General features: G+C 40.4%; 3 protein-coding genes and 1 long non-coding RNA gene across 6 annotated transcripts; 1 reads left to right on the top strand and 3 right to left on the bottom strand.

Annotated features, from left to right (window-relative positions):
- Positions 1 to 56,292: 56,292 nt before the first annotated feature.
- On the bottom strand, positions 56,293 to 117,585 carry suds3 (SDS3 homolog, SIN3A corepressor complex component). 2 transcript variants are annotated; one of them, XM_043715877.2, is made up of 12 exons: positions 117,448 to 117,585; positions 100,444 to 100,516; positions 92,216 to 92,271; positions 82,980 to 83,051; positions 81,917 to 81,936; positions 78,724 to 78,880; positions 78,331 to 78,426; positions 74,530 to 74,591; positions 73,658 to 73,679; positions 73,409 to 73,514; positions 65,661 to 65,745; positions 56,293 to 56,970 (listed from the first exon to the last, which is right to left on the bottom strand). In XM_043715877.2, the coding sequence occupies exons 1-12, from the start codon at positions 117,557 to 117,559 to the stop codon at positions 56,872 to 56,874; spliced, it is 960 nt and encodes a 319-aa protein (XP_043571812.1). In that variant the 5' UTR covers positions 117,560 to 117,585; the 3' UTR covers positions 56,293 to 56,871. The 2 variants fall into 2 exon arrangements, with proteins under 2 accessions (XP_043571812.1, XP_087856240.1); XM_088000114.1 differs by having other exon boundaries at positions 100,444 to 100,510.
- A 12,179-nt stretch (positions 117,586 to 129,764) lies between these two features.
- LOC122562748 (uncharacterized) lies at positions 129,765 to 142,043 on the bottom strand. The gene is made up of 3 exons (XR_006315407.2): positions 141,763 to 142,043; positions 139,747 to 139,795; positions 129,765 to 132,298 (listed from the first exon to the last, which is right to left on the bottom strand). It is a non-coding gene; the product is annotated as an uncharacterized LOC122562748 (long non-coding RNA).
- Positions 141,259 to 255,654, top strand: taok3a (TAO kinase 3a). Of its 2 annotated transcripts, XM_088000112.1 has the most exons (21): positions 141,259 to 141,513; positions 157,538 to 157,640; positions 169,249 to 169,465; positions 176,183 to 176,254; positions 176,455 to 176,556; positions 182,866 to 182,911; positions 198,731 to 198,827; positions 206,555 to 206,668; positions 207,330 to 207,421; positions 211,871 to 211,964; positions 212,377 to 212,458; positions 225,988 to 226,155; positions 229,581 to 229,784; positions 233,063 to 233,200; positions 238,229 to 238,465; positions 242,494 to 242,622; positions 243,050 to 243,253; positions 245,653 to 245,892; positions 247,906 to 248,118; positions 252,493 to 252,675; positions 255,097 to 255,654. In XM_088000112.1, exons 3-21 carry the CDS (start codon positions 169,334 to 169,336, stop codon positions 255,256 to 255,258), a joined length of 2,709 nt encoding a protein of 902 aa, XP_087856238.1. In that variant the 5' UTR covers positions 141,259 to 141,513; positions 157,538 to 157,640; positions 169,249 to 169,333; the 3' UTR covers positions 255,259 to 255,654. The 2 variants fall into 2 exon arrangements, with proteins under 2 accessions (XP_087856238.1, XP_087856239.1); XM_088000113.1 differs by lacking the exon at positions 229,581 to 229,784 and having other exon boundaries at positions 141,260 to 141,513.
- Positions 255,655 to 257,836: 2,182 nt separating this feature from the next.
- pebp1 (phosphatidylethanolamine binding protein 1) lies at positions 257,837 to 269,647 on the bottom strand. Its single transcript, XM_043715881.2, has 4 exons — positions 269,477 to 269,647; positions 267,082 to 267,191; positions 262,975 to 263,075; positions 257,837 to 258,178 (listed from the first exon to the last, which is right to left on the bottom strand). Exons 1-4 carry the CDS (start codon positions 269,609 to 269,611, stop codon positions 257,961 to 257,963), a joined length of 564 nt encoding a protein of 187 aa, XP_043571816.1. The 5' UTR covers positions 269,612 to 269,647; the 3' UTR covers positions 257,837 to 257,960.
- Positions 269,648 to 288,358: the final 18,711 nt, after the last annotated feature.

The raw sequence follows: 288,358 nt of genomic DNA, 5'->3' as shown, positions 1-288,358 counted from the left end.
GAAAGTTATATATTTCTGTAGGGACAACCCACTCTTGTGTACTATAACTCTTTTCAGAGGTAAACAATCCATTTACCATTTTCTTGATTGAGAATGCTTTAGTTCTTTATTCTGGTTTCTCTCAATGCTTCAAAATGCATTCAACCGATCACTTTTGTTTTGCAATAATTCACTATGAATCCCACTGTAGATTCTTTCACTTCAATCTAGTCAATTTTCCCACTTCTAAGATTCATGATGGGATAAACCTCCCCTGCATTGCAGAAAAGTAGTATTGAATGTAGAGTGTTGCTCTGCTTACAGTGTAGGACTAACTACTATTCACTTTGACTACGACTTGTAAACTGCACAAAGTACAAATCGGAACCTGTTCACTCAGCAAATACCCAGATAAACTGAAACCGAGAACTTACCTAAGCTCCATCCATTTTCATAATACTGTAGTCTGCTTTTGACTGTCCTCAAACTGAACTTGAGTTTAATTATCACTTTTTCATAATTTCTACTTTAAAGTGATGAAGGAAATGAGTTTTAGAACCTTTCATACATCACCAAGTAATGTTGTGCTAATGTATCTCAACCTCCCAGTAGTGAGTGGAACCAGGTCCAGGCATCTCATTGACAATGAGGTCCTTGATTGGGATTGATAAGATGAACCAATCAGGGAGAACTGGCTGACAGAAGTAAACTGCAGATTCAGCTAAGACAGCCTCCTGATCAGAGGAAGTGGCTCTGAGCTGGCTGCTCAGATCCTATGTACTAACCACGTATACAGGTGACTTGGTAATGAGATACCTGCCTCCTTGGAGTTATTTCACTCCTAAAGCAAAATCATTCCTTTGCCCTGTGACTGCAAGCTTTGTTACTATTATGCTTCCAGGTTTTTACACCTGCTTTTTCTTTTAATAGCCCTTATCTTCCTAACTACTATGTTTATTAAAATATTTTTATTTAAAAAGGGTTTTTTTACTTTTGAATATTACAACAAATACAAAACCAAACAACTCAAATCAATGTTAAAAAACAGACCCACTAATTACATAGATAAAAATAAATAACAACTAAAAATGGAAAATTTTAGTAATAATAATAACAACCGTAACACAGCTCAGTGAAACAAAGCAATAGTCCTTGATCATCGAGTGCACAAGTTTACACATATGAATATGTCCGTGGTTCCTCCTCTCTGGATACCAGATTCATTACATAGAATTACCATGGCTATATATAAGGCTCTTATTAGTATGGTGGACCAATCTGTACCCAGGTAGTCCAAAAAGGACAGCCAGGTCAGATAGAAATTCTCACTTTTATGGTGCACCATACTTGTAAAAAAGACCAAGGGGATGTGTTCCATGACTAACTTAGGCCAACCCACGGCCCCAGGGATTTTCCGACACCCACCCTAATGGAATGTTTAATCTTGCACAAAAAGTGAGGATACTGAAAAGCCTGTTTGTGTGCATCTAATGAAAGTGATTTAACAAAGCCAAGAAGAGGAGATACAGGGTCCATCTTCACCTCCGTCCCTAAGGCCTTCTCTATTTCACCTGCCACAATGCTACAGTGTGCCCACAGTCTGTGGCAGGACCAAAGACAATGAGTAAGCATGCCCATGTTCACTTAGGACACGTTGGAGATGCTCCTGCTTTAAATTTAGCAAGGTGATGTGGGACCAGGTGGACCCTGTGGAGAATCTTCAATTGCAAGTCGTGGGTCCTGTTGCAAATTGAGATCCTTCTTGTACTTTCAGAGATAACCTCTGATATTTCAAAAGAGATCTCAACATCCAACTCCTTCTCCAATACCGCACAGAGCCATTTGATCTTCCTCTCCCAATAAATGATAAGCGTTACTAACAGATAATGAACCCTCAGCACTAACACCCTCTTCTCTATGTCAGACCTATAAGGATCAGTTAGAAGTGTTCTCTTTTTGTATGAAATTTCTAATTGGAAAGAAATGAAAGAGGAACCAACTGGGCAACTCATTTCTGAGCCAACTGGTCAAAGGACATCAATATGTCCCCTTTGAATAAATCACCCAGGCAAGACACGCCCCTAGCTGCCCACAGTTTAAACCCCGAGTCCATCATCCCTGGTTGAGAACCTGGCATACCAACTGTCAAAAATAATGTTTTGGCAATATTACCCTCACCCTGACGCATTTCCCTCCACGCCTCGACAGTATTGATGACTATTGGGCTATAGCAATATTCTTTAACTGTTCTCATTTGGTCCAAGAACTGCAGGCTAATAAGGGGGCATCTTGCCTGAGATGCTTTGATGTCCAATCAAAGTGAGTGAGGGTTCCCCTGGGCCCAAACAAACATTCATGTGAGACAGCAATGAGCTTAATTGATCGTTTTTGATATCTGGGAGGCCCACTCCTCCCAGTCTGTAAGGTAACTGCAATTTGATCAATTTAATTAGGGGTTGCTTGTGATACCAGATAAAATAACTAAACCAGCTGTTCAGTCTTCTAAATATTTTCTTAGTAAAAAGCAGAGGAAACATTCGCATAGGATACAACAGACAGGGGAAAATGTTCATTTTAATGAGGGCTAATTGACCTAACCAAGAGGTTGGAAGTGCCTACCATCTACGAAGGTCCTGTTTGATTCTATTGAATAAATGTGCAAAATTGGCTTTAAATAGTAGATCAAAAATGTAAGTAATAAATACACCTGAATAGAAAAAGCCCTCCTGCAACCATCTAAAGGGGAAATCGAGATCCGCCCTCAGAATCAGGCACTCTCAGGAGAGCAACCATGGGCATGGCCTTTGATTTCGCCACGTTGATGTTATAACCCTAGAAGCTACCAAATAAATTGATGCATTACATCGGTGTGGCACTGAGACTGATGTGATTGATAAGACGACAAGAACGTCATCTGCATATAATGCAACCTTATGTAACTTCATCCCCATTTTTGGAATGGTTATATTGGGATCCCTACATATTGCCTCCACCAGCGGTTCAATCACCAATGTGAAAAGCAACGATGATAAGGGACAGCCCTATCAATTGCCCCTACAAATATTGAAATTGCTTGATCGTACACCCATTGGTGAGGACCACGGCAAGAGGGTCACTAATACAACACCTCCAACCACCTGACGAAGTTCTCGTCCAAGCCAAACTGCTTTAAAGTATAAAAAAGATATGGCCACTCAAACCTGTCAAAGGCCTTTTCCACATCTAAGGAGATCATCAATCCCCGTACTGATCGTTGTTGACATACTTGGATCATGTTAAGTAACCTCCTGCATTATCCGTCAATCTGTGACCTTTTATGGTCCTCCTTAATGATGGAGGGCAGTACAGTTTCTAGCCTTAATACCAGAGTCTAAGATAGGATTTTGAAGTTGGCATTCAGGAGCAAAAAGGGTCTGTCAGAAGCACAGTCCTCCGGGGCCTTCCCTTTAAGAATGAGAGAGATGCTCGCCTCTCTTAATGATGATGGGAGGAAGCCACAACTACTTGAGTCATGAAACATGCTAAGCATCGGCCCTGACAATATACCTATAAATTCCTTCTAGAACTCACTGGGGAGTCCATCAGGACTCAGTGCCTTTCCATTCTGGAGCTGCCTCACAGCCTCCTGCCCCTCTTGCTCCGACATTGGGGCATTGAGGAGAGACTGTTGTTCAGGGGTCACTCCCGGAAGGTCCAGATTCTTAGAAAAAGCTCCATCCTAACCTGCCCACCTCTCTCAGTTTTCAGATTGGTATAATTCAGAGCAAAATTTCCGAAATGCTGCACTAATCTTTTTACAATTGTAGGTTAAATTTCCAGTGTCCTCTCTGATCGACATAATGGCTTGGGGAGATACTCTTTTCCTAGCAAGGTATGCTAGGTACTTGCCTGGCTTATTCCCATACTCAAAAAGCCTTTGACTTGCAAAGGTAAGCTCCCTCTTGGCTGTTCAGTGTAGACCATAGCACCGTAATCCTCTGCAGTTTAGCTAGCAAGGGCCTGTCAAAGTACGTCTTTTCAGCTACTTTCAGATGCACCTCGAGCAAGCTTTGCTGCTTACCCATCTGCTGCTTCTTACTGTCTGAATGTGAAATAACCAACCCTCAGCATAGGCTTTAGCTGTTTCTCAGAATGGATGGGCTACTGGCCGAGTCTGAATTAATATCTAAAAAAGAACCTGAACTCAGTAGAAAAGAATTCAATAAACATGCTTTCCTTAAGGATGAAGGGGTCCAGTCGCCAGTGCCTTGAGCCTACCACAATATCCTTAATCTTAACCATTAGATACACTGGGGTGTGATCAGAAATAGTGATATTGCCAATTGTATATGACGCCACCAAGCCCAGATGTGCTGCGGGGGTCAGAAAAAGATCAATCCTGGTATGGCATTTATGTGGTTTCGAAAAGAATGTGAAGTCCCTGCCAGTAGGGTGAAGGTGCCTCCAAACATCTACCAACCCCAATTCAGCACACAAATCCCTTCATTGTTTAGATCGCGAATAAGACATCGAAGGGCCTTTGGGCATTCTGTCCACCATAGGGTCTATTAGACAATTCCTACAATAACATGCTGAGATGCAAGGTTCACCAATCTAGAAAGTGCATCTGTCAAGTACTTAAGGGGGTGGGCCAGGGGGACAGTAAACATTTCAGATTCTGTATTCTTTCCCATGTATCAAAGCTTAAAGAATTACAAATCTCCCATGTGTGTCTTTAATACTCTAATAACTTAAATGGGAGGTTCTTTTGAACTAAAATGGCCACCCCTCTACTCCTCGTATTGAAAGATGAAAAATAAACCCAGTCATACCCATTCTGTTGCAGCTTCAAATGTTCTAAATCATCCAGGTGCGTTTCTTGAAATAAGGCAACATCCACCCTCTTCCTTTTAAGACTGGAAAGTACCTTCTTCCTCTTCATCCATGAATGACTCCCCTTAATATTCCAGGTGCACCACTTAAACACATCCTTAGCCATAATCTTGTGTAGCACCATTTAGATTCCAGAGAGGAAGAACCTGAACTACAGATCGCTGAGCTTCAATGCCAAAGCATCCACAAAACCCAAAAACTACACAGGCTAAAATAACTACAACCAACAAATCTACAAAACTTAAAACTATATAAAGCAAAAATAGAAAAACACAAAGGCACTGATTGGAGGAATTTACCACCTCCCCCAACTCAAGGGAGTACCTACACATCCCATAACCCTACTAACCATCCCATCTGCCCTCTCAACCCCTACCAGCTAAAGTTGCGCCACATTACACCAACCACCCGGTAGAGAAAAAAAAATACCCAAGAGCAAGATTAGTACTGTAGACAAGTAAACTAAAAATAAATATAGCACCCATCCATTAACATAACAGATAAATACTCTATTCCACCCAGACATCATTTAATGCAATGTATTACCAGAAAGGAATCTCCACCAAGTCCTTTTTAAAGAAGAGTAAACCCGAACAGCTCTGTCCTCAATGCCTATTAGGCCATTCAACTTAAGTCAACATGTCCACAAAGTTCTGTGCTTTCTCAGGTGAGTCGAACAAATATATGGATCCATTATGATTGATCCAAAGCACCGCTGGATATCTTAGAGAATACCGGATCCCAAGCTCTCTCACTTTCCTCTTGATGCCATCGTAGGACTTCCTTTTCCGGACCGCTGCCTCCAAGAAGTCTTGGAAGAATATGACCCTGGAGTCACCACATACCAATGCCGTTGAATCCCTTCCCCAGGCTCCAGAGGCTTCCATGACCCTCTGCTTGTCTTCATAACGATGGAACCTTACCAGGACAGGGCATGGGCGCTGCTCCGCACCTGGCTTTCATGCCACGATCTGGCTCGCTCAATTGTTATCCTCCCCTTCTCAACCTCCAAACCAAGGAACTCTGGGAACCACTCAAAAGAACTCCACCAGCTGCTCACATTCTGACTCCTCCAGATTGTCAATAACGCACAGGTTCTTTCTTCTGCCCCTGTTGGAGATCATGTACCAGATCCAACAGACCATGGACCTGTATTTCCAGGGCTTCAATCAGGCTCTTGGAGGAGTCAGTCTCTGCCTCTACCCCTGCAGCCTGGCGCTTGATCTCATTTGGTCCTTTTTCCCAGGTCTTGCAGCATGGTAGATATAGGAGCCAGCTTCGCTTTGACTTTTTTCCTAGATCTGCCTCCCCAGGACCTTGCGAGATTTGGCCAGCTCCTCAGCCAGGGACTGATGAGTAAACAAGCCCACTGCTTTAGAGGGCTAGGCTGTGGGCCTGGCCCTGGGTGAGCTTCCTTCTTTTTCGGCATTCTCCAGCTGCAAGGACAAAGGTAAGTTGATTTTATTTTCAGGTTTCTGCCTCTTTTACCGTGTTTTTATTCACCATTTAGGACAGAGATGAGGAGAAACTTCTTCACCCAGAGAGTGGTGGCTGTGTGGAATGCTCTGCCCCAGAGGGCAGTGAAGGCCCAGTCTCTGGATTCATTTAAGAAAGAGTTGGATAGAGCTCTCAAGGATAGTGGAATCAAGGGTTATGGAGATAAGGCAGGAACAGGATACTAATTAAGGATGATCAGCCAAGATCATATTGAATGGTGGTGCAGGCTCGAAGGGCAGAATGGCCTACTCCTGCACCTATTGTCTATTGTATGGGATGGGTTCTAGCTCTGTCAGATCAGTGTTTCAGCCCAGCAAACGTGGTCCTAACAAACGTCACCATCTTGGATTCCCTAACTATTAATTCTTAAGTCAACATGGTCCCAAACTTTCAAGTGCAATTGACTTTAATGTTCCTTTTAAGAGAATTCACCTTTAAGGAATCCATGTGCTGTTTGTGTACATTGTTGCAACTCTGCTTGTCAATTAGTCTACTATGGATTTGCAAGCTACACATAGAAATCAGTTGCTTTGCTGTAAGATCTAACTAATAACTTGTAATGTGTTTTACTACTTTAAATAAACTAGAGTTGCCATTCCCTGGCAATTAACTCTAAAACTGTATCATTAAAATGACAGTTCTATTTGCATTTATTTCACTTTCCACAGTTAAATTTGATTTCCTAAAATCTGAAAATGTTATATTCTAAAACACTTGAACCATGAACTAGATGTTGTTATGACACCCACTGATATAATCCTGTCTTCGGAGAGTCTTGAAGTTCTTCACAAGCAGTTGATTGTTCTGAAGTGTAGTTACTGTTGTCATGCAGGTGAGTAAACAGCTTGAAGTTTAATAAATAGTTTCAGGGTTTTTTTATTTTACAGTAGCTATTGGAAGGAGATGCTACATCTTTACTGTTTCTTTTTAAACTGAGTTATGAAGGACTACTAGAGATGGCTATAAATGGTGGCCAGCCAACTACACCCATGTCCCATGCATGAATATAAAAACGGTCAGATCCCAGACTGAAACCTGACTTTAAAAATCATTTTAAATGAGATGGTTTCACTCTGAAACATATGCACACAACATTGCAGATTTTGCTTTAATAAAACATTCTTTATTAATTCACGGGATGAGGGCATCACTGGATTGCCCATCCCAGATGTCGTTAAAAGTTAACTATCTGTGGATGTGGTGTCACATGGAATCTAGATCAGGTAAGGTTGACAGTTCCCCCCACCAAAGGACGTTAGTGAAATAGTTGAGTTTTTCTGGCAACCAGCAATGGACTCATGACTATCATTAGACTCTTCATTCCAGATTTTTATTGAATTCCCTACCCTGGTAGGATTTGAACCCAGTTCCCCCAGATCATCCCTCAAATCTCTGGATTAACAGTCCAGTGAAATTACCAGAAGGAAAACTAAAGATTAACCAATAGAAATGAGGGCAAAATAGAATAAATCAAGTCACTTTGTTATAACAGATGCAAATGCTTGTAAACACATAGGTGAAGTATAATACCATTCATCTGAAAACACTGCTTCATAAGTTCAAAAAAGATATCTGTTGAATGTACCCAAAAACATCCCTTGTACAGTACTCAAACCAGAGAGAAAAAGATTTCTAACATCTCAATAGGCTTGCGGTAACTGCGACTTTAACTCTTACACTGGAAACAATGAAAGCTTCTTTCTGGAACTGTCATACACCCGAGTTTAAAGGTAGTCAAAGGTACACATGGGAATTAGAGGATGCTTGAAAGGAGAGATTATTTGGAAGCTTATCCAAGGTGGAATTTCAGTTCATCCACATAGGTTGCAATCTCTTGTAACAGATCTGCAAGAGAACATTCTCAATTCTACAGCTCTTTAGCTGTCATTTACCCCAATGCCATAATATTCATGACTACTTTCTGAAGAAGTGCTGTACAATAGCTGCAGTTCAGTTCACTGCTATTTCACAGCTCATGAATGCAGATTAAACATTTGCCCATTATGTAGACAGTGTGGAATTGATTTAGTTTGCATTGTTATTATAACTCTTAAATCTCTACTTTCATTCATACTAATTTCTTTACAATTGATTAAAAATCCCAAATAATCTTTACTTTGTTGTAATTTAGAATTCCAAAACTCAGATTAATTTTAACAGGGAATAAAATGGTAGTCCTTTAGCCTCTTCAGACAACCAGAAGAGTAATTCTACAATTTCAATAGGTCTGGTCTTAGGCATCTGCTGGCACAGTGCTCAGTTGATGATCACTAATACTTTGGAAATACTTGAATCAGATAGTTTACAAGCTGTGGTCAACGTGGCTTTACACAGCAGTCATATTTCATATGCCAAGGAGGAGTCCTGGCACAAAGTAATTAAGCCTTCAAACCTAAACTAATCATCTACATCAAGAAGAAGAAAATAATCACCCTTCCAGTTCAATGTCAACCACAAACAGTTTAAATTATAGCTCAAGAGCCCACACACTCATACCCTCCCCACACAAATGAAAATTAAACCTTAATGTTTACTGGGCACTGAGTTCATTTAAATGGATCGTGTCCTATGAACAGTTTAGTTCATGAGAAGGATGCACCTCATTTACCTGCATACAAGCTGCATTTGTGAAAAGAATAGGCCAGATTTGCCCAAAAAGTGGCAATCACAGTCAGATTGCTATTCCACTCCTTCTCTAGATCATGGCTCCTTCAGATATGTGGATCATACACTTGTGGGTGGCACAGTGGTTAGCACTGCTGCTTCATAGTGCCAGAGACCCGGGTTCAATTCCCGCCTCAGGCAACTGTCTGTGTGGAGTTTGCACATTCTCCCCGTGTCTGTGTGGGTTTGCCCCGATTTCCTCCCACAACACAAGTGTGCGGGTTAGGGGAATTGGCTATGCTAAACTGCCCGTAGTGTTAGGTGAAGGGGTTAATGTAGGGGAATGGATCTGGATGGGTTGCGCTTCGGTGGGTCCGTGTGGACTTGTTGGGCCGAAGAGCCTGTTTCCACACTGTAAGTAATTTAATCTAATCATACCTTAAATCCAATTCTGCCCTCAGAGCAAGATAGTCAGGAGAGGTCAATCCATGGTCACTTTTACACAATAGTTAACACATTGTGGTTTAAATATCCAGCAGCAAAGACAGGCACTTTATTAGTTCCTGTGAACAGGCAAGTAAGGTAAATGTCAGTTTAGGGTATTAGGTGGCAAGGTTCCTTTATGCCCAGGTGCCAGGATGGTGGGATGCCAAGTTGATAGGGTGCCAGGATGGTAAGGTGCCAGATGGGTGGGGTGCCAGGGTGGAAGGTGAGCAGGTAAATAACAATGTATTTAAGATAGGTCAGGGTGAGTAGAGGAGAATGATTGTTGTGTAAGGTGGCTGGGGGAAATGTCAAGACAATGTTCAGAATATGTTAGAGGTATACTGTCAATGTACAGAAGTGAGTGAATGGTGAGATGGAGGGGACAGTTTAATAGTTAAACAGTTAGCTTAGGTTTCTAATCTTCTAACGTGTCCTAGGTAGCCATGAACTATAACACATTCCTCTGAAGTCTCCAGTTTAAATAGACACTTTTGAAGAGTTGCAGGCACAGGGGAATTGACCAAAGTTTTCAGTTAGTTGGGCAGTTTCCACACAGTCACAATATTGTTGGTCCAAGAAGGTCCTCATGTACAGCACCCATCTATGCTGCAGAAACATTACCTCAGCCACCTGAAATTCTGGCCCAAATTTTTATTGAAGAAATAAGTTCTTTGAATTCTTACGCAATTTGCATGTATGCATAATCAAAGAGGCAAATGCAAGAAATGGCAACTTCCAGTCAGAGCAAGAAAAATGGGCGCAATATTGTTAGAAAAGGACATCAAGCACTGAACTAACTGCACAGTGGCCGGTATCCTATCACCAAGTCACCCTTTATTTATTTTAACACAGTACACTGGTTGTGGCCAGCCCATCTGAGTCAGTCCCCTGGACTGAGGAGTTTCAGAATCCTGTTTATATATAATTTTTTTTTCCCAGTAATATTAGTTTTTATTTCACCAGAATTATTGGTTCATTGTCAAAGTTACTTACAATTTGGCTTTCTGACATTGGAGGTTTAGCAATAGTTTCAGTCCTTCAAGTGTTCAATAATTAGCGTACTTTCTGATAGAGTCAAGAAATACACAGGATACTGCTTACAGAGATTGTCAGTTGACTATTACTGAAGTGCGTTGTGATATTCAAAAACCCACAGGATAAGTTCCGGTCTCAAAAATGGAGTATTTGTCCCAAGTGCTGTCGAAGCAGATTTAGCAACATCTACACTGTATGTAAAGCATCTGAGGAAATCTTCCCATTAAAAAACAAAATAAATCCATGTTCTCATGACTTGGTGGCCAACCTGAGCCATTAGATCAAATACATGCAGCTAGTTCATAATTCATCATGTTCTAGTGAAATTAAGTCCTCCCTTGTGACAAACACACACTGTTGAATTTCAGTGATTTGGTAAGGTGCTCATAGCTGTACTTTACTTTCTCATAGTCAGTCACAAGGTTTCTACTGTGAGGAAATGGCAGTGGCTTCTCATTCACAAACAACTTGATTTTGTACTTTTCTCCCAGGCCCCGTGCTTCATTGCACCAGTACAGTACAAGAATGAGGTTCACAGCAGGCATATACCCACCTGGAAGAAATGTCTAAGGTCTATGTCCAAATTTTCCAAGTGCACTTTTTTGGTCTTACCCATTATTAGCACATCATCCAGATAAATGGCAACCTGGGAGTAGCCTTTGTAAAATGTTCTCCATGGTCTGCTGGGAAAAGGTACAGGCTGATGATACCCCAAATGGCAGTCTTGTACATTGTTATAAACCCTTCTGGGTGGTAATTATGGTGTACTTCTGATACTCCTCAACCAATCGCAGGTAGGCATGGCTCATGTTCAGCTTTGTAAAAGACAGCTCACCACACCCTGCCCCCTATCAACTTTGTGTATGAGCCCTCTGTGCGAGGGATTGAGTATTTATCCAGCTGCGAAAAGCAGTTTACCATTTGCTTAAAGTTCCCAGAAAGATGAACTGAGCCATCAGGCTTCACAATTGATACTTCAAGTGCTACCCATTCCACAAACTGCACTAGTTTGAAGATTCCTTCACTCTCCAGCCTTTGGATTTCCACCTCTACTTTTGCCCACAATGTAAATGGCACTGGACAGGCCTTGCAAAACCACAGAATTGTTTCCATTAACTTTGGCCCCTTTGATTTTCCAAGCACTTCCTTAAAAACTCCTGGGTATTTCACAAGGACTTCATTGAGGCAGCCATTTTCTAATCTAAAAATGTTGAGCCAATCCAGGTGAATCTTTCTCAACCAATTCTGCCCCAACAGGCTTGGGTCCAAGCTTCTTACTACAATGAGTAATAACTAAACCAACTGCTTCTCATAGGACACCAGAACCAAACTTGTATCTTTAATCTGCAACAGTTCCCCAGTGTATGTTCTCAGTCTGGCTGAAGTCTTATGCAAAATTAAGCATTGGAGACCCAAGCTAATCATGTTAAGGTCAGGTTTTGCAACTACAGACACAGCTACGCTGCTATCAATCTCCATAGGAACTGCGTGACCATTTAACCAAACATTCATTTTAATCAGTTCCTATCTGGATGTCACTAAGCAATTCAATTGTTCCAAACTACATGTAGGAGGACTGTCCAGGTGTGCACTCTCTTTGTTACCTGTCTACGAGTTTTCGAGTTTTCTTATTCACGCCAGGCCTTGTAGAACTCCTTTGATGTTTCAAGTCGACATACCAGCAACAACCGCAATGGCTTGCTGGCCCAGATCCTGAAGAACTTTCCAGCCACTTGGCCAAGACTCAGCTTTGTTGTGGGGTTCTGCTATGGGTTAGCCTATGGTTCCTCTGCTCAGGATACACCCTGCATGAGGCTCTGCAATTTCCCACATTCAGGTGGTGTTCCCCAAGCTCAGTCGGAGAGGGTGAGAGTGTCCACTCCCATTGGGATGCCCTTCCAGTTCCCATGCTCCATTTGCCACATTTTCCAATGACAAAGTCAGTTGCATTGCCTGTTTGAAGTCCAATTGGGCTTCAGCTCGTGGGCACTTCTGCATGGTTACATCATTAATCCTACATACCAAACGGTCTTTCTCCAGATTCTCTAACAGCCAAATAAAACCATAGCATCTCAGAATCAGAGGAAGTTTGGTGTTGTAATATTCCTTAACAAACTCATCAACCCTGGGAAGGTTTTAGTGTCTGATGCCTCTGGGAAAGTGAAGCCCCTTAAGACCAAAATTGCTGCGGGTTCACAAGCAGTCAGAGGATTACCCATTGCTTTTCATCTGCCCAATGTCAGTAGCTCAGAAAAAAAAGTCTCATTATTTCCAGAGACTGGGTCAGTTTTCAATGGCAGGATCAAACAAGTCAAGCTTCCCAAATAAAGGCATGATGTCAAAAATACTTACTCAACTCCACACTGACTGTTGAGAGCAAATGGTCTTCAGACATGTATTACTTTCTCCCATCGCCACTGATATAACTGCACAGAGGTGGTATCCAGTCACCCTGTTACTTACTTGTACACAGTACACTGGCTGTAGCCAGCCAGTTCAGACTGAGCCCCCTAGACTGAGGAGATTCTAAATCCCCTGTTTATATTGGTCAACCAAAGTTTTCTGATTAGCAGGTTAACAATCTCAATCAATGACCTCACAGACAACAAGGTCCACCGATGCACCCGGTACGGAGGAAGGAGGGCAGGTCTGAAGACCTCCTCGTGGGTCTGCTCCTGAGCCTGGCCAAACTGGCCATCAGCAGGTCCAGGCAGCGGGCCGTGGCGGGGGTCGTTATGGCCGACTGCCTGCCCCTCTTCCGCGGTTACGTTAGGGCCAGGGTGTACTTGGAGAAGGAGCACGCGGTGTCCACCAACACCCTGGAGTTGTTCAGGGAGAGGTGGGCGCCGCAGGGAGTGGAGTGCAACTTCTCCCTCCAACTCTATTTTTATTTAGTCCCTTCCCTCCCCTTCACTGTTTTGATCACGCAGCACTGCCCTTTGATGTGAAGGGCAGTGTTTGTCACTGGTCACCAGGGTGTTTTCCTATCTTCCTGGTGGTGGAATTTGAATAAAGATTCGTTCACTTTGTGTCTTTCACTGTGTCTCACACCTGCACACACACACACCATGGGTGCTGGGGAAAAAATAAGCACTACCGCACTTAGGTGGTAGTGTGGGGGTTAAATTTAAAAAAAGAAAAAAAAAGGAAAAAAAAGAAAAAAAATTAACTGGAGTGTCAATTCTATTTTGATTTAATCCCTAAAAATAAACAGAGAATTTTGAAAAAAAAACAAGGTCCACCGAGCTCCAATCACTATACCCACAAATCTAACTCTCTCTATTTTGTCACTTTGGCATTTTTCTCCAATTTCGGAAGACCGTTATATTTGTTATGCCCCTTAGTACCTTTAAGGTACCTGTCCCAAGGACCGTCACAAATAGATAAAGGGAGATCGGGTGAGGACAAGTGAGTGTTGGGCCAACATTGAAGAAATCAAGTAAGGCAATTAAGCATTGACCCACAGAGATAAGTTTTTAAAAAGATTTTCAAACTGGGACAGATCCATGGATGAAGCTGAAAAGAATAGCAGTCAAGATTAGAATGGTGCTAGAAAAGCACAGTAGCATCCAAGGAGCAGGAAAATCTATTTTCTTTGCTCAAAACGTCAATTGTCTTGCTCCTCAAATGCTGCCTGACTTGCTGTGCTTTTCTCGCACCACTCTAATTTTGACTCTGATCTCCAGCATCTGCGGTACTCACTTCTGCCTGAAGAGAATAGCATCTGGATCCCATCAGTAGATGGCCCAGGGATGGTGAGTACAAATAGCCATAGTCAGAGAAATGGTCAGATGCTATGGTTTTATTCAGGAGAGGACGTAAGACCAGATGTGATTGCAATGGTAAAGTAGCTGAGGGCATGAAGTAATTATTTTTAAACACTGAACATTTTAAGTTTTACATATTAGAAGTTTAAGTTGCCTCCAATGAGGTTTATCTATCCCAAACAGTATTACAAGGATGATAGGCAGACTGTCATTTGCAAATAATTAAATTGGTACGAGTTGTCTTCCGCCACTGATCAATACATGATGCTTTTTTCCACATCAAAGAAGATGGCACGTACTGTTGAATACCAGGTAGTATTGATTGATATCTTAATTGCTGGAAATCCCCAGCTAGTCATAAGTCATGATCTCTCTGTCAAATTCTTGTATGCCACTGTCATTCAAAAGGCATATTACATACATGTGAATCGCATGGAGAGGTGATAGGTCCTGTTGTATCTTCCAAAGAACAGTGGCATGGTCACCCTGCAATTCCAAAGTCTTCGTACACTGATGTCACAGTTTTGTATGTAATAATTTTATTGAAAATGCACTCTCCAGAGTTGCTGGGATTTAATGATAATTTTGGATCATGTAGAATTTGGTCAAGATTAAACCAATTAAAGCCATCTTTTATGACAATGGAGGCTTCTTGTTGAGAGAGGCAGGGTTGTCAATTGTTGATTGATGAAATCATGTGATTATCTTTCCAATCATCTAAGCTGATAGCCTTGACTATGACCATTTTGTCAATTACCCACTTCAAACCAATCATCCTGTGCTGCACTATTTGTTCAAGTGCTAACATTTTCCGACTAAGCTTTGTTCCCAAGGATGTTGAGTAAGTTTCATTTTTTATCTCTCTAGTGTGCAGTTCAATATTAAGACATTTGCTTTCCATTAGTGTTTTCAGCAATCTTAAAAGCAAATTGTGTGATGGCTATTCAGTTTAAGATAAGCACTATTCAACACTGCCAAGGTACAATATTTTATATTTAACTGCCTAATAAAATACATTGAATACATACACCATCCATGGGAAAAAGATAATAGCAATGTAACAAAGGTATAAATGAATGAAAGCTGTATTTTTGGGAAAGATGCCTTTATTTCAGGGAGAGAGAGAGAGAGACACACACATTCTATCAGAGCAATGAGAAGGTCCTTTAGTATCATAAATAAAGATTTTCTTGTCAGAAGATATGCATTATGAGAGAAATACAGATTGGTGCATTCACAAGAATATACTGATTCATGTTCACTAACCTTCTACTTATGAAACCCATTGGATGTGCCCCAGTATGGTAACACAATGGCAATGAATTTGAGGGATGGTTTAGCAATCCTGCATAAATATGATTATCAGAATCAAGTGATGAACTCGCATTTTCAATTAGTGCAAGGACAGTCTATGTTGCTCAATAAATCACTTTCACCAAAGAGCTTAAGATCATTAGTGGCCACTTAAGGGCCATTTTGTACTCCATTATTATATGTTGACCAGCAAGGTTGGCAATGGATGAGAAGACTGGCAGGTTAGCCTGCTTAGAACTTGGTTTGATAAAGGGGTTTTAGCTTCTTCATGATCCCCCTTTTCCATTCAGAATGCCTCCCCCCACCAAAAGGTCTACCGCACGCCCAAATGATCCTTCAACTCTGCCACGTGCACCCTTTCCCTCACCCCATCTTGCCTACCCACTGAGCTCCCAAGTCATCCAGGTCTGGCATCTCCCAAGAAAGTCTCCAAATTTCTCTGATCTGCCTCCTGCAGATCCTAGCAATGGTTACCATTCTCAGTGGCCCCGGTGGGTCCAGAGAGCTGCTGGTCAGCTGGTTGGTTCCTTCGAGTATGAAGCGACAGCAAAGCTGCCTCCAGAGTGGTGGATAGTTTCAAGAAGCCGTCTCTGGCCATGGAGAGTGAAACACCACCATTCATGAAATCCTGCCCAACATCTCTAACAAATAAACATTAATGAAAAGTTAAATTAAAAAAACTGGGCAAAATATCCAATAAAAATAATTTAGAAGGATCATTAAGACAAATGCCATTGTGCCTATTTTAAACAGTCACACATATTTGCTCCTCTAAGTCGCAAAAGGAAAACTAAGGAATTCCTTTCTCCTGGATGTCTCCTCACTCTCTTCCACCAGACCGTCTTGAAAGACCTGCCCCTACCGTTCACGTGTAAATGGTCAGTAGCCAACAACTATTCATATAGACAGCTGCTGCCTACCCATTAACAAGTATCATTTACATGGGTTAATGCTTAAAAAGGACTTTAAGGTCAAGCCAATGTATTTTGCATTTACTCTGCTTCCTGCCTAAATCAGGTGATGCCTGACCCCAGTATCTGACCGATTATTCTGTAATTAGAAGCCAATGTGTTTCAGAAATTTATTTTGTTTGGATATATATCCATGCATGCACCTTAATCTGCCCGTGTTCTGTTTTTCTTGTTTTGTCTCTTTTATTTCTGTTTCCATTTCGAAATAAAATGGACTTTAATTTTTTTTTTTTTTTCTTTTTTTTTCTTCTATTTTTTTTCACAAAGTGCACGAATCTTTATTCAAATTCCACCACCAGGAAGATAGGCAAACACCTGAGTGGCCAGTAACATCTTCTGTTTATTTTTTTTAAAATAACCCCTACACTACCACCTAAGTGCGGTAGTGCTTATTTTTGCCCCAGCACCCATGGTGTGTGTGTGCAGGTGTGAGACACAGTGAAAGACACAACGTGCACGAATCTTTATTCAAATTCCACCACCAGGAAGATAGGAAAACACCCGGGTGGCCAGTGACAAACACTGCCCTTCACATCAAAGGGCAGTGCTGTGTGATCAAAACAGTGAAGGGGAGGGGAGGGACTAAATCAAAATAGAGTTGGAGGGAGAAATGATGCACTCCACTCCCTGCGACGCCCACCTCTCCCTGAACAACTCCAGGGTGTTGGTGGACACCGCGTGCTCCTTCTCCAAGGACACCCGGGCCCTAACGTAACCGCAGAAGAGGGGCAGGCAGTCGGCCATAACGACCCCCTCCACGGCCCACTGCCTGGACCTGTTAATGGCCAGTTTGTCCAGGCCCAGGAGCAGACCCTCGAGGAGGTCTTCAGACCTGCCCTTCTTCATCCGTACCGGGTGCCCAAAGATCAGGAGCGTGGGACTGAAGTGCAGCCAAAAGCAGAGGAGAAGGTTTTTAAGAAAATCAAAAAGGGAGTGCAAACGCCCACACCCAACAAATACATGGTCCACGGACTCCACAGCACCACAGAACAAGCAGTTGGGCTGGGAGTCCGTGAACTACCGCAATCTGCGGTTGCAGGGGACTGCTGCGTGCAGCACCCCCCACCCCAGATCCCCGAGAGAAAGGGGGAGGGTAGAGAGCCCTCCATTGGGGATCCCCACCGCCCGGTGGCAAATGGGCACGCCAAGGCGTATCCGGACGGTGGATGAGGGAGAAGAGGTGGACGGTGTGCAGCAGCAATCTATACAGGGCCCTCCTTTTTATATCTTTGAAGGAAACAAAATTAAAATTTCGGAGGTGGCTCAGGTTGTGGGGCACAGGCTCCCGCGGGAAGTACAGGACCTTGGGGCCAATGTGAAATTCCGTCCGGGCTAGGGTGAGCGCTGACGGGATCCCACCGCACACCTGAGCGTCCTCCAACTGGTGCACTACGTCGGATCCGAGCACCGCCGTTTTAAGGCGTCGGATGGCGGTGGCCATGTACTGGACGTCTAACGCTGCCCTGCTTGCTATGTCCTGCGGCAGCGTCCAGCCCAGGCCCCCGGCGCCCAGCACGTCCCCGACCCTGGTCACCCTCGCCGCCACGGCCCTCTCCTCCGACAGCCACTCGAACCCGCGAGTACGGAGGTGGGGATTCCTGAGCAACGGCTCCCTGACGACAGCCGCTACTCCAGCCGGAGGGTAGGCGCGGCGCGATTCGACCATGTTCCAGACAGTGATCAGGTCCTGGTAAAAGACAGGCAGCGTCTTGAGGGCGACCTCCAAACCGTCACGGTCGACGAACAGGAGCTGCGTGTAGTAGTTGAGGTTACGCACCTGGCGGAAAAAATACGTCGCCAGGGCGCACCACCTAGGAGGAGGCTCGACGTAAAGGTATCGCCGCAAGGTCTGAAGGCGGACGTCGCGACCTGGGTGCGGACGCACACCAGCGACTGACCGCCCTCCTCAATAGGGAGACTCAGAACCTGCGCGGCATCTTTTTGTCCCAGAAGAAATCGACCAACGTTCTCTGGATGTCAGCGACAAAGCCAGGAGGAGGGACCAAAGTGACCAGCCGGTACCACAGCATGGCAGCCACCAGCTGGTTTATGACCAGCACTCGACTCCTGTAAGATAGCACTCGGAGCAGTCCTGTCCAGCAGATAGGCGAGCCGAGACTTTGGCCTCCAACTCCTGCCAGTTGGCCGGCCAGGATTCCTCAGCCGGGAAAAAAAAATGGACTTTAATTGCTGCAGAATGAACTCAGCATCCCTGTTAACAATAATCTTTACTCAATACAGCTCAATTAGTCACCCTACCTAAAAGGTCAAGGAAAGTATCTGTCTGGCAGAATAAGCAAACAATTAAACTGAATCAACTTCACACTATGCATGCTTCAACCCTGGAGCAGTCTTAAAGAAGCATTCCTGGTAGATATTGTTATAAGGTGGAATATTTTAACATGCTTTGAAAAATACTGTCATATTAAACCATTACAAATAGGTTCACAACATAAGGTTATATTATGGTAGAATACAGACATAGCAATGGAAAAGTGGGGATCAGACTGCATAACGATGCTATAATGTTATTGTCCAGATATTTGCAGTGTGATACTATCTCATTTTACTTCATTTCATTTCGATACTTGAATGACTCAGTTAGCTTTCGGCATCATGTTACCTCCAAATATCTTTCATGAAACAGAAAATTACCTGAGCAACTTGCTATAGTAACCAGTTTGGTCACATCAGAAAATCAAATGCATTCACAGTATTTTACACAAACCTATCAGTAGGAATGCAGCAATCCGATGCACTTCATTTGATCTTCAAAGTGAAAGACACTGAATGGTCAAGCATAGGTTTACGCCGTGATTCTCTGGTTCATCAGGCAAATAACCAACTCAAGCTTGGAGGCACTATGAAAGCTCGTTTTCAAATGGCGACAGCCCCTCTGCACTACATTGAAAAGTAAATCAATACAATGTTCCAATTGGCCCAGTGCTCAGTCCATGAGGATCAAAGAGCTGGGTTCATGTTTTCAGGCACAAATAGCTCTTAAATTGTTCCTGAGCTGAAAATGTGTTGCTGGAAAAGCGCAGCAGGTCAGGCAGCATCCAAGGAACAGGAGAATCGACGTTTCGGGCATAAGCCTTTCTTCAGGAATGAGGAAAGTGTGTCCAGCAGGCTAAGATAAAAGGTAGGGAGGAGGGACTTGGGGGAGGGGCTTTGGAAATGCGATAAGTGGAAGGAGGTCAAGGTGAGGGTGATAGGCCGGAGTGGGGTGGGGGCGGAGAGGTCAGGAAGAAGATTGCAGGTTAGGAAGGCGGTACTGAGTTCGAGGGATTTGACTGAGACAAGGTGGGCGGAGGGGAAATGAGGAAACTGAAGAAATCTGAGTTCATCCCTTGTGGTTGGAGGGTTCCTAGGCGGAAGATGAGGAGCTCTTCCTCCAAACGTCGTGTTGTTGTGGTCTGGCGATGGAGGAGTCCAAGGGCCTGCATGTCCTTGGTGGAGTGGGAGGGGGAGTTGAAGTGTTGAGCCACGGGGTGGTTGGGTTGGTTGGTCCGGGTGTCCCAGAGGTGTTCTCTGAAACATTTCGCAAGTAGGCGGACTATCTCCTCAATATATAGGAGGCCACATCGGGTGCAGCGGATGCAACAGGTGAATTTGTGGTGGATATGGAAGTATCCCTTGGGGCCTTAGAAGGAAGTAAAAGGGGGGGGGTGTGGGCGCAAGTTTTGCATTTCTTGCGGTTGCAGGAGAAGGTGCCGGAAGTGGAGGTTGTGTTGGTGGGGGGTGTGGACCTGACGAGGGAGTCACAGAGGGAGTGATCTTTTCGGAATGCTGATAGGGGAGGGGAGGGCAATATATCCCTGGTGGTGGGGTCCGTTTGAAGGTGGCGGAAATGACGGCAGATGATACGCTGTACATGGAGGTTGGTGGGGTGGTAGGTGAGGACCAGTGGGGTTCTGTCCTGGTGGTGGTTGGAGGGGTGGGGCTCAAGGGCGGAGGAGCGGGAAGTGGAAAAGATGCGGTGGAGGGCATCGTCGACCACGTCTGGGGGAAATTGCGGTCCTTGAAGAAGGAGGCCATCTGGGTTGTACGGATTTGGAACTGGTCCTCCTGGGAGTAGATGCGGCGGAGACGAAGGAATTGGGAATATGGGATGGCGTTTTTACAGGGGGCAGGATGGGAGGAGGTGTAGTCTAGGTAGCTGTGGGAGTCAGTCGGTTTATAGTAAATGTCCGTGTTGATTTGGTCGCCTGAGATAGAAATGGAAAGGTCTAGAAAGGGGAGGGACGTGTCTGAGACGGTCCAGATGAATTTGAGGTCGGGGTGGAAGGTGTTAATAAAGTGGATGAACTGTTCAACCTCTTCATGGGAGCACGAGGCAGCGTCGATACAGTCATCGATGTAGCGGAGGAAAAAGTGGGGGATGGTGCCAGTGTAGCTGCGGAAGATGGACTGTTCCACATATCCTACGAAGAGGCAGGCATAGCTGGGGCCCATGCGGGTGACAATGGCTACTCCTTTGGTTTGGAGGAAGTGGGAGGATTGGAAAGAGAAGTTGTTCAGGGTGAGGACCAGTTCAGTCAGTCGAAGGAGGGTGTCAGTGGAAGGTTACTGGTTGGTACAGCGGGAAAGGAAGAAGCAGAGGGCTTTGAGTCCTTCGTGATGGGGGATGGAGATGTACAGGGACTGGATGTCCATGGTGAAGATAAGGCGTTGGGGACTGGGGAAGCAAAAATCATGGAGGAGGTGGAGGGTGTGGGTGGTGTCCCGAACTAGGTGGGGAGTTCTTGGACTAAGGGGGACAGGACCATGTCGAGGTATGCAGAGCTGAGTTCGGTGGGGCAGGAGCAGACTGAGACAATGGGTCAGCCGGGGCAGTCAGGTTTGTGGATTTTGGGCAGGAGGTAGAAACGGGCGGTGCGGGGTTGTGGGACTATGAGGTTGGAGGCGGTGGATGGGAGATCCCCTGAGGTGATGAGGTTATGGATGGTCTGGGAGATGATGGTTTGGTGGTGGGAGGTGGGGTCATGGTCAAGGGGGCAGTAGGAGGAGGTGTCCGCGAGCTGGCGTTTAGCCTCAGCGGTGTAAAGGTCGGTGCGCCAAACTACTACCGTGCCTCCCTTGTCTGCTGGTTTGATAGTGAGGTTGGGGTTGGAACGGAGGCAATGGAGGGCTGCACGTTCCGAGGGTGAGAGGTTGGAGTGGGTGAGAGGGGTGGAGACGTTGAGGCAGTTAATGTTGCGACGGCAGTTGGCTATGAAGAGATCGAGGACGGGTAAGAGGCCAGCACGGGGTGTCCAGGTGGATGGGGTGTGTTGGAGGCGGGAGAAGGGGTCGTCAGAGGGTGGGCGAAAATCCTGGTTGAAGAAGTAGGCACGGAGGCGAAGGTGGCGGAAGAATTGTTCGATGTCACGCCGCATGTTGAACTCGTTGATCCGAGAGGGTAGGGGAATGAAGGTGAGGCCTCTGCTGAGGACTGATCTTTCATCCTCAGAGAGGGGTAGTTCTGGAGGGATGGTGAAAACACGGCAGGGCCGGGAGCTAGGACCTGGTGTGGGGCTGGAGCTGGGAGTGGGGCAGGGTTAGGCGTGGGGGTGGGGACGGAGATCGGCGTGGGGGCGGAGTTGGGAGTGGTGACAGAGATCGGCGTGGGGGCGGGGTTAGGCGTGGTGACGGAGATCGGCGTGGGGGCGGGGTTAGGCATGGTGACAGAGATCGGCGTGGGGGCGGGGTTAGGCATGGTGACAGAGATCGGCGTGGGGGTGGAGTTAAGCGTGGTGACGGAGATCGGCGTGGGGGTGGAGTTAAGCGTGGTCACGGAGATCAGCGTGGGAGCGGAGACACATGCGGCGTTGTGGGCGTGCAGGTTAGTGATGTCACTGGGGGTGGAAGTGTCTGCGGCGACGCAAACCCAGGGGGCGGAAATGGCCGTGGCGACAATGTTATTCCCGATAGTCGTGGAGGCCGCGAATCTGTCGGCGATGGTCTTCCTGGCGATCGTGGAGGCGGTTGTCTGTGCGGCGATTGCGGAGGCTGCAAAGTCGGTGGGGGCGGAAGTGATGTCATGGTCCGCGGCGGCTGTTGTTGCTGCGGGCGCTGTAGCAGACGCGTGGTTAATGGCACCGGACCCATATTCCCAATTCCTTCGTCTCCGCCGCATCTGCTCCCAGGAGGACCAGTTCCAAATCCGTACAACCCAGATGGCCTCCTTCTTCAAGGACCGCAATTTCCTCCCAGACGTGGTCGACGATGCCCTCTACCGCATCTCTTCCGCTTCCCGCTCCTCCGCCCTTGAGCCCCACCCCTCCAACCACCACCAGGACAGAACCCCACTGGTCCTCACCTACCACCCCACCAACATCCATGTAGAGTGTATCATCTGCCGTCATTTCCGCCACCTCCAAACGGACCCCACCACCAGGGATATATTGCCCTCCCCTCCCCTATCAGCATTCCGAAAAGATCACTCCCTCCGTGACTCCCTCGTCAGGTCCACACCCCCCACCAACACAACCTCCACTTCCGGCACCTTCTCCTGCAACCGCAAGAAATGCAAAACTTGCGCCCACACCCCCCCTCTTACTTCCCTCTAAGGCCCCAAGGGATACTTCCATATCCGCCACAAATTCACCTGTTGCATCCGCTGCACCCGATGTGGCCTCCTATATATTGAGGAGATAGGCCGCCTACTTGCGGAAGGTTTCAGAGAACACCTCTGGGACACCCGGACCAACCAACCCAACCACCCCGTGGCTCAACACTTCAACTCCCCCTCCCACTCCACCAAGGACATGCAGGTCCTTGGACTCCTCCATCGCCAGACCATAGCAACACGACGGTTGGAAGAAGAGCTCCTCATCTTCCGCCTAGGAACCCTCCAACCACAAGAGATGAACTCAGATTTCTTCAGTTTCCTCATTTCCCCTCCGCCCACCTTGTTTCAGTCAAATCCCTCGAACTCAGCACCGCCTTCCTAACCTGCAATCTTCTTCCTGACCTCTCCGCCCCCACCCCACTCCGGCCTATCACCCTCACCTTGACCTCCTTCCACTTATCGCATTTCCAACGCCCCTCCCCCAAGTCCCTCCTCCCTACCTTTTATCTTAGCCTGCTGGACACACTTTCCTCATTCCTGAAGAAGGGCTTATGCCCGAAATGTCGATTCTCCTGATCCTTGGATGCTGCCTGACCTGCTGCGCTTTTCCAGCAACACATTTTCAGCTCTGATCTCCAGCATCTGCAGTCCCCACTTTCTCCTTAAATTGTTTCTGTCTACTTTTGGACAATTCTGCAATTGTTAATTTCATGGCATGGGGTGGCAGTGACAGCACGTTTGGCACTTATTTCCATCTTTAAAATGGAGGTATGCCATCTCTTTGAACTACTACAGTCTATATACCTCCATGCAGTTCGGGAGGGAGTTCCAGAGTTTTGATTCAGAGACTCTGGAGGACCGGTAATATAGTTCCAAGTGATGTGTATTTTGAACTGGAATTTTCAATTGTCTATGTTCCTCTGGGTCCACTGCCGTAATCCTTCTATGTGGTAGAGACTGTGGATTTGTAAGATGCTACTGAAGGAGACTTGGTGAGTTGGTGTAGTACATCTTGTAGATGGCTTACACTGCTCTCCCTGTGCGTTGGTGATAGTGGGAGTGAATGAATAAGATGGGAAGTGGTAAATGTAATTCTAGGTGGTGAGCCTTGTGAGTGGGCTGGTGTCAGGAAGTGAATTACACATAATGGAATTCCCAGCCTCTGATCTGCTCTTTTCTTGATGCAATTATGGGATGTGGGCATTGCTGGCTCAACCAGCATTTATTGTCCATCTCTAATTGCCCTGGAGAAGTTGGTGGTGAGCATCATTCTTGAACTATTGCCTTATCTGCTGTCCTTATCCTTTTAGACTGTGGAAGTCATGGGTTTGAAAGGTGCTGTCAGAGAAACTTTGGTGAGTTACTGCAGTGCATTTAGTAAGTGATACACACTGTTACCATTGTATGTCAGTGACAGAGGAAGTAAATGTTGAAGGTTGTGAATGGGTGCCAACCGTGCAGACTGCTTTGTCCCGGATAGTGCTGAATGTCCAGTGTTGTTGGAACTCTATCAATCCTGGTAAATGGCGAGTATTCCATCACATTCCTGAAATATGCCTTGTGGGTGGTGGACAGACTTTGGACGTTCAGGAGGTGATTTACTCAGCACCGAATTCCTATTCTCTGACCTGCTCCTATAGTCACTATATTTATATGGTTGGTCCAGTTCAGTTTCTGGTCAAGGTAACCCCAGGATGTTAATGATGGCAAATTCAGGAATGGTAGTACCATTAAAAATCAAGGAGTAAAAATGAATTGACTCTTACTGGAGATGCTCATTGCATAATGCAAATGTTGCTTGCCATTTATCAGTCTAGACCTGAAAATTATTCAGGTCTTGCAACATATGAACAAAAACTGCTTCAGTATCTATGGGGGTGTGAATGGTGTTGGATATTGTTAATTGTCAGCGTGAATACCTCCACTTTTAACTTTATGGTGGAAGAAAAGTCAATAATGAAACAGCTGGAGATGGTTGCTTTGAGGAGACATGCAGCGATATCCCAGGTCTGAGATGATTGACTTCCAATTACCACAACCATCTTCCTTTGTGCTAGAATTGATTCTGACCTGTCGAGAGTCTCCTTACTGATTCCCATTAGCTGTAATTTAGCTAGAACTCCTTGATGCTATGCTCAGTCAAATGTGACACTGATGTCAAAAGAAGTCATTTTAGGGATACAAACTAGATGATTTATTAAAGTTGACACAGCAGGCTAATCACTGAAGAACAATGATGTAATATTCACTAGCTCTATCCAGTCCTCCTGGTTCCAGTAATGCAGGGAAACATTGCCAAATTTAACTAGATTAGCTCAATAGCTTACAAAAAAAAGAGAATTTTTCCTCACCAGCTGAACATGCAGGTAGTTTCCAATTTGTTCTATCTAATAAAATTATCTGAAGGTGAGCACTGAGAAAACATCAATGAGTGTAAATGAAAACATTTCAGTGCAAGTATGTACTTGTGACCCCACCACTAGACTCAAAGTTGCATTCTTCAATGTGAGATCCAACAAAAATGGATTTGACAAAGTATATTCAGATTCAGTGGACTTGCTTGGAGTCATCAAATTTGCAATGAAGGTCACTCAAGTCATCAGCTTGAGTGTAAAGAATCTACTGTAGTTTCCTATCAAGAAAGTCTTCAATGCCTTTAGGGTTCAGTCCAAACTGATTGATAAGCTGTGCATGTGGGCTTGAGCACCTTATGGGCTGAGTCAAAACTGAATTACCTTAATTGAAAAGTCATGTTGCTGCCAAAATCAAGACAGCTCTGCTCTGCTCCTCAGTTATGACTCAAAACCATGCTCACAGAGCTGCCAATTTCACTAATGTGTCTTGTCAATCTTCTCTAGACATTTTTACAGAGGCTTTGCTGGAAGGAGCACTTCCATCCAGCTGCAATCTAGCAGTTCTTCATGGATATGTGGAAGTGCTTGTAGTCGTTGAGCCTAACATGACAACATCCATCTCTGAGCAAGAACATTTTGATAACCTAATTCACACCGTTAAACAGAATGGAGAGGATAAGGACACCAAAAGAAAATGGCTTAGCAAATACATTGATGCTGCAACAATTAATTGTTTTTCTGCTCTGTTGCTTTTTGTTTAACAGTTTTTATGTAATCATAATGACATACAACTTTGCAAGTTTGAAACAGACAAGGGAGATGTTCAAACCAAAATGGTTAATGTAACAAGCGTGTGAAACACTGCTCATTAATCCTTTATTGCCCAATGTAAACAGTTACCACTCAGAAAAGGAACATGACAGCACAGATTTCATGGCATTTGTAAAAGAAGTAAATGTGATGAGATAAAAAAATAGTATGGGCCTGCGTGGTGTAGGCAGGTTCGTTCAAGACTTTCAAGAGAATATTAAATGATAATTTAAAAAGAAATAATGTGTAAGGTTATCGGAAAGGGTAGCAGAATGGCACAAAGTCATTGTGCTCATTCAGAGAGCTGGTACAGCAGACATAATGGGCTGAATGGCCTTCTGCACTATAACATTTTGAAAGGGACAGAATATATTAAACATTTAAGGAAAGAGTATAAATGCTGTCAAAGATTTACAGTTAATATTCCACATGTGACTCTCTCTTCTTTCTCTAGTTACAATTTGTGGTAAATGGAGTTATAAGTGACATTTTCTTCTTGGTGAATTCAAGACCTGAAATAATGGAAATCTCTAATGGAGACTTAATATTTGGTTTTATACTGGAGATGTGCTGGTAGGCACGAGGTGAGAGAAAACATAGGGAAAATTAAATAACCATTTTAAAAATTATAAAATATGACAATTCATATGACATCTACATATATCTTTCCAAACATTGTCTCTTTCCTGTGATCACATCTCCAGATGCTTTGGAGAATCTTAAAGAATGGAGACCTTAAAATGTCACTTTCACAGTGCCCTTGTTGCCTGACCCTATTACTGCAGCAATTCAAAAAAGCAACTTATCTCAACCTTCTCAAGGGTAATAGGGATGGGTAACCCAGCCAGCAATGCCCATGTCTTACAAGAAATAAAAGAAATCATATTTGCTCATATAGTTCTCAATAGATTCAGCAGGATTTCAAATGGCTTCACATAATTCCAAAGGATTGAAATTAATCTAAGGCCCAGGTACAGCTTGAGTGATCTACACAGATTAAAGCTAAGGGCAATTCTGAAATTTATTATGGTCAAATACTCTGAGTGAGATGCTAGTACCTATCATACTACCATGTGCAGCTCTGTTTTCTAGAAGATTGAGTTTTACTTTTATTCAGCCTTTGTTTATTGCTTCCTGGTCATGGATGTTGAAGTGTAATGTGTTTCCATTCTCTGCTGATCAACTCAGCATCCTTTTGAAAAGCATCTTGTCCCTCTAAGACCTGAGTGGCACTGAGAGTTTCTACAGGATGCAGAGGGATGTATTTAAGGCAGACAGCATTGACCCACCATTGACCATTGCCAAGGCATGTTGATTCATGGACTCAGAAGGACATTGTTGGGCATGTTATGCAAGAAATGCAGCAACCAAGTTAAGATTGAGAAATGACCTGAAAAAGTTTGTTTTGACCCATTGGGGCAATGTGTCATAAATCAAGCCCCAGTATCCTTGGAGTCATACCAACTCTTAAACTTTTCTTTAAACATGCAAAATACTGTACTGAACATCACGGTCAAGGTTCACAGAAAGCATGGACCAGACCTCTATACAACATAAGTATTATTAATCATTATAAGTAATTAGACTATAGCTACAAGTAAACCGATAGAAACTAATGTCACATAAGACCAAAGAGTCTGTTTCCATGCTGTGTGACTCTACAACTCTGTGATTTACTACTAACTAAAACATTAATTCCCTGAAAAACTCCCCCTTACAGATACAGGTACAGACTAACAAATATGGAAAATAGATTATTGGCGGATGTATTAAAAACAAGAAAGTCAGTTCAATGAAAAGATTCTTCTTTGGTTAGCCAGATCCTTAGTGTGCAGTTATCTGGTATGTAAGATGTACAGAACTACTGATCCGCTTTAGAAAATGTCTCTGATTCATCAATTCAAATGTCACAGTTTACAGCAACTGCTGCAGGAAAGGCGGTTTATTTTCTTCAAGCTTAAAATGACTTTCCTTTTACTGTAGAGAACAGGCAGCTTCTCCAAGGGAAAACAACTTTCTTTCTCTATGTGACTGTGTCTCTGTAACTTGTATACAACAGAAGCTGATTGATTTTCAGCTAACTAAACAGATTGCAACTGGAATTCCTCAGCTGCAAATCAGCTACACATTGCTGGAACCATAGCCACAAAAAAGAGTGCTCACAGTAGGTATCAAATTGCTTGCTATGAATTATGCAGTCCTCCTGGTAAATCCCTGTTGTTAGAAACAGTTCTTTCTCATTGCAGTCAACAGTTTTTAAAAAACCCAAAAATAAAAAGGCGAATTCTTTACAAGTTGAGATTTAAAGGAGTAAAGCACACTAGGGTAATACCTGCTATTCAAACCAGGTGGCAGTGAAGTACTTGTACCGTGTGCAGCGTGATTCATCTGAAATTATTTGACATGCTCATTGGTAGGTGTCTTTCAGTCATACATACTAAGGCAAAATTTGCAATACAGCCTTCCATCTTTAAAGGGTGTCTCCTGTGGTACAAATTTGCTTGCAATTAATTACAAATAATGCAATGCAAAATATTAACAGCATTATTGTGTGAGGGTTGGTTGTGGGTGAAGAGAACGAGTGGAACAGACAACATTTTACAAGTTGACCATGCGATACATACTAATGTTGGATTTTATTTCCTTGCCAGACTCCATTTTGTGACACCGTCTTCTCCACTAGCCCCAGGTCCAGCAGCTAGAAGATGTCGTTGAGTCTTTTTAACTATCTCTCACTGAGAGTGGCACACTTGGAGGTGGGCTCCAGTGCGTTGAAGAGGGTAATCCTGTTTGCATTCTAAATGTGTCCATTTAACCAACTCTGAAACAAGGGAGAAAGTATTGCATCACTCATTCTCTTACATGAATTCATCAAGATAGATTTGAAATCAATCATTTTTTTGCTAGACAAGGATACAAGATGTGAACTGAAGGAGGTTGAATGGAGTTACAAAACAGGTCAACCAACAGGTCTTATCAAATAAAAGAACAGCTTGGAGGCTGATGGCCTACTGTCTGTACATTGCTGCAGATTCACATTGAAGGGGTGGCATGGTGGCTCAGTGGTTAGCACTGCTGCCTCACAGCGCCAGGGACCCAAGTTTGATTCCTGCTTTGGGCAACTGTCTGTGTAGAGTTTGCACATTCTCCCTGCGTCTGCGTGGGTTTCCTCCCATAATCCAACGATGTGCAGCGCAGGTGAATTGGCTATCTAAATTGCCCATAGTGATAGGTGCATTAGTCAGGGGTAAGTGTAGGGGAATGGGTCTGGGTGCATTACTCTTTGGATGGTCGGTGTGGTCTTGTTGGGCCGAAGGGCCTATTTCCATACTGTAGGGAATCTAATTATCCTTTCACTTCAGCTATGTTCCACAAATCTATATTACTGCATTAGTGCAAGGCTCCCATTGGCAGAGCATACAATGAGCTGCAGTGGACATTTGCTGCAGTGTTACTATTGAATTGGCAGCAAGACAACACCAAACTTAAATTACTCTGGGATGTTAACTACAGTCCCTTTAACTGTCTAGAAACGTTTGCACATTAACCTACATTCCTCTGTTTTTCTTCGGTACAAACATCCAAGGTCCGTGTATGGTACTGACCTCTGAAATTGGAGGTCAATGAGTTGGCATGGTGCCAGCACTCTGATTGGCATGTACGGACCCTTGGGGCAGCTGTGCAGCAGAGCAGCTTAAAGAGAATGTTGGAAATAACCGTCATCAATCCTGTGAAGCATGGATTAAATCTTGCTCTTAAAATTACTTACAAAATGGCTATTATCCTTCATACCATAAACTAGGCAAACTGATCTAGACTTAGAGATTGTAATTGCGAAAATGAAAAAAATTGTGTCCAGAACCTGGCCAGAATTATGTAGCTTTCCATATTAAATAAAAATAAATAAGACGTTGCGAAGAATTGGAGGTTCCTTTAAACCTGTGTTAAACTCAGTCTTCCATATTTGTAAGTAGACAAGCAGGAGGCTGGAAGAACACAGTCAGCCAAGCAGCATCAGGAGGTGGAGATGTCGCTGTTTCAGGTATTACCCTTCTTCAGGACTGAGAGAGGGTGCAAGGGGAGCTGCAGATAAAGGGAGTGGTGGAGGCAGGGTGGTGAAGTGGGAATAGTTGAAGACAGGCAGAGGGTACGATCTGGTAGGTGGCTGGGAGGAGTGGAAGGGAGTGGGAGGGGCTGGGAAGGGAGTCGGGATTCCATATTTGTAAGGCTGAGTTCTGAGGAAGGGTCACTTGACCCAAGACATTAACTCTGATTTCTCTCCAAAGATACTGCCAGACCTGCTGAGCTTTTCCAGCAATTTCTGTTTTTGTTTCTGTTTTAAAGCATCTGCAGTTCTTTTAGTTTTCCTTCCATTTTTGGTATTTCCTGTGTGGCACAAGATCTCATCTAACTGCTCATATTAGTGTCAAGCCTTCTGCAAATGTAAACAAATCTCTGCATGAAAACAGAAGAGATGTGTGAGAATGGCATAACAATGCTATGTCTCCTGCCAGACTTGAAAGGGTAGAACATGGGATGAGGGAAGGGGAGGACATGATAACAAGCTAAAAGAAATGGAGGAAATGTTCATAATTTAAAGGTGTTGAACTCAATATTAAGTCCAGAAGGCTGTAAAGTGTAGAGTCTGAAGATGAGATGTTCCTCCAGTTTGTGCTGTGATTCGCTGGAACTATGCAACATGCAGAGGACAGACGTGGGCATGCGAGCAAGACACTTTGTCAAAATGACCGGCTACAGCAAGCTCGGGATCCTGCTTGCACAGAGGCCGGACGTGTCCTGCAAAGTGGTCACGCAATCTGCACTTGGTTTCTCCAATGTAGAGTAGACCACACTGGGAGCAGTGAATACAGTATACAAGATTGGAGGAGGTACAAGTGGAATGCTGCTTCACCCTCAACCTATGCCCTCTAGTTCTGGATTCCCCCACCCCAGGGAAGGGACTTTGTCTATTCGTCCTATCCATGCCCCTCATGATTTTGTGGACCTCTGTGAGGTCACCCCTCAGCCTCCGGCGCTCCAGGGAGAACGGCCCTAGCCTGTTTGACCACTCCCTATGGCTCGGGTCCTCCGACCCTGGCAACATTCTTGTGGATCTTTTCTGAACCCTTTCAAGTTTCATAACATCTTTCCAATAGGAAAGACACCAGAATACATGCAAGTATGAAATGACATCTCTATGGGTCTACGTCACAAGAATCACAAAGGTTTTGACTCAAGCACCACTTTGCTCCATTATCAATGCAGTAAATGGAAAATACCAAACATTTGTTCCTAGAAAGAATGGTAAGCTAACCTTCAAATGGAGATGGGCAAGGGGAAAATGGTCATCTAACTCATGAGTAGCTGTCCCATGGCTATTGGCCAAGTAAGGATTAGATAGATGATTGATATAACATTAATGTCCAGTCCCCCAAAATGAGGTGTAGAAACAGGTATAGGACTGGAGGAAGGTGCAAAAAGATTCAGGGAGATGAGCCGCACCATCTCCTTGGGGGAAGGCCAAAAGTTCCCGTACCTCAGACTGAGGGAAGAACAAAGACTGCTGGTATAAAAACTACCAGAGACCAGCACAAAAGGGTATAGGACACTGGGAATGCACTGGGAGATCAGTAAAAGTATTCACATCTGTCACGGGTTGTATATCTCCTTTCCTTTACTAATTAATTAATATACTTGATCTAACTGTTGCTGCTCACTAAAAAATCAGATAATTGCAATAAATTGTCGACTGTCTGTCTTAGGTTAACTGCGGTCTTGAACTCCCTAAAATCTACAAGGTGCTGTTTCCTACACCTCAAGCAGGTGTAAGGGGCTGATAAGGAACACTGCACTAAGGTGAAGCTCTCTATCCAGGATTTGTTTGGCTTGAGGCAATCCTCTGAACATGCATTTAAAGTACTCAGTCCACTGCCTGCCACTGTTATTGTCCCTATCAATTGCTGCCGCTACCTTATTGCCACTTTAATTTCTACCCAGCCCAACCTGAGTCATAATCCCCTCTGATCTCGAGTTCTCCATCTGGATATCTAGCATCACAGCCTGGCCTCTGATCTATCACTGACAGCTACTAATATCCCTAAATCCTCACTCACACACAGTTAGAGGCCTTGCGGCTCTAGCTTTGTTCTCTTTTGACCGGTAGGATTTCAGCATCCTGCTGATAAGGACATCCGAGCTTTGATAACAAGGGCACCTTGGCCTCGGAATTCAGGCACAGTGCGCCACTGCATCAATTCACACAGAAAATACATATGAGTCTGAATGTTATGACAGTCACAGTGAAAGCGCATTCAACTGGCAACATGACTGACTAGATTTAGACAGTTTCACGAGTAAGTAAATGTAAGGGTGAAAGATTGAAATCCTTCCTGTCTAAACAGAGTTGAATTGCTAGTGCATATTCTTAGTCTGTCAACTTCAGGGATATGTTGATGGCAGATTGCTGATGATTGTTAGAATATTAATGCATATTGTTGCTTGTGAAAGGAGCACAGAGACGCAGAAATTAAAGAGATATCAAGAAAGAATGTAGAATATTTCTCTTCTCCCCTAGTTCTGTCGTCTTCTCCTTTGCCCTATCTACCTATCTACCTGAATTTCTTTAGATCTTACACCTTACTTTTTCATTATATATGAACATTTGTATTCTTTACTCCCTCAACTGATTTCAATTACAGTTGAAGGAGAGTGTAATTGTACTTGGTGTTAGACCCATTCACATGCAAAGCGTCAGAACCCTGTCGGTTAAATACCATATGCCAACATTTGTCCCAAGCTGCCAGTACATCTAAATCTGTGTTTAGCAATTTATTCAACTTCCTAGTCCTAAAATATGCATTTATTTTTGCACAATTTGCAGACTTAGGGACCTGCCAACACACATCGACATCAGTATCACTTCACTACTATAGCAAAAGAAACTATAAATTCTGTGTCCTATGATCCTGCTCTACTAGCTACCAGATGAAGGAGCAGCCCTCCAAAAGCTTGTACCTTCAAATAAACCTGTTGGACTATAATCTGATCTTATGTGATTTTTAACTTTGTCCACTCCAGTCCAACACCGGCACCTCCACATCATGACTACAAACTATTATAGTGGTTTAACTTGAAGGTCACCACTCCAGTTAGGAGAGGTTGAGAAGAAGAGTCCTTCATAGTAGTCTCAGCTGGTGGAATCATAGAATCCCTACATTGTGGAAGCAGGCCATTCAGCCCATTGAGTCAACACCAACCCCCCCCCCGAAAGAGCATTCCACCCAGATACATTCCCCTTACACTATCCCTACAATCCACCTAGACTTCACATCTCAGGACACCATAGGCAATTTAGCACGGCCAATCCACCTAACCTCCACATCTTTGGACTGTGGGAGGAAACTAGAGTGCTCAGAGGAAACCCATGCAGACAGAGGGAGAATGTGCAAACTCCACACAGACAATCGCCCAAGGCTAGAAGCCTATCTGGTTCCCTGTTGCTGTGACGCAGCAGTGCTAACCACTGAGACACCATGCCACCCAACGGTATTGAACCAATCCTGTTGGTGTCACTCTGCACTGCAAACCAACAATTCATACAACTAAGCTAACAGACCACCACTGCGCCCCCCCCCCCCCACCCCCACTCCCCCCACCATTCAATAATGTGCCCTGACTCCAAGCAGGCTTACGCTGGCTCATCACACCTTTCTATGTATGGAATACAGTCCATACTTAATCCAATGCAGCAACTTTCCACTGAATCTACAAAAGTTTGTCTTGTAAGTAACTGCTTTATAAAATGATCTCTGAAAATCCAAGTAGACACGTGATTCTCCAAACAGTTATAGCAAATTGGTAAAACACAGCTATCTTATACAAAAACACTGACGAGTGTAACTTTCCAATGGTCTTTGCAAACATCTTACCTATAATCAATAGTAGGTCTATAGTTATAATGGCTCATGTGGCCTGCTGGGCTGGTTCTGATTATCTGAGGAGATTGTGGGTGCATTTTCCAGTTTTTCTTTTAAGTCTTTGGCGCTGGGTTTTTTGTTGGTTACTTGCTTCTCCCAGCAAATTAACTGGCTGTGGGGAAGGGGAATGGGAAGAAATATCTAACCTTGATGCTTCCGCCATTATGAGAGTGACAGAAGATGAATAAACTGACTGGTCTTTTCTTGCCCAAGCATTAAGCACGTTTCGTTGCTTCCTGGATCAGACTAAATGAAGCACAAATTCAAACTGAACTGAGTAGTGTTGATATTTGGAAATGCAAGTTATGATAAAAACCTCATGAGCTGAGATTTTCCCACACATTTATCTCTTAATTAGATGTTTAATTAGCTGTGAATGACTCTGGCAAGAAACACAACCAATAATCAACAGTGCAGGAAAGAAATTCCAACCTGGTGATATTGCTGCTCTTCACACAGTTACTGCAAAAGAAACCGCTACAATGAGGTGTACAATCAACCAAGGATTCAATGGCTTAACATTGAGGCTTATAATTTCTATAAAGTTTTGAGGTTCGTGAAAATGTAACCATTAATAGAATATACATTTCCTATACTGAGCCACTTACTTACACATGCAAATGAAGGAAAATATACTCCTAATCTTTAATTCTGGACAATGATATAACGGCAGAAAACTGAAGCTTGATTTGTGAAATTAATAATTCCAGAATTCCCTCCATTAGCTGTGAATGTTGGAGAAATTCTATTACAATTAAGGTTTAAGTAGATTACTGACAGACCATCAGTGCTCACAAGAAAAAAGCCCCACAGAACTACAGATGCTGGACATCAGAAACAAAAAAAAACTGAAGAACGCAGAAGGGTCATTAGACCCTAAATGTTAACTCTGCTTTCTCTCCACAGATGCTGCCAGATCTGCTGGATTTTTCCAGCAGTTTCTATTTTTGATCTATACTCACAGTTTGCCAGTCAACTATCGACTTCACTCAGTTTGTATCGCTCTTCCCTCTGAAATGTATAATTTGTTGGTTTCTGTCCTACAAAGAGGCCGAGAACTGATGAGCTCGTTGGACCGTCTGTTGCAGTGTTCAATGAGTGCTACCGTATATGCAATCATGTGTTGCAAATTAAGGGGGATAATACAGGATTTTTTATCCGAAATCCTGAAATCCAAAAAGCTCTGAAATCCGAAGTTTTTTATTAAGTTTTTTTTCTCCATAACAAGGTTGTTTGGTATGCAAACAGTTAAGCCAACTCCACACCCACTCAACCTACATCACTCTGATGTGACAGGGCAGTGTGGCCCAGCACTGACAGACATCAATTCTGTCTCACCACTTGTAGTACTCACAGCTCCATCTACTATTCGGTAATTTTTTAAAAATTTCACCATGAAACTATCACTTATTCCAAAATCCCAAAAATTTGAATTCTGAAAACCAGCTGGCCCTAAGGTTCTGGATAAAGGATTGTGTACCTGTAGATTGTTAATTAATGCCTCAAATTACATCATTAGCATTCAACGTCATATCTTACCAAACAGATTGAACAAGTTAGACAGCGAGAAATCTTGACATGTAAGTCAGAGCAGTTACCTGATGCTTTCAACTCACTGCTGGCTGAGAGGTACCTTCATGTTGTTCAGGACAAAACAGCATCTCAAGGCACGATACATGGACATCAGTTTTGTACACACCCTATAGTTAAGGACATTGCCATCAACCAATTGCCAACCCCTCAAGACCATCATGGCACCTCTCCAGTAAAGGAATAGTTTTGCACTTCAGAACACACCAGAAATTATCATTGAAACTGGGCAGGTATGCTTTGCATGGAGGAACAGGATCTAATTCATAGATTGGACAAGGCTGTATCTTTGGGCTGTTCACTTGTTCACTTAGTGCTTGTTCACTTCATATTTTTACTAGGAAATTCAGCTCCCAGACTGGCTTCATAGATCGAGTTTTATTTTTATTTTTATTTAACAGGGTATTCGTTGACCAAAACCCAAAGCTACAATGCTGGAGATCTGGTTTTAACAATAAAAGAGGAGCTTATTATACAAAGGAAAAGATAAAATAGAATAAGCCAAGCTATTTGCAATTTGAAATTTTTGGAAACACAGTAAAAATACAATATTCCTTTTCTCCCAACAGCATCATTTTACAGTATGCAAACATCAGGGAGTATTCCCTTCTCTATCATATCTACAGATTCTCCTGTCCTGCTGCCCATTCAAAATACTTAGTTGAGTTCTCTGTAGCATGTCTTGTCCATCACCTTACCTTCTAGTGAGCTGGCATTTGATTTATTCCAAATCCTGCAACACCTCCATCATGCCTGGCAGCTCACCTCATGCTGACACTGAAACTAGACTCTGAGCTTGTGGATGTGATTGTCTGATCAAGTGATGTCTCTTCCACCATAGGTCCACTGATAGTCATATCCTTCACAGTCACCTTTCTCTTGCTGTACAGACAGGAAATCTTGCTTGGTGGAAAATATAAATGCAGAAGAAGTTTGGGGTCCACAGTCTGCACTTCAGGCCAGACAGCAAGATATAGGCACTGGAATTTGAGGTGAAACCTAAGGCAGGAACATACTGTCTTCCTGAATGTTCTCAGTTAGAGTAAGATAGAGTAGAATCAACCGCAGAACACCATCTCCTCTTAAGGATTCAAGGCATGCAGGCATGCCTGTCCCCTACCATGGTCCTGTGACTTCCCCTGCAGGAAAGAAGGAGGAATGTCAGTGGTTGTGTAGCACTGTGGGTGATGTGCTTGCCATTTCTGAATAGCTGGAGGCATATATACGATGTAGAACATGCATGTGAGACTGGGCATATGTGTCAGGATGAGGTGGAACACCAACTATGGGCACAAGTACCAATTACTAATGAGTAAGTGATGGGATTCTGCTGTATTGAGGCAGCATGAGAAGCTGTAAATAAGAAAAATTATTCAATCCAGATGGAGTCATTGAACAATTTCTGCCAAACAGCAATTAGGTCCTTGAGATCACCCATAAATTTGTTCAATCCAGAATCCATACATGATTGTAATATTGCAGACCTATCCTACTACCCACTATTGGTCCTTGAACAGTTATTTCCTAAAAGGGGGTCAGTAGCTCAGTTGGCTGGACAGCTGATTTGCAATGTCAAGTGAGACTAATAGCATAGATTCAATTCTTGCAATGGCAGAGGTTACATGAAGGATTCTCATAGAACATAGAACAGTACAAAAAATAACATTCAGCTTACAATTTCTGCAGTAATTAAGATACAGTTCTAAACTAATCCTATCTGCTTGCAATGGTCCATACCTCTCTATTCCCTATGTATTCATCTGTCTGTCTAAATGTCTCTTAAACATTGTTATTCTTTTCTGCTTCTACCTCCTCACCTGGGAAAGCATTCTAGGTACTATCACACTCTTAAAGAAATACCTCACTCATCTCCTTTAAACTTTTCCCTCATTTTAAACCATGTCCACCCAGGGAAAAAGACTCTGACTATCTACCCTATCCATACCTCTCAAAATTTTATGTATTTCTATTGCACTCCTCAGCCTCCAATGCTGTAGCAAACACAATCCAAGTTTTTTCAACCTCTCATTACTGACCTTCTGATCCAGGTAACATTCTGATAAAGCTCTTTTACACTCTCGCCACAGCCTCCACAACCTTCTCATTGTGTGACAATCAGAACTGCACACAATCCACCAAATGTGGCCTAACTAAAATTTTATACAACTGCAACATGACATGCCATCCCCTATACTCAATGCCTGACTGATGAAGGCAAGCATGCTGTACACCTTCTTTACCACCTTATCCAACTGTGTTGCCAATTTCAGCGAGCTACGGACCCAAGATCCCTCTGTATATCAATGCTTAAAAGGGTCCTGCCATTTACTCTACCTTCTCAACGTCTTCATTGTTCCCAAAGTAATTATTCTTCCCAGAATTCTGTCCTGCTGGGACACTGTATGGAAGAAAATGTTTCTCTATTCCCAAACTTTAATTGAAGCTGGTGAATTTTATACTCATCTCTCCCAGTTAAATAATAATTTTTCAAAATAAAGAGCTTCCTCACATACACTCTGAACTATTGTAAAGCGCAGTGTGATGCTTTCCTTAAAGCTTTTCTTCCTCCAATAAAAGTGAGTTAATGGTTGAACTTAATTGGTCCTTGTCCTTTGACCTTGGTCCTTTTAGCTTTGAATGAACTTGCCTGCCATTCTCCTCCGTCTACAAAAAGCATCCATTTTCAATCATAGTGTCATGGAAGCACAGAGGTGTACAGCATGGAAACAGACCCTTCAGTCCAACTCATCCATGCTGATCAGATATCCTAAATTAATCTACTCCCATTTGCCAGCACCTAGCCCATATCCCTCTAAACGCTTCCTATTCATATACCCATCCTGATGCCTTTTAAGTATTGTAATTGTACCCGCCTCCATCACCTCATTTGGCAGCTCATTCCATATACGCATGAAAAAGTTGCCCTTTAGGTACCTTTTAAATCTTTCCACTCTCATCTTAAACCTGTGCCCTTCAGATTTGTACTCCCCTACCCTGGGAGAACACCTTCACTATTCACCCTATCCATGCCCCAGCTGCCACCAAAATCAGAAACACCAAATGTTTATTTACAGGACTTTGTCATCTGAGAACATTAGAGCTTAGAGTGAACCAACCAGGTGTTGACTTGAGAAGGGAGGCATTTGATGATGTTTTCCTACTGGGCTGGGTTCCATCCAATTTCACAATCCACTGGCCTGTATAGCTTTGTGTCAACAATAATTATAATACTTCTACTGACACATCCAAAGGACATGTCATACAGTTGTGAAGGAGACAGGCCACCACCATCCTCTCCAGACAAGTAACTGTGTGCAATGACTGTAGCATTGCCAGCAGATGTATTATTTGGAGTTAGCCAAGTGTGAACATCTGAATTGTGCTTTGTGGGAAGCCTCTTGTATGTTCCATTCCACACAGTCCCTGTTTTGTAGAAAGTAGATGAAATACAACGAACAGTTTCATTGCAGAAAGTCATCTTTCCTCTGCTATATCCAGGCAAACATTCCTATAAAACAGGTCTTTTCCTTCCAGCAGCCACATATTCTCAAATAAAGCCAATGGGTAGAGCTGTATCGCACCACTGATAAAAATATTTGGATTCTTGAATATCTATGCAATTTGAATTAGCAATGCTTCTTTTTGCAAAATCCAGATGGTAAACTCGCCCTCCCTATATCCCATAACCTCTGCTTTTGGTAATCAGAAATTTCAGGTTAGATGCATGTAACATGTTATCAAGACAACTCTGCAGTTAGTTTCATGTGACTTTTAATTGAAAGATTGATATGTATTTAAGCAGCATATCCATGAAGCAGTGTATTACATAAAATACTCTGCTGATAATTATATGGAGCATGGGAAATTTGGAGGTGTAAAAATTTAAAAACATTTCTGCTTGGTCAAAAGGTTGAATAGTTAAGAATATGGAATAGCTGTGAAGTATCCAAAGAGTGATGAAAACTGGCTTATCATACATGAACATGAAGGCTCTGCATTTGAACAGATGTTTTTATTATTGTATACCAGGATATCTGTAGCCAGCTGCTGTCATAAAGAGAGCTCAGTCTGGTGGTGACTTTAGAAGTGAATCTAGTTAGAAACATCAGAGCATATGTATTAATGTTACTTAGTTACCAAGAAATAAAAATGTTTAAAACTTGAGAGTTTTATAAATGTACATTTAATGAATATTTATGACCACCCTCGGGAAAGGAACTCAAGCTGCCAACTAGAAACATGCAGTTTAGAAAAATTGAGCAAAATCATGAAGGTTTTGGCAGTTCTATCGTATAAGGTCAATTTACATCAAAGCAATCAGGAATAAAGAAAATACATATATTCATACATCCTTATCACTTCGTCAGGTGTCCAAAATGACTTCACATCCAATTAATTCACTTTTGAATTGCACTCATTGTAGCCAAACACAGCAACAATTTTTACACACAACAAACTGCAGCAAACAAGAAATGACAAGAGTAACAATTAGTCTATTTCAGGGGTGTGGGCTGAGAGAGGATCTTTGGTCAGGAGCCCAGAAAGACTTCACCACGTGCCATGGAATCCTTTGTGCCCACTTGTATATGCAGGTGAAGGCTTGATTTCTCATTGCCTCTCAAAGAAGAAAATAGAAACAAAGAGCTTTTGTTCAAGACACCACATGATGTTTTGTTGGAGGGATATCTTGAGGTTTACTGCACAAACCTAGGGAATATTACCTGAACTATCTGCTGGAACTTCAAATTATGCAAACCAAACCTCTTTTTGTATGTCTAAATACACCATTGAATGAATGTTCTAAACATTTTATATTTAATTAATGAAGAAGCTAGACAATGAAATGAGAAACCAACCTTTTAAAAATAATTATGATAATATTACTGACGGCCCTAATACAGAAGTTTGGTAAGGTACTGAAATAAATTATATCGCTGACAAGTTGACTACTTTACAAGCAACTTCAAATATTAAATCTAGTTCTGTGCTCTAAAGGCCTTTGAGTTGCTCCCACTTGCGATATAACATTTGTCTGAAATGTGGCAGAAACTCAAATAAAATTCCAAGTGTAGTGCAGTCTATTACAAGTTCAAAACATTTAATCCTGTCAAAGAGGAGACTTTGGTTATAAATTTGAAGAATAAAGCTAAGTGATAAGTTGCTATTAAATACTGTTGTGTCATGTGGTGAAGTCTCCAACTGGTTTAGATACAGACGTTAAATCTTTTTGAATGCAGTCACTTCTAAAGATTCCTTACTCTCAATATGAATGACAATATTTTTCTGTCCACACAGTACTTGAATGAGGTCAATAAAGCTTTTGAAATAACTCCTCAGTGACCGGTATTCTGTCACCAAGTCACCATGGAGGGTGCATGACACTGATCCAGCTCCCTCAGAGCTAGTTCTCAGAGTGAGCAGGATGTCTGACACTCCTGTTCTTATCTGTCAGCCAGGGCTCCCTGATTGGACCATATTAGCAGCCCCGACCAGGGAACTCATATTCTGTGAGGTCTACCTGGCTGACCTCATTACAATCACGACAGCTTTGGCTATTAAAATTATTCACACAGAAATGGCTAATATATGGATACTGACTCAAATCCTATGCTAGGCAAGTTAATTCAATATCTAGTGCATAACTGTACTTCCAAATGGAGACAGTATTCTATTTAAAACATTTCACAGGTTAATATATTTTACTCTATTTGACAGAGAAGCATAGACTATCTTATGCATAAGTGAGGATTACAGTAGTGTTGGAAAAGCACAGCAGGTCAGGCAACATCAGAGGAGCAGGAAAATCGACGTTTCGGGCAAAAGCCCATCATCAGGAAAGAGTCTTCATCTACAGCATCTGCAGTAGCCATTTTCACCTATTTTATGCATAACGTGTATAGGACTTTTTTTGAAGATAAAAGACTTTTTTTTAAGTTTAAATGCTGGCTTGATTGCTACAAAAGTGAGATTACTGATTGTTTATTTGCGTCTTTCAATATATTCTTGTTCAGCATTCCACTATTGTTAGTTAAAGTCTCTGATACTAGCAATTCTAAAAATATGAGCAATTGTTTGGATCAACTGAGAACAAGGGATTAATAAGTAAGAGTGGACAGTGCGGAAAGTGTAGTGCACAAGAAAATATTTAAAGAGAAAACAAATCAGTAGAACTAAGTTAAAAACCTTGTACACAAATGCATGCAGTATTCGGAATAAAGTTGATGATCTGATGGCACAAATAGAGACAAGTAGGTCCGGCCTGGTGGGGACTACTGAAATGTGGTGACAGGAAGATCAGGATTGGAGTTAAATTTCCAAGGGGACTTAATATTCCAAAAGGATAGGCAAGAAGGAGCAGGAGGTGGAGATGCTTTATTGGTTAAGGATGATATCAACGCTGTATTAAGGCATAATTTTGGCACTTGGGACCAAAATGTTGGATCAGGCTGGGTGAAAATAAAAAGCAAGGGAAGAAATCCTTGGTAGGAATAAACTACAAGCCCCTAAAAATGATTCCTAGTAGGGCATGTGATAAACTAGGAAATAATGAGGGCTCGCGAGAAGGCCAAAACAGCAAATTTGGCTGATTTGAAGATATACATTGACTGGACTAATGAATTTGGCAAGGTAGCCTCGAAGAAAGATTCAGACAGATTCAGAGAGTGTATAAGGGATTGTTTCTTAGAGACACATGTCATGAGCCAACCTGAGAACTGGTTATTTTAGATTTGGCATTATGTGACAAGGAAGGATTGATAAATGGTCTTATGGTTAAGGATTCTCTCAGAATGAGTGACCACAACATGCTACAATTTCAAATTCAGATTAAAAGAGAAAAGACAGTGTCACTTGGAGAGTTTTAGTTTTGGGCAAAGGTCTGAGGAAAGAATTGGCCTAAGTGGACTGGGCAAAAATATTAAAGGATAGGACGGTTGAAGAACAATGGCAAAAGTTTAGGGAGATACTATATACCTCTCATTTAAAGTATTTTCCTGAGAGAAAGAGGAATTGTAAAAAGGGTAAAAAAAATCATCCACATCTTAACAAGGAAATCAAGGATAACATAAAGGCAAAAACTAGGGCACTTCATCCTGCAACATTTAGTGGCAGTCTGTACGATGGAGAACTTTAAACAACAGCAAAGGGTTTTTAAAACCATAGTACAAAAGGAAACTAGCAGAAAAACAAAACATTGATATCAAAAGCTTCTACAAGCATATAAAAAAGGAAGAGAATAGGGAAAGTAAATATTGGCCCTTTAGAAGACAAAAATGGTGAGGAAATAATGGAAAACTTCAAAATAGTAGCAGTACAAAACCAATATTTTGTCTCTGTTTTCACAGTGGAAGATAATAATCTCTTTCCAAAAACTACAAATACAACAGAGGAACCTGGTGAAATTACTATAACATGGGAGAAGGTATTAATTAATCTGATAGGATAAAAGGCAGATAAGTCCCTGGTGCCTGATGGCCTGGACCACAGCATATTAAAGGCAGTGGCAGCAGAGATAATTGAAGGATTTGTTATGAATTCCAAAATTCCCTGGAATCTGGAAAGGTGCTGTTATCTCCTAGTTTATACCATGCCCTACACGGAAACATTGTTCATGGGCCTACAGTTTATTCCTACCAAGGACTTTTTCCCTTGCTTTTCATTTCCACCTACACTGATTCAACATTTTGGATCGGAAATATGCTAATGTGATACCCTTATTCAAGAAAGGAGATAGACAAAAAGTGGAAAACTATAGACCAGTTAACTTGACCTCCATGAGGGATGTTGCTAAATAGGTCTTTCTCTGGTTGGTGAACTATAATTAGTGGGGTGCCACAGGGTTCAGTTCTCAGATCTCAACCATTTACAATCTATACAAATGATCTGCAAGCAGGGACAGAGTATAACATAGCAAACTTCAGGGACGATACTAAAATAGGTGAGAAAATAGACTGTGATGAAGAGATAAAGGGTTTACAGAGGGATATTGATAGGCCAGAAGAATGGGCCTGAATCTGGCAGATGGAGTTGAATGTGGATAAGTATGAGGTTGTCGATTTTGTATGGAAAAATAAAAGGGCAAATTATTGTTCCAATGAGAAGCAGATTCAAAGTGTGTCAGTTCAGAGGGATCTGGATGTCCTTTGTGCATGAATCGCAGAAAGTGGGTCTACAGGTACAGTATATATTTAGAAAGGCAAATGGAAGCTTGGCATTTATTGCAGAAGGACAGGATTATAAAAGAAGTGTTGTTACAATTATATAAGGCACTGGTGAGACCACACCTGCAGTATTGTGTCTAGTTTTGGTCTCCTTACTTGAGGAAGGATGTGGTGGCACTGGAGGCATTTCAAAGCAGGTTCACCAGTTTGATTCCAGGAATGAAAGGGCGGTTGTGTGAGGAACGGTTGAATAGTTTTGGTTTGGACTCATTGAAGTTCAGGACAATGAAGAGCAATCTGAATGAGGTATGTAAAATGCCAAAGGGGATTGATAAGGTGGACATGGAACAGATGATTTCCCCCTGTGGGACAATCTCAAACAAGAGGTCATAGACAGAGTGAGAGGAGGTTGGTTCAAAACTGAGATCAGGAGAAACTACTTCACTCAGAGGACTCTGAATCTGTCGAACTCACTGGCCCAGGGTGTAGATTCAAGAAAGAAATGGCTATGTTTGGCATGAAAAGTGGGCTAAAGGACTATGGGGAGTAGACAAAAAAGTAGAGTTGAGACCAGGATAAGATCAGCCCTGATCATGTTAAATGGTGGAGAGGCCTTTAAGGGTTGCATTGCCTACTCCTGTTTCTAATTCCAATGTTCGTGTGTTCTTAAGTAAATTACCAAGATTTTAGATACAAAACCCCAGCAGAATGGATTTCCACTGAAGTAATTGATTTTGTATACTGCAGACTTTGGACGAAACAAAAACAAAAAGCAAAGAACTGTGGATGCTGAAAATCTAAAACAAAAACAGAAATAGTTGGAAAACCTCAGCAGGTCTGATAGCATCTGTGGAGAGAAAGCAGAGTCAATATTGTGAGTTCTAAAGAAGAGTCACTGGACCTGAAATGTTTCTCTCCACAAATGCTGCTAGACCTGTTGAGTTTCTCCAACCCATTTCTGTTTTTGTTTGGATAAAATTATTTGTTTTCAAGTGCACATTCTGTCTAAAAGTTAGCTTATTTGTCGTGATTAAAAGAAAGACAAATGATATTGAAACCATTCACTTTCCGTCCTCCAACATTGTTGGGCAGCACAGTGGTTCAGTGGTTAGCACTGTTGCCTCATGGTGCCAGAGGTTTGATTCCACCTTGGAACAACTCTGTGTGGAGTTTGCACAAAGTGTCTACATGGGTTTCCTCTGGGTGTTCCGGTTTCCTCCCAAATCCAACGATTTGCAGGTTAGGTGGATTAGCCACGCTAAACTGCCATTTAGTGTCTAAGGGGGTGTGGGGCTAGGTGGAGTAGCCATGGGAAGTATATGGTTACAGGGATAAGGTAGAGATTGGACTGTGTGGAATGCTTTTCAAAGTGTCGGTGCAGACTCAAGAGGCCGAATTGCCTACTTCCACACTGTAGGGATTCTATGAGTCTACGAAAAAAATCTGATTTCTTGCAAGTAATTGTAAGTCTAAGACTGCAGTGTAATTTTATAATCAAACGGGTCCCAATCATTAAAAATAACCTTTTATGGGGCTTTAATCCTGCGATTATAAGAATTGAAACCATGCAGAACAATTTAATGATCAGAAGTTATTTGAATATGAAAACAATTTTCATAACCACATATTTAAATTCTTCCATGATCTGTAATGCAAAGAAATTTCAACATGTGATTATTTCCTTATAATGATTAGCTCAATCAGTAAGGCAGCATCATTTCATACACTCTTAAAAACAATGAATTCTATTAACAACCAGAACCAATTTGAATACAAAATTGGGCAGTATTATGGAACAGTGATAGTTGCTGGTTCTCTTTAAGTTTGTGTGAAGATATTGAGTTCAGAATATTTCAAACAAAAAAGTGCAGAATGATTCAATTCATCTTCATTCAACTGCATCATTGCTATCCCTCCTTCATGAAGCTAGCCAAGAAGAGCAAGGCTCTGAAACAGATCATCTCGCTTTCATTCTCTGGCAGAGGAGTGATGGATGCATGTATTTTGGGTAAAAAGAGGAAACAATAAATCTTGTGATATAAGTAAATGAGAATACAACAGGAGATGGGGACAAATCCAACTTGAGATGTTAGCCCAAAATATTTTCAAAATACTGGTAGCTCTAATTTAATTCCACACATTGTGCTGCTGTAGATTTTACATAATTAGGAGATAGCATTGTCTACAGCTGGTCAGATTCATATGCATTTTTATAAAAGATATGATAAAAGTTTATGGTAAGTCCATGATAAAAGATTTGCATCTGCCCATGCAAATTTATCAAGCTGTTAGTATACCTCCAACCATTTGTATCTTCCAGCTCTCCCTGTACTGCAGGAACTCCTAAAATTCCAAACAAGCATTGCTTCCCAAATCACCTTGATTTGCTCTGTGAAATCATACTAAATCAAAACAGTATGTAAAAATAAGGCCAGCATGTATGGTATTAAAGTGCATTTCACATTACATCTATTCAAATTATTCGCACCACCTAACTTGTTTCACTTCAATTACATACCTTCATTTGAATTCTTCATTTGAAACATCATAAACATTTGTCTAACACCTCAGTCAAAATTCAGCTTTTGGCTTGCACTGCCTGGAAAATTATCCTACTGTACTTTGTCAATTACATTCCATTATCATGTCTCACCTTCAAGGCAGCAAGATCTTGGAAAAATATTAAAGCTACCTGCTTGTATTAGATTAGATTATTAGATTACATTACAGTATGGAATCAGGCCCTTCGGCCCAACAAGTCCACACCGACCCGCCGAAGCGAAACCCACCCATACCCCTACATTTACCCCTTACCTAACACTACGGGCAATTTAGCATGGCCAATTCACCTAACCCTGCTCATCTTTGGACTGTGGGAGGAAACCGGAGCACCCGGAGGAAACCCACACAGACACGGGGAGAACGTGCAAACTCCACACAGTCAGTCGCCTGAGGCGGGAATTGAACCTGGGTCTCAGGCGCTGTGAGGCAGCAGTGCTAACCACTGTGCCACCGTGCCACCCACTGTGCTTGTGTTGGTGGTGTCTGTGTGTTGGCAGTGGGCTGTGGAGGTCAGGTGTAAAAAAAGGTAGAGATTGAACTAATACAGAGAATAATTCACCCCACATTTGGTAAATCGCCATTTGCTGGGCATTTTACATAATTTCAAACACTTATCCCAATCATGCTTCTTCACAGTATAAACTATACTCGCTGAAAGCCAACATTGTTATATAACAAATTTTTATTTTTAAAAATTGCTCATGTGTTGTGGGTGAGGCTGGCTAGGCCAGCATTTATTACCCATTCCCAACTGACCTTAAGAAAATAGTGGTAGCCTTCTTGAATCGTGATGATCTTTGGGTGTAGGAATACCTACAGTTGTTGTGGTTCTGTTCGCCGAGCTGGGAGTTTTTGTTGCAAATGTTTCGTCCCCTGGCTAGGCGACATCATCAGTGCTTGGGAGCCTCCTGCGAAGCGCTTCTTTGATGTTTCCTCCGGTGTTTATAGTGGTCTGTCCCTGCCGCTTCCGGTTGTCAGTTTCAGCTGTCCGTTGTAGTGGTTGGTATATTGGGTCCAGGTCGATGTGTTTTTTGATGGAGTTTGTGGATGAATGCTATGCCTCTAGGAATTCCCTGGCTGTTCTCTCTCTGGCTTGCCCTATGATAGTAGTGTTGTCCCAGTCGAATTCATGTTGCTTGTTGTCTGCGTGTGTGGCTACTAAGGATAGCTGGTCGTGTCGTTTCGTGGCTAGTTGATGTTCATGTATGTGGATTGTTAGCTGTCTTCCTGTTTGTCCTATATAGTGTTTAGTGCAGTCCTTGCATGGTATTTTGTATACTACATTCGTCTTGCTCATGTTGGGTATCAGGTCCTTCATTCTGGTGAGTTGTTGTCTGAGCATGGCTGTTGGTTTGTGTGCCAGTCTATGCAACAACCCTCTCAATTTTGGCACAAGCCTCATGGTGCTGAACAAAGAGACCTTGGAGTGAGAGTTCAGAGTTCCTTGAAAGTAGAGTCGCACGTATATAGGATAGGGAAGGTGTTTGGTATGCTTTCCTTTATTGGTCAGAGTATTGAGTATAGGAGTTGGGGGGTCATGTTGCGGCTGTACAAGATGTTAGTTAGACCACTTTTGGAATATTGCAGGCAATTCTGGTCCTATCAGAAGGATGTTGTGAAACTTGAAAAGGATCAGAAAAGATTTACAAGGATGTTGCCAAAGTTGGACGATTTGAGCTATAAGGAAGTTGAAAAGGCTGGGGCTGTTTTTGCTGGAACATTGGAGGCTGAGGGGTGACCTTGTAGAGGTTAATAACATCATGCGTGGCATGGATAGGATAAATAGATAAAGTCTTTTCCCTGGGGTAGAGGCATAGGTTTAGGGTGAGGGGGGAAAGATATGAAAGGGACCCAAGGGTGGTGTGTGTATGGAATAAGCTGCCAGAGAAAGAGGTGGTGGCTGGATCAATTGCAGCATTTAAAGGGCATCTGGATCGATATATGAATAAGAAGGGTTTAGAGGTAAATGGGCTAAATGCTAGCAAGTGGGACGAGATTAGGTTAGGATATCTGGTCGGCCTGGACGAGTTGCACCAAAGGGTCTGTTTCCGTGCTGTACATCTCTATGACTATGTCATTAAGAAGTTACCAGGGTTGGACTTACTGTAGCCGTTTCCTTTGCCTAGGCTGACACCAGCTTTTTTTTTGTCTTTGTAGTGGTTTGATACAATTGAGATACAAGGAATGCTTTGTAGATGCATGAGTCTACGTTTACTGATGAGCCATTAACATACTGTCTTTGACAGATTTAGAAGTGCATTCTTAGACTTGCATTTTGCCTCTGTATCCATAGCTGAACACTACCAAGGAACATAGTTTGAACATATAAAACATATTGTACAAGTCTAAATATCCCATAAGTGTACAGGCAGATATGCTGCATGTACATTGAAAACCTATAAACACAAAGGAAAGACAATTATGATCTTGTCTACTTGGTCCGTTTAACCTGTCAACCAGTGATGCCTAGTTCAAAGCACTACTAATTCTAATTACTCATTCCAAATTAAGACAAAAACAATCTCACTGATTGGGGTGGGGTGGGTTTCATTGTCAATTAATTGCATATCAAGAATATTTTTGTTCCTTCAGAAGGTTTATTTTTCACCTTTTTCCTCCTCCAATGATTTTAAATTAATCCAGTTTTTCCTCGTGGCATTGTGTTTTGAAATTAAAAGCCAGAATAAAGAAAACTATTAAGGCAAATATTTCTGGTCAAATTCCAACGGATTAGAATTTGCAAAACCTGCACCACACCTCCCCCTCCACTGCTAAAAACTGGGCGTGAGGCCTTTAGATCAGGAGACCCACTCAAATATCAGGAATCCAAGTGTGATCTTCGCAGAGCCATTAAGATAGTCAAGGACCAATAACAATCCAAACTAGAGTCCAGACAGACATCCGGTGACTATGCCAAGAACTGAATGACATCACAGATTCTAAAAAGAGACAGTACAAGATAGCAGACAATGACATAGCCCTCCCAGATTGTCTCAACGTCTTCTATGCTCGTTTTGAGCAGATTTCAGCAGAGAGGTAACACCAATTACTATAAGTCCTGATGAACCTATCCCAACAGTCGCTGCATCAGAGGTCAGATCAGTTTTCCTTCATGTGAATCAAGGAAAGCGATGGGACCAGACGGAGTACTGGGCTGTGCACACAGAGCATGCACACATCAACTTCTCAGACATCTTCAACCTTTCCCTGCAACAGGCCACTGTCCCAGCCTGTTTCAAGAGGGCCAACATCATCCCTGTGCCTAAGGCGGCTCATGGAGTATGTCTCAATGACTACTGCCCAGTGGCCCTAACTTTGGTGGTCACGAAGTGCTTTGAAGGGCTGGTCATGACAACTCCAGCCTCCCCACTACTCTTGATCCACTCCAATTTGCCTATTGGACCAACAGATCCTTGTCAGATGCCATATCACTTGCCCTTCACTCCTCCCCGGAACATCTTGACACCAAGAACAGCTACGTAAGAATCCTGCTCATTGAAGGCTGAGCTGTAGTCAACACTATTATTCGAGACTGATTACTAAACTTAGTGATCTCGGACTAAGCCCCACCCTCTACAACTGGATCCTCGGTTTCCTGACCCACAGGCCACATTTAGTGAAGATTGGGGACAATATTTCATCCTCACTAACAGTCAACACTGGAGCCCCCCCAGGGGTGTGTTCTCAGCTCTCTACTGTACTCACTGTATACCCAAGACTGCGTCGCCAAATACCAGACTAATGCCATTTACAAGTTCACTGATGACACCACCACAGTCGGTTAAATCTCAGATGGCAACGAAACAGACTACAGACGGGAGGTGGAAGACCTGGAAAAAATGATGCACCGAGAACAACCTAGCTCTCAATGCCAGCAAAACCAAGGAACTCCTTATAGACTTTCGGCAGGATGTTACTCATGCCCCCCTACACATTAACAGCACAGAGGTGGAACATGCACAACAAGCTTTCTTGGACTCTTTATGTGGATGCACTGGTTACAAAGGCCCAACAATGTCTCTTCTTCCTCAGGCAGCTGAGGAAATGTGGCATGACAGCAAATACCCTTGCCAACTTTTATAGGTGCACCATCAAGAGTATTTTGTCTGGATGTACCACTACCTGGTATGGCAACTGTACCATGCAAGATCGGAGATGGTTACAGAGTAGTGAATTCAGCCCAGACAAAGGCCAACCTCCCATCTATAGAACCCATCTACCATGCCCACTGTCAAGGAAAGGCCGCCAGCATTCTCAAAGATCCATCCCCCGGCGGTGTTTTTCTACAAACTCTACCATTGGAGAGAAGGTACAGAAGCCTGAACACATGCATCAGTCGGTTTCATAAGTTTCTACCCTACTGTTGTTAGAATACCGAATGAACTCTCAAACTCTTAATATTCACCTGTACCAGTGTTTTTGTTTTTGCCACTGTTTACTTATCTATGCTACTTAACTATGTGATCTCCCTGTATTGCTTGCAAGGCAGTGAAAAGCTGTCTCGGCATACGTGACAATAAATATAATTCAATTCTATTCATTCCTGATGAAGGATCTTTGCCCAAAACATTAATTCTCCTGCTCTTTGGATGCTGCCTAATCTGCTGTGCTTTTCCAGTACCACACTCTCAACTCTAATCTCCAGCATCTGCAGTACTTACTTCTGCCTGATTAAAAATGTCTACTTATATTTTCTCCAATTTTTAAAAATTACAAATAAGTTGTCATTCAATTAGAATAATCATGCAGCAGAAATGTTATGGTCAACCTCATTTGAGGATGATTTTCAACAAAATCATTGCTGATTATCAAATACTGAATGGCACTCTATTGCATCTAGACATTTCAAATGTGTGTGGGTGTGAAGGGGCGGGGTGGTGGCAGAGAGTGAGGAGATAGTGAGTAACGTTTGATCCATCACACCTACACTAATCCTCTTAAAGCACTGTTCACTTGACCTTTCTCTTAATACCTTATTTCTTAAATATTTACTCTACTTAAAAGGCCATTATTAAATTCTGTCCCATCACCTTTTTTTCAATAGAATATCACATATCCCATGAACTCTTATTCATAAAAATCTTTTTTTTCCTTTGGATGATTTTCAATTTATGGCATCTAATTAAGGTTTCACCAACTAAAATGAAATAAACTTTTCCACTTCCAATGTTAAATATCAACTACATTTCAAAAACTCTACTGACTATGAAGTGCTTTTGGGCATCCTTTGATCATGACAAGCTTTCAGTGAATGTTAGTCTCTTCCATTTTCTTTGTTAGAACCATTCATTACTTTGGACATGGATCAGCTCTTTCATAACCTATTCTGTTCTAGTGAAGAGTCATAGGGATGTACAGCATGGAAACAGACCCTAAGGTCCAACTTGTCCATGCCGACCAGATATCCTAACCTAATTTAGCCCCATTTGCCAGCACTTGGCCCATATCCCTCTCAACCGTTCCTATTCATATAGCCATCCAGATGCCTTTTAAATGTTGTAACTATATCAACCTCCACCACTTCCTGTGACAGCTCATTCCATACATGCACCACCATCATACGTGTGAAAAAGTTGCCCCTTAGGTCCCTTTTAATTTTTTTCCCTCACCATAAACCTATGCCTTTAATTCTGGACTCCAGCCCTAGTTTACAGAATTACTGTGCCCACCCGTGCGCTCCATTTATTTGGTCTGCTGTGGGAGGAGTTAACAAGAAATTCAACTCGTTATTGTAGTCTGCATGTCTTCCATTAATACAATGGAAGACAGCAATCACCTTTCTAGATTTAAAAATACATAAAATGCCAGCCTAATTTTATATACCATTGTTAACAGAAGTTTAACTACACAAATACTGACACGGATTCCAGGATGCAAGCATAAGAGGTATAGTTAGTAAGTTTGCAGATGACACCAAAATTGGAGGTGTAGTGGACAGCGAAAAGGGTTACCTCAGATTACAACAGGATCTGGACCAGATGGGCTGAGAAGTGGCAGATGGAGTTTAATTCAGATAAATGCAAGATGCTGCATTTTGGGAAAGCAAATCGTAGCAGGACTTATACACTTAATGGTAAGGTCCTAGGGAGTGTTGCTGAACAAAGAGACCTTGGAGTGCAGGTTCATAGCTCCTTGAAAGTGGAGTCACAGGTAGATAGGATAGTGAAGAAGGCATTTGATATGCTTTCCTTTATTGGTAAGAGTATTGAGTACAGGAGTTGGGAGGTCATGTTGCAGCTGTACAGGACATTGGTTAGGCCACTGTTGGAATATTGCGTGCAACTCTGGTCTCCTTCCTATCGGAAGGAGGTTGTGAAACTTGAATGGGTTCAGAAAAGATTTACAAGGATGTTGCCAGGGTTGGAGGATCTGAGCTACAGGAAGAGGCTGAACAGTCTGGGGCTGTTTTCCCTGGAGCGTCGGAGGCTAAGGGGTGACCTTATAGAGGTTTATAAAATTATGAGGGGCATGGATAGGATAAATAGACAAAGTCTTTTCCCTGGGGTCGGGGAGTCCAGAGCTAGAGGGCATAGGTTTAGGGTGAGAGGAGAAAGATATAAAAGAGACTTAAGGGACAACTTTTTCATGCAGAGGGTGGTACGTGTATGGAATGAGCTGCCAGAGGAAGTGGTGGAGGCTGGTACAATTGCAACATTTAAGAGGCATTGGATGAGTATATGAATAGGAAGGGTTTGGAGGGATATGGGCCGGATGCTGGCAGGTGGGACTAGATTGGGTTGGGATATCTGGTAGGCATGAACGGGTTGGACCGAAGGGTCTGTTTCCATGCTGTACATCTCGATGACTCTATGAGTGTATTTAGGACTGTTGCCTAAAAGTTTGGTCAAAAGAGAATAACTGCAATCAGGACTTTCAAGTAAAGAGGGAACAAGTAGTTCAGAGGGAAACCAAAGCTTAGGAAATCATTGTCACCAGTGGTGGTGATTGCACAAGGTCTGAAGTAGAAGAATACAGATTCCTTGGAGGGTTGAACAGCTGGATGGTAGATGCCATAAAGAGATTTGAACACACGGAAGACAATTGTAAATTTTTTAAAAAATGAAAGAACTGTGGATGCTGTGAATCAGAAACCAAACCAGAAGTTGCTGGAAAACCTCAGCAGGTCTGGCAGCATCTGTAGAGATAAATAAGAATTAATGGTGACCCTTCCTCAGAACTGTTTTTGAAGGCAATTTTAAATTGAGCAAAGTACAAATGAAAGGGATTAAAGTTAAAAATTTTGAATACATCTCTCCCATCTTGTAATTTTGACATTCTTTCATGGCATAAGAGCGTTGCTGGCCTGACCAGCATTTGTTTCCCATTGCCAATATCCCTTATGTTGGTGTTGAACCACCTTGAAGTGCTACAGTTCATCTGGTATTTACATGCGTCACAGGCTACCTGAAATTACAGTTTCCTTTAATTTCAGCATTCCTAGATAGAGAAAAACTGCAGTATCCCAAGATACTAACTACTAGCATTGGAGACATCCACACACCACCTAGCAGCTCAAGTTTGTCACCAAATATAGACTCGCACCCAACAAGTCAATAATTGGGAAACTTACCATCATATATATGAGATTTTTCTGTTCTTCCCAAGATGCAGACCTGAACAAAATGTGCTAACAGATCATAGTCAAGAATTGGTAAATGTATGTACAGTAGTACACGAGAGCTTATATCTTGATACCTTATTTCAAGTGTAAGATATCAAGAAATAAGACATCCCCTTCCCACTTATCTACAAGTAACAGAAGATATGGTTCAAAATCATGACAAAAGAGAGCTAGGTATTTTTCTAGCATTTTAGCCTCAGGTAAAGTTCAAACTTTGCTCCAGCATAATCCAGACCAACACTTCTGAACTGTACATAGGAAATGTTGCAATGTCGGAGGTGTATTTTTCGGACAGACAAAATTGAGCCTCACCCATCTTGTTGAGGCAGTACTATGCAAAGACATTCTTTCTAATGAAAAGTCACAATGCCTCTCACATCACAAGATGTCTGAAATGTTTTGCTTTAGGAAGCCACAGCACACTGGCTTACAAGTTATCCCTAAATAATCACCAAACAGATTAAATTGATCATTTATCTTATTTATATCCATGGAACTTTGCTACGCATACATTCACTGTGGCATTTACCAACATTATCATTACGCATCAAAAGCAATCACAAAACAGAAGATCCCAGAAATCATAGGACAAGTCAGGCAACATCTGTGGAGAGAAAGAGTTAATGTTTCAGGTCAACATATTTGGCTGTGAAACACTTTGAAATGCAGTGAGAATATGAAATTTGTTACATAATGCAAGCTTTTGCTTCCTTCTTATTGTGGTCATTTCATTTCTTTTCATTACACCATCTACGAATAGAAAACTGCATCATGTAAAGAATCCAGCTGGGGTTCAACAATGTATATGAATTAGATGCACAGAGGTAAACATAAACAGCAACTGTTCATAGAAATTGGCAATATTGTTGAACTAATGCAAAGCAATTATCTTTAAACTTTTGCTACACAGATAATTTGCAATATTTTTAGTTTTAAACTCAGCTATAGGAGGGCCTTGTAAGAATTAACTATATTATAGTAGGATTATTTGGGATTCATAAGCAATATACCAATCCCTTAAATTAACAATTAACTGTCAATGCGAGGACTTTGCTGGAAAATTATCAGCAAAGCTAGAGGATTTTATTTAATAGTCCATTATAAAAATGAAGTCAATAGTTCTTTATCATAATAGTCAAAGATAACTTACAAAGAATAACACGAGCAGTGCAAAAAACTTTTATTTAAATTATAAAGGTGAATAAAACGCAGGTGCAATCTTGATTGTATTATTCATTATGTGTCATGATATATTCAATCATCATGTGTAGGAATTGCATCTGTGCATCAAGTGCCAGCATGGATGTGTACAGTAACACCATTCTCCAACATTGTTTAAAAACAAAAGTCAAAATGGACATTTAGAAAGATGACATCATTGACCAAAAAAAAAAAAAAATTTAATTCGCTCACTAATAAATTGTGGCTTTTTAGGATACTGACACGACAAATTAAAACAAGTTTTGTTGGACATGAAATCAATTGAATTTCCACTCCTTGTTGCATGAAGAATTCAAATAATTTCCAACTTGACACGATTGTGCCATTAATAAACAACATTTAGCAGCAATACCACCCAAGACAGACAGCAAGTTCATCAATGAACCAAAATAAAAACTAAGTTTACTATGATTTTCTTCCCAAAATAAGATCCTTGCACCAAATGTCAAATCCATTTTGAAAAAGAAATTTGAGGGAGCAAGACAGCGCACAAAGGAGACAGCGAATGTGTGCTAGAGTGCGCACACGCAACAGAACCTCTCCCGGATCCTTTGTGACACAGTTCTTTAAGCGTCAAGCAGTGGTAATGCATCAATTACTAGATGTCACATGATAAATTACATTAGCAGTATATTCTTCATTTAATCAAATTATTTAAATGTCACTTCAGTAAGAACAAGTCTTTCAAATATTTGAATGTTTCCTGAGAGCCAAACCAAAGGGAGAAGGCTTAAAAGCTTTCTGAATCATCCATGAGCATTTTTAGATGACAACTTCAAAGTAGAGCTGTACACTGGCAAATGAAGTTAGTAACATGAATTGGAGTAGAATTGTTTGACTTGATTCTGCTCCAAGCTTAGAGGTTGTAAAACACTTTAAAGGAATAACAGTAGAGCTTCCAGTACCAACCATAACCAAGGCTGCCACCATTTTCAGGTTTATTAATGCTTACAGGGAATACCACAAAACATAAACTCAAGTTGATTTATTCAAAGAAACAAGGTTATTTAATACACATTTAAAAACAAAAAAAAACACATTTTGGCCTGTGTTTAATAGTGACAATGGTAAAGCATTCTATTACAAAATAAACAACATGTACAAAATAATTTCTTTTTCCCCCAAAAAAAAGGCAACTGAATTGTTCACGTTCAGGAGGTACCAGACTGTCCAGCAATGAAGCAAAACTGGTTTCATTTTGTCATCTGGAATAAGTGAAACGATCCACAAAATGGCAGTTTTCAACCATAAAGAATGCTCAACTTCATCTTGGAGGAAGGTGAAAGGAAAGAAAAATCCTTGAAAAGGCGAATTTTATTCTTAAAAATATACACAATCATCAGAACTGGCATTAGAAAGAATGTCTTCAAATTATGTGTTCTTCAGTCTGTCATTAAGTTTGGTTGTATTAATACAGATTTCCATACAAAAAACCAGGAAGGAGTCACTCTCTGAGCAGAGAGAAAATTGGAAGATCTCAGTCACAAACATGGTTTGGTGCTAAGCAGCAGATCGCCTACGTATAATGAATACTCCTCTATGTAACTGTCCCAGATATATACGCATCTTGGTGCTGTCACTTGTCTTTCTCACCCATATCTGTGAAAAATTGAAAAGCAAAAATACAATTAGATGAAAAACCAAAATCAGATGAGGAAACAAAGAATTTAAATCTTTTACTAATATAGTTTTAACAGCTGTTATCACAAAGCACGGAGCAGAACACTACTTTTAAACTTATTCATGGCATCACTGACAATTCAGCATTTATTGTCAATCCCAATTTATTGTTCTTGAGAAGGTTGTTGGAGCTGCACTCATACAACTAAGTGGCAAGTATTCCATTACACCCCTAACTTGCATGTTATAGATGGTGGATAGGCTTTAGGGGGTTAGAGACGATATTCCTTGCATGATTTCTAATCTCTGGCTTACACATGTAAACGCTATGGCTACATGAGATTAGTTCTGGCATATTTCACTGGGAGCTCAAAACTGAAGTCCATTACCTGAGTTTTAAAACATTCAGGCAAAAGGATCTCGTAGAGATACTACTGCCAGACATGCATGAATCCCCAACTGTACAAATACAACAAAATACATTTGAACACAAATCTTTGACATGCAATCCAGTGTATTATTCAATTTTCTAAGAGATGAGTATTTGTCATATTTGGGTCTTCATTGCTCCCAATGATGCAACTTCCAAGTATCAGCATTGAATTTAAATAGAACAAATTTGAATTGTGTTAGAAGACCAAAGAAATTAAATAGCAATTAAATATTATCAGACATTAGATTTTCATACCGAACAATTAAATATTATCTATAGAATACATATGGTCTATTCACAAAAACTGCCATTTAGCTACTGTTGTGGTATGAGAAAACATAGCAGCCAGTTTACAAAGAGCAAGGAGAATAAAGAAGGAATGTGATAATGACTAGTTAAATGACCTGATAATGAACCTTTTATAAATGATATTGATTGAAGCAGAAATACTGGCAGAAAAGCTGCAAATAGAACCAAATCATTTGCATCTTCGAACAGTGTCTTGGGATATTTACCCAACAACACCATCAGGCCTTGATTTCTTTGTTAATTCACCAGATGTCGGCATGATCTAACTGTACCAAGGAGACGGTAGTGAGCTGCCTCAGTAAACTGCATGTTCATTTCACAGGGCAGTTAAGAATCATCCATATTGATAACAGATTTGCAGTCTCACAAAGGCCAGAGTGAATTAGGATGCCAGGTTGCCTACCTCAAAAGGACATGCGTGAATTAGTTTTTTTGCCCCCAAGCATCCAATCATTCCACAGTCACCAATATTAGCAATATCATATTAGTCCGGATTTGTTTAAGTAAACAGAATTCCCAATGACTGCTATCAAGATTAACTTTCCATGCTTAACCTCTTTACTGTCTTTGAAATGGCTGAACACACTACTCTTCTCCAACACCCAACTGTTACCATCCAGCAGGCTGGGATTCTTTTCTCCAGTAAACTGGCTGCCATGTTTTCTCATTCCACAACAGTTGGCTCAATGACAGTTTTTGTGAGTAGACCATATGTATTCTATAGATAATATTTAATTGTTCGAAAATCTAATGTCTGATAATATTTAATTGCTATTAAATTTCTTTGGTCTTCTAGCACAATTCAAATTTGTTCTATTTAAATTAAAGGCTGATACTTGGAAGTTACATCGTTGGGAGCAATGTAACCAAGCAGCCACTTACATTGGCTTTTCTTCCTGGTCCCACACCGTTAACATTGTTATAATCCAAACATCTTTCCTTACTCCTGTCCTATTTCACATTGGCACATTATCGAGTGGCATCATCTGATGATACAGCATTAGCTTTGTTGTGTGCTCTCAAACCTTCAGGACCTGGTAATCTGCATCCCAGAGTAATATAAAAAAAATGCCCCATGGAAATGTTAGATGCATTGGTGGTCATCTTCCAAACTTCTACAGACTCTGGAACAGTTCCTACAGATTGGAGGGGAGCAAATATAACCCTCCTGCATTAAAACAAAAGCAACAGAACTAAGGACCAGTTAGTGTAACATCAGATGTGGGGAAAAGTGTCTGTAACACTTTGAAAGCATAAACAGGGTAGACAAACTCAGCACGGGTTTATGATAGAAATCATAATTAATCTACTGGAGTTGTTTTGAGATTGTAACTGGCAGAATAGATAAGGAAGAACCAGTGAATGTGGTGTATTTGGATTTCAATAAGGTTTTTGATAATGGTCACACTTAAGCAGCTAGAGGGCAAAAATAAAGCACCGGGATTGGAGGCAATATACTGGTACGGATTGACAAAATTTTTTTTCCCCAGGAGGCAGGCTGTGACTAGTGGTATACTGCAGGCATTAGTGCTTGGACCTCAGCTGTTCAGAATGTATAAATGACATGGATGAAAAACACAAATGTAATATTTTCAAGTTTGCTGATAAAACAAAACTAGGTCAGATTGGGAGTTGAGGAGATTTGAAAGAGGGTTCATGGTGATTGTGTGCCAGCCTACACATGGCAGATACAATAAAATGTAGAAAAATGTGAAGTTATACATTGATATGGAAAAACAGAAATGCGGTGCATTGTTTAAATGGTGATATACTGGGAAATGTGAATGCACAAAGGGATGATGTCCTGGGACACCAGCCAATGAAAGTAAACAGGTAGGAACAGCAAGTAATTAGAAAGGCAAATGGTATGTTACCTTTACTGCATGACAACTTAAGTTCAGAACAAGGGATGTCTTATTGCAGTTATAAAGATCTTGGAGTACTTTCATAGAATCACAGAATTCCTACAGTATGGAATCAGGCCATTTAGCCCAACAGGTCCACACCAACCCTCCGAAGAGTAACCCTCCCAGACCCATTCTCTTACCTGGTTACTTTACATTTACCTATAACTAATGAACCTAACCTACACGTCACTGAACACTATGGGCAATTTAGCATGGCCAATTCACCTAACCTGCACATCTTTGGATTGTGAGAGGAAACTGGGGCACCCAGAGGAAAACCACACAGACACAGGGGGAATGTGCAAACTCCACACAGACAGACAGTCGCCAGAGGCTGGAATCAAACCCGGGTCCCTGGCACTGTGAGGCAGCAGTGCTAACCACTGAGTCACCATGCTGCCCATTTTTTGTTTTACAGAATCACTGCTTTATTGACTACTTCATCACTGGTTGACCAGAGCTTGTGTGTGTTTCCTGTATAGGAACTTGCAGATTTGTCTCCCTACCAAAGAGAGGATATACTTGCCATAGATGGAGAACACAGATGGTTCAATCAACTGATACCGCGATTCATAGATTCATACAACGCAGAAAAGGCTCTTTAGCCCAATCGAGTCTGCCCCAACATAACTATCACTAAGTGTGCTAATCTAAATTTTCTGCACTTGTCCCGTATCCTTGGACACTATGATATTTGAAGTACTCATTCAAATATTTTTTAAAAGGTTGTAAAGTATCCAGCCTCCACTACCTTCCCAGGTAGTGCATTCCAGATTCCCACCACCTGCTGAGTAAAAACGTTTTTCCCCCAAATCTCCTCTGAATGTCCTGCCCCTTACCCTAAAACTATGACCTCTCATGACTGACCCCTCAAAACAAGGGGAACAGCTACTATCTGTTCACCCTGTTCATACCCCTCATAATCTTATACACCTCAATCATGTCCCTCCTCAGTCTTCTCTGCTCTAAGGAAAACAATCCAAGCCAATCTAGTCTGTCCTTGACGCTCAATTTCTCCATTCCAGGAGACATTCTGGTGAACCTCCTCTGTGTCTCTTAGTGAGATCATATCCTCCCTGCAGTAAGGTGACCTGAACTGCGCACAGCACTCCAGTTGTGGCCTGACCAACGTTCTGTATAACTCCAATATTACCTCCTTGCTCTCATGCTTTCATCGTTGTGGTATACAGTAAGTGTCCCGTATGTCTTAACTATCCTATTCATGTACTGTTCCGACTTCAGAGATCTGTAAATACTTACCTCGAGATCACGCTGTTCCTCTAAACTGCTGCGTCCTGCCATTCATTAAATACTCCCTTATCTTGTTTCTTGTTGTGAAGTTCATGAACTCATACTTGCCAAGGTTAAATATCATCTGCCATCTGGTGTGCCCACCTGACCAACCCATCTTCATTTTCTGTAACATCTTTGCTATTAACCACTTTACCATTCTTGATGTTGTCCGCAAATTTGCTTAACATTCACTCCACATTTTCATCTAAGTCATTTACGTATATAACAAACAATATGGGTCACAAGTACTGATCCTTGTAGTACACTGCTGGACACCAGCCTCCAATCACTCAAATCACCTTCTGTCACTACCCTTTGTATACTATTACTAAGCCAGTTTCTGAATCATCACACCAAGTTTTCCTCAATTCCATGTGCTTTAACTTTCTCAGTCAGTCTCCCATGTAGAAGCTTGTTAAAAGGTTTGCTATAATCCATATAAACTACATCAACTTCCCTCATTCACACTCTTGATCACGAGGAGAAATTGGTTCAACTGGGCCTGTATTCATTAGAGTTCAAAAGAATGAGGTGGGAGTATCAGATTGAAACATACAATACTAACAGAGCTAGACAACCAGGCAGGGTCTACAGTTCCCCTAGATGGGGAGTCTGGGACGAAGGTCACAGTTTCAGGATACAGATTGAACCAACCATTTAGGACTGAAATACAGTAACATTACTTCACTCAGAGGATGGTCAATCTGTGGAACTCTGTATCATGGGCAACAGTGGAAGCCACATCAAACAATATATTTAAGAAAGAGATCAATATATTTTTAGATATTAAAGGCATCAAGAGGTGGGGAAAGAAAGCAGGAATATAGCATTGAGACAGAGGATCAACCATGATGGTAGTGAATAGCAGAGCAGACTCAAAGGAACAAATGGCCTACTTCTGCACCTAGCTTTCATGTTGCTATGCTTGTTATCTCTTCTCTTGATTCTTCTGCTCTTGCTACATCAAACTGCTTACTCAACAAGTACTGGATGTGCAGATATTCTAGCCAATTAAATATTGAGAGGACTACTGCCAGTTTTCAGTGCCCTCTCCATGCTTTACACTCTAGCTGCCAACTCCCTAGCAGTCTTAAATTAATCCAGTATGTACATAACCTTGGTTCTACATTTAACTTCAAAATTAAAAATCCAAACGCATCTTCTTGCCATCACTGAGATAGCCTATATATTCCCACCTCCATAACATCACAAGACTTTGAACATGGCACTCACTCCTTGTCTATTACTGAAGTCTTCATTAACCTCCTGATTCAATTATTCAAATGCACTCCTGATTGGCCTTAATGTTGTCGTGCAGTATGTAGCTATGAGTTGAATAAATGGTTTATCTTGTTTTTTTAAAACAATAACTGAGAGGAAATGTTGTCAAGGGATGGTAAATCCTCACTGCTCCTCTGTAACTAAGTTACTAAGCGGTACGAGGGATGAGCAATAAACACTGGCTAGCCAGAAAAGTCCACATACCTGGAATGGACTGAATACAAAAAAAGTCTACTCTCATACATTTGATGTCATCCAGAATTCTATCTCCTTTGTCTTAGCTTGCAGCAAGTTCCATTCCGCCATCATCTCCATGATCACACTGGCTCCCGGGCAAACAACAGTGATTGCAAATTCTCGTTCATGTGTCAAATGTTTCCATGGCCTTGCCACTCCGAAGCACTTTAGCATTAGCCTTTGAAGATATCAATGTTTCTCTAATCTGCCCTCTTGTGCACCCCCAATTTTAAATCCTCCACCACTGGTAGCCATGCTTTCAGTTCCTCAACCTCAAGCTCTGAAATTCTCTGCATTCCTTGCTTTCATCCTTTAAGATATTCCATAAGGCCTATCTCCATGATGGTAGTGAATAGCAGAGCAGGCTCAAAGGAACAAATGGCCTACTTCTGCACCTAGCTTTCATGTTGCTATGCTTATTATCTCTTCTCTATGACTAAGTTTTCAGCCATTTCAGTCACTGCATATCATACTTTGTTTTTGTAATGCTCCTGAGAAGATACTTGAAACATTTCATCATGTTAGAGGTGCCAAATATGTTGTTATTCAATCTACGAAATGCCACAATGGCTTTTGAATTCATGACTCTGAATTAGTAGTATAGACCTCTAGATTACTAATCCAGTAATATATCAATCTACTACTGTAGCCGTATAACTAATAGCTTAATACTTCAACCAAAATTGCCTTGGCCCTGCACTAAAAGCTGTCTTCCTAGATATTTCAAGTCTTTGGGAATGAGATTTGAACCCACAAATGTCTGACTTAGAGATAAAATTGATTCATCAATGAGCTATTAACAGGGCGGCACGGTGGCACAGTGGTTAGCACTGCTGCCTCACAGCGCCAGAGACCCGGGTTCAATTCCCTCAGGCGACCGACTGTGTGGAGTTTGCACGTTCTCCCTGTGTCTGCGTGGGTTTCCTCCGGGTGCTCTGGTTTCCTCCCACAGTCCAAAGATGTGCAGGTCAGGTGAATTGGCCATGCTAAATTGCCCGTAGTGTTAGGTAAGGGGTAAAAGTAGGGGTATGGGTGGGTTACGCTTCGGCGGGTTGGTGTGGACTTGTTGGGCCGAAGGGCCTGTTTCCACACTGTAATGTAATGTAATCTAATGATTTTATATAACAAATATTAGGCAGGAATTTTCATATTGGTGCTCACTGGTCCACAGTTTTATCCCATTCACTTTATTGGGTTAGTGAGCAGAGAAACATTAAAGTCTGATTATTACATCTAAAATCTCCCCACAAACATGTGACAGCAATCAAGTTCAGAAATATATTATACCAGCACCTGACTATGATGCTTTCTTAGAAGTAATCAACAATAGTAATTTCAGCTGATTACATCAGTTTTGTTCCAGCAAACAAGAACTTCACTGTTAAAACCTGGTCTGCATATCTCTGTATTAAGATATATTACTGAATAACTAAATAGCAATTAAACTGAACAGCAAATACGAGCAAATATGAACTAGAATACAGGGGAAACTCTATTACCAATTATCCGAAAATTGGATTATCCGAAGGAGATATCGCGGTCCCGATTGAAACGTTACATCAAAGAAGTGTTTCCAAGTGATCAAACGGGCACCGTCTCCAAATGACTGACTGCCCACCCTCTCTCTCTCCCCACACTTTCCCTGGAGTTCTACACAGGGGTGTACCATAAACCCCCTTTCCCAGATAATCTCTCCAACATTGCCCTGTACAGGGCAGAGTTGGAACCTGTCAAAAAGTTGCAGTAAAAAGTTGTGTGCGCGCACGTGCATGCGTGCATAATTTGGAGACTTATTTCAGTAGCAGCAGCAGTCTTGTTGTTGATGTACAGTCCAGCTGCCCCGGAGAGGGGGCGGGTGTGTATGGGGTTGGGGGCAGCGGTTTTGGGGGTTGGGGGGCAGGGTTGGGGGCGGAGCCTCGCACGCTGTGTGCTGCTGCAGGCTCCTGAACGAGGAGCAATCTTTAAAACTCCGAGCCCCAGAAGAAAGGCATTTAATCGACTAACTGAATAATCGATTATCCGAACGAAATTGTGCCCGCCCATCACGTTCGGATAATCGAGGTTCCCCTGTATACTGCGGAAGACTTAACAGTAAAACAAATTTATGTGTCTTCAAATTGCAATTATAAGCTAATTCCAGACCTGTTATTGTGAATAATGGAAAAAAAGTGTGAAATGACAAAAGGTTGAAACATTTTAGATAATTTTAGATGGAAGTACTCAATTAAAAATGTCAATAAATAAGTGACAAAAATGAGGACTTGAAAAATGTGACACCAGATTACTATATTGAATTTTTCATACAAAATGTCCAATATTATTGAATATTGACATTTAAATCGATACAAATATTTATTTCCCTTAATGGATTAAAGATGCATAATGAGATTAAAGATAAATTGTTTTCCATTTTAAATCAGTTCAATCTTTTGCTTATTCTTTCCATCAGCATTTGTTGCCCATCAGCATTTGTTGCCCATCAGCATTTGTTGCCCATCAGCATTTGTTGCCCATCAGCATTTGTTGCCCTTGAGGTAGTAATGGCAAACTACTTTCTTGAACTAGTCGGTGTGGATTCTTCTTCCAGACCTGTCAAGGAGGGACTTCCAGGATTTTGACCTAATACAATGATAGAATGGTGACATAGTTCAAGTCAGGATGAGGTGTGGCTTGGAGGGGAACTTGGAGCTCTCATCCTTTTCCTTTGACATATTGGAGGAGACAGACTTTGAAGGAGTTGTCAAAGGAGTATTGTTGAGTTGTTGCAGTCAATCTACACATGGCTGCTACTGTTCACTGGAAGTGAGTGTTTAAGAATTAGAATTAAGTTTTATTGTCATGTGTACCCAAGCACAGGAGTACAAGAACACAGTGAAAAATATACTAAGTTGCCATTCCTGGCACCATCTTAAAGTACAAAGGTAGCTAGGTACAAAATCTTAGGAATAAAAAATAGAAAAATAAATAAGTTAAAAAGTTCAAACTTACAGTAATTCTTAATATAAAGTAGAAAAATAAAGAAATAAACTTAAAAGTCAAACATTACAGTCCTTAAGCCATGGGCCTGCAGTTGCTCCATGTTGGCTTTCCCCTTAACAGCTGTTTAAATGAAGTTACCAGATCAGGCTTTAAAGAGAAGGTACCCAAATTAAAATATCTGTCAGAAAGCTAAAGCATCAAGACACACTATTCAGAAGAAATAATAATACCTCATTTGTTCCAACTGAGCTAATTACACAGCTGATCTTCGTATTATCCTTGGATTCCAGATAGATAGCCTGACTTTTGTGATACCTATAGAAGGAATGAAAACATTTGTAAGCACATTTCAAAATTATCGCTTTTAAGTGTAATACAAGGTGACCCTCCCGTATCCGCAGAATCATTTTCCACGGTTTCAGTTACCCGCAGTTTACTGCAGCCTAAACATATGAAAGGGAACATTCCAGAACCAGGGACCAGGAGGCTGCTGGTAAGGTAAATTTTTCCATTTAAATGGATGGGTTCGCTCCTAAACGGGGTTTTGGACTTCCGCAGTAGGTCTTGGAACATATTCTCTGCAGGAACGGTGGAGAGGAACTACTGTATTCTTTTCCATATCCAATTCCTGTGCCTGAACCCATTACAAGCAAATCAGTGCGATACCAAGTAAGTACTACAATGTCATGGACTCTGTCCCTTTGAAAGAGATGAAATCAAAGATATGGTCTGTTCTGCGAGTATTGAACAATTGCAGAATTTGTGTTTATATTTTCTCTCATGGGACATACGCTTTGCTGGCTGGCCAGCATTTATTGTCCATCCCTAGTAGCCCTTCGTAACTTATTCAAAGATGACCAACTTGGGTATACAGTCTCCTGCCAACATTTCCCCTCAGCAACCGTAAAAGAAAATCTAGAAAAACTAATTACTCAACTCATTGTTGTTTACGTGCCTACATGACAACAGTTACTACACTATAAAACAATCAACTTCTCTGAAGATCTGATTAGAGGATATCAAATCACAAGTTACCTTTCCTTCGTCTCAAGTTTGGTTACAGAAACACCATGTTAGTAGGCTACATTTTCCAGTTTAATGAAATAAATAACCAAAATTAAATCCTTAAAATAACTTGCACCATTTATTAATGTAACATATTCAAAAGTAAACCCAAATATGGTACTACCTCCCCCAGCCTCCATCATTGATATAGGTTTTAAATAACCAATGCTGCATTTCTGAAAATATTAATAATCTTAGACTCCTGAATTTTAAGTCTCTTTCGATTTCATCCTTTGCTATTACAGCCTAAATATTGGAGTGGATATGTTACACAAGAAAGAAGATTAGTTTTCACATTCTACGTTCAAGAAAAAAAGATTGAGGCAGCCTGACAAAATGTCACAAGGTGAGAATAAATCAGTCGAAAACATTATAGAAGAGTGAAATCAATATCCAGCCATTTTACAAGGAAGTAATTCAGGATGGAGTGGAAGGACCAAATTTTGTCAATTAGAAACAGTGCATCTCGTTTTGAGTCAATTGAATAAATCAGAATTGCTGACTATTCAGATCCTTCAAATTTGTCAAACTCCATCACAGGTGTCATAAGCAGGTAGATGAATAAACTCTGATTTAAGCCAGTGCCAGCTTTGGGTTACATATAAATTTGAGGGACTTCCCTTTCTCCACGAAGCAGGTTTGGATCTGAATCTGCCTTCTATCCCCACTCTGATTTATTTGTTGCGATTCTGCAACAAATACTTCTAACCTGAGGCTTAAATATCATTTAATCCCATACAGTGATACAAGAACACCAAGGTCTCACAATTGTCTTAAAGTTCACTTACAAGTTTTACCAGTGGCAATTCAAACTTTAGCCTTGAACTTGATTAAATACTCAAAAGTTTGGGTATTCTTTTCACTTTGCGCAATGTCTTGTTGCTAACAATACCACAATAACAAAATGGGCTATAATACAAGTCTGACTCAGCTTACATTAAAAAAAAATCCATTAGTTTCTTGCTCTTAATATTTGGAATCTCCATCTCCTGACCAACATCTGAAATCAGAGGACCTGTTGAACTTCAGTTATTTAAAAAAAGACCACTGTTGAAGTCAAACTTAAATCAAAACTATACAGCATTGACATTTTTGAGGAAATAGTTTGAACTATTTAACTATAAGATTCCCATTTGAAACTCTAGAATGATTTAGCATGGTTTATTACACTGTTCTTCTGTGATCTGAGGAGGGTTCTGGAGGGAATTAATACAAATAAAAGAGATGATGTTACACTTCATTTGTCCTATACCTTGGTAAGCCCCCATTTCTGATAGGGTTAGAGTTATTGCGTTCAGTTTTGCATGCTTCACCTCAGGATGGAGATTCTTAACGTTGGACCAGTTACCAGAAGTGTGCCAGAATTTAAAGGGTTAAATTGTTGCACACCTTTATGGTTCAGGGACAACATATTGGGTTGTTTAACATGATGTAACAGAGCTGAGAGGGGTTATTTGTTAAAATGTGGCAATCGGAACCAATCTTAAAATTAGAACTTGATAATTCTAGACTGAAATAAAAAAGAAGTTTTCACAGACAGTTATAGAAATATAGAATTCGCTCACCCAAGTAGCTGTGGATAACACATCAACAGAAATGTTAAAGACTGAGAACAGCGAGTGTTTATTTGGTCATGGCATCAAGAGATGCAAATCAAATGCAGACAAATGAAATGGAGATACAGGTCAGTCATAATCCAGTCAATGAATGAACAGGCTTGAAAGTTCAATGGTCAGTTCCTGTTCCTATTTTACTCCGAGCCATGAGCTGATGAGACTTCAATAATTAACATTTGTACTGCTTGGTTTTTCAAGAAAATTATAATCTCCTTAGGCCAGCCATTTTAAATTTTTCACTTGCTCATTAATGATAAAAAAAATTCAGTAATAAAGCTACTCAGCGAAGCAATTTCATACTGCAGCATTAATCTTATTGCATCATCTCATTTGAATTCTACTTTAGCTAAACAGTCCAATATTCAATTTTTGTTAAAAACGCATTTCTACATTAATTGGCCATGGTGAGCGCCAAATAGAAGACGACTGAGCACTGGATTCAATTTTAGATATTTTGAATCAACTTGTTCAGACAGGTTATGGCACACTTCTGCAGCATGTAAGACTTGAACTTAGACCTCTAGGCCCAGAAATAGAGACATTACCACTAAAACACAAGTCTATCACCTCCCATCCAATTTTATCCTGAGTAAGAACAAAAGATGAGAGAACGAATAAAAAATGTCACAATGATGCACAGCATCAGGAGATGACCAGTCCGTGACATCACAGAAATTAGACTTAGATATCCAGCCACATAACCAGGAATCTATTCAAGTGTTTCAACTAGGCGTGAACTGGAATTCAGAATGCCATAGAGAGAAACTGGAAAGGAGAACAAAATTAGTGATTGAAGACAGTGAAAGATGTAGAGGTGATGGCTGCTGAGATAGCATTGTTATAAGCAAGGGCAGGAAACAGGTTACCTAGCAGTGGACTAACCTGTAAGTTGTTTTTGACATGGAGGCCCATATTGAAGTAAATCAGTATCTTACATTTTATTGAGGGGCTGTTCATGTAAATTACCATTGATGAAATAAGAAAAATTATAGGAACAAATCTGAAATTTAAAAGGCTTAAATTTAATGCAAGGATGGAGAAAGTAAAAAGTAGTTTGCTGCCCCCAACTGGATAAAGTGGAGATTAACAAAAGAAAGGAATAAAAAGTGTGTAAAATGTGATCTAGAATAGAAGTTTTCCAATCAAGGACAGCTCAGTAATACATAGTATACTTTTACTTTGTATACTCATGAACTAAGTCAGTGCTAATAGCATTACTTTAGTGCATTTAAAGGTTTAGCTCTAATTATGTAAACATTACTGTTATACATTAAAAGAATGTGTATGACAGTCCAGTCTTTACAAGTTGATCACAATACACACTAATTGAGGAATTTGCCGAACAAAAAAAGAGTTATCGTTCAATTCTTCCCTGTAACAGCAGCACAACTCCATGTTCTGCATTCTGAAACATTGCTAACAATTATCTACAATGTGAACATATTAATTTCTGATAATTAGATTAGATTAGATTACTTACAGTGTGGAAACAGTCCCTTCGGCCCAACAAGTCCACACCGACCTGCGAAGCGTAACCCACCCATTCCCGTACATTTACCCCTTTACCTAACACTACAGGCAATTTAGCATGGCCAATTCACCTGACCTGCACATCTTTGGACTGTGGGAGGAAACCGGAGCACCCGGAGGAAACCCACGCAGACATGGGGAGAATGTGCAAACTCCACACAGTCAGTCGCCTGAGTCGGGAATATCCAAGTCTAAGTTAGCGTTTGAATGTTCCATAAAATAATGTTGTTTTGTGTAAGTACACCAGTCAATTAGGTAATGGGAGAAATATTTAAGGTTAGCAATTTAAAGATAAAGATGATCATCCATTCTGAGAATCTGGAGAAAGTGAGGACTGCAGATGTTGGAGATCAGAGTCAAAGAATTGTGGTGCTGGAAAAGCACAGTACATCAGGCAGCATTTGAGAAGCAGGAGAATGAAGAAGAGCTTATGCCTGAAACATCTATTCTACTGCTCCTCGGATGCTGTCTCACCTGCTGTGCTTTTCCAACACCACACTTTTCAACTCATTATGAGTATCAGTTCAGCCTTCAACTAAAACCTCCATCACATTATACCCGATGTTATTCAGTCAAAGCCCACAAGGACAATGTAATAGAGCATAGATATGTCAGGTTTACTCTAGCTGTATAGAGAATTGGTGAGAGCTCATCTGGAGTACTGGTTAGGAGTTTGGTCTCCTTATTTGAAAAGGGATATAATTACATTAGAAGTGATAGTATAGTCATAATGCCGTTGGACTAGCAATCCAGAGGCCCACACTAACGCTGTGTTCAAATCCCACTATAGCAGTTGGTGGAATTTAAAGTCAATTAAAAAAATATGAAATTTTAAGCTGGTATCAGTAAATGGTGCCATGACAGTGACTGCCACAAAGAGCCATCTGGTTCACTAATGGCCTTTTGGGAAGGAAGTCTGACATACAAGTGAGTCCAGACCCACAGTAGTTGACGCTTAATTGATCTCACAATGCCTAGCAAGCCATGCCATTCAACAGCAATTAAGAACAGGCAACAAATGGTCTTCTCAGTGATATCTCGCCGTCACCACATTTCATGAAAGAATAAAGAAAAGGTTCAGAGAAAACTCAGTCAATTCATTCCTGCACTTAAGGACTTACCTTATGAAGGAAGGTTGAACAGGTTGGGCCTATACCCACCAGAGTTCATAAGTATGACAGGTGATCTTATTAAATTAGAATTATTGGAATAAACCTTGAGGACGTAGGAAGCAAACCTAAAGATACTGGAACATGTTTTCTTATGTGGGAGAGACTTGAACTAGAGGAGACAAAAATAAGATACAAGGTCTCCCTCTGAGAGTCATTGGGATGTTCAGACCCTTCGGTCCAACTTGTCCATGCCGACCAGATATCCTAACCTAATCTAGTCCAATTTGCCAGCATTTGGCCTTTATCCATCTCAACCCTTCCTATTCATATACCCATCCAGATGCCTTTTAAATGTTGTAATTGTATCAGCCTCCTCCATTTCCTCTAGAACCTTATTCCATACACGCACTACCGTGTGTGTGAAAAGGTTGCCCCTTAGGTTCCTTTTAAATCTTTCCCCTCTCATCCTAAATCTGTGCCCTCTAGTTCTAGACTCCCCCAGCCCAGGGGAAATACCTTGTTTATTTACCATATCCATGCCCCTCATGATTTTATAAGGTCACCCATCAGCCTCCGACACTCCTGGGGAAAGTAGCCCCTGCCTATTCAGCCTCTCCAGCTCAAATCCTCCAACGCTGGCAACATCCTTATCAATCGTTTCTGAACCCTCTCAAGTTTCACAACATTGTTCCTCCAGCAGGGAGACAAGAACTACACGCAATACTCCAAAAGTGGCCTAATCAATGTCCTTTACGGCCACGACATGACCTGCCAACTCGTATACTCAATGCACTGACCAATAAAGGAAAGCATACCAAACGCCTTCTTCACTATCCTATCTACCTGCAACTCCACTGTCAAGGAACTATGAACCTGCACTATCGGACATAAAATTAATCACCGCACTACACTAAACTATATGATTTCAGCTAGAGTTCTTTCATGTAATAAGTTGAATGAAAGGTTCAAAATTATAAGTGAAAGAGTCAATAGGGAGAAACTGCTTCTAAAAGGCACTAATGGCCAGTAACCAGAGGATTCTGATTGAAGATAATTGGCAAAAAAAAACACTGGGAGAAACATCACAGAATTGTTCCAGCATTGCAGTCATCACGAATGATTTTGCACTTTATTATTTACTTGCGATCCCAGTTGGAACAGGTATGGAGCAGTTTGGTCAAGGCCAGACCCACTCCCTGACGGAGATTAAAAGATTTTTTTCTCATTAGTATGTAGTATTAGCGGAGGCGATGGATTGGCTGTATTATCACCGCACTGTTAATTCAGAGATTCACAATGTTTGTGGGCGGCACGGTGGCACAGTGGTTAGCACTGCTGCCTCACAGCGCCAGAGACCTGGGTTCAATTCCCGCCTCAGGCGACTGACTGTGTGGAGTTTGCACATTCTCCCCGTGTCTGCGTGGGTTTGCTCCGGGTGCTCTGGTTTCCTCCCAAAGTCCAAAGATGTGCAGGTCAGGTGAATTGGCCATGCTAAATTGCCCATAGTGTTAGGTAAGGGGTAAATGTAGGGTTATGGGTGGGTTGCGCTTCAGCGGGTCGGTGTGGACTTGTTGGGCCGAAAGGGCCTGTTTCCACACTGTAATGTAATTTAATAATCTAATCTAATTACTTTCCTCAAAATGCAGCAGTGGCTCAGAGATCACTGAAAATATTCAAGATTCAGTTAGGTAGAGTTTTGATAGACGAAGGAGTCAAGGATTATTATGGGGGCACAGACAGGAAAGCAGAGTTGACAACATATCAAAATCAGCCATGATCTTATTTAAGACAGAGCAGGCTCAAATGGATGAAAGTCCTACTTCCAAATCTTAGGTTTAATTTGCATGAAATAAGTAAGGTGCTTAAGGAAAACAAAGTAGACAAGTGACATTTTTTCATATTAAATTTAAAAAGAAAACACCTGGAATACTTGACAAATGGTAACATTGATACAGACACATTTAGAAAAGACTGGAATGCAAAATAAAATAGAATATTGCCTTACAGTGCAACTATCGGGGAAAAAATGGATCAGAAAGCATTTATTTTTTGTTAAGGTATGAAGGTGACTGTTCATGTTTTCTCTCAATCCCATCTACATATCTCCAAGGGAACTTCCACTTCAGAGAAGCAATTAAATAACCATCATGACCAGAATTTCACCCTTAAAATAGTTACTTTCTTATAATGCTGATGCATTAATCAATTCTTAGTGGCTTCGCCCCCCCCCCCCAATCACAGTGGTCAAGATAATTTAAACATTTGATCACTGAAACATGGATTTGCATGCATTACTAATCCTGAGAAAACAATTAAAGTACTCACACAACTGCTTCACTGCATTTTAACCATGGACAGAAAGGCCAAGGTGAAAATTTGGAAATAGTGGGCTTGTACCACCATCTAGTGGTCTTTTACTTTGGATGCAGAAATCACATTTTAAGGAAGGAGCCAAAACAGTGATAATAGGATTTAAAAGACGAGTTTGTTTTATAGGAACTTAAAGACAACACGATAACAGGCATTATTTCGCATCCTTAGAAATACAATATTATTACAGTTCATTTCAGCGACAAACAACGAGAATTCAGAATATTTGTTAATGATAACCATAACAGCAATGGTAAATAGGAAAAATAAAACTGCCTAACTCACCATCTCTTATCATAATACAATTTTCCATCTTCTATTCGCGCTTCATACCTCTGTGCTGGTGATTCTGCAGGAGTGCTCGGAAGGTGCTCAGGAGAAGATGGAGATGCTGTCAAAACAGAAGCACAAAATTAAAAGGTAAAGACTGCAAAGTCAGACTGTTTCACTATCTTTTGTTTCCTTTGAGATAAATTATTTTAGAAAGAAATGTCTGGTAACTATGTGGGGAAATAGTTATAGAAGTGCAACTACCTGGTCTTTTTGGAGATTTGAGCTGTAGGGAATGAAAAGAGAAGAAAAATTGAGAATCAAACATTTTTAGAATGTCACCTTCAGCAATTAAGTGAGTACAGGCTCATCAAATTTAAGTCACTGCTTCAGGGTTGTGCATCTTATTGATCTGTAATAGTTTGCAATTGCTTAAACAAAGCTGTTAATTTGTTAAAGTATTTAAAATATCATGTTGATTAAACCCTGTATTCACTTAAAACTTGCCCAACGGACGTTACAGGCTAAAATGCTACCAAAAAAAAACTGTTCCTCCCACCCCAGCTTGCCAACTACAACTTATCCCTGTAACACAGAGGCAATAGCTGAGACTAAACCAGTCATTAGTGGGCCTGGATCACACTGGAGTGTTGAATGGAATCTTGCCCAAACACAGGGTCTGGGTAGGACCTGTTTCCATGCATTGAAAAGCAGTTTAGAAATAAGATCATGATCGGTCTCCAATTAAAAAAAACCTGTGTGCATATTTAACAAGTTACAGATACTGAGATACAATAGCCCATGTCTTCTATAGAGAATGCTCATCAGCTGGAAGGTAAAAGGACCAAATACAGACATTCATGGAGGAACAGAACAAAGCTCATAGTAAAATTATTGTAGTGTACAGACAGTTCTTTCCTACATATTTTCTACCTTGAACAGCATTACACATAAATGTAATATGCAAAGTTTGCTGAGAGCGATTACTTTGATGATAGGCACAATATGGATCTTACAAAGCTCAAGATGCATGTCTGTGCAAGATGACATATGTCATACACATGTAATCGTGTGCAAACAAAAAGGTTAAACATAGTAACTTTGCCCTTTATTGCCAAATGGCCAATGTAAATCACCTTATTAAGCGTTCGTAGATCTTCCATAATCTGTTCATCTGTTAACAAATAATTTAACTGCGGTATTTTTGGTTAAGGAAAAGAGAAAAACACTTCCTACACCTTTTATGAATATCAAAGCATCAAAGTTTAAAGGTATTCTGATCCTTGAAGGAGTTCTTTCATGTGTCAGCAGTGACTCAACTGGTAACAAAATCGCCAAATAAGTCATGGATTCAGGTCCCACTCAAGTACTTGACACTCCAATGTAGCACTGATGTTGACCTACTGATGTTGACCTACTGATGTTGACCTACTGATGTTGACCTACTGATGTTGACCTACTGATGTTGACCTACTGATGTTGACCTACTGATGTTGACCTACTGATGTTGACCTACTGATGTTGGCTGAGATATTAAACTTGGGAACAAAAACAGAAATTGCTGGCAAAGTTCACCTGAAACATTAACTCCGATTTCTGTTCACAGATACTGCCAGATTTGCTGAGCTTTTCCAGCAATTTGTTTTTGTTTGATTTACAGCAGCCGCAGTTCTTTCAGTTTTTATGTTAAACTTAGGCCCCATTCATCCTCTCCAGTGGACCTAAACAGTTCCCCACTATTAATCTGAAGAGCAAAGGTGTTATCCCAGTATTCTATCCTCAATCAACATCACAAAAACGGTTTGAGTATCACACTACTTTTCAGAAAGTTTGCTGCACGTGAATCGGCTGAACTTCCGATATTCCAGGGTTTTGTGGATACTTTTATTGTTTGTGATCACCCCATACCTTAAGCACATGTAAGGAGAGACAAAGATTGGATGAACATCAAGCTAAGAATAAAGAACAGAACAGAAACAAGCTTCAGCCCACCAGCCCGTACTAAAAAACTCTTCTTTCTCTATGTAATCGTATCCTTCTATTCCCTGTCTATTCGTTGATCTGATGCCTCTTAAACATTGTTAATGATCTGCTTGTACCACCGCCGCTGCATTCCATGCAGCTCCTTAAAACTTTCCCCTTTTATCTTCAACATATGTCGTCTAGTAATTGACATTTTTATCCTGGGAAAAAGACTCAGACAATCCATCCTATCCATGCCTCTCAATTTTGTAAACTTTTATCAGGTAGCCCCTCATCCTTCAACGTTCAAGTGAAAACAAACTACTTTTGTCCAGTCTCCCTTCACAGCTAATACCCTTCAAACTAGGCATTATCCCGATAAACTTTTTCTGTACTCTCTCCAAAGCTTCCACATCTTTCTGGTAGTGAGGTGAGCAGAACTATACACAATATTCCAATTGGGGCAACTAAAATTCAGCTGGAACATGATTTGCCAATTTTTATACTCTATGCCCCAAACGATAAAGGCAATCATGCCATATACCTTCATAACCACCTTATCCATTAGCGTTGCCACTTCCACGAATTGTGGACCTACACACCTAGATCTCTATGTTAATGCTTCTAAGTGTTGTGTCATTTACTGTATATTTTCCTCCTGCATTAGACCTTCCAAAATGGATCATCTCACATTTGTTCGGATTAAATACCATCTGCTATTTCTCCACCCAAGTCTTCAACGTATCTATCTTGCTGTATCCTCTGGCAATCCTCCTCACTATCCACAGCTGCTTAAATTTAACCATCAGTCCCTGAAGGATTTCAACCCAAGTCACACGACCCAAAACATTAACTCTGACTTCTTTCCATAGAAGCTGCCAGACCTGCTGAGCTTTTCCACAATTTGTTTTTCTTTCAGATTTCTGGCATTCACAGTTCTGTTTTTAAGATTACATGCACTGTTCTGCAAACAACAGTCTAGGTACCACTCTAAATTCCAGTACTGTTTGACTCAACCAGCAACCTATCAGACTACTCTGAAATCTTATGGGTGTGAAAACTTGAATGGAAATTGAAGGTAAGGAAAAAAAAAATCACCTGACTACTACTTACCGATCAGGAATCTTTCTATCCAAAATGTTACTTCTGAACTTGTGATGTCATGAAGTGCAGCTTAAGTGAGACACCCTACGTCATTGATCAAGGTTAATGCCCAGTCTCACGTTTTTATATCTGCTCCAGTCCTTGCTTCCTTCCTCAGTCTCTCTCATTCCAGATCCTGGCTGCTGATCAAGGTAAGGCTGCTACTCAAGGTAAGGCTGCTACTCAAGGTAAGGCTGCTACTCAAGGTAAGGCTGCTACTCAAGGTAAGGCTGCTACTCAAGGTAAGGCTGCTACTCAAGGTAAGGCTGCTACTCAAGGTAAGGCTGCTACTCAAAACTAGCAGTCATGGTGACTGCGCCAACTTCTGTCAGAAACCTCAGTCACTTCTCAATAGCGCTCCTTGTTAGATGCTCTTCTGCCTGTTGAAGATCAAGTCCTCTGGAATCCACTTCTCAGTCATGGTGATTGCACTGAAATCTCCTATAATCCATTTTGGTTGGTTCTCACTGGTGCCCTCTATTAGATGCTCTTCCTCCTTTTGAACACCAGGCCATTGCAATTCTCTTCTCAGTCATGGTGACTGTGCCAACATCTCCTCTTTGTTTGCTTCTCACAGGTGCCAAAGACATAGGTTCACAGTACAGTAGGGCCCCCGAGTGTATCTCACTCTCCAACCAATACTTAATCTGAACATGGATGAAAATAAGGGATCAGGTGGGGAGTACAACCAAAGTGAATTCCATGCACTTTTGTGGCTGCAGAGATGAAACTAGGATTGTATGTTGTCTTCCTGGTGCCAGCTATCACTCAGCAGCTGGAGAGCACCTTCAGGGAGGAAGACGAACAACCAGCAGATAGGGTCCGTGTTATTGTCAACAAAATAAGGAGGGGAATGTAATCAGAATTTAACGACTGGTTTTATTGCTCCTAAATAGGAAATAAGCAGTCATGACCTCATGCCCAGGTTACTCTTGGTAACATGCAGAACTAAGTATAGAACTGGGAGGATGAATGTGTGGTCTGAGCAGTGATGCAGCCAGGAGAGCTTGAAATAATTGGGCAATTGGAATCTCTTCTGGGCGAGTATCTGCTCATAGTTTCATTCTGTTTAGGTGCACGCTAGTTTATTTATTCCAATTGAAGATCACAAAAAGGATGCTCTGTAGTTAGGATATACATCCAGATGCATTAATCCTAAAATTAACACATTAAACCTAGAGCATTTCCATTCTGCACCACTTCATAAATCATGCTTTGAAACATTCTTCTAGAAAAGATCTCCAAAAACTTTTCAAACCTAAATTTTGCAGTGGGTTGACCATTCCACAATCTACGAGAAAGCAGGTGCTGGAGAATCAGAGTCAAAAAGGGTGGTGCTGGAAAAGCACAACAGGTCAGGCAGCATCTGCTGAGCAGGAGAGTCGATATTTCGGGCATAAGCCCTTCAATCAGGAATATGGAGGGAGAAGGGGGATGAGAGATGTTTTTGGGGGTGGTGGCGAAGCGATAGAAACCAAATGTAGTTCAAATTCTTTTATTTACCTTTGAACTAAAAGAAAATTCAACAGAGCCAGCAGATATTTGTCAAACAATAGGAGGTATTAGTATCCAGTTCTTGATATAAAATCGTTTTCAAAAGCCATGTTGTAGAAAAATGAAGTAAACATTTACCACCATTCATATTTGCTTACTTTGGAATACATGAATTGAAACAAACAAATTTCAAAACCTGAAACATTTAATTTTAAAATTATAGCAGTGCAACAAACATTTCTGATAGTTAAAACACACTAAATAATCCTTGATTTTACAACAGAATAATATAACTGGAACATTCCAAACAGTAGATATTTCATTTAATAAAAGGATATCAGGTGCAGGTTTTCGTCTTTTGTCTGGAATTGGTACAGGATCATTGGGTCTTCTCCTCAACTTTCTGGTCATAATCGGCTTAACCTCCATAGAATCTGCAATAATAAATTGATACATTATACTCTGTAATGTCAAGGGCTAACTATATTTTTCCTAATCAACCTGTTCAGAGACAGACATTGTTACACATCTACGGAACAGGAAAACTAAATAATCAATGAAGAACCTCAAAAGGCTACAGGTTAATTCTATGATTAAGGCAATTTTTCAGCTAATAACTGTATATACTTTTTAAGTTAAATGCACCGAAAGAACAATTCAATCTGGTCAAAATCTGAAACAAATTGCTAACAACCCGGATGCAGAGGATGTTAAATATTCCTGCAACATACCCCCAGTGAGTTCCATTGTTAGTCTTTCATTCTCAATCAGCTTTTTCTTCTCTTCTAATTCAGCAATCAGATTTTCTTTCAACTCAATCTTTTTATCTTCAAATTCTTTCACTGCTGCCTTTTTCTCTTTAATATAATTCCTTTCCACTTGCTCTGTCTGGAACAAATAAAAAACTTTTTGACACCTAATTTGTAATTAAAGGAAAAACACCTGTATGTCCAGATCAATCAAAACGGTTAGCAGCCTTCCTACAGACTGTACATAAATCATGAGAAAGTCACAAAATGTTTAGGCAATAGATGCTTGAAGTTTAATTGAAAGCATAAAAATAAAATGCACCATAAAATTGGCACAGTCGTACAAAAAAAAGAGACAAGCTTGTTTTGTTGAATTAAGTCCACGTTATTCTTGGAGATTTATACATTTATCTTGTATCAATAAAGTACACTCGAGCGAAAACACTACAACATAACTGTGAGCTTTGCAATACTTCATATTAATTCAACACTAAAAGTTGCAACTAAGCAATTTGAAACTGGAAAATGAAACTCACCTACAGATATTACTCAAATACTTCAATCATGGGAATCTAAAACACAACTCAGTGAAGGAATAAAACAATTGCACAAAACAAAAAGAGAGCTCTTGTGAAACTCAGTAGATCTGGCAGCATCTGTGGATAGGAAAGAAAGAGTTAACATTTCGAGTTCAACGAGCCAGAATTGGATTTGAAACATTGACTATTTCCCTCTCCACAGATACTGCCAGAAATGTGGAGTTTCTCCAGAGCTTTGTTTTTATTTCTTGTGCAATTGTGTTTCAGTCTTTCATTGAATATTAATTGCCTCTCTTGCATTTCCTTTCTTAAATTCAAAAACCAGAAGCAATTTGAACTATAAGGATTAGGAGTTGCAACATTAATGCCAGCCACTTATATCTTGCAAAGCTAGTTTCTGAAACAGATCAAGATCTTTGAGAGATGGATTCGATCATGTAGTCCTTCCCAAATCTACAAATCATGCCTTTGTCTCGGATTACACTAATTTGTGTTTTTTTTAATCTTTAAGTATTTGCTGAACTGGCAGGAAGTAAACCCTGTAAAGATCTTAAGCTTGAAAACACTTACGTTACATTTCATCAATATCTGCAGGTTTAAATTCAAGAGTGTGACAATAGCTAACTTCTCCCCAACACCAGCAGAGATGTGGAAGCAGATCACCTCTCCTCACATATGCTACAGGTCCAAAACATTTCAGTTAAGCCAGCTGACAGAGAGTGAAATTCTATTCCTTAAAAGCATTTCATCTTTATCCTTCTTAGTTGAATGACGTTTGTGCTATTTTCCACCACACTTCCCAATCCACTTCTGGATCCACAAGGCAGGAATTCTGCTGAGGAATTCCCATCTTCTATACTGAACATGTCTGAAATTGTAGAAAATGGAGAACTACACTTTGCGAAGTTGTAAAGATATGCCCCATCTGTTACATTGCTATAGTTATAGGACATTGACCCAATATTTAGGGTGAGGTTTGCTCGCTGAGCTGTAGGTTTGATATCTAGACGTTTCATTACCTGGCTAGGTAACATCAGTGGCGACCTCCAAGTGAAGCGAAGCTGTTGTCTCCTGCTTTCTATTTATAGGTTTGTCCTGGGTGGGGTTCCTGGGGTTTGTGGTGATGTCATTTCCTGTTTGTTTTCTGAGGGGTATCGAGATCTATGTATTTGTTTATGGCGTTGTGGTTGGAGTGCCAGGCCTCTGGGAATTCTCTGGCATGTCATAGATTCATAGAAATATACAGCATGGAAACAGACTCTTCGGTCCAACCCGTCCATGCCGACCAGAAATCCCAACCCAATCTAGTCCCACCTGCCAGCACCTGGCCCATATCCCTCCATATCCTTCCTATTCATATACCCATCCAAATGCCTCTTAAATGTTGCAATTGTACCAGCCTCCACCACTTCCTCTGGCAGCTCATTCCATACATGTACCACCCTCTGCGTGAAAAAGTTGCCCCTTAGGTCTCTTTTATATCTTTCCCCTCTCACCCTAACCTATGCCCTCTAGTTCTGGACTCCCCGACCCCAGGGAAAAGACTTTGTCTATTTATCCTATCCATGCCCCTCAATTTTGTAAACCTCTATAAGGTCACCCCTCAGCCTCCGACGCTCCAGGGAAAACAGCCCCAGCCTGTTCAGCCTCTCCCTATAGCTCAGATCCTCCAACCCTGGCAACATCCTTGTAAATCTTTTCTGAACCCTTTCAAGTTTCACAACATCTTTCCGAACGCTGCCTTCACTATCCTATCTACCTGTGACTCCACTTTCAAGGAGCTATGAACCTGCACTCCAAGGTCTCTTTGTTCAGCAACACTCCCTAGGACCTTACCATTAAGTGTATAAGTCCTGCTAAGATTTGCTTTCCCAAAATGCAGCACCTCCCATTTATCTGAATGTCTTTGCTTAGCCTGTTCCAGGATAAATGGTGGTTTTTTTCATCCTGGGACAGGCTAAGCAAAGACATGCCAGAGAACTCCTAGAGGCCTGGCACTCCAACCACAGCGCCATAAACAAATCGAGATACCATCTATCAACCCCTCAGAAAACAAACAGGAAATGACATCACCACGAACCCCATCCAGGGCAAACATAAATAGAAAGCAGGAGACAACAGCTTCGCTTCACTTGGAGGTCGCCACTGATGATGTTACCTAGCCAGGGAATGAAACGTCTGGATATCAAACCTACAGCTCAGCGAGCAAACCTACACCCTAAACCTCAACCTGAGCTACAAACCTTCACAAACGTTGCATTGACCCAATATCTTTATGCCATTTTCAGTATTTTCAAGTCATCCCAGGTCAAGTCCCATGCCACTAAAATTGCTGTAGTCTATTGTCAGACCTCTGCCACCTCTACCATCAGGAAATAAACAAATGAAAAATTAGTAAGTGTTCCTTTCCTCATAACATAGTCTAGTCTCAAGTCTTTATCCAGAATAGCTGAGGTCAGGAATTGAGAAGCCTTAGCAAAAATCAAACTTACATTCCATCTTCAAATTGCACTACACTTGGACATTTCCCAAACAACATATGGCACCAATGGAAAGGGTAATCTTAATACTGTCATATTTTATTCAAATGTTTTTAGTGAATTCAGTTGGCAAAAATAAAATGGAACAAAACTCACCTCCAGTTGGAGAAATAGCTCTAGGGGGAAAAGAATGGAAAAGATGGTCATCGGCACTATAATTAGTTGACAGTATTTATTTGAGAGCACATGTGAAATTCTGGTGTTTGCTCACTTCAGAAGGAATCTCCAAAATAAACTGGAGCACGATTTACTGTCAAAATACCAAACTAATGATGCTTACCTAAATGCTTCAGCAATTTCAGGGGAGAAGCAGATGCACTGCTGTTCCTTTATTAGTTTCATGCAAAAGGAATCGCAATATCTGCCCCAAGACCAAAAGCCTGAATGGCTTGTAGTTGCTGTATTTATGCAGTGGATGGAAAATAAATCAGCCACAGAAAGTAAAATCATGTCCATTTTGGTGACAAGTATTAATAACTTCCAATCAACATCTCTGGTGTGGAAAATTAATGATTACACGAGCGGAGTCTCAGTCCGTTAGTTTAATTATTGTTGGCGATTTAAAAAGATGCATGATATATTACTTTTCTTTTCAGCCTCTTTTTAGTAAACCCTCTTTCCATATCTGAATAGACATGGAACTCACCCACCTCATTTGTACTACTTTCTCAGCCCTTACCCAGTTCCTAATCTTCAATTTGATTAAGGAAATACATAGTAGTTTTCTCTATTCATTTTGGTTCCTGCAGTTTGTTATTATCAGCTTACACTCTCAGCAACTTCCCAAAGATTTAAAATGTACAACCAACAGCAGTTCAATCTCGTGCCACAGCAAATTATTGCATATATTATAGTTTCTTTTTTGATGAGATTTTACTAAAATAATGGCCTTGAGCTAACACCTTTTCTTTTAGGAATGGATTGATAGCTTTTTATAAATGGCTTCTGGCAACATAAGACACAAATTTAAACCACAGGACAGAGGAAAATATTTGTCACATTCAACACTGCTCTCACGTTCTGCTGTGATACGCTGATGACCGCTTGATTAAAAGCTTTTGTTACTGTGAAGCCTCAGCAACAAGAAGGGACTGCAGAAGAGCAGATTGTTGAAAAAGACACAAAAATGTAACATTAAGGTAAAAACACATGAACTAACCTGCATTTCTTATTCTTTCTTTGTATTGCTGATCCAGTTTTTTCATCCTTTTCTGATATTCTTGCAATGTACCTACATTACCACATGATAGAAACAGCTACAATCAAGAATTAATTTATGTTTTAATACGTAGAATACCTTTGTAATTCATCACCTGAAAATCTGTCATGCTGTCATATGCTAATCTGATCAGTCAAATTTTGCAATATAATTTAAACAAAAGCTCAATATGAATCCAAGAAGGGCAACATACTATTAAAATAATGCTGTTCACATACAGAGGAACCTCGATTATCCTAATGTCAATTATCCGAAAAAAATCTCAAGGTCCCGATGGAAACATTACATCAAAGACACGTTTCCAACACTGATCGTGTCTTTTGTTTACAGTGAGTAAAAGTGAACTCTGCTTAATGAAATGCTGCTGAGAACGGTCCTGAAGATCGATGGGAGCCCAGGCACCGTCTCCAAATGACTGACTTCCCGCCCTCTCTCTCTCCCAAAACTTTCCCTGGAGTTCTACACAGGGTTGTAACCTAAACCACCCCCCCCCCCCACCTTCCCCAGATAATCTCTCCAATATTGCCCTATGCAGGTTCCACCTTTGCCCTATCAAAACATTGCAGTTAAAGAGTGAGTGAGTGAGGCTTACTGCTGGTGTCCAGTCTGGCTGCCCCAAAAAGGGGAGTGGGGGGTGGGGGGGGGGCGGCAGGGCAGCCGGGTTTGACTGGGGGCCAGGGGCGCAGACGATGGGTTGGAGGGGGGGCAGGGGTGGGGAGGTGGCCTGAGTTGGGGGTTGGGTGGATGGGGGTCTATGTTGGACAGGGTTGGGGGAACGTTGGCTCGCATGTGGTATGCTGCTGCCTCGTCTGCTGAACAGGGAGCAGACCTAACAGAAGAAAACTCCAAGCCCCAGAGGAAAGGCAGTGAATCAAATCAACAGAATAATTGATTATCCGAACGAATGGTGCCCGTCCATCTTGTTTGGATAATCGAGGTTCCTCTCTAAATTAACAAATCATTCTGGTGAAAAGCTAAATACACCACTTCACTGAAATCAAATTTGACCCATTTTATATACTGTGGATAACAAACCTTCGCTGCCTTGCTAAAGAAAAATGTATACAGTTTTCTAAATGAAAACTATAAATTAGGAACTCAATTTTGAAAAATAGGTGTTGTTCGGATAGTAAAACTGTTGAGTCAACTAATCCTGTAGTATCCTTTCTGATTTTTACCTTCAGCTGGAATCCTGTTTAATTCCACCCACTTTATCTGCAGCTCCCCTTACACCCATCCCCAGTCTTGAAGTCGGGTTACCCGAAACATCAACATCTCCACCTCCTGGTGCTGCCTGGCTTGCTGCGTGGTTCCAGCCTCCAGATGGAGGTGGTGGCTTTAGAGTTAGACTGGCAGATCCCAGTCAAATTAAGTCGAGTGGTCATTATTGCCCTGAAGGCTCCAGTCCAGAACCTATTCCTCAATGTGCCATAGCTACTAATATTTGAAAGCTAAGAGTAGGAGGCTGTTAGTAGATGCTCAATAGCTGATGTAGTGAGGTTTTAACCATAACAAAGTGATACCTGATCATGTGAATTTTACAAATATAAAGTAGACTCATTCCATAACAGTATGTTGCAATCAGCTTCAAGACCCAGGTCATCACCCATTACAGGTAAAGAAGGGAAACCAAGGTGCAGAGTATTCATTCACTCCTTCCTTACTTCCAGACCCAAGTCTAGTTTTCTTCTCTAACCATCCTCACTCCAACTCAAAACCTTATGCAGCATAATTCTGCAACCCACCAACATTTTAAAGCCCCAACTTCCAACCACATCCCTCCTCACAAGCTACTTCCTGCTTTGCATGATGGAATTATTTTTGCCATAGAGACATTAAAATGTACAATTAAAGAAAAGAGAGATTTCTCTGCCACAATATAGGTTTGGTAAATAGGTCTCAATTCCACCTGATGCTGCTTCTCATTATTCTGCATGTTCCTTGTTTTAAGGTGTCACCAGACTTGGTGCACTGAAGGTTGATCCAATTATAATTCGCAAGCACCTGTGGTCTTCATTTGTACAGCTTGTATTAAAATGCAACTTTCTTGGAATAACAGGTAGGTTTTGATTTTAATGTAATTCATTTGGACGCTAGCAGTCACCAAACAACATTAATTTGAACAGGACTTTGAAATCCCACTATGCAAATATAACTAGTTATACAACTTCTGTTTAACAACATAGTTCTGCAGCATAAACACTGGACGGTTATGCTCGGATTCTTTTCAAAAGCTCATCAGATATGAAACATTTCAGACATTAGATGTTGCAAATCACATTTTTCACAAACATAACTGAGTTCACATTTACATAATGCCTTACATTTCTCAGACTACCTCAAAGCATTTCACACACATTGAATGACTTTTTGAGTTCAGTGACTGTTGTGTAGGTACTTTGCATATAGCAAGTTCACAAATTCAGTGGAATTTCCCCAGTCTTTTTTCCAATTTGTTTTTGAGCTTTTCTTGGGTTTTTTGTTTACCCCAGTCTTCTACTACTGCTGGTGGACTTTATCAGCAATAATGATGCTCATTGGACAATGGAAATATTGGATATATTCAGTAGATAAGATGGTATTTTTCTGTCCATCGCCTTCAGGTTCTTGTGTGCAATGTTCTTCTAAGTGTCTTTCATTGTGCACAGATTATAACCTTTCCTTATAATCTGTGCACACGTGCAGTACACCTACAGAGAACATTGTTTTAAGGGATGGAATCCACTCTCACAACAGATGACACTACTCAATAAGGAGGAATGAAAGGCTTTTAGTGTGTGCAAAGGGAGCAAATCAATGGAAGCCCTATTGGAGTACAGAAAGTACTGGGGTGGGATTTAAGAAAGCAATTAGGATAGCAAAGAGGGGGCATGAAAAATAAACTAGTAGGTAAAATTAGAGAGAATCCAAAGATATTCCACAAGTACATTATGGGGAAGAGGATAACCAGATAATGAGTAAGGCCAATCTGTGCATGGAGCCAGAGGACACTAATAGGGTGTTAAATGAGGACATTACTTCCTCTTCCTCCCAAGTGAGGACAGGCATAGGTTCAGAATTTGGGGATCAGGATTAAGAGTTTCTTTAGCAGATTGATATCAGGAATGAGGCAGCTATTGCAGGTTGTGGCAGGCTTAAAAATGGACAAATCCCCAGTTCTGGATGAGTTGGATGTCAGGCTACTATGGAAGGCGAGGAAGAAAATCACAGGAGCTTTTACCCAAACTTTTAATTCCTCTTGGGTTATAAGGAAGGTGTCAGAGGACTGGAGGACAGTTAATATGATTCCACTTCTCAAGCAGGTTAATAAGGATAAACCAGAGAAATACAGACCTGAAGTCTCACTTCAGTGGTAGGGAAATATTTGCAGAAAATTCTGTGAGGAGGAGAGAATTAAGAGTCGTCGTCTTTCACTTGGAGAAGCAAGATTTGTTCAGAGATAGTCAGTATGGCTTTGTCAGAGGGAGGTCAAGCTTAACAAATATGATTGATTTATTTGAGATGGTGATCAGGTGTATAGATGAGGTCAGTACAGTTGATATATTCGCGGTACAGATTATAAGAGCAGAGAGATGATGTTGGAACTGTACAGTAGTTTGATTCGGCCACAGCTGGAGTACTTTGTGCAGTTCTGGTTGCCACACTATAGAAAGGGTGAGTGTGCACTGAAGCGGGTGCGGAGGAAGTTCACCACAATGTTGCCTGGGTTAGAGCATTTCAGCTATGAAGACAGGTTGGACTGGTTCAATCTGTTTCTTTAGAGCAGAGTGACAGGGCACCTGACTGAGATGTATAAGATTGAGGGGCTTGAACAGGGTGAATAGGAAATAGCTGTTCCCCTTAGCTGAACAATCAATAATGTGGGGGCATACTTTAAAGCTGAAGGGTATGAAGTCTTGAGGGGATTTGAGGGGAAAAGAAAAGTGTTTATATTGTAGTGCAAACAGGCAACCTTAAAACCTTTATAAAGTATTTGGAGAAACACTTGAAAAGTCAAGGGGCTAAGTGCTAGAAAGTGGCCCATTGACTTATCTACACTAATCCCAAAGGGCCTCTTCTGTGCTCTATGACTCAGCTAAGAGAATTGGGAACAAGTTAAAGAGATAAGGAAGGGTGTTTAGCTCTTCCCAGCTTGGGAGCAGTCTGTGTTCTCTGCAGTTAAAGAGAACTTCAAACCAGAAGAACAGCAGTGAATCTTTTCTGTAGCTGTTTGTAAGTTGTGACTTTTAATGAACAAAGTCAGAGACGTTCTACCCAACCAGTAGAAGCTCCCATAAAAAACTAGCTGCAAAGCAATTCACTGGCCAGGAGTTGATAAGGATCATCTCAGCAAAAAGAAGCTTGAATCAATAGATTACTGAACTATCTTTCCAGTTTTCCTGCCTGCCAATAACCTATTTTACCCTCTTGGGTGCACACGTATATTTGTGTTTTGTGATTTTTTTTTAAGAAGAGGATTAAGAATTTTAATTAACAGTTTGTAATTGTCTACCTGTACCTAGAGTCTAATTAGTTGCAAGAAATAATGATTCTTGTTCAGTAAAGAAACCTGGTCTGTGCTTCATATAACCCAGATCTGAAGTCAGATAAATTGGAGAATTTTGCATACTTGATAAAATCTTTAAATTTTGTGATAACTCCAGGAATAGTGGGGCCTGATTTTCAGCATTCCAGTGAGCCATAACACAGAAGTCAATTTTTGTAAATGGAGAGGACTTGGGGTCAGAATGCTTTCTCAAAATTAAGAAAGTCACCAAACTGCAAGCAGTTTGGCTCAATACAAAATGCAAGACAGTGAACAGCAATGGTAGAGTTTGTAGCAAAGCTCAAAGACAATGGTTTTAAATATTAAAATGTTCTGGCACAGGTTATTTCAGTTCATCTAAGAACTGATGTTGAATCCACAGTTTGATAGCAAAGAAGTTAAGAGAGCCCGAAGAGCTGGGATCCAGCAGCAGGCAAAAATGAGGTAAATCAGAAAAAGGAAAAGGAGAACAAAGGATGGATACTTTGGAATTCTGAAAAATTGATTTTTCAGAAGTGTGAAATAAATATCTTATCATTCTTCAGCATCTATTTCTGAAGTACTCATGCTTACTTCCAAAGGATACGTAGAGAAAGAGTGGAACATTTGGACATTTGTGACTTTACTCAAGGTTGTTCCAGTATCGTGGATTGTCTTCTGAGGATAATTCTATTAGTTTTACAATAGTGATGGAAAAGGATAGATCAGATCTAAAAGTTGAAGTTCCAAATTTGAGAAGGGTAAATTAGATGATATTAGGCAAGAACTTTCAAAAGCTGATTGGGGACAGATGTTCAAAGGGAAAAGGATGGCTGGTAAATGGGAAGCCTTCTGAAATGAGATAACGAACATCCAGAGACAGTATATTCCTGTTAGGGTGAAACGAAAGGCTGGTAGGTGTAGAGAATGCTGGATGACTAAAGATTGAGTGTTTGGTTAAGAAAAAGAAGGAAGCATTTGTCAGGTATAGACAGGATAGATCGAGTGAATCCTTAGAAGAGTATAAAGGCAGTAGGAGTATACTTAAGACGGAAATCAGGAGGGCAAAAAGGGGACATGAGAGAGCTTTGGCAAATAGAGTTAAGGAGAATTTAAAAGAGATTTTACAAATACATTAAGGACAAAAGGGTAACTAGGGAGAGAATAGGGCCCCTCCAAGATTAGCAACGCTGGATACGTCTAGAGCCGCAGGAAATGGGGGAGATACTAAATGAGTATTTTGCATCAGTGTTTACTGGGGAAAAGGACATGGAAGATACAGAATGTGGGGAAATAGATGGTGACATCTTGAAAAATGTCCATATTACAGAGACGCAAGTGGTGGATGTCTTGAAACGCATAAAAGTGGATAAATCCTCAGGACCCGATCAAGGGGGTACCCTAGAACTCTGTGGGAAGCTAGGGAAGTTATTGCTGGGCCCCTTGCTGAGATATTTATATCATCAATGTCACAGGTGAGGTGCCGGAAGACTGAAGGTTGGGTAACGTCGTGCCACTATTTAAGAAAGATGGAAAGGACAAGCCAGGGAACGATAGACTGGTCAGCTTGACGTCGGTGGTGGGCAAGTTGTTGAAGGGAATCCTGAGGGACAGGATGTGTGTGTGTATTTGGAAAGGCAAGGACTGATTAGGGATAGTCAACATGGCTTTGTGTCTGAAAAACCTCATTGCTACTTCAAAAGACTCAGAGGATTGATGAGGGCAGATTGGTAGATGTGATCTTTACGGACTTCAGTAAGGCTTTCAACAAGGTCCCCCATGGGATACTCGTTAGCGAGGTTACATCTCATGGAATAGAGAGAGAGCTAGCCATTTGGATACAGAACTGGCTCAAAGATTGAAGACAGAGGGTGGTGGTGGAGAGTTGTTTTTCAGACTGGAGGCCTGTGACCAGTGGAGTGCCACAAGGAACGGTGCTGGTCCACTGCTTGTCATCATTTATATAAATGCTTTGGATGTGAACACAGAAGGTATAGTTATTAAGTTTGCAGATGATACAAAAATTGGAGGTGTAGTAGACAGCGAAGGTGGTTAGCTCAGATTATAACTGGATCTTGATCAATTGGGCCAAGAGCTGAGGAGTGGCTGATGGAGTTTAATTTCAATAAATCTGAGGCGCTGCATTTCGGGAAAGCAAATCTTAGCAGGACTTATACACTTAATGGTAAGGTCCTAGGGAGTGTTGCTGAACAAAGAGACCTTGGAGTGCAAGTTCATAGCTCCTTGAAAGTGGGGTTGCAGGTAAATAGGATAGTGAAGAAGGCGTTTAGTATGCTTTCCTTTATTGGTCAGAGCATTGACTATAGAAGTTGGAAGGTCATGTTGTGGCTGTACAGGATATTGGTTAGGCCACTTTTGGAATATTGTGTGCAATTCTGGTCTCCTCCCTATCGGAAGGATGTTGTGAAACTTGAAAGGGTTCAGAAAAGATTTACAAGGATGTTGCCAGGGTAGAGGACTTGAGCTATAGGGAGACACTGAATAGGCTGGGGCTGTTGTCCCTGGAGCATCGGAGGTTGAGGGGTGACCTTATAGAGGTTTATAAAATCATGAGGGGCATGGGTAGGATAAATAGACAGTTTTTTCCCCTGGTTTGGAGGAGTCCAGAACCAGAGGGCCTACGTTTAGGGTGAGAGGGGAAAGATATAAAAGAGACCTAAACGGCAACTTTTTCACGCAGAAGGTGGTATGTGAATGGAATGAGCTGCCAGAGGTAGTGGTGGAGGCTCGTACAATTGCAACATTTAAAAGGCATCTGGATGGGTATATGAATAGGAAGGGTTTGGAAGGATATCGGCCGGATGCTGACAGGTAAGACTAGATTGGGTCGGGATATCTAGTCCAACTCATCCATGCTGAACAAAGGGTCTGTTTCTGTGCTGGATACCTCTATGATTCTATGAAAGTTTTGAGTACTCACTGGAGTTAGAAAAAATGAGAGGCATGCAAGATTATCAGGGAAACAGACAGGGCAGAGATGAAGAGGTCGTTTCCCTTCATGGTCAAGTCCAGCATCAGAGGACATGATCTTCGAGAAAGGAGTCACCAGTTTGGGACAAAGACAAGGAGTAATGCCTTTCCTCAGAGGATTTAAATCTATGGATTTTTTTTTTTTAAGGCTGGATAATCAAGTATATTCAAGGCTGAGATAGACACATCTCTAATCGTTAAGGGAATCAACGGTTTATGGGGACACAGCAGGAAAGTGCAGTTGAGGATTATCAGATCTGCCATGATCTCACTGAATGGTGGAACAGATTCGATGGGCTGAATTGACTACTCCTGCTCCAATGTCCTATGGTCTCATGGAAATAAACATTGATTGGGAAAGCAACATATATAAGCACTGGAGAACATACACGTTTGGAGACAGCAGTATCTCAAAAAAAACTGTACCTTTTTTTTAAAAAAAAGAGCAGGTGGGTGTTTAAATAAATTTAGAATGGAGAAGTTTATATCCAAAAGGAAGCAACTACAATGTCAGCCAGCATAGGTCAAGAGTTGACTCAGTTAATTCATGGGAATGGGGTCAAGGAGGCAGGAGGTGGATTTAATTAACAAGATGAACAGAGATCTCATGGTACACAGGTAAATAACTGGAGCAAACAAGGTTCAGGTATCAGGGTGCGAACAAGTTTCATTTGCTGGGAAAGGGAAAAATCAACAGAGGCAGCAGAATGATCTCATTCTTGGTAACAAGTACTACTTTGTCATACATCTCATTATCAGTCAGATTAATTGGAGGAACCAGCAGTTTCCCCACATTATCAGAGTTAATAAAAACCTAAATCATGTAGAATAAGGTGAAGGGATTACTTTCAATGAAAAATTTAACTACATAGAGAGAAAAAATCCAATTTATTCCATACTTGAACAGGCCTGCTGCAACTATTCTCAGTGAAGAGCCACTTTCCCAGTCAGTCTTTGCCTCCTTTCCTGAGTCCATTTATTTTCTCCTGCTGTATTCATTCACATTATTGCCTCCTGTTACTCTTTCCAATTTCTCTTTACCCTAATATCCATTCTGATTTCATCTTTTTGATTTTTGACAGGCAATAAGATATAATAATATAAAGGACATGCATTTATATAACACCCTTCCTAACATCAGGATATCCCAAAGTGTTTTGCAGTCAGAGTACATTATGAGATGTAATCAGTATTGTGATGCAGCGTAATGCAGCAATGAAGCTATGCACAGAAATTATCACAACAATGAGTCAATGGCTAAATAATCTAAGTGACGGTGGTTACAGAATTAATATGCCCTAGTAAAATCTTCACTGCTTTTCTTCAAATCATGCAATGGGATTTTTTTTACATCAAATTTGCAATGCAGACGAATTCAAAATGTCACATCTAAAAAAAGGCTTAAAACTCAAAGTAACTAACCGTAATGGTATTTCAGCTTGGTTTAAATGTCACATTTCAACAGGGCGGCACTCTTATTAATACTGCATTAATGTGTCTCAAGTCCATGAAGTTAAACTGAACACAACTTACTGGTAGAGCAAGTTACCACTAAGCCAATTTGGACTCCAATGGGGCATTATGAAAAAAAACCACAACTAAAGCTTCAAACATTACTTTTCACGACTACACACAATATGTTCACTCCATTTTCCAAAGTATAAAAAAGAAAAGTTCTCACCTTCCTGTAACTGTTGTAGCTGCCTCTTTAAAGATGTTAATTTTTCCTGGTACATTCTATGAACAAAAAAAAAGATGCAATATAAATATAATTAAAGTTCCAAAATAGGTTGCTCTATTATAACAAGCGTCTCATCAGTGTGAATTGGCTATAACACGATTGACTAATTGTGGGCGTTATTTGAATAAGACGAACGGGTGCACTGATTTTCTACTACCGATCTTCTACAGTGTGATTTTCTATAGCACGAGGTTGCAGAGGAACACAACTGTTGCATTATAGTGGAAAACCTGTATTCACTGGTTCAGCCAAATTGAAAAGGATATAAAAGTACACTGCAACAGCTTTTTTCTAATTTAAAATCTATTATTACCATATTATAGCTTCATGGCTGGGTATTTGATAACTAGTTTCATTTATGAACCCATACAATTAATATTTAAACATCAAAGACACTTTGAGAATATTTATTTTCCCATTTCCTTTTGAGGTGTGAGAAATGCTAGCCTTTACTAGTTATAATTTTGGAAGAACACAAACAAGTATCTGGCTAGGACACTTTGGAAGGCAATTCAACCAATGATACTGGTGTTGGATTGCAGTCATTAGTTATAGTTATTATTTTCCTGATAGTCCATCATATTCATAGCTCCTTTATTTCCCGGTTTTTAAGACAGAATTAAATTCGCCGAATGCTATGGTCAAACCTGAAATTGCAATCATTGGATTATTCTATGCCATGAGATTACCAGCTCCACACTTTGACACTAGATTACTTGTCCAGCACAGTAATCATTGTACTACTGTATCCTTATAAAAGCATAAATCACAGAGTTACTGGCCAAATACAAATGCTTGGACCAATGATCTGGAGATGCAAGGTCAAATATCACAAGTGCAGCTGGAAGAATTTAAATTCAATAAAATTAAATAGATCTGGAATTTAAGAAAATCTAGTCCCAGCATTGGTGATGACAAATTTACTGAATTCAGAAACCACAGGCCCAATAGTTCATAGAAGGAAATATGCTGTCCGACCAGGTCTGACTCCAGAGGTTCTGTAATGTGTTAAGCTTGATTTTTAACTGGCCTCTGAAATAGCTGAACAAATTACTCTGATGTACCAAAAACTACTTCAGAAGCGTCATACAAGAATAAAACCAAACGGGATCACTTACATTGACATGTAAGCATCAGGAATAGCAAAAGCACACCAAAGCCTCGATACCGGAGGACTGCAAAACCTCAGTCGATGAGAATGTTTAAGACAAATATCAGATCTCTGATGCTAATAACAGATATGGAGAGAGCATGACAAAGTGGTACGGAGGTAATTGACCTAACTGAATGGTGAAGCGGTTTTGATATAATGAATGGCATATTCCTGTGTTCCATACCCTGCAAAATCTTCTTTGCTAACATCTGGTGACTTCTGTCACCATTATGCCAGGGCAGATGGTGGAACCTGAATTACATTTTCTAAAAATGTGGAATTAAGAGTCTAATGGCGACCATGAACCATTGTCGATTGCCAGAGGAAAAACTGTTCAGCAGTATCCTTTAGGAAAAGAAATTGCCTGATCTGACCTACATGTGACTCCACACCCACAGCAGTGGTTGACACTTAACAAGTAGGGACAGGCACTAAATGCTGGTGCAGCCTGTGCCACCAACATCCTGTGAATGAATAAAAAGGAGCCTAGCAAGACTAATGTCAATGGGAAATGAGACAGGAAAACTCTCCACTGGTTGGAGTCATACTGAGCACAAAAAGAAAATTGATTTTGGTTACTGAAGGCCAATTATTTCAGCCCCAGGAGATCTACATTGCAGTGTTGTTGGCCTAAACATCTTCAGTTGCTTCCCTCCATTGTAAGATCTGAAGTAAAGATGTTCATCATGATTGCAGTATTCACTACGACTTGTAACTTTTAGACATCAAAATAATCTGGGACTGCATGCAGAAAGAGCTGGACAACATTAAACAATGGCCAAACAAGTAACATTTACACCATACAAATGCCAGACAATGACTAATTCGAACAAGAGAGAATGAAATCACCTTTTCTTGCATTCAACAGTGCCCCATTAGCGAATCCTAACCAAAACCTTGAGTTATCATTGCCAAGAAACCTAGCTAGATCAGCCAAATAAATATTGAGACTGGGAAGCAGGTCAGACATTGAATTCTATGGCAAATACTCGCTTCCAAATCTCCCCAAAACGTGACAACAAGTTAGAAAGCACAAATCAGGAACATTATGGAAGTTGCTCCATTCGTCTTTAAGGGTGCAGCCATAACAGCACTCAAGAAGTTTAACGTCATGCAGGGTAAAGTAGCCTACTCAATGAGCACACCATTCAGTCTGTCCTCAAATCAACATACAGTGTCAGTGTGTACAATCTGCGTTGGAGCAACTCCTTCAGCAAAGCCTCCTTTGACAGAACCTTCCAAATCTGCAACTTCTATTACCTAAATGAGCAAAAGCAACAGTTGTGTGGGACCACTTGCAAGTTACTGTCTCAGTCACACATGATCCAGACTTGGAACTACATCAACATTCCTTCATTTGCACTGATTCAAACTCTTGGCACTCCCTCTCCAACAGTATTGTGGGTGTATCTACACCACAGCAGTGTCATATCATATATCATGTCAGAGATGAAAACAGTTCACTAACACCTTTTCAAGGGCTATAACAGATACGCAATAATTGTGGTCACATCCTAGAAATAAATTTTTAAAAGTCACACCAGCAGCTTTGCTAGAATTGAATGCCAAGACCAGACACATTCAGGAATAATTGGAAACAACAGTTGAAATCAATAACAGGGCGAGAAATATTGGAGAGCAAGATGTTGGAGAAAGTATGCCCATTAGACATCCATTGTACAAATTGCCAGATGGAGAGATTTCTATAGGTGACTATCGAATCACTGGTATGCAGGAATTCAGAATGTATTTAGAGAATGAGGAAACTCAGATCCACGCTATGCAGTGTTATCTACTTATTTCTGATCTATAAGTATTAAATCAAGATCATTTGTTTTGCTGCACTGAAAAGGCCACTGTGGTGAAAGGTTGCTCGAAGTAGCTGTCAAAAATAAAATACAGCACATAAGGAGGCCCATTTGGCCCATCTCATCCACTTTCGCAGACAAGGAGCCAAACAGACTATCATTTTCCAACTCTTGGTCCTTAATCCATGAAGTGCTGAAACCAAGTATTTTTAAAAACGTTATGAGGGTCACAGCTTCTGCCACTCTTTCAGCCAGTGAGTTCCACATGTGGGTCATCCCCCTGGTGCAAAGACTTTCCCCTCTCATCATAAAATCTATGCTTCTTTGTTCTGGACACCTCTGCTCATCCAAAGGAAATAAAGACTTCCTTTCCACTTGTATAGTCTCCTCATAATTTTAATTTGCTTCAATTAAACTTGATCTGTTTCAAAGAAAACGACCTCAGCCTGTCCAATCCTTCCACATAATGAAAATTTTCCAGTGCAGGCAACTTCCTCGTATGACTTCACTGTACAACTTCACTTCATTCACCTCTGTCCTATAGCAATCCCAATGCAGTGTTCAAACTGCAAAGAGGGATTAGTTCAGAAGGCACTGTCAGTAGATATGGACACTATGGGCTGAATAGCCATCTTCTTTTTTGTAAATTTCTAATGATCCTAATTAGTTCTAACAACCCTTCAGCAGTGTCCTTGTCAATAGTACATTTCAAAAGTACATACATTGCTTCAAATCAGTGGCAAAAAATAATTAAAATCTAGTGATCAGCATCATGAATGTTGCATTCCACAGTGCAGATATGGTCTTCCTCATCACCTAAATATGATTCAATCCCCACATTCTAATGAATAGGCAATCATAGAAATGTAGAGCATGGAAACAGACCCTTCGATTCAATTCATTCATGTCAACCAGATATCCTAAATTAATCTAGTCCCATTTGCCAGCAAGTTGGCCCATATCCCTCTAAAGCTTTCCTATTCATTTACCCACCCAGATGCCTTTTAAATGTTGTAATTGTACCAGATTCCACCATTTTCTCTAGCAGCTCATCCCAAACACGCACTACCCTCTACGTAAAAAAAGTTCCCCCTGAGGTCTCTTTTAAATGTTTCTCCTCTCACCCTAAACTTACGCCCTCTAGTTCTGGAATCCCCCCACCCCAGAGAAAAGACCTTATTTACTTACCCTGTCCACGTCCCTCATGATTTTATACACCTCTATAAAAGGTCCCCCCACCCAGCCTCCACCGCTCCAGAGAAAACAGACCCAGCCTATTCAACCTCTCCCTGTAGCTCAAACCCTCCCACCCTGGCAACACCCTTGTAAATTTTTTCTGAACACTTTCAAGCTTCACCACATCCTTCCAATAAGAGGGAGAGCACAATTACACGCAATATTCCAAAAGTGGCCTAACCAACGTCCTGTACAACTACAACATGATCCCCCAACTCCTATACTCAGTGCTCTGACCAATAAAGGAAAGGATACCAAATGCTGCCTTCATTAGCCTATCTACCTGCGACCCCACTTTCAAGGAGCTATGAACCTGCACTCCAAGATCTCTTTGTTCAGCAACACTCCCCACGGCGTTACCATTAAGTGTGCAAATCCTGCTCTGATTTGCCTTTCCAAAATGATTTGCCTTTCCTCATATTTATCTAAATTAAACTCCACTTGCCACTTCTCAGCCCATTGGCACAATTGATCAATATCCTGTTGTAATCGGAGGTAACCTGCTTCGCTGTCCACTACATCTCCAATTTTGGTGTCATTTACAAACTAACGATGCCTCCTATGTTCACATCCAAATCATTTATATAAATGACAAAAATCTGTGGAGCCAGCTCTGATCCTTGTGGCACACCATAGGTCACAGTCCTCCAGTCTGAAAAGCAACCTTCAATACCACCCTCTGCCTTCTATCTTCAAGTTTGTTCTGTATCCAAGTGGCTAGTTCTCCATGGATTCCATGAGATCTAAACTTGCTAACCAGTCTATCATGAGGAACCTTGTTGAACATCTTACTGAAGTCCATATAGATCATGTCTACCGCTCTACCCTCATCAATCCTCTTTTCTTCAAAAACATTCAATCAAGCTCGTGAGACATGACTTCCCACATATAAAGCCATGTTGACTATCCCTAATCAGTCTTTGCCTTTCCAAATACATGTAAATCCTGCCCCTCAGGATTCCCTCCAACAACTTGCCCACCACTGATGTCAGGCTCACCGGTCTATAGTTTCCTTCTTTTTCCTTACCACCTTTCTTAAACAGTGGCACCACATTAGCCAATCTCCAGTCTTCTGGCACCTCACCTATCACTACCAATAATCCAAATATCTCAACAAAGAGGCCCAGCAATCACTTCCCTAGCTTCCCACAGAGTTCTAGGGTACACCTGCTCAGGTCCTGGGAATTTATCCACTTTCATGCATTTTAAGACATCCAGCACCACCTCCTCTGTATTATGGATATTTTTCAAGTTGTCACCATCTATTTCCCCACATTCTATATATTCCATGTCCTTCTCCACAGTAAACAATGATGCTCATTTGGTATCTCCCTCATCTCCTGTGGTTCCACAAATAGGCTGCCTTGCTGGTTTTTGAGGGGCTGTTTTCTCTCCCTGGTTACCCTTTTGTCCTTGATGTATTTATAGAATCCCTCTGGATTCTCCTTAACCCTATTTGCCAAAGCTATCTCATGTCCCCTTTTTGCCTTTCTAGTTTCCCTCTTAAGTATACTCCTACTGCCTTTATACTCTAAGGAATCACTCAATCTATCCTGTCAATACCTGACATATGCTTCCTCCTTTTCCCTAACCTAAACCTAAATTTCTTTAGTCAGTCATTCAGCTTTCCCTACACCTATCAGCCTTGCCTTTCACCCGAACAGCTACCTATAAAAGAAATCTGTGCTGTAACCATCTCATTGATCATTTAAACTCTAACCTCGTGCTCATTACCTCACTATTCAATGAGAAATTTTAAAATTTTGAATTGGCAAAGATATAGAAAATAAAGGGGCAAAAGTCCGTGATTAAGTAGTGAGAGACTAGTCACAAAATATCCAAAAATGACAGATTTGCTGGAGGCAAATGGAAATGGCTTGACTGGGAACTTTTTTTTAAATGCTGATTATTTTGTTAGTTATTTATTCAGTTGATTAGTTGTCAGAGAAACAGCACATTGATGGCAATAATCAACAGCACTACAGTACAGATTGCTTTTTACAATCTAAATATAAAACGTGAAACTGCATCAAAACTTTGAGACAATAATGCTAGGCCACCATTTATTGCCCATCAGGCAGCCAAGAATAACCAAATTGTAATGGATATGGAGTCACAAGTATACCAGACCACATAAAGATGACAGTTTCCTTCCTTAACAGACATTTGTGAATCAGATGACTTTTTCCTAACAATCGACAATGGATTCATGGCCATCACTGGACTCTCAATTCCAAGTTTTTATTGAACTCAAATTCCACTACCGGCCATGGCAGGATCTGAACCTGGGTACCCAGAACATTGCCTGGGTCTCTAGATTAATTAGGTCATCGCCTCTCCTCGGGGAAAAAAAATGCTCTTTGTACAAGTTATATTATTTATCATACTGGTTACAGCAAGTGATAAAGAAAGAAAATCTCAATCTATCCAAGTTACTTGAAGTAACTCCTAAAATACAATTATTTGCTACAACCGGAATTTTAATGCTGTGGTCTGTATTGCACAACCCAGAATATATTAACTTTATCTATAATTTTGCAACAAAGTCAATTCAAATCTTAATTTTAAAGCCCCAAGATCCTTAATTGTTAGATCAGCACAGCAATGCTTCATTAAAGCTTGTAAATTACTTAAATTAGAATTACTTGCTACAGTAGGGATATTTAATATACAATTTTTTGAGGATGTAACTCTGAAGATGGACGAGGGAGATCCAGTAGATGTAGTGTACCTGGACTTTCAGAAAGCTTTTGATAAAGTCCTACACAGGAGGTTAGTGAGTAAAATTAGGGCGCATGGTATTGGGGGCAAAGTACTAGATTGGATTGAAAATTGGTTGGCTGATAGGAAACAAAGAGTAGTGATAAACGGCTCAATTTCGGAATGGCAGGCAGTGACCCAGTGGGGTACCACAGGGATCAGTACTTTGACCGCAGCTTTTTACAATATATGTTAATGATATAGAAGATGGTATTAGCAATAACATTAGCAAATTTGCTGATGATACTCAGCTGGGTGGCAGGGTGAAATGTGATGAGGATGTTAGGAGATTACAGGGTGACCTGGACAAGTTAGGTGAGTGGTCAGATGCATGGCAGATGCAGTTTAATGTGGATAAATGTATGGTTATCCACTTTGGTGGCAAGAACAAGAAGGCACATTACTACCTAAATGGAATCAATTTAGGTAAAGGGGCAGTACAGAGAGATCTGGGTGTTCTTGTACACCAGTCAATGAAGGTAAGCATGCAGGTACAGCAGGTAGTGAAGAAGGCTAATAGCATGCTGGCCTTCATAACAAGAGGGATTGAGTACAGAAGCAAAGAGGTTCTTCTGCAGCTGTACAGGGCCCTGGTGAGACCACACCTGGAGTACTGTGTGCAGTTCTGGTCTCCAAACTTGAGGAAAGACATTCTGGCTTTTCAGGGAGTGCAGCGTAGGTTCACGAGGTCAATTCCTGGAATGGCGGGATTACCTTACACTGAAAGACAGAAGCGACTGGGCTTGTATACCCTTGAGTTTAGAAGACTGAGAGGGGATCTGATTGAGACATATAAGATTATTAAAGGATTGGACACTCTGGAGGCAGGAAACATGTTTCCGCTGATGGGTGAGTGCCGAACCAGAGGACACAGCTTAAAAATACGGGATAGACCATTTAGGACAGAGCTCAGGAAAAACTTTTTCACCCAGAGAGTGGTGGCTGTGTGGAATGCTCTGCCCCAGAGGGCAGTGGAGGCCCAGTCTCTGGATTCATTTAAGAAAGAGTTGGATAGAGCTCTCAAGGATTGTGGAATCAAGGGTTATGGAGATAAGGCAGGAACAGGATACTGATTAAGGATTATCAGCCATGATCATGTTGAATGGTGGTATAGGCCCGAGGGGCAGAATGGCCTACTCCTGCACCTATTGTCTAATTTCTCATGCTGTGGCCTATACATCACAAGGCAGCTGCATCACAAGAATACTCACTGTTCTTTCACTTCTAGGTAGTCTTCATCATCTTGCTTGTTCGCAATATCTGTCTCACTTGCATCCTCTGTATCTATCAAATATTAAGGAAACAGAATGCCATTAAATTACCTGGAAGAAAAATAAGTATCTCACACAATACCAACACTTGGAATCATAGAATCATATCACAGAATGGTTACAGAACAGGAGGAGGGAATTTGACAGTTGTCTCTCTGAAGGAGTAACTCCACTCAGGTCACAAACCATTTTCACCATGCAGTGGTGCACATTCTTATTTTTCAGATAATAACCTAACTTCCTCTTGAATATCTCAATTAAACATGCAGTACCACACTCCCAGGCAATGTATTCCAGATCATAATCGCTGCATGGAAAAGTTTTTCTTCATGTCATCAATGCTTCTTTGCCAATTTCCATTAATATGTGCCTGCTTGTTCTTCCAACTTGCACCAGCAGAAACAACTGATGTTTGTCTAAACTGCCCTCCAAAGTCTTCATCCTCATGATTTTGAATGCCTGTATCCAACTCACCACACATATGCCAGCATGTGTTAACCCTTCTGGCAGAAGCTTTTGAGAATGAGACTCACTCTCAGATTGGCAAAGAATTTCCACATGGTGCCATGCTCATCATTGGCAACTTCCTCTGACTGGACGCTTCTAGTGATACGGAAACTAGCATCCGACAAGGCTTTTCCGCCTATAGTCCCTTCACTACTGGGAGTGGCCAGTGGGAATACAGTACCAAGCCAAAGAGGGACATGGATACACCACCATCACCAATTCTCAGGCCACTTGCAATTGAACTACACAACATCAAATGCCCTAAGTATCAGTAAGGAAGAAAACTCACGAGAAGGTCTAAGTCTTTCTCCTTCTGGAAGTAGAAGCAAGTCCTGAGAAGCTTAACTGTGATTACTTTCCAAAGACTCAGCTCTACCTGGATTTCAATCGGAACAACCACCGAAGGATGTCAGCAAGTCACTTTCATCAACAGAAAATCTGAAGGAGCATAACTTAACATTACGTTCTATTCATTGTTTTCAGACCTTTGTTCCACAGAAGTGCTTTTTGCTCCCTTTTGTCCTTTTCAAAAAAAACAGCATCTCTGCAGAGACTGCTGACTTCTAGGATTGTGGGAGTTTGTCTTGTGTTTGGGATTAATTCTAATTCTGGATGATAACCTAGATGTATTTGCCACAGATGTTTTAAAAATAACTTTTGTTTCTCATAAACTGTTTTCATTTAATGGCAGGGTGCAGGTGAGGTTGGGGTGGGGAAGGCTTTAGGTGGATGCAGAGGAAGAGGGGATTGTGATAGGTTGCTGGTGAGAGTGGATGAATAGATGGGAAGGAAGACAAACATATCAAGAGGCAGTTGGAGGGTTAGATCTGCGATGAGGTCGGAGGGGAGATTTGGACAACTGGAGAAGGAACACCTCATCCTCCGCCTTGTAACCCTTCAACCACAAAGCATCAACTTCACTAGTTTCCAATTCTCCCCTGCCTCCACCTCATCCCAGATCCAACACTAACTCAGCACTGCCCTCTTCACTTGTCCATCTTCCTTCCCACTTATCTGTTTGTCCCTCCCCAACCTTTCACCCCTCCACCTGCATCCATCACTTTCCCAGCTACCTCCCCCCCAACCCGCCCTCATATTTATCTCTCAGCCCCCTTGCCCATTACATTCCAGATGAAGGTCATATGCCCGAAACATTGACTCTCCTGCTCCTTGGATGATACCTGACTGGCTGTGCTTTTCCAGCGCCACACTTTTTGACTGTCTCTCCAGAATCTGCAGTCCTCACTTTCTCCCTTTTTCATTCAATTAAAAGGACCCTGGAGAATGTCTCTTGAACTGATTCCCAGGATAAATAGCAAATCTATTGGCCATTTTTATGATTAAATTAATACATTCATACTAATGATACAAGTAGTGGGATAGGGGCTTGATGACCAATGCTTTCTTCCCATAATCATAGCAGATTCTTGTAGATGTGAGAGAGAGTATCTTTCAAAGAGCTTGGATGCATTCACATCTACATAAAATCTGGAAGGTTCTGTTAATTTTGTGAAATCTATACAATTGGATACTTGTAAATTATGAACTGTCGGTAATGCTTAACGCAACAAGCTATTTTATAAGTTAATATCACTAGGCAGTCAGATCAGCACAAGGTGATTTTGTGAAAAATGGCATTTGTGGTATGGAATTGAATGCCTGCACTGTTCTACCTCAGGATAAGGTCAGAGGTCACACGACACCAGGTTTACACTATTTGAAATCACAAGCTTTTGGAGCACTGGTCCTTTGTCAGGTGAGGTGAAGAAAAGTATACAGGCACAGAGTTTACAGACAGAGAGATCAAAAGATCATACAAACAGAGAGAGTGGAGTGTTGACAGACTGAAGAGCAAGTCTCTGCAGGTGATCAAAAGCGTCAGACGGCGTGAGTAAAGTGTCAACAGCTGAATAGCAGGTGAAAGGATGACTTACAGTCTGAGTAATTGAGGCAGAGAGATAATTATAAATAAACCAAAACAAGATGGTGCTGGAGACAAGCCAAATGGCTGGAATAAGACACGAGGTATAGAGTCACATATTGAGGGTCTGGCCAAAGTAAAAAGTAACCCAAAACTGTATGAACAAATTAAAATAGAGAGATCATAAGTTATCAAGGTGATGGTGTCAAAACAGGACAGTGAGGAAGGTTCTGCAAAAACAGAACAGTATGGTACAAATGCTTCCATCATGCTGATCAGCATGGACTTAAGAGTTCTAGCTTAGTTGGTTCACCATGTGTCTTGCATCCGACAGAGCATCTGTTGCAGGTTCCTTCTGCTCTCCTGGAGTAATTTCTTAGCAGAAATTTTTATCTTCCATCCATGCTCCATTTTTCTCTTGTAACAGATATTAATTTATTCACTATTTACAACTAACCAAGCTCACTGGTTTATTTTGTAGTCTTAGGACAATATCAGTAGCTTACTGAACTGTTGATCTGAAGGTTGACCATGCCACTTCAACATTACTTGGGTTATCTTAGCAAGATGGCTGTTCATCAAGTCTGAGTCTAAATTGTTCGCAGTTCACTGCAGGTGCCAGTTTCTGTACATCCAGCTTTCTTTGATGTCTAGAGCATGTTGATTTTCTCTTTGTTGAGGGATCATGTAGACGGTCATCAAGTTCAATATCCAAATGCATTCTCAAAGTTATTCTTAACTTAGGTGTGTCACAAATGATGTTTCAAATCTTTAAGTGCGATACAGTATGTAGAGTTTTTAACAAATCTGTAAGGCAGGTAGTCCTATACAACGATGGTTGCGTTTTTGCGCAACCTCACATTATGGAAAAATCACACTTGGCCAACACGTTAAGCACTGTTTTCAATGTAATCGCATTACAGCCAACATTTTCAAAGTTCCCGCTTTAGAAACAGTGTCCCCAATTCGTCACTCCCTTAATTTGCATTAATGAAACACACGTTACAGCAGAATGACCTGCATTTATAGTCATAGACATGTACAGCATGGAAACAGACCCTTCGGTCCAACCTGTCCATGCCAACCAGATATCCCAACCCAATCTAGTCCCACCTGCCAGCACCAAACCCTCCAACCCTGGCAGCATCCTTGTAAATCTTTTCTGAACCCTTTCAAGTTTCACAACATCTTTCCGACAGGAAGGAGACCAGAATTGCACGCAATATTCCAACAGTGGCCTAACCAATGTCCTGTACAGCCATAACATGACCTCCCAATTCCTGTACTCAATACTCTGAGCAATAAAGGAAAGCATACCAAACGCCGCCTTCACTATCCTATCGACCTGCGACTCCACTTTCAAGAAGCTATGAACCTGCACTCCAAGGTCTCTTTGTTCAGCAACACTCCCTAGGACCTTACCATTAAGTGTATAAGTCCTGCTAAGATTTGCTTTCCCAAAATGCAGCACCTCGCATTTATCTGAATTAAACTCCATCTGCCACTTCTTAGCCCATTGGCCCAGATCCTGTTGTAATCTGAGGTAACCCTCTTCGCTGTCCACTACACCTCCAATTTTGATGTCATCTGCAAACTTACTAACTGTACCTCTTATGCTCGCATCCAAATCATTTATGTAAATGACAAGACGTAGAGGGCCCAACATTGATCCTTGTGGCACTCCACTGGTCACAGGCCTCCAGTCTGAAAAACAAATCTCCGCCACCACCCTTTGTCTTCTACCTTTGAGCCAGTTCTGTATCCAAATGGCTAGTTCTCCCTATATTCCATGAGATCTAACCTTGCTAATCAGTCTCCCATGGGGAACTTTGCTGAATGCCTTACTGAAGTCCATACAGATCACATCTACTGCTCTGCCCTCATCAATCTTCTTTGTTACTTCTTCAAAAAACTCAATCAAGTTTGTGAGACATGATTTCCCATGCACAAATCCATGTTGACTATCCCGAACCAGTCCTTGCCTTTCCAAATACATGTACATCCTGTCCCTCAGGATTCCCTCCAATAACTTGCCCACTACCGAGGTCAGGTTCACCGGTCTATAGTTCCCTGGCTTGTCCTTACTGCCCTTCTTAAACAGTGGCACCACGATTGCCAACCTCCAGTCTTCCAGCACCTCACCTGTGACTATCATTGATACAAATATCTCAGCAAGAGGCCCAGCAATCACTTCTCTAGCTTCCCACAGAGTTCTCAGGTACACCTGATCAGGTCCTGGGGATTTATCCACCTTTAAACGTTTCAAGACATCCAGCACTTCCTCCTCTGTAATCTGGACATTTTGCAAGATGTCACCATCTATTTCCCGACAGTCTATATCTTCCACATCTTTTTCCACAGTAAATACTGATGCAAAATATTCATTTAGTATCTCCCCCATTTTCTATGGCTCCACAGATAGGCCGCCTTGCTGATCTTTGAGGGGCCCTATTCTCTCCCTAGTTACCCTATTGTCCTTAATATATTTGTAAAAACCCTTTGCATTCTCCTTAATTCTATTTGCCAAAGCTATCTCATGTCCCTGTTTTGCCGTCCTGATTTCCCTCTTAAATGTACTCCTACTTTTCTAAGGATTCACTCGATCTATCCTGTCTATCCCTTACATATGCTTCCTTCTTTTTCTTAACCAAACCCTCAATTTCTTTAGTCAAACAGCATTCCCTATACCTACCAGCCTTCCCTTTCACCCTGACAGGAATATACTTTCTCTGGATTCTTCTTATCTCATTTCTGAAGGCTTCCCATTTTCCAGCCATCCCTTTACCTGTGAACATCTGCCTCCAATCAGCTTTCGAAAGTTCTTGCCTGATACCATCAAAATTGGCCTTTCTCCAATTTAGAACTTCAACTTTTCGATCTGGTCTATCCTTTTCCATCACTATTTTAAAACAAATAGAATTATGGTCACTGGCCCAAAAGTGCTCCCCCACTGACACCTCAGTCACCTGCCCTGCCTTATTTCCCAAGAGTAGGTCAAGATTTGCACCTTCTCTAGTAGGTACATCCACATACTGAATCAGAAAATTGTCTTGTATACACTTAACAAATGCCTCTCCATCTAAACCTTTAATACTATGGCAGTCCCAGTCAATGTTTGGAAAGTTAAAATCCCCTACCATAACTACCCTATTATTCTTAGAGATAGCTGAGATCTCCTTACAAGCTTGTTTTTCAATTTCCCTCTGACTATTGGGGGGGTCTATAATATAATCCCAATAAAGTGATCATCGCTTTCTTATTTCTCAGTTCCACACAAATAACTTCCCTGGATGTATTTCCAGGAATATCCTCCCTCAGCACAGCTGTAATGCTATCCTTTATCAAAAATGCCACTCCCCCTCCTCTCTTGCCTCCCTTTCTATCCTTCCTGTAGCATTTGTATCCTGGAACATTAAACTGCCAGTCCTGCCCATCCCTGAGCCATATTTCCGTAATTGCTATGATATCCCAGTCCCATGTTCCTAACCATGCCCTGAATTGATCTGCCTTCCCTGTTCAGCCCCTTGCATTGAAATAAATGCAGTTTAATTTATTAGTCCTACCTTGTCCCTCCCTGCCCTGACTGACTCACTTCTGTTCTCAGCTGTACCCGTCTCAGATCGATCTCCTTCCTCACCCCCCCCAGCTTACTAGTTTAAATCCTCCCAAGCAGTTCTAGCAAATTTCCCTGCCAGTATATTAGTCCCCTTCCAATTTAGGTGCAATCTGTCCTTCTTATACAGGTCACTTCTACCCCAAAAGACATTCCAATGATCCAAAAAATGTGAATCCTTCTCCCATACACCAGCTCCTCAGCCATGCATTCATCTGCTCTATCCTCCTATTCCTGCCCTCACTAGCTCGTAGCACTGGGAGTAATCCAGATATTACTACCCTTGAGGACCTCATTTTTAAATTTCTGCCTAACTCTCTGTAATCTCCCTTCAGAGTCTCAACCTTTTCTCTTCCAAGGTCGTTGGTTCCAATGTGGACAATGACCTCCTGCTGGCACCTCTCCCCTGTGAGAACATTCTGCACTCTCTCCGAGACATCCTTGATCCTGGCACCAGGGAAACAACGCACCATTCTGCTTTTTCTCTGCTGGCCACAGAAACGTCTGTCTGTACTTCTGACTACAGAATCCTCTAACACAACTGATCTCTTGGAAGCCGACGTACCCCTTGTTGCATTAGAGCCAGTCTCAACACCAGAAACTTGGCTGTTTGTGCTACGTTCCCCTGAGAATCCATCACCCCCTACATTTTCCAAAACAGCATACCTGTTTGAAATGGGTTTATCCACAAAAGACTCCTGCACTAGCTGCCTACCTCTCTCACCCTTCCTGGAGTTAACCCATCTATGTGACTGTATCTGAGACTTTCCCCCCTTCCTATAACTGCCATCCATCACATACTGTTGCTGTTGCAAATTCCTCATCGCTTCTATCTGACTCTCCAACCAATCCACTCGATCTGATAAGAATCGCATCCAACAGCATTTATGGCAGATATAATCCACAGTAACCCTTAAACTCTCTTTAAACTCCCACATCTGACAAGAAGTACATATCACTGCAAAGGCCATTTTTGCTCCTTCACACAGTCTTATTCCTCTAAAAACACTGCCCCAGGATAAAATATAAGCCATAACTATTAATTTAAGTTTAATCAAGAGATTTATCTCCAAAAACATATAATCAAGAAAGAATCCACTGTACTCACTACTGCAGCCTTTCTCTTGGACAGACTTAAAACAACAATTAACTTATCTGATTCTGTGCTGTGAACTTGACCCAACAGTTCCTCCAAGATTAGTTGTGAATTTCACTGTTTGTTAATTCTCCCAGATGCATTCCGATGTCCAGCGATACACGAATTCAAACAGCAAAGGCGATAACTTTGCAGGTTTTCTCTCTCCTGCACTGTCCTCACCATGTGCTTCCTTTGTCTGCTCTTCTCCCTTTTAACCTGCTGTTGTTTTGACTTTTTTTTCCCCAAAGTTCCAGAACAATGCAACAGCATGTAAAACAGTAATTGCTGCTCCTGGAATTCGAGGAAATCACCTCCAACACCTAAAATACATCAAAAGAAAGCTACCTCATGTCCCCTTTTTGCCCTCCTGATTTCCCTCTTAAATATACTCCTACTGCCTTTATACTCTTCTAAGGATTCACTCGATCTATCCTGTCTATACCTTACATTTGCTTCCTTCTTTTTCTTAAGATAAAAGAGGACTTAAAATGTTACCAGTACATCGCCCACAAGTTGAAGGGAAGATTGTGGTTAATTCTGGTGTCCAGGTGTCATGGAGGGCTGGCAAGGTGGGCAAGTGGCTAAAGTGAGAAATACCTAAGGATCAGAGCCCAAAGAGCACAAGCCTCAAGCAAAAGGAGAATGAAATGTTCAGACAGGTTAAAGAATAAACGATGGAACAGCCATGGCATAGTAAAGAATGCAGAACTGATGATTTTCAAACTGGGAAACTGCCTGGCTGTTATTTGCAAGGTAAGCTTGCGACATCTTCATTATTGCACCTTTATTAATCCAACAGACTTAAATTTTCACTGCAGCGGTGAATGAAGAAAATTCTTAAAATCATAAAGGCAGAATTGCATTAAACATACAGTCCATAAATAAGCTAAAATGCCCAACATCCCACATCAGTGTTTAGGATCCATCCAAGCCTCCTCCCAGCTTGCTTCATTTTATCTAATTACCAAAGTTCAACTCCTTGCTTGCTTAATGACTTATCTAGTTTGCTACATATTTCTTGCTATTTCCCTCAGAGACTTCATGTTACCATGTGTTCTGCAGTCCCACTGATCTCAGACCATAAGGTAGGAGCAGGAATAGAGTCTGTAACTCCTTTGACCTGTGCTGTCATTCAATGAGATCATAGCTGACATTCTGCCTCAAATTCTACTTGCCTGCACCAACCCTACACCACCCAAAAATCTATTAACCTTTGTAATCTTAGATAACCTTCTTCACTGTATATTCAGAACAAAGGGATCTTGGGCCCACGGGGTGAGGAGTGGCAGATGGAGTTTAATTTGGATAAATATGAGGTATACCAGAGTACAATAACAAACAGGGGAATAATTTATAGTTAATGGCATGCCCTGGATAGTGGTGTTGTAGAAGAGAGAGGCCTAGGGGTTTAAGTACACAGTCCTTAGAAAGTTGCATCACAGACAGTGCGCTCAAGAAGGCATTTTAGCACGCTTGCCTTCATTACTCAGACCATTGAGTATAGAGATTGAGACATCATTTGAGGTTGTACAGGACGTTGGCGAGGCCATGTTTGGTATAGCATGTTCAGTTCTGGCCACCCTGTTACGGAGGATATTATTGAATTGTTGGGGAGTCAGATGGGATTTGCCGGGACCGGAGGGTTAGAGTTGCAGAGAGGGGCTGGAACTTTTCTCACTGGGGAGTAAGGGGTTGAGGGCTTGCCTTATAGAGGTTTATAGAAAAAAGGGTATAGATCGGGTGAATTGAAAAGGTCTTTTCTCTAAGGTGGGGGAAGTTCAACATTAACGGGCATATTTTTGAGGGGAGAGGAGGGAGATTTGAAGGGGACCAAGAGTGCAACTTTTCATACAAGAGGGTGATTCATACATGACTGAACTGCCAGAGCAAGTGGTAGGTGCAGATAGTTACAACATTTAAAAGATATTTGGATGGGTACATGAACAAAAAAGGTTTTTATGGATATGGGCCAAATGCAGGTAACCTGTCATCTCTGCTGGACGAGCTCGAGGACGAGGAGGCTGCTCCACAAATCTCCCCATCCTCAATGATGGAAGAACCTAACACATCAGTGCAAAGTTAAGGCTGACGCATTTGCAAACTTCAGCATAGTGGATGATCTAACCAGGTGTCCTCCAGAGTTCCCTGGAACCACAGATAAAAGTCTTCAAAGAATTTGATTCACTCCATGGGACATCAAGAAATGGTTGGAAACGTCAGATACTGCAAAGGCTATGAGCACACATAACATTCCTGCAATATTACCAAAGACGAGTGCTCCAGAAGATGCCCCATTCCTAGCCAAGGTAATTCAATAGAGGCACAATAATGACATCTACCCAATAATCCGCAAAATTACCCTGGTGTATTCTGTGCACAAAAAGCAGGACAAATCCATCCAAGCCAACTACCGTCCTATCATCCCACAACTGATCACCCAGTGTGACAGAAGGTATCATCAACAATGCTATTAAGCAGGACTTGCTCAGAAATAGCCAGCTCAGTGATGCCCAGTTTGGATTCCGTCAGGGCCACTCAGCTCCTAACAGCCTTGTTTCAATGTTGACAAAACAGCTGAAATCCAGAGGTGAGATGAGAGTGACAGCCCTTGACATCAACACTACATTCAACCAAAGGTGACATCAAAAGGCCCAAGCAAACCTGGAAGGAATAGGAATCAGGGGCAAACTCTCTGCCCTGGAATCATGTCTGGCACAACAGTTGCAATTGTTGGAGCTCAGTGATTTCAGCTCCAGGACATCTCTACACAATCTCCTCAGGGTAGTGTCCGATGCAGAACCATCTTCAGCTGTTTCTTCAATTATCTTCTCTCCATAAGATCAGAAGGGGGAATGCTCACCGATGACGGCATGATGTTCAGCACCATTCACGACTCATCAGATATTGACACAATCCAAGTTCAAACACAAAAAGACCTGGACAATATCCAGGTCTGGGCTAAGTGGCAAGTTAACATGTGGACCACACAAATGCCAAGCAATTACCATTTCTAATAAGAAGCAATCTAATCACCATCCCCTGACATTCAATGGTACTACCATCACAGGATACCACTGACAACATACTGGTGGTTCCCTTTGACCCACCATATAAATAGAGTGGCTACAAAGGTAGATCACAAGCTCGAAATACTGCAGCAAGTAACTCATCTGCCAACTCCCCAGAGCCTGTCCACCATTTCCAAGGAACAAGTAAAGAGAGCAATGGAATATTCCGCACTTATCTGGATGAATGAAAGTTCAACAACACTCAAAAAGCTTGACACCAATCAGGACAAAGCAGCCTGCTTGACTGGCACCACATCCATAAACATCTACTTCCAAAGCTCAACAGCAGTAGCGTTTATCAGCCATAAGACGCACTGCAGAAATTTACCCAAGATCCTTGGACAACACCTTCCAAACCCAAAACCACTTCCATACATAAATACAAGGACAGCAGATACATGGTGACACTACCACAAGCAAGCTCCCCTCCAAGCCACTCACTATCCTGACTTGGAAATGTGTGACCAGTCCTTCACTGTGACTGGATCAAAATTCCAGAATTCCCTCCCTAACAGCATTGAAGACCTACTTAGTCTGCAGTTTTTCAAGATGGCAATGTGCTGTCATCTTCTCAAGGACAACTTGGGACAGGCATTAAATGCTAGCCAGTCAGTGAAGTCCTCGTCCCATGAAGTATTTTTTTTAAATACAGGAGAAGACCATTATCTCTGATTTCCCATATGCCAACATATTCTGAAAAGGAGAGAAGTTTTGCTGCAACGTCTCTGACAAAAATCTTGGAATTCACCAATGAAGCCATGGAGGGAGTCTATTCACCACACAAAACAATCAGCTTAATGGTTAAGTGTATCTTCCTGCTTATATACAAAGGCAAATTTGCTGATGAGAATCAATGATTTACTGAGTTTAACCAACAAGTCGATGAGAAACAGACCTCCTTTTGGTGATACTTGGTCAGTTCTGACTCTAATTTCAGCAAAAGACAATTGAGGTTGATTATATCTCTGAAAGAGAGGAAATTTGCATTGATTGCTGGCTAGGGATGTATTTACGCCTGCTTGCTTTGTGCGTGCGAATAATACCACGTGGGCAGCTTACCAGACAGTGCTTTTTGCCACTGAGCAAATGAGCAACTTTTGGAAGTTGAGGGGAGAGGGAGAGGCACTGGTGAGAATTTTGTTGATAGGTTTAAGCAGAAATCTAAGATTGATGCCTCCTACATTCAATTTCATCTTTTCAACTATTACGTTTATGGGGCATAGAAGTTGGCAATGAATTTGCTTGTTTGGTCCATTCATTGGCTTGAGGTGAAACTTCCACTCCTATCAGAGAGGAAGTCCTGCCTCAGAGGGAGTGGCTCAGCAGCACCCTGGGGAAAGATTTAAAAGGGACCCAAGGGGCAACTTTTTCACACAGGGTGGTGCATGTATGAAATAAGCTGCCAGAGGAAGTGGTGGAGGCTAGAACAGTACAATTGCAACGTTTCAAAGGCATCTGGATTGGTATATCAATAGGAAAGGTTTAAGAGGGACATGGGCCAAATGCTGGTAAATGGGACTAGATTAATTTCAGATATCTGGTCGGCACAGACGAATTGTACCAAAGGGTCTGATTCTGTGCTATATATTTCTATGACTCTAATGACATTTCTATATCCAAGATAAAAATATTGACTGAAAAATTCTGCTTCACTAACTTTTAAATGGATTATAAAGGTAAAAGTAAAATATTGTATGTTCTGAAAATGTGAATTAAAGACAGACAATTATGTAAATATCATAGACAGAATTAACGTAGAGAGAAACAGTTAGATCAATGTCCTTTCATCAGAATTCAGAGTCAGATGTACAGCATGGAAACAAATCCTTCAGTCGAACTCATCCATGCCGACCAGATATTCTTAATTAATCTAGTTTCATTTGACAGCATTTGGCCCATTCTTCCTATTCATGTACCTGTCCAGATGTCATTTCAATGTTGTAATACCAGCCTCCACCACTTCCTCAGGCAGCTCATTCCATACACACACCATCCTCAGTGTGAAAATGTTGTCCCTTCGGTCCCTTTAAAAGCTTTCTCCTCTCACTTTAAACCCATGCCCTCTAGTTTTGGAATCCTCTACTCTGGGGAAAAGACCTTGGCTGCTCACCCTATTCATGATTTTATAAACTTCTGTAACGTCGCCCTTCAGCCTCCGACACTCCAAGGAAAATAGCCTCAGCCTATTCAGCCTCTCCCTAATGCTCAAACCCTCCAGCCCTCCTGGCCACATCCATGTAAGTCTTTTCTGAACCTGGTCAGGTTTCACAACATTTTTCCTACAGCTGGGAGACCAAAAAATTGAATGCAGTACTCCAATGTCCTGCATTGCCACAACATGACTTTCCAGCTCCTATGCTGAACGATCTGACCAACAAAGACAAGCGTAACAATTGCCTTCTTCACTACTGTCTACCTGCATCTCAGCTTCCAAGGAACTATGAACCTGCACTCCAACATCTTTGTTCAACAATATCCCCCAGGACCTTACCATTAATTGAATAACTCTTGCTCTGATTTGCCTTTCCAAAATGCAGCACCTTGACATTTATCTAAATTAAATTCCATCTGCCACTGCTTGGCCCATCGGATCAAGGTCTTAGTGTATTCTGAGGTAACCTTCTTAGCTGTCCACTACATCACCAACTTTGGTGTCATCTGCAAATTTACTAACCACACCTCTTATATTCACATCCAAATCATTGAGATAAATGACAAAGCAGTGGACCCAGCATCAATCCTTGTGGCACACCATTGGTCACAGGCCTTCGGTCCAAAAAGCAACCCTCCACTCTTTTAAACAAAAGATGCGAACACAAAAAACTAAGATCTCCCCTGACACAACCCCCATCAGACACTCCCAGGGACAGGGACAACACTAGGTGAAACACAAAATAAAGCCTACTCTACTCTTTTTAAATATTAAATAAAGCTGCCTTGACTTTAGCGATTTTTGAGAAGATTTGTAGTTCAGGTTGATGATAAGTATGTAAGTTAGCTCACTGAGCTTGAAGGTTCGTTTTCAGACATTTCATCACCATAACAGGTAACATCATTAGTAAGAGACTCTGGTGAGGCGCTGGTGGTGTTTTCCACCTCTCGATTTATAGGTCTTGGTTTCTTGAAACACCATCATTCCTGATGATGGACTTCTGCCCAAAGTGTTGATTCTCCTGCTCCTTGGATGCTGCCTGACCTGCTATGCTTTTCCAGCACCACACTCTCGACTTGAGAATGGCGCAGCAGACTTGGTGGGTAGAATGGCCTAATTTCTGGTCTTATTTCAGGCCAAAGTAAAAATAAACTCAAGAAATATCAAAGAAAACAAATAAATACACAAATAAACATAAAGCTATAGAAATCCCCTCTTCTCCGACCCCGTCAAACACTACTGGGGCAGGAGTAACAATGGTTTAAAATCCAGAGGATGTTCCACTGCACATTTCAACCAAAAATAAAATTCCTCTCTCACAGACTCCCATCAAGTGCATCTTGAACAAGCACATTACAAGGCTAAACAAAAGCCCCCTCAGCTCTTCCAAAAAGTCCAAAAGTGGATCAAACAGCAAATAAATCAGCTCTCTTGTCAAGGCACCAAACCGAAAACAAATACAAATTCAAAAGGCAAAATGGGAACTTATATTACAGAAGAAATAAATCAGAATATCATTTTCCAGGTTGATAATACACTCCAGCCCTTGCGCCACCCAGCAATCTTTAAAGGCCTTAACTATGCCAGAGATCACTGTGTGCTCCCTCTCCAGGGACACCAGAGTGCCATCGTAACTGCAAAAGAGGGACAGGCAGTCAGGAATGACAAGTTCCTCTTTGATGTACTGCCTGGACCTATTAATGGCCATTTTGGCCAGACCCTGGAGCAAAGCCACAGGAAGGCTCATAGACTTGTCCACTCCTCCCCATATCAGCTGCCTGCAGATCAAGAATGTGAAGCTGGAGTGCAAACGTTTAGCAACAGCCCTTTCAAAAAATTGAAAAGGGGCTACAGACATATGCATTCAATCTACAAGTAGAGGACCATCTCCTTCAGGCCACAGAACATGCATGTGGTCTGGCAACTGGTGAACTTATTCACTCACTGGTTGCACAGGATTTATATAAAAGACTTGGATGTGAACATAGGAGATGTAGTAAGTAAGTTTGCAGATGACACTAAAATTGGAGGTGTAGTGGACAGCGAAGGAGGTTACCTCAGATTACAACGGGATCTTGATCAGATGGGCCATGGGCTGAGGAGTGGCAGGTGGAGTTTAATTTAGATAAATGTCAGGTGCTGCATTTTGGAAAGGCAAATCAGAGCAGACTTATACACTCAATGGGAAAGTCCTAGGGAGTGTTGCTGAACAAAGACATTGAACTGCAGATTTATTGAAAGTATAGTCACAGGTAGATATCTATTATTGGTCAGAGCACCGAGTACACAAGCTGGAATGTCATGTTGCAGCTGTACAGGACATTGGTTAGGCCATTTTTGGAATATTGTGGTCTCCCTGCTACAGGATGGATGTTGTGAAACTTGAAGAGGTTCACAAAAGATTTGAAGATGTTGCCAGAGTTGGAGGGTTTGAGCTATAGGGAGATACTGAATAGGCTGAGGCTGTTCTTCCTGGAGCGTCAGAGGCTGACAGGTGACCTCAGAGGTTTATAAAATTATGAGGGGCATGGATAGGGTAAATAGACAAGGTCTTTTCCCTGGGCTGAAAGAGTCCTGAACTAGATGGTATAGATTTAAGGTGAGAAGGGAAAGATTTAAAAGGGGCTTAAGGGGCAACTTTTTCATGCAGAGGGTGGTGTATGTATGGAATGAGCTGCCAGAGGAAGTAGTGGAGACTGGTACAATTACAACATTTAAAAGGCATCTGGATGTGTAAACGAATAGGAAGGGTTTAGAGGGACATGGGCCAAGTGCTGGCAAATGGGACTAGATTAGGTTAGGATATCTAGTTGGCATGGACAAGTTGGACCAAAGGGTTTGTTTGCATGCTGTACATCTCTATGACTCTATGACCAATTATTAAAGCAAAATATACATTTAAATACATTTTCAAAGCACAAGGAAGGTCTTCTAATACAGAAAAGCTAAGATCCTGTAAAATCAATTTTGGCACCCAATTTTTATGTCACAACTGCCCAATCCTTCACATGTAAAGCAGGATAAATCTAACATGATCAATTACCACTCTATCAGTCCGCTCAACGGTTCTGAAAAGACCTACAAGAATATTGCCAGGATGGGAGAGTTTGAGCTATGGGGAGAGGCTGAGGAGTGACCTTATAGAGGTTTATAAAATCATGGGGTCATGGATTGGGAAACTAGGCAAGGTCTTTTCCCTGGTGTGAGGAAGTACAAAAGGTTGAAGATGAAAGAGGAAAGATTTAAAAGAGACCTAATCAGCAACGTTTTCTCACAGAGAGTGATGGGTGTATGAAATGATCTGCCAGAGGAAGTGGTGGAGGTTGATACAATTACCACATTTAAAAGGCATCTGAATGGGTACATGAATAGGATGGGTTTAGAGGGATATGGGCCAAATGCTAGCAAATGGGACTAGATTAATTTAGGATATCTGGTTGGCATGGGTAAGTTGGACCAAAGGGTCTGTTTCCATGCCGTACATCTCTATGTGTCTACGGTCTTGATCATCAAAAGTGATGGAAGTGATTGTCAACAGTGCTATCAAGTGACACTGATGCACGGTTCAGTACATCAGTTTTGGACTGCCCCACCCTAGGAAAGAAATCTTGGCTATTCACCCTAATTATGCCCCTCAGGATTTCATAAACCTCTACAAAGGTCACCTCTCAACTTCCAACAGTCCAGCCCCAGCCTATTCAGCCTCTCCCTCTAACTCATACCCTCCATTTGAGGGCAATATCCTTGTAAATCTTTTCTATATGCTCTCAAAGTTTAACAACATCCATCCTCAGAAGCATGGTCAGAATTGTACACAGTATTCTCAAAGTGACATCACCAATTTTCTGTAAGCCAATACATGACATCTCAACTCCTACACTCAATGGCTGAACAGTGAATGAAGTGTGTGAAACACATTCTTCACCTGCACAAGGTCCTGGAGGATAACAAGTACTGAATTGTAATTCCGATCTAAATGTTGGTTGGGAGCGGGAAGGAAGAAAGAAAAAGAAACCAAGATGTCCAAGGATCTTCAATATCTCAACGACAGTTCCTTGATACAACAAGCCAGCTCTCAAATGTCACGCATCCTTGAACTGACCAAAACCTTGAGCAAGGATTTATGGGGAGTATGTTCTGTACGTGGAGCTTGGCAAAACGTACAACAGGGTAAAGGAGCGTGGCATTAGGAATTCGGAAAGTTTGCCTCTTGCTCTCCTTCCATCCTGTTCGTCTGTTTTCTTTCAAACTCAAGACTATAAACAAGTCAAAAACAAGAACAGAAATTGCTGAAAAAGCTCAGCAGGTCTGGCAACATCCTTGGAGAGAAATCAGAGTTAGCGTTTCGGGAGGAATGACCCCCTCCTCAGAAATGTAAACAAGTCATCCATTTTATAAGGAGTGTCAAACATGTTTCCTTGATACCTACTCCCCAAGTTAGCAGCCTCCCCCTACCCCGGTTCCAGCCTCTGTACATGAGGCCCACCGTCAGGCGGCGACAACCGCCCGCCTCTGATCACACAGCCCGGCTTCACCTCCACTCACCTTCGTCCGACTCACGGCCACGGATGCTGCGGTCGTCCTCGTCGTCCACACTGTCCAGCTCCTCCTCATCGTTGTAATAATCGACGATGGGCGAGAGGAGAGTGGCAGACATCTTCCCCGCCAAGCCGCCCTCCCCTCCCCTCCCCTCCCCTCCCCCCAGCAACCGTAGCCACGGGCGCACCACCACCGCCTGCCTGCCGGGGCCTCGCACGACTAAATTCGGCAGCCGCCGCAGACGCACACCAACTGAGGTCTCGCAAAAACACTATCGCAACCGACTCACAGACTGGTAACAAACAGGAGTACCCGCCGCCCAACCTGACCACCGGCTGTCAGGCATTGAGAGGGACACCTAACCGGGAGACGGGGGCGTGACCATGCGGGGCTACAAGACATGGAGCCCGGGCAGAACTGTCAATCATCGTTGCCTCTGAGCAGCACTGTCAATCGTAGCTGCTGGGCAGTGTTGCATCTGATGCATTCATGTTTGTGTATTCATTAAAATTACTAGATTTTCGACAAAGTTTATGAGCATCTCCAACTGATGCAGCTAAATTATAATCTCTAAATATTAATATTATATTAAACATCAACATTATAATCCCCTTAGATAACTTTCCTTGACTTGTTTGCTATTCAAGATAATTAGCTACAGTTCATGAAGGACGAGTTTCTGTTCAGTAGCATTAGGTGTGGGCAGGGCATGGCAAGGAGAGTGAATTAGTAGAATCTATGAATTAGCAGAGCCAGTACAAGTTTTAACCCTCTCCGTCGACATGTGCTGCAAGACTTTCTGACTTCGATTTCTTTAATAGATTTTCGGGCATATCGTTGGCATATTGGATGTTCTCGTGAAAAATTGTCAATCTTAACAATGTTCTTAAACTTTGTTCCTCTGTTCTCAGATCTTGTGGTCTGCTGAGGGCTTTCTGCATTTTGTAAAGTTATTTTTTAAGTACTTAGTTTCAAGTGAAATATTTCAGATAGTTTGGGGTGATTTCCTGTGCCCATTTTATTATGATGTATTATCTTTCTATTGGCTCAAGATAACTCATATATGACTTCTTCAAATTCACTGTAAAAATTGTTATGGTTCCTACAGTACAACAGTGACTACACTTCAAAAGCACTTCAGCTATAAAATACATTGGAAATCCTGCTGATTGTGAAAGTTGCTCGATAATAAAAATTCTTTTTTTCTGCTATTGAATGGCATTTAGTTCTGCCTTCCAGGAGCAATGTCCAATGTCCTGCTCAAATATGCATTAGTCAACAATATCTTTTAGTAATGACTGATTCTACCCTTGTCCTTGAATCACGTAACAATCACTACATCACAGTCAGGTTTGGGCAGTTAGGCAAATTTTCTCCCATGCTATCCATTGAGTTCTAGCAGAACATGCATTTAGCTGATTCAGCAAATACTAATTCTGAAGCCTCTCCCTTTTTGTGCTATTTGGATACTCAATGGTTTACATTCATATAAAAACTACAGTACAAAATAGGTCATTCAGTTTAACAGCTCTGAACAGCATTCAGCAGCCCTTAAAGTTCTTGATGCTCATCCGTTTCCAGTCTCCTATGCATCTTCAATTTTATTTGCACCACTGTTGCTGTCCTTACCTTAACTGTGTCATTCTAACTGTCTGCCTTTCCTCCTCACATGCCTTATTTTAAAACATTCCTTTCAGCTATCTTAGGATGGCATAGTGACTCAATGGTTAGCACTGCTGCCACCCAATGCCAGGGACCCAGGTTTGGTTCCAGCCTCGACAAATGTGTGAAGTTTGCACATTCTCCCTGTGTCTGTGTGGGTTTCCTCCCACAATCCAAAGATGTGCAAGTTAGCTGAATTGGCCTTGCTAAATTGCCCATAGTGTTCAAGGATGTGTAGGTTCGGTGCATTAGTCAGGGGGAAATATAGTGTAGGGGAATAGATCTGTGTGGGTTACTCTTTGGAAACTTGGTGTGTACTTGTTGGGCTGAAGAGCCTGTTTCCACACTATATGGATTCAATCTCTTTTACAAACTTTTGGTCACTATTTAAATACCTTAGTCAGTTGCTTGATGTTAAATTTTGTCTGTTGATGCTCCTGTAAGTACCTTGGATTGTTTTACTCCATGAAAGTAGTGAAAAAAATGCAGTTTGTTGTTGAATAAATTAGAGAATGCTTGAAAATCCTTGGTCCTTCACCAAGTCTTGCTCCAAAAGCTTACCTATCATCCAAGGTCTTGTCTTTAATCAGGAGACCATGAATAATATACATACATTTATCCATACATGTTTCAGGCCTTCTGCAACTAGTGAGTGCTGCAGGACATTTATTGTATAATCAAATAAAATAGTGAACAATCTAATACACTTTAATCCATGTGACTCCATCAAATTATTTTAGTGCTGCACCCTTGAAGAGAGCCATTTGTCTTAATACCTCATGACTACGTGCAGGAACCCAATGTTATCTTTATCAGTTTAACTAAAATAAACCAGCTCCTGGCCTTTACATTTGAAAGTGTATTGACGTTGCTTGACAGTCATGTTGTGCAACAATATGCAAATCCTGTTCACAAGACCTACTTCCTGTTGTCACAATTTGAGTACAGTTTATCTGAATTCAGTGCTACTTAATTAATATAACATGACAATTCAATTTTAGTGGTTAATTTTCCACTTCACTTTTCTATTGACATGGTTCAATTTTCTGAACTTTTCTTGAGAGATAAGATGACTTTGAATTACCATTTACGGACTGTAATGTTTATTTATGTCAAAATTTATAACAAAGATTTTCATGTATTGATTTCTAATGGAAAAATTATGTAAAGCAAATTGATAGTTTTATGACAGAAAAATCCTAACAGTAACACCATTGTATCAGAGCTGCTGTAATGAAGATTGTACATTAACCACACAGTTTGCTTCATTACATCATATTTTCAGGTATTTTTGATACCTAACACATACTTAAAGCCATGAATTAATGGAGTAGTTATCACTGTTTCATATGCAGTTTTCAATGGCCTTGTTCACAGAAGTCAAATAAATGGTGTTTCACACTCTGATAGTTATGGGACTTTACACTATAGGTGGAGTGGTGGTGACCAGATTGAATCCTTGACAATCTCTTTTGTTGAGGATGATTTTTCCTTGTGTAATTCTGCTGTTAGTTTTGGCTGTGGGTTTTGTGTCTTATCTTTGGTGGTTTTCTCTCAGTGCTGACGTTGATTGGTTGATCAGTAGAAGTGGTGCTGGAAGAGCACAGCAGTTCAGGCAGCATCCGAGGAGCAGTACAAGTGACGTTTCGGGCAAAAGCCCTTCATCAGGAATAAAGGAAGAGAGCTGAAGCGTGGAGAGATAAGCTAGAGGAGGGTGGGGGTGGGGAGAAAGTAGCATAGAGTACAATAGGTGAGTGGGGGAGGGGATGAAGGTAATAGGTGAGGGAGGGGGAAGGGTGGAGTGGATAGGTGGAAAAGAAGATAGGCAGGTAGGACGAGTCATGGGGACTGGAAGTTTGGAACTGGGGTAAGGTGGGGAAGGGGAAATGAGGAAACTGTTGAAGTCCACATTGATGTCCTGGGGTTGAAGTGTTCCAAGGCGGAAGATGAGATGTCCTTCCTCCAGGCGTCTAGTAGTGAGGGAGTGGCGGTGAAGGAGGCCCAGGACCTCCATGTCCTCGGCAGAGTGGGAGGGGGAGTTGAAATGTTGGGCCACAGGGCTGTGTGGTTGATTGGTGCGGGTGTCCCGGAAATGTTCCCTAAAGCGCTCTGCTAGGAGGCATCCAATCTCCCAAATGTAGAGGAGACCGCATCGGGAGCAACGGATACAATAAATGATATTAGTGGATGTGCAGGTAAAACTTTAATGGATGTGGAAGGCTCCTTTAGGGCCTTGGATGGAGGTGAGGGAGGAGGTGTGGGCGCTGGTTTTACAGTTCCTGCGGTGGCAGGGGAAAGTGCCAGGATGGGAGGGTGGGTTGTAGGAGGGCATGGACCTGACCAGGTAGTCACGGAGGGAACGGTCTTTGCGGAAGGCGGAAAGGGGTGGGGAGGGAAATATATCCCTGGTGGTGGGGTCTTTTTGGAGGTGGCGGAAATATCGGCAGATGATTTGGTTTATACGAAGGTTGGTAGGGTGGAAGGTGAGCACCAGGGGCGTTCTGTCCTTGTTACGGTTGGAGGGGTGGGGTCTGAGGGCGGGGGTGTGGGATGTGGACCAGATGCATTGGAGGGCATCTTTAACCACGTGGGAAGAGAAATTGCGGTCTCTAAAGAAGGAGGCCATCTGATGTGTTCTGTGGTGGAACTGGTCCTCCTGGGAGCAGATACGGTGGAGGCGGACGAATTGGGAATACGGGATGGCATTTTTGCAAGAGATAGGGTGGGAAGAAGTGTAATCCAGGTAGTTGTGGGAATCGGTGGGTTTGTAAAAAATGTCAGTGTCAAGTCAGTCGTCATTAATGGAGATGGAGAGGTCCAGGAAGGGGAGGAAGGTGTCAGAGATGGTCCAAGTTAATTTAAGGTTAGGGTGGAATGTGTTGGTGAAGTTGATGAATTGCTCAACCTCCTAGCAGGAGCACGAGGTGGCACCAATGCAGTTATCAATGTAACGGAGGAAGAGGTGGGGAGTGGTGCCGGTGTAATTACGGAAGATCGACTGTTCTACATAGCCAACAAAGAGACAGATATAGCTGGGGCCCATACGTATGTCCATGGCTACCTCTTTGGTCTGGAGGAAGTGGGAGGATTCGAAAGAGAAATTGTTAAGGGTGAGGACCAGTTCGGCCAAATGAATGAGAGTGTCGGTGGAAGGGTACTGTTGGGGACGTCGGGAGAGGAAGAAACGGAGGGCTTGGAGGCCCTGGTCATGGAGGTATAGAGGGATTGGATATCCATGGTGAAGATGAGGCGTTGGGGGCCGGGAAAATGGAAATCTTGGAGGAGGTGGAGGGTATAGGTGGTGTCTCGAATGTACGTGGGGAGTTCCTGGACTAGGGTGTATAGGGCAGTGTTGAGGTAGGTAGAGATAAGTTCAGTGGGGCAGAAGCATGCTGAGACAATAGGTCGACCAGGGTGGTCAGGCTTGTGGATCTTGGGAAGGAGGTAGAACCGGGCAGTGCGGGGTTCCCGGACTATGAGGTTGACGCTGTGGGTGGGAGATCTCCTGAGGTGATGAGGTGGTGTATGGTCTGGGAGATGATGGTTTGGTGATGGGGGTGTGGGGTCATGGTCGAGGTGGCGGTAGGAAGAGGTGTCCTCAAGTTGGCGTTTGGCTTCAGCGGTGTAGAGGTCAGTGCGCCAGACTACCACTGCGCCCCCTTTATCTGCTGGCTTGATGGTGAGGTTGGTATTCCAGACCATGGCCTTAAATTTACCTGAACCTTAAATTTACCTGAACCATCTCTGACACCTCCCTCCTCTTCCTGGACCTCTCCATCTCCATTAATGACGACTGACTTGACACTGACATTTTTTTCAAACCCACCGACTCCCACAGCTACCTGGATTACACCTCTTCCCACCCTACCTCTTGCAAAAATGCCATCCCGTATTCCCAATTCTTCCGCCTCCATCGTATCTGCTCCCAGGAGGACCAGTTCCACCACAGAACACACCAGATGGCCTCCTTCTTTAGAGACCGCAATTTCTCTTCCCACGTGGTTAAAGATGCCCTCCAATGCATCTGGTCCACATCCCACACCTCCGCCCTCAGACCCCACCCCTCCAACCATAACAAGGACAGAACGCCCCTGGTGCTCACCTTCCACCCTACCAACCTTCGTATAAACCAAATCATCTGCCGATATTTCCGCCACCTCCAAAAAGACCCCACCACCAGGGATATATTTCCCTCCCCACCCCTTTCCGCCTTCCGCAAAGACCGTTCCCTCCGTGACTACCTGGTCAGGTCCACGCCCCCCCTACAACCCACCCTCCCATCCTGGCACCTTCCCCTGCCACCGCAGGAACTGCAAACCTGTGCCCACACCTCCTCCCTCACCTCCATCCAAGGCCCTAAAGGAGCCTTCCACATCCATCAAAGTTTCACTTGCACCTCCACTAATATCATTTATTGTATCCGTTGCTCCCGATGCGGTCTCCTCTACATTGGGGAGACTGGGCGCCTCCTAGCAGAGCGCTTTAGGGAACATTTCCGGTACACCCGCACCAATCAACCACACAGCCCTGTGGCCCAACATTTCAACTCCCCATCCCACTCTGCCGAGGACATGGAGGTCCTGGGCCTCCTTCACCGCCGCTCCCTCACCACCAGATGCCTGGAGGAAGAACGCCTCATCTTCCGCCTCGGAACACTTCAACCCCAGGACATCAATGTGGACTTCAACAGTTTCCTCATTTCCTCTTCCCCCACCTCACCCTAGTTCCAAACTTCCAGCTCAGCACTGTCCCCATGACTTGTTCTACCTGCCTATCTTCTTTTCCGCCTATCTACTTTTCCACCTATCCACTCCACCCTCCCCCCTCCCTCACCTATCACCTTCATCCCCTCCCCCACTCACCTATTGTACTCTATGCTAGTTTCTCCCCACCCCCACCCTCATCTAGCTTATCTCTCCATGCTTCAGCCTCTCTGCCTTTATTCCTGATGAAGGGCTTTTGCCCGAAACGTCGATTTTACTGCTCCTCGGATGCTGCCTGAACTGCTGTGCTCTTCCAGCACCATTAATCCAGAATCTGGTTTCCAGCATCTGCAGTCATTGTTTTTACCCCCTGATCAGTAGAAGTGACGTGGGAATTCTGGTTTGATCAGCAGCTCCTTCTTTCAATCTCTTCCCTCCCCTTTCTCTCTCACTGGCAGTTTTGGTGATTAAAAGGTCTTGACGTCATTTTTAATGATGGATCACCATTTCAGTCATGATTGGTCATTAGTTATCCATGTGTCAATGTTAATACAGCAGACCTAACTGAAGGTTTGACATTGTCTTTGAAACATTTTCTATGTATAGCTGCTCCCATCATTACATGTCTGAATGTGTTCCCTGACGTCAGTCTGTGTAGTATTTGTGCAGTCTTGAGACAGACATGATCTATGTCCTAACCATCTCATCGATGATGTCAGATTATCATAACCTGTATATTTGGTATATCTGTATCTTGGAGGGTACTCATATTTATTCTTTTGTCCTCCCACTTGATTTGCAAGATCCTCATAAGTTAAATCTGATGATGCTCTCTGCGGGTTGTCTTCTGGGCTCTATAAGATGTAAACATTTTAGCAGTGTAGAGAAACATGGGAAGAACCACTGCCTGATAGACTTTGAGATTAGACTCAAGTCTGGTATCACAATTCCTGGAAATTCAAGTTTGTAATTTAGCATGGCCCGAGCTTGTATATTGGATTTGGTGCTGTATTGCTTCATCAATGTCAGTTTTTTGGACAAGATAGCTTCCCAAATATAGAAAGTAAAGGATATTTCCTCAGACTTCACTATGTACCTCAATTGGACTGCATTTGGAACATTTGCTGTGGGATGGTAGAGAATGGTGGTCTTTGTAGTGTTTGTGGCATGTTCAATGTTCTTGCGGTTCTATCATAGAAACAATTCTTCTCCTTATTTTGGTCTGCAGCACTCTGAGTTTGAAGACCTTACTGTCATTACATGTTATTATCACATTTTAGAGGTGCCAGTCAGTACCAAGCTGCAGCGTTACTGCAAAAAGATTGAAAATAGAATTCATGCGGTGATATGCTCCTGTATGATGTCTGTTTTGAAAGGGAATAGGACTGTGATGGAATCATTGAATAGTACTGTTATTTGCATATGGCCATATGGGAGAGAGATGATGTTTGTAAATTTAGCTGGGCATTAATGTTACTATAGCACCTTCTAAAAGACAGTTTAATTCAATAAGCTGAAAACTTTAGTGAGATTGAAGAAAGCCATATACAAAAGGACATTTGCTTTCTATACTTTTTCTGAAGATGTCTTCCTGTGAAGAAACGTGAATTATTCCTATGACAGATCAGAAACCTCAATCAGACTCTGGAAGCATCTTCTTTGCAATTGGTTGGAGACAATTAAGAAGCATCCTAGCTTGGATTTTTTTTACCAGTTGGATGTTATATGTTTTGTATAGTATGACTCCTTTCTTGAAGATTGTATCGTTACAATCATCTCAGTCGGTTGAAATTTCTTAATTCTGTCAGAGCTTCACAAAGAAGCCCATGTACCCTAGAGATTTGCTGTATTTCTGTGCTTTCATAGTGAACTTGTTAGGACCAGAAGTTTTGTCGTTTTTCATTTGATTTCACGGGAGTTATTACTAAATTGAATATTAGATCACCATCCAATTCATAATGAATGTATCTTATGGAAAGTTGCATGTCCACTGTGCAGTTATGATTGAGTAGCTTTATAAAGTAACACTTAGTGAATGTCAACTGTCCATGTCTTTGAGAACAGCATTATTATTTTGGATCTTACCTGTGTATTGAGGCTTCATGGACCGCTTTGATGCCTTGTAAATGGTGCATGTGTCATGCATGTTCGTGACAAGTTAAATTTCCTTAGCCTTCTCTGTCCACTGTTTGTTCAAATCATGGTTTCTTCTTTGATCTGCACTTTGACTGTCTGGTGGGCAAGTGTTTCTTCTGTGGTCCAATGGTCAGATTTGGAATGATGTCTGTATTTCTGTATTGCTCACATTAAACCAATCTTCTTGCCTTTGTGTGTCCAAGGTTTTCTTGGAACGTATGATTAGAAATGGATTTCAACAATTGTGAGGCATCTTGGACATTGCTCAATAGTGTGACCAATTTTTCCTGTTGTTTCAGATTGATTTCATCTTGAAATTCCTTGAGCTGTTGTCATTTCACAGTGTAGAGACCTCAAATTATTTTGCATCTTTAATAATCCATGACATATCCAATTGGATATCCACATTCACTGTGATCTTATTTTTAATGTAATCATTTCAAATCATCCTTACGGATACCTGGATGATACTCTATTTTGAATGAAATAAATATTTTATCAAATAATCCACAATGTATTATAATAAATTGGTGTACATTTATGATGATGACAATTCCTTTAAGGTCAGACAGTCTGAATTACACATCAAATTTGCTCCATATATGGTTTCTTATTTAGGCATAGATAGTCATTTTGTAATTTGAGGGAAGCCTGCAGCTGCACATTTTTACCACTAGATTGAGCTTCAAAAGATCTACAAGCTGCAGGTTCACGTAATTGTACCCTGGCAGAACTAGCTCAGGGAAAATCATTTGCTTCTAACTTTGAATGGGAAAATCCAAGGATAGTCCATTAATTGTTACAAAGAGAAATACACACTGAGTTTATTCAAATTAATTAAAGGTAAAGTCATCATAGTCTTACCAGATCACAGGTCTCCTCCCTCATTAAAGGTTTAACCTGAGGGTCACCATTCCTCGCAATGAGAGAGGTTGAGAAGGAGAATCCTTCATGGTAACCTCAGAATTTAAGCCACACTGTTGGAGTTAATCTGGATGTTAAACCACCTGGCCAGCCAACTGAGCTAAATCAACTACCTCATCAGATTGATTAGTTACCTGGTAATAGACCAAATAGACTCACAGACTAAAATGTTTCATCACGTTGCCAAGAGTCAGTTAACATTACGATATATAATTAAGTCTGGAGTATAACACCTTTGCATATATGCCATTCTGGATTTGCTGTTGCTCATAAAAAATAATAATATTTCATAAGAAGTGGCTGTGTAATACATAATATGTATTTTTTTAAGGACACAATAAATTTAATTAACTACACACTGAGTAAGTTCAAAGTTTAATTTCTGGTCACGCAGTGTGCCAAAAGCTAAGCTTTTTGATTTTTAATATAACTTCAGCTGTTACAAACAATCATTGGCAGGTTTTCTTCTTTCAAACTAGGACACAAGAGCATAGCAGGAAAAGATTATGATAGACAAAAGGTTCAAGCTGCTCACATTTAGCAGTCTGTTCATTTTGATGAATGGGAAATCCAAGTAGTTTGCCTGACTTGTGATAAAGGTTTCTGCACACCAAATTCTTATATCCAGGCATTAAATCAGAAAATCTATCATTATGACTGTAATATTTTCTGTTTAACAAGGGCTTTTTTTCTACTTTCCAAAGGACTGCCTTTGTTTCTTCATAATTCTTCAAAGTGTAGTAGAGAAGTTTAAGCATGACAAAGTGTGTTGGACAGGAAATGCATAATGTGTCGACTTTAGTCCATTACTCATCGATGAGTACATAGAATCTCAAAAAATACAGATATAAAAAATAAACATGACTTTAAAACGTATGTAAAAAGACTGCTATGTAGCACAACCTAATTAACCTCAGCCTTCCAACCTTGTGTACCTTAAGTCTACATTGACTTTTGAGTTCCCATATTCAAAATCATGGTATAATGGAAAGTGCCCATATAAACTTGTAACACTCTTATTGCATCCTCTGATCAGTGATGGCAGTCATACTCCACTGATAGGTACAAGTAATTATATTGTGATTTAGAGTCATAGCATCATAGAGATGTACAGCATGGAAACAGACCCTTTGGTCCAACCCATCCATGCCGACCAGATATCCCAACCCAATCTAGTCCCACCTGCCAGCACCCAGCCCATATCCCTCAAAACCCTTCCTATTCATATACCAATCCAAACGCCTTTTAAATGTTGCAATTGTACCAACCTCCACCACTTCCTCTGGCAGCTCATTCCATACATGTACCAACCTCTGTGTGAAAAAGTTGCCCCTTTAGGTCCCTTTTATATCTTTCCCCTCTCACCCTAAACCTATGCCCTCTGGTTCTGGACTCCCCCACCCCAGGGAAAAGACTTTGTCTATTTATCCTATCCATGCCCCTCATAATTTTATAAATCTCTATAAGGTCACCCCTCAGCCTCTGATCCTCCAGGGAAAGCAGCCATAGCCTATTCAACTTTTGCCTACAGCTCAAATCCTACAACCCTGACAATATCCTTGTAAATCTTTTCTGAACCTTTCAAGTCTCACAACCTCTTTCCGATAGGAAGAATACTAGAATTGTACACAATATTCCAACAGTTGTTTACATAAGCTGTGTAATTTATATACTATATAAAAAAGAATAAAATATAGGAAATGTGCAACAATTAACAGCTGTATTTATTATCTTTTATACCAAAGACAGATGAACATATGCACAAACACATATTCTGCAGCCCTTTGATCTTTTTGTCACCTTATTTTTTTTATCCCCTCTCTGGTAAAAGTTGGTGGATGACATAGGAGGCTGAGTAGAGAAAGGAGCCAAAAACGGTCACAATCTGTATTCAAGACACAGTTGTGAATGTGAAATTATTAGCCTCTAAGGCGATAATTCTTACATTGATGTAAATTACAATAACTGCTTCTGCTACTTCCCTCTATACAACCTGATTTACACAGTTGTGGTGTTTGGCCTTGATGTATTGATCTTTCTCTTCTGGCTCTCACTTCAACTCCACAGTTGCAGCAGAGAATATGGAAATCGTCTCTCTTGTGGATGGTTAAGATTCTGGTTAAAACCCATTTTGCGTACTGTTCTCATAAAGTCAGTCATATCGTCATAAAGGTAGCTCAGTGGTTAGGACTGTTGCCACACAGTGCCAGGGACTCAGGTTTGACTCTACCCTCAGATGACTGTGTGGAGTTTGCACATTCTTCGCATGCCTGCATGGGTTTCCTCCAGGCGCACCGGTTTCCTTCTACAGTCCAAAGAAATGCAAGTTAGGTGGATTGACTGTGTTAAATTATCCAGTAGTATCCAGGGATGTGTGGGTTAGGTGTGTGAGCCATGAGAAATGCAGGGTTAGAGGGTTAGAGTAGGGGGATGGGCCTGGGTGGGATGCTCTTTGGAGATTTGGTGTGGACTTGTTAGGCCGAATGGCCTATTTCCACACTGTAGGGATTCTTTACAGGATGGAAACAGACCCTCCAGTCCAGTTCATCCATGCTGACCAAGTTTTCCAACTAAACTAGTCCCATTTGCCTGTGTTTGGCCAATATCCTTCTCAGGGGAGAAAGTGAGGTCTGCAGATGCTGGAGATCAGAGCTGAAAATGTGTTGCTGGAAAAGCGCAGCAGGTCAGGCAGCATCCAGGGAACAGGAGAATTGACGTTTCGGGCATAAGCCCTTCTTCAGGAAGGGCTTATCCTTCTCAACCTTTCCTATATATGTACCTGTCCAAGTATTGTAATTGTCCCTCATCTACCACTTCCAATGGCAGTCCATTCCACAGTTGAACCACTCTCTGTGTATAAAAGCTGTCCCTCAGATCCCTTTAAATCTTTCTCCTCTCACCTTAAATGTATGCCTTCATTGGATCGTGTTCAAATAATGACCAGAATCGGTGAGTAGTGAAAATAGCCTCTTTTATTCAGTAACCACAGCACATGTTCGAGGTGGCAATAGAATCCCAAAATACAGTTCTTACAAGAGCCCCTTTATAGACAGTTCTTGCATATGTTAAAATTCCATTACTATAATGTTACACTTTTTCACAAAGGTTTGAAGGGCTTCCATCCTGGGAGACAGGAGGTTGGTTAAAACATGTGTTAAGTGCTGGCTGTTACTTCTGATATCTTTCCGGTTTGCTTGCATAATCAAGAGGTGTTAGTTCTTTTGTCTTTTAAATTTGTAAATGTTAGTAAAAATACTAGTATATATACTATAAATAAGAAAGGATATTAAACTGATTACTACAGCTACATTGTGAGATTTATATACTATTTGCCGGTATGAGTTTCATTCATTCATACAATTTCATGGAAGCACTGTTTTGTCAGTTAGTTTCTTAAAGGGATAATGGCCCAGTTAAAAGGTATTTAACTGGTACTTAATCTATTCAGGTCCAAGATATGGTTGGTAAGGGCTGATTAATATTACAATGTTTCGTGGAGACTTGATGGGGATGGTATTGTTCTGTGTACTACAATTATTCAGAGGTAAACACTGCTTGTAGCAAGGGTTGATAAGATGTGAAAATTCAGTAAAATGTAGTGAGCTGGTGAGTCAGTTAATAAAGATAACCTGTAGCACAATATCTCATAACACAATATCTCACACCTTCTCATTTTGAACTCCTCTACCCAAAGGAAAAGCCCTTTGCTATACTCCTTATCTATATCCCTCATGATTTTATAAACCTCTAGGCACCATATGTCCAGGAGGGCAGCACTGCAATTCATCCAACTAAAATGAGGTTAAAAGGGAATAGAATATCCTTTATTAGAATATCCTCTATTGTCACGTGTACTCAAGTACAGACATACAGGAATACAGTGAAAAGTTTTACAATGTCCCCTCTTATGGCTCCAAGTTAGATATAAGATTAGATTACTTACAGTGTGGAACAGGCCCTTCGGCCCAACAAGCCCACACCGACCCTCCAAAGAGCAACCCACCCAGATCCATTCCCCTACATTTACCCCTTCACCTAATACTACGGGCAATTTAGCATGGCCAATTCACCGAACCTGTACATTTTTGGACTGTGGGAGGAAACTGGAGCACCCGGAGGAAACCCACGCAGACACAGGGAGAATGTGCAAACTCCACACAGACAGTTACTTGAGGCGGGAATTAGAACCCAAGTCTCTGGCACTGTGAGGCAGCAGTGCTAACCACTGTGCCACCGTGCCGCGTGCCGCCCATAAAAGTGGAATTAAAAAAAAGTAGTTGCATTACTTTACAGAAATAAGACATAGTAAAACGGATAATCACAAGTTACAAATAAACATTACATTGCAGTAGCTGGGCACAGGGACTTCCACACGTGGTCTGACCACTCATGCCAAGCTCCAGTTCAACAACCATCCCCACTCTGCTCCAGGCCTCCAGTCCACTCTATACCAGCTCTCAGCTGCTTCAAGGTAAGTTTTAACTGGGCCATGTCAACCTCTGCTCTGGGACGGCTTAACCCGCACTGGCCTTCCTTCAGGACTGCTTCACCACGCCAGCCTCCACTCCAGTACTACTTCCCCTCAGCTGGCTTCTGCTCTGGGACTGCTTCCTCTCACTGGCCTCCGCACCAGTACTGCTTCCCCTCAGTTGGCTCCCACTCTGGGACTGCTTCCCCGTGACTCCAGGATTCACCTGCAAGGCTCACCAGCTCTTCTGTTCCCGTCCAGGTAAGTCAAAGTTATGAGTTGAAAGAAAAGCAGGGAGTAGGAAAAGGAAGAGAGAAAGATAAAGAAATAAAAAAGAATGGGTGGGGCAGAGAAGCTCCAGCTGGAATGTCTTACTCTGCCACCATCTTGCACAAATAATTCTGAGTTGCAAAGGATTGAGTACAGGAGATTGAGATGCGATCTGATTAAGATGTTTGAGGAGAAAGTGAGGTCTGCAGATGCTGGAGATCAGAGCTGAAAATGTGTTGCTGGAACAGCGCAGCAGGTCAGGAGCATCCAAGGAACAGGAGAATCGACGTTTCGGGCAGTCCTGAAGAAGGGCTTATGCCCGAAACGTCGATTCTCCTGTTCCCTGGATGCTGCCTGCTAAGATGTTTGAGCTAAAGGGGAAAACGCGTGAGGTATTACAGAAATTTTGTTTCCTTTGATGGGGTAGTTTCGAAAAAGGGGTCATAACCTTAAAACTGGAGCTTGTTCCTTTGTTGCTATTAAGAGAAATCTGAAACCCTCTATGCAGAAAGGAACTGAGGTTCAGTCAGTCGAAGCTTTAAAACTACAAGCAATCGAATTTTATTAGGGATTATGGAACTGAAAAAGATAGATAGAGTTAAGAAACAGAGCAGCTCAATGGTTCAATGGGCTCAAGGAGTTGAATGGCCTTCTCCTGCTTGATCTTGGTTTCCTTCCATTGGCAGGAAGCTTCCTTTCAAAAAGAAAATGGAATGTGTTAAAGGTGGATTAAAACAGGGAAGTATTTCGGCTCTAAAACTAGCTCAATACTTTGACAACATTAGGATAATTTGTTATTATCTCTATGAAAGATATATACTGGAAAATTTGTAGTTGAGATAGTGTCAGGCAATGTATAATTTATATGACTGTACTAGTTTTCACACACTTTTGTGATCATGGTTTAATGATTTTGTCCCTTTCCTCGACATATAAATAGAAGAATTGGCACACATTGACATTCAAACTATGTGTTCCTTGCATTACTTTATGTGTTACTTTAATAAATATTTTAGTGATTTCAAATCTTTGTATGATTCCAGAAAAGTGTGATTGCTTAAAAGGGTAATTAAGAGTAATTTAGAGTAATTAATCTGTAAGATTAAATTATGGGTTTTAAATTTACAATGGGTTTATTGAAGATGTAAATTCATTTAATTTGCCATAAGTTGTAACCTCATTTTTAATCTCCACCAAAAAAATACTATGCTTTTTTACCGCCGAAGCTTTAGTCTCATTTTCTCTCCAGCTAAATCCTCTGCTTAAATCTTCGAAGATCTGATTCCACAAGAACTAGTCACTTATGTCTCATCTTTAGCCCAGCATCTCACTCAGTTAGCTTTCTTTATGAGTGAACTGTGATTAATAGCAGTGGCAGGCTGTTTGTTTAAGGAAATTATCACAGTTGAACCTGATCCTGCTCTGAGCAATTGCCCATATATTGTGTGTGTAATTATGACATGTTAATCAGGAGGAGAACTCTAGCCAATTTTATTCTCCTGAACAAAAGGGCACTGAGGTAAGTTTTAGCGGTACTTCCTTCATCTGGAATTGGAATCAGCTAACTTAGCACAAAATGGGCACAAACCAAGCATTTCCCTGGGTTTTGTTTAACTCCAATATACCTCTATCCTTGATCCCATCCACCCCCCAGCTACCAAATCAAGCTAAATATGAAAAGGACTACCTTAAAATCCCAATGATTACTGTGCTCTGTTTCCCCCATATATCCAAATCTTTTGTCAAATCAGTTTCTTTTTCTCCCATGAAAGTGTCCACTACATCACTTTTTTGGATGAATGCTGCTTAGTTGCTTTATATTCATGCTTCACACACACAATGAAGTTAACATGTTATTAAAGCTTCACTGAATTTTTAAGTTCCACTTAAAAAAATACCATTTTGTTCCATAGCCTTGGAATTATGTGACTCCAGTTGACACGACCCTCATAGATGTTGGTCAATGTCAGTACCAACAAGTTTTGTATGTGTCACAGTTGTAAATGACAGATAACATGACACCTGCTTTAACTGTCTTCTGGCAATGCATAATTTACTCTTTTGTGAAACTAATTCCATGCTCAGTTCACAGCTTTGATGTGATTATTTCAGTTTTTGGAAGAAATTCCAGCCTATAGAATGTTAAATGTCAATTTGTTCAAATGTAGAAAAGACCTGAGGAGCGGTGCATTGAAGCACCTGAGAGGTGATAGGTGAGCATGATTAGGAATGCCATGTAAAATTTGCCCTTTAACATAAAGTGTTTAAAGCATGCCCTTCATTGACAGATAGTTAGAAATTGACTCTTTATTATTCTGCTTGTTGGCTCATCCAACAAGGCATTATTTTTAATGGTGGTAATATATTTGCAAATACCAAAAACTCTAATGTCAGGCAAGCAAACATTTTGAGATTTTGTACCCAGTATTTAGCATATTATTGCCAACAATGCCAAGATTTTGAATGATGGCTGCTTCAAGTGAAGTGATATTATTATCGAATCTTTAAAGTTAGGAAAGCAATGAAACAAAACAACAGAAGGTAATGAAAGAAACTGTAGCCAATTACATTATACTCCTTGTTTAGACTTGTATTCCTGGTTGCACTTCCTGTGCATATAATGTTTAGAAACTAACACAGGGTAGGCACTATTTATACACCATACACCATAAACTGTTGATTATTAATTCTTCTAGATATTCAATTACTATTTAAAATTAAATAAACAATACTTGGAGACTCAAAGTCCGTATGAATGATGGGGGTCGGGGACATCACTCAAAATTTAATTGACAAAGGGAAGAGGATAATGAGATAAAGCACACCAATGCACAACTGCAGGTCATAATCCACCTACACATTTTCCAAAGCTTGTTTCCTGATCTCTCAGTGAGTCATACCCATTCTGCAGACAAGCAATGTCACTGAGCTGTGAATCACTTCATGTTGCAGTGCAGAATAATTGACTCAGTCAAATAAAATATGTTCCAGAGTGGGTGGGGTAGCAGTTTGTATGAAGGAACTAGTCATCTGGCAAAGAAAAATCTGCAAATACTGAACGTGGAGAAAATAGCAATTAAAGTTTAACTATCTCCTGAAGAAAAATCTTTGGGAAAGAACATATTTTTAGTACATATTTTTTGCAATCATGCAATTAGATTGGCATGATATAGAATCCAAGACATGAGTTATATCTAAGGTCATCTTGAGCAACGATTAGCAGGAGTTGCCAAGCATGTCACAATGCTAAAATATCCCCCATCTAAAATGTAACAATTGGCAAAACACAAATCTCTCAGTCGTCAACCTCATTTTTTTCTTGCACTTGTCTCTTTTAAAATTTTATTCTCTCCCTTCTCACCATGTTCTGGTGTGTACTTTGATGCGTACCAGTGCTGTATGAATGCTGTCGAGACAGTGGTGCTGGAAAAACACAACAGGTCAGGCAGCATCCAAAGAGCAGGAGAATTGATGTTTCGGGCAAAAGCCCTTCATCAGGATTCCTAGTTCCACATGATTAGTTCCTTCATATAAACTGTTATCCCACCCACTCTGGAACATATTTTATTTGGCGGAGTCAATTATTCTGCACTGCAACATGAAGTGATTCCTGATGAAAGGCTTTTGCCCGAAACATCAATTTTCCTGCTCCTTGGATGCTGCCTGATCTGCTGTGCTTTTCCAGCACCACAGTGTCAACTCTAATCTCCAGCATCTGCAGTCCTCATTTTCATCTGTATGAATGCTGGGCAGACTATTTAAAAGTGAGGCTTGAAAGTATCAAAAAAATCACAGTTGAGTGAATCATTTTCTCAGTTATTGACCACAGAGATTCACTGAGGAGCTGGAATCTGAGCCAATTTCAGCAATTCTTTCGGCAATATTTAGGAGACCTGCATTTGATTGAGTTGTGAACAATCTCTTCATTGCTTGTGAGATGTTTACTCTCTGGATTAACCTCAATATCAAAAGGAGAACTTAAGATTTTAGAAAACACAATTTCAATCCTAGATATGAGCTATTAGCGTGAGAGGGGAAAGATATAAAAGGGACCTAAAGGGGCAACTTTTTCATGCAGAGGGTGGTAAGTGTATGGAATGAGCTGCCAGAGGAAGTGGTGGAGGCTGGTACAATTGCAACATTTAAAAGGCATTTGGATTGGTATATGAATAGGAAGAGTTTGGAGGGATATGGGCCAAGTACTGGCAAATCTGACTAGATTGGGTTGGGATATCTGGTCGGCATGGATGGGTTGGACCGAAGGGTCTGTTTCCATGCTGTACATCTCTATGACTTTAGTGCAACAGTAAGTTATATTGTGGGTGGCACGGTGGCACAGTGGTTAGCACTGTTGCCTCACAGCGCCAGAGACCAGGGTTCAATTCCCGCCTCAGGCGACTGACTGTGTGGAGTTTGCACGTTCTCCCCGTGTCTGCGTGGGTTTCCTCCGGGTGCTCCGGTTTCCTCTCACAGTCCAAAGATGTGCAGGTAAGGTGAATTGGCCATGCTAAATTGCCTGTAGTGTTAGGTAAGGAGTAAATGTAGGGGTCTGGGTGGGTTTCGCTTCAGCGGGTCGGTGTGGACTTGTTGGGCCGAAGGGCCTGTTTCCACACTGTAATGTAATGTAATCTAATCTAATATCATAGACCACTCATACACTATATCCCTCTATCATCATTTGTTATGGGTATCTCCATATGTAAAAGTAGAGCGGCACGGTGGCTCAGTGGTTAGTGCTGCTGCCTCACAGCATCAGGGTCCCAGGTTCGATTCCAGCCTCGGATGTCTGTCTGTGTGGAGTCTGCACATTCTCCCCGTGTCTGCGTGGGTTTCCTCCTTCATCCAAAGATGTGCAGGTCAGGTGGATTGGCCATGCTAAATTACCTGTAGTGTTAGGTGCATTAGTCAGAGGGAAATAGGTCTGGGTGGGTTACTCTTCAGAGGGTCGGTGTGGATTTGTTGGGCTGAAGGGCCTGTTTCCACACTGTAGGGAATCTAAAAAAATCAATTAATGCCTGTTGCCTTAAAAAAAGAAGCATCAAAACTAAGTACTAGAGTATTATTTGAACATGAAATTAAGACTTTGCCAAAGGAACATTGGAACAGGAGTAGGCCGTTCAACTAATGAGGCTATTCTAATATTCATTCAGTTCATGCCTGACCGGTATCTTAATTCCTTTTGTCTGCTTTGGTATTATATTTCTTAATACATTTGCCTAACAAATATATAGTAATCTCAGTATTGAAATTTCAAATCAACATAGCCTTAATCGCTTTTTGGGGATAATGCTTTTGAGCTTTCAATTATGCTAACATTCTTGGACATTCTCAATAAAGGAAGTAATTTCTCTCTCTCCTTGCCTTCCCAATTATTTTATTGTTGTAAGCATTTCAGTTAAATGACTCCTTAATCTTCTATTCTGGAGTGAACATAAATCTTGTCGATGCAACCTGGTAGAGGTTAAATCTTGTCGATTAAACCTGGTTTAATGGTAGAGTCAACTGTTATTTTTAAGAGAAATTAGAGACATTACTAAAGTAAAGGCCTAAGTGGGAAATATAGTCATAGAGATGTACAGCACGGAAACAGTCCTTCAGTCCACCCCATCCATGCCGACCAGATTTCTCAACCCAATCTAGTCCCACCTGCCAGCACCTGGCTGATATCCCTCCAAACCCTTCCTATTCATACACCCATCCAGATGCCTTTTAAATGTTGCAATTGTACCAGCCTCTACCACTTCTTCTGGCAGCTCATTCCATACATGTACCACCTCTGCATGAAAAAGTTGCCCCTTAGGTCTCTTTTATATCTTTCCCCGCTCACCCTAAACCTGTGCCCACCAGTTCTGGACTTCCCCACCCCAGGGAAAATACTTTGTCTATTTATCCTATCTATGCCCTTCATAATTTTGTGAACCTCTATAAGGTCACCCCTCAGCTTCCGATACTCCAGGGAAAACAGTCCCAGCCTGTTTAGCCTCTCCCTATAGCCCAAATCCTCCAACTCTGGCAGCATCCTTGTAAGTCTTTTCTGAACCCTTTCAATTTTCATAACATCTTTCCAATAGGAAGGAGACCAGAGTTGCATGCAATATTTCAACAGTGGTCTAACCAATGCCCTGTACAGCTACAACATGACCTCCCAACTCTGTCCGATAAAGGAAAGCATACCAAAGTCCTTCTTCACTATCCTATCTATCTGCAACTCCACTTTCATGGAGCTATGAAACTGCACTCCAAGGTCTGTTGTTCAGCAATACTCCCTTGGACCTTACCATTAAGTGTATAAATCCTGCTAAGATTTGCTTTCCCGAAATGCAACACCTCGCATTTATCTGAATTAAACTCCATCTGCTACTTCTCAGCCCACTGGCCCATCTGATCAAGATTAGATTAGATTATTTACAGTGTGGAAACAGGCCCTTCAGCCCAACAAGTCCACACTGACCCGCCAAAGCGCAACCCAACCAGACCCATTCCCCTACATTTACCCCTTCACCTAACACTACGGGCAATTTAGCATGGCCAATTCACCCAACCTGCACATTTTTGGACTGTGGGAGGAAACCGGAGTACCCGGAGGAAACCCACGCAGACACGGGGAGAATGTGCAAACTCCACACAGACAGTCATCTGAGGTGACAGATCCTGTTGTAATCTGAAGTAGTCTTCTTTGCTGTCCACTACACCTCCAATTTTGGTGTCATCTGCAAATTTACTAACTATACCTCTTATGCTCACATCCAAATCATTTATATAAATGACGAAAAGTAGTGGACCCAGCACTGATCCTTGTGGCACTCCACTGGTCACAGACCTCCAGTCTGAAAAAGAACCCTCCTCCACCATCCTTTGTCTTCTACCTTTGAGCCAGTTCTGTATCCAAGTGGCTAGTTCTCCCTGTATTCCGTGAGATCTAACCTTGCTAACCAGTCTCCCATACCATACTGAAGTCCATATAGATCACATCTATCGCTCTGCCCTCATCAATCCTCTTTGTTACTTCTTCAAAAACTCAATCAAGTTTGTGAGACATGATTTCCCACACACAAAGCCATGTTGACTATCCCGAATCAGTTCTTGCCTTTCCAAATACATGTACATCCTGTCTCTCAGGACTGCCTCCAACAACTTACCCACCATCAACGTCAGGCTCACTGGTCTATAGTTCCCTGGCTTGTCCTTACCACCTTTCTTAAACAGTGGCACCATGTTAGCCAACCTCCAGTCTTGCAGCACCTCACCTGTGACTATCGATGTAGAACAGTGAGATTGTTTCTTGATTATTCACAAGTTAGTATGGATATTCTGAGTCAAATGTGATCCATGTGCAATGTAAACTTCTATTGTTATAATAATATGGAACAATAGTGTTAAGTATTGTTCCAGTTGAAGATATAACCAGAAGCCACTGTTATCAAAAACAGTGGCTTGATGGAACTTTTGATCTTTTATAATACAAAATTATTCCTTATGTTGTTTCATTTGAGTTTCCAACCATTGCTGCTGCATTTACACCAGCGAGGTTTCCTTCTCTTGCTTGTGAATTATAACATAAGTATTTTAAGTATTAATAATATCTTGTTTACTTTTCAGAAACTCTAACGGTCACAGTGATTTAAATCTGGAAGAGCAAATTTATTTGGAGGACATTTTAGAACAATATTGAACATGTCAGAAATTTGGACTTTAATTAACTTTAAGATCATCATTACTTATGATATATTAGAGTCACGGCTTCTCAAGTGCTATTTTATTCATTTCAATCAAAACCAGATAATGTTGGTGATACATAACAGATCCATCTGGGTTCTTTAAAACCAAAAGAGGATTTGATGTTTTAGATATTAAAGTCACTCTTAAAGAGAGAGACAACTGGTGTAGTTTAACCTGAGTCTAACCATGCCTCAGGTGAGGGGACAGGTTGAGAAGGAGAATCCTTCTGGTAATCTCAGCAAGTGCAGGAACTGAATGAACCCACACTATTATCATCACTACATTGCAAACCAGCCATCAACCAACTGAGGTGTATTTTATGTTAAACCTTAAAATAATAGTACTGAAAATACAATGAAGTGTCAAATCATTATTTAATTCACCACTTCTGCAATTCGACATATATTTGCCAGTGCAATTTACCTTTCCTTGTTCGGTTTAACATTTTCCATGTTAAATTAACATAATATTTCTGAAAATAATAAAATGAGGAAATGTTATTCTTGGTGACTCAGTGGTTAGACTGTTGCCTTAGAGACTCAGGTTCAAATCCCCACTCAGGGGACTCTCCATGTGGAATTTGCACATTCTTCCCCATATCTGCATGGGTTTCTTCTGGGTGCTCAGGTTTGCTCCCACAGTCCAAAGATGTGCAGGTCAGGTGGATTGGTCGTGCTAAATTGCCCATAATATCAAAAAAGCTGCAGGCTGGGTGGATTAGCGGTGGGAAGTAGAGTTGAGTTGTTGCATCTGGATGGGATGCTCTTCAGATGGAATTAAACTAAAGGAAGCACATTTTACATATAACTAAATGGATGCTTTAGTTTGAGATTATCAGCAAGTTTTATTAAGCAGAATACCTCTGATACGTCTAGATGAAATATTTGCATTCATAGAATCCATACAGTGTGGAAGCAGGCTTGATGAGCTGATCTGCCTGCTTCCACACTGTATGGATTCTATGAATGCAAATATTTCATCTGAAAGTATCAGAGGTATTCTGCTTTTTAAAACTTGCCGATAATCTCAAACTAAAGCGTCTATTTAGTTATATGTAAAATGTGCTTCCTTTAGTTTTATTCCATGGGGTGGCATAGTGGTTAGCGCTTCTGTTTCACAGTGCCAGGGACCTGGGTTTGATCTCAACCTCGGGTGACTGTGTGGAGTTTTTGTGTGTCTGCGTGGGTCCCCTCTGGGTGCTCCGGTTTCCTACCACAGTCCAAAGAGTGAGGTATGTTGGTCATGTTAAATAGCTCATAGTGTTCAGGGATGTGTAGGTTAGGTGCATTAGTCAGGGGTAAACGTAGGGGAATGGGTCTGAGTCGGTTAGTCTTCGGAGGTTCGGCGTGGACTTGTTGGGCTGAATGGTCTGCTTCCACACTGACGGAATTCTAATTCAATGTGAACGTTTAAAAGACCAAGACGATTTGAATTCGGTCCTGGTTCACTTCCTAAATAATCTTATAAAAATCAGTTAAACTCTGATGATATTCGAGTTGATTCAAAAGTAGCACGGTGTGTGAGACTCAAAAGAGAGAGTAAGGACTGCAGATGCTGGAAGCCAGAGTTAATTGATGTGGAACTGGAAAAGCACTGGATCAGACAGCATCCGAGGAGCAGCTATACTCAATTCAAATAAAAATAACGGATCAACAGCCCAGTAAAGTTTACTGTACTTTTTCTGTCATCTTTGCCGACACTGGGGTTGCAAGTGAGCAACCCATCATTGCAATTGGTTCACTTGCACGTCGAATGAATCGTGCGCAGCAGGACAGGTCATCCGGAGGACTACCTTGACGGGGCAGGCTGTGAAAGGGGCTGCCCTCTTGCCGCCCGCCTGGGTTTTCTTTGGCAGGAGGCGGCGCGTTGGCGCGGCCATATTGGTTGTGGCGAGAAAGCGTCAGTTGGGCTCGCGGCCGGGAGCAGTTATTGAGTGGAGTGACTGGTTGTGGTGTAGGAGGAGGAAGAAGAGGAGCTGTGAGTGAGGGAGGGAAAGAAAGAAGGTGGGAGTTCCCGGTGTCAACAGCAGCCGGCCGAGGGGGAGACGAAGAGGTGGAATCAGCTGTCAGTCAGTCAGTCTGTCACCGCGAGCTGCTGGGAGGAGGAGCGGAGGGGGCTCCGATGCGTTTCCGTTTGCGCCGTTTGGCCTTCACCAGGAAGTCGAGCTGCGGCGGGTGTCCCGGAGAGGAGGCAAGTACGGGAGGGATTGAGGGAGGGGAGCTGGGGGTGGGGTAGAGTTGTTGGCCGGGAGGGGAGAGGGTGTCACCCCCCCCCCCCCCCCCCCCCCGGGGGTCGAGAGAGAGAGCGGCCTGTGTATGAACAGAGAGCGCGGACGGTCTGGGTGCTGCCACCTCCCCCACCCTCGGGGTTGTGGGGGCTGGAGAGTGTTTTATTTTCGTGAGAGACCCGGGAGGCTGGGGACGGTGTTGGGTAACTCACGGCGGTCGGGGTGCCGGTCTATTCCTGTCGTCCTCCTTCCTCTCCCCGGGGTGTGTGTAGTCGCTTCCTGCTTTCTCCATGTCTCTCTACCCCCACTCCAACCCAACCCAACCCCTACAGCCCGGGCAGACGGGGCCAGACGGTCGGAGAGTGTTGTCCCTGCTCGGTGTCCGTGAAGCGATGGCGTCGGTGGGCTTGATGCACTTTTCCCTTCTCTCAAACTTCCCGGCCCGTTTTGCTCGCTCTGTTGTGGGACCACGCACTGCTGACTTCTGTCTGTCTGTCTCCCTCTCCCCTCCTTTCACTTCACTTCTAATCAGCAGATTAGCCCGAGTCGGGCGGGGTCCCTGCACCATATCAGGAGAAGGTTATAAACTCCATGTGTTCCTCCCAGTGCCCGAGCAGAAGCTTTATTGTTGTTTGCAATACAATATTATTTGTGTGTGTGTGCCTCGCCATCCACCTACCTCTCTTCCTTTCTCCCCCCACCCCCCACTCACTCTATCTCCCTCTGTATTGACGCACGGAGTTGGCAGGCGCGTCGTTTTAAATTCTCAGAAACAGCCAGCCTTCTGCATGTTGCTGTCTGCTGGCCAGGTGTGCAGTATGCGGTTGCGTTACCCTCTATCCAAGACATCTGTGGCTGGATCCTCCTTGGATCTGCGCCCAGATACATCGGATTGCCCGGGTTTGCGTGAAATGAAATCGAGGACTGCAAGTCAGCATTTTCTCAGTGCTTCAGGAATCATGGCACTGTTTAACGGACTGCATTCATCAGGAGGTCTCCAGTTCAGTTGCCCTATATTCCTTCTGATCATAAGGTCAGATCATTAGATTAACTGTCTGCCTTAAGGAATAATGCAATGCAAGAATGTATATACAATTGATGCGCGATGAACCCCAAACAAAGATCTCTTTTCTGCAATAATTTGCAAGAGATCTATAATTAATGGAGTGATTTGTTCCGTTTTGAGAGAGCACTGAATCAGTTATCATTTGCCAACTGTTTATTATGTCAAGTTGAGACCATTCATTTTATCCATATCATAACTGCCACATTGAAACTGCGTTCAGGGACCCAAGATTAAAATTTTTGCTATTTTGATGTGAAATTTTTTTTTACTTCCCTACTGGAATTAAAATACTTCTATCTGGACATACTTGTGGGCATAGTCATGTGGTCACGAGTGCCTTTCAAGGAGTTTTTTTCTGGACTGACTTCCAAAATTTAACCCTGGAAAGAGAAGATAAACCATGATAAAGCACCACAACATTCTGGGTATAACTATTAAAGTTCTTGTTATTGATCGCCATCAGTTTTAAAGTAGTTAGTAAATATGTTATTTTAGGCATTCATGGTCTCTGCCAAACTCTTCACGCTCCCTGGTGACTACTTTTCCTGACTTCTCGCTCTGAACGCTAATTAGACTTGGACCCAATCTCTCCATTATATATCCACATGTGGACATGATTTCTAATTCATCACTGAGCCCTTTCAAATACGCATCCCTCTTCCAAAGATTTCACCCTCTCTTCACTCAATCATCTTATCCATTGCCATCACCTTTTCAACCATCTACCTCCCATCGCTGCCCTGCTAAGTCTCTCTCTTACCCCACTCCATCCTAATCTATCTTGATTGGCAACCCAGGTAAGGAGCCTGGGCAATATACAGATGCAGAACACAATGTTTGAAGTTACCATTTACTTTGCTACTGCAACCACCTTTTTTTTCTATTATTTAAAGACTGAATTACATTTGCCATCCTCTGCTTGTGTGAAGGTGGTACTCTGGCTCCATTTAGGATGCCCTGCCAAATATACATTCTAATGTTAAAGACACTTTGGGCTTACTACCCATAGCTTGTTGGGCAGTATCAGTCCAGATAGTCCAGAGCCTCCAGAGTGGGTAGTCTCACCACAGTTGTCTGCTGCTTCCAAAGAGTGGGAGCAAATCTAAATGAGTTCTACAATACCATTACAGTTAATGACCTACAGTTTTGGTACCCCTGCTTTAGAGAATACAGCCCTCATTGGGGAATGGTATCCTGTTGAGAGAGCATATGGGAACTACATGTAATTTATTACTATTACAAATACAATATGTAGAATTAGGCTTCCGTTAACCTGCACCATGAATTCCAAATGATCTTGATGGCAACTATGAGGTCACAGATGTGCAGTCAGACTCTCTGAAGTATTGTATAGGTATTTCAGATTTATTTATTGCGTGATGTTTTTGCTTTACTCTTTTCCACACTTTGTTTAAACAAAAATGCAGACTTTGACGACAAAAAATGAAACGCAGTAATAAGCCACTTGATTCAAGGTTTTGTCACCTTTCATCTTCCACATAAGCAAATAATCTGATCATATCAACTCCGCCTTCCCCATATCCTTTCACAAATTTCTTAGTGTGGAAAAAGGCCATTCAGCCATTCAAATCTGCACTAGCCCTCCAGATCCAGCCACCACCCTATCCATGTAACCCCACATTTACTGTGGCTAAACCACCTAGCCTGTGGAACCCTGGACAATACTGGTAATTTAGCATGACTAATCCATGTAACCTGTACATCTTTGGACTGTGGGAAGAAACTGCAACACCCAGAGGAAGCCCATGCAGAGATGGGAAAAATGTGCAAACTCCACACATATCAACCACTGCTCAAATCAGGCCAAGCCTTCTGGCACTGACAGACAATAGTGCTAACTACTGTGCCACCCCAGATCCTCCCCCGTTTTTCTTGACATAGTTCTTGCCTCTTGCTCCTCGGAAGCAAATTTCACCAATTTTCTCATTTCCCCTCTCGCATTATCCCAGTCCCGAGCCTCCAACTTGGCACCACCCTTGCCTGTCCATCACCTTTCCCATCTATCCGCTCCACCCTCCTCTCTGACTTATCACCATCTCCCCCACCTTCATCTACCTATTGCATTTTCCACCCACCTCCCATTTATCTTTCGCCGCCCCATCCCAATCCACAAGCCTCTTGCTGATGAAGGGCTTATGCCCAAAACTTTGATTCTCCTCCTCGGATGCTGCCTGATCTGCTGTGCTTTTCCAGCATCACACTCTTGACATAGTTCCTACCTCGAACCTCAATCTTGAAAGAAAATTTCAAAGTGCCACAATTTGAAGTTTATTGTGTCTCTGCCTTTAATAGTGATCCCTGAGCAAAGAGGAGTACTCCACTTGCCAATAATTTATCTCTTGCTTCTTTTAATTTAAATGTTTCAGATATGTTGCTCCATATTTTGTTTTGTTCTTTTCATTAAATTTTCAGTAGTAAATCTTATTTGTGTTTCTAACACATCTGTAACTAGCTTTTTGCTGTTTTGAGCTAAGTACTATAGCCTAACTTTTAACTGAAGCTCAGTTACTTTGCATTTTTGGGCATGGAAAAAGAATCAAAGTAACTGAGCTTAAGTTAATAGTAAGCATATAGTACTGTAATCTCATTCAACACGAGACACCGGGAAGCAAAAGTTTCCTTTTCCTAAATTACCCTAGCTCCCAAAAGCTTTACCAATTTTGCATCTTCTTTCATAGACTTCCACCATTTTAAGAGAGGAACAAAAACAGAAGTAGTTGGAGAAACTCAGCAGGTCTGGCAGCATCTGTAAAGAGAAAGCAGAGTCAACATTTCAGCGACCCTTTCCAGACCCAGAGACTATTTCCAGCTCTTTCTGTTTGCTTTAAAATTCCAGCATGTCCTTTGTTTTTGATTTTAGATTGGAAAATTAGATAATAATCAACATTTTAAACAGTTTGATGACATGTACATAACAAATTCAATCTTGGTTGCATGTGTTCCAAGACTTGAGAAAACCACTAAATAGGAAGAAAGTGTTCTCATTGGCAGAAGGATTGAGAACCAGAGGCCAATGATTTAAGACAAACAGGTAAAGAACTGGAGAAAATATGTGGAATTGCGCATCTACGCAGTTATCAGAGGTCCAGAGTGCGCACGCTGTGACTGTGGTGTAGGCAGATCAGGTAGGGCTTTCAGAAGAACTGAACATTAGATGGACACACAAAATTTGCAGACCTAATGATAAAATGTAGACGCTCTGAATGAACTGACGTGCTTCTGCAGAGAGATGTGTGGACCTGAGGATGAACACCCTTTTGTGACATTTCTATTCTAAGATGACGCAGAATACAACTGGAAGAGAAGCCAAATGTCAGTGTTCACTACAATTAACCTGTTCGCACCCACCAAATGAAGCTAGTCACAAATCTTAAATGTCAGTCCAAGGTACATGCATTTAATAAGCCATAACATTAATCATACTTTAAATGGAAGCAAGTTTGGAGTTACAGAACAGTGATGCAACTTGGGTTAAAGGTTCATAGGATATTCAAATGAGCATCTCTAGCTGATATGGCTATATAAAATATAGAATTTCATGAGAGAATGATGAGACTCTAACACAACAATTGTGATTGCAAGTGTGCATATCATACCCATTTCCAAATTCTTAAAAATCTGAGAAGCAGCAAATTCCATAAATAGCATGTCTTTACAGTAGATCAGTGAATAGAATACAACATGATGTAAACTAAATCTGGACTACGAAGATCCCACTTATATTGCATTTTTGGCATGGAGAAAGAATCAAAGTAAATGGGATCTTCGTTGCCCAGATTTAGTTTACATGTCGTATTCTATTCACTGATCTACTGTAAAGACATGTTGTTTATGGAATTTGCTGCTTCTCAGATTTTTAAGAATTTGGAGATGGATATGATATGCACACTTGTAATCACTGCTTCACCGAAAACAAATTACTTTTAAGTCCAGCTTCCTTGTGTGACTGAATCTGAAAGCCCAAAAGGTTAGTGAAATGTTTTGAAAAGTTACATTACAATGTTTATAATACATGCTAGCACAAGCAAGTGATTCACATTCTGAAGATAATCTTTTTGAAGACCTTCATTGATTAGGTAGTGAGCTATTGAGTTGATCTATACTAGTTGTGCTTTTCTGTCAAACATGTTTTCTTAATTCACACATTGTTCCATCCTCAAATCCCAGTGGTAATTGTACCTGCTACATTAGTGATTCATTTCCAGGTGATGAAATACTGAGTAAAAATATTAAGCACCGATTTGTTTACATAATGGGTATTGTATATCACGTTTTTGCAATGGCTGTACAGCTGACTCAAATTATTTGAATCTGTCTTGTTGGCACACTAAAATCATTCTCATTAAAATATGACTTTTATTTGCTGAAATTAAGTGCAGTAATATTAGTTGCTGGAAAAAGTCTTGTTTCGAACTCAGTTTTACCAAGGGGTTATTCAGCAGATGCCCTTCAAATTTGTCCAGTGTTCACATATCCTGAATTTGATGTCCTGTTTAAGGCAGTCATGATAACTATGCCCTGATTTACTGTTTTCATAAAAAGTCTAACTTTCAGGTATATAACTTTAATAGCTTGAGTTTTCTGTTAGAAATTTGACTAACTTGTGATTGTAAGTACTTCAGGCTTTTATTTAGCTCTTGATGACTTAACATTTAATATTTCCAGCATTCCTTTTTGTTAGCCTTTCCTGATGAATTTCTGTAGGCATTTTATTAAGCACAAATGTGTTTCAACAAGCATCCAAGGAAATTTTAACAGATTTGTGTAATCAAACCAATTCTGAAAAGCCACGCTAAGAATTCTAACCTAAATATGGAGGTAAATAATGAAAGTGGAAAACTAGGGAACCAGTAAACTGGGAGAAAAGAGCAGTGGGAATATCTTAATTTTTTTAAGTAAGGCATGTGTATCAGGGTCCAATGTTGTGCTTATGCCAGACAAACAATTGTGAAGGAGATAATTATCATACAACCTCTTCTGATTTGCCAAGAATTATGTTTGAGTTTATTTCCTTATTTTTGCACTATTTGGTTAAATATCAAAAATATTTTGCAACAATGAATGAGTCACTTGAAATTGAAGCTTCTGAGGTCTTCAATTTTTGCTCTCTTTCATGCTTCTGATTTAAGTTGTGGAAAAAGCATTGCAGTTTTTGCTGCATGCAGATTTTTTGTTGTTGTTGAATTTGTGAGACTTCCTAGGATTTGACAGGGTCAATGGAGAGAAAATATCCTCTTTGGGAGTCCAGTATAAGGATTCATAACGTGTAACCCTCAAATGGTCTAGCTCTAATTTTGCCAGGGAGCTATTCTCTCAGTGAAAGCTGAAATTGCTGTTAAAAGCTTATGGAACTAAGGTAGAATTTGGATATGTATCAGCTAATATGCATTACAGGTGGTCAAAGTGCAGTGAGATTGAATGAACTTCTCATAAGTATCTCAGAATACCAGTGTGATCAACTATTTGTGATACTACAGTATCTGTTTTTTCTGATCTTGTATTCTAATGGGAAGTGGCCCGTCAGGATTGGAGGAGGTTTTGTGTATGGTTTTGTTTCATGAGTTTGAACTAATGATAGAGTCTTGAGTCAATTGACATTGTACTTAACTGAAAATACACCAAAACTGGATTTTAAAAAAGAACATAATAGAATAACCCTTTTTGCCAAGATACAAAGGCTTTCTTGCTGCTCAACCTTTTTCAGCTTCATTTGAGTTCTTTTAGGATGGTGTTTTGTAGAGAGTTGTTTAGGATATACAGTACAGAATCAGGCTATTCTGCTCAGCCAGTCCATGCTGAACCTGTTGCTCCACTCAAGCTGCCTCCTGCCTTTCCTTGTCTAACATATTATGAGTGTAATCCTGTCTAGTCACTTCTCCCTTGATATGCTTATCTAGCCTCCTTTTAAATGCATCTGTTATTTTCTTCAACCATGCTGGGTGGTAGCGAGTTCCACATTCTCACCACTTTTTGGGTTGAGGTTTCTTCAGAATTTCCTATTTGATTTTTGAGACTGTATTGATGGTTTCTAGTTGCACTATTCCCCATGAGGAAATATTCTCTTCATTCAAGAGGTTTTTAAAACAAGTTATACATTTCTTTTTAAGAGGTGAGTAAGACATAGCGTGCCCTCTTGAAATGTATGCTCCTACATTTGTGTCGAAAATATCCTGTAAAATAAGAATGGACTTTTCTCTTTAAAAGAAATGGTTCAGGTGCAGTCAAGGTACATTGAGAGGGAAAGGTGGGGTAAGAAAGCCAAAACTGACTGGATAATATGAATGATGAGGTTGAGGAAGAAGTAGTAGAAAAAAGATGCTTACGATGGAAGTGAGATTACTAACATGTGAGAATCAGGCTGAATATTAAACTTAAGGAAAGTAAAAGAGAACTATAAAGATGAGGGAATCAGCGAGCAAACTAGGAAACTCTTGGATTTCCCTTTTAGATGCATATTATGAGTAAATCAATCAGTAAGTGTATATGTGGAGCTGAATTGGAACCTGAAAGGAGATATGCACATGGAGGGAGAGGTAATGAATGAACCCTTGCACTTCACTTATCAAGCTAGACTGTTGTTAAAGGCAGGGAAAGAGGAGGTATTTGAAATAGAAGATGGGCTAAAAAGTGCTATATTCCAGCAATAGATTGGTTGTGTCCAAGGATGTTAAGGGAAGTTGGAGAGCACTATCCATTTAGGTAATGTAATCCCAGCCAAAATTGAGTCACTTGGAGCAATGTCATTTAAGGAAAGCCAATATAAACCTCTTGACAGCAAATCGGATTGATGGAACCTTTTGGTGAGGAAATAAATGGGGTTGATGTGATGTATATACAAGTCCAAAATGTTGAAGTGGTACTTGTAGAGTGGTGGCCATGTCTCTGTCTCTGAGTCAGGAGGCCCATGTTCAAGTCTCACCTGTCACATAAAAATATTCCTGATTCGATTGATTTAAAAACATGGAGCAGACCTATAGGTATTAAATTGTGCATTGTGTAATCTTACCAACAGTTTAATAAGCTGAGCCGTGTGAAATTTAAGGGATCGTGGAACCATGTCTAATGACTGATAGAGACTAAGGCTATTCCTGGATTGGAGGAAGATATATAGTGGAGCTTTGGTGGGATTGGTATGGAAACTAATGCTTTTTTGGTACAGTCATTACCTAGACTTGAGTCTACAGAACCTCATTTTAAATGTGGAGATGGTAGACAGTACAAAAGCAAGGAACATTTTTTTATACAGATGCAATATTAGTTTGTCTCAACTGGAGTATTGTCAAATTCTGGGCACTGTACTTTATGAATGATCTAGGTTTTTGAGGGAGAATGCAATAAAATTTAGAAATTGTTCCATGCATGAGAAACTTTGGTTGTGTGAATAGGTTGGAGCCCTGAAGAGAAGTTTGACAAGATGTAATAGAAATTTTTCAAAATCATGGCCTGCTTAGACAGTGTACAGTGAAATGGTATGGTCAAGAACTATGGCAAAGCAATTTAAGATGAATGGCAAAGGGGCAATGGATGACTTGAGACTTTATACAATCAAGTGATAAGAGGTCTAAAGTTCATTTCCTGAGAGAATTTAGAGTTGGGGGATGGGAATGGAATGGGCCTCCTGGCTCAGAGACATGACCACCACTCCAAGTGCCACTTCAACATTTTCGACTTATATATACATCACATCAATCCCATTACACCTAAAGCCAGTTTAGGTGTAATGAATAGAATGGCTGCATTGCGACACTCTTCAGTAATTCTGAGTAGATTAGATTACTTGCAGTGTGGAAACAGGCCCTTCGGCCCAACAAGTCCACACCGACCCGCTGAAGCACAACCCACCCAGACCCATTCCCCTACATTTACCCCTTCACCTAACACGACGGGCAATTTAACACGGCCAATTCACCTAACCTGCACATTTTTGGATTGTGGGAGAAAGCCGGAGGAAACCCACATCGTCATGGGGAGAATGTACAAACTCCACACAGTCGCCTGAGGCGGGAATTGAACCCAGGTCTCTGGCGCTGTGAGGCAGCAGTGCGAACCACTGTGCCACCATGCTGCCCACTGTTCTGGTTATATTTTTGCACTAATTTATGAACTTTTTTCAAAACAAAATGTTGATTAGAATTGTATGCAGCACTGCAGATATTGCCTAATAAAGGTTTGCTTAAAGTGGGACATGGAAAAGCACAGTAGGTCAGGCAACATCCAAGGACCAGGAGAGTCAATGCTTTACGCATAAGTCCTTTATCAGGAATGAGGCTTGCGGGCCAGGTGGCTGAGAGATAAATGGAAGGGAGCTGGAGCAAGGGGGAAGGTAGCTGTGAATGCAATCCTTGTATAGAGAGGAGGAGAACTTCTTCAAGGTAGGCATCCTTGGATTTTAACCTTACTATGAAGCCTTTTCCAAGCATGCCTACTTTGAAGAAGTTCTCCTCCTCTCTATACAAGGATTGCATTCTCAACCACCTTCCCTGTAGCCTCACCTCCCTCCCATTTATCTCTCAGCCACCTGGCCCACAAGCCTCATTCCTGTGGGCTTATGCCCAAAATGTTGATTCTCCTGCTCCACGGATGCTGCCTGACATGCTGTGCTTTTCCAGCGCCATACTCTTGACTGTGATCTCCAGAATCTGCAGTTTTCACTTTCTACTACATGAACTTATTTTCCAATTCTATACTCCAGCAATAAATTTTGTTGTTTAGTTTGATTATTTTTTAATGACCTTGTCAACCCTGTTATGATCTCTTGAGACTAACTTTTCGAAATAAAAATCCAAATTCCCAGTTGTTTACTCAGTGAAGTCACGAGGAAATTTTTTGTAAAGCATAAAAGAAAGCAATAAATATTGGTAACTGCTAATATTCTCTCAAATCCTCAATCAACCTAAGTTGAGCATGAATTAACCGACAAATCACAGTTGATTATAATTTCAAAATTATTCCTTAATGGGTGTTAGAAACAAAACATCTTGTGAATGGTTCAGGTGTCCATTGTATAAAAATTTGTTTTATCCCTCGGTCGTAAAATTCCTCCAAGCTTTCTCTTCCTCAGACTTTCAGTTTCTCATCTGGAATTTAGCCTGATTCTCAACTGACAGCAATGCATGATATTACAGCAAAAATGCAAGTGTTTGTAGAATCCTCCTACTCCTCTTGATGTAGTTCAACCAATATTATCTTCAATATTTGCTGTCTCCTAGTTTCTAGATCGTGGTGGTATTGTCTAAGCTCTCATTCTACTTTTTTCATGTAGGTTCAAGGGATTTTGATTTGTTTCCAAAGAAACCGACTGAAATGGAAAATTGAGAGTCAGTTATCCCCCACAATCGAGTTTTCTTTAACCCTCTGACTTTATAATGACGACAGATGCATATCCTATTCTATGACTGAGTGATTATATTGAAAGAATTGGGCAAATGTGATTCGTCTCTCAAATTCTTATTGGAAAGGTACTGGCAAGTTTCATTGACTGATACAGTCAAAGAAACATCAGTTCTGTAGCAATGGATGGATTTTATCAATGTTAGGTTGTGCTATTTGGAATGGAATATTCAATAGGCCAATTTGGTCAAATCTGTTTGTGAATTTGTTAAAGCAAAAAGTGACTTGTGCCATGCTATGGAACAAGGTAAAGAAATGCATTGAAGTCAAAATAAGTGCTGTTTTGAATTTTAGCATGCCTCAAACAAAATGTGAAATTCTGCATTGGCACAAGTGTATTTTATCACGGATTTATTCAGAATTTCAGCGTTGTTGTGACTCTTTGACGTAGTGAAGAAAAGCAAAAAAGACAAAACAATATTTAGTATTTGACAACTTGAAAACAATGATGGGCAACTACACCTGTTCTAGCAATACCAAATTGAGAAGCTGTCAAAACTGTTACTATAGCCATTTCACAGGGGACAAAGTGGGAATCAAACAGCCGGTTAGTTATTTTTTCTGGGAAATTGAATACTTTTCAAGGGAGAAGTAATGACTGTAGGGAAGGGCAGCCAGCTTAGTCTTGATTATACAAAACTTTATTTATAAATACAATTCTGAAGAGACTTATTTACTTATCTAAAACTCAAGAGTTGCAATTTAAGAATTTTTAAGACTTTATTTAGGAAACCAAATACTTTGATCAAAATGAGTTTGTGTAGGATATGTTATGAAAATTAGTATTTGATGGAAATATAGCTAATACTAAAGAAGTGTTAACTTTCTTGATCAAAAACAAAAATCCTAATTTTTTTCTGTTTGAGAGAAATATGAGTTATATGACGTGAAATTTTCATTTTTGGGCATTGGATTTTGAAATAGAGGCGGAGGGATTTGGTTTAGTCCTTTTTGACAGTTTTGTTGAAAAGTCAAACTAATTCTAGAACAGTGACCTAAATAAGTCATTGCTAGATGGTATAGACTTCAGCCAATTGTCTTGCACATCCCACTGGTGTTAATGGATAAGCTGTTTATGCTTTTGAGCTTATGACAGGCATGCTAAGTACATCAAAGCTGTTAGTTTTTATTTTGACTTCCGAGCAGAAGAATAATGTTTTACAGCCCAGGTTAAACAAGAGCACAGTCCAGTTCCAAAGAAAAGTTTTCTTTTTTCCTAAAATAATTTTTTTTTTATTTCACAGGGGTGGTCACCTCAGCACAAGTGATTTTTTTTTTTCCCCCAGTTTGTTTCCAAGCCAACAGAGTTTGTGTAGAAGTCTTCAAGTTCTTAGAACTAATAAATTTCAGGCCATCAGAATTGAAAGGTTCATATCAACAGACTCTAAAGAAAGCATGCGAAAAGGGACTTCATAGTTCAAAGGGAAGAATCTGGAAAGTAACCATTTTAGTTAATGACTTTAAAAAGCAGAATTGCATAGTGTTGGAAAACAGGTTGAAGCTCTTTGCTTGAGATATTTGTAATCCTAGTATTTTTTTTTAACTTTGGTGTAATGCATGTTTTTGTTTGGAAAAGAATATTTGCATTCTGTGACTTTCAGTAGCTAGCCATCACTTTAACAAATTACAAAAATTTAAATACATAATCTATTATGCCAAGTGTCATTCTAGCATCTGACTTGTCCAGTGTGATCATAACACTTACTTGTATAATTTGTGGTTAGTTCCTGTTGAAATTTTGAGAGTGTACTTGCATGGGAAGTTTTTGTTTGGGATTTAATTTGTTTATTCCTGTTCATCCTCGATGGCTTCAAAGATTTGTTGAGGGATGTAGTAAGAGCTTAAATCTCTTTTTGGCCAATGGCACTTTGCTACTACATCTTGATTAATGTGCTCCTATTGCATTTGCAAATGAAACACTAGTGCTTCTAGACTTGACACAGAAACTGGCTCACTTTGTATTAAAGTGCTGAAGTCTGTTCATATGGCATTCATGCCTTAGTGATTGTGCTTTCATGTGTTTCTGTTTTATCTTCCCAAACCAAGCTAAAATATGCTTGAATGTGTTTATGCAGTAGCCACAAGAAAACTCTTGCATTTTCATTGGCCTGCAATAAAATGCCACATTGTGAATAGACATGCATACAGCTTTTGTAATGCAGTCTATTTTCAGCTACGTAAAAGTTGTGTTATAGTTAATTGTGTTTTTGCAGAACTGAATTTGGGAAAAACTTGCAAGGAATTCTCTGTGTGGTGAGTGTGTGCTGTTAAAAGGCATAATTGATACAGTTAGCATTAATATATTAAGCAGGAGGTTTGATGAATACATGAGGGAAAGAAATAGATCTTGGGGGCAAGGCAAAAGTTTAAGTGGGGAGAACCTTATTTGGGGAAGGATTAGCATACTTTGTTTGAACTGGGAGGCTGAATTGAGCAAAGTTCAATCTAAATCACTTGTTGATAGGTGGCAAATAGATGATGGTACTTCACAAATACCCATGTTACACATGCAAAGTATTGATAGAAATCAAATTTGTAGGAAGTACTCCATTAATGACCTTTATTACACTGGAATAAGTGGTGGGGTTGCATTTCAGAATGTTAGTCATTGCTGTGTTCAATAATTAAAACAACAGTACACAATATAAATATTTTCATATGTTCATGTTAAACATCATTTGGTTGTAGTAAACATCTTGATCTGAGGGTAAGCAAGTACTTAGAAATAAATGGAATTTGTCAACATGGTTACTGTTTGGCCTGTCTAGCAGTTTCAACTGAAGCTTGATCCAACTTGTAAAAAATAATTGTGCCAAATTGTATTGGAGTTTCTTCTTGCATGTTATGAAATTGTAGAATTGGTGTTTAAAATGCAAATGTATATATCAACTGCCATTTAAGTCAGTAAGCTGTGTCACAACGGCTGTTTAATAATATAGTGTATGTTGCTGTTGGGGTTTTATATTAGTAGCGTTGGCATAGTAAAACACCCTGTTCATTTCACAGGAGTGGTATCAAATTTAATTTGACACGGAATCTTTGAGGCGTTATTAGTGATGAATTTGAGGGAAGTTTTGAGAATGTTGAGCTGGAAAAACAGAATTCCAGAGTGTTGTCATTTGTATAAGTGCCAAAGTTGAAGTTCTACAGGATCAGCTTTCTGATTGAGCTTCAAATCGCATGGGAGAACAATCTGTAACCCAGTGGTATTGTCCCTACCTCTGAAGTGAAGTCAAATCCCACCTATTCCAGAAGTGTCATAATATCTCTGAACAAGTTGATTTCGAAGATACCTAAAAATAGGGAAGTCTGTACAAGAACTTGAGGTAGTGTCCGGAGTATCACTTGCAGTTTTGGTCTCCTGCTTAAGCATGGATGTATTTTCACTTGAGTTAGTGGAGAAAAGATTTGCAAGTTTAATTTCTGGGATGAAGGTGTTAGATTTAAATCACTGTAATTTAGAAGCATGATGTGTAATCTTATTGAAACATTTAGACTTTGAGGAAGCTTGACTAAGTGGTTGCTAAAACAGTGCTTCCTATTGTGGACAAGGGGCAGAGCTTAAAAAAAAAGTGGTGTCTCCTTTTTAAGATGGAAGTGGGCTATTTCTTATCCATATTATCAAGTCTCCTACTATACTCATAATGTTGGTTACATTCCCAAGTATTACACAGCTTTGTAATTGTCTGGTCCCCTCCTCAAGTCGAGGTCAATGAATGCAAGGTAAGCTAATGGTCCTGATACCAAACATGAAGGACACCACTATATGTTTCTCCCAATCTGAAGTACAACTGTTTGCCTTACTCTTGTCTCCTGCAAGCCAATTTTAAATAAATAACTAACTGGTAAGCAGAACTTAACTTGGCTAAAAGGAGAGGTATGGATGTTGAAGCTTTTTGTCTTGCACTTGTCAGAATCCTAGTCCTAAATAAGTGGAAAGTGAAAAGCTTTAAATACTAGTAACTGTTTTAGCAGTGTTTAAGCCAATTTTAGCCAATTTGTGTATGTAATCTAGTTTTAACGATAAAAATATAGCACTAAGTAGTACTGAGTGCAGTTGCATGACAGTTGTCAATCTTGTATGCCCTCCAGTTAAATGTACAATATCTTACGGCATTCCTTTTTTTTTGAAGAATTCTTTACACTTCTTTAGTACTTTAGTCAACATTTAATCCTTGAACTGTCACCAAAGTAGATTTTGAATTTGTCAATTTTGCTACTTAGGTTGTCATGTAAAAATTTGCTGACCTAGAACCCTACAGGGCAGCACTGACTATATTTGAAAGGTGTTTTATTGTCAATTTTGTGGGTCCAGGTGTGCTGTTGCAAAAGTTGCTGTATAACTGCAAATTTTCTAACTCTAGCTTTAGTAAGGGAATCTGAAACTGATAATGAATTTGATGTTTTAAACCCTGTAACTCGTTTCACAGTATTCACAGTTCTCTTTTTTTTAATCTCTAATAATCTGATTATTTTACTTTACTAAATTGATGCAAACACAGAAGACTTCCTCCACCCCATCCACATTCCTAAACTGAATTCAAATCCAAATAGTGCTGGGATGGGAATTAGGAATTGTGAATGAAAGCCATTGTCTTGGCTTTCTAAGAATAAGCCAATTGAGAGTCTCAATTTGCTAGAATAGATTTAACAAATAGTTATAACTTGTCCTGTGTCAGTCAAGTTTTGCAAGTGTATTTTGAATAAAGCTGATAGCTAAATCTCTCATTAAAAGTGCTTACCGTGTTGTCTTAAAAATATTGCACACAAGTGTGTTGTCACAACTGACTCTATGAACTAGAACCATAAGCTGTGTTGTTTTGAGATGAGCAAGTTTCTCAATTTTTGTTTATTATAGTGGGTTGTGTGTATTGTCACAAGACTGACATTTCTTGGCCATTCTTAAATCTCCTTTAATGTCACTTCTGAACTTCTGAAAATTATTTCTGGTTAGAAGTTTTCACAAACAAAAGTCCACAGCACCACTGAGGTTCTTTTCTCCCTCTGACATTTTAAACAATGTTAACTATGCTCTGAATCCACAGAACCACCTTTTTGTATTGTTTTAATACTGGGCTAATTAATAAAAAAAAAATGTACTTTTGTATTTATCTATTTTTAACAGCAAGCAAGCCTGCATTCCAGACTAGATCATGACTAGAATGGGCCTGATTTTGTTTGGATTGGGGAGTGTTTAGCAAGATGCCCAAAAGTAATTGGAGGAGGGAAAATTCCATACCACTAGCATGTGGAAGAACTGGTTGTGTTTCATTCTGTGTCCATTTCACATTTTTGAAAGTGTTTTAATCTGAGTTTCTGCATGCCTTCCTTTCCTATCACTTGGAATTATGTGTGTAATGTACTAAAATTGTTTAGATATCTCTGCTGTACGTAGTCGGTAGTCAATCTATAGTCATTGCTTCTCCAATGATTAAATGTAAGCATATAAAGGGATGTCAGAAGCTACAGACAGTTTTAAGATTAATTTATTCATTTTTAAATTAATTCAGGTACCTTTGTGTGAACTGCGAGATCCAAGAACAGCAACTATCCACGAAAGACACAATAAAGTCCTGATAAGGAACAAGTCGCTTCGGTGAATTATTTTTGAAGGTATGTTTGACTGCTTAAGAGTATTTTTCTGGTAATGAAAAGTGAGCAACCTTATGAGTTCAAAAAATTTGACATTACATTGTTGAAGTTGTTCTTTAATGTCTGTATCTTAGACCCCAATGTTTCAGCCTTAATCTTTGGAAGTGTACTGGCCAATTTTATGTGCAATTTTTGCACAGATGATGTGATTATTTTATGCCCACAGGTATTTCTTTACAGAAGAAAATCATACAAACCTTGGTTTCAAATTAATTCCCACACTGATTAGATGCTACCAATTGGAGACAAATTCTAGCTAATTGAGACTGTAGTACTAAATATTCAAACCATATTTAAAGTACACTACAAAAAACAGACTATTGTAGAATTTTTTTGTGTATTTCTTGTTTTAAAACTAGATATATTTATTTGTTCAGACATCTACTTGTTTTCTAACCAGTATATATTTGTGTATTAAAACTGATAGTGACAATGATGCAATCATTGGAAATGACCCAAGCAAGATTTTCACAAATATTTTAAAATTGTTTTTTAAAAAACACAAACGTAATACAACCTCCCATCCAGCAAAGATAATTAGCTTCAAGTAAAGCTAAAAGTTTTACTTTGTCTAAAAAGTTGAACTTAATAACTTAAGAATAGAATAGAAAGGATGTCAGTGGGATTATTTTTCAATTTTTGGTATGGGGCTTTTCTTTTTCATGAGGTGAGTGTGTTGATAAAGGCTAGTGCTTGTTGCTCATTGTAACCGATTTTTATCTGAGTTAGTCACTAGACCATTTCAGTGGGCCTTTAGATTAGATTCCTAACAGGCCCTTCGGCCCAACCTACCCTCCGAAGAGTGACCCATTCCCCATATTCACCCCTAACTATGAGCAGATTAGCATGACCAATTCACCTAACTTGCACATATTTGGATTGTGGGAGGAAATCCACGCAGACACAGGGAGAATGTGCAAACTCCATACAGTCAGTCACCCAAGGCAGGAATTGAACCTGCGTCCCTGGCGTTGAGGCAGCAGTGCTAACCACTGTGCCGCCCATTAAGGGTCAACCACATTGCTGCAGATCCATAGTAGCATGTAGGCCAGATCAGGCGAGAATAGCAAATTGCCTTCCCTAAAGCATGTTCAAGAACCAGATTTTTTTTCCTTTATTTGTAATGACAGTTGGTACTTTCACGTCATTACTAATGCTAGTTTTCAGTTTCAGAATTTATATTCCAATAGCTGCAGTTGAGATTTGAACTGATATCCCTAGTGCCATAGCTTCAGACTCTGGGTGATACCAATTTGAGTTCAGTGGCTGCCCAAGTCCACTAGGCCACCATCTTCCATTAATGCTGCAACTTTCCATGGACTAGCAGCATCAGTGCTTTTGTTTTTTCCAGCTCCCTCAGGCAGCTCTGAGTGAACAGAACCTCTGACGCTTTTTTTTAGATTTCTCTTTTCCTCCACAGTACCAGTGGTAGTACTTATTGTTCCCCAGCACCCATGTTGTGTGTGCACTCAGATGTTTGGACATAGTGATAAAATAAGTCTGTAAATCTTTATTTATATTCCACCACCAGGAAGAAAGGAAACACCCATATGGCCAGAGATCAACAGTGCCCTTCTCATGATCAAATAATGAAGGGGATGGCAGGGATTAAATCAAAATAGACTTGGAGGGGGAAACAATACACTCCCTGCAGTGCCCACCTTTCCCTGACAATCTCACATGTTGGTCGACATCGCGTGCTCCTTCTCCAGGGATACCCGGGCTCTGACGTAACCACGGAAGAGGGGTAGGCAATCGGCCCTAACAACCCCCTCCACGTCCTGTTGCCTGGACCTGTTTATGGTCAGTTTGACTAGGCCCAGGAGTAGACCCAAGAGGAGATTCTCCGACCTACCCTCACCTGCACCGGGTGCCCAAAGATTAGGAACATGGGTCTGAAGTGCAACCAAAAACAGAAGAACGTTTTTAAGAAAATCAAAAGGGGAATGCAAATGCCCACACCCAATATATACATGGTCCATGGACTCCACAGTATACAGAAAAAGTAGTTGGGCTGGGAGTCCGTGAACCACTGCAATCTGTGGTTACAGGGGACTGCTGCATGCAGCACCCTCCACTCCAGATCCCCAAGTGAAAAGGAGAGGACTCCTGTGTAGAGAGCCCTCCTCTGTGGATCCCCACCACCTGGTGGCAAATGGGCATGCCAAGGTGTGTCTGGGCAGTGGATGGTGTGCAGCAGCAGTTGGTACAGGGCCCATTGTTTTATGTCCCTAGAAGGGGCAAAACTAAACCTCCAGAGGTGGCTCAGGATGTAGGGCATAGGCTCCCACAGAACATATGGCGCCTTGGGGCCAATGGGAAATTCCATCCAGGCAGCTGCATCAGTATTCATGTAGTATATGGTGGAAACATTTATTTAAATACAATAATTGCCCAAGCAAATTGCAATGAATACACTGGTAGAGTTGAAATTTGACCACCTTATTTTGAGAGAGGAATGCTGCTGAATGGAAACTTTTTATTCCTGTTGCGCATGTGAATTAAAATAAGTTGTCGGACAAAACAGAATTTTTATGTTGTTTTATTTTCATTCTCTCAGCAAGATCAAAATCTTGCTCGAGATGTAGTATTACGCTTGCTAGCCAAGGATTGATGGGTGATGCTAGTTTGAAATAGAAGTCTAATTAGCAAATTTTGACAAGACTTGTAGCTCAGATTAGGTTCTGGTTGTAAATTTGCTTGCCGAGCTGGAAGGTTCATGTTCAGATGTTTCGTCACTGTACTAGGTAACATCTTCAGTGGGCCTCCGGACGAAGCATTGCTGATGATTCCTGCTTTCTATTTATTTATATGTTTATATCAGCAATGCTTCGTCCAGAGGCTCACTGAAGATGTTACCTAGTACAGTGACGAAACATCTGAACATGAACCTTCCAGCTCAGCAAGCAAGCCTACATCCAAGAGTCTAATTATTGCAGTTTGCAAGACCAGAAATTGAACCTAGAACTTCCCACTGGCTACGTGATGGTCCTTTAGTGTGTTGAATGTGTGCTAATAAAACTTGCGCTGCCCTAAAATAGTTATGCACATTCTGCTCTATTTTATTTCACTTAGATATATTTGGCTATTGCTTTTTATTTTTAAAAAAAAACAATCTATCTACTCCAACCAAAGAAAAGCCATTTAGTAGGAACATTTTTTAAAAAAGCAAATCAATAATAAATATTCAACTCATCCACATTGTTTTTGCTGCCCTATCATGTGGTACCAACAAAAATCTTATCAGTCTAGAATGCACTAGTAATTAAATTTATCCTTTTACTGATAAGCAGGTTGAGGCTTGTATGTACCAGTGAACTTTCATTTCAGGACATAGGTCTGCTTCTCAGCTTTATCAAGGTTAATGTCAGTTAATTGTTTCAAATTTACATTATTTCTGGTTCTACTTAAATCTACACTGAATCTTTTAAATGTATGTACAAGCCACAGTTTAGTTTGACCATTTTGTGTGCCAAAAATAACAACTCGTTCTTTTATATTTGGTCAATCAGCAATTTATTGTTCCTGAATACCACTCTCTTCATATTTAATACACAGTTCTCCCTTTGAGCGAGGTTACTGTTGTTGGCACAATACCCACGTCTGTACTTCAATTTTTTTTTTACTGCATTGTGTTCACAAATATGTTCAGTAACTCTCATTTTGATTACTTGTCCTTTTGTGCTGAACCCACCTAATATCTTAATTATTGCCTGTTCTAGTACTACCTCTGTCCATTATTCTAATACGTGATCTATTCTTTTTACCACTGTCGTTCAGCTTCAAAGGCTTTCAAAGTGATGGGGGAAAAAAATTAAATAATGAAACTAAACCCACTTCCTGTACATGTAAAACATTCTCAATGAAAGAGATGAATTATTATCATAGTAGGTACGAGCTGGTAGGCATTACTGACATGTTACATGGTCACCAAGATGGAAATGAAAGTCCAGGATATTTGATCTTTAGTAGGGAGGCAAATGGTAAAAGGTGAGGTGAACTCAGGATGGAATAGTATCTTGGAAATGCAAACTGAGAAATCGGTCAAGTGGATTTTAAACAAAAAACAAGTGACAGAAAACACAAGTGAAAGTAGTTTATAACCCCATTAAAAGCCATTTTAGAGTAGAAAGAACTAAAGATTAAGAAATTAGAGGCATTTATAACAGTTTATGCAGTAATCATTTGATTTGTCCTATCTTATGGACAGGGTAAAGCAAATTTTGAAGTAATTGTGTAAAAGATGATATTGTGGAATATGTAGAAGTTAATTTGCAGATGAATATAGTGTGGAAACCAGTCAGTGCAAACAAGAATTAATTAATAACTTGATAATGGTGCCTTCAGGAAATTGTGATTATAATATAAACATCATATTGAGTTTGAGAATTATTTCCGAAAGTTCAAAACTTTTGAATTTGGGTCTGAATGGAGTAAACAAGGTATGAGGGGCAATTTGGCTAAGGTAGATTGAAAAAGCAGATTATCATAGTGTGATGAAATGGCAAATTGATTTAATAAATGTTATCATCACAATAGATACTTCTTCTATTTGAAGAATAGACCATTGGGAAAAAATGATCTCATCCGTGCTCAAGATTTGATTACAGGAAGATGCTTAATATAGCTAAAAAGTAATCAAATTGAGGATTGAGAAGGTTATGGAATTTGGCAAAGAAAAATTGGAGGTGGACAGTGAAGCAAGTTACATGAGTACAACGGGATCTTGATCAGATGGGCCAATGAGCAGAGGAGTGGTAAATGGAGTCTAATTTAGATAAATGTGAGGTGCTGCATTTTGGAAAGACCAATCAAAACAGATCTTCTATATTTAAGGTCCCTGGGGAGTGTTTCTGAACCGAGACCTTCAACTGTAGATTCATTGTTCCTTGAAAGTAGAGTTGTCGGTAGATAGTACAGTAAAGAATGCGTTTGGTAAGCTTTCCTTCATTGGTCAGAGTATTGAGTACAGGAGTTGGGAGGCCATGTTGCGGGTATACAGGACATTGGTTAGGCCAGTTCTAGAACATTGTGTGTAATTCTGATCTTCTGATTGGGAAGATGTTGTGAAGCCTGAAAGGGTTCAGAAAAGATTTACAAGGATGTTGTCAGGATTGGAGGGTTTGAGCTACAGGGAGACATTGAATAAGCTTGAGCTCTTTTCCCTCGAGTGTCGGAGGCTAAGGGGTCACCTTAAAGATTTAGAAAATCATGAGGTGCATAGATTGTCTATTTATCCTATGTCTCTTTTTTTCTAGGTTGGAGGTGTCCAGAACTAGAGAGATTAGGGCTAAGTGGGGAGAAAGATTGAAAAGGGACCTGAAGGGATATTTTTTCCACGCTGAGGGTGGTGCATGTATAGAGCTACCCAAAGTGGTGGAGGCTGGTACAATTACAACATTTAAAAGGTACTTGGATGGGTATATGAATGCGAAGGGTTAAGAGGGATATGGGCCAAGTGCTGGCAAATGGGGCTACATTAGTCTAGGATATCTGGTTGGGATGGATTCGTTGGACCGAACGGTCAGTTTCCATGCTATAGATCTGTCTCTGACTGCAAGTACCAGGAAATTTACCGAGAGAATTCGAAAGCTAATGAAGCTTAAGGCTAATTGTTGGAGCATCAAAGGCATCTAAAAGGGAATAGATTGGAGAAACAAATCGTGGATACCTTGGAGGCAAGAGGTTAGAGTGGGGTCTAAGAAAAGGGTCGGCATGAAATAATGGTCATGATATTTAGTGTCTCTCCATCATAGAGAGGCGACCCCTCTGCCTTCTGAAATTGTGCCAGACCAATTATCCAGTATAATTGAGGAACTTGAGATATCGTCAGTCATAGGAAATTAGTAGTATTAGAGAAGTTAGAGGACTTCAAATTTGTCGCATTCTCTAGATAATCCACTTTCTTGAGTTTAGAAAAAAGTAGCTGCAAAGATGGCAGATCATTGTTTGTTTGTTTTTGATCTTGTAGAATCTAAATTTTATAACAGTCCCAGGATGACAATGTGGACATGCAACCACCGTTAAGAAAAGAGAGGTGAGAAAACAATTGGTAAATGCTAGAGTCGAATGTTAAAACCTGTTAGCAGGGCACTTGGAAATTACCATGATTAATTGGAGTCATCTTGAGGATGCAGCAAGCAGACAGGTTGGGGAGAATAGGTTGACTGAAGGATATGTAAATTTTCAGTTAGATATCACCTGAGAGGTTAACAGAAAATTGAGGCAGATTGAAAATAATGACATAAGAATGAGAAACAGTTGTAGGTAGTCCAGTCCCTCAATTCTGCTCCATTACTCAAAGATTGTGACTGATCTCTTGGCCCAACTCCCATTTGCTGCCTGCTCTCCTAACCCTTGAACCCGTCACTATTTTAAAAATCTGTTGTCTCAAATCTATTCGGTGCCCCAGTGGGTCCTCCGCACCATGGTGTTAAATTAGGTGCAAAATACACTGCAAGAAGGGCAAAAATGCCTACAAAGGGATTATAAACAAATCTAAGTCAGGGGCAAGAACACGTAATTAAATATACATTGGAACATTGTGAAGTTGGCCACTTCAGAATGAACATCAGCAAAGTAGAATCACCTTAAGTATCAACTGTCTGGGAAAAGCTGCTATTGAGAGGGACCTGTATACAAGAACCACTATTAATATGAGCTATAGAAAGTAAATGGAATGTAAGATTTTATTACAAACTAAAATCTCTCAATCTTCTCAACACGCTAAAATTTCACTGTTCATCTATACGTTACACTATTGAATGAAAGGCTAGGGTTATAAGAGACAGCTTAACAATATTAATTCTCATTGGCATTGGATGTGAACATAGAGGAATGGTTTGTAAGTTTACAGATGACATCAAAATAGGTGGTGTAGTGGATAATGAAGAGTACAATGGGACCTTGATCAGATGGGTTGAGGTGTAGCAGATGGAGTTTACTTTAGATAAAAGTGAGGTGTTGCATTTTGGTAAGGCAATCCTGGGCAGGACATATATACTTAAGGTCCTAGGCAGTATTGCTGAACCAAGACTTTGGAATGCAGGTTCATAGTTCCTCGAAAGTGGAGTCGCATTTGGTATGCTTGCCTTTATTAGTCATTGCACAGAGGATCTGAGTTGGGATGTCATGGGCTGTACAAGGCATTGGTTAAGCCACTTTTGGAATGCTGTGTTGAATTCTGGTTTCCCTGCTATAGGAAGGATGTTGTGAAACCTGAAAGGATGCAGAAAAGCTTTACAAGGATATTGCCAGGCTTGAGAGTTAGAACTGTCGGGAGAGGCTGAATAGGCTGGGGCTATTTTCCGCGGAGTGTTGGAGGCTGGGGGTGACCTTTATAGAGGTTTATAAAATCTGTGGGTGGCACAGTGGTTAGCACGGCTGCCTCACAGCGCCAGAGACCCGGGTTCAGTTCCCGCCTCAGGCTACTGACTGTGTGGAGTTTGCACGTTCTCCCCTTGTCTGTGTGGGTTTCCTCCCACAGTCCAAAAATGTGCAGGTTAGGTGAATTGGCCATGCTCCCGTAGAGTTAGGTAAGGGGCAAATGTATGGGTGAGCCGCGCTCCGGCGGGTCGGTGTGGACTTGTTGGGCCGAAGGGTCTGTTTCCACACTGTAAAGTAATCTAATCTAATCTAAATCGTGAGGGGTAATACTAGGGTGAATAGTCAAGGTCTTTTCCCTAGGGAAGGGGAGTCCAAAGCTAGATGGCATAGGTTTACGATGAGAGGGGAAAGATTTAAAGGGGCCCAAGAGGCAATATTTTCCCACAGTTGTGTATGTATGTAATGAACTGCAAGAGGGAATTTTGCTCTCTGGTGCAATTTGGAAGAACATTGGCCAAATGCTGGCAAATGGGACTAGATTAATTGAGGATATCTGGTCGGCTTGGACGAGTTGGATCAAAGGTTCTGTTTCAGTGCTGTATAACAGTGACTCTTTTATGTCATGCTAAAACTAACAATGGGTGCTACTGCCTTCTGAAACCTGCAAATTAACAACAGTTGGTGGCTTTACTTCATAGAGTCTAGAGATGTACAGCATGGAAACAGACCCTTCAGTCCAACCCGACCATGCTGACCAGATATCCCAACCTAATCTAGTCCCACCAGGCAGCGCCCAGACCATATCCCTCCAAACCCTTCCTGTTCATATATCCATCCAAATGGCTTTTAAATATTGCAATTGTACCAGCTCCACTACTTCCTCTAACAGCTCATTCCATACATGTACCACCCTCTGTGAAAAGGTTGCCCCTTAGGTCTCTTATATCTCTGTCCCTGCTCCCCCCCACTCCCCCAAACCTATGCCCTCTAGTTCTGGACTCCCTGACCACAGGGAAAAGACTTTGTCTATTTATCCTATCCATGTCCCTCATAATTTTGTAAACCTCTATAAGGTAACTCCTCAGCCTCCACTCCAGGGAAAACAGCCCCAGCCTGTTCAGCCTCTCCCGAGAGCTCAAATCCTCCAATCCTGGTAACATCCTTGTAAATTTTTTCTGAACCCATTCAAGTTTCACAACATCTTTCTGATAGGAAGGAGACCAGAATTGCACGCAATATCCCAACAGTGGCCTAACCAATGTCCTATCCCTGGAGAAAGGAACAAAGTGTACTGAAACTTCCATGTCTGCTCAATAGCATTAGTGAAAACCTTATTCGCAAGTTGATTGCTAGTTTCCTGGCATGACCCTGCATGGTAGTTTTAGATTAGATTAGATTACTTAGTGTGGAAACAGGCCCTTTGGCCCAACAAGTCCACACCGCCCCGCCGAAGCGCAACCCACCCATACCCCTACATTTACCCCTTACCTAACACTACGGGCAATTTAGCATGGCCAATTCACCTGACCTGCACATCTTTGGACTGTGGGAGGAAACCAGAGCACCCGGAGGAAACCCACGCAGACACGGGGAGAACGTGCAAACTCCACACAGTCAGTTGCCTGAGGCAGGTATTGAACCCGGGTCTCTGGCGCTGTAAGGCAGCAGTGCCACCGTGCCGCCCACTAAGTTAAGTTCTGTGGAGTCGTTATCCTCCTGATTTGTTTAAAATGAGCAATGTCAAGACATTTTGCTGAATAAAAAAATATAATTTAAGCAAAGTCCTAGAATCCAATTGGAGATTTTCTGCAGATGATAGGAAGATTAAAAGATCTAAACTGAGATTTTTACAAATGATCTTAATCCACTGAACAAGAATTTCCCTTGTACCAGCACTCTTGCCCTAGATGAATTTGTACTGTTTGAAGTGGCCTCCTTGGGTCAATAATAGAACACTTGATAGATCAAAAAGTTAAGATTGAATAAGATTAAGCAAAAATGTGTGATGGCCAACTTAGTGGTCAAAATATTGGTAAATGTTAGGATTGTGAAATGTATCGAAGGACCAAGAATCTAATGAGGAAATGAACAGAGTAGAAATACAATCTAGCAAAGAACATAAGTAGATTGTAAAAATGTCTACAGGTACATTAAAAGAAATCTTTAGCTAAGATGAATGTCAGGACATGGAAAGCAGTCAGGAGAATTTAGAATGGTGAGCAGCAATATAGCAGAAAAGCAGAGTGTTTATTCTGAGCAAGCTATCAAAGACTTGATGGCTAGGAAGAATAAGTGATTGAAGGAAATTAATTGTACCAGAAAGATTAATGGGGCTGAAATTTGATAAACCAGGACATGAACTGTGTTTGTAACTTATCTTCTGCATGGACCTCCGGTATTTGTGGCAGTATTTTCTGAAACTGGTAGTCAATGCTGTGATCCACATTGGCATCCTGATCAGAATGTGCAGAAGATCAGAGTGGTTACACAGATGTAGCTGCAGAGTATGGAGAGAATGCTGGACCTGATCGTCTACAACTAAGAGTTTTGAAGGAAGTAGTTTCAGAGATGATATGCATTGATGATCAACTTCCACAATTTCATAGATTCTGTAATGTGTCCCACAATTTGTCAGCCTGAAAATGTTACCTGACTATTTAAGAAAAGAGAAAGGGAATGAAAATGGGGAACCACTGATCGGTCAGCCGTGCAACGTTGGAATGCAAAATTCTAGCATCCTTCATGAAGAATGTGTTAAATGGGAACTTTGATAAAAATGATCTGATTGGGCGCATTCACTGATTTGCAAATGGAAAATCGTTGGCCAAGCTTGTTGAGCTTTCTTGATGGTAACAAAATTGACCAAGGGGTATTAGTATATGTGGCATATTTGGACTTTCAGAAGGCTTTTGATCTTCCCTCAAGGAGGTTGGTTAGCAGAATTAAGGCACATTTAACAATCGGTAATGTACTGGCTTAGGTTAAGGATTAGCTAAAAAAATTGGAACTTGTTTATATTGTACCTGGAGTAGTTTTGTAGCTCCTGCCCCACCGAACTCATCTCCTCCAACCAGTACCTGCATTCACAGTAGCAAACTGATTAATGGGGTACCATAAAAATAAGTATTTGGGGGCCTCAGCTGTTTAGAAATGGGGACCAAATATTATAACTTCAAATTTGCAGATAAAACAAAGACAAACAAATGTTGGATAAAGGTGTAAAATGTTTTCAGGAGAATTTGGGCATGCTTAAGGATTTGGTAAGCACATGGCATTTGAATATAATGCTCAAAAATGAAAAATTATTCATGTTGGGTGGAGAGTACTTTTTAAATCGAGAGGTTCAAAAGCGGAGATGTGTAAATGGATTTGGGTGTCCTTATAAGTCAGTGAAGGCGAGCATGGAGGTGCAGTAAGCTATTTGGGAAGTCTCATGAAGTGTTAGCATATATTGCAAGATTTGAGTAGTGACACTTTACTGTAGTTTTATTGGAACTTGTTTATATTGTACCTGGAGTAGTTTTGTAGCTCTGGTCTCCTCTTAAAGAAATTGCTGTAGAGGGAGCACAACAAACATTTGCCAGACTTGTTTGAAGACGGTGGATTTGGCCTGTGAAGAGAAGTTGGGCAAACCAAGCCTCAAGTTCTGAAGAATGAGAGATGATCTTGTTGAAATCCACAAAAATCCTTAAAGGGGTAGACAGGTAAGATGTTTCCCCTGCTTGAGGAGACAATTTAAAAATAGGGGAATGCTGTTTAAGACTGAGATGAGCAATGTTTTAACTCAGGGTGGTGAATCTTTGGAGTTCTCTACCCCAGAAGAGAAGTTCACTCTTCGTATGTTCAAAGTAGAGATTGATGTATTTTGGAGTATCAGTGGTGCAAAAGGTTGTGGGAATACTGTAGGTCAAAAGGCCTATTGTTTGATTAGTTATGATTGTATTAAATGACTGACAGGTCTGAGGCTGAATGGCCTACTACTCTTCTGTTCTTGAATGGAAACTGCTAGTGTTACTGCTAGAAGCAGGTGACTGACAACATAACTGTTTAAAACACAGGGCAAGATATTTATTTTTATTAGATTTTCTGAAATGTGTGTTCTCGTAGTCTCTAAATCAAACGTAATGTATTTGTCTATGATCAAAAATGCATTTTTTACAAAAAGCAATGAAGTAAACCTGAATGTGGTAGTGTCTATTTTATTTCTCCTTTATTGTTCAGGACTTTTTTTTTTTCCCCACAGTTGCTGCTTATAAAAGGCCATTTGTCGATGAAGGGTGAAATTTGTGATCCCAGTACCGATCATTCCAAGGCTTTGAGTGGCAAGAATGCCATCTTCAACACGTAAAGGAGCAGCAAGAGATCCAGAGATTTCAGAACTCTTCTTTAAAGAGGACCCAGAGGAACTGTTTGTTGACCTGCATGAAATTGGGCATGGAAGCTTTGGAGCTGTTTATTTTGTAAGTGAGAACCTTTTTAAACTCATTTATGGACTAGTATCTTTTGAATTGCCAAACACAATTAGTTTACATTATTTTCAAAAACTGTAATATTGGTGAACGGTACTAGTTTAAATAGTTAATCCTACAGGTGCCTGAAATATGACACAATCAACTAATTGGTGGCTTCTGCGTGAGTTTGAGGAACACTAATAATTCAGAATTCTGGGCACTTAATTACTATATGAATTGCATGTAACTCACCTAGTATCTTTTTCATTGTCCTAGGGGAAGGAAGATGTACTGATGTTGAGAATAATCTCAACACTCTACAGAAATGATCAGAAGGTGTGGAAAAGAATAAGTAAGAAGGGCCTCCTGTTGTTGATAGGAATGAGAAATGTTTTTGAGAGGCAGATTAAGAGTTAAAACATTATGAATGAAATAACAAATGGCTTGTATTCCCAAGGGAGGATTAGAAAAAGATTGACCAGAATGCTAACGTGGATGATGGACTTGGGTCATGCGGAGAGACTCTTTGGACCAGCAAAGGCTAGGGGGAGGGGGGCTGGTGGAATTCGAAGTTGTACAAACCTTGGTAACAGAAGCAGTTTCTTTTGTCTAACAAGTGAATCCGTGAATATAGGGCATGACTTTTATTGATATGGAGGTGCTGATGCTGGACTGGGGTGGACAAAGTCAGAAATCAGATTATAGTCCAACAGGCTGCTTTGAAATCTCAAGCTTTCAGCACAAAGCCCCTTCACTGGACTGTAAACTGGTGTTGAGGTATTTTATGATGTTTAAAGTAATCTGTAAAATAACTAGAGAAATTAGAATTGTTTTTATACAAGGAGTTATGATCTGGAATGCACTGTCTGAGAAGATACTAGCAACTGGTTCAATAGTAATTTTTGCAAGGTCTTAAGATGTGAACACTAAGATGTTAAACTGTGAAGTTGCTATGATTGTATGAAAAAAGATAAAAGTTGGGCTAAAAGGACTGCTGTTTTATAGACCCTATTATAGAATATGTTTGTCGAAATCAGGATTGTCCCGAATGTTGGACTTTGGATACCAACTAACATGGTTGAATTAATCAAGCACGCTTGCATTTGCCCTACCTAGAACTCCTGCTCCCCTTTAACTGAATCCTTATCTTCTCACATGTCCCATGACCAGTCTCTGATCGCCAGGAGTTATGTTCTGTGATTGTGGTCCACTTACAACGGAATATAATGGGCAGATAAGTTAAGAACATTTTCCAGTCGAATGAAAGGGGAGGCCAGCTGCTGATAAGCTTCTGACAATCTTCTGGTCTTGCAGTGATTGGGTTTCTTGACACTCGATGCAACTGCCATTCTTGTATGCCATCCTGTTGGAGATGGGATTGTGGAATTGATGGAGGCAAACTTGATTTTGTGCAATATCCCAGTCAAAATGAGAGGTCTTAACAATGGTGAAACAAAGATTAAATGAACAGCAGGTAAGTAAGTGGAAGGAAAACCATCTATGTAGCATCATGAATGCAAATTGAATTAGCTAAGGAACAATTGAAGATGCACAGTAGCAGTCAACAGACCAATTGAATGTTGCATTATGATGCCAAAATATTTGAATGCAAGTTAGAGGAAATATTTGATCCAACTTTCATTTGGTGGTATTCAGTTCTTCTTTCCTGAAGGCTTACAACTGCTGGAGGTACTGATGAACAAGTTTTGGTAAATAAGCACTACTATTGAATGAAGGTTCCTTTCCAATTCGTGTTCAAAAGATTTAGTATGACCTTTTTTTCTGTTGGATTTGTATTCAATGCAGTAATTGAGTTATTTTAGGCTGTACGTTTGGAAAATGGTGCTGGGGATGCCATAGATATGAATGTTGAAAGGGAAGTGCCAAAAACATTGCAGTGTTTTTGAAACATTGAACTGCATGGTATTAAAATAAGTTTGGATATAAGTTTGGCTAAGAGATAGAGGCAGAGCATAATGCTGCTGTGGGGTTTTCTTGGCACTGCCATAAAGAGCATTGCTTTCCTTAAAATACTTTGCAGAATATACAGTTGACAATACCAACTTAAATGACACATTGAATAGAGTTGTATCAAATTTGAGGCGGTCATAGACAGGCAGGTAAAATAAGCAGACAACTGCCAGAACAATTTACTGTAATGCCGAGAAATGTGAAGTGCTGCTGTTTGGGAGAAACAACATGGACGGGCATTGTAATCTAGAAGTGTAGGATTTGGGAGAGTGCAGGACAGTGTGGTGTGAGGATCACTGAAACTGCAAGTATGTTAAAAACCAGTAGGACAAATTGATAAGGCAATTAAAAGAAGCTTATAGCTATTTGGCTTTAAGCCAGGCATTTCATACACAAATGGTCATGCTAAATCTTTTGTCCTTTTTGACCATTGCACTTTTTAAGTATGTTAAGGTTTTGAAAAGGGTTAAGATGATTTCCATGGCTGGTGCTAAGCATGAGCTATTGGAGAGGTTTGAGATCGGTGTCCTTGGAGCAGCGATAGAGGTTCATAAACCAGGGAAGGGTTTAATAGAGCAAAGCAGGTGACCAGGGTTTTTTGTTCTGGCAAATAAAATGTTAATTAGAGTTCATCAATATAAAACATTTGGTAAACCAACTCAAGTTGAAATAAGGAATCCCTTAATGTGAAGGATTTAAGGTTTGAAACATGTTACCTGAAAGGATAATGGTATCAGATCCCATAGGATCTTTGAGAAAGCAATTGGATGCGTTCTTGAAGATGAAATTTATAGAACTGTGAATGGGGAAAAATCTGGGGTGTGAAAGAAATTGGGTAGCTTTTTAAACAAACTAATGTTACTCTCTATGTGGTCTTTTATACTGTAGGATTATGTAATTTAGATTTGGTTTCAGTTTCACTGTGTGGCATCTCACTTTTCAGGTAGCTTGTTAACACTTGTGATTTCCTTTTCCTGTACTGACCAAACCAGAGTTGATCAGCTGGCTTAAAGATCAATGGGCAGTAAAGTGGTGTATTGTGTATTATTGAAATACAATTCTGCAGATTGCCCACAAGCGGCAAGATCTGTTCTGAATTAATCTAGTTTTTAATGTTTTATTACTACGTAATGTAGTTCATGAGATTATGCTGGTGACCAATTAACCAGCATGGAATCGAAGAATGTGACACAGCAAGAGGCTCCTCAACCCACTGTCTGTTCCTGCCCTATGCAAGACTTGTACAGTTACACCCACTCTGTTCTTTCCCCACTGTCCAGCATATGTTCCTCTTGCAAATATTTCACCCAATTTAAATTTGATGGATTGCTTTCACTATCCCAGCAATCGATTCCAAATTATCGAAATTACTACTTTTATTTTTCTTCCCCTCACATTGCATTTCAACTCGTTCTTTTTTGGTGTTGGTTATCAAGAGTCCCTCTGTTGTTAAGTCTCTTAGCCATTTTAGCTCGCTCATTAGTAGTGGTCGTTTTGAAGAACCAAAAGGCCACTGCTATTCATAGAAGCAAACCCAGGGCAGGTGAAAACTGCTAGCATTACTGAAAAGGTGTTTTTTTTTTTCTCTCCATAGTTACTGTAGCGTATAACTTCCCTTTTCTCTAAGCTAGTGAAACATATCGTCTCTATCCCACTCTGCTAATTTAAAGAACATTCATTCTGAGTCTCTGGAATTTAATTTTTATCCTATTTTAGTGCTGAGATCATTTTGAATATTGTTGGCTTTTCCCTTCAAGCTGTGGTTGACCCCTCCATTGTAGTTGGCAAGGTTAACACGCTTATTCTTTTCTGCCATTTCTTCTTATGACTAATGTGCAGGAAGCCATAGAAAAGTTACAGCAGAAAGTGGCCTTTAAACTAAACCATCTGAGAGTTGTGACTGGGGCCACAAATGCCCATCTGTTTTCTGAACTCAGGAATCCCCTGTCAAAATTGCTCATTTCCTTCACTCCTGCACAACAGAAGTGCTTGTAGCATTCAACTCTTGGCTGAGTTTCTTTTGAGGAACCAACATCATCAGTACCTAAAATGGTTTTCCAAAATAATTCAAAAGCGATTCATGAGCCGGAGCTCAGTATGATTCGGATGGACTGCCTAGCATTTACCGATGCCTTTTCTGGCTCGAGTCTGTGGTGTATGCACCTCTCTGTGCTATTTACGTTTTTCTTAGCCTTGGCCTTGTGCCACATTGACTCCAGCTGAAACCAAAAGTTATTTCTGCAGCTGGTAACACTTCCTGTACATGCAAGGTTGTCTCGGTCACCAGTAGAACCAATGATTTGCTGCATGCTATCCTCATGACTGAACAGCCCAATAATAGTCTTACTTCACTTGGATTAAATTTATTTTACTTTGGTGTATTATATTGTATTTGGTCTTTGCTTCATAAAGCTTAAAATAATTGATAAACTTATTAGTCAGATTATCAGAACATGTTATATAGCACTATTAATTGCAATCCTCTTTCATCAAAGTACCTTCTTTTCCCCATGCAACAAATTTCCACATGTGACTAATTTGTTCCTCGTTCTGTCTCCATTGAGTGTAATCTCCTGATTGTGTACCTTTTTCAGATTTCTATTTGTTCCACTCTCAGAAGTTATGAGCAGTGATTTTTTTTTTTTATTCTCTCCCCTGCATGGTTCGCACATTTTTTTAGTTTTCACGTGCTTTTCCCCGCAGGTTTCGGACAGTAACTGTTTCTCTACACATGCTGCCTAACCTGTAGTACAGTGTATTTCCACATTTTGTTCGTGTCCAATTTTTGTGGTTTACCATCTGGGTCAACCCCTCTCAAACTCTGAATTTTTTCCAAACCAATATGTTGCTTATCTTGTATTAATTATTGCTTTTTTTTGTTACACTCTAATGAGTTAGAATGTTCATTCAAATGCAAATTCAGAGATTACACAATTTGGCCTGAAACTTCAGTTATTATACTTGGAGGAGTATTGATTTAGCAAAGCTGTCATTTTCTAAAGGTTATTATGCTCAGGCTGTTTGACCTCTCTTTTTATTTAAAAAATTGTACAGTGCAAATCATTGAAGTGATTCGGAGCTCTGAGTCCTGGTCTACAATTTTCCTTCAATATTATTACTAAAAATAGATTCTGTATCACCTCTCATTGCAGTTATGGCCATTTTTTGTGCAGATTGGCTGCAGTGTTTTCTTATACCAATGTGTTTTAAATATGTTCTTTGTAAAGTGCTGCAAAAAACTTTGAGGATTTGGCAGGTGATATTGTAATTATTTTATGTTCTGTGCTATCTTACTAGCACTCCTCATTTAGTGGAAGAGCATTTATCCAGCAATTTGTCTGCACATGCCTGTCTTAATTCCTCCTCAAAAGCTTTCTTTTGGGTTCATTGACTTCCTCTCCTGTGAGAAACACTGATTACCATTTAAAAATAGAAGATGAGACTTTATTGAAGGAATGGAGGGTTTGAGCTATAGGGAGATGCTGAATAGGCTGGGGCTGTTTTCCCTGGACCATTGGAGGCTGAAGGGTGACCTTATAGAGGCTTATAAAATCATGAGGGAAATGGATAGGGTAATTACACAAGGTCATTTCCCTGGGATGGGGGAGTCTAGAACTAGAGGACATAGTTTTAGGGTGAGGGGGAAAATTTAAAACTGACCTAAGGGGCAATGTTTTCTCAAAATTTGGTACATGGATTGAATGAGCTTCCAGAGGAAGTGGTGGAGACTGATACAATTAGAGCATTTAAGATATCTGGATGGGTATATGAATTGGAAAGGTTTAGAGGGATATGGAAGTGAGGTCTGCAGATGCTGGAGATCAAAGTTGAAACTTTATTGCTGGAACAGCACAGCAGGTCAGGCAGCATCCAGGGAACAGGAGATTCGACGTTTCGGGCACAGGCCCTTCCTGAAGAAGGGCCTGTGCCCGAAACGTCGAATCTCCTGTTCCCTGGATGCTGCCTGACCTGCTGTGCTGTTCCAGCAATAAAGTTTCAACTTAGAGGGATATGGGCCAAGTGCTGGTAAATGGGATTACATTAATTTAGGATATCTGGTTGGCATGGGTGAGTTGGACTGAAGGGTCTGTTTCTGTGCTGTACAGCTTTGACTTTTTTAATGTATTAATTCTGATTGGAGTTCTTACAGTCCATTAATTTTGTAGTTGGTTGTTCTGCTTGAGTTGAATCACTTTTTTCTAATATTGAGATGACAATCTAATGTCATTGAAAGCAAGTAAAGTGAAGTTCAATTTTGGTTGCATTAGGAAACCAGAAAATGTCTTTGCCTGTGTCATTTGGAGCGAGGACGCCCAACTTCAATCTCACTCTTTCATTTCATCAGCAATAGCTTGTAGTTAGATCACATACTTAATAAAATATTTCACAGCATTATCAACGTTGTCAAACAAAAGTTGACACTGTGCTGCATTGAGAAAATTAATCCCATTGTCTGAAAGGCAAGCAAGCCTTCCATTCATGTCAGACTATGCAATACTCAAATACCTTGAAGTCCTTTTACAGACAAGTAAGTATTTTGAAGTGAATAAAAGTTTAATTAAATTTTGAAGAGCATTTAGAGCTGGATTTGTCTAATGCTGGATCTATTGGAAATGTTCTAACTCTGACCAGAATGTGAATATTCTCACTACCTGCATTTTAACTGAAGAAATAATTTTCTTCTCTGTGCAAAAGTGTTTTTTGGGGAAAACAAAGCGCACCTGTTGAAAAAAAATTGTGTTTTTAAACCTTCAGGCCAGAAATGCTCGCACGTCAGAGGTGGTGGCAGTCAAGAAAATGTCCTATAGTGGTAAACAAATAACAGAGGTAAAGTAATTTTAGCTTCCGTTATTTTAAAGATTTTAATCCAGGAGTTCTTAAAAAGAACATCGTTGTCTTGAACTATCATTTTGAGGAATTAATATGTTATGCAGTAAATAGTTTTAAATAGCTCAATATTTCTGATGTCTTCTAAAATGTGGAACTCATCACTTTTTAAAAAAATTATCAAACATTATTATTCACAGAAATGGCAGGACATTATCAAAGAAGTCAAATTTCTCCGCCAACTGAAGCATCCAAATACTATAGAATACAAAGGTTGTTATCTAAAGGAGCACACTGCCTGGGTAAGTTTTCAGTGTTTCCAAACTTTATACAATCAAGATCATTATTTTACTATGAATGTATAAAATAAATAGATATTAAAAGCTATCTAAAAGTTTAGAAACAATTTTTCAGCAACTGATCATGTCATTTGGTTGCAAATTACCAGTATCAGAAGTGCTTTATTGTAACCAGCTAAAAGTAATTTTTTGTAACTTAAGGTTACATGTGCCTGTAGTCATTCAAAGGTGTCATGTGAATCATATTAAATGTAGAGTATGTACCATTGTTTGTTGCAGCAAACTTTCGGTAAACTTTACAAGTTGAAACATGTTTTCACTGTTTTCTTTTAAAAGCAAAAAAACCTTTTAAAGATACTGGAAATCTGAAATTAAATATTCCGGCCAGGCAGGATTTGAAAAGACAGAAAGCTAAGTTATCAGAACTCGAAGAACTTTGAGATGTGATTGCTTTTAAGTGCAGAAGCAATAGACCTGGGTGGTACAGTGGTTAGCACTGCTACCTCAGGCACCAGGGACCCAGGTTCAATTCCAGCCTCTGGCAACTGTTTGTGTGGGGTTTACATGTTCTCCCTGTGTCTGCATGGGTTTCTGCCGGGTGCTCTAGTTTCTCCACACAGTCCAAAGCAGTTTAGATGGTTTGGTCATGCTAAATTGTCCAATGTGTTCAGGGATGTGTAAGTTAGGTGGATTAGGCTAAGGGAAGTGTCTAGGTGGGATGTCCTTTAGAGACTGGACTTTTTGGGCTGAATGCCCTGTTTCCACACTGTAGGCATTTTATGAAGAAAAAGTTGAAGGGAACGTATTTGAGTGATTAGATGACGAAAGCCATCGTGGTGTGGAGCAACCAGGTACAATAGCTGGGACTAACTAATCTAATAATTTGGTCTCAGAAGTATAGGTCTGAAAAGCAAAATGACAAATATTTGTGGACAAAAAGTAGTGGTTATGATATGAAGTTGCTTACATCAATGTTGTGTTGTCCAAAAGAAGAACTCAAACCTTTTTACCACTGTGTTCTTGCCTTTTGTGACAGTCGATTTCCTGTCTTTTGTCTCAAATTTTAATTTAACTATTTACATACCAATACTCAATATAAAGTGTACGTTCATGACAACCCTTAATTTTTTCTTCATCCAATTAAATTTCAGCATTAACTCTCTCTCCACTTAACTTCACTTTACTTAAGTTTGACTAAATTCACATTTAACCCTAATTCTAACTTTATAAGCTTGGGTTGAAACAAATATACCCAATTGAAGTGTAGTGACCAACTTTGGTGTACGTAGCTCTTGCCTTATGGTTCTTTGAAGATGACATCAGGGCATATGTTTCTCAAATGTTGGCCTCAAAAGCTCACTCCTGAAAAATTGTTTGTTCTGCAAACCTTTATCACAATGTGCTCGTTCTAGAAACTTTTCTGGAACTTCGCCAACAAATTGAACAAACTCTGATATATTTGTTCAATCCCAGGCAATGGAGTTTTCTCAAACAACTCTCCAATGTTTACTCCAAGTCATAAACAGCCACATTCCTTACTCGATTATAAGGTGATATGCCAGCTTTATTTGGTCAACACTGGATATTGCAGTTTACAGGACAGGTCACATGTCCTAGCAGCAGTTTGAACTAAGATCGGAATTTAAACTAGCTTGACCAAAATTTACAGCATGCTTGATTGTAGCTCTTAATCAGTCTTGTCGCCATTTCTGCTACTGGCCACCTGACCACAGTTGTATTCCAAAGTTTGTAAAATGGCTGATGGAAAGATAAGGTGCTGATTCTTATTCTTGTTGAATTTCACTGGAGCGATGTAGAAGGCTGAAGATTGTGGAATTAAAAATGCTGTGTGACCAGTATCCCAGCATATCATTGACTGAACACATTTATTCAAAGTGTTCACCCAATCTGCATACAGACTCAACCATTGTAGATGAGATTGCATTGTAATAATGCTAAAATAAAGTAATTTGAAACAAGTTGGGGGTAAATTTGGTGTTCGACCTGGAAAATGTCTGTGATTCTGAAGGAGACTGAATGACCTGTATCTCTGCACTTGAAATAGATACGTAACGGGGAAGTGAGAGATGGGTTTTGGAATAAGAGTGGAGCAAGATGGTGTTGAGGGATCAATTTGTTGGGAATACTGAAAGTATTGGGGAACATGTCTTTAAAAGTAATGCCCTGGTGATGGCAGAAATGGAGGATGATCCATTTTATGTGGAAGCTGCCATGGTGGAAAGTGTGCACAGGCATGGCAAATGGAATGGATGCAGTCAGAAGTCTTGACATCTGCAATAGATGAGAATTCTTGAGAGTAAGATAAATATTGGAAGCACTGGCATGGAAGGTGGGACTGTTTCCCTAGTTATGACAGATGGAGAAATGTTATGAATGGAACAAAATACTGCAGGAAATGAGATGGAAGAAAGTTATCCAGATAGCCGTGGGACTTGGTACACCTATACCAGAAATTGGTCACTATAAACTAGATTGTATGAGGATGTTGTGATATGTCTTGAGCTTATTTATATGTTGTTAATACATTATCCAGTCTTCATAGTGATAGAGAACGTTGGGAGGATGACACCTTGTAGACTGCAACCTTTCTGTCCATTCGTTTGATAGGTTTCAAAAGGGAACAATGCAGCCACTGGATCCTGTGTTGAATTTGAGTCTCTGGTTGGTGACTGGGGCAGGTGCCTATCGTGGTAACAGAAGGTGACAACTCTCAGCTGTGATAATGGCAGGTGTGGGGGAAGGACTTGGTCCAAGTCCTGCTTCTGGCTTGAGAAGGACGATAGATATTTTCTGCCTTAGGCCCAATACGTTTCTTCAAGCAGATCAATGTGACCTATAACTTGTCTGTTTGCCAGGGTAATAGTCATCCATGTACAGAAAGCCTGTTTTTTTTTTTGGGCAAGTATGCTTTGTTCTCCCCAGCTTGCACCAGTCAAACATCACTGAGTGACCAACAGTACCACATCAAAGATTCCCTGAAAGTCTAAAAGAAGATGATCAGCTTTGGCCTTAACAGCTGCAAACAAGTGTACGACAATGGCCATGGCAAGCCCTGCTTCACCAAGGCATAGCTAATTTTGAAGTATTGTGACTGAAGAAGGTGGAAGATATGAGAGCATGAGGAATTCTGTTCTGTGATTGTCACGTTTTGGAGTTGGTTGAGAAATATATATGCTTTAATCATGCACATGCAGCAGTGGCAAAGACTGTGAAATGAAACTATTATCCATGTGCAAGAAATTCTGGAGGGCTTCAGATTGTGCCTTAGCTGTGATTTGTGCCTTGCTATAGGCAGCAAGCACCATGTGTCAGTAAGATTGTTGGAATGTGGGAGACCATAATTCATATAACTTTACTGTTCCTGACATTGAGCAGGAACAGCCGTTTAACATGCCAGGAATATCTTCTGATGATCTTAATACAGGAAAAAATATAGTCCAACAGATGAAGGGTTTATGCCCAGAACATTGACTCTCCTGCTCCTGAGATGCTGCCTGACCTGCTGTGCTTTTCCAGCACCACACTCTTAACTCTGATCTCCAGCATCTGCAGTCCTCACTTTCTCCAACATGTATGAAGCTCAACTTGAAATTACATATCCAGAATTTGTCTTTCAGATGACAACTGAGAGCTCATGGATCAATTAATTAGATGCAGAGTTAGCAGGTCCGGTTGTGACTTTTCTCTGTCAGCTAACTGTGGCATCGATCAAGATCATGACAGTATCAACCACAAGAGAAGCATTCCAAACATGCATATTGTACTAACTGTAAGGTTGCTTCTTGAAAGCATGACTGCAAAGTGGATGTGAGCATGAAGCCATGCCACTGCGTAGAAGGTCCATAAGCTGTAAGTAATTTAATCAGTGTTTGTATGATGAAGAATTAGCCAATGTAGTCAGCACTTCAGGTAGTGTGTATATTTACATGTACTTGGAAAAGGCACAGCTTTCAACACTGTGCAAGGCATGTGGAATCATGACATTGGAATGTATTAATGTAGAAAGTGAAGGCAGGAATAAGTGATTCACTATCTTGAATGATGACCAGAGAGCAGGTGGGAATAGCATTCCAAACAAGCAAGGAAAGGTAAAATATCAAATAAGATTCATGCAAAGTCAGACCAAGTTACTGTTGCGATTCACTTGGATGGAATTCACTGATGATCCAACCCCCAATTCCACAAGCCATTACAAATATGTGAATATCCAAGAAAACCACCCAGCTGTTTGCCTGAATACTGTTCAAGAATTAAATAAAGCATCCTAACCAGCATTTTGAAAATGTGTAGCAGTGACCAGCAAAGATCAAGGAGATGAATCATCCTCCTCCAATATGTTTCAGAGACTTGTAAGTTTTATTGCTTATGTATTGAGACAACCTTTTGGCTATTGTGTAAATGGTTTGATTCTTTCAAAATAAACCTTTTGATTTAGAAAAAAAGATGTTGTAAAATTATGTATTTGTATGTTCAATGGAGCATTTGTTAAATTCCTTTGAACACTGCTTGACAGGATGTGTTGTATTCATCCTCTGACTTTTCAGTTCAAAAGAACAGATCTGTGTGCTTACCTGGTAGTTAATTTTGGATTGTAAATACTTGTTCCTTCAAATAAAACTCCACCGCATTGTTTTACCTATCCTTGTTTTTGTATTTTCATTTTCTTGAGGCAAGTGCTGGTCTGGGAATGATTCTTTGATATCTGTTGGGATAAATCTTTTCCTGTACTATTTTTCTATTCTAGTGTTTACACTTTTTTCCTGTTATTAGGTTTGTATATATGCCCCTTGGGTCTCTATTCTGACACTCCCTGTAGAATTGTATAATTCAATCCATTTTGATTGTCTTAATTTTCCCTTAATTATCACTACTTCAAGTTTTGGTTAAATTTCATTTCGTTATTATCTGCCTATATTATCGGTGTGACCTGTCCTCTGAAGTTTATTACAATGCTTCATGAATCCGTTTTTGAGTTGTATTATCTCTAAGTTTGACGATTGAATCAGTGAAGTTGGATTTGTATTCCCCAGGGTTATTTATGAATAGAATACAGGTGTTTGTCTTGATACTCTTCATATTTTCTTCCAGTTTGTGAAGCTACCATTCACCTCAAACTTTAGCCTCCTCTGTTCTTTTTTGTTTGTTTCTCTATCTGGGCTGTCAAAGTCCATTTAACCTCTCAGACTTTAATTTTCTGAAAATCTATAATGTTCTACTGTCAAATTTTTGTTCCCTTTTACATAAAATCAACCACGTTATCCTCAGCAAAGAACTTTGATCAAGTTTGTCAGTTTGATTTGCCGTTAACAAATTTCTGACATTCATTTTGTTAGTCCATACTAATGCCAATTATTTTGACCCAGATTATTGCCTACTTTTCTCACAAGTGCTAGTTTGCTGACTGGTCGATTTATCTACTTGGTCCCCAGCTTGCTTTTTATAAGAGGGACTGCAGCATTTAACATGTAATATCCTCCAGCCTTCTGGCATTGACTCTGTATTCTAGGAGGGATGTTCAGTGTCTGTGCAATTTGCATCCACTTATCTCTCAATCTTTTGGGCATGTTAACTGGGCTAGCTAACTGGCTTTCTATTTTGCAGGCTGCCAGTGATTTAGCTACATCCTTCTTATCTATGCTTATAATCCTGATGGTCTTCATTCTGAATAAAATAGTTTATTGAAAATGTGACTGTAAATATAATATTCCTTTTACAAAGTCCAAGGAAATTAGTTGCTGCTTTCGCATATGTTGCAAAATACTTTATTAGTTTTAAGTGTATTTTGAGATGTACAGGTTGGAACCCCAATGTTAGTCTACCCAGGTCCTATGTTGGATATTGTCCACTACGAAAGTATAAACTTAGTTCATGTGGCTGCACTTAGGAATGCAAGTTCAAAATTTGTTTCTGAATTTATAACCTAGGAGACAATTTGGACTTCAAGTGGAGCCATTTGCTTTAGTGTCCCAGAATTTTCAATTGTGACAATATAACAATCAGAAATAATTGAGGCAAAAATCATAGGTTCGTTTAATGTCAAATTTTAGCAAGATAAAACTGAAGGAGGCAGAACTAACACAGTACACTGGTAAGATAAATGCAATAAGATGGGATGTGGAGGATAAACACTGACACAGACCAGATGATCCAAATGACAGTCTTCTGCACTGTACATCGTATGCAGTACTGAAAGTTGTTCAATGTTTACATACTTTTTTACATTTAGATTTTGTCTTAATGCATGCAATACTTGCTCAAATATGCTTAATTAAGATTGTCATGTAATTTCAGATGGTCATGGAATACTGCCTAGGATCAACTTCTGATTTGCTGGAAGGTAAACTGACAGTTTCTTCAACCATCTTTAAACATTGAAAACTTGGATTTCATATTCAAATGAAATCCCAATTATTCAAATTTGTTACGTTTGAGTTTTTGTGCAAAAGAATAAGGATGTACTTTATGTTCATATGTGCTGTCTTGTTTACAACCTGAATTAATCTTCCCATGAGCTGCACATGCAAAATAATGCTGATTTAGTAGCTGAGCAGATGTTATTTGTGCAGAAACCGCCCCTTCAATCCAACTAGTTCATGACTACCATAATCCTAAACTAAACTTATCCCACCTGGCTGCAGCGGGCCGATATCCCTCCAAATGTTTCTTATTTGTATAGCCCTCAGATAAACCAACTATTTTAAGAAGCTGAGAAAATCAATGCCTTGTTTAATAAATAGGTGCTCTCAGAAGGGAGGAAAATTGAAGGAAATGTATTTCATACGTTTCTTATGCCGTTCTACAAATGGTTTTTTTTGTGAAGACTTTTTTGCTTTGAATGTGAATTGTGGCTCAGTGGCAGCACTACTTCTGATTCAGAAGATCGGTTTGAATGTTGAAAACAGATTTGACCTCCATCTGTATGTAAGGGATCTGAGGCACGATTTTGAGAAACATGAGAATTCCCCTGTTCAATTAGTTTTCATAGCACTTGATCTATGGAGAAATAATGGGAAAACATGAGAAACGATATAAATGGCTTTTTCAAATTTATCCTGCGCAAGAGTTTAGTGGCCCAAATTTTCTACGCAGCTTTCTGCAAATTTTTTCTCAGTCTGATACAACAGTGTGGGATCTTCTGCAGGATCTCTGGAATCATTATGAATGGGATTAGCAATAATATGTTCCCTTTTCTGATGGGATTAGAGAACCTGACTGAAAGACATGATAGAAGCAAGTCAGAGCTGACAACATTGAATGCAATGTAAGATCATACACAGGAGGGTTTGCGAAAGAATCTAATTAAAAAATGCTAGCTTTTTAGCCTTAAATCTCCAACCAAACTTCAAATCACAACTGATAATTTTCTAAGCTGGAAAGTATTTAAGACTCCTGTCATTTAAAAAAATAAGTTAGCCTTGAATTGATAAGGAATGTTTCTTGACCCATTTGCTAGTTCACTGTGACCCAACCTTCCTGCTTAAATGAGCCACACTGTGGAAAGAGGTGTGGCAGAATAGAAAAGGAATTTTAGGGATGCCAACAATTTGTGATAAGCTGATAATTAATTTAAATATGCAAGTAAAAAATTACATTTAAAAAGTGTTGATTTATCCAGCTAACTAATAAACCCTTTGCCGTTTTGATTAAGCAAAATAGAGAGAGAAAACCAAGCCCCACTTCCTGTTTTCGCTTGAAAATTGGGACCAATCAAAGGAGTTGAATTTAATGAACACTGACCTTGAGTTCAGCTTTGTATATTCCTGCTGGCGTCAGCTGAATTAAAGGACTGTGGGGATCAGAAGTGGCTTGTCTTCACAGCCGTACTGTTTGCTTTGTAAGCAGGATTTTGGGAGGGAAGAGGATGGTAAACTATATAACCAGCTCACTTCTCCCATTCACGTGGGTGTTCTTCTTTCTCAACTTTTTTTTTCTCTTCAATGCCCCCACCTCCCAAAATCACTGCCTCCACCCCCACCAATGGGGCATGGTGCAAACTTCACCCCCACAACTTTGGAGCCCTTCTCTACCATCTCGACTGCTTCCTTCAATGGGATGGTACCCAGTATGGGAAGGAGGCAGCCTGACCTCTGTTTGGAAAAAAAATATCTTGCACAATTTTCCACTTGTATGTCCTGTGTTTGGAAAGTTGATAGCACAACAGATTGAGGCCAGCGGCTGCTTGTTGAGCAAGCCAAATTTATTGAGTCAGTATTGAAACTTTGCCCTGTTTGGTTAAGTGAATGCTAAATTTCTTGGCAGACTACAGTTGTAGTAGACCTTGTAGAGGAGCATAATAAATTTGATAATGGCAACTTGATCTCCACACTTGCAAGGTGTGGACACTGGAAGCTGTTGTCCATTTTCATCTGAATAAATGAGCATTGCTGTTATCACCATAGCTTTGTGCTTGCAGACTGATGGAAAATACATTAAGCAAAATGATGAGTCTACATAATGTATTAAAATCCACTTTTTAAATAAGAAAATATTTTTTAAAACACTATTGTCACCTGGAATGTGAGCTAACCATCATTGTAAAATAAATGTTGAATGTCCAACCCATGGGGAGAAATACGCAGGTATTCAAGTCCAGCAATAGACAAAACTAATATTGGAGAATTGAAGACTAAACCACAATTCTGCATCTAATTTTATTTCTGAAAAATTAGCAAGCTGATTTTGTTCAAATCTGTAAAGGCATTTGACAGGATACACAATTAGAGAACAAAATTAGGACTCCAGATTCGTAATTCAAACTATATCAGTTGTGTCAATCCAAACAAAATACCAGTTTATTCCAAAGTAACGCTAGGAGTCTTACAGACAAACTAGATGAGTTAGGGGCTCAAATCAAAATATAAAGATGATGTTTCACTCAGCAATGGCATGGGAGAAAGGGACCGGATTGGTAGCTCAGTATTCCAGGATTATAGTGTTTTCAGGCAAGACCGGGAAGGAAGTTAGAGGAGGGGGTGTGGCAATTTTGATCAGGGAATCTTAACAGTAAGGAAGAATGACCTCTTAGGCTCCTCCAGTAAAGCCATATGGGTAGAACTTAACCAAAAAGGAACAGTCACATTGCTGAAGAAAAATGTAGAACCCCTAGTGGCCCCAGACAAATAGGACAAAGGCAGATACATTTCAGGAAAGTGTAAAAGTAATTGGGTAGTGATCGGGAGTTTCAACTTCCCAACATTAACTGGGTAGTCATAGTGTGAAAGGGTTAGAGGAAGCAAAATTCTTTAAATGCATCCAGGTAGCATTTTAAGCCAGTATGTAAGAGGCCCTATGTGGCAGGAATTTGTCAAGTATTTAGTTTAAGTACTTGAACCACTTGCCTGGCTTCATTAATTGAAGTACTAGTGGGGGAGCATTTTGCAGACAATGATCATAACTGTTAGATTGAAATTGTTATGGGAAAGGACAAGGATGAACCTGAAATCCAAGTTAGCAACTAGGCAAAAGGCTGATTTTTTTTAATGAGATCAGGTATGATTTGAACAGAATGGATGAGGAGCCGATACTTGAAAATAAATGTGTCGCAGATTTTTAGGATGCATTCAAGAAAGAAATATGGAGAGTATAAGGCCAATATGGTCCCATCCTTTAATTATATTGGGACATCAAATTCTGTGAACGCTGTATATAGAGGGATATTAAGTGTTGAATTAAGAAAAAAAAGGTTTATGGCAGACACTGACATTTCAAAACCGAAGCCCTAGAGGAGTATAGAATGTGCAAGTGGGAACCTAACTATTAGGAGAGTTCAAAGGGAGCATGAAAGGATACTGGCAGGTAAAGGGGTAGGGTGCAGATCTTGAATTAGAAACAGTGATGTCACAGGAGAAGTGGTAAGTAACTGCTAGTTTGAATACCTAGTCTAAATAGCTTTCAGATTAAAGGTAAATTTAGAGTAATACTTTGCAGATCAAAAACTAAAGGTCAGTAGAAAATTTAAAACTTAAGACAAATCAAAAACATATTAAATAAGTTAGAAATGCAAGCCAGGCAATGTGTGTACTTTGCTTCATAATGACAATATCTATAGCAAGTCAGTGTCGTATGGCATGGAACTAGACCCTTTGATCCTCAAGGAACTCTGGCTCAGAGCTAATGAGCTAGAGTACTGCAACACATCAGGGAGGGGGTGAATTACCTGGATACTGTGCTTCAGGAGGTAGTCATATTTGGAGGATAAGTACTTTAAATTTAGCCAGTGGTCAGGGATAGGAGAGTGAGACTACATGTGAGGTAGGTAAAGGGATACAGAATTTAGCATTGGAGGGACCTCATCCAATGGATATGAGATACTACTTCTTGTAGAGAAGACAAGGACCGTGGTGAGGATGGTCCAACTGATGAATGCACCATGGTACAAGAAGCCACTCAAATGTGGAGACCAAAAAAAGGTAAGGTTGGGAGAATCTATAATTAAGAGTACAGTCCTTTGCGCAGGACTCTTGATCCTGCTTACAATGTTGCCTGCTTAGGGTCAAGGTAAGCATAATTTCAAACAGCTTGAAAGGATATTGGAGAGGGAGAAGGTTCAGTTATTGTGTTCTACATTAGGACTAACAACATAGACAAGAGTACATAAAAGGGCCTTTTGGGGAATACAAAACAAAGAGAAAAAATGTTAAAGAACAGGACTTCGACATTTATAATCTAGCTTATTTGTCAAGCTGCTTTCCAATTGTAATAGAGATAAGGAAGTTAGGGAAGTAAATGTGTGGCTAAAGGAGTGGTTTGGGAAAGGGGCTTTCTATTTGATGGGTCCTGGCATCATTATTGGGACAGGAAGAAACTGCACTGTGGGGATGGGCTCCAGCTGAACTGATTTGGGGCCAGTGTCCTAATGGAAAAGCTAAAATAGGGTGGTCACAAGGACTTAAAACTAGTAAATGGGGAGAGGGCTTGGGGCCAGTCAATAGTCTGTCAAGTAACAGGACAGAGTTCTTTTTAAAAAAAAAAGGATTTCTGCAGGTGTAGCAGGCAATTGCGAAACTGTAAGAAGCGTATTGATTAAATGGGAAGAGTGAAAGAATCCAAAGGTGAATAAAACATGAGTGCAGAGGGACAAGAAACAGTGTATGGCCCAAAGTCTAGTTCTACGTACAAATGTGCAGCATGTAAGGAATAAAGTAAATGAGCTACAGGCACAAATTCAAATTGGAGGTTGATATTGTAGTTATTATTGAGACATATGCAGGATGGTCAGGATTGGGAACTAAATACACCAAATTATAAGTTACACAGGGTGGACTGGGAAATGGTAGAGTAGCCTCATTGATTAGGAACAGAACTACTTCAATGGTAAGGGAGGATATAATGGGGGAATGCATTCAGTGGAACCTGAATTCAGGTTGGGAGAGGCTGTCAACCACTTGTCAGAGATTGTCTGGAATAGTTTAACAGCAACATGTCTGAGATGCAACAAAGGGGCAAGTGCATGAGATTTTGAGAGCTAGATTTAATGAACATTTATCAAAAAGTGGTTGCTTTCAAATGTTCCACTGAACTCGATGAATCAGCAATTAGAATTTGATTTAGGTAAGGCTGATTTTTTTTTTTTTAACAGGACAAGACAAAATCTGTCCACAGTGAATTGTGAAAAACTTGCTCGAGTAAAACAGCTGACGAGTAGGGGCTGTTTAAAGAAACATCTTAATACAAAATCAGTTTATACCTGGGGGAGGGAGAAGAAACTCAACTGAAGAAGCAGCCGTGGCCTAATAAACGGATGACGACGGCATAAAAATAAAACAGAAGGCTTACAAAAAATACCAAGTAAGCACAGATCCTGCTGAATTGGCAAGATGCAAAGATCAGCTCAGGGCCAAAAGCAGCATAAGAACTAATAGAAGGGATTATGAAAGGAAACCAGCCAGAAACACCAAAATCAAGAAGAAATTTGATAGATAAAAGGGAAAGCAGGTGGTCAGGAATAATATTGAAGACTGACAGTATCTCCACTTTCAGTGACTGTGGGGAAATGGTAGCATGTTGAATAGTTACTTGTGTCTCAGTAAAGTAGAAAAGGAGGATAGCTTGCTGGAAGTCCCAAAGAAATTATTGGATTGGGAGCAAGGATTAAAATTACCGCAAGTATAACCGCCAAAGAGGAAATTAATGGAAGTAGAGTGACAAATCTCTGGGACTTGATAGTTTATATGTGCAGGTTTTAAAGGAGCACATTGTAGACACCCTAATTATAATCTTTTGTGCTCGCTAGATAGAGGGGTCATCTCTTTCGACTAGAAAATTGCACTTAACAGGAGTGAAAGAAGAAAGCCAGGGAATTAACCTATCATCTGTGCTGGAGAAATTGTTGGAGTCTGTAATCAATGATTGAGTAAATGAACATCTTAACTTTTGACTTAATCAGGAGCGTTGTCATGAATTCATGACAGATAATACCCGACAAAATTTACTTAATTTTTTTGAAGAGGCATCTTCGGTAGTGGACAGGAAATGTCCATGGATGTTGTTAATATGAACTTCCAGAAGGCATTTGAAGAAGTCCCACATAGCCTCTTAACTAAGGTAGAAATCCACAAGGTTGAGGGCAAATTACTGACATGGCTGGGAATTTAAATGGCAAGTGAGAGAAAGTAAGGATAATGGACAGAGAGCCAAATTGGCAGGATGTGACCCACGGTGTCCCACAAGGTTCTGTCCTTGGGCTTCATTTTTAATAGTCTTTGTTAATGACTTGGTAATGGCATAGAAGATCATACATTCCAAATCTGCTGATGCGATAACACTGTTGTAAATTTAAAAACCAGAGTCCATATTCGAGTGGTGCTGGAAAACCACAGCGGGTCAGACAGCATGCGAGGAGCTGGAAAATCGATGTTTCGGGCAAAAGCATTCCTGATGAAGGGCTTTTGCCCGAAACGTCGATTTTCCTGCTCCTCGGATGCTGCCTGACCCGTTGTGCTTTTCCAGTATCTGCAGTCCTCCCTTTTGCCTAATTTTAAAAATCACACAACACCAGGTTATAGTCCAACAGGTTTATTCGAAAGCACGAGCTTTCAGAGCACTGCTGCTTCAAGTGGTTGTGATGTCTTATTAAGACAATTTATAACAAAAGATTAGTGGTGCAATGATACATTAAACAAACCTAGATTAAGTCTTTCATCTTTTAGAATGGATTGCAGGTTTCAATTCTTCAATACGTAAATCCCAGAACTACTTTAAGTCACATTCTCAAGGTAATTTAAGGTTTCACAACAAAAGGTGACATCTCAGTTCAGGCAATGCATTAAATGTGTGAGGTTAAAGTTTGTCTGTATACCAATCTTGAGTCAGACTGGTTCTATTTTCAAAGTGGAATTTACAAATATACAAATTGACTGCTTGCAGGTTCTGCACTTTTTTTTTGAGCAAAATAGAATGTATCTGCAAATCTTCGGCAAATACAAATTCGTCTCATTAATCTGTGCGCGTGTGCAGGGGAGAGAGAGAGACAGTGTGTGTGAGAGAGAGTGCACTTGTGAGTGTGCAAGTATGTTAAGTCATAAGCTTGTGAGAATGTGTATGCGTGGGTGTTGCATGTGTGCGCATATGAGAGAGAGTTTGCATGAGTGAGAGAGTATGTGTGTGTGCATGCGTGTGTTTATAGTGCAGTGGGGTCACCTGTAATGTGACATGAACTCAAGTTTCCAGTTGAGGCCATCCTCATGGGTATTGAACTTGGCTAGGTAAAACTGTGCTCTTCCAGCACCACTCATCCAAAATATTGAACTTGGCTATCAGCCTCTGCTTGGCACTTTTGGATTGTTTCCTGTCTCTAAGTCTGCCTTGGAGGATGGTCACCCAGAGGTCTGAGGCCGAATGTCCCTGACTGTTGAAGTGTTCCTCGACTGGAAGGGAACACCCCTGCCTGGTGATTATCAATGCAGGCAGTCAATCCATATAATATTTGTAAATTCTACTTTGGGAATAGAACTAGTCTGACTCAAGATGGGGATGCAGACAGATGTTAACCTCACACCTTTAATGCATTGTCTGAGCTGAGATGTCACCTTTTGTTATAAAACCTTGAGTTATGTTGAGAATGTGGCTTAACAGAAATTCTGGGATTTACATACTAATGAACCAAAACCTGCAACTTAATCTAAAAGGTGAAAGATTTAACAATCCAGGTTTGTTTAATGTATCATTGCATCAGTAATCTTTTGCTATGAATTGTCATATGGTCCTGCTTCACAACCACCTGATGAAGAAGCAGTGCTTCGAAAGCTAGTGTTTCCAAATAATCCTATTGGACTATAACCTGGTGTTGTGACTTTTAACTTTGTACACCCCAGTCCAACACTGGTGTCTCCAAATCAATGCTGGTGGAGACAGTATAAAATTGCAAACTGATACTGATAGACTAAGTAGATAAAACTGTGGCAGATGGAGTTCAATGTGTGTGGTTATACATTTTGGATGGATGAAGGATAGACCAGGGCATTTTCTAGACAGTATGAAATTTAAAATATAGTGGATACTCAAGGGACTTTGGGTTCAGGCACATAATCTTTAAAATGGCACGAGGTGCAGAAAATCAACAAAGCTAATGGAATGTTGGCCTTTACACCAAAGAGACTGAAGTACAAGGATGTAGAGGTTATGCTGCAGTTATACAAAGCCCTGGTTAGACCCCACTTGGAGTACTAAGAGCAAATTTAGGCACTACACCTTAGGAAGGCTATGTTGACCTTGGAGGAGGCTTACAAGAATAATAACTTAACCCCTGATGTCAAGATATATGAGTAGAGATAATACAAATGAGGCCTGTTTTCTCGAGAATTTTGAAGGTTAAGTGGGGTCATCCAAGTCTTGAAGATGTTAACTGAAAAACAGTGGATAAAGGAACTATCTCCAGTGGTTGGGGATTCTGGAACAGGGCCAGACCATTCGGGAGAAATGTCAGGAAATAGTTACACACAATGAAACACTTCCACAAGTGGTAGTGGCTATTGGATCAGTTACTTTAAAGAGCAATTTTATATTTTAAAACTGAAAGTTATTAAGGGATATGGGCCCAAAAAAGTATGTGGCGTTATATCACAGATGAGCTATGATGTTGGTGAAACAGGCTCACAGTGTTGAATGGTCTACTCCTGTTACTGTGTTCCTATAAAACAGTAAAAGTCCATCAAGAGCCACAGTGATATTTGTGCATAGAGCTAAAGCAGATGCAGGTAGGGTTCTAAAGAAATACTTTGATTTGGTGCTCACCACTGAGGGGGACAATATTAAGGCATACAGATATACAGCACAGAAATAGACCCTTCAGTCCAACATGTCAATGCCAACCATAGAGTCAAAGAGATGTACAGCATGGAAACCAGATATCCTAAATTAACCTAGTCCCACTTGTCAGCACTTGTCCCATATCCCTGTAAAATCTTTCCTATTCATTACCCATCTAGATGCTTTTTAACTGTAATTGTACCAACCTCTGCCATTTCCTCTAGCAGCTCATTCCATACATGCACCACCTTCTGTGTGAAAAAGTTCCCTCTTAGGACCCTTTTAAATCTTTCCCCTCTTACCATAAACCAATGCCTTCTCGTTCTGAACTTGCCCACCGCAGAGAACAGATCTGGTTATTTACCCTATCCCTCATGATTTTATAAACCTATATAAGGTCACCCCTCAGCCCCCACTCCAGGGAAAACAGCCCCAGCCTATTCAGTGTCTCCAACCCTCCAACCCTGGCAACATCCTAAAATCTTTTCTGAGCTCTTTCACGTTGCACATACCCTTCCTGTAGCAGGAGAGACCACGATATTCCAACAGTGGCCTAACCAATGTCCTGTACAGCCACAACATGACCTCCCAACTCCTATACTCAATGCACTGACCAATTATGGAAAGCATACCAAATGCCATCTTCACTATCATATCTACTTTCAAGGAGTTATGATCCTGCAGTTCAAGGTCCTTGTTCAGCAACACTCCCTAGGACCTTACCATCAAGTGTATAAGTCCTGCTCTGATTTGCCTTTCCAAAATGTAGTACCTCAAATTTGTCTAAAATTAAAGACCATCTGCCACTCCTCAGTCCATTGGCCCAATTGATCAAAATCCCTTGAGGTAACCTTTGTCTACTACATCTCTAATTTTGGTGTCATCTGCAAATTTATTAACTATACCTCCTCTGGTCCTATCCAAATGATTTACATAAATGAAGAAAATCAGTGGCCCAGCACTGATCCTTGTGGCACACCATCGTTCACAGGCTTCCAGTTTGAAAAACAACCCTTCCCCAACACACTCTTCTTCTACCTTCAAGCCAGTTCTGTCGAATTGGCTAGGTCATCCTATATTCCACATGTTCTATCAGTGCTAACCAGTCTACTGTGAGGAACCTTGTTGAATGCCTGAATCAAGTCCATGTAGATAATGTCCACCACTCTGCCCTCATCATTCCTTTCGTTACTACTTCAAAAAACCAGTTAGGTTAGTGAGACATGATTTTCCATGCATGAAGCCATGCTGACTATCCCTCATCAGTCCTTGCCTTTCCAAATACATGTACATCCTGTCCTTCAGGATTCCCTCCTCCAACTTGCCCACCACCAATGTCAATGTCACCAGTCTATAGTTCCCTGGCTTTTCCTTACCATCTTTCTTAAATAGTGTCACCATGTTAACCAACCTTGAATCTTCTGGCACATCAACGGTGACTGCAGTGATCCAAATATCTAAGCAAGGGGTGCCAGCAATCACTTCTTTAGCTTCACACAGAGTTCTAGGTTACATCTGATCCTGGGGATTTATTCATCTTTATGCGTTTAAAGACACCCAGCACCATCACCTCTAATATGGGCATTTTTCAAGATGTCACCGTCCATTTCCCCATGTTATGTATCTTCCATGTCTTTCTCCACAGTAAGCAATGCTGCAAAATGCTTACTTAGTATCTCCCTCATCTCCTGTGGTTCCTCACATAGGCTGTCTTGCTCATCTTTGAGGGACCCTATTCTCTCCCTAGTTACCCTTTTGTCCTTAACCCTACTTGCCAAAGCTATCCTGTGTCCCCTTTTTTGTCCTCCTGATTTCCTCCTTCAGTATACTCCTATTGCCCTTATACTCTTCTAAGAATTCACTCGATCTCTGTTGTCTATAGTTGACATATGCTTCCTTTTTTTTTTCACCGACACCTCAATTTCTCTAGTCATTCTCTACACGTACCAGCATTGCCTTTCACCCGAACAGGAACATTCTGTTTCTGGACTCTCGTTATCTCATTTTTGAAGGCTTCCCATTTTCCAGCCTTTCTTTTACCTGCAAACATCTGCCTCCAGTCAGCTTTTGAAAGTTCTTGCCTCATGCCATCAAAATTGGCCTTCCTCCAATTTTGAAGTTTAACTTTTAGATCCGGTCTATCTTTTTCTATTGCTATTTTAAAACTAATAGAATTATGGTTACTTGCCCCCAAAGTGCTCCCCACCTTGCCCCGCCTTATTTCCCACGAGTAGTCAAGTTTTGCACTTTGTCTAGTATGTACTGAATCAGAAAATCTTCGTGTACATGCTCCTTTCCATCTAAACCCATAACTGTGGGAATCGCAATGTTTGGCAAGTTAAAATCCCTTACCATAACCATGCTATTATCCTTACAGATAACCTGAGATCTCCTTATAGTTTTGTTTCTCAATTTCCTGCTGACTATTGCAAGTTGTCTATAGTACAATCCCAATTTTGGTGATCATCCCTTTCTTATTTCTCAGTTCTACCCAAATAACTTCACTGGATGTATTCCCAGGAATATCCTCTCCAAGTACGGCTGTAATGTTAAACCTTAGTAAAAACACCATCCCTGCCCCATATTGTTCCTATAGCAGTTGTATCTTGGAACATTAATCTGCCAGTCCTGTCCATCCCTGAGCCACATATGTAATTACTATGATATCCCAGTCCCGCGCTCCTAATCAAGCATTCCCTGTCCGACCTCCTTGCATTAAAATAAATACAGTTTAATTTATCAGTCCTACCTTGTTCCCTGCTTTGTTTCTGCTTGCCCTAACTGTTTGACTTGATTCTTTTCCCAACTGTATCAGTGTCAATGATTTGTCCTCACTATTTCCTTGGTTCCACGCCCCTCTCTCTTCTCCAACCCCCCCCACCCCCATCCCACCTGACTAGTTTAAATCTCCATGAGCAGCTCTCTCAAATCTCCCTGCCAGTATATTAGTCCCCTTCCAATTCAAGTATAATCCATTCTTCCTATTCAGGTCAATTCTACACCAGAAGAGATTCCAATGATCCAAAAGTATAACCCCTCTCCCCTCCTCCATCATCAGCCCCATCCTCCTATTCTCACCCTCACTAGCTCATATCTGCAGGAGTAATTCAGATTTTACTACCCTCGAGGACCTCCTTTTTAAATTCCTGCCGAACTACTTTTATTTTCCCTTCAGAATCTCGTCCTTTTCCTTTGCTATGACATCAGTTTCAACGTGCACGAGCTCCTGCTGGTCCCTCTCCTCCTTGAGAATCATTTGCACACTGAGATATCCTTGATCCTGGGCATCAGGGAGGCAACACACCATTCTTACTCTTCGCTGTTGGCCACACAAATGTCTGTCTGTGCCTCTGACTAGAGTGTCCCCTATCACAATCTATCACTTGGAACCTGATATGCTCCTTGTTACATTAGAGTCAATCTCGGTACCAGAAACTTGGCTGTCCGTGCTACCTTCCCCTAAGAGTCCATCATTCCCTGCGTTTCTCAAACCAGCATATTTGTTTCAGTTGGGGATAACCACAAGAGACTCCAGCACTACTTGCCTTCCTCTCCTACTTTTCCTGGTGGTAACACATTTACCTGACTGTATCTGAAGTTTTTCTCCCTTTCTACAACTGCCATCCATCATGCCTCCAAGCTCCTGTACATTCCTCATTGCCCGTAGCTGCCACTCCAGCCAATCCACTGGGATTTGCAACTAATAACATAATCATCAGTAACATGGAAACCCTCCCTAATCTCCCACATCTGACTGGAAGGGCACATCACCCTACTAAAGGCCATCTTTGCATCTTAATATTCTACAAACCCAGAAAATAACATTGCCTTATTGCTCTAAGGCTACTGCAGGCTAGCTTTGTAACTGTTACATTTTCAAAATTTAATCAAGACAGATCTGAATAAACCAGTCAAAAAAGAGCCCACTCTCACTATTGTAGATTTACAAAGAAAAAGAGACAGGTTACACTTAACTATGCACTTAGCTGCTCCTGTGCTGTGAGCTCTCCCACACAGAATCCTCCAAGGTTAACTGTGAATTTCACTGTTAATTTCTCTTGTACGAGCTCCGATGTCCAGAGCAATTTGGATTCAAACAGCGAAGACAGTAGCTGTGTACACTTGCTGTTTCAGATGGCAATGTAGGATTCTTTCTTGTTTGATACACTGGCCACATCGTCTCTGCTTTTGTCTCTCTTCCTCCTTTTTTAGAAGTGCCATTGTCTTGATCTTTTTTTTTTGATAGAAATCAGGGAGAAGAACTGTGATACAATTCTAGAAATTAGCACAGAGAAAGGAAGTTCTGAATGGTTCAGCAGGCTTAAAAGTAGATAAATCTCCAGGGTGGATGTAACGTACCTTGGTTGTTCCATGAGGTAAGGGAGGAAACAGCAGCGGCATTTGAAAACTTTTGTATTCGTCTCTAGCCATGGATTAGGTGCCAGAGGACTGGAGGACAACAACGTGGTACCATTAATCAAGGGAGCAAGGGATAAACCAGGAAACTACCAGAGCCAGTTAAAGCTCTGTTGAGAAAGCAATTGGAAGTAATTCTGATGGACAGAAAGTATTCTGTATTTGACAAGGCAGGGATTAATGAAGCATAGTCAGTATGGCTGTTAAGGGGAGATGTGTCTGAACATCTTGATTAAATTTTTCAAAGAGGTGACCAGATATGTAGATGAGGTCAGTGCTTTTAATGCAGTCTATTTGGACTTCAGCAAAGCTTTTGATAAGGTCCAGCATGGGAGACTAGCAGCCAAGTCAAGAGTCCATGGAATCCAATGAAATTTGTCAAATTGAATCTACAATTAGTAGTTTTGGGAGGAAGACAGGAGACAGTGGAAGGGTCCTTGCTCTTTGTGATTTATATGAATGATTGATTTAGATTTGAAAGTAGGAGGGCTGCTCAGTAAGTACACATGATACAAAAATTGATGGGGATGGTAAAAAGTTGAGGAGAATAGCCTTCGATTACAGAAGCATATGGCCAGGCTGGCCAGATGAGCTGTTCAGTGGCGGTTAGAATTCCATCTGGCCAAGTGAGGCGATGCACTTGGGCGGAACAAACAAGGCAAAGGAATACATTAACAAATACATGATGGGCCCTGGGAAGCACTAAGGATCAGAGGAACCTTGCTATCACATACACTGGTCCCTTAACACTTTGGTTTAGGTGAATAGTGTTTGAGAAGACATGGTATACTTACCCTTAGCAGAAGTATAGAGTTTTAAGAACAGGAAAGTTAAACTGAAACTGTAAAATGTTAGTCCACAGCTAGAGTATTGTGTGCAGTTTGGGAATCTACATTATAGGAGGGGTGTGATAGTGCTGGAGAGGGTGTAGAGGAGGTTTATCAAGTTGTTGCTTGAGATGGTGTATTTTCTATCGAGAGAGAGGGCAAATTAGAGTTTTTCTTTAGAGCAGAGGAGGTTGAGAGAACATGTTTGACATATATAAAATTGAGAGGCATAGATGGAATAGGCAGGAGGAACTTTTCCCCTCACCTGGGGCAGGAGGGTTTCAAGGAGATGAGAGGGAAAAAGCTTCAGAGAATTCTGGGTATCTGGAACTCCCTATCTTGAAGGGTGCTGGAAGGAGAAACTCTTACAACATTTTAAGTATTTGGATGTTCAAGGTTATGCACCAAATGCTGCAAAATGGGTTTGGAATTATTAGATTTTTTTTTTACCAGTGCAGACTCAATGGACTAGAGGGCCCTTTTGTGCTGTAGATCTATCACTATATAGACAGGTCATAGTCTAAGAATAAGGGGTAAGCCATTCACGACTGAGATAAGGAACAATTTCTTCATTCCATTCTGAACCTGTGGGATTCTCTCCTACATGAAGCTGTTCGGGTCAGCTCATTAGATATGTTCAAGAGGGAGCTGGATGTTGCCCTTATGACTAAAGGGATCAAGGGGTATGGGGAGAGGGTAGGAGTGGGATACTAAGATTGCATGATGAGCCAGGATCATATTGAATGATTGTGCAAGCTTAAAGAGCTGAATGGGGTACTCCTGCATGTATTTTTGATGTTTCTCTGCATGAGTGGAAACACACTGCTGCAGAAGATTATAAATGTTTGATAGAGAGAGATGCTTGCTTGGGATATAAAGAAATGGCAGGAAATTCAAATTTCCTTCATTGCATTTGTGGCCATCAAATCATTACATCAATCCAAATAAATTGCCTTCTCTTGTTTCTGTACAATGCATCCTTCAGCCTTCTGTATTAACATTTTGATGTCTCATTCCTTTTGGAGTTCCTTGGCAGCAACCAGATGGAGGGTGGCACAAAGCTCATCTGCATATGAAGTTTTCAAAGACCACATAACTAATACTAATTCCTGTATTGTTTACTGTTTGCAAACTTCTGGCTCACCAATTTATGAATGACTGCCTTTTATAATATGACTAAGATAGACCTGTGGTACTGAAGCTATTTTGCTACATGCTGCAACATATTGGTGCACATATTAAGATGTGCAAAATTAAGTTCCATGCCACTGTATATCTGGTTAAAATTTTTGCTCACTTTGTTTGAAATATTTTTCATTTCACAGTATTTGCTTTAAAACTTCACCAGAAAGCAAAGACTAGCTTATTCACAATCCAGTCTAATTAAATGTTATTGAATTATGCTGCAGGTATATATTTGTGATCCTTTTCTTTTTGCTTTAAGTAAAATTCATCAAAGAATTATAAATATTTTGTTTATTTTCTACTGTTATTACATTTTTGTTTAGTGTCAATGTTTCAATATTATAAATTATTTAAATATACACAAGCATTCATGTTCATGTTTGGAATTTCAAGGCTGGCTTTCTTTCCAGGCTTTTGAATTATGCAGGTTTAATGGAATTGCCCAGAAAATGTTGTTTTCCAAAATTTATTTCCTCCAATAGTTCACAAGAAACCACTTCAGGAAGTGGAGATTGCTGCCATTACCCATGGTGCCTTGCAGGGGCTGGTCTACCTGCATTCTCGTAATTTGATACACAGGTGAGCTAATACAACAATAAGATAAATGAACATTGATTATATCATTAAGAAAATTCTTGAATTCCCTGTCCATATCGTGCAAGAGACATGTTAAACTGAATTCATTTTTGACCTGTTTCCAAATGTAGTATATTAAAGGCATTAACTCGTATATTAATGCTAATGTACCATTTGGAATGTTTGGATTAAATGTACTCCGTTTCATCATTGAATCTCTTTGGCCCACACCAACCTTCCGAGTAACCTACCCAGACCCATTCTCCTACCCTGACTAATGCACCAAACCTACACATCCCTGAACACCATGGACAATTTAGCATGGCCCAATCCACTTAATCTGCACATTAATCTGGCGCTGAGAGGCAGCAGTGCTATTTTTAGCACTATACCTTTGCTTATAGATTACACGATTGTGTAATCTATATTGTAGGTTTTTTTCTCACATCTGTTTGCTTTGCTAACTTCTACTGAGATCCTTGAATCCTTCTTTATATGTTTATTTTGAATTAATCTACATTATCAGTAATTGGCCAGATTTTCCAAGGATTGGCAACCATATGCAGACTGCCACCTTGCTCTTCATGTAAAGGAAGAACTCCACATTTCTGACAGATTTTAGTCAAAGCACCTTCAGAAGTGCAAGTCATATTTTTGTTCTGACAGGTCCATCTTTGCACAGAACATGAAAGCAAACCACGCCCCTTTGCACAGCAGTTAGTTACTGCAGTGTGGTGCTGGAGGTCAGGCAGCATCCGAATAGCAGGAGAATTGACATTTGGGCATAAGCCCTTCAAGAATGAGGTTCCTGATGAAGGGCTTATGCCTGAAATGTTGATTCTCCAGTTAGTTGTTCCACTGTGGTTTAAAGGCGCCATATCACAGGCAGCCACTTTGATAGCTTCTTGAAAAGGCTAAGTATACTAAGTAAGCATGATGTTAGACTGCTATGATGTTAGGGTGGGCCAGTGATGTTGGGTTCTGTCGACGGAAGGGACAGATGTGTGTGCCAGGTCAGTGGGGTTTTTGGTTTTAAATGGTCCGGAAGAAGTGTTGAGGCATTGTCGAATGATTTGGGAGAGGAAAGGATCAATTTAATGGTTACTTGTGAGTTAGAATAGGTATCTTATATACTAATACTTCCTGAGTAATCATTTACTTCACTGCTGTGGAACGCTTTGCATTACTTGATTGAAATGATGCTTTTGGAGGGTTCCATTGCCCACTGGAGTCTTCAATTACCGAGATAATTTCTTCAGAATCTGCAACACTGAAGATTCCATAAGGTCACCATAAGCAACTCTAGTCCATGTTGCAGAAAGGACTGTCGAGCTTTTGGATAATCTGGGCCAGTATTCTCAGTGCAGATTCTTGAATGAAGTGTTCTTGTTGAGAACAATGGGCACAAATGGTGGGTTTTTTTGCTTGTATGCTTGCAGTCATCACAATTATTAGCTTTGTCTTGTAATGCAAGAACCTGTTTCTTGTCACATGACAAAACTGGAGAGAACATTCTTCGGAAGATTCACCCTTAATTGACAAACGTTAAAAGTGAAGTGTTTCACCTTTTAAAATATTTCATCAGTTTGCACAAAAATAAATGAATTTCAGAAAATGTTATCGATACTACTGACTGGCTTGTGTAATTCTGTCCCTTTATTTGCTTCACAATTTTATTGTATTCAGATTAGCTGTTTAAGTCTGACTTGTTCATACAACAAGCATGTTGGTTATGCTTCCTAACATACTATTATTGAGATGTAAGAACTAGTTTGATTCCTGCAACTGTGCTGAATTAGCTTATCTAATTTCGATCAGTGGTAGGGTTGCTACAATCAGTACTGTGCTGCAGAAATGGAGAAGACAGAGCCTGAATAATATGCACATTGTTGGTAATTTGAGATTTGGCTTGAAGTTGTGCTGAAAAAGATAGCAGCTGCATCGCACCTTGGATATAACTAATCTCTATTTGGGCACAATATCCAATTTTAGTATTAGAACCGTAAACAGCCAGGAATTTTAATACTCTATCAAGTTTCAAACTCAAACTGTAGCAATCCGAGAAGGTAGCTCATCATACTTTTGAGAATCATGAAGAATGGGCAATAAAATGCTGGCCTAGCCAACAACGCCCACATCCCATGAGTGAATAAAAAAGTTGTCTTATACATTTTTAAGTAATAAATATTTGGCTTGTGTTAATTTGATAAGTATCTGCATGTAATGTATTGGAGGGCTTTGTATTCTACTGGAGCAGCACAGAAGAAGTCTGCAGAGTCGCAGTTGAGTCAGAAGTCCAAGAAAAACCAAACGAAAAGAAATTGTGACTGTGAGATAAGGTGGTGTAGAGTGTATGTTGTCTTCATGTTCTTGCAGTATATTGTAACGAAGGGCATAAGTTAATCTGATCGGAATAATTGTCATACATGTTTGTTTTGTGCAATAAAGGAGCTATTGATTGGAAACCCAACCAGCCTTTATTGTCTGACTATGGAAAGATTGAAGAACAATCATTAGAGGACACCCTTACTTCAGGATATGTGGGTGCAGGGAAATGTGCAGAGTAAATGAAAGGCAATATGTCAGCTTATCTGAATGAGAAATGCTCAAATGGTTATTTGGCTAAATGGATGCCGTTGAACCAAGGAAGCTATTGGTGACAAACCTGAATTTGTATCAGAGGTGCATAGATTATTTGCTTCACACCAAGGCAAGTTATATTGAAGAAAACTTTCCAGGATGGATAAGTTGCTTCAAGAATAGAAGCAGAAGTTTAAAAATATTTCCAGACTACAGGTGTAACTGCTGTCTGAGGTCATTCTTGAGATCATGTTCAATATGTATCAAAATTTTCAGGTGACCTGAGAGAATGGTTAAATTTAAGGAAGCCTGGAAACAATTTCAGGATGTACATTGTAATTGGGCAGATAGATGTGAAATAAAACAAACAAAGAATCCTGAGCAACGCAGCCAGGTTAGCAGCATCCGTGGACAGAGCAACAGTTCACATTGAGTCTAGTATGACTCTTAAGAATTTAAGAGTTTGAGGAGTCGTACTAGACTCATTGTTAACCATCTATTCTGTTTGTTTCTAATTGTCACAGTCTGCTGTATTTTGCTTTTTATACTATGGCAGCACACACAGGAAGGCAGATTATCACGTGAATAGCTATAAATTGAGGGTTCAATATGTGACTAGACCTGGGTGTCCTCTTGCACCAGTTGCTGAGGGTAAGCATACAGTTGCAATAGGCAGTAAAGAAGGCAAAATAGAATGTTTGTTCATAGTGGGAAGATTTGAATACAGGAGCAAGGTGGTCTTGATGTAATTGTATAGGACCTTTGGGACCACATCTAGAATATTGAATGCTTTGGTTTTGTGTATTTTAGTGAGAAAAACATGAGAATACAGTGAAAGCTTTTCCGCTGTTGCCGCAATCCAGTGCAATGTGAATAGTTTTAAGAATAAGAAAAAAAATCTAACTTAGTCCATTGGTCCTGAGCCAGCTCATCAATACAGCCTGCACTACCATTCCTCACCACCCCCTGAACACCTCCACCATCTTACCTCTGTCTGCACTGAACCCAACCAACTTTGAAGTCGTCATTCTTCAGGGGCAATCTTTTGCCAGTGGCCTGCGCTGGACCCGCCAATGTCAGTCACCTCTCTCACTGCTGGGCCCATCTCATCCGTGTGGCTGTGATGCCCTTTCACTGCCAGTGTCAGATCTAACCAACGACCGAAGTTGCAAATCCTCAGGTGCCACCTTTCACCACTGCGCCTGCCTCGTTGACCTCTCCACACATGTAGCAACCCACTGATTCCAATGCCAGGTCCTGGGCTCGCCCCAGGGGAAGAAAAGCAGGAGCTCTCTTGACACTACAGTGAAGCCCTTGCTTGGGCCACTCAAGTCGGCTGGCAGATGCCGTCAGGCTCAGGACAAGATAGATAAATGGGGACAAAAAGGATTCAGAGCAGATGAGCTCAGGCACAGGAGCCCTACTCTGCCACTATCTTGATGACATATTGTATACAGTCTTGGTTTCCTTATCTGAGGAAGGGTGCTCTTGCTATAGCGGGAGCATAGCTAAGGTTACAGACTGGTTAGGATTATATTCCTAAAATTAATTTAACTTGAGTTTTGTTGCAATACAGGATGTAATATGAGATAAAAAGAACAAAGGCATTATGTTCATAGGCAATGCACTTTGTCTAACCACCTGATCAATTCATAATTTTCTAAAAAAAAAGACAAAAGCAAACTTATGAATTATAGTTTGAAGGACTGTTAAATTCTTAAACAGTGTTTGCTCAACAGCAATTAAAACTACTTTAAAAGTTGGGATTGCCCAAATAATGCCTTTTGTTTGTGCGATACCCAAGACCATGCAGTTTATCCCTTTGGATAAAAGCAACATAGTGATACATAATCTTGCATGTTTTTATTTGCTTGTTTGCTGTTTTATCGGGCAGGAATTTGCAATTCAGCTAATTTTGTTTAACAAACACCTTTTTTGAGCAGTGCCATGTTAGATAAAACTTGCTTCAGTAATGAATGAAGTTTTAGGATAGTGAGCAGCTAGGTTTTAAGGAGCAACAAAAAGGAGGAAGGAAAAGTTTGAGGTTTCCAAAAATGAGTCTTTGCACCTATACGTTCACATTTTCCAGGAACAGAATCCTTGGTGAGATTCAAGGTGGATAGATTCTTGAGGCAAGGAGTTAAAAGTTGATTATTAGGAATAGGCAAGAACACAGATTTGACTTAAGGGGCTGAATAACCTGCTGCTCTTTGTAAAAATGGAGGGACAAAAATTGCATTGAAGTAATGCCAGAATTAGTGGAAAGCTGAGCATGGAATTACAATGTTAATGGATTTTTGACCTATGGTGGGATTTGTGCATGAAGGAACATTTAAAATTGATCATCTTTCTGCAGTGGAAACAATACAAGTCAATATGGGCAATGCAGGTTTGGATAGGTTGCAGAACTAGATGAAAATTGAGTGCTTGGATAATGGCTTTCCATTGTCTCTCATGCTGATCATCAGGGGCTTCTGTAATTTCATTAACGTGAATTTTATTGTATGAAATTATTGTCGAATTACACATTACAACTCGCGGTCACTGCCATCACTGGTGCCAGAAAATGTATTTTATTCTATATAACATCAAGAAACAACTTAAGATGTTGGATGTTGCAAAAAGTCTGAGCCTGACAACATTCCAACAATAGTACAGAAGATTCGTCTTGTAGAGCTTGCTGTAGCCCTAGCTAAGCTATTTCAATACAGCTACAACATGGCATCTATTATGAGGCAAATTGTTATCTGTTTCTTGTATACAGTTACAACACTGGTATCTAACTGAAAATGTGGAAAATTGCACAAGTAAATCCTGTACATAAAAAGCAGGATAAATCCAATTTGGCCAATAAAACTCTCCTGTGGTTAGAGTTATACATAACAACACATGGCAAGATAGTCATTTGTTATTGGAGGTCAGTCATCTCTGCTCCAGCGCATCTCTGAATGAGTTCCTCAGGGTAGTGTCTTAGGCCGAACTATCTTCAGCTCCTTCATCAATCACCTCCTCTCCATCATAAGGTCAGAAGTGCAATCTATGATCAGCATCATTCGCAACTGAAGTATTGGAGGAGTTCATATTCAAATGCAATAAAATCAGGCCCATATCCAGCTTGGGCTAGACAAATGGCAAGTAACCTTGGTGCCACACAAGTGCCAGGCTCTGACCACCACCAAAAGACAATCTAATCACTGTCCCTTGGCGTTCAATGGTGTTACTATCTCCTGACTCTCCCCACAACCAACATCCTCCGAGTTATTAATCAGAAATTCAACTGTACACACCACATAAACACAGTGGCAACAAGAGCAGGTCAGAGGCTAGGAATAATACTGCGAGCAACTCCCCCCAAAACAAAGCTTGTCCACCATCTCCGAGGCACAAGTCAGGAGTATGACTGGATGAGTGCAACTCTAATGACATTCAAGAAGCTTGACATCATCCTGGGCAAAGCAATTTGCCAATTGGCACTGTATCCATTGCTGCCTCCACTGACGCTCAGTAGCAGCAGTGTGTACTATCTAAAAGATGCGCTGCACAAATTTGGTAGAGATTCTCAGACAGTACCTTCCAAACCTATGGTTATTTCTATCTGGAAAGAAAAGGGCAACAAATATATGGGAATGCCAACTTCAAGTACCCCTCCAACCCACTCACCATCCTGACTTGGACATATATTGCCATCACTGTTGCTGGGTCAAAATCCTGAAATTCCCTCCCCAATAGCATTGTGGGTCATCTCATAGTAGATGGATTGCTGTGGTTCAAGAAGGCAGCTTACTGTCACTTTCTCAAGGGCAACTGGGGATGGGCAATAAATGCTGGCCAGGCAGCAACAACACTTCCACAAAATAAATAAATAAAAAGAAATTGTACAAAGCAGGACAAATCCAACCCACAGTTATCACCTCATTGGTCTACCCTTGATCATCAGCAATGTGATGGACTGAGTTAACAACACTGCTAATCAGCAGTACTTGTTTAGTAATAGCTAGCTCAACTACAATTGGTTTGGGTTCTGCCAGGCCCATTTGGCTCCTGACCTCATTACATCCTTCAGACAAATGTGGATAAACAAACTGAATTGCTGACAGGAGGGAAAGGTGTCTATCCTATCTGTAAGGGGTCCCAGAATGCCAATTGCGGGTATTCTTTAGGTTCGTGTACTAGGCCCAACCATTTTCAACTGGTTCATCAATGACCTTTCCTCCATTATAAGGTCATAAGTGAGGATATATGCTGATTGTGCCATTCTCAATTTGACATGTTGAAGCAGTCCATCTTCAAATGCATCAAGATCTGGATGGTATTCAGACTTGAGCTGACAACTAATATTCAGGCCACACAAGTGCGAGACAATGCCAAAAGCCAACATTACATAACCTAGCTATCACTCTGACAATCAATGACGTTAACTTCGTTAAATCAGTCACTATCAACATCTGGTTACCATGAACCAGAAGCAGATGCAGGAAGTCACAAATACTACAGCACATTTGTAAACATTTGCACTCGTGACCACCAATACACCGTAGTAGTAGCATGTACCATCTGCAAAATGCACTACAGAAATTCACCAAAGTTCCTTGCGTAGCACCTTCAAAACCAATTACACTACTGTCCAGAAGGGCAAAGGCAGCTGGTAAAGGAAACACCATCACCTGCAAGTTTCCATCCGTACTGCTCCTGTCGTACCTTGGAAAGATTTTGCCTTTACTTCACTGTTAACTTCACTGTACACGAAATGGACCACAGTGGTCAAGAAGGCAGCTCACCACCTTCTCAGGCAACTTGGGATGTGAAATAAATGTCAGCCAGTGAAGCCTTTGTCCCATGGACGAATGTAAAACAACAACTGGCTTTCATCTGAAGCAAAAACAAATTGCTAGAGAAACTCAGCAGGTCCAGCAGCATCTGTGGGGAGGAAGCAGAGTCCAGTGACCCATCAGCAAATACTGTTTTTGTTTTAGATCTGTGATAGCATTCCCTTAGCACTAGACTAAAATGTCACTCTTAGTTATGTGCTCAAACCTATGGAATGGGCCTTAAACTTCACTCTCAAAATTTTCTGATTAACCTAAGCTGATGCAAATCTAAAAATTAAACTTGGATCAAATTGGTGAAGTCTCAATTTTCTTTTTTTGCAGAGATATAAAGGCAGGAAATATTTTACTAACTGAACCAGGACAAGTCAAACTAGCTGATTTTGGATCTGCCTCTATAGTATGCCCTGCCAACTCATTTGTTGGGACGCCTTACTGGTAAGTTGAATTCAAATAACACTTAAGTTAGAATCTGACTCCTGTAAGAGAAATATCAGTGTTTTAGTTTTTTTAGCCCAGTCATAGTACACACCATTGTATTATAATTGCAGCAAAACATAACTATTGGTTTTCAATAGAGTTAATTACAAATTGGAAATCCAGGCTGTCCAGTGGCCAAAACCTGCAGTCCACAAAGGTCCTAGGTCACATCAGACGTGTGCTTTGAATTGATGGCCTTTATTAAAGTGACACTATGAGATGGTACAGTTGAAAGATGCAATTATAGAGTCATAGAGATGTACAGCATGAAAACAGACCCTTCGGTCCAACCCGTCCATGCCGAATCAGATATCCCAACCCAATCTAGTCCCACCTGCCAACACCCGGTCCATATCCCTCCAAACCCTTCCTATTCATGGTTTGGCTGTTTTTGCCACCATTAACAACAAAAAAGTTACTGACAGCAATTTTGATTTACTTACCCTGTTGGGAGTTTTTTAGTAACATAACTACGTCTGACTTAACTCATGAATTTGTGAAATAACATAATATTCCTTTAGTCCAGGTTTCGTTCTAAAGTTTTGTTCTTTGTATCAGCGAATATATTTGAATAATAGAGAATTTTACTTCAAAACAACTAATTGTGTCTGCTTAACAGGATGGCCCCAGAGGTGATCCTTGCGATGGACGAGGGGCAATATGATGGAAAAGTAGATGTGTGGTCTCTTGGCATAACATCCATCGAACTTGGTTTGTATTTAATGACACTTTTTATGAAATGTTTATTTAGTCATTGTTTTCAACTTATCTGTAGCCTTGTCAATTTGTATTGACAGACTGTTTTTTTCAAAATGAGTTGAAGCAACTTCAAGAATTTCAAAAATCTCTTTCAAACATGAGAATCTAATAAGTAATTTAAATTGTTTGGCATCCTTTGGTAATGTTCCTAAGTAATTGTCAGATGATTGTATCTCTCCTGCTTGCTGTATATTCTTTGCTGCAATCTGTATAATGGCTTCATCTTCAGATTTCTACCTGAATACATGATCTTTCTTTTATTTTGGGACACCAAGCTTCTGTTTGTGCATTACATCACTGTAAGGAGCAAATTGATGAATTGAAACTCTTAGTAAGTATTAGTTGAATCATTAGATGAATTGGAAAGGTGCTGATGCTATCACTTAATATGCAGTCATTACTATATTTTCCCTGCTGGCTTCTTGTGATCATAAGACTTACAATTGCCAGAGCTGGAACCACATAGTTTATCAACTACAACATTAAGGCGGTTCAGATGTTTTCCTAATTGTCTTGTTTTAAAAGAAGCAAAAAGCTTCAGCTGCTGTATCAGAAAATATTCTATGGTCCAAAAATCAAAACCGTATAATCTTCATCTAGGTGGGCATTTTTTTTTTGTCAGTGGACTTTCAACTGGGGAATCTGGCCTCCTTATTTTTTCATTAAATCAAAATCCATCAAGGTTGAACAAATGCTGAATGTTCTCTTTGCTTTAGTGCCCTTCCTATAATTAGTGAACCCAGAACTGTTGCAGTTTTCTTAACTGTACCTTGGTAATGTTATTACTACTTTCACTTTAAATTGTCTTACGCTGTTTCTAAAATGCTGTCGCATTTCTTTTAAGGTATTATATTACCAACATTTGCACTTAGAGGAAATTTGTTTTTGAACTTCCATTCCCATTATTTGGCATTTGTTCACTGTTGTTTCAATTTCTTGTTTTCCCCTTAATGTATTATGTAATGCTTGTGCACATTACCTGTTCTTAATCATGCTTATCCAGGATCTTTTACAATTTTGCCAGTGTTTGCCAAGCCAAGATGTTTTTGGTTTATCAGCTGGTTTCAAGCCCAAATCCTCTGGGGTACTGCACTTCCACACCTCAACTCTGAACAGTTCCTATTTTCTGATTCTTGTTTGACCAGCTCAGTTTTCTCCCTCTTGAGACAATAGACAATTAGACCTTGATGCTCATCTCTGCTGAATATCACAGAGTATGCTTTACTCTCGCAAGTCAGGATCTGCTGCACATGGTGCAGGGGGTCATGGCCTGTACCTCACATTGCAGATTATGGCACTGGGCTGAGAATATGCAAAAACTGCTGACTTGTTTTATTTGTTTACGGGATATAGGCTTTGTTGGCTGGGCCAGCATTTATTGTCTATCCATAGTTGTCCTTGAGAAGGTGGTTTTGAAATGGCAGATTGAACTATTCCAGTCCATTTCGCGCATGTGCTGTTGGAGAGTCACTCCCCAGATTTTGACCCAGTGACAGTGAAGGAACTGTGATGTTGTTCTGAATCAGTAGTGCGTTGCTTGGATGGATACTTGTATATCTGCTTGTTTTGTCCTTCCAGATGGTAGAGGTCCTGGATTTTGACTATGCTGCTGCAAGTGGTTTTACACTAATCTTGTTGATGATGCACACTGCTGCACTTGTCAGGCACAGGTGCGACAGTGAATGTTGAGGCTCATTAATTGAGTGCCAGTCAGGCAGACTGCTCTGACCTGGATCCAGCTTCTTGTGTTGTTGGAGTTGTATTAATCCACGCAAGCAGAGAATATTCATTCACCCTCTTTAGTTGTGCTTTATAAATGGTCGGCAAACATTGAAGAGATGTAGTGAGTCACTTGCTGCGGAATTCCTAACCTTGCAACTGCTTTTGTCGCCACAGTGATCTGTGGTTGGATTTGTTTTTTTTGATCAATGATAAGCTCCCAGAATGTTGGTAGTGGGACATTAACAATGTTAACGTCAACAATGATGGTTAGGTTCTCTCTCATTTGAGATCTTGGTGTTTGATTGGAACTTGTGTGATGCAAATGCCATTTGCCACTTTTCATCCAAAACTTGGATATTATCCATGTTTTGCTTTTATATGATTGTATGTTGATGTATGGAGAGCCTTAGTTTTGATTGGAAAAACTTCAGTGGAAGTGTCTGATCTGGTACACCGATTGTGTTGCAATCAGCGTGTGGCTGTATGTATTAAAGATGCAAGTTAGGTCTGATGAGCAAATTTGGCTGGTGCCAATGTCCTGATTATGGATGTTTCCAGAATATATGATGGCATAGTTTATTCTGGAGTAAAAAGCATTAGTTGCACCCCGCTCGTGGTAGCAGCAAAGCTTAAGTAGCTTCTGTCCTTGTTCTTTTTATCTTCCTGTGTTGTCTGAGGCAAGGGGCCATATCTTGTGGTCCACATCCATTTCTGGGTTTCGGAGTACGTTGAAATGTTTTGTCATGAATTCTGCATGTGGTGTCAAGCTCCTTGTAGAACTGGTCTTTCGTGCTCCACAGTGGAGCACAGTGTTACAGCATAGATAACAATCACTGTCTTCTACTCCTGTTCAAGTTTAGATGCAACAGAGGAAGCATATTCTGAACATTTTGCACATGTCCTCTAAATTCAGCCCATGCCACATTGGCTGAGTGACATCTCTCATGAGAGAGCAGTGTTCACAGATCAATCCATCAAGGACCCCATCGATCATTGCTATCTTATGAGCTTTATAGCCCAGCTCCATCCTGTCACTGTCCTTTGCACATGGTACTGATGTTCCAGATTGCTCTTTCAGAGAGCTTGAATCTTTCAGCTTGCCAGATAAGAGAACCAATAGACAGAAGTTGAGCAGACCACTCCAGTCCCAATTAATCAGTGAAGCAAGTACTCTGGTCTGCCAGCACTTCGCTAATTCAGGCTGCTAACTCAAGGTGGGTGGTAGCTGACTAGTGGACTGCGAAAGTCAATTTGAGACTTCCCCCAGCACCGGTTTTCAAAATCAATCAAGTTGGACTTATTATTTGTAACTGTTGTTTCTTCCATTCTGGTTGTTCTGCTGCAGAGAACTAACACAATGTCCACTTCAAGGTGCAAGCCTGGGAAAAGTTGATGAAGACCTTGAACGTGCCAATTATTATAGTACTCCTCTCAGCCTCTATTGGATTTGCTACCAATTTGGATGCAAGTGTGTCTGGAAAGATGACCTCTTTAAGCATTAGTCATTTAAGATCCACTTGATTTTTGATTTGGCTCGGGCTTTCTCCCATGAGCTTTAAACTCATGCCGACGTGGCAAAGGACTAGTTGTCCATAGTTTGCAGCTTGATTCATGATCATTTGGGTATTTCCACGTACTAGTTGCCACTCCATTGCATGTCGAGAAGCCCAACACCTCAGAATTTCTCTAAAACTTTATCCTGGAGCAACAAGGAATCCAATTATGTGCCATCCCAAGGATGTGCAGCAGAAGACATACCAATTGACAGGGAGAGACTTATGCATGTCTGACTTTTTTTTTAATATTGCTGCTAACCAGACATATCATTACCTCTTGCAAAAGCCTATTTGAACCTTGCAAATTGGGTAGTTTGTCTACTTCTAGTACAGCTGAGGTATGGAGTTCAGTGTAATTTGGAATTTTGTACGTCTTCCCTGGATTACTCTGATTCAATTAATTCTACTCTGGCTATAGAGTTGGGGAGGGAGGAAGTTTTCCATGAGAAATTAGCAGGAAATGGCTACCTTGAACCGTTGCAGTTTTGTGTAGAGATGGCCAATATTTAAAATTTGATTTTGTTCATATTGCAGGCAATCTATTTTTTAGTGCATATGAGGAACAAACCTTTGTATCTACCTGCTCTGGATAAGGAAAGTATTACTTGTTTTCGAAGCAGCAACTAGACACTTCATTGCTGGACAGGTGTTAGCAACTTTTTTCCTCCAAATACTTCAGTAGAATTGTCCCCTATCATCTTTTTGTCAGTGTACTCCAACCTCTGATTTGCTTTCAGCAATTTCTCAAGCAGTTACTTTTAATAAAATTAAGTTGGGACTTAAGATGTCTTTTTACAAACTGTTGTAAATCTTGAAAAATGCATTTTGCCATTTTCTCTTTCAATAACATGATTGCACAATACATTGAAGTAAAATTTAGCCATGTTTACAGAACAGAATTAGTGGCTTAATTTGATACCAGTATTTGAAAATTTGTATACGCTTAATAAGCCTTTTCCCCTTTATATGTTTACCATTGAAAAGATCTTTACGAGGTTGAACAGGTGATCTTAGAATAGGATTACTCTCTATGACAACAGTTCTTATCCATATGGGTTTATTACTGGCTGGGGTGGATATAGAGCAACTTCTCAACATGCACTTACTATTGTCTTTTTCTTAGCTGAACGCAAGCCACCTTTGTTCAACATGAACGCAATGAGTGCCTTATATCATATTGCCCAGAATGAATCTCCAACACTTCAGTCAAATGAGTGGTAAGCTTTTATTGATGGAATTATCAAGTCACCTGTTTGTTCATAAAACTAGCATTTAACATGATATTGGAATATTTAAATATTTGCAATTGATTTAGATTTCACTTCTGAAATTCCGATAAGTTGTCTGATGAGCTCAGAACTTCTATCTATCTTTGTTCAGTGTCTGCTACAAAATAATGTTTGTTCATCTCTGATTATCACTTCAGAATTTTACAGTTTCAATTAGCTGATATTTTACATGATAAAGAAATTTAAAAATGATAGTTATTTTGTGATTTTGAATCTGACAGGTCAGTATAATTGTGCTGTTGAATGAATCCTGAAAGCAGTAGTCCATTTCAAAGATTTCAGGAAGACATTGCAGAAAATGTCTGTTAATGCTTCTATCTTTTGGATTTTTATTTGGTAGGTCTCAATTTTTTAGAAGTTTTGTGGATTACTGCCTGCAGAAGATTCCGCAGGATCGACCAACATCATTAGAGCTTTTGCGGGTAAGAAGTTCAATACTTTCTGTCGTGCTGATCAATTATTCTCAATTTTGTTTGATTTCAATTACTGAAAATTAGTTTAAAAAAAAATTCAATTAGTCGATCATTAATTTTGGCATAAAGAATTTGAATCTCAATTGTATCTGGATGATTCACCAGTTGTGGTATTTGAGTCATGCCAGTGTTCAATCAAACTTTTTTAAATATTGAGTTTGCTTAATAACTTAACGTAGATATATCAATCGATATTTAAGTCCAGGATGCTTTTGCTATGTTAAGGACCTATGTAATCACCATTTAAAATCATTTTAAAAACAAAATTAGGTTCTGCCTTTGACTTGTTAATTCTGTGGACCAGGATTCTATGTAGTGACTGGTTACTACTTTATGTTCATTCATGTTCTGAAAACAATGCAATAATGTAGATTGCTTTCCAAGATAAACTTAAGCATAGCAGCAGTTATTGCTGTTTATTCACTGGATTATTTAAAGGCTTATAAGACTAAGCTAAAATATGTGGTGAATACTGTAGATGTTCTTTGAATTCAGAATTAAAAATAATTAAATTAACAATTTGTAGCTGTTTATTTGAAAAATTGAAAGCATCTCATTTTGAAGCATTTGTGAGTCAATTAAGTTCATTATTTCCTATACCAAACTGTCTAATAAATTATGCATTTCTTTTTACATGAAAAATGGCAACTACATTGCACTTGTCAAAAGATGTTCTACTTTCAGTGCTTTTTGTACTCCAGTGCAGTCCATTTCTCAGATTTATGGTGCACTTTGGCTGACGCTATATCTTTTTTGAAATTGGTATAATCTCTCCATACTCTAATAGCATTAAAGGCTAAAGTATTCTATTCTTGGCTGCAGTGTCACCCATTCATTTCTTGAAATACCTAATGAAATCATTGTACAGTTTGACTTGGTCAGCCTTTTCCTGTGTCAGTTTGTGATCAGTTTTTAAACTGGTAATCTCCCAAAGGTTAATCTTAAATAGAAATGTTGCATTTTAATAGTTTACAGGCATTTCATGTTATTTTAGTACAAGGAAAGCAGAATGGGAGAGTTGAGTTTTGAATAAGAAACAATGCATTTGGATAAAGTGAGGACTGCAGATGCTGGATTGATTCAAGTCGAGAGTGGGGTGCTTGAAAAGCACAGCAGGTCAGGCAGCATCTGAGGAATGGGAGAATCGACGTTTCAGGCAAGAGAGTTAATTCTGCTGCTCAACAGATGCTGCCTGACCTCCGTGTTTTTCCAGCACTGCAACCTTGACAATGCATTTGGACATGAGTTTAAGTACTTCTATTTTGGGAAATTTAGAGTTTCAAAGTAAAGTTGGTTCCTTGTGAACTGCTGAACAAAAATTGTAGATTGAGGTGTTACCATGTGAACAAAGTAGTGCTAAGTAACCTCTTGAATTCTGAATCATATTGGTAGTTTCTTTTGATTATTGTATTTCATAAAATATTAGTGTTTGAAGACATTTTACACTAAGTTAAATTTAAATTTTTCAACTTTTAAAGTACCTAATTGTAAAATTTCTCCTTTTCTGCATAGTGGTGGCATGCTGTGAATGTTAATGGAAGGAAGGTTTCAGATCATTTGCTGTGATTAGTTGCTTTGAAGACTAGATCAGTTTATCTATTTATGAAGGATGTATCTTTTTATATTACAATTAGCTTGTCATCTATTTAATTAAACTATTTCCTCAAAGGGCAGCTAACAGATTTTAAGCTGTCCTCACTTTACAATGTTTCAATGTCTGAGTTAACATAGAAACACGGAAATCTTGTTTGGAAGGAGACCATTTAGTCCAACGCATCTGTGTCTGCTGATTTAATTCCACTTTCCAGCCTGAGGTCAGTAGCTCTGTAGATTTAGCATTCAGAGATCCTTTACTTCAAAACCCTGAGGGTTTCTATTCCCAACACCTTTCTCAGACAGTGAACAGCACAGCGTTTTGGGGAAAAAAAACTCTCCTTAACACCTCCCTAATCCTTTTGACACCTATTTTAAAATCTGTGTGCTCTGATTATTGACATCTTGATATCACTTTTTTCAACCCCACATAATTTTATACAGCTTAAACACATTCTGTTGCTGTCCCAAAGAGAACCTCAGGTTATTTGATTTTTCCTCTTGACTAAAATTCTTCACTCCTGACACCATTCTTGTAAACTTTTTCTCCTTTCCAATATAATAATTTTCCTGTAATGGGGTGACCAGAATTGTGCACTGTACTCTAGCTGTTGTGCAACTCCTGTTTTTCCATAATTTCCTTATCCTTGTAGGCTGTCTCCCAATTGCAAATTGATTCCATTGAGTTTGTGTGCAAGTCATTTTGTGCGCAAATCAGAACACAATACAGGACAAGATAAAATAACTGTTTATAAGTACAAGGAAAAATTCACATGTCAGATCTTTAACATTAACATTAATTTTAACGCACCCCTGTATGGGGACGCGTTCATATCTGAAGTGGTGTGCTGTGTTCTTGATTCCCCAGCCAGGGGAAACAATCTCTGTGTAAACCATGTCAAGCTTCCTCGGAATCTTGTATGTTTTGACAAGATAGCTCCTAATTCTTTTAAACTCCAGGGAGTTGAAGCCTGATTTCTTAGTCTGCTCTCGTGGTACAATCTTCACTGGACTGCCTCCAATGCCAGTTGTGCCATTCTTTTAATATGGAAACTGAAGCTTTGTACAGAACTATATACACTTTTGAGTGCTGAGCTCTGTGGATGCAACTGGAAACCGCTTTCTAATCACAGAAACTTCTATTGAACATTACTCTCTGATTTCTTTCACTTCACAATTTTGAATTCAACTTAGGTGTAGATCCTACAGACTTGGTCAAAAGCCTTGCAAAAGTGCATGTAGACTACATCAAAGGTTAACTCTTCAAAAAATTATTGCAAATCTGACAATAAGTCCATGCTAATTGTTCTTGATTTAATTTGTACCTTCTAAATGCTTTATACTGTACCTTATGGGAAATTAGAAAATTCTAAGTGTTTCGCTGACTGACCTGTCATTATTCAAAAAGCCCTTCACCACCCACATTAGGAAGCAATCACACAATGTTAGCAGTACTCTTGTCCATACCTGTGGATGATTTGTAAGTGATAGAATCTCCACTTTTGTTCATTGCAGGATGCTCATACCAAAGAGGCCTGTCAAAGATGTTAAGTCCCCCTCCAACATAGATTATTGTATCCAAGATTTCACATTCCTCCTTCACTATAGTATCTGCGTCTGCTCCTTCTTTTGTGAGGATGAGATAGAGAACAGCAGTTGGGCAGATGAAGAAATAGAAAAGTGGTGAGCTTGGCGGGGGTGGGGGGGGGGGGGGGAAACAATGTTGCTAATAAGGACCATTGAGGTGAAAATGCGGCAAAACACAGCCCACATCATGCCAAGACCTGGAGTGTGGGAGAAAGTGCTCAGGCACTCAAATATTGAACACTGAATCCTGAGGGCTGCAGAGTTCCCGAAGAGAAAATGAGATGCTGTTCTTCCCGTTTGTACTGAGCCCATCTCAAGATTGAAATATAGCCCAGAAAAAAAAATGGCAAGCAACTGGAAGCTTACGATCATTTTTGCAGACAGATCATATGTGTTCCACAAAGCAATATTGTGTTTTGTCTTGCCAATATAGAGCAGACCATATTGTGAGCAGCAAATCCAGTTGACTACTAGATTGTGAAATGCAGGTAAATCACTTCACCTGCAAGGTATGTCTGGGGACTTGGATAGTGAGGAGGGAGGAAGTTAATTTGCAGTAGTTACACCTGTAGTTCTGTTCGAAGGTGCCATGGGGGTGTGGAGAGGTTTTGGGAGCCAGCCATGGTGTCTTGGACAGAATGGTCTCTGCAGAAACCTAACAGAGGGGATTTTATCTGGTTTGGCATCCCATTGGAGGTGGCAGAAACGGTGACTTGTGATCCTTTGGGGAAGCTGGTGGGTCGAAATTGAGGATCGGGGGAACCTATTGTGGGAAAGAGGAAAAAAGGTGAGGGCAGAAGTGCCAGGAGTGGCCTAGACACAGCTAAGGCCACTGTCGGCCAAGGTGGTGGAGAATCCCATTGGTTCAGGAGAAAGATTTGTGTTTCTGAGGCCCCCTGCAGAAGATCGCATCAGATGAAATGTGATTGAGATGGAGCAACTGAAAGAATGGAATGGAGAAATTACAGGAAATAAGGTGTGAGAATGCATCATCCAGGTAATTCTGGGAGCCGGGATATTTGTGGTGAGCCTATCCCCAAAAATAGAAATTGGTGTGGATGAAGGGAAGAGGAGAGTCAGATGAAGTCGGGAAAGATGAGAAAAAGGTTGAAATTGGAAGTGAATTTTTTTTTTTTGGCAGCCTTTCAGTAGTCCCATGTACCCAAAGGGGGTGCTGTCTTTTATGGGTCCTTTGAAAATTCATTGTCGCTAGGTGTTGGTCACGTGACCAATAATGGTTTTGTCAACCCAGACTGGTTTGGAAGGCCATAGAATTACCCCGCAATAGGAAATAGATGCTGGTCCTTGGCATTTTTATGTAGATCATTGTTTTGCTTAGCTTGCTTGTTATGGAACATTAATCTTGGTGACCATTGATTCTTGGGGGTAGAATTCATACAATAGCAGTTGCGAATTTTAAGGATAACGTTAGATAATCACTTGTAGGCAAGACTCCCATCCCAGATGACTGAATTAGGAATCTTCCAGAAGCTTGAGACATTATGTTGAATAGATAAAGGTCACTTGATTCTTGGCAGCCATTTTAGTAACTTTTGGCATCCATTTTTAACAAAAGATGTTTCTAGAGTCTTCATAATGAGCTTGATCGTTGGCATTGGAGTAGGTCTAATGTTAATTGCATCCAAAAGTGCCACTTGGCCACCTTGATTGTATTCTGAGCCCTTGTCACTTCTGAGTGCTTTCATCTTACCCTGCTGTCGTGGATTCAAAGCAGTGCAAGGGAGGTGAAGCAATGGGAAAGCCCATCAAAAGTAGCAACAAACACCACAGATTAACACCGTTAAGAGTAATGAAACCACTTTAAAACATAGAACATAGAACACGACAGCACAGAACAGGCCCTTCAGCCCACGATGTTGTGCCGACCACTGATCCTCATGAATGCACCCTCAAATTTCTGTGACCATATGCATGTCCAATAGTCTCTTAAATGTCCCCAATGACCTTGCTTGCACAACTGCTGCTGGCAACGCATTCCATGCTCTCTCAACTCTGTGTAAAGAACCTGTCTCTGACATCCCTTCTATACTTTCCTCCAACCAGCTTAAAACTATGACCCCTCGTGTTAGTCATTTCTGCCCTGGGAAATAGTCTCTGACTATCGACTCTATCTATGTCTCTCATTATCTTGTATACCTCAATTAGGTCCCCTCTCCTCCTCCTCCTTTTCTCCAATGAAAAAAGTCCGAACTCAGTCGACCTCTCTTCACAAGATAAGCCCTCCAGTCCAGGCAGCATCCTGGTAAACCTCCTCTGAACCCTCTCCAAAGCATCCACATCTTTCCTATAATAGGGCGACCAGAACTGGATGCAGTATTCCAAGTACACTTTAGGTACAATACAGCATTTCATTATTTTTAATTCCCTTTAACCAGCAAATATTTTCACTTTTGAAAGAGTAATTTAATTTAAAATGTTCCTTAAAATGTCATTGTTCTTCACAATTCCAGGTATTATAATTTTGTTTCAAAGTTCATTCTTATTTTTTTTAGTAGTCACTTCAGGAGTTAGAACAGTGGGAATGGAGTGTAGGGCAGTGGAATGATCATCCTGCAGAATTTGGGAAGTAAGGGTCACTACTAGTGTCTCTGCTGACTACATCTGTGGGAAGTGCACCCAGCACCAGCTCCTCGAAAACCGTGTTAGGGAACTGGAGCTGGAGTTGGATAAACTTCGGATCATTTGGGAGGCAGAGGGGGTTATTGACAGGACTTCGAGAGGTAGTCACTCCCCAGATAAAAGACAGATGAGTGACAGTTCGGGGACAGAAAGGGAACTGGCAGGCAGTGCAGGGATCCCCTGTGGCCATTCCCCTCAACAATAAGTATATTGTTTTGGATACTGTTTGGGGGATGACTTACCAGGGGAAAGCAGAGGGGCACCTGCTGCTCGAAGGGAAGGGGAAAGAGGAGTAGAGTAGTAGTCATTGGGGATTTGATAGTTAGGGGGACAGATAGGTGGTTCTGTGAGGAGAGAGACTCGCGGTTGGTGTGTTGCCTCCCGGGTGCCAGGGTCCATGATGTGTCTGATCGTGTTTTTCGGATCCTTTGGGGGGAGGGAGAGCAGCCCCAAGTTGTGGTCCACATTGGCACCAATGACATAAGTCGGAAGAGAGATGGGGACTTGAGGCAGAAATTCAAGGAGCTAGGATGGAAGATTAGAGCTAGGACAAACAGTTGTTTTCTCTGGTTTGCTGCTACGTGCTAGTGAGGTGAGGAATAGGGAGAGAAAGGAGTTGAACAAGTGGCTACAGGGATAGTGCAGGAGGGAGGGTTTTGGGTTTTTGGATAATTGGAGCTCTTTTTGGGGTAGGTGAGACCTCTACAAGCATGATGGTCTTCATCTAAACCAGAGAGGTACCAATATCCTGGGTGGGAAATTCACTAAAGCTATTAAGGTGGATTTAAACTAATACAGCGGGGGGATGGGAACCAAAATTGTAGGACAGGTACAGAAGAGGATGAGAGTAGGGAATTCCCAAATCAAGTATCTGACACGGCAAGCGAGAACCTGGTTTGAAGTGTGTGTACTTCAATGCGAGAAGCATCCGAAATAAAGTGGGTGAACTGGCAGCGTGGGTTGGTACCTGGAACTTCGATGTTGTGGCCATTACGGAGACATGGATAGAGCAGGGACAGGAATGGCTGTTGCAGGTTCCAGGATTCAGATGTTTCAGTAAGAACAGAGAAGATGGTAAAAGAGGGGGAGGTGTGGCATTGTTGATCAGGGACAATATTACAGTTGTAGAAAGGATGTTTGGGGACTCGTTAACTGAAGTAGTATGGGCTGAGGTTAGAAACAGGAAAGGAGAAGTCACCATGCTGGGAGTTTTCTATAGGCCTCCGAATAGTCCCAGAGATATAGAGGAAAGGATAGCAAAGATGATTCTCGATAGGAGTGAGAGAGGCAGGGTAGTTATCATGGGGGACTTCAACTATCCAAGTATTGACTGGGATCACTACAGTACGAGTACTATAGATGGGCCAGTTTTTGTCCAGTGTGTGCAGGAGGGCTTCCTGACCAGTATGTAGACAGGCCGACAAGGGGCGAAGCCACTTTAGATTTAGTACTGGGTAACAAGCCTGGAAGATTTGGAAGTAGGTGAGCACTTTGGAGACAGTGATCACAATTCAGGTTTACTTTAGTGATGGAAAGTGATAGGTGTACTCCACCTAGCAAGAGTTCCAGCTGGGAGAAGGGAAATTATGATGCAATTAGGAAAGATTTAGGAAGAGTAGAATGGGGAAGGAAACTGCAGGGGATGAGCACATTAAAAATGTGGAGCTTATTCAAGGAAAAGCTCCTGTGTGTCCTAGATAAGTATATATCTGTCAGGCAGGGAGGAAGATAAAGAACGCGTGAGCCGTGGTTTACTAAGGAAGTGGAATCCCTGGTCAAGAAGAAGGCTTATGTTAGGACAAAATGTGAAAACTCAGTTCGGGCACTTGAGGGTTACAAGGAAGTCAGGAAAGACCTAAAAAGAGAGCTCAGAAGAGCCAGGAGGGGATGTGAGAAGTTGTTGGTGGATAGGATCAGGGTTAACCCTAAGGCTTTCCGTAGGTATGTCAGGAATAAAAGAATGACACGACTTAAATTAGGGCCAATCAAGGATAATAGTGGGAAGTTATGTGTGGAGTCAGAGGAGATAGGGGAAGCACTAAATAAATATTTTTCAACAGTGTTCACTATAGAAAATGAAAATGTTGGTGAGGAAAATACAGAAATACTTGCATCTAGACTAGAAGAGATTGAGGTTCACAAGGAAGTGGTATTAGAAATACTGCAGAGTGTGAAAATAACAAGTCCCCTGGGCCAGATGGGATCTATCCTAGGATCCTTTGGGAAGCAAGGGAAGAGATTGCTGAGCCTTTGGCACTGATCTTCAAATCATCATTGTCTACAGGAATAGTGCCTGAGGACTGGAGAATAGCAAATTTGTTTCCCTTGTTCAAAAAGGGTCGTAGAGACAACTCTGGTAATTACAGACCAGTGAGTCTCACTTCAGTTGTTGGTAAAGTGTTGGAAAAGGTTATAAGACAGAGGATATATAACCATCTAGAAAAGAATAATCTGATCAGGGACAGTCAGCACGCTTTTGTGAAGGGTAGGTTGTGCCTAACGAATCTTACTGAGTTTTTTGACAAAGTGACCAAACAGGTAGATGAGAGTAAACCGGTTGATGTGGTGTATATGGATTTCAGCAAGGCGTTCGATAAGGTTCCCCACATTCGGCTATTATACAAAATGCGGAGGAATGGGATTGTGGGAGAAACAGTAGTTTGGATAATAATTGGCTTGCTGAAAGAAAACAGAGGGTTGTAGTTGGTGGAACATGTTCATCTTGGTGTCCAGTTATTAGCGGCATACTGCAAGGGTCGGTGTTGGGTCCACTGCTGTTCGTCATTTTTATAAATTACCTGTGTCAGCTTAGAACAGTGGGTTAGTAAATTTGCAGACGACACTAAGATCGGTGGAATTGTGGATAGTGACGAAGGATGTAGTAGGTTACAGAGCTGGGCTGAGAGGTGGCAAACGGAGTTTAATGTGGACAACTGTGAGGTGATACACTTGTTGGCCGGAGTAATCGGAATGCAAAGTACTGGGCTAATGGTAGGATTCTTGGGAGTGCAGATGAGCAGAGAGATCTCTGTGTCCATGTACACAGATCCCTGAAAGTTGCCACCCAGATTGACAGGGTTATTAAGGCATACAGTGTTTTGGCCTTTATTAATAGAGGGATTGAGTTCCGAAACCAGGAGGTTATGCTACAGCTGTACAAAGCTCTGGTACGGTCACACTTGGAGTATTGTGTACAGTTCTGGTCACCACATTATAAGAAGGATGTGGAAGCTTTGGAAAGGGTGCAGAGGAGATTTACTAGGATGTTGCCTGGTATGGAAGGAATGTCTTACGAGGAAAGGCTGAGGCTGTTCTCGTTAGAGAGAAGGAGGTTGAGAGGTGACTTAATAGAGACATACAAGATAATCAGAGGGTTAGATAGGGTGGACAGGGAGAGCCTTTTTCCAAGTACGGGGACGGCAAACACGAGGGGACACAACTTTAAAGTGAGGGGCGATGGGTATAAGACAAATGTCAGAGGTAGTTTCTTTACTCAGAGTAGTAAGGGTATGGAATGCTTTGCCTGCAGCGGTAGTAGATTCACCAAGTTTAAGTGCATTTAAGTCGTCATTGGACAGGCAAATGGACGTACATGGAATAGTGTAGGTGGGATGGGCTTCAGATTAGTGTGACAGGGCGGCGCAATATCGAGGGCCGAAGGGCCTGTGTTGTGCTGTAATGTTCTATGTTCTATTCATTGACTTTTGAGTGGTGTGGCGAGGGGCATTTGTTTGGTTATAGGAAGCAGCTGAGCTCAGCAGTATAGATGGAATTAGGGGAAGACCAGATGAGCAATTGATGGTCATGCAGAGTTATGTCAACAATGAGCAGAGTCTCAAACCATCCTTTAAACATAAATGTTCTTACTTTCTTCCGGGGAGGTGTGTTTTGCCAGTTGGGCTAGCATTTATTACCCATCCCCAGTTGCCCTAGAGAAGGTGGTAAGCTACCTCTCAGAATTGCTGCAGTTTGTTTGCTGTAAGTGCACCCACAATGCTGAGGTTCTAAGATTTTGACCCTGCGACAGTGAGAGAGCAATAACATATTTCCAAATGATTGATGGTGGTTTAAGAGAAACTGGCAGGTGCTAGTGTTTCCAATGTAATTGCTTGCCTTGTCTTTGTGGGTTGTGGGTTTGGAAGGTACTTTGTAAGAAGTTTTGTTGAATTTCTGTAGTATATTTCTGCTACTATATGGTGGCTGAGGGAGTGAATGTTTGTGAACATGGTGCTAATCAGATGGGCTTCTTTATCCTGTGTTTGTGTTGTTGAAGCTCCTGTCATCTATCATGTGCCTTGTAAGTTTTGGACAGGCTTTTGAGAGTCAGGAGATGAGTTGCTCATTGTAGGATTACCAAGCACTGATCTGCCGTTGCTGCCAAGGTATTTATATAGCTAGTTCAATTCCGTTTCTAGTCAATGGTCAAAGGTGTTTTCATGACAGATTCCATAATTCTGCTGAATGTTGAGGGGCAATAGATAGATTTTTTTTTGTTGTTAGAGATGGATATGGCCTGAATGTTACTTTCCATTTGTCAGCTGAAGCCAAGTTATTGTTCAGGTCTGCATTTGGATGTGGACTGTCTCTGTATCTGAGTTGTCGCAAATGGTGCAACATTGTGCAATCATCTGCAATTGTCTGACCTTTTGGAAGGCAGACCTTTGGTGAAGCAGCTAAACGGCCAAGTTCAGCCTCAGATTCTATGCTGAGAGATGCCTGGAGCTGAAATGACAACTGACCTTGTACTGCCGCAACCATCTTCCTTTGTGCCAGGTTGAACCCAACCAGTGGAGCATTTTTCCATAAAACCCATTGATTCAAGTTTTGCTAGGGTTCCTTGATGTTACGCTCAGTCAAGTGTGGCTTTGTCATCACTGAAGTTCAATTCTTTTGTCCATGTTTGGAGGAAGGCTGTATGAGTTCAGGAGCAGAGTACCCTGGCAGAACCCAAACAACACCAGTGGATTGTGGATAGGCCTGTGCTGCTTCACAGCATTGACAACCTCTTCCAGCACTTCAATAATGCTGATAATGATCAGTGGCTGGATTGGATTTGGCCTGCTGCTTGTACACAAGACATAACTGAGCAATTTTCCATATCAGGTAGATATCTTTGTTGTGGCATGATCTAGTTGAGCTGTTTCTGTGTTCGTATATTGGTTGAAGTACCATACAATGCCAGTGAATGATAGACTTATAAAACGCAAGCTTGCGTTATAAGGGAATAAAATGTTCGAATGAGTTATTTCTCTTGTGCCACTGAACATTTTTCAGACTTTCCATTCTATTGTGGAGATTTCACCACTACATTTCTCAAGTAACAAATAAAAAAATAGAAAACGTATTCTGACTTTAATCAATACCCCTAAAGATAGTTACCATAGTCTTAATGGACCATATGGTTGTGTTCTCATTGGAAAGTGACAGTTAATGGTTAATCTCAAGAGTCACCATACCTCCGGTGCAAGGACAGGTTGGGAAGGAGTGTCCTTCATGCCAAACTCAGCTGATGCAGGGGTTGAACCTATACTGTTTACATTGCAAATCAACTGTCCAGTCAACTGAGTTAACTGATCCCCTTAAACTAATTCACTTTTTGTATAATGCAAATTAAATGAATGTTAGTTTTCCCACATTGCCAGTTCATCTTTAAGTAAAACAAAATGCACAACTAACCTTCCGAAGTTTCTGAATCTGTTAAAGTTACTTCATAGCATCTTGTTTTTGCCCTGTTGTTAAGTTCCTCAATACCGACCCATGGATGAAAGCTAAATTCTGATCAATCAGTTCACAGGGTGACATTGGGTTTGTCAGATTGATTTTTTAATAAGCAAATTGTTGTCTTTGAAATTATTATATTCCTTGATGCCATAAATATTTTCATTATGCTTTATCCAGTGTGTTTTATTGACTTCTGTGATTTAGTATAAAAATGCAGCGTTTAAAAGCAATACTTCTCAATTATTTTCTCCGTGCCACCATTTTGAGGCTTCAAAATAGTCATGAGCCCTTAGAACTGAAAGCAGGATGGGGGTGAGGGGAGTGAATCTGAGAATTGGGTCCTATTAAAGAAAATATAACTCTAATAATTTGGCTGGAGCCCTGCAGCAGCCATTACTGCCTTTTGAACTCATGACTTTATGGTCTGAAACATCAGATTGGAAAGGTCTAATTCAAGGTAATTATTCTAAAGTTCCTTCCTGTGAAAAATTGGTTCCAAATCCTAAAATGGAACTGGTAAATGGACAGTAAAATGCTGAATTTATGAGAAAAGGGTTTGATACAAAATGATTACATGTAATATATACACACACATTTATTGTGTACTAGAGAAGTTAAAGCATTCCAGTGGATACATATAAAAGTAAAGTCCAATGGATTCTAAAATCCAACTTTGGGTCTGATCGCAGCTATACAGGAAGAGTTGATCTTTTAAAGTTATTGACCTATAAGGTTAACTGTTTCCATCTCCATAGATGCAACCAGACTAGAATGTTTCCATTCATTATTTTTAATACTATTGATTGCATAGTTAATTCAGTGTATCATTTTTGCACCCCATACCATTTGATTGCATGGTTTAGCATTTAATTGCATCCCACTCTGAAACTTAAGTTCAGTAAACAAAATAAATACAGGAGGCACAACATTGAGGGTCAAACTGTGCTGTACTGTTCTATGTTCTATATATGTTCTATAAATGGAACTCAGTTGGCCATTCATAATTCATCCAACAAAATTCAATTTTCTTAAATAGCTGAAAGATTCACTCCATAACCCAACTTGGAAGTCAACTCCATTTGCTGTGAGGAAGTACTATTTGGTGGTCCTAATGCCATCTTCTATCATTCATTTGCAACAGTTGCCTTTTCACAGGAGAATTTGGTTTCTTTATGCTAACTCTGATTCTCATTTATTTTGGTGAGCAGAATTTGACTTAATTCAAGATCTGTATTGCCATACGTTTTGTTCACATGCTACCAACTACCAAAATAGTTGATTTACTCTCTCCAACCACAGGTAGCTACTTTGGAATTAATGTATATAGAAGCTGATCTGACTTGGTGCTGGAAAGAATATAAGTCGTGAATGTTAAGAATATCCTTCAATGCTAATGGGCCAATGAAGATTTGTCTCCTATTCAAGGAATGTACATTTTCCATTTGAAGTTAATATTCTGGCTTATGTTATTAATGAGAGAGAATGGATTGGTCCATTTGTAGCATAGGTTGGTTTCTAGTCATCCACTTGAGCAATGCCTGCAAATAACCCACATGCGTCTACAAATATTCTAGTAACAGTCTTACTGGATAATTTTTACTTAACACTGGCTGGAAAGTACATATTTTTAAAAATTTATCATATAGTTTGAGGGCCATTATCTCAGGAAAGCATAACAAATAAAGATCCTGCTCCAAACATTGAAGTTGTGTTTAGTTGCTTAGCTACACTAAGATTACTTTGGTGTACGAATGGCAATAGTGTTATTATTTATGCTGCAGTGATGTTTGCTTCAAACTGGTCTTTATTACTAAATGATATTAAAAAGAAGCTATTTTATTGTGCCCTCTTACATCCTGGATATATTGTAGATAGTACTGTATGCAAAGCTATTGGTTAGCCTTTTGGATGTTGATAATTTACTATGTTTACCTTAGCATGATTTTGTTCGCCGGGAGCATCCGCAAAGAGTTCTTTGTGACCTTATTTCAAGAACAAAAGATGCGGTTCGAGAGCTGGATAATCTTCAGTATAGAAAAATGAAAAAAATTCTTTTTCAAGAAACTCGTAATGGACCAATGACTGAATCACAAGAGGAAGAGGAGGTAAGATGAATTAAGTGGTTTAAGTAATAGATTAAAACCTAAGGGAGTGTGAAAAGGTTTTTTACCCCCCTGAAGTTATTGTTGCTTTAATTTTATCATCACTTTCTGGTTTCTAATTCAAATAGCAATTCCTCATATGTAACTCAAACTACTGAATTGAAGAAATATTTGTGAAGGACATCAGATGGGGTTATCTATTTTTGACATCTGTATACACGTTTTGTTTTTGCAGTAATAATTAGAAACTCTGGCTACCAGTCTTTTGCTGCTACTTTTGCTCTGTGAAGTTAATGTGCATTTTAAATCAATTACAATACTGAATTGCTGTATTAATTGAGTTCAATTATATACCTCCAGAAAAGAGTTGAGACTTTCTGACTTGTATGGTTTATCGCTGCACTCTTTAAGTGCAATTTGTCCGCTAAATTACCTTGGGGGCTCTTTGACGGCATTATCAATGTTTCAAAGTTCTGATGGTACTGATTATAAAAGGAACTGTTAAACTTGAAATCTTTATTTATAACAGTCTAAAGTATTGGGTGCATGTATGAAGTTATAGAGTCATAGTGATGTACAGCACGGAAACAGACCCTTCAGTTCAACTCGTCCATGGCGACCAGATACCCTAAATCAATCTTGTCCCATTTGGCCTATATGCCTCTAACCCCTACCTGTTCATTGACCCATTCAGAAGCCGTTGCCGCTTCTTCCTCTGGCATCTTATTCCACACATGACCATCCTCTGTGGAAAAAATTCCCCCTTGGGTCCCTTTTGCATCTTTTGTCTCTCATCCTAAACTTCTGCCATCTGATTTTGCATCCCCCCCCGAACCCAAGGAAAAGACCGTATCTATTTACCCTATCCATGCCCCTCATGATTTTACAAATCTATAAGGTCACTCCTCAGCCTCCGACACTCCAGGGAAAACAGTCCCAGCCGATTCAGCTTCTCCTGATAGCTCAAACCCTCCATCCCTGGCAACATCCTTGTAAATCTTTTCTGAACCCTTTCAATTTTCACAACGTCCTTCCTATTAGCAAGGAGTCAAAATTAAATGCAGTACTTCAAAAGTGGCCGAACCAGTGTCCTGTCCAATTGCAGCAAGACCTCCTAACTCCTATTAAAGGCAAGTGGCCAAATGCTGCTACCACAACTGCCCTGTCTCTCTATGATTCCACTTTCAAGGAGCTATTAATCTGCAGTTCAAGGTCTCTTCGTTCAGCAACACTCCCCAAGACCTTACCATTAAGTGTATAAGTCCCGTCCTGATTTGGCCATACCAAAATGTAGCATCTTATGTTTAACATAGAATTTTGTGAAATGCGAATTAGCCTAATAATGGAAACAAAGGGTGTCATGTATGTATATTCCTGATAGCTTTGTTGGTAATTCACTGTTTATTGTAGTAACGAGCTACATATGTCAAGAATGAATCAGTTTCAATTGGAATTTTAGCTGAGAAGATAGTGGAGGTAGTTGAATTATTTTACACCATTTTTAGTGCAGGAAATCTAGGCATAATTTCAGCATCTGATGTGTAATTAGCTACTTCAAGCTAGAATCCATGTTTGTGGGTACCTGAGAAATGTTATCAGGCTCAACTGCATTGTTCACAGCTTTAGACTAACAAAGGAAGAGTATTTACTTGGGCAAATATGGGTACCTATTGGATCAGACCTTTTATTCAAGTGAAATTTGCAGTGTCAAAAGACCATCAAGTTTTAGGGAAGGGGTCAGATTTCTTTAGTTCAGCAAAATTGAACAATTATTGATGCATTGCAAATTTTTTGGAACCATCTCTTTAAACGAAATTTCCAAAGCAGTTTTTGTGCCTGAATTCAAAGTTGCTTATTTCTTTCTCAATGACTTAGACCAATCTGAAATAGTTTTTATAGAAATCATATAGCTAAACATCTGCTTATGTAATCAGAAGATAATTATGGATGTGGAAAGCCAGTTGGTTCATTTTAATTCATCCACCCAATAAAATGCCATCAGGCCCACTTCTTCCCTATTGCAGCATTAGTAACTGATTCTGGAGTTCTTTGCTTCGAGGGGTAAGTTCTAATTTATCAATTCTGTGAACAAGAAATTGGTTGTAGCAATCTAACTTTGGTTCCTAATTGAATCAGTTGTTCTAATTGTAATTTATCTTCAAATAATATTTTAGATTTGTCTTTCCCAGACTTAAGGATGTTAACTTTGTTTCTGAGGGGCATTGTTTCGAGTTTTAAAACTTTCTTAACAGACTGATAAAAGATTTCAGCTTGGTGGCCCTTTGTACAATGACTGCAATGCTTGAACATTTCCTTTGCATCTTGGAAATGTTGATTGAACACAGCTCTCAAGTGTCTCTGCTGTGTATTTTTTTAAAAATACTGATAAGACAGGACACTTTCTAATTGTTTTACTGTATTTTCTGGTTTATATTGTAAGATTCTACAATAAATGTTCGCTAATTCAAAATTAGCTATATGAATGCCATTTCAGCTTAGCTGATCGTAACTAGTTAACAACAGTGATTTTAAAGTGTCTTGCTACCACTTCTTTCTTCCGTCAACCTCCTAAAGGGGCACTTCTAAGCTGTAGCTCTACCTGGGTTGTCCATCCTTGGTTTCTCCTGTGGGAATAATTCTGTTGAACCTGGCTCAAAATATCTGTATCTGAAATCCACATAGCTCTTTTCCAGTAATTTGATCAGAAATGTGCACTCAGCCTTTTTTATGTTTTACGCTCCCTCACTCTGAATACTAAGGCCAAAAGTAGATTTACCACCATCCTAGCTGAGAACTACTCATCTGGTATTAAGATGAGATTCCTGTTCCTATATGTGAGAGAATTTTACTTTTTAACACGCTTGTTAACAGTTGAACAGTTGTCAGTAATGTGTATTATTTGTTACCTTGTTTGACTACTTTTAGTCTTAAATTGTACCTGTAGAGCATTTTGGATTGCATAAAACAAAGGTAAATTTCCAAAATTTGCTGCTCTGCTGATGGTGAAAAGTACAGTTTAAGATAAATAAACTGTGGGACCCATTCAGCAAATTGTTGAAAAATTATTTGTCGCCTTCCCCTTATTGATGATGCTCAATCTTGTTTTTTATAATGTTGCAATTTATTGAGTCTGTCTTCTGTCACTTGTCACCGGGGCGTCTGATTTAAAAACTTGGATTACAGTCTCTTGCAGTATTTTAAGTTCTGTGACTATTGTGAATACTCTTTCCCATGCCTCTGCTGGGATCTTGGGCATCAGGGTTCTGCTTAGTGCTCTAACTGTATAAACCCTATTTCGTTTACTAATTAATGGTCTTTTTAACTTCGGTGCAATGTGAGAAATACTGTTCACTACATGTGATTTTCACATGCATGATACCACTAATGCATGTTGACCTGTACTAACATTGCTTTCCTCTATCTTGCAGGACAGTGAGCATGGTGCAGGATTAGGTAGTAAAGTAGATAGCCTGGGAAGTAATCAATCCATTCCCAGTATGTCGATCAGCACAGGCAGCCAGAATAGCAGTGTTAACAGTCTGCATGAAGTCTTTGATGATAGTTCAGAGATCGCAATGATGCATGATGGTGATAACACCATGCAATCCAATGTCTCCGTCATCCACAAGAAGGTAAGTTTTCAGTATAGTCTGAAAAATTTATCTCATTAAAGTGTTCTGCGCTGCATAAAATTGTTAAATTATTACCAGAAACATTTAGACAAGTGAAACTTCGTGGAAATCTAGAAGACAATTAATTGTTTGGAAGTAACCTCAGATCAGCAAAACACCATCATCCACTGTCTAGTTTTCTAAATTCATATGGATTTTAATCCCTTAGCACAATTGTTTATTAAAGCTTTGGTATAAGCACTCCAAGATCTCTTCAGAAACTCAGCAGATACAGTGGTGTAAGTAAAGAGTCCAATGTGTTGACTCATGGGAAACATGGAATATGTCAATTAATTTTTTTTTTGAAAACTGGTAAAATTGCACTGATTGGCAAGTTTTATGTTTGGCACTCAGCAGGAAATCCCAAGGAAGAGCTTTTCGAAGTGGACCCAAATTTTACCCAGTTGTTTATTGCCCCCAGATTGGAAAATCTGCCCACTAATTTGAGAAGGATGGTGTTATGCATCTGTTCTTAAAAACTATTTATTTCACGTGTATATGATTAATTAGAATTAGGGTTTAGTGGACTAACTAGCTTTTCTTATTTTTATTCTTCAGTTCCTTCATTCAAATTAGTGACTTGTAATTAATCCAAAGTCCATTCTCAATCCACAGGAAGATTGCAATAAAGCTAAAAAAAAATTGAGATGAATGATGTACTGTGGTGAAGAATTAAATGATTGTGAAATGCCTTTCACTTTTGTTGAAATGCCTTTCTAAGATGAAAATTGATTACCTGATACTTAAAAGTATTTAGTGTTATGGTCTGAGCTGATAGTATTACTGGATTGAAATCTAACTTGATAAGAGTTAGATTTAACAAGGTGTTCTTTCGCTAAAATGCAAGAATGCAATACTGGTTTTAACAGATGTTTATTATGCACAAGAAAAAAGATAAAGTTAGCTATCTACATACAATACAATTTGAAAGGTTTTCTAAACACTCTAAAATAGCATCTGATCTATTCTAACAGCATCACATTAAGTACTTGCACACTAAAGAGAATGCCCTTCTTGATCGCATCCTATCTGTTTAAATTAACTGTTCTTTGAATTCCCAGTCTTGAAAATTTATTAGTTTTTTGCTTGATTATTCACACAACTGAACTCAGATTACAACTTTGAATAATCCCTTCGGTGTTCCAACCAAGCACTACTTCTGGTCTGGAACTTTCAAACATTAATCTATACACTGAGGTAAGTCATTTCCTCACAGTTCCAAACTATCTTCTTTCTTGGGAAATTGTTTCATAGATTCAAATTCTACCAAGACCTCTGCAAACTGAAATAAGATTTCCAAGCTTAAGGATTTTCCCTTAAGCAAAAAAATCAGCTGTTTATTCTAAACTGAAAACAAGCTCATGCTCCTCAGTATTTAATCTATCCATATGCAAAACTTCCCCAATACAAATTTCTATTATCACCTTGAGAGCTTCCCACTCGGACACTCTCTTTTATAAAGAAAAGTCATGGGTCCAGAAGTATTGAGGTTAATTGTTAAACCCCCTCATGCACGCAGACCAAAATCGAAATACCATTAATTCATTTCCAAACTCTCAAATCAATAGTTTTTTTTTACACAGACATCACAATAGTTATACAGGAAAGTATATTCAGTGGTCTATGTACAAAAGAAACTTCGTTACCAAGAGTTTTAGAGTTCACAGCAAGAATTTCAGAACTCCAAATGTTGATTAAAAACAAGGACGTATAATGTAACTATCATTTGACAAAACATTCTGAAACTTCTAAAATCTATATAAGAGCTGGTGTAGGCGTAAGTCCCACTCTTGCACCTTTTTGTTTAGACCTTTTCCAATCAACCTGTAACAATAGGCAGCTGGGGTGACTTTTTTCTTAATTTCACAAAACCGTAGTGAAGCACCTCAATGCCATCACATTAAATGGTCAGAAATGAATCCAGCCACTGATTTTAACTAAAATGTTCATTTTCAAGATTATTAGCTTTCCCATGATATTCATTTCTGGAATTCCCATATCTTCAAGTAGCAGTGACACATTTTATTTATTCAGTTGTTCTTCATACACCACTGGTCAGACCAGCATTTCTTGGCCAGAGGACAGTTAAGTGTCCACTACACTGCCGCCTGTCAGAAGTCAGTAGCCAAACAAGGATAGCAGATTTCCATGATTTGTACGACAATTACTGTATTCACATTTCACTGTCTGCCATGGTGGGATTTGAACCCATGATCCCATTAGCCTGAGGTTCTGGATTACTCATCCAGTGACATAACCATCATTAAGTCACTGCTTCCCTTTTTGAAGGGAATATATATCTTAATAATTAATGCCAAATTTAATGGAATTAGTTTGCTTTACAGGAGTCATTTCAGATATGAAGTGTATCATTTTACTTTCAAATACATTCAATAGCTATAATTATGGAATTAAAATTTGTAAATTCAATTACGCAAAACTATTCTGAACTCTGTCGACATTCTGACAATCTTACATAATTGCTGCTGTTTTATACCCCAAATTGGAAATCAGGCTGAATTTACTGTTTTAGAAACAAAGCATAAATTTGTGCAGCGGGTCATTTAATTTCAACCTAATTGTGGCTTTTACCATGTTAGAGTTAAAAATTTCAGCAAACGTTTTTATGTTAAGGCCCTTTTGTATGTTTAGGGAAATATTTCCTTTGTACCTGAAGGCTTTCCTACTGAAGTAAATGTTCATAGTTTTATTTGCTTTTATTATGGTTGTGTTAAATATTTTAAGGAGGGTTGTAGTAAATGTAGTGAGGTGCAGCAGCACTATAATATGTTCTTTAGTATTTTGCACGCAGATAATTGTAGGTATACAATTTAAATTAAAAACTAGTTGTTTGTTTGAAAGTCAGCTATTTTGCATATTTAAATAGAAAGCTTAAGCAACATTTGAGAAATTATACATTTTCAGTTTTTTGATGTGAAAAAGTTGACCAAATATTAAAAATATTAGTTCAAGTAGATTTTCCCCCAACAATCAGCTTGTAAGTGTTGCAAAAAAAATGTGCAGCTGAAGGTCTGCCTGTGATTCAAGAAGCATCCCACTACTGATCAGCTGACTCCTCTCCTGCAATGTGTTGGTTATTCATCTCACTATTCAGCTGCAGTGACTGGTACAGCTAACTATGCATTTCATATAGTTCTTGCAGAAAAGTCGAGGAAATACAAAGCTATCCAGCAGAGAAAGCACACAGTTTGACATTGTATTGTTATATCCCATTTCAGCAGGACCATGTATTCATAAGGGATGAAGCAGGCCAGAAAGACATCAGGCCTGATCTGCGGCCTACAGCATCTCTCCATAGTCAGGCCTCTCTGCTTAAGAACCGAGAGCATTTTGCTACAATCAGAACAGCATCTCTGGTAAGCATACAAAACAAATTTTTTTTTTAGTTTCTTCCAGTGAATGTTTAGGCTGTTAATCACATTTAATGTAAGTCAAAGCATATTTTTCCTTCATTCACTAATTGTAATACATATTTAATCAAAGTCCTAAGAGGTTTTTCTTTATGGAAATATTTTAAAATGCTTAAACGTAGAAGCTTTTCAACATTTTAGACATTGAAAATGTTTTGTGAATTCATGGTTAGAGAGACTTAATTTAATCTCGAATGGATAATTTGTGGAAGCAGTGAGATGGCTGTATCTAATGGAATTAATGTGAGCCTGGCAGCAAATAGACGGTATTTTAATGTAGGCATGTTTTGTATCAATGTCCATTCTATGTCGAAGTGAAGCCCTACAATGCTAATTTTTAGAAAATGGTATTCTAGGTCATAGTTGTAAGCTTTAACAATGTGTAGTTTATTGTAGACTCTGAGATTGCAGTAACATTTTATTTGTTTAATTAAATAGAGTTGAAACAAATTTTACTTCAGGACCTTGATAAACAGGATTTTAGTTTTGAGACCACTGTGGTCCTCTCAATAATCATACTTACCTTGTGAATTTTTGAAAAGAAGTTTAATTTACAGGATCTCTTTTTCAGAGCTCCTATGATGTTTGCAAGCCATGTTAATGTGTATCTTTTTAAAATTAATACATTTTAGCCATTCAACACAAACTAAAAGGGATATCCAATCTGTTCATTGTTTTTAATGCTAATGTTTGTATATACCATGATGCATCTGATTCTAGATTCTGATTTTTGAACTATTTATTAAGCAAAAGTTTTAAAACTTAATTTGTTTCAGGAATGGTATTGCACCTTCTATTCACTGCTGTTGAAGCATTTAATGGTTGTGATTTTTGAATATGCTGTTGAATTAAGGAAATGAATGGTGCTTCAGAAGTGGTTAATTTCAATTTAATCATGTTAAAGCAGTTCAGCTGATCATTGTAAAATGTGTGAACTGAGCATTTGATCTACCTCGGTCCCCATAATGTTGAAGTCTTCCACAGCAGATGGAAATATGTTGCCACTTTGTTAGAAATCCAGACTCTTCATGATGGCAGCACTTTGGAATTGATGGATTTTCCTTTTTACACTGCCAAATGTCAAAGCCCTGCAGAAACCCTTATCGCAGAATTAGAGACTGAGCATTATTATTTTGCCTACAATCCACCAAAGAAATAAAATGACCAATTGATGTTTCAATTTCATAAGGGATTTTACCACAGCAAGCTTTTAGAAGTTGTGTGATACAGAGATCAATCTTTCCCTTGTGTGTGCTAGGAAGCTTTTTGGCTTCACCAGGTTTTAAAACAGTTTTTTCTTTCTTCATCCATATATTCTTGGGATTGCATATCGTTGAGTTTAAGTACTGAGTCTCCCCATTGTTCTAATATTATCAACTTCACTATTTTCTATTTGCTTTTCTACTGGTTGGATTGACTAGCAGAGTTTATAAATGATACTGTTTTATCAGACATATAATGGGAAAATTTTTATCCAGTAGGCTTAACCCTATTAGCGAACGTGTGTATGAGGACAGAATTAGCTCCCACAACTATTGACCCACTTTTTTTTCAACTGTGCTGTTAGATTTTCAGACACTGCATTATACAGTACATTTCTATATAAGATGCACATTATAGTGATAAGATTGAATTTATTTTCAGGTTTTGCTCTTAGATTTACATTTTTATTTTCACTTTTAACTTCCTCTTTATTCACTATACCTTTGTACTATAGTGCACTTCCTCAAAATAGATTAAATTTCAAATCTTGGGTCAGGAGTTTTGCAAGTGCTAGTCTACCAAAGTTATGGGCCAGAACTACAAAGCAATTCCATACAAATTTTATTTGAAGTTTGAGGATGGGTAGAATTTTGCTGAGGACAACATTCTGTCAGTTAAGTTCTTCAAGATTGCTGTCCTTGAATAATATGTCAATTTATTCTTGAAACATGAGGACAGACTTATATTTTTATAGTCACAGGAAGTTCACTTAGCATCACTCTAGTTGCGCTAGTTAAAATTCATCTATGTAAGGAAATTCAATTTGGTTCTCCATTCAGACTGATTTGAACTCCATTTATTCTGAGTAGCAGTCAAGCCTAATACTACAGAAAATAAAATTCATGTTAATCTGTTTCAAATGCCTCTTCAAAATGCACCTTGTTAAAATCTCTTTGGAGTCTTTTCTGTTTTATTTAAATGTGATTGATGCTTTTCAACTCCTGCTTTGCTTGCTTTTATATTAACTAGGCTTGATTTTACCATAATGAATATCGAAGTGCACAATTTGCATGCAACTTTTAGTGGTAAGGGATAAGTAGTAAAATAAAAAAAAAACTAGTGCTTAACTGCCAGAGCAAGTTTTATATGCTTATTTTTAAACTAATACAGCATTTCCTATGCAATGGTGACTGCACTTTTAAAACTCTCTTGTTTTTTTTTCCTAATTTTCCAAACTAATGTCCCACCTGTTGCATGAAAAAAAGTTGAGCTATGGGTGTTGCTGGTGGAGCCAGCATTTATTCATCCCTATTTGCCCTTCATTGCAGTGGTGAGCTGCCTTCTTTGAACTGTGTCCACAAGTCACCCGACACAAGGTTATAGTTCAACAGGTTTATTTGAAATCGCAAGCTGTTGGAGCACTACCACTTCAAGTGGAATGGCTCCACCTGACGAAGGAGCAGCGGTCCGAAAGCTTGTGATTTCAAATAAGCCTGTTGAACCATAACCTGGTGTTGTGTGACTTCTGACCTTGTCCACCTCTGTCCAACACTGGTATTTCCACATTATTTCTTGAAGGGAGTTTCAGGATTTTGGTCCAGTAACAGCGAAGGAATAGTAATACAGGACCAATGTCAGGAGGAGTACAACTTGGAAAGAACTTGCCAGTGACAATGTTCTAATGCTTCTGCTGTCCTTACCATTCTAGGTGGTAGATGTTGTGGGGTTTGGAAAGTGTTGTTGAAGGATCCTTTATAAATTTCTACAGCACATTAATGGTACATACTGCAGCCATGTGCTATGGTGTAGGATGGAATGAATGTTTAAAGTGGGCCATGGTGTTCCAATCAACTGATTTGCTTGTTCTGGATGATGTCAAACTGCTTGTATTGTTGGAGTTGCATTTGTCCTTTGCATTTGTTATACTACTGATTTGCAGATAGTGAACAGATTTTGTGGAGTCCGGAAGTGCTAAGGGATCCAGGCTCTGACCTGCTCTCGTACTCACAGTATTTACATGGCTGATCCAGTTCAGTTTCTGATCAATGGTAACCCTCAGTAATTTTAAAATGTTGCATAAGATTAGTATTCAAGATGCATGAGCTCATCTTGTGTTGTAAATGAATGGGAAACACAATGCATATAGAGATATATAAAATTGGGTTTAGTGATAAAGCTGGAAGTTGGTGCCACCCTGTGGCCTAAGGTAGTTTAACTTGCAATTTAGCAAGTTTGACCAGAATTTTTTGTAGCTATCTTCCACAAAACAGCGTTGATCTGATTTACTAATTAATCTAGGGTGATGTGGTGGTTGATGTGTCTGACATTGTAATATGACACCAGAAAGCTTCGATCCTTGTGGCAGTTTCCTCCAGAGCTATGTGAGGGGATGGATGTGTATATGTGCCAAATTGGCAGGTTGTTTTCTCATAGTTTGAATCAAACTTTGGCATTTCTGTTTAATCAGTCAGTGTGTTCTTAGAGCAAATCAAGCACAAAAACTGCTGATGAGCCAAATTGGGCAACTAATACCCTCTGGCTGAATAAACAATACAGAGGTGTGCAATAACATCTCTGAGCACATTGATTAGAAGGATAGGTTAAATACAATTTAAACAATACATGGAGATATTTGTTTGCACCTTAATTTCTGTTTAACATTGGGTGTGACCCTCTGCTTGTACACGTTAACCTAGGTACGCAAGTTATTGTGGCAGAAAACTTTTAAATGTCTGAATTAGCAAACTGAATTAGCAAAATTGTGTTTGTCAAATCATAGAGTTATGAGCGCCACTAGCTTGGGAACCAAAATGTGATATGTGATACCAGTCCTTAGCAGAATATTATTTAGAATTTGTATTGAGCAAATGTGTATGGAATTTTAGTTTGTTCTGAGCCATGAATATTTTTAAATTCTTTTAATAGATATAATTCTTACCATTGGAAATGCAGCCTTGTTTTTAAGGAGCAAATATCATTTCTTCAACAGGATGCGTTTTTGTTTCTTGTTTAGCCAAAGGTCATGTGATTTCTATCTGGAATATAGAACAAATGTGACAGCAAGGTTTTTGGCATTGTGTTGGAAATCAGTGTCAAATCATTTGTTTGCATAGTCAATGAATAATGTTTTTAATAATGCTGATTTTCATTTTAAATTAGTGGTGCCTTGACAATGATTTACTAAATAATAGATTATAGTGCAAATGTTTGAGCTTGAAGAGGCAGCCACTAAACTTGACATTTTTATCTTAGTTATATCATTGGTTCGTACAGTTGCACTAATTTTAAATGTTTGACATTTAAGGGAAGTAAGGATTCTTCTGTGTTGACCTTCAAGGTAATCCTTGAAACAGTCTCTCTCTTCTTCAGTCAAAATGATTTAGCCTGAACTTTAGTTCACGAGGTGAAACTCTAATGTCTATATAAAAGAACTTAAAGTTTATCTCTCCTCAAATTTAGTGGATTGCAGTGATGCAGAATAGTTGAAATGAATGGGTGGCCTTGATCACTTCATTCAAATTTGATGAGTGACCTGGTAGATTAGTACATATCCAAGTACATGCACATCAAGTACATGCACATCAAGGACATCCTGATTTCTGTGGCTTTCCCAGAGATAGAGATGAAACATCCATGTGCATTTTGAAAAGTTTGCAGAAACAGTTGGCAATTATTTTTACAGGTTTTTTTTTAGATTCTAAGAAAATGCTTTGTACTCATTTCTTCAATTCTTAAAGGTAATTGGCCATCTCATTTTATTTTTGGCACTAGGTTACAAGACAGATCCATGAGCATGAACAGGAAAACGAGTTACGTGAACAGATGTCGGGCTACAAGCGGATGCGAAGACAGCACCAGAAGCAGCTGATGGCTTTAGAGAATAAGTTGAAGGCTGAGATGGATGAACATCGTCTAAAGTTGGAGAAAGAAGTAGAGACTCAATGTAACAATGCATCTATTGAACTGGAGAAGCTGGCGAAAAAACATCAAATATCAATGGAAAAAGAGGTAAGTGGAGGCAGTGAGTGAGCAAAATGTATGTCAGAGTGGCTGATTTTAGGCTTGGAGGGAATAGGAGGAAGTGATTAGAGCTATGTAAACATTGAGACAACTGCAGACTCCATCTGTTATGTTCCATAAATCTATGAGGAGAAAGTGTGGTCTGCAGATGCTGGAGATCAGAGATGGAAATGTGTTGCTGGAAAAGCGCAGCAGGTCAGGCAGCATCTAGGGAACAGGAGAATCGACGTTTCGGGCATTAGCCCTTCTTCAGGAATGAGGAAAGTTGGTCCTGGACCAACTTTCCTCATTCCTGAAGAAGGGCTAATGCCCGAAACGTCGATTCTCCTGTTCCCTAGATGCTGCCTGACCTGCTGCGCTTTTCCAGCAACACATTTCCATCCATAAATCTATGGTCAATCTTGTTAACAGAACTGGAGAACAATGCTTTCCCCATTGCTTTTGTATGTTATGTTGAAAGAGCAAAAAATTTAATGTACAATACTGTTTCTTGTGGTTAACTTGTACAACTGTCTAACGTTTGAATTTTAAATTTCTAGTGCAGAACTTGAATATTGCTAGAAAAAGAAATTTTTACCAAGATTTTTCATTTGCATTCATCATGATAGTTGCAAGGATACCATTGTGAAGCTGAACTAAATTTTCTAATTTGAGAAGAGCATGTTCATTGGCAAGTAGACTGCGGTAATCATGTTGCAATTGGCAAAAGCACCAGTTAGATAATAACTGATCAAATTTCTAGATGGAGTTTTAAATCGGGCAGGATGCTTGTTTTGTCAAGGAATTATACTGAAGGATGAACGAGATAATAGCTCACCTTGAAACAAAAACCGAAATTGCTGAAGAAACTCAGCATGTCTGGCGCATAATTAATTTCTTCTGTACTGTTGAGCTTTGTTAGCATGGTCCAGCTGAATGCGGTTAGCACCTTTCATTGAAGATTACTGAAGGGCTGTGTGGATTTTCAATTAAATAGCACACCTACTGCAAATGGTACAAAGGTACTTCCAAAAGTTAAAGGGACGTACTGTTTGTAACAATAATGTACTAACTGCACCCAACTCGTCCATACTGCAAAACTCAAAACACTGTCCAAAGTTGCATATGACTCTAATTGTACTAGATTTGCTGTATAATCCTGTGCGTACTAAGAATTAGCTGGACAATCAAATTATGATTGTCAGTTGGGCGCTCAGTATGGCACACTTCATACTGGCACATACATAAATTTATATTTGGTCCTGTTATTTGCTAACAAAGTGAATGCAGATACACGTTGTGCCTATTTCAACTTTGCAAAACAGATGACAGTTACTTGCTGGTTCAATGTTGTTTATACTATATCTGTCAACATTGAAGACCATATTTAACTCCTCCTCCAAACTGTAGGGTTGAGCAGTCAAATGTCGAAATGAAAGATGCAGTTAATTTTCTGGCTAATGGATTAGTTTACTTTCTGGCTATCAGTTAAGTTTAGTCAGGGGGGACTTTAATTGATATGCTATTTATAACACAGCCAGATACTCAAGTGTTAGAGGAGGAGGAATAAGTCTGTCAGTCAGAAGCACATCTAAGACAAATTATAACGAGAAAGTAAGATACACGTGAAGGAAAATAACTAGGTGGAAGGAGAAATTAATTACATTTTTACCTAATAACCATTCAGAAATGAAATACAGGGCGATAAATTGGCTGGTTTATTGTCTTTTTGTTTTTACAGCCATGAGTCAAACTTCTAAAGCCCTAAAAAGACAGTACAGAGTTAGTCTATTCTTTCAGCTGCATTAGATGAAGACCACTAATAAGATGCTCTTTATCTTCAGGTGGCCAGGATTTAAACAGTTTGCCATTGTAAGTAAGGGGACCAACCTAATGCTTTCTTTAGTCTCCTGTTTGCAACTCTGGCTTGCTGTGTGAGGACCAAGCTTAAATCATCTTTCTAAAAAGATGTCACACTCCAAGTAAACACCACACCTCATGCGAAAATGTGACTTCCAAGCTTTCAAAACAGGAATTCCTGAATGGTAAATGGGATCCAAATCAATGTGTTTGTTGATAGAGTTGCGGTTGGAATGCCATGCTTCTAGGATTTCTCGTGCGCATCTCGGTTTGACTTGTCCTAGGATTGATGTGTTGTCTCAGTTGAAGTGGTGTCCTTCCTCATCTGTATGTACTCTACATTGGACAAACAGGCAGAAATCTAGCCACCAGGATACATGAACATCAACTTGCCACAAAACGACATGACCCATTCTCACTAGTATCCTTATATATGGACAAGGACGGACACCACTTCGACTGGGACAACACATCCGTCCTAGGACGAGGCATTCAGACACTCACGAGAATTCCTAGAAGCATGGCATTGCAACCAGAACTATATCAACAAACACATTGACTTGGATCCCATTTACCATCCCCTGAGAAAAAGAACAGGAAATGAATCACCATAGAAAATGATGTCACCACAGGAAATGACACTACCAACCCTAGGAAACTCAAACGTGTAAATGAAAGCGGGCTCCACCACCAGGGCTTCATTTGGAGGCTCACTGAAGATGTTACATCCAGAACAGTTTTCTACTACTTTATAACACCTCCGGAAAGGAGAGGATCCTCTTTCACGATATACTCTTTTTTTTTTGTGAATCGGCACACCCTTCCTTTTGACTGCCTTTTAATGTTTTCAAGAAGGATGTTACATTCACTTAGGTTACCTGTTAACGTATTACTATTCAGTATCGTGACACCTCCTTATTTAGTCCTCCTTCAGTTTGGTACACTTTCTTGTATTTACCTTGGTCCTCCACTGAGTGATAACAGTGTATCTATTGCAAAACTTATTGCCTTGCATTTGGATTTCCAACTTTTGATCAAGATTTTGCCAGTCAACTGAGCACACTGTGTCTTTTCTGGTACTTTACCCTGGAACTCCACTTATCAAATTAAAAACATACTTTCACTAGTCATGGTTACACTGGGATTCCTACAGATTGAAGTGCTTCAAAATCAGCCTTTATTGCCAATCTCATAAGTTGAGGCAAAGCCATTTGTTAACTGTAAATTTGATGCTATTGTAGAACACATCAATGCCATTTTGTTATCTATTGGGATACACATTATACTAATTCTTGTGGTAAATTGCACAAACTCAAGAAAAGCACAAAGATAATCACTCTAGATCTGAAAAGTGCCCAGCCTATCTCAGATTATCCTGAAGATAATTCATCTTAAAAGTTTGAGGAATAGGTGAAGCTAGGTGTCTCATGCTTCCGTAATACAGTAGCAACACAAGTGGTGTTCACCACAAGCAGGATACTGTTATCACACGAGTCGTGCTCTGAATTTTGGCGCTGGTGTGATGCCAAGTATATAGGCTGTGTCTTCCAAAGACTGGCAGATCAAATCAAACAGAATATCCCTTCAGTTAACTTTGCTCACTGTATCCAATCAGCTTCCTCCTGAAAAACATGTAACAGAGTTTCCTCCACCATAACTGAAAGTCTGCAATGGAACAATCTTTGTTGGGTAATCTGAATGTGTGAAGAATTATGCTAGCAACCAACTTAAGATTGTTCTGGGCCTGGGTCTGGATGGGATGGTCTTCAGAGGGTCAAAATGTGCGAAGCTTTAACAAAATGTACTTTCCCCTCAGCAATACCAAAGTTCTATGCTCGAAAACCCAATTAAAAAGCTAATTTAAAATACAAAAATAGAAATACTCCATACTCAGTTATTATTTATATGATTTTAAAGAGACTGTTAGACATATTGAAGAAATAGTATGCCCTTGTTTCTTTGCGTATTCCATAGTGCTGTTTAACTGAGCACATCGCAATTATGGAACAGTCTGACAGCAGCTTAAATTCTTTTCTTAATTTTATATGGGCCACAAATAATTGTTCCTTCACATTGGAAAACCAATGAGAAATTCTTCAGCATAGTCTACCTATGACTGGTTTAAATGCTGAAGTCTCTTCTCTGCAACTAAATAGTTTTGTTTTGGTTCTTTTCAGATGAAGGTAGCAGCACAAGATGAGAAGAAAATCCAGCAGCAAATTACAGCACAACAGAAAAAGGAACTGACCACCTTCCTAGAAAACCAAAAGCGCCAGTATAAACTTTGTAAAGAAAAGATTAAAGAGGTAATGATGAACTGAGGGACAGTCTTCAATTACAGATGGGATGTTGATCACCATTTGTGCACAACTGAACTGGCTGGCTGTTAGTATTTTGTAAAAATACTAGAAATATTCAGGTCTGCTAGCATCTATCGAGAAACATGTCTCTGTCCTTTGCTCAAAACTAATGAAAAGTCATAGACATGAAACATTAACTCCTTCTCTCCCATCCCCTCCAGCTCCTTTTTTCCCTCCCATCTCCTCCAGTTCCTTTTTCCCTTTCCCTCCTCCCCCCTCATGCATTTTATTCCCCCCACCCACCCCACCCCCAGAGTCCAAATGCTGCAAATGAAATGCTTTTGCAGAGGCATTGGGTCTTCAATGCAACAACATATTAATGAAGTGATTCACAGAAATGAATTAGGACTCTCAGTTTTTATCGCCTGTACAGGAGATGAATGAAGATCACAGTACGCCGAAGAAGGAAAAGCAAGAAAGATTATCTAGACATAAAGAAAACCTTCAACACACGCAGGCAGAAGAGGAATCTCAACTTCTTGGCCGTCAACGATTGCAGTACGATCGAAATTGTCGTGAGCTTAAGCGCAAATTGATGATTATACGACATAATTTGGAGCAAGAGCATCTACGTGAGGTAAATGTTTGTTAGCAGGCAAGATTTCTTTATACTAAACTTCATTTAATAGCATCCATTTTAAATATGAAAACAGCATATATATATAACTTTTTGTTACATAAAACAAAAATACATGTGCTGTTTTGTTAAAGAGCATTGACACCCTCATGTTATAAGTACGACAATAAACGTCTAAGCTATCAAGCTAGGTTTTACTCTGGGATATGATTTGTGCAATGTTACCATCAGTGGGGATTATAACAAAGATCACAACTAAGGCAGTTCAGCCATTTCTGTAGGTGGTCAATCAGGAAGGTTTTTTTGTATGCAAAGGGGGCTTACCAGAATGATTGTGTGGTTAAATTTTCGATACAACATTAGATTGCGCAATTCTCTTTAGAGCAAAGGAGGTTGAACAGAAGTGCACAGATTTAGATTAGTTTCCATACATGTGGAAACACCGACGCTCTGAAAAGTAACCCACCCAGACCCATTTCCCTCTGACTAATGCACCTAACACTATGGGCAATTTAGCATGGCCAATCCACCTGACTTGCACATCTTTGGACTGTGGGAGGGAACTGGAGCACCCAGAGGAAACCCACACAGACACTGGGTGAATGTGCAAACTCCACGCAGACAGTCGCCGGAGGCTGGAATCGAACCTGGGACCCTGGCACTGCGAGGCATCAATGCTAACCACTGAGCCACCGTGCCACCTGGTGTTGAGACAAAGTAAGTTGGCTGATGGTACAAGGATTAAGGAGTATGTATAATATTTTGGTCAGGAGGTGCCTAGTTTATGTGAGCATGTACGGTTTTAAAATATATCAAGTGGTGATGACCAGGAACTTGCTGCTGTGATAGTGCTGGGCATGCAGATGATGAATAATTTTAAAAGGAAACTGAATAGATACTTGAGTAAAATAAACTTAAGGCTTTGGAATAGAATGATTCTAGATTAGAATGGTGCTGGAAAAGCTCAGCAGTTCAGGCAGCATCTGAGGAGCAGGAAAATCGATGTTTTGGGCAAAAGCCCTTCATCCTCTATTCCTGATGAAGGTCTTTTGCCCAAAACGTCGGTTTTCCTGCTCCTCGAATGCTGCCTGAACTGCTGTGCTTTTCCAGCACCACTTTCATCTAGAATCTGGTTTCCAGCATCTGCAGTCCTTGTTATTACCTAGTTGATTTTAACCCTACTGCGAATCCTCTTGCAAGGATGCTTGCCTTGAAGAAGTTTTCCTCCTCTGTCTACAAGAATCTCAGGGAGTCCCTCTCCCACTGCAACTCCCAGGTCATTTCCTCTGCCCTGAAGCTCTTCAACGATGTCACTACCACAGCCGCATTTGCTTCCTTAGTGTCTGCCTCCATAACCAACTCATCCCACACGGACTCTGGACCATCTTTAAACCAGCAGAGTTCAGATCTGAACAGGACAAACAGTACAGACTAGATTCAAAAACGTCAGCAATGGTTCTCCTTCAACATCCTCTGCTCTACGCTCGCAGCAATGCGCCGGCACCTAATCTCTCTACAGTCAACCCTGCCTCAGCTGAGGGCCGCACTCTCTCAGAATTGCAAAGGACCCCTCCTTTACTATATTCTCAGGAGAACTCATACTCAACAAACAGTATTTCAACACCGTCTCAAACATCAAAAATTGTAAAGTGCTATTTCTGATGAAGGGCTTTTGCCCAAAACGTTGATTTTCCTGCTCCTTGGATGCTGCCTGAACTGCTGTGCTTTTCCAGCACCACTCTAATCTAGAATCTGGTTTCCAGTATCTGCAGTCCTTGTTTTTACCTTTGGAATAGAATGACAATTGTGAGGGGGGGAAGATTTAATAGGGACCTAAGGAGCAACTTTTTCACGCAGAAGGTGATGTGTGTATGGAATGAACTGCCAGAGGAAGTGGTGGGTGCTGGTACAATTATAGCATTTACAAGGCATTTGGATGGGTATATGAATAGGAAAGGTTGAGAGGGATATGGGCCAGGTAGTGACAAATGGGACTAGATTATCTGAATATCAGGTCAGCATGGTCGAGTTGGACTGAAGGGTCTGTTTCCGTGCTGTATATCTCTTCTATGACTCTGAGTACATGTTGGCTCTCTGTAAGGTAGTCCATTGGGTTTAATGGCCTTCTGTGTCACAATGGCTGTCCCTATTTATGTTACATGCTCAGAAGTTAACTTCATAGCCCATTATTCAGAATCTCAATTTTTAATGTCTCCAATGATTAAAGCAAATGTATTTATTGTGCTGGTGACAAGTATTAAACTAAATTCATTATCAAATGAGTTTGAGTTTTTTAAAGACTAAAGATTATTTAACTTAAGAACAATGTTTAGCTGCTGAACCTTTTTGAATTACTTCTTATTGCATACATATTTGAATATTTAATGACTGTCTAACAGGAAGTGAATAAGAAGCAAACTCAAAAGGAGATGGAACATGCCATGTTAATTCGTCATGATGAGTCCACACAAGAACTGGAATTCCGACAGCTTAATATGTTGCAAAAACTTAGGATTGATTTAATCCGTTTACAGCATCAGACTGAGCTGGAGAATCAAACAGAATATAATACCCGCCGAGAGCGGGAACTACACAGAAAACATGTCCTGGAACTCCGACAACAGCCAAAGAGCCTAAAGGTATGAAGTGTCACTTTCCAAACTCTGCATGTCGTGAAATATCTGAGAGTCTTCAGATAGAATGAATTAATGGTGCTCGCTCCACTATACAACCAAAATGTTTAAGTGGCTGTAATTTTACAACTTCGGCAACAAAAGAATTAATGATTTCATGCTTGTATATTACTGTTCCTTTGTCTGTCACACGTTATTCCAATGGGTTCTTTATTCTTCAAGGGGCTACATGTTCAGTGAGTGATAAGAATTATTTCTTTAAATGGTCTCCAATGCTTTATCTACTTTTCTTAGATCTAATTTCCCATTCTACTTCAGCCATTCTTCCCTATAATTTGCTTTGTTTAAAAATAATGTCCTTGGGCTACATCATTGTCAAGCTAAACATGAAATGTTGTCATATTATCATTTCTTTCCTCAAACTCTTTATCATAGGAGTCCTGATTAACCATGTCTCATTTTACAATGTTCCCCACTTAATTTTTAAAAAGTCATGCGGTTTTATGAACTTGTCCTCTAACTGACCGTTACAGTTTGGTTTGGCCAGCCATATATGAAGAGTAAAGTCAGCCCAAAAATTGTATAATATTTTTAAGGTCTGGGGTTTAGTTGAGACAGTCAAGAGTGTGGTGCTGGAAAAACGCAGCAGATCGGGCAGCATTCAAGGAGTAGGAGTACAAAGTTTGTGAGAAGATTTGTAGCTAGGGTGCTCGTTGTTGTGATTCTGTTCGCTAAGCTGGAAGTTTTTGTTGCAAATGTTTCGTCCCCTGGCTAGGCGACATCATCAGTGCTTGGGAGCCTCCTGCGAAGCGCTTCTTTGATGTTTCCTCCGGTGTTTATAGCGGTCTGTCCCTGCCGCTTCCGGTTGTCAGTTTCAGCAATCCGCTGTAGTGGTTGGTATATTGGGTCCAGGTCGATGTGTTTGTTGATGGAGTTTGTGGATGTATGCCATGCCTCTAGGAATTCCCTGGCTGTTCTCTGTCTGGCTTGCCCTATGATAGTAATGTTGTCCCAGTCGAATTCATGTTGCTTGTTGTCTGCGTGTGTGGCTACTAAGGATAGCTGGTCGTGTCGTTTCGTGGCTAGTTGATGTTCATGTATGTGGATAGTTAGCTGTCTTCCTGTTTGTCCTATATAGTGTTTTGTGCAGTCCTTGCATGGTATTTTGTACACTACATTAGTTTTGCTCATGTTGGGTATCGGGTCCTTCGTTCTGGTGAGTTGTTGTCTGAGTGTGGCTGTTGGTTTGTGTGCCGTTATGAGTCCTAGGGGTCGCAGTAGTCTGGCTGTCAGTTCCGAGATGCTCCTGATGTATGGTAGTGTGGCTAGTCCTTTTGGTTGTGGTATGTCCTCGTTCCGTGGTCTTTCTCTTAGGCATCTGTTGATGAAGTTGCGCGGGTATCTGTTTTTGGCGAATACCTTGTATAGGTGTTCCTCTTCTTCTTTTTGCAGTTCTGGTGTACTGCAGTGTGTTGTGGCCCTTTTGAATAGTGTCCTGATGCAGCTTCGTTTGTGTGTGTTGGGGTGGTTACTTTCATACCAAAAGGACTACATTTCTGATTTATTGAACTTGGATCCTTTCTCATTACTTAACCTGGATAATTTATGATCCATCTCCTAGTTTTCCTTTTGCTTACTAAACTCAAATGCCCCAAATATATTTGTTTATATCTCTTCATGCTGTTAATTCATATTTCTTGTTACAATGCCTATTTATAGTCAGGTTTTTAAGATATGATTTTAAGATTAATTATTTTGTTGCTTTTAGATTTGCAATTTTAATTTTGTTTTTCTGCTATTGTCTTGGAGGCTAAATAATCTTTTATCATTAAGCTCTGGCTCTGAATTATTTAAAAATTTGTGAAATTTTTAAAAACTAATTTCTATTCAAAACAGTTGTCTGCTTGTAATACACAATTTTACTTGAGCATATAGTGATGTATCATAAGTTATTTTTCAACAACCAAAGTTAAAATTATTTCTCATTGTGACTCTGATCTTGCTTACACCTTTATGCAGGCCATGGAGCTACAGATAAAGAAGCAATTCCAAGACACATGTAAAGTCCAAACAAAACAGTACAAAGCATTGAGGAACCACCAGCTGGAGGTAACTCCAAAAAGTGACCACAAAATGGTCCTGAAAGCACTTAAAGAGGAACAGACAAGGAAATTAGCCATTTTGGCAGAACAGTATGAACAAAGTATCAATGAGATGATGGCCTCACAGGCGGTATGTAATATATTAACTCTGGATACTGAAGTGTATCTTTTTTTTATTTAAAGACCGTTGATGTTTCCTAAGGCAAGATTGTTTTGTACAAGAATTGTTTAGAATCTATGCCCTTAATCTGATGCTTTTAGTTTGATTTATTGCATTTGAATGAATCTGAAGAAGACTTCAAACAATTCATTCACCTCAATGTCTTCCACGTGCTACCTTGTTCTCAGGTTTGCCTTGGTTCAGCAGTAGCAGTCAAGTGATTTCTGGCTCCTTCTTAAAATGTCAATTTCAGTGGAGCACATTGGTGGATGACCCTTTTTATGCTCTTTGCCTTTGTGTATGCTGTTCCAGTTGGTCCAGTGGAAACTCTGCAATCAAGAGTTAATATTCTAGTATACCATGGCAACTAATGAGTGGCCAATTTAATGCTGATTTCACTACATTTTGCCATCTCCTAGAAATGGCACTTTTGTATCAAAATGTGCAATGAAATCTTTGAATTGTTTTAGACTAAAGATGAATTGAAAATTGGTATTTTCGTATGTTCTTTTTTCCTGTGGAATACTGAAGTTTGATTATGCTTTTACCATAAAGTGGAAAGCATGAACTATTAAAACATAGCAACTTTTCCATGATTGTTCATGCATCTTCATACTTGAAATGTGAGATCTTTTTAAGTATTTCAAGAGAATGGTGGATAGATTTATTGAAATATCAGGGAGTAGAGGGTAGTGAGGAGCTGATATGAAAGGTGAGTTGAGCCCTAGGACACATTGGCAATGATCTTGTAGAATAGCAGGGCAAACTTGAGAGGGGAAAGTTCCACTCCTATCGTATTTCTAACATTCTTATGTTCTTGTAATCCCCAGATTCCAAGATAGTTAATTTATTAAATATTACAGTTAGATTCTCTACTTGAAATGCCTATATTTGTACAACTACCTTGGGAACCCTAACAATCTGAACGGAGATTTGAAATTTTTCAGAACGACATGAAAAAGATCTTTCCACAAAATTTGTAGCTGTCGAAACTCATTAAAAGCAAAATTACTAGGATTAAGAACATTTGGATTGTGCTTGTGATCTGAGTTAAAACTTTCTTTGTATATCTTTTATTGTTTAAAGAAAGGACCTTTCTCTAAATCAGCTGTGAGGGGGACAGAGGTAGACCATAATTAATATGAATTGCGTTTTATGGAAGAGATTTCTAAACTTGTAACATCACTCTGTTTCGTGGTGTTGCTTAATTTTGCACATGTAATTTGTAAATTAATACTTATCATATCTTAAGCTAAAATTTCGGTGTATATTTTGGGAATTCTGACCTCTGCTAATGTACTAACAACTCATTTTTAGGATTTCTTTTGAAATCCTCTGACTATTGCACTTCGAGTCATAGAGATTGGGAAGTAATATGTTGTTTGGCTCAATTCTAAGTAGGATCATAAACCATTTGTAACGTTACATAAAATATGATCTTTTCTATTATTATTCCTTTATATAAAAGGAGGCAACGTATTTTAGAATAAAAGCAAAATACTCAGGGTGTTGGTAATAGAAATTAAAAAAAACAATTTACGGAAACTCAACAGGTCTGGCAGCATCTGTGAAGAATAAAATTGTTCATGTTTTGAGTCTAATATGACTCTTCAGATCTGGAAATGGCTAGAAAATGGTTAATGCTGCAGACAGAGGGGTAGGAAGAGAAAGGAAAACCGATTGAGGGTGCCCAGATTAAAAGGGATACTAGTGGTGAGAAAGGAGAGATCAGGATGTAAAATGGATATAAATGAAAGTGTGAATAAGAGAATGCAAAGTCAACGAGACGCAGTTGGGGGTTTGGTAGGGGGGTGTAAAATAAACTGAGGTCAGGTCATGCTCAAGTTGTGGATCTCCATGTTGAGTCCTAGAGGCTATAAAGTACCTCAGCAAAAATGTGTTGTTCCTACATATTCCAATTTTGATTGGAACGCTGTGGCAGAACTATTGGAAATGTTAGCGTAGGAAAAAGGCAGTTTATTGAAATGACAAGCAACTGTAAGGTCCAAGTTGTTCCTTCAGATGGAGTGCAAATGTTCCATGAAGCAGTCACCAAGTCTGTAAAGGAGACCATGTTGGTTGCCAATACAATAGACTAGATTGAAAGAGGTGCAAGTAAAACACAACTTCATTTGGAACATATTTGGGATCCTACACAGAAGTGAGGGGTGAATGGGCAAGTATTGCATGTTCTGCAATTGCCTAGGAAGAGGACATGATGAGTCAGAGCAAGAGTTAGCAGTGATGCAGAGGGAACAGATGACAAGTTCAGTACAATATGGCTAAATGTGAAGTTACACTCTTCAATTTGAATAACAAAGGATATTATCTAATGGTAATAGACTAGAAAATGTGGATGTACAATGAAAGTAAGACAGGCAGCTGCCATAAACAATTAGGATGGCAAATGGTATGTTGGATTGCAAGAGGATTTAAGTTCAGATGTAGGGATTTCTTACTGCAGTTATACAGGGCCATGGTGAGTCTGCACCTGGAGTAGGTGTGCAGTTTTGGTCTCCCTAACATAAAAAATGATGCACTTGCCTTAGAGGGAGTGTAACAAAGGTATACTAAGCTGATTGCTGGGATGACAGGACTGACTTAAGAGGAGAGATTGGTTCGGGTGGGCCTGTATTTGCTAGAGTTTAGAAGGTTGGGAGGGGATCTGATTGAAACATACATAAAATTCCAAATGGGTTGAACAAATTAGATGCAGGGAAGATCTTTCCCCTGACCAGGGAATCTAGAACCAGAAGAGAAGACAGTCTCAAGGGAGACTTGGATACAGGGGAGACCATTTTCGGACTAAGATGAGAAAATCTCTTTATTCAAAGAATAGTGAACTAGTGGAATTCTCTACCACAGAAGGCTATGGACGTCATGTCACTGATATATTCAAGAAAGAGATAAATGTTTAGATTTTAGGCATCAAGGGATAGGCAGAGAAAGCAGAAAAACGGCATTGAGATTGAGGGTCAGCCATGAAATACTCGAGGGGTCAATTGGCTGCCATCACCACATTTTCTAGGCAACAGTCCCTACAGAATGCTAAGTATGAAGGGCGAGATGATTTTGGTGATATCCTTTGAATGTGGAGCGTGGTAGGGTGGGAAGAGAATATAATGAAACCTATTATCCTTCGAGAGATGGGAAGGAGTCAGAGCAGACATGTGGGAGATGGGTCAGACATAGTTGAAGACCTTGTCAACCCCAGTGAGGGAAATCCTCAGTAGAGGGAAAAGGAGAATATATCAGTCACCTTGGTGGAAACAAATGTGACAGATAAACTGGCAGAATGGAATGGAATCCTTGCAGGAGGCAGGGTGTGAGTATGTGTAGTTAAGATAACTGTGGATATTGGTGTATTGCCTATACCCAGAAGTAGAAACTTTAAAATCAAGTAAGGGAAGAAAGGAATCTGAAATGGACCATGTGGTGAAAAGAGAAGGAAATAAATTGGAAGGAAAACTGATTTTTTCTGATTCTGGAAAAAAGCAGGAAGCAGCACCAACAACGCTATGAATGTGTTGAAGGAAGTGTTGTGGGGCCAAGTAGAACAGGGACTGTTTCATTTAACTCACAAGATGGGCATAACTGGAACCATGCAAGTATCTTTAGCTGCAATTTTGACTTGGAGAAAGTATGTATTGAAGCAAAACACTGAATGCTGGAAATCTGAAATAAAACAAAGTGCTATCAAAACTCTGCAGGTCTACAGCATCTGTAGAGAAATGCGTGAAAGGTTTGTGTCCAATACGACACTCCAGAACCGAAAGGGATTGGAAAATGATGCTTTTTATGCAATATACAGAGAGACGAAGAGTGATTGGGACAGATTTTGGGTGTCTACAGCAAAAGATCAAAAAGTGCTAATGGTGGCCATGATGAAAAATAGGTATAAGTGATAGGTTGAAAAGGGGAAAATGTCTACTCTGAAAATGTGTTATTCCTTCAGCCTACATTGAGCTTTATTGGAATGCAGAACAGAAGTGGGAGCAAGGTTGTTTATTTAAATGGTTAAAAACTGGGTGATCCAAGTCATTCTTACAGATCATAAGAGATGGGGAAGAAAACCAAGTCAGGTGCTTTAATATCTATTAATTTTTTAAAAATGTTTGTTTAATGTTGATGCAATTGGGAAAACCTGTCTGTGTCCACTAGTCATGTTTTGGTTTCCTCAGTCATAACTCAGTGATTTCATGAACTTTAGTTACCTTCACAGTCAAAAACTACTCCAAAATAAAATAAGAATTGATTACACCCGAATGATATCTATTCTTTTGAGTATTGTGATCAAATTTTCTAGATGAGTGCAATTGAATTGATAATATTTTTAAAATTTAGCTGCGGCTAGATGAGGCTCAGGAAGCAGAGTGCCAAGGTCTGAAACATCAACTTCAGCAAGAAATGGAGCTACTCAATGCCTACCAGAGTAAAATTAAGATGCAGACTGAAGCACAGCATGAGAGAGAGTTCCAAAAACTTGAGCAGCTGGTGTCAATGCGTAGAGCACGTCTTGAACAAAAGGTTAGTTCAATTTAAAACTGCATCTGCAGTAGTTGGTGTATTTTCTCAAAAACTTCTGTAAGACGTGGAAAGCTGTGATATCATTTCACTTTATAAAATAGGAAATAATTTTGTTTACACTCAACATCACAAGATCATCCAAGTTTTCACTGTGTCGAAATCTGGCACAGCATTTTGAATGCCATGCTTGGATCTTCTGTTAACCATCTTGATGTTTTAGCGTTAGTAATCCATGTATGTTTATGAAATTGCCTCTTCCTTGTTGACCACAAGGATCCAGCAAAATTTAGCTTGAGTCCAGTTTGCACTGGGAATAATCGCACCTTGTTGAGGCTGAACCATAAAGATGTAATATTGAAAGGCAATGGGACATTCACTTGACCATTGAGGCTAGTATTATGACAACATGTGAAGTATATATGGAGGCAGCACAGTGAACTCTGGTGAGCAATGCTGCCTCACAGCGCCAGGGACCTGTAGTCAATTCTACCTGGGGCATCTATCTGTGGAGTTTGCACATCTACCCTGTGTCTTCCTCCCACAGTCCAAAGATGTGCAGGTTAGGTGGATTGGCCATGCTAAATTGCCCTGAGTATCCAGCACTACACTTTTCGACTCTGATCTCCAGCATCTGCAGTCATCACTTTCTCCTATATAAGTCAATCTTTAAACTGCTAAAAACAATCCCCACAGAAGTGGGTTGATTTCTATGTTAAGTATAAAAGTGAATCCTCCATTTGTCAGATGAAAATCTGAGGCAGACTACTAATTTAAATATAGCATGTTGTGGTTGAAAGGAAAATTGACTTGTGTAGACTATATGTTGAAAATATTTTTAGGGCTTTTGAAATGGGGATATCTTGTGCATTTCAAATTATTATGTTGCAGACTGAAGCATTTTGTCAATTTTGAGTTCATGCTCAAGGCTAAAAATGTGTAATTTGTTAAACACCTACATCTGTAATATTTCAGCTCTTCGTGCAAAGAACCTTTTGCAATGCAATTATGTAGGCAAATGATTAGCTAATTCAATTACAATCCCACCTACAGAAGATTACTAATCTGAATTTGCACATTATCTTGATTAGTTAAGAATGTAGGAATCTTTAAAGAAAGTGCCTGTTTTGTTTTTCAAACATTAAAATGGGGAATAGAAAGAAGCAGAACTTGATGAAATATTCTAGAATATGTTAATCAACCTATTTTAGGAGTCTTATGTTGCAGTTCATGAAGCAGGTGTGATTTGAACCCAGGTCACCTGATTGAAAGAGGTGTCTCAAAAGTTTCGACAGGTGAAGCTAGCTTTCACGATCTGTTACAATGCAGTAAGTCCAAAGTGGTATCTTCCAATAACAGGATACTGCTATCGAGGCAAAAAAAAATTCTTTCCACGAGACAACTGGGTAAAGTGATGTGTTTCAGTGCGGGTGTGACACCAAGTATGATGGATGTCCCAACAACTGGCAAACCATATTAAATGGCGCATCCTATTGCCCATTTACAGTGCGTAGCATGTTGATCCTGCTTAATTATCCCCCATACTGGCAGTACTGAGCTTTATTCACCATTTAGGTGTGATTCTGTTATTAGGAATCATTCATTAAATGATCCAGACTGTGCCACGAGTTGCATAACACAGCTTTATGCATTTCTATATGCTCAGAGCTAGATATAAAAGCACAGGATCTTTATCCCATGTAGGCAAAAAGGAATATGCATACACAGGACTTCCATGCGGGCGTTATGGCACCTGCCAATCCTTGCCACATCCCTATGACAACATCTTACCGATCAGAATCTACTTGTCTAGTTTGAGAATTAAGATCATGAATTAAGGTTAACTTTTTCAACTACATCTTCATGCCAGTGGTGACCCAATCAATCAGCATCCTCTTTTTTTTCACAGTATGAAATAACTTTTTTTTCAAGTCTGTTTCTGGACTCCAAGTTCTGGTGAATGCAAGATGAAAAGATTCTATTTGCTTCCTTTTAGCAACGTTAAAAGAATTAATGCATAGTTAATTTTATTGCTAGAAAGTACCAGGCTGGAAATTTCTTTGGAGCTGCTCCCATGATATAACTGAAAGAGCAATTAGTTACTCATGTTAAACAAAGTTTTGTCAAATACTAAATGAGGTTACAGCTGCAGAGCAGGAACATAAAGGAATGTTCCAGCCTGCGTATGGAAATAAAGGTCAAACCTGGGTGTGATTTTGCCCTGTAAATTGCTATTATTCATTGAATTTACACACGCAGAAATGCTATTTGAATGATATACCACAGGAAAAGGTGCAGTTACTTTCCATTTTCAGAATCCAAGCTGAATCAATGTTTCTAGCAGTACTGCATTTCAGAGCACGAAAAATGTTGCTGGACAATTTTCCGAGCTAATTCCCCACTGTTTCTTTGTTTTTGTTTAAGATTGAAGAGGAACTGGCCGCACTTCAGAAAGAACGCACTGAGAGAATACGAAATTTATTAGAAAGACAAGGACGGGAAGCTGAAAGCTTTGACATGGAAAGCCTCAGACTTGGGTTTGGAAATTTGCTCACATTGGACTATCCCAAGGAAGACTATAGATGAAAAACATTGCCATAACTTTGCCCAGATTCTAATCCTGGGCTCACTTCTTGAGGGCAGACATCACCTCTGGACTAGTGCCTGTACAGTCCTTAATTTCCTTATCAGGGCCCCATTGTTAATGTTAACAAGAACGCTGACCATTTGTTGGTCATCTTTTAAAATGAGACAGTATTGATATATGTGCAATCATACCTTTTGTGAAATTGGAAAGCAGGATGTACATCGCTTATGATCATGCATTACAACTAATTTGTAAATCTGTGCAGAAAGACAAATGTTATATCTGCAGCCTTATCTTAACTCGCTGCTAGCTTTCTTTCGGTATTTATTCATCAGGAAATTTTATTAAGATTGAATAATTTGATACTAAAGATTTGATGTACATGTCAATCATACAGAGTTTTAAAAAGCAATGCTGGCAAGGGTTTCCTAGTCCAGTGTTAATCATATATGTAAAAAAAATCATTTTCTGCTGTGGCAGATGTGCGTACTGTATGTGAATCCTGGGACCCAAGTAGCACAATAGGGCCAAGGCACTATCACATATATTGTATAGATGGAATTCAGGAGAGCTTTTACTTATTTTCATAAAGTATTTTAATGGTTCCTCAAATTAATTTTATAATAATTTTTGTTCAGTCTGAGGTAAACCTGCCTGTAAGTGGGATCTTCTAATAGAATTTTCTGTCTAGACCATAAATGTTGCTTAATCATACTCCAAGCTGTGTATTTTCTTACAAAACAAACCAGTAAGTTGCTTTACTATTGCATGCACTCCAGTTTTTTCAGGTAAAATAGCATGACTGTCCAGGCAGACATAAGCTTTTAATCATATTTGTAAATAAAAATGCTCACCATGCTGTGTTGAGAGTTATTTTAGCAGTTTGTATCTTAAAATCAGCAGTCATATTTTTCCTTTCAGATGTAGTTTCAAAAGTGCTGAATGAGAATCTTTTGCAGCCTAAAATGACTTCAAGTATTTGAGTTTAATTTTGCATAAGCAGCTGTTATTCAAATTAGGATAATTTTGCAGCAGTCTGTCCAAAGGGAACATTTTAATAACTTGTGGATCCCAAAATTGAGACACATTGATTTATAGTTACCTTGGGGGGTTCAGCCAGGAAAAGTGTAATAGTCTATGATTAAAATATACCTCTGGCTTATTTTGAAAAACATGGTTTTGGTATGAACATTTTAGCTTATTGAAAGGAAAAACATTCTCAACAATTTTTTTCAATGCAAAAAGTTTATTTAATTTTTATGAAGCATATGTCACTAAATGTCTTCAAATAAAAAGCACAATTTAATAAATTGAACACTAATGATGAAATTTAAAACAAGACAGTTGGGTACAAGCCAGTGATAATCCATTAATCAACATGTGCAGACTACATTTCCAAACAAAAAGAACTTTACCTATGCCAGCAGTTGCACTGTTGTCACTGAAAACTCAAATTACTGAAAGGTGGTTTCTTGATATTGTACACCTCAAACCTTTTAAGGTATTAAGAGTTTGAGTCTTGAGGCACTTTATTTTCCTAAACCACTTTGCTTGAATGTGAAAGTGACTACACCAAGATAACCATTATTTTCTATAACTTCCCACAAGTCATTTTGTGACCTCTAAGTTTCCACTTATTCCCAATTTTACATTACAGGGTAGAAATAGTAATTTAATTCTTAATCACTGCTCCTGTAAATCTGGATTATGTGGCTCCAGTTTTTCTTGGTTCATCTCCATCTTAAATGTATTTTAATAAAGAGGGGCCTATGCAGGCCTCAATTTGGGCAGATGTATGCTGAACTTGATTTAAGAGCAGTAATTTAGTGGCTAACTAGATTTGTCTTATCTTTAATTTCTTCAAATTAGCAAAATTAGAAGTTTGCACTCTTATCTTGAGCCTTTAACTGAAAATTCATGATTTTAATCACAACTAATTTTGAATTACTGGAAAGATAGTGTAGATGAAATATACTGGATTTTTGAAAATCCAGTAACGTTCTTCCCCTTCAGATGTGCAGAGTCTGCAGATCATTAACAACTTAGTGAGTGATGAGAGTTGGTATATTTAGCCTTTTGTCATCTGAGCTTTTAGTTTAACTCAAATTTTGCAATTTGGGTCATGGATAATACTGAACAGACAAAATGAATTTCTAAAATTTTATTGAAATATTCTCTTCAATATAGATAGTATCATTTACAAGAGGGGGGGGGGGAAGAGAAATACAAGAAACAGCCCACACTTAAAAGTCACATACCAGTTAATCTTATTGCAGCCATTATCTATTGATGATTTCAAAAAACAAACTGTGCTAAGTTCGATGTGTTAACCATGAATCAGTTAATATTCCACTTTGCTTTGCAGATTTGGTTGTTGCACTAGTGACAGCTGTGAATCTCTCTCGTTCAAATCATTTAAAGCTTTTGAGACTTGCTACTTCGATTAAGTATCAACCTACTTCAGGATACTGTCTTGAAGGAAACAAATCAATGTATACTTAGTCATTTTCTAATGTCTGCAACAAATTAAACTAGCAGCTGTACTTTGACTAACTCAAAGAAGAAGAAACAAATGCAAACTTTTAAAGTGGATATTTATTAAAGGAATATAGAGCATCAATAATACCAGTTTTCAGGCTCTGTACACCCAATTGTCACTTTTTTGACAATCCATTTTTCTAGAAGTATCAAGAATTTATACTTATTTTCCAGACAGTTGTTCATATAGTTTTGGTACATAGTTATCCCATTCAGCCTGGTAGCACGTCCCAGCAACTGGTGCACCCATGCTGTACTTCTTGCGGAATGCTACAGTTTTGAATGTTCCACGTTTATCACCTGAACGGTTGGTCAAACACTGCTCATCACATGTCAGCACCCCAGGTTGTTCGTAAACTAGCCAGACATAGCGGTGAAGACCTAAAGTAAACTTTGTTAAAGAAACTTGCAAAAACAAAAATCACGTAGAAAAAAGTAAAAATATATAGTTAATCCCATGCAAGAATGATGGTTGTTCCCATGGTCCACAGGAAATTTACTGGCTAGAATCAGGAATGGATCCATGAAGATTGCCGCCATTGTGAAATAGTCAACAAGCCAATATACACTTCAATACCAATAGATAATAGCAGAGCCAGCTCCAAATTAGCTAGTCCAACCTTGTAGGTAGCAAATGGAAAAATTATGACAAGGGTTTCTAGTGCCACTCCAGGTTGTCCTGGTATGTTTCATGTTACTGAAAAATTGTGGATGGTTTGGATAATGCAAACTTTCTGCTCAATGGAAAATAGTTATTTTCTCTAGCAGTTTTCCAGTGAGGTTGCAACTGTCACATTATATCATAACCTGTACCTGTAAATGCCTACGTGAACAGCATACTGCATTAGTTAGAGGACATTTTCTGGTCATACTGGTCAAGTCTATAATTTGTGTAAATAAAACATTGACACCAACAGTACTTGCTACTTAGATGTTATAGCCCCTTTAAATGGGTTAAGTATACCTGAAACTCGCTCACTATTGATTCATATGTTTTTCAAGCATCTGTTCCATAGATTTATCATTTGAATTTAATTGCTTGGCTGAGATATGACTGCAAGTTACTGTCGAGTTGATGAAGGCTGGAACTGAAAGTGATAGTTGCTAGTACAATTAAGATTGCCCAAGGTTTGGACATTCAATGTTAAGGTAAAAATGAACAGCTATATCCTGATTTTCATAATATGCAAATTCCCATCATGGACATACTGCCTAAAACTAATCCATGTGGAGCTTTGTAATCAACAGAAGCAATTAAAATTTACAGGATGATGAGGTTTTGTATGACTGGCAGGTCCATGATTTTTGTATTTTTCAGTATAATTTTTTCATTCTGTTGCTTAATTTGTGCTCTTCAATATCTATCAGGCTAAGACTGATATCTGGCTGAGATAAGACACTACCTGACTCTAAGATCGTCTGCAGTCTGCGACAACCTGCTATCCAGAATCATCCTAAAATGCAAAGATAACATGTGACAAAACAAACCTAGTCTTTACCTTGCCCTAAACCCCACCCAAAAGCTACAAGAGTATTGAGTTTGGTCTTAATTCTACTCACTACAATCAGCTGCATTTCTCCCTTCTACAGTCTACTTCGTCCAGCTTTCTAATACTTCCCTTGACCTAGCCTGAAAAGTCCAATGTGACTTAAGTGTTAAATTGCAAAACAGTAACTTTGGCTCCAGGTGCTGGCAGGTCTGCTTAGCTTCTCTCCAAACCACTCACCATTGATTTGAAAGTACATTATTGACCAATTGGCAGTGAAGGAACAGGAAAGGAGAGAATTCCCTCCTTAAAATGTAGGTCAACACAGCTTGTGGACTGCAGCAGCTCAACACCACCACTTTCAAGGGCAACTTGGGATGGGGAAATAAAAGTGCTGACCAGCCAGTGATGGCCAAATGAATTAAAAAAAAAAAAAAAATTGTCCATGCCACCCACTTCCTATTCCTTCTAAACAGCAGAAGAATGAACTTTTAATGCCTGTTACACAGTTGAGAAACATTTCTAATGTTAGTTTCTACCTCACTCCAAGTCTATATTCACATTTTATTCCAAAATAAAACCCATCACCTTTGTAAATTGCTGATCTCACTAACCAGTTTTCCCAAGTCTTAATATTGTCACTCACTGATGCCATCCAATTTCTGTCCTTGTCAGAGTACAGAAACTGCTCTAATGGCTGTGATCAAATTAAATTGCCCTGCTCATTCTGTCTACAGACTTTGACATTATTGATAATAGAGATGGTGGGAGGCAGTTTTCATCCACATCATTAATTCCTTCACCTGCACTCTTCCCTCCGATGTTCCTCAGATTTGTCCCTGCCCCTCCATCCTACTTCTCATGCATATGCTGCCCCTTCAGCAACCTCTTGAAGCAGAAATGTTAGGTTTCACACACACAGAACATCTTGTATTGACACCTAAATTAATCACTTGTGGCATAACCAGTTAGTTAATTTAAGGAAACTACTAAAGCCTAAAAGCCATTCATTTTTAGTACCCACTCCAAACTTAATCTGACTTTTGGAAATAGGGATAAAGTTCAAACTTGTCATGTGACAGTGATAGCTAAGGTGTGAAGTCAGAAGCTCTAAGACCAGCTTTGTCCACTTTTAACTTCAGAAAAAGTTTGCAAGAATTATTCCAGGGATAGAAAATTTCGAGATTGGATAAGTTAGGTCTAAATTTTCTTTATAGAAGGCTGAGGGGGAAAAGCTAATAGAAGTAATGGAACATAATGAAGTGCCTCAACAGACTAGACAAATGTTTAGGCGAAAGTGTGTACTGCAGATGCTGGAGATAGAGTCAAAATTAGAGTGGTGCTGGAAAAGCACAGCAAGTCAGGCAGCATCCTGATGAAGGGCTTTTGTCACAAAGATTTTCCTGCTCCTCTGATGCTGCCTGATCTACTGTGCTTTTCCAGCACCACTAATGTATATAGAAACATTCCCAAATACAAGGGTCAACAATAAAAGAGGCACAGATTTAAACTAACAAACTGAGCAATAAAAAAGTTAATGTGGCTATTGTCTAAAATATATTGCCCAAGAGTTTACTTGAGACTGGTTTAATCAAGGCTTTCAAAAGGAAATTAAAAATTTGATATATGAAAAGGAATAAACATTCAGGGTTACAAGGGGAAAAAAAGCAAATGAATCGAGAACCAGTTTGTTGCACAGGTGTTTCTCATGCTGAAATCTAAAAGCCTCACATTTATTATTCCAATGCTGTTCTTACTGATCTATCCTCTATAAACACAAGATCATCCAAATCACTATCCATGTCTCAACTCCCCACCAAATCCAATTTACCAATCACCCAAGCTTACTGATCTGTATTAGACCCCTTCCATCCTTTGATTTTAAAACTTTACAACCTTGGTTTCCAAATCAGTCCTTGGCCTTGCCCTTCCCTAGGTCTATAAATTTCTTCCAGGAGATATCCGTGCACCTGAGTAAAGGATTTTGATAAGTTATGCTTGTACAGAATGGTGGTGAGGCCTCTTCTAGATTACAGTATCCAGTTCTGGTGTTTTACAAGTGACATTATTAACCCATGATTCAGAACAGATTTACCAGGATATTATTTGCAAAAGGATTCCAGTTATAAGGGAGGCTAGATAGAATGGGATTTTTTTTTTCCTCTCACTGGAGCATAGAAGATTGAGGTAACTTTTAGACATCTGTAAGGTCATGAGATGTATAGATAAAAGGAGAATGGTGGGAGATTTCTAGAATAGGGTGTATATTATGGTGAAGAAAGGAAAAAATTTTAAAAAGTAGGTGAAGGGTATTTTTTTTTTCCAAAACAGTGCTTTTCTTTTGAATGAACTTCCAAAGTAGTAGAGACACTTACGTGAATTAGTGGTGTTTGGAGGGCCATGGCCAAGCACAGGCAGGTGGGACTGGTTGAATTTTGAATTAGTCATCATGCCAAGTCTGACTATGACACTCCCATTTTAACTACTCCATCTTTATTGGCAGCCCAATGTTACATGCCTAGGCTGGAATATTGTCCGACAGCTCTCCATCTCATTATCCTCCCTCAGGATTGCGAACAAGTTTTTACTCTCTCTATGCATATCTCAGTACTATGTTACTTTCAAGTTTCCATGGATAACTTAAGTGTTTTAAAGAATTGCAAGTTATTAATTGAATGTCCAGTCAAATAAAGAGACTTCAGTTCAAGATGTAGTGAATTGTTAGAGCTGTCTTTACATCCACGCTCCAACAAGAAAATTTGGATGTAAGTTTGCTCACTGAGGTGGAAGGTTCTTTTTCAGATGTTTTATCACCATACTAGGCAACATCAGTGAGCATCCAGATGAAGCACTGGTGGTATGGCCTGCTTTCTACTGGTGTTTAGGTTTCCTTGGGTTGTCGTCATCTGTTTATTTTTAAGGGGGTGTGGGTGATTGACTTGGATCCCATTTATTATGGGTTTGTTAATAGAAGCATGGCAATCTAACTGGAATGCTAAAGAATTCTCGTGCGTGTCTCTGTTTGGCTTGTCCCAGTCAAAGTGGTGTCCTTCCTCATCTCAGAGGATACTAGTGGTTTGAAGTTCCCATGGACAAAGACAAAACCAGGACATATTAACATCCACTAGCCACAAAAAGACATGACCTACTCAGAATCCTTACATACAGATAAGGTAGGACATCACATCCATCCTAGAACAAGGCAAACAGAAAAATGCATGAGAATTCCTAGAAGCATGGTATTGCAACTAGAACTATTAACAAACACTGACTTGGATCCCTTTTACCACACCTTGAGAACAGGAAGTGACATCACAGCAAGTGATGTCACCAAGCTAAGGAAACCTAAAGAAATAGAAAGCAGGCCATACCACCATCTGGAGTCCCACTGATGAAGTTACTAGTATGGTGATGAAACATCTGAAAACTTACCTGCCAACTTACAAACCTACTCCTAGAACCTCAACCTGAGCTACAAATCTCCTCCAAACTCGCTAAAATTATTTAGAGTCTGGGGAAGTAGCACACTAAATTTAATTTTTCTTCCATTTGAAGGACAAAAAAAAGTTTGTGTTGTCGGGTGCAGTGCATTGCAGAAAGTTTGGGAATACTTCGACTGAAATTTGCAACAAGATGTCAATACCAATGAACGTAGCTCATTAAATTATATTGACAAATGAATGGACTCACCAGTTCCTTTAGGAGGACCTGAGCCAACATAGTCAGACTGAATCTCTCCACTTTTCATGTCATTTCCTTTCATGTTGATTAAAATGAAATGGTGCCACTCCCTAAAACAAAAGAACAAGTTTAATTGGGAACCATGTCAGTTTCTTTACATTTCAACATCTACTGTAGAAAGTATTGCAAACAATAAGTGGGTGTGGAGAGCACATAACCACAAGGACATGGATAGAAAAAGGACTTCCTAGCATTACTGGAATGCACCCTGAAAGACAGGACCTAAAGAAACCCAGCAGGCCATCAGACAGACAGTAGCGAATACATTAAACAGAAAGAGAGGGAACACCTTCTACACAATGGAAAGGAAAACCCTGGAAGTACTCAAGACAGAAAAATCAATCCTAGCTGCAGACAAATAGCACGTGACCAGCCTGACCAGAACAATACTTTATTTCAAAAATATACTTTATTCATAAAATACTTTAATGGTCTGTACAGTTGGACACGCCATACATATGTAAACATTCCATTTGTTTGCATACTGAAACAGAGTAATCATTCCTATTTACAGGTCTGTATAATTACATTTTTAGCTGAGGCGTCAGCAGAGCCCAAATGACTGCATGAGCCCCCTGTTCTTCTGGAGGCAGGCAGATGTTACATGGTGGTCTTTCCCCACTGCGCCTTGGTGGCAGCTGCCCCAAGCTTCAGCACGCCCCTCAACATGTAGTCCTGGACTTTGGAATGTGCCAGTCTGCAACACTTGGTCGGGGTCAACTCCTTCAGCTGGAAGATCAACACGTTTCGGACTGCCCAGAGAGAGAGTGTCCAAACACGTGTAGATACTGATATCTATCAACAGGTGGCAACAGACCCAGATCCACAGCTAAAAAACCACATTTCAGTACCCCCGAGGAAACTACACAAGACAGGCTAAGTTAAAACAGACCTCCAAAAGAATCCAACATATCCAGTTTCTACGGATTGTCAAAAAGGTACATAAACAAGTACCCCCACCATCCTGCCCCACAGACCCATAGTCTCACTTCCCAGTATACACTTGCATACAGATTAATAAAGAAACTGCAACACAAACTGAAACACCTAGAAGACTACTCAAGCCACTCAACCCAGGAATTCCTTAACATCAAAGGCACCAAGATAGAGGATGATGAGATCATGATTTCCTTCAATGTTTTAGCCCTATTCACAGCAATAAACATCACCCTAGCCAAAGGAACACTAGCCTCACCGCTAAACGAACTAAGGACACAAACACCTGACAGCATCCTCAAATAGTAGACCTGTGCCTCACAACCCACTTTACCTTCAAGTGACAAGATCTACAAATAAAATCAACAGGACATCTGTGTTCACCAATATCAGGACTTTTGGCAGAAGCAGCCACGCAGTGGTTAGAACAAACAGTCCTCCCCATGATCCAGTCCAAGCTTTGGGTCCGCTATGTGGATGACACCTTTGTCATCATGAAATGCAACAAATTACAAGAAACAAAACATCCTTACTGGTATAAAGTTTGCCAAAGAGGAAGACAGTAACAGACTCCCTTTCCTGGATGTCACAGTAGAATGAAAAGCCAATGGAGAGCTGCAGACCAGCTTTTACAGGAAAGCAACACACACTGACCAGATACTCAACTTCAGGAGCAATCATCCAAACAAATTGAGATGCATCAGGACTTTTAAAAACGAGCAACGCACTGCAGCACCCAGGAACTACGAGAAGCAGAGGAAAAACACCAATACAACGTATTCAGGAATGACAGGCACCTGATAAGCACAGTCCAGATAGTCCTGCAGAACAGACATAAACAACACCACATGCCCAGAGACCCTCGCCACACTACCAGACAAAGACATCCCAGATGACAGCCGGACTACTCCAGCCCCTAAGCATTATGGTAGACAAACCTACCACCACACTGAAATAGGTACTGATGCATTTAAACAACGCTAAGAACAACCAGCAGAATGACCGTCATATGCAAAATACTCTGCAACAAACATTATAAATGGACAGATGGGCAGGAAGCTAGCCACCAGGATACGTGAGCACCAACTAGCTACCAAAAGACATTACCAACTATCACTAGTGCAAATGAAGAGGGACACCAATTCGCATGAGACAATACATCCATCCTGGGACAGGCTAAACAAAGGCACATATGGGAACTCCTAGAGGCCTGGCATTCAAACTGGAACTCCATTAACAAACAGGTTTGGACCCCATTTACCAATCTCAGAAACAGAGCTGGAAATGATATCACTCATCACAACAAACTGAGAAAAATAGCAAACAGGACAGAGCTTCACTGGAGGCTCATTGATGACGTTACCTAGCATGGTGACGAAATGTCCGAGAACAAATCTACCAGCTCAGACAGCAAATTTACAGTCTGACAACTACCAGTTAGAATATCAGGTCATTTCTTATTCAAAAAGTACACATACAGTAGGCAACCTGCTCCCTAAAATATTCCACTGCTACTTTCAAATCTTAGAAGTGAATCCTTACACAACACAAGGTTGACTGTACAATGCATTTCTAATAAGCACTTCAATTTGTTCTCCTTATAAGTGATAGCTGTTACATGTAATCCAAGCCTTAACATAGTAATTTATATAAAATAAACTGCTCTGGAGCCAATAGCGAGAAGCAAGCTGGAGAAGAGTGGTTATATAACTGAAGTGAAAATACCCCATTCCTTTATAAGCAAATACATATAGTTAATACTATAAGAGTGTTAAAGTACCTATTCGAGACAGCTCAGGGAACCCCTGATGGGCTCAACCTGTAAGCACCTCTCTGTTCATCCCAGATATCGCACTCTGTGGTAGTTTGGAATATAAAACAGTTTAGTTTAAGTTATTACATTTATTTATCAATGGCATTAATGTTACACTACAAGCCAGGCTTGTGCTAAGGTTCTAAAACCATTAATAGAGTAGCAGTGCCAGCTCTTACCCCCAAGAGCTCTCTCAGGCTACTCCCCTTATTGCTGCAAACAAGCTGTCTTTATACAGAATTTGGGATTAAAACTGCAAAAAAAACCACATCCTTAATCAGATCAGCAGCAATAAAATGGCAAAAGTTTGCCGAGGAAGAGAAACTCATCGACAGGTCTGAGTACACTTGACTAATTAAGCTAAATGCACAAAGTGAAAACCCTAGATCAAGCAGGCCAGATGGTCAATTGCTTTGGCTCGTACATAACAAGATTCATCTAAACTGTAGAAAACGTCATGACTGCTACCACGCCCAGTAGCATTATCCTGCAAAATGCCTATTTAAATCATCTTTCTTGAATGCAAAGTAAATTCATAACATTCACGGATCTCAAGCTTCCAGGAACACACAAACATTCAATCCATGACAAGCCGGTGTTCATTCAAATCAGACCACAGAGTTAATCTTTCCGCCAGCTTCCGTCCTGTCTGTGTCCCTTGAACCCTTCAAGTCGGTGAATGTAATTTACAAAAGAATGTTTTCTCACTCACATGAGCATCTTTCAACTTCCTTACTATGTCACTTTTAGCCTTTGTTTTCTCCTCCTGCAAGGATAGTGAGACATTCATATTCCAGAACAGTCAAGACGAGAGGAACGGAGCTTCAAATTCTAATCTGCTCAATTTGGTATACATGAAAATATATCAGGATTGTTCTATTACGTGCATATGCCACTCAACTTGTTAAATTACAAGTTCTTTTCCTATTGAATGAGTTTTAAGAGTCTTCTATATAACCATAATTTGTTTCTGACATCCAATTGCAAAATATATGCACCTCCAGCCCCAAGCATGAGAAAGAAGTACTGCCACACATTCCACAAAGGTTATCACCTTATTTACACTGATCCACTGACACTTAGAACAGATGTCCTTAATTCTTCTGAACATCTTGCAAACAATATGTCCACTGGAACTTTATTTTATTTAAGTGACCAAATGAGTCACACTTAAATTCAATCTATTTTAGTAATTCAACATAAGGAGTGAAACTTTTCACACGAGATGAATTATGAAAATGTTTCACCCTCAACCCTTTCACTGTAGGCAAAGAATAATGATCAAGAATGTCCCTTATGCTACCTACCTAAACTTTGGCGCTTTCCTGCTCGGAGCATCTGGGTCAGTTAAAATCAGAGTGTAAAGCTTGGCTGGATCACATCCAGACCAGTTAATGCTGACTGGGCGGTTCTGTACCTGCCAAGAACAATTTAAATGCACTTATGATCAGACATACAAAGACACTGGAAAAGTAAACTTACATTAGACTTCGACTCAAGTTATTTAAAAGGAAGCCTTTGAACTCATTGCAGAATTATTTGCACTAGAAATTAGATTAGCACTATTGAATGGATGCATATTTTAGCATCATACAACATGGAAACAGACCCTTTGGTCCAACCAGAGATCCTAATCTGACCTAGTCCCATTTGCCAGCATTTTGCCCATATCCCTCTAAACCCACCTGTTAATATACTGTCCGGATGCCTTTGAAATATTGCAAAAGCACCCACATCCACTACTTCCTCTGGCAGCTGGTTCTATACATGGACAGTTGCCTACATGACTAAGTTACTCCTCAGGTCCTTCTTTAATTTTTTCCCCCTCTGCCCTCTCGTTGTGGACTTCCCCACATAGGGTGAATTGCCAAGGGCTTTTTACCCTATCTATGCCACTTATGATTTTATAAGCCTTTTAAAGGTCACCCCTCAGCCTCCCAATGCTCCAGCCTATTCAGCCTCTCCCTGTAACTCAAATCCCCTAGTCCCATCAACTTCTTTGTAAATCTTTTCTGCACCTTCTCAAATCTAATATCTTACTTTTAGAAGGGTAACCAGAAATGTACAGTTTTGTAAGTCACCAATGTCTTGTACAACTGGAACACAGCATCCCAATTGTTATATTGTCCTGAACAGCTTATGCTCAAAATGTCAACTCTCCTGCACCTCCGATACAGCCTGACCAGCTGTGCTTTTCCACTGCTATATTCAATGGTTGGGCCAACAAAAGCAAGCATGCCAGACACCTTCACGATCCAGTCTGTGACACTACTTTCAGTGAACTATGGAACTATGCACCTACACCCCTAGATTTTTGTTCAGCAACACTTAGGGCCCCAACTATTAACTGGGAAAGTCCTCCTGTGGTTTGCCTTATTAAAATGCAAGACCTTATAATGGACAAGAAAATTCAGCAATCAAAAAAAATGGGGAACATTGTACAGTTATAGGATTCGTTAAAGGTGGCCAAACAACCTAAATCATTAGCAGTTGTCATGATCCTATGTAAAGGCCTTGGAAGCACATTGTTTTAGCTCTAAATAAGTGGTCAGAATTTTTTTTTTTTTAAAAAAGCTGGTTTGATACTATTGAATGGAAAGGTTACACAGCCATTCTCGTTCAGAGTTTTGTAAAAAAACAATCACAGCACCGGGTTATAGTCCAACAGGTTTAACTGGAAGCACACTAGCTTTCGAAGCACTGCTCCTTCATTGGGCGGCACGGTGGCACAGTGGTTAACACTGCTGCCTCACAGCGCCAGAGACCCGGGTTCAATTCCCGCCTCAGGCGACTGACTGTGTGGAGTTTGCACGTTCTCCCCGTGTCTGCGTGGGTTTCCTCCGGGTGCTCCGGTTTCCTCCCACAGTCCAAAGATGTGCAGGTCAGGTGAATTGGCCATGCTAAATTGCCCGTAGTGTTAGGTAAGGGGTACATGTAGGGGTATGGGTGGGTTGTGCTTCGGCGGGGCGGTGTGGACTTGTTGGGCCGAAGGGCCTGTTTCCACACTGTAATCTAATCTAATCTAATCAGCTGGTTGTGGTTCATCAGCACAACCACCTGTTGAAGGAACAGCGCTCTGAAAGCTAGCACTTCCAATTAAACCTGTTGGACCATAACCTGGTATTGATTTTTTTTGTACACCGTAGCCCAACACCGGAATGCCCAAATCATTCTCGTTCAGGGTAACAGTCTCTGAACTTGTGCTGGGTCAGGGAGAATTAAGAGTGAAATCTGACCCAACTTCCACTCTTACGAATGACCAATAATTGTAAACTTATAAAGTCATCCGGCAGATCCACGAGCCGAGAAATAATACATGGATTTTCCTCTCCGCCACCCCCTGACGCAGCGGGGAAGGGGACAGGCTGCAAAATGGCAGACAGCTGCAGCAAAACATACGCAGTTTGTACTGCAGCCAACTGTGCTGGGAAACTGAACCAGCTGACCGTCAAACACCCACCTTTTGTTAATAAAAACACAGAAATGCGGTGTTAATGCAGCCGAGTGTGAGAGAGAAGCTCTCTCTGCACATAACGGTCAGATCTCTCTCTCTCTCCTCCTTCCCCATCCCCCCGTGAAGTCTGCAGTCACCCTGACCCCTTTCTCCTCCCTCCCTGAACAGTAACTTCCAGAAGCTGCTCCCACCCCGAACGAGCGGAGCTCTGCGCCAACGCCGCCCGGACTCCCACCGCGTCCGGTTACCTGCGTCGGAGTCAGCACTTTGCCCAGAGCATCGATCTCCACCGCGCCATAGCTGACGTGCAGCGGCTGGCCAGGCTTCTCCTCCACTTCATGCAGGGCCAGCGGGCCCGACCACTCGTGCAGGTCGACAGACATCTCGCGGCAAATAACGGCATACGCGTGCACGCTCCACCCGCGCCTCCTTCACCACCTCAACGGCACGGGAGACCACGTGCTTCCACGGGTTCCGCCATTCCTATTGGCTGAGCGCCGCCCCGCCCTCTGGCGCCTCCTGCCCCGCCTCCTGTCAACCCGCATCCCTCCAGCGCCTGCACATTGCTGCCCAGATTTCAGCATGACCCCCCTGGAGTGATGATGTAAAGGTGCCGAAATTGGATTGGGGTTGATAAAGTTAAAAATACCAGGTAATGGTCTTGACCCCGACAGGTCGACTTTCCTTTTCCAGCTCCACATTTTTTTAGCCTCCAATGGTAGATTCCCTACCTCTGAGTCAGAGGAACTGAAATCAATAAATACTGGAGATCACAGTGGGAAGGGCTTTTGCCAGGAAAGGGCTTTTGCCCAAGACACCAATTCCTGATGAAGGCCTTTTGCCCAAGACATTGATTTTCCTGCTCCTCAGATGTTGCCTGGCCTGCTGTGCTTTTCCATACCACTCTAATCTAAGTGAGAAATAGGCAGATGGTATACAATTCTGAAATTATGTATTTGATTTTTTCTTGATGTAATTCCTTGGTGCAATATGACATTCGCACATTCTATCCCTTCCTTTTTATTTTCAGGTAACAATCAGCCCCATCACTGACCTGTAAGCCTACCTCCTTCTTAACCTTTGATTTGCAAATTTTTCATTGAACTGAACTCACCCTTGCCCCCACTGCTTAGTTTAAAAGCCCTGTCTACAGCCCTTGTTGTCCAATTCAGCAACACTCTGGTCCCAGCATGATTCAGTTGTTGCCTGTCCCATCGGAACAGCTCCCTCCATCCCCAGTACTGGTGCCAGTGTCCCAGGAATTCAAACCTATTTCTTACACGCCAATCTTTGAATCACATGTTTACCTCTTTATTGACTCTGTGCCACTAGCTCATGGCTTGTGTAGTAATCTAGATTATTACATTTTTGGTTCTGCTTTTTAATCATAGAATCCCTACAGTGTGAAAACAGGCCATTAGGCCCAACAAGTCCACACCAACCCTCAGAGCTGAAAATGTGTTGCTGGAAAAGCGCAGCAGGTCAGGCAGCATCCAGGGAACAGGAGAATCGACGTTTCGGGCATAAGCCCTTCTTCAGAGTTGATGGGCTAGAGTCTGAGCTTCAAACACAGGGCTACATCATGGTGAGGGAAAGTTATCTGGATGCTGTGTTTTAGCAGGTTGTCACAACCCTTAGATTAACTATCTCTAATTCAGTCAGGGATAGGAGGGTGTGTCTATGAGTGAGGCATATAGAGGGCTCCAGGAGATGTGCTGTAGGAGCCTTAGCCCTTGAGCCCTGAAGAAGGGCTTATGCCCTGACATGCAGCGGCTGGCCCGGCTTCTCCTCCACTTCATGCAGTTCCTCAATAAAGAGCCCTGAAGAAGGGCTTATGCCCGAAACGTCGATTCTCCTGTTCCCTGGATGCTGCCTGACTTGCTGCGCTTTTCCAGCAACACATTTTCAGCTCTGATCTCCAGCATCTGCAGACCTCACTTTCTCCACACCAACCCTCAGAAGAGTAACCCAGACCCATTCCCTGACTATTTACCCATGACTAATGCACCTAACCTATACATCCCTGAACACTATAGGCAATGTAGCTTGATCAAATCACCTAACCTGCACATCTTTGGATTGTGGGAGGAAACTGGAGCACCCAGAGGAAACCCACGCAGACACCGTGTGAATGTGCAAATTCCACACAGACAATTGCCTAAGACTAGAATCAAACTCGGGTCCGTGGTGCTGTGAGGCAGCAGTGCTAACCACTTAGCCACCATGCGGAGGTTTAATTTAATTTAACCTCTAGATCCTCATATTTCCTCAGCAGAATTTCTTTCCTTGTTCTATCTATATTGTTGGTACCTATCTAGCCACAACAACTGGATCTTTCCCCTCCCACACCAAGTTCTTTTGTAGCCCAGTTGAGATACCCTGAACTGGACACCAGGCAGGCAGCACAGTCTTCAAGACTCTTGATCCTGGCCACAGATCCTGCCCTGACTATGCCATCCCCGATTACAATGTCATTTTTCTTTTTTGCACCATTTTGAATGGTCTCTGGACCACGGAGCTATTGTAAGTTTGCTCACCTCCCATAGCTCCTGCTGTCATCCACATGGAGTGAAAATCTCAAACCTGATGCCAAGCTCAAGGGCTAAGGCTCCTACAGCGCATCTCCTGGAGCCCTCTATATGCCTCACTCATAGACACACCCTCCTATCCCTGAATGAATTAGAGATAGTTAATCTAAGGGTTGTGACAACCTGCTAAAACACAGCATCCAGATAACTTTCCCTCACCATGATGTAGCCCTGTGTTTGAAGCTCAGACTCTAGCCCATCAACTCTGAGCCTGAGTTTTTCACGTAACCAACTCTTGCTACAGATGTGGTCTTTATGAACCATAATGGGGTCCACCTGCTCCCTCCACCAGCCAGGCACAATACATTGTTTCTCTAGTTTATTTACTTAATTTTAATTTTTTAAAATACTGTTCCTTTAGTTTTTATACCATAAAATATTTATCTTATTTGCCTTTATTCTGAAAGTAACTTTCTAATAATCAATTGGGCAGCATGGTGGCTCAGTGGTTAGCACTGCTGCGTCACAACACTAGGGACCCTGGTTTGATTCCTGCCTTGGGCCACTGTCTGTGTGGAGTTTGCATGTTCTCCCCATATCTGCATGGGTTTCATCTGGGTGCTCCAGTTTCCTCCCACAGTCCAAAGATGTGCAGATCAGGTGAATTGGCCAGGCTAAATTGCCCATAGTGTTGGGTCCATTGGTCATGGGAAAATGTAGGGGAATGGGTCTGGGTGGGTTATTCTTTGGAAGGTTGGCATGGACTTGTTGGGCCAAATGGCTTGTTTCCACACTGTAGGGAATATATATACATATATAATCTAAAGATTAGCAGCAATTACAAACTGATGAACACATAGTTCTGTGATGTCACACTTTGTGCTGGGTCCCTGTTCCTCAGCTTTAATTTATCCTGTGAAAAGACTTTTAAAACTATGGACCACAAAAGAAAGCAAAAAGTACTTCTTCCCTGTGCAACGAATTCCTACACTGCTCCAAAATCCTAAAGATATATACTTGCTCAGGTTGTGCCTCACACTAAGGAATGTGATCTCTCCTTCCTGACCTTGCTGAGTTTCCAAGGAAAACAGTGTTAACTTCTCGATCTTCATAACTGCTGTTCTTCAACCCTGGAAACCTTCTTTTAAATCTTTTCTGTAGTGTACGTCATGCCTTCACATCCTTCCTAAATTTATTTGCTCAGAATTGAGCTACTGCATTCCTCCTCCATAGCACCATGAACTTTCCATAACTTCTCAAATGTCTCATGCCTCCTCCCCTCTTTATACTGAATCACCCAGAATCCACTTTGATATTGCTTTAAGAGCTGGATGCACTAATGAGCCAATGAACAGGAAGAAACCATCTATCTTATTTCCTTGCAGTTTAACAGAAACATGCTAGAGTCTGGATGCATAGATGGTTATATGTCCGTATTCAAATGCAACAAGATCTAGACCAAATCCAGTGTTCAGCTGACAAGCGGCAAGCAACATTTGCACCACACAAATGCTAGTCAATGACCATCTCTGTTAACATTCAACATTGCTATCATCACTGAATCCCCACAACAATTTGGGGGTTACCATTGACCAGAAATCTAAGTAGGAATACTGCAGCAAGTAACTCACCTCCTGACCCCGTAAAGCCTGTCCACAATCTAGACACAAGTTGTATAGTTGTTTAGAATTGTTGCATGACCTTGATTAAGTCCTGCACTGGGCAACTCACATTCAACTTGTTTTTCCGTACTTGTTGTTTGTTACACTGCAGGAGAAAGTGAGGTCTGCAGATGCTGGAGATCAGAGCTGAAAATGTGTTGCTGGAAAAGCGCAGCAGGTCAGGCAGCATCCAGGGAACAGGAGAATTGACGTTTCGGGCATAAGCCCTTCTTCAGGAATTCGTGAAGAAGGGCTTATGCCCGAAACGTCGATTCTCCTGTTCCCTGGATGCTGCCTGACCTGCTGTGCTTTTCCAGCAACACATTTTCAGCTTTGTTACACTGCATAAGAGAGAGAGTTTTGTTCCGAGTTGTTGGACTTCAACGGGATCGAACCGGGATCATAAACGGTGCCAGGAGTGAACCTAAGTCTCCAGACCAGCTGTTGACTGAGGAGTCCCTGACAGGCAGAAGGGCGTGAGACTTATTGCTTTTTTCCCTTTTTTTTCCATTTTTCTTATTGCTACTTAATAAATGTCCGTATTTGGGCTGTTGTCAAGTCTTCACTTAACTACATTTAACCAAATCCAAAGAACATATTAGATACACTTTGTAATTGAAGACAAGGTCAGGAGTGTGATGGGAAACTCCCCACTTCTTTGGATAGGTGCAGCTTCAACAACACTCAAGGAGCTTGACTCAATCCAGAAAAAAGCAGTCCATTTGATTGGCATCACATCCACAAGCATCTACTCCCTCCACCATCGACGCTCAGTTGCAGCAGTGTGTACTATCTAGAAGATGCACTGCAGAAATTCATCAAAGATGCAGCACCTTCCAAACGCAAGACCACTTCCATCTAGAAAGACAAGGGCAGCAGATACATTGGAACACCATCACCTGCAAGTTCCCCTCCAAACCACTCACCAATCTGACTTGGAAATATATCATCATTCCTTCACTGTCACTATACCTAAGGGCAGATTGACGGCAGCAGTCCAAGAAGGCAGCTTGCCACCACCTTCTCTGGGGTACACAGGGACAAGCAACAACGTTGGCCAGCCAGTGACACTCACATCCCATGAGTGAATTAAAAAAATACAAGTTGCATGTTGAATTGTCAATAAACCTGTTTTGGATTTTTAAATCAACAGAATCCATGCCACCTAATTTGCATCAGTTTTCAATAAGACAAGGTACACAATATTTATTATGGAAAGAACCTGTGAAACCTTTAATAACACTAGAAAGTCTTGGGAATTAGAAAAACTTATTTATTCAAGCTCCACTTGTTGAGTTTGGTGGATTCCAAGATGCCAAATGGAAAGATGAAATGCTAATTCTCTTGTCAAGAGGAAGAAGACGGCTTACGTTCGGATGACATGTGATGGCTCAGTTAGGGAGCTTAAGAGTTATAACTCAGCCAGGAAATACCTAAAGAGAGAGCTAAGAAGAGCCAGAAGGATTCATGAGAAGTTGTTAGCAGATAGGATCAAGGAAAACTCTAAGGCTTTCTATAGGTATATCAGGAATTAAAGAATGACAAGAGTAAGATGAGGGCCAATCAAAGATAGTAGTAGGAAGTTGTGCATGGAATCAGAGGAGATAAGGGAAAACGCTAAATGAATATCTTTCGTCAGTATTGTCGAGGAGAATACCAAGGTACAGGTTACTAGTCTAGATGGGATTGAGGTTCACAAGGAGGAGGTGATAGCAGTTCAGGAAAGTGTAAAAATAGATAAGTCCCCTGGGCTGGATAGAATTTATCCTAGGATTCTCTGGGAAGCCAGGGAGGAGATTGCTGAGCTTTTGGCTTTGATCTTTATGTTGTCATTGTCTACAAGAATAGTGCCAGAAGACGGGAGGATAGCAAATGTTGTTCCCTTGTTCAAGAAGGGAAGAAGATTCAACCCTGGTAATTATAGACCAGTGAGCCTTACTTCGATTGTGGGTAAAGTGTAGGAAAGATTTATAAGAGATAGGATTTGTAATCATCTAGAGAAGAATAAGTTGATTAGAGATAGTCAACATGGTTTTGTGAAGGATAGGTCATGCTTCACAAACCTTCTTGAGTTCTTTGAGAAGGTGACCAAACAGGTGGATGAGGGTAAAGCGGATTTCATTAAGGTGTTTAATAAGGTTCCCCACAGTAGGCTATTGCACAAAATATGGAGGCATGGGATTGAGGGTGATTTAGAGTTTGGATCAGAAATTGGCTAGCTGAAGTATTGGTTATGTAGATGTGTAGAGAGATTTCGGTGTCCCTGAAAATTGTCACCCAGCCAGATGGGGTTGTTAAAAAGACATATAGTGTGTTAGCTTTTAATGGTAGAGAGATTGAGTTTCGGAGTCATGAGGTCATGCTGCAGCTGTACCAAACTTTGGTGTGGCTGCACTTGGATTATTGTGAATGGTTCTGGTCACCACATTATAGGACGGGTATGGAAGTCTTGGAAAGGGTTTAAAGGAGATTTATTAGGACGTTGCCTGGTATGGAGGGGAGGTCTTACGAGGAAAGGCTGAGAGACTTGAGGCTGTTTTCATTAGAGAGAAGGAGGTTGAGAGGTGACTTAATTGAGACATGTAAAATAATCAGAGGGTTAGATATGGTGGACAGTGAGAGCCGTTTTCCTCGGGTGGCGATGGCTAGCACGAGGGGACATAGCTTTAAATTGAAGGGTAGTAGATATAGGACAGATGTCAGAGGTAGTTTCTTTACTCAGAGTAGTAGGGGCATGGAATGCGCTGCTTCTAACGTTAGTAGACTCACCAACTTTAAGGGCATTTAAATGGTCATTGGTTAGGCATATGGACAAGAATGGAATAGTATAGGCTAGATGGGCTTCAGATTGGTTCCACGGGTCGGCACAACATTGAGGGCTGAAGGGCCTGTACTGCGCTGTAATGTTCTATGTTCTAATCTTTAAGATTTGGCTGAGTTTCATCAGAGCAGTGTAACAGGCTGAAGCAGAATTGTCAGAGTGAAAGCATGATGGAGAATTAAAATAACTGGCAATCAGAAGCTCAGTGTTGTGCTTGCAAACTTCGTGTTGAGCAAAGTGATTGTCCAGCATAGTGGATACTGTGTTGTGAACAGTAAATACAGAGCATAAATTAAAATAACTACATATAAATCAATGTTTTATCCAGTTAAAGAGTGTGTTTGGGTTCTAGATGGTTGGAAGGGAAAGGTGAAAAGACAGATTTTGCATCTCCTAAATTCATGGGAAGATGCTGTGAGAGGAAGATGGAGTGCTGGGGACAATGGAGGAGTGATCAGAGTGTGGTACAGGATGGTCTTTTCAGAGCAATGTCTAGGCTCTGTTGAGTCCAGAGATGATCTATTGAATTTGAAAGCTAGTCAGTGCAAATTGAGAAGAGGAAACAAGCCATGCTTCTAGAAGAGAGTTGACACAGATGACATATTTGTGAAAAATGGAATAGATAGTCAAGGTCTCCATCAACCATGGTTAGGTACCTTAATAACCAGAGTGGACAGGAATTCTCAGCTATCGAAAAAAGGAATCCATATCGAGGTGTGGAATGTTCATTAATTGTGAAGCCAATTGGTGAAGTAGAAAACAAGATTCCTGTCTTCTCCTTAATGTTAGATTTAATTACAGAATAAAGGATTACCTCCAACAACTTCATCCCTGACTGACATTCAGTAGCCCAGAAATCTCTCCATATCTATGCTCAAGGATACTTGTAATCAACCTGATGAGACATTTATTACACACCTCTGGAGTAGGTGGGACTTGAACCCAGGCTTCCTGATCCAGTGATAGGGACACGACCACTGTGCCAAAAGAGCCCTTCTCTGTGCTCAAGTACTGAATCAATCAATATTCTTCACCTGTGTGTCCGTAACTTGCATAATAAACTTAACATGACAGGTAATATTTCCAGAGGAAATGAGGTAGGGATGCTGCACAAATTGAATAAAGTCTTTACAGGAAGGGATGGCAGTAAATGTGATTAAGGGAACTGGAGGTCAGCTGGAGAACTTGGGGAAATAAATAGTGGCATCTTGAAAAATGTCCATATTATGGAAGAGGGGGTGGTGCTGGACATCTTAAAACGCATGAAGTATCTGGGACCTATCAGGTGGATCCTAGAAATTTGTGGGAAGTTAGGGAGGTGATTGCTGGGCTCCTTGCTGAGATATTTGTATCATTGATAGCCATAAGTGAGGTGCCGGAAGACGGGAGGTTGGCTAATGTAGTACCACAATTTAAGAAAGATGATAAGAAAAAGCCAGGAAACTATAGACTGGTAAGGCCTGACATCAGTGGCAGGCAAGTTATTGGAGGAGATCCTGAGGGACAGGATTTACATGTATTTGGAAAGGCAAGAACTGATTAGAGATAGCCAAAATGTCTTTGTGTGTGGGAATTCATGTTTCATTAATTTGATTAAGCGCTTTGAAGAAGTAACAAAGAGGATTGATGAAGGCAGAGGGGTGGATGTGATTTATATGGACTTCACTAAGGCATTCGATAAGGTTCATCATGGTGGACTGGTTAGCAAGGTTAGCTCACATGGAATACAGGGAGAAGTAGCTATTTGGATACAGAAATGACTTGAAAGTAGGAGACAGAGGGTGGTGATGGAGGGTTGCTTTTCAGACCGGAGTGGAGTGTGACCAGTGGAGTGCCACATGGATTGCTGCTGGGTCCATTACATTTTGTCATTTATATAAAGAGTTGGATGTGAACAGAAGGTATGGTTAATTAGTTTGCAGATGACACCAAAATTGATGGTGTAGTGGACAGCCAAGAATGTTACCTCAGAGTACAACAAGATTTGGATCAGATGAGCCAATGGGCTGAGGAGTGGCAGATGGGGTTTAATTTAGGTAAATGTGAGGTTCTACATTTTGGAAAGACAAATCAGGGCAGGACTTATACACTTAATGGTAAGGTTGTGGGGAGTATTGCTAAACAAAGAGACCTTGGAGTACAGGTTCATAGTCCTTTGAAAGTGGAGTCACAGGTAGATACAGGCCATAGGTTTAAGGTGAGAGAGGAACCATTTAAAAGGAATCTAAGGGGCAATGTTTGCATGCAAAGCATTGTGTGTATATGGAATGAACTGCCAGAGGAAGTGGTGGAGACTGTTACAATTACAACATTTAAAAGGCATCTGGATGGGTATATGAATAGGAAGGTTTTGGAGGGATATGGGCTAAATTTTGGCAAATGGGACTAGATTAATTTAGGATATCTGATTGGCATGTACGAGTTAGACTGAAGGGTCCTTGCTGTATATCTCTATGACCCTTGCAGTGGGCTTGTTTTCAGAAATGGAGTTAGAGAAGTCAAAAAATCAGGTAAATGATGTGAAAGTGAGGCAGGGCAAGAAATTTGAAGCAAAATTGACCAAATTAATCAGCTTGGGATGAGAACAGAATAAAGCAACATTACAGAGAGATCAAAATAGGTGAGGAAAAGCCCAGCTACCTCAGACACAATGATGCATTTTATTTGAAGGACTCAAAGGAGAATAGAGAGTAAGTCAATCTGGACAGATATTCATGATGGTATTGTGGAATGATGATTGCTTAGGCCCTTTAGTTATAGAATGACGGAATGATAAAGTGGAAGAAGGCCATTTATTTGAAATAAATAGTCTCATTTAAATTATGAATTATGAAATATGATAAACAACATAGATCTTCTTTGTAAATTAAAACTGCAAAAGCATCCCAGGAAAATAAAACATGATAATCAATCGAAGGAAAACACAGAAGAAGAACATACTTTGGAAGTGTGAATGACTCCAACTTTTTTTTCTGCAATTGATTTTGGAGTGGATGATGTACAGGAGAATGATGAGCAAGCAAGCCATTTCATGCTTTTATTCAGTTCAATTTAGTGTACATCATTGATTAAACCTTAATTGAATGGCTCATTTCAACCCATTCCTTTTCAAAATAAAATGTTTCTAAATTTTATATGATTCTTTACTTGGTTAATGTGGAACTGGAAGCACAAGGTCTCAGTAGTCATGAAGCTCCTGCTGATACATCCATCAGAATAGGGTACAATGTCATGGGACCATGTAGATGCAGTCATGGCCCTCCTTGTCAGTGTTCCATGTCCCATTGTAATGGAGCATTATGTTACACTATCATTTGTGAATAATGTGAATGCTGATTGTTCACATTACTAAGAACATGTTCTGTTCCTTATATTCCCAATACCGGTTCAATAGATAATAATAGACAATAGGTGCAGGAGTAGGCCATTCTGTCCTTCAAGCCTGCACCACCATTCATTATGATCATGGCTGATCATCCTCAATCAGTATCCTGTTCCTGCCTTATCCCCATAACCCTTGATTCCACTATCCTTGAGAGCTCTATCCAGTTCTTTCTTGAAAGTATTCAGAGACTTGGCCCCCACAGCCTTCTGGGGCAGAGCATTCCATACACCCACCACTCTCTGGGTGAAGAAGTTTCGCTTCAACTCTGTTCTAAGTGGCCTATCCCTTATTTTTAAACTGTGTCCTCTGGTTCAGGACTCACCCATCAGCGGAAACATGCTTCCTGCCTCCAGAGTGTCCAATCTTTTAATAATCTTATACGTCTCAATCAGATCCCTCTCAGCCTTCAAACTCAAGTGTATACAAGCCCAGTTGCTCCAATCCTTCAGAGTAAGATAGTCCCGCCATTCCGGGAATTGACCTCGTGAACCTACGCTGCACTCCCTCAATAGCCAGAATGTCTTTCCTCAAATTTGAAGACCAAAACTGCGCACAATATTCCAGGTGCAGTCTCACCAGGACCCTGTACAGCTGCATAAGGACCTTTTTGCTTCTATACTCAATTCCTGCAAGTGTAACTGGTGGATCCAGCCACAGCAGGGTTTATTGCCGCTGTTGCTATGGTGCAAGAAAGGCACCAAGAAATGCTGGAGCAACAGATAAGTGAGAAAGCCGAGGAACTGCAGCAACTTTAGTGGGTGTCAAAAAGCTTGCACGTGAATGGGGTCACAGATAAAGGCCCCTTCAGGGTATGCAGAAGGACCAGAGACTTTCATCCGCAATACCATTTCCTCAAGATGAGCTAGGTGTAAAGTTGGCATACACTGCAGATGTTTTAGGACACTTTTAAAACTATGCCAACTACTGGAGTGGGATCTTTAACATGAAGGAGTTCTTAGAAATTGCCTTATCCCTATGACCATGGAGATGATGCTGCATTGATCTCTTATGCAAGTTGCTCCTTCCTTTGTCTTTACTGTGAATCACTATAAAGTTGTTGCTCGCCATAACAATCACAAGAGAACATCCCAGCTGTAATAAAGCAAATTTTAGCCCAGTTGCCGACCAATGTGAAGAAACTCTAGACCCTGGCACATATCTGATAGTTCGCAATAACTTTCTCCAGGTCCCCAGGAATCCCAGGCTGCCACATTGCTAATTGAGTCCTCATCCTGCTCTTGGTAGCTACCAAATGTCCTTGGTGCAGCTACCCCAAGATATCCCCATGAAGAGAACATGAAATGACCCATCATTCATCATCCAAAATTGATATTTTGATGGCCACATTGATTAGCTTTTGATTTGAACTCTCAATTCAATTTCAGTGAATGCTGAGACATTCCTGGTCTCTCTTTTATTCTTCTGAATCTGGTTAAGCAGAATGCAATTTGCAGGCCAATATGCCACCATGCGTGAGGTGTATGCTTTGCTTTCTTGGAAGAAATCTACATAACGACTGGTAAGGCTGTGAACAATCACTCTGATGAGCTTATTTGTCATCATCTGTAACATCTGAATTATTGATCTGAAGATAGTTATGTATGTACCCATATCTCTGTAAGCCTTAGGAGAAAGGGGCCTGATGATGTAAGGGAACGTTAGTGGCATAAAAAAACCCATAAAGCAACCTTATGGCGATGTCACAAAGTTGTTTCCCACAGAGCATAAATAGCACAATGTGTGTGGAGTTAGTCAGACAGACAGGTCAGATCATTAGAATGGAGTTAACAGTCTCTTAACAAGATAACAATGAGGTCAGTACCTGGTATATGGTTCTTGTTTTTGATTACTCCTTGATCAGTCTGTCTTGAACACAGATTCAGAGGTATGGCCTCAAAATCACATAAAGTCCTGGAGTCATCAGTATGTCAATCAGGTTTCCCAAACTAAATTAGTCCCATTTGCCTGCGTTTGGCCCATTACCCTCTAATACATGACGCACTCTACTTTACCACCTCATTCATAAAAGGAATGGATTGGGTAAATAGACAAGATCTTTCCCTGAGGGTGTGGGTGTCCAGAACTAGAGGGCATAGGTTTAGGGTGAGATGGGAAAGATTGCATTTTCATTCATTTGTGTTGCCTGTTTCAGGGAGCTATGGACTTGCAGTCCAAGATCCATCTGTATATCTCCCAAGGGTTCTGCCATTTACTGTATACTTTCCCCTTGTATTTGACCTCCCAAGTTGCATCATCTCAGATATGTCCAGATTGAACTCCATCTGCCATTTCTCCACTCAACTTTCCAACTGATCTATATTGTGCTATACCCTTTGACAGCCTTCCTCACTTTCCACAGCTCTGCCACTTTCGTGTCATCTGCAAACTTACTAATCAGATCACCTACACATTCATCCAAATCATTTACAAATATTACAAAGGCAGATCAGAGTAGGACTTATACACTTAATGGTAAGATCCTGGAGAGTGTTGCTGAACAAAGAGACCTTGGAGTGCAGGTTCACAGTTTCTTGAAAGTGGAACCACAGATAGATAGGATAGTGTAGAAGGTGTTTGGTATGCTTTCCTCTATTGGTCAGAGCATCGAGTATAGAAGTTGGGAGGTCATGTTGTGGCTGTACAGGACATTGGTTGGGCTCACTTTGCTAGGATTGGAGGGTTTGAGCTATAGGGAGAAAGCAGTATAGGTTGGGACTGTTTTACCTGGTGTGTCGGAGACTGATAAACCTTGTAGACATTTATAAAATCATAAAAGGCATGGATAGAGTAAATAGACAAGATCTTTCCCTGAGGGTAGGGGTGTCCAGAACTAGAGGGCATGGGTTTCGGGTGAGACGGAAAGATTTAAAAGGGACCCAAGGGACAACATTTTCATGCAGAGGGTGGTGTGTGTATGAAATGAGCTGCCAGAGGAAGTAGTGGAGGCTGGTACAATTACAATATTTAAAAGGCATCTGGATGAGTATATGAATAAGAAGGATTTAGAGGGATATGGGCCAAATGCTGGCAAATGGGACTAGAGTAATTTAGGGTATCTGGTTGGCATGGACGAGTTGGACCAAAGAGTCTGTTTTTGTGCTGTTCATCTCTATGACTCTATGACAAAAATGAAATGCATTTGTTCAAAAATACAACTAAGGAATAGTTCAGTTCTGCATGAGAGATGTTTATTGATTATATAAAGCATATCATAGAACATGTCTATTAAGTTATTCACAACAATTCTTGCACTGGTGAGTTATTGATCAAACCATATTGAAACGGAAAACTTCATTTCTCAGTGACACTTGTATTGTAAATGACAGTTGTATTGACATTCGTAAATGTATTATATATAATGCAAAATTAATGATGCAGATAAAAGGTACATTCACAAAGTGCAGTTTTTGTGATCAGAAACAGTAAAAGGTTCAGAGTCATTTTGAAATAATTGGAATTACACAAGAATGAACACCTTGGTTGCACTGACAAGACAAATACATTTCAGGAGGTTCAGTAAAGCAATTTTTTTAAAAAGGTTTTGCTAAAGCACTAATGTCATGAAGACCATTACAACATCAGGTTATATAGTTATGTCAATATCATTTGATATATTTCACCTTTATTATGGACCAAGCCAGACCCCCTCAAAACACTTCAAGAGGGTAACCCAGATCCTAACTTTGCTAGTTGTTTTAAGCAGGTGTAGAGTGGATATTCCAGGAGAGATCAGCTGGTCAAACCACTTAGTTTTAAACCAAACAGAATTTATTTACAGGATTACTGAATGAAACACAAACAACAGAGAACAAAATACAGAATAACTTAATCTCTCTGAAAACCCAACAACTCATCCCAACTTAATGATGCTGTTCCAAATACTTGCAACAATCCCCATGAACACTACTTGGCACAAAAGGTTAAATCAAACACAAGTTCTTACAGGATAGAAGGCAGAGAGAGACAGTACCAACTTGGACCTACTTCTGTGAGTCCAGCAGCCTTTTTTTTCACACTACTACAAAAAAAATACTAACCAGAGAAAAGCTGAGCTGGGAGAACTGGCAACTCCCCATTCATTGCACAAGTGTTCCTTTTTAACTTGAAAACTTCTTCCTGGGGCAGTATCTGTTTTCTATTATCAAATTGGCCCTAAAACCTTTCGGAGTCTGTATCATTTATGACCTCTCTGAAAAAAAAGCCAAGGATTTCATAATCTTGTTAAAGGAGCAGCTTCGTCACACCTTGCACGGTACACACATTAACATGCAATGCCATTTTTAGTCACAGTTCAATAGTCAGCTTTAAGGGCCGTAACTACCCATTTATCCTACGTTGGTGCTCTTTGGGATATGGAGTAGTTTCTTCATGAAGACTGTGCCCTTTTTAAAAATACTGTGCTACAGAATCTGTCACATTCCTCACCTCAAAATACCTATGAGGGAGATTATGGAAATCTAAGTGTTTAATTTCAGAAAGAAACCAATTAAGAAAGAACTTAAAATGTGTTAAATATCTGGTTGGACCTGAATTTTTTAAAAATCTCAGGAGAACATCCTTCCTCATAAGTGCAATGTTTTGGAACAATCTGCCAGCGAGGATATCAGAAACAAAGCAATTGAAATTGTTCAAATTTGGGTTGGAAGATGGACTGCGTAATCCTTCTCTCGCCCCACTTATTTTTTAGCATTTTGCTAAAATTGTTACATGCCTTTATTTTCATCACAAAGCATTGTGGGAAAATCTTTACACTAAACATAATAAAATTATTAAAATCTTATAAAAGAATATGGAAAGAAAATTTTCTTCAATCATTGTCCTTAGTGAACACATCATAATTGATGAGCAGGGCCTTAGATGAAATGAAGGCAGTTATCATGTCTCCAGTTTCAAATAAAACAAGAAATTACAACATACAAATGAAGTTAGGGATGTGGGAGTAGCACAGCAGAATTCAGTGGTTGTTTCATTGATTACTTGTGACTCAGCTCTAACCTCTGCACAAATTCCATAAATTATTCTATATGTATCTCCACAGCACATCTGTCCTCAGTTATGCTCTTGGAACAAATTTTCTGAGAAAAATCTTTGTAAATTAGGTAGATCACAGGCAATGTGTCTGCAATGTGTCTAACAACAGCAAGCACATTGAAATTACAGACATACATAAGTGTTGGGAACAGGAAGAGACCATTTGGCCTTGAGAGCCTGCTCTACATTTGGTAAGTCCATGGTTGACCTGATTGTGGTCTCAACCAACTTTCCTGGCTATCTGCAATATCTTTATATTCCCTTTTAGTAAAGAAGCTAACTAACTCTGTCTCAAGACTATTCAATGATCCTGTCTCCACTACTCTCTAGGGAAGAGAATTCCGTTGATGGCCCTTTGAGAGAAAAGAAATATCTTCTTCCCTCGGTCTTAAATGGGAGACCACATATTTCTAAAGTGTGTTCTTCAGTTCTGCTGTGCCTAACAGGTGGAAACTCCCTTTCAGCATTGGCTTGTTCCCTTGTAATTTTCTGTAATCTAATAAGATCACCTCTCATTCTTCTTCACTTGAATGAATACATACCCAGCCTTATTACATAAGATAATTCCCATATCTCATGAGTGTCTTCTGCTTCTAATGCAGTTAAGTAATTTCTTAAGTAAGAAGACCAACACCTCAGTGTGGTCTTACCAGTGCCCTGTACAATTGTAGTAAAATATCCCTATTTAATATTTCATTCCCCTCATGATAAATGACAACACTCCACTTGTTTTCCCAATCACTTTGTAACTGTATACTAATCTTTTTATGATTCAAATACTAGAACACCCAGGATTGCTCCATTCAATAATAGACCAAAGTTAATCCTGTCATTGGTGATGTCCCTAGGGCCTTTTGATATGTTGTTATCTTGTAACATCCTATAAATTGTGTGTTATTCTAGAAGTGATAGATTATTTAATGCAATCGTTTTTCAGGCTTCCAGTCAACATTAATTTCACCAAAAGTCATTGGCTACTTAGTCATAGAGTTATAGAGATGTACAGCACGAAAATAGACTCTTCGGTCCTACTCGTCCATACCGACCAGGTATTCCAACCCAATTTAGTCCCATCTGCCAGCACCCGACCCATATCCCTCTAAACCTTTCTATTCATATACCCATTCAGATGACTTTTAAATATTGCAATCGTACTAGCCTCCACCACTTCCTCTAGCAGCTCATTCCATATACGTACCACCCTCTGCATGAAAAAGTTACCCCTTGGGTCTCTTTTATATCTTTCCCCTCTCACTCTAAACCTATGCCCTCTAGTTCTGGACTTCCCTACCCCAGGGAAGAGACTTTGTCTATTTATCTTATCCATGCCCCTCATGATTTTATAGACCTCTACAAGGTCACCCCTCAGCCTCCGACGCTCCAGGGAAAACAGCCCTAACCTATTCAACCTCTCCCTATAGCTCAAATCCTCCAACTCTGGCAACATCCTTGTAAATCTTTTCTGAACCCTTTCAAGTTTCACAACATCCTTCTGATAGGAAGAAAACCAGAATTGCATGCAATATTCCAACAATGGCCTAACCAATGTCCTATACAACCGCAACATGACCTCCCAACTTCTGTGCTCCGTACTCTGACCAATAAAGGAAAACATACCAAACGCCTTCTTCACTATCCTACCTACCTGCGACTCCACTTTCAAGGAGTTATGAACCTGCACTCCAAGGTCTCTTTGTTCAGCAACGCTCTCTAGGACCTTACCATTAAGTGTATAAATCCTGCTAAGATTTGCAGCACATAACAAGATAAATGCAGCATCTAACATTTGTCTAAATTAAAATCCATCTGCCACGTCTCAGCCCATTGGCCCATCTGATCAAGATGTCGTTATAATGTGAGGTAACCTTCTTCACTGTCCAATTTTAGTGTCATCTGCAAACTTACTAATTCTACCTCTTATGCTCACATCCAAATCATTTATATAAATGATGAAAAGTAGTGGATCCAGCACCGATCCTTGCGGCAATCCACTGGTCACAAGCCTCCAGTCTGAAAAAAACCTTCCTCCATCACCTTCTGTCTTCTACTTTGCTTCAATTCAACTACTATTCATAACTTAACTTAATAAATGCAATCAAGTACTGTATAAACCAAAGCAGTCTGTAGGTTAATGTGAAATAATGAGAAAAGGATCATGAGTTTCAATTTCCACAAATATCAATGACCTGTTCATTAAAGAATTTTTACAGCAACCTTTTCTCTTGATAATATGGTGCTAATAAAATACACCACCATTTCCTTTATTTACCAACTCTTTGGTAAGATGTTTAATTATGAGCCTGTTTATCTAGATAACTAGTTTTGATTTGGAGAAGGATTTCACTTTTTTTAATTTAGCATTTAGCAATCTTCTTTACAACTGTTGTACGCTATATTTAATATTCAAAGGGTGAATTATCTAATGTGATCAACAATAATTGTCACAGGGTTAATATTATATTTTGAAATTGCCTAAATCCTGGTTTTCTCTGAATATCCAATACTAATTAGTTTTAAAGGTAAAAGGGCTTCACACTCATTAGAGAGAGGTAACTAGTGGTGGCTTAATCTGAGGGTCACTATACCTCAGGTAAGGCGAGAGATTGAGAAGGAGAATCTTTCATGGTGATTTCAGCTGGTACAGGAATCAAACTCACAATGTTGCTGTCACTCTGACTCACAAACCAGTCTTCTAACTAATTGACCCCCTTTACAATAAGTTTTGTGTCTACCCTAAATGTCAATTAGATATTTGATATCTAATCTAATGTGAATTAGATATTCTTGTGCTCGTCCATAAATCTTACTACTTTCCACCTTTTATCTCCCTAGTGTTCCTTAGGATTTCTCTCTTGAGTTGCTCACTAAATATAAAATATATTTCAGTCTTCAACCCATTTTTTTTTAGAATTATTCCCAGTCTTTAGCAGTGTCTTGCCTTTATTTGTTATATCCAAGAATGTCTAGGCCAGGTTTTCATGAATGGGATGGGATTGGAAATGTTATTAATGGAAAATAAAGTTATTGGCCATTTGTTCAGCCAATTTATTTATACTCTTGCCAGAAGGCCTCATTTGAATACTTGGCTAAGCTTCAATGCACTCAGGCCTATAGGCAACGTTGACACAATTTGCAAACAGAAATAGCTTGTTTCATTGACATCTTTATTATCTTGAAATAACCTGATCTTTGAGGAGTGTTTTTCAATGAATATATGTATATTTACTTCTATAAGATGAAGTGATGTGAAGTACACAGAACTATTTTAGTCATTAATTACTGAGATTGATTGATAGCTTTATGAGAAGATATGGGGAACAATGTAATACAAAAGGAAAGTTGAATGGATGTTTTGTCTTTGGATTCTGACTTGGGACAACTCTCTTGCTTGTTTCAAGACTACTTTGATGTGCCCCACAACTAACGGAGCAGAACCAGTTCTATAAGCAATGCAGGGAAAGAGAGTTGAAATTCCCATCCCCTTAGTGGAACCAGCAATGATAGGAGTGCTGCATGTGGGTTGGCTATCTGTACCCTTATTCCAAGTTGCACAAAATAACTAGAGCAAATATGGTGCAGGAATCCCAGAATCAGTTCTTCCTGTCATTTTCAAAGGCTTCCTTCCAGACACCATGAAAATCGGGCCTCTGGCTGAGATCGAAACCTCTCCATTAATCAAAATACTGGGGAAGCCTCATCAATAC

This window comes from Chiloscyllium plagiosum, unplaced genomic scaffold (genome assembly GCF_037043375.1).
Source record: "Chiloscyllium plagiosum isolate Xiang-an unplaced genomic scaffold, Cpla_swu_hap1 HiC_scaffold_24, whole genome shotgun sequence".
NCBI classification, from domain to species: Eukaryota; Metazoa; Chordata; class Chondrichthyes; order Orectolobiformes; family Hemiscylliidae; genus Chiloscyllium; species Chiloscyllium plagiosum.
The sequence above is the reverse complement of the archived record's forward strand: the minus strand, read 5'-3'. Positions and strand labels throughout refer to the sequence as shown.

Excerpts from the sequence above, each read along its gene's own strand:
- suds3 (XM_043715877.2), bottom strand. The coding sequence starts at position 117,559 with ATGTCTGCCACTCTCCTCTCGCCCATCGTCGATTATTACAACGATGAG. Across the intron at positions 81,937-82,979 it reads AGAAAGAATAAGAAATGCAG|AGCTATTTCTCCAACTGGAG; the intron begins GTTAGTTCATGT and ends TTTTCCCCCTAG. Across the intron at positions 78,881-81,916 it reads AGCTATTTCTCCAACTGGAG|ACAGAGCAAGTGGAAAGGAA; the intron begins GTGAGTTTTGTT and ends TATTTGTTCCAG.
- taok3a (XM_088000112.1), top strand. The coding sequence starts at position 169,334 with ATGCCATCTTCAACACGTAAAGGAGCAGCAAGAGATCCAGAGATTTCA. Across the intron at positions 211,965-212,376 it reads ACACTTCAGTCAAATGAGTG|GTCTCAATTTTTTAGAAGTT; the intron begins GTAAGCTTTTAT and ends TTTATTTGGTAG. Across the intron at positions 248,119-252,492 it reads AGATGATGGCCTCACAGGCG|CTGCGGCTAGATGAGGCTCA; the intron begins GTATGTAATATA and ends TTTAAAATTTAG.
- pebp1 (XM_043715881.2), bottom strand. The coding sequence starts at position 269,611 with ATGTCTGTCGACCTGCACGAGTGGTCGGGCCCGCTGGCCCTGCATGAA. Across the intron at positions 263,076-267,081 it reads AGGAAAGCGCCAAAGTTTAG|GGAGTGGCACCATTTCATTT; the intron begins GTAGGTAGCATA and ends CTTTTGTTTTAG. Across the intron at positions 258,179-262,974 it reads AGGTCCTCCTAAAGGAACTG|GTCTTCACCGCTATGTCTGG; the intron begins GTGAGTCCATTC and ends AGTTTACTTTAG.